This window comes from Colius striatus, chromosome 4, assembly GCF_028858725.1.
Source record: "Colius striatus isolate bColStr4 chromosome 4, bColStr4.1.hap1, whole genome shotgun sequence".
NCBI classification, from domain to species: domain Eukaryota; kingdom Metazoa; phylum Chordata; class Aves; order Coliiformes; family Coliidae; genus Colius; species Colius striatus.
Window position 1 is genome coordinate 20,065,654 of NC_084762.1, and position 263,523 is coordinate 20,329,176.

The 263,523-nt window shown below is 44.6% G+C and overlaps 3 protein-coding genes across 7 annotated transcripts; 2 read left to right on the top strand and 1 right to left on the bottom strand.

Moving 5' to 3' along the window:
- Positions 1-48,147: 48,147 nt before the first annotated feature.
- Positions 48,148-172,613, top strand: RREB1 (ras responsive element binding protein 1). Of its 3 annotated transcripts, XM_061995948.1 has the most exons (12): positions 48,148-48,191; positions 48,286-48,485; positions 105,070-105,189; positions 106,538-106,740; positions 111,242-111,331; positions 112,633-112,796; positions 130,678-130,822; positions 131,989-132,128; positions 146,043-146,232; positions 147,972-150,711; positions 165,363-166,106; positions 168,917-172,613. In XM_061995948.1, exons 2-12 carry the CDS (start codon positions 48,446-48,448, stop codon positions 169,417-169,419), a joined length of 5,079 nt encoding a protein of 1,692 aa, XP_061851932.1. In that variant the 5' UTR covers positions 48,148-48,191; positions 48,286-48,445; the 3' UTR covers positions 169,420-172,613. The 3 variants fall into 3 exon arrangements, with proteins under 3 accessions (XP_061851932.1, XP_061851931.1, XP_061851933.1); XM_061995947.1 differs by lacking the exon at positions 48,148-48,191 and having other exon boundaries at positions 48,225-48,485; XM_061995949.1 differs by lacking the exon at positions 48,148-48,191 and having other exon boundaries at positions 48,225-48,485; positions 165,363-165,565; positions 168,917-169,047.
- On the bottom strand, positions 172,542-195,691 carry SSR1 (signal sequence receptor subunit 1). Of its 2 annotated transcripts, XM_061995950.1 has the most exons (9): positions 195,485-195,691; positions 193,560-193,678; positions 191,978-192,065; positions 191,539-191,801; positions 190,641-190,717; positions 188,947-189,025; positions 187,849-187,942; positions 185,267-185,330; positions 172,542-173,355 (listed from the first exon to the last, which is right to left on the bottom strand). In XM_061995950.1, the coding sequence occupies exons 1-9, from the start codon at positions 195,573-195,575 to the stop codon at positions 173,331-173,333; spliced, it is 900 nt and encodes a 299-aa protein (XP_061851934.1). In that variant the 5' UTR covers positions 195,576-195,691; the 3' UTR covers positions 172,542-173,330. The 2 variants fall into 2 exon arrangements, with proteins under 2 accessions (XP_061851934.1, XP_061851935.1); XM_061995951.1 differs by lacking the exon at positions 172,542-173,355 and having other exon boundaries at positions 182,553-185,330; positions 195,485-195,690.
- A 103-nt stretch (positions 195,692-195,794) lies between these two features.
- On the top strand, positions 195,795-219,730 carry RIOK1 (RIO kinase 1). 2 transcript variants are annotated; one of them, XM_061995929.1, is made up of 19 exons: positions 195,795-196,087; positions 198,687-198,812; positions 201,387-201,952; positions 203,068-203,272; positions 204,339-204,429; positions 205,477-205,546; positions 206,156-206,198; positions 208,213-208,305; positions 209,130-209,242; positions 209,365-209,445; positions 210,003-210,089; positions 210,730-210,867; positions 211,370-211,473; positions 213,118-213,224; positions 214,293-214,358; positions 216,056-216,175; positions 216,453-216,506; positions 217,723-217,890; positions 219,526-219,730. In XM_061995929.1, exons 3-19 carry the CDS (start codon positions 201,882-201,884, stop codon positions 219,634-219,636), a joined length of 1,722 nt encoding a protein of 573 aa, XP_061851913.1. In that variant the 5' UTR covers positions 195,795-196,087; positions 198,687-198,812; positions 201,387-201,881; the 3' UTR covers positions 219,637-219,730. The 2 variants fall into 2 exon arrangements, with proteins under 2 accessions (XP_061851913.1, XP_061851914.1); XM_061995930.1 differs by lacking the exons at positions 195,795-196,087; positions 198,687-198,812 and having other exon boundaries at positions 201,898-201,974.
- Positions 219,731-263,523: the final 43,793 nt, after the last annotated feature.

Sequence of the window (263,523 nt, forward strand, 5' to 3'; positions counted from 1 at the left end):
CTTATGGCGTGAATGGGGCTGGACATAAATGAACCAGTTGCAGCATATGAACAAGGGAGTTGAGTGTTGCTCTAGTACTTGGGATATACCTTTTCCATTCAAAATTTTGGCAGGTTGGAGAGCAGAAGCAGCCTGCTCCTGCTCAAATACCCAGTGGCCCGTTCCCATGCAATGTCTAAGAAACCGTACTGGTTACTGTCAGCTCCTTTGGCAAGACTGGCACCCTGACTAACAGGCCCGACAAGTTCTGCATCCCCTCTCTGACCTGATGGCCTGAGGCTGGTCATCTCAGCATAGCTGTCACATCCTCCTGCTGCCTGACCTTCCCTGTCTCCTCTTTACTATCTGTCTGGAGACCTGCCGCAGAAATAACCTTCCCCTCCCACCGCTCTGCTTGGCTGCCCCGGGAGGCACGGGCATCGACACCGGATCTGCTGTGTAAAGGCTTTGGCCACTTTCACTGGTAATACTTTAACTCTGAGCAGCCAGGCAGGCAGGCAAGAGGTCAGGGTGGTCCCTGCATCACCTCTGCTGACTGAGCCCCTTTCTCTAGCATGGCCCACCAAGGTCTCTCATAAAGTCAGCCTCCTCACACTGTTGTAAACCCCAGTAGTGTCCATCCTGCCCATATCCTAGCCTGCATCCTGGATGCCCCCTATCCTGAGTATCTTTGGGACAACAGCCAGTGAGGGAGCTGGGCCAACAGCTTGGGCAGAGGACTGCAGGAAAACCTGACCTCAGGCCATGTCCCTGCTCCTGTGAGTCCTCCAGATTGTGCTAAGCAGTCCTCAGGTGTCCACATGCTAAAACATCTGTGAGCTTGCCCTCTCCATGAGGAGCTGAACACATTACCTGGTGGAAACCCCATAAATCATAGCCCGCTGAGTTGCTCAGGATTACCACTAGTTAGTTAAACAAACCTTACCCACTGTGATTTCCATGGAGACTCAGTGGCCCCAACTGCCAGCGCTTTATCAAAGGTGCTGAGAAGCTACTGGGGACACTTGGCTCAAAATCGAGTTGTCTTGCAACTTTTTTCTGAGGTATTGTTTGCTTTGGCCTGTGGATTTCTGTGTGCAAAACTAAGAAACAAAACAAAACACAACACAACAAACAAGTAAATAATCTCTAGGAAAAAGCTAGAGGCTTTAGAGATGACGCTGGAGGAAGGGAGTGAGAAAAAAAGTCACTGGAAACTAAGGGACTAAAGACATGCTTGGAGCATGCCCAGAGCTTGCGTTAAAATGCACAAAAACGGGGAGAAAGTGGGTCAGATCTTTTTCTTTTAAATTTGTATTCTACCTGTTTAAGGGGCTCCTTGAAATGTTGTATCATTCAAAAGTGTGTTTCACAGCTCTGAACAGTGAAGGGACATAAAAGTAACCTCATCTTGCCCTGCCTTTCTGGTGAAACGGCATCTGTTTGCAAAGGCACAGTGCTGTGCTCTGTTCAGTACCCAAGCCGTACTACTCAACTACCATGCACACGTAAAATTAATCATAAAACCTAGAAATACAGGGGAGGGAGGAACACACACTTTTGGGTTTTTTCTTTAAAGAAGCCATTTCTAAAGATGTGGCAAGGAAAAAAAAAACCCAAACCAAACTAAAAAAGCAGAAAGACACATTTTCTATTAGGACCAGATGTGAGAAGGGGGGAAAAAAATGAGGTTTGTGCCAACCAGCATCAAGGAGAATCTGTTATGTTTCAGAGTTGGATGTGCAGCCACACGCTGATACCCATCAGTCTAATGACTACAGCGTGTTAGCAGCGTAATGCTCCTGCCAGCAGGGAGAAGGGAGTTGGTAAACTGGAAGCAACCTCTTCTCCACATCTATTACGGTGTAACCTTTTGGACAGTTAGTGAAAACCGGCTCAAACTCTGCTGCCGTCCAAACTTCAGACCCATTGAAAAGCCTGCCTTGGCCCCAGGCCAAAGTCCAGGGTTTTATTACCAGGCTCATGTCTTTCTGTCTCTCGCCTTCCATTATCCACTTATTTTCTTAGCTTTTGAGAAGGAGGAAAAAAACCCCAACCAAAAAACAAAAAACCATCCTTACAGTACAACAACTATCTTAACAAATTCTGGTACATGTCATGGACCTCATTAATTGATTCCACATCCAAAACACAAGACTTTGGGCTATTTTTGCTGTTCAAAGCTCTACATTGGCCAACATCCTCTGCATATAATTAACCCCCTATTTCCATGGAATTTCTGCATTAACTTATTACAGACTCAGCTGGTAATGAACTCCCAGGAGAAGTCCACATACAAACACTGGCCATTGGCTTCTCTGCCCACGTGGATTAAACAAAAATTAATCTCATCTATTTGGTTATTCATTTGGTGTCTTTAAATTGGAGGCATTTTTCTGCTTCATTTGATGCACACAAAGAAAGAGGGATCTGGCTACTGAACTTTATCCAGAAACATCCATGTGTGGAGCAGATTAATGGGAACTTTTCATACCCATAATAGCTTTACAGCAGCAAAGTAGAACACACAGTTCTCCCTGGGTGACTATAATGCTCTGGGAGACGTGGAAAACAAATGTGGCTAGAAGATAGTAATGTTTTGCTCATCAAGTGCTGTGGAGTTTAGACATCATCAAAGTGACATGTTTAGAACTGAACCTGGGACGAAACTTGGCTACTGGGGGCGGAGGTTTAATGCCTTTTTTTTTTTAAAAAAAAAAAAAAACACTGAAGCTTTTGGACACTGAAATAAAAAGAAGGATGTGACAGACAGAGATGTCCCAAAGCAGCTGCTGGTATCAAGTGACCATATGTAAAATGGTAAAAGGGAACTGACAGGCAGGCCACTAAAGAAGCACAGCAGCAGCAGGGCTTACTGATTCAGCCCCTATCTGCTTCCCACTGAAAGTGGGGATTTTTAAATAAAGAGAGAAGAAACCTTGTTTTTATACCACTCACAGCTTCACTTGTAATGAGCACCTGGCTGGAATCCAAGAGAGCAAGGTCCTTGTCTGAGTTTTGCACTAGCCACAGATCAGTCACCTTACTGTTGTGTGCCTCAGTTTCTCCCTGGGTTAAGTCAGGGTAAAAATACTGCATCTCTTGGATAACGCTCCAAGAGCTACTAAGGGAGAAGAGTGTAAGTGGATAACTAAATCAATTCACTTGTCTCCTACCTCTTCCCCATTTCATCAAACTTCTCAGAAAGAGGGTGGCTCTTGGGTTTTGGGGTTAATTTTCATCAGCATCCATCTTCATACTGTCTGGAGACCTCTCTGGTCAATTAGGCTCACACGGAGGTGTCCTGAAGAGGTGTCACAGGGCCTCGCGGTCTCTTCTCCTAGACACAGACGTAGAAGTTGCTGCTTGCCATGAAATGACTTTGTCAGGTTAAAAACATCAAGGTCAATCCAGCTGTGCTAAGCAGCTTCCTCAACTAGGTCCTTCCAGTAGCTTCCTCAACTAGGCCCTTCCAAACTCATGGACTAACATGAGTGGACAGTACGAGTCCAATTTCTCACATGAGGCCCCAGCGTATCAGACCAGCCTTTCCTGATCTGACACCCCTCTCTGTCTCTCAAATGATTTTGGTCCTGTTTAGAAAAAAAAAAAAACCTTCCAAAGGTATTTATGCAAATTTTCAGTTGGGGATGGGGGCCCATGTGCTGTGAAAGCCCATAGTCCTGCCTAAGCCACCTCCTTGTACAATATTCCTGTTGTTGAAGGACCTTAAGGAAAAGAAGCAGACCTGGCCACATGCTTTAAGGTCCTGCTTTAAGGTGCTTTAATTTCCCCTGGCCTAGACCTCTTCCTGCAAGCCAGGGATGGAGCCCCTTGGAGGTCAAGACCTTGAGTCCATCTTGGGAGTGGCCTGAGCAGCCTGGAGGACAGGATCATCTGCAGTGCAGGCTGGCCCTCACAAGGGAACTGCCAGCCAGGATCAGTGCTAGGCAACACCTCTGCTTCCAGCCTGAGCTTTTCAGGCTCACAGGGCACTCACTCAGGTGATTAAAGGTTTAGGCAGCAATTCCCCACTTACCAGTGCCCAAGCCAGCTGGAATAAACCTCACTGTCATCTGCCTACGTGCATCAAAGCCTTGGGTGGCTGTGCACAAACATCACCTTTGATGAGCAGGGGCAGATGGGCTTGGAGGAAGGCAAGCATAGTGGCCCAGCTCCTTCTCTGAGGCATTTCTTCCCTCCTGTCCTCCACTTTTCTGGCCAATATCTTCCCAATGCAGAGGCAGCTGCCAGCTGTTTCATTCCCCATCCCCAGCAGCTGCTGTTTCCCTGCCATCTCAACATCCCTCTGGTGTGGTGAGTTACGTCAATGGAAAAGCAGACAGGGTTCACTTGTCTTCAGCAAGAAGCAGTCTTGGTCAATATGCCACCTCTGCAAACAATCAGGGAGAACATGTGGGTGAAGCTCATCCGGGAGGAGAGGGCTCTTTGCCCCACACTTCTGCTATAGGGGAGCAGCAGGAGTCATGTAACCGTATAATATCTGCTTCAGATGTATCTGAACAGAAAGGGGTAAAAACTGCTGAAGGGCCCAGGGGGAAAAGGGTTTAGAGAGAGTCCATGGCCTTAAGTGCTCTTCATCCAGCTGACCTCCCTGGGTGATGATGTCTTGGGTCTCACAATGATTCCTCCAGGATGATGTGTCCTGAGGTGTCACTGTCACTCATCTTCTGCATATTGAAAGATGAGCAACAGGATCACAATTGGGCATCCATGCCTCCTGTGAGGCTCCTGGGCTGGGCAGAGAAGAGGTAGGCTCTGCTCAGCCAACAGAGGCCCCCGTCTGCTTCTAACAGTCTGCTGCAACCCTACAGCCAGAATCTCGTGCCAAACAAGCAGAAGAACAGAAAGCAAAGGGTGTCCAGAAAACAGGAATCAGGCTTGAGGGCCCAACACAAAAGTCAGTGGGAACCTGGCAGAGACCCGCCTGCTTCTTTAAAGCAGCTTTGCAAGTTCTTTTGATACCAGTATTTAACCAGTCAACCAGTTCATCTAAGTCAGCTATGTCAGCAAGCGTCTCTGCTCCAACCACACTGCTCTGGTCCTCCATGCAGTGGCTGCAGGGCCATCAGTGCTGCCCAGGAGCACCCCAGCCAGCTGGAAATGCACTGGCTCAGGTACTGAGGCCGTGCCAATGGGCGGTGAGGCAGAGTGGTCGACTAACCACTGGAGGGCTGTATCAATTTCCCCAACCCAGTTGCCCTGCTCGTCTCTTTCCAGATGTAGGATGTCTCTGCCTGGGTAACAGAAAGCAGAGCACAGTTACGACCAGTCTAGGGCACAGCAAGAAGAGGAAGCAGAGCAGAAGTGGCTCTCATATTTACTGCATCAAAGCCAACATTTGAAAGACATTGCTGTCACTGACTGTAAACAGTGCAAGATGGTTTCTGCAGGCAAACAAATCAGCTGGATGTGTCCAGGCCCATGCTTATTATCCGCTCAGAGAAGCAGTTGGTGGTATTCTTGCGGTGCTGAATTACTTGGCTGGTTACAAACACACATTCTCACACATGAGATTTTTGCATCAAAGTGCTAAAAACTGTGTGTAAGAATTGTGACTTTAAGAGCAGGATTGTGCCTAATCGAGCAGTCTTACTTTCACAGTTCCCATGCAAACAGTGTGATTGCCCTTTATTTAGTATTTACTAATGCTTCTAAAATGCTGGGAAGAATTTTGTTAATTGTCCATCTCCTTATGCTTCACAAAGGGGGCTGAAATAAACCATTAAAAACTACAAGACATGCGACAACTAGCTGAGGTCTGTAAGCAGCACCAGTTAAATAATCAGACAGCAGATTACAGTACAAAAACCTTTTCAAAAGCAGCTCGATAGCAGAGCGTTGCCGAGGATGCGATGAATGAAGATTGCCGAGTTGTCTCTGAGGAAGAATTTTGCTGCCACGGAAGCCAGTGAGACACTAGGAGAGAGAGTTAAGGTATTCACTTCTTACTCAGCCTGAAGTATTCCCAAAGAAACTTGGATATCCAGACCAATATCCAAAGCCTCCAGATCAAGCACCCAAAATCAAGACCACCCACAGCTCTCACACATGTTCAGCACCCCCCCAGCAGAGTCAAATGGAGCCCAATGGATCCTGAGTTTCCCGTTTCTCTGCTTCTCCTATTTCCTGACACTGTGGAAACTACCCTCAGCACAGCAGGGAGCGTGGGCTGGAGAGGAAGACAAGCGGAGAAAGCAACTGCTCTTCAGCTGACCTGACCACCCTGGAAGCCCACGCAGCTTTGCAAGGCTCCGCAAGGAAGAGGATGAACCTTGAGGAACCTGCAGCACAGGTGATTGCCTGGTGACAGTGGTGACAAGCTGCCATAGAAGGATGAGAGATCCCCCAGGAACAACAGCCCTTGGCAAGGCTCTCAGAAGAGAAATCACTTGTTGGAGGGAGGTCAAGCTGCAGGTCGCTCCACAGTGAGGTGCAGTTCAACTTCCTTGCCTTCCTCTTCCCAGTCATTCAGTAATGAGTGAATCAATGGAAACAGTGACTGGGCAGCAGACTGGAAACTCCAGAATTTCAAACCACTTCCTTGTAGTATAAGACTTGATGGCAACCAACACATACCTCCAAAGCAGGCATCTCATGATGCTCAATCAGTCTTATCTTAACTGTCCCAGGTTGAAAGACACCAATCCATCTGTAACCATACCAAAAAAAACCCCAAAAAGCTATAAAAAGTCCTGATAAGCTACTAGGACTCAGTAAATCACATTTACTGTCTAAATTTAGGGTAGAAAAAAAAAAATATGTCCAGTAAAAGCAGACTATGCTGTATCAGGCAAAACTAGAACTTCCCAATTTATCAGAGGAGTATCAGCTGGTGTTTTAAAACTCAACCTCTACCTGTCAAAAAAATAAAAGTTACAGCAGAGCCAGGTTCCCAAACATTTATCCATGTAGTTACAAGCCTTATGTAGAAGTGAGGAAGTTCTACCAGCTCAACAAATAGCAAGATTTTTAAAGTAAATTATTCAGGCCAGCTCTTTGAATGTGTACTTCATTTTCAGTTTATTTGAGTTTAGCTTAAAATTGGCATCGAGGTCAATCATTCTGGTTTCAAATAAAGTTGTCCACCCCAAGCTTTGTAACAATTTTAAACTTTGCTTTCAGTCATGGAAAGAAACTTTCCCACAGAGCAGAGGCCAGTTTTAATTCACACCTTTGTTTATCTGAGAATTCCTGTGTGCAGCTATTCTTATTTTAGAATGAAATCACTCATGCAGGGACTAAAGTAACAAGAGAGTTAGAACCCATATAATTATTTCCAAACATTTGGTGTCTACGCCAGCTTTGTATCACAACACCCACTCTGTATGCCAGTTCTGATGTCATGACATAACTCACTGTAATAGATTATTTGGGGATTAAAACCAAAACAAACAGGTATTATAAGGGAAAAAATATTGCCACATGAGGGCATGCTTCATCTCTTTCAAAAGCTTGCCTTTTTGACTCAGACATTTAAGGCAATTTACATTTTAAGACCTAGTTTTAGGAAAAGTCAGGTTTTAATTATGATTTGCTAGGTTTCTTACATACTAATTAAGTGCAAAATCATCACAGACTTCGATATATTCTTTGTTCCAACCCATGGACTATTCTCCTGTGCTGACAGCAGCACACACTTTGGTTGTAGGGCAGAGGAGATGAGTTATCCGGAGTCTCAACACATACTGCTCAGGTATCGTTCCATTTGGCACAAAATAACCACAGGACACAAAAATCAAACACAAAGCTATGACGTACATAAATTTCACCTTTTGCCCAATGGGAAGAGTTTCCTGGTTAACTAGCCACACCAAGGCAAAGGGTAGCATCTCTTACTGTCTTCTTGCAAAACAAGGGCACGGTTGCGGGATTCCCTGGGGTTTCCCAGCTCCAGTGCACCACCGCATTCTTCATATCACCCCAACAAAGTCCAAGTGCCCCCATAAGACCACCTATTAGGCAGAACCACCAATATCAGACTTTCAGAGACTACCAGGTTGTGGTAAGAGCCTAGAAATTAATTTCAGAGGGTACTGACAGGCAGCAAGAGGTTAATCCCTCCACCTAGAGAGATGCACCAGAGCAGGAAGGCTCCTTAAGGCCACAACTTTTCTCTGGTCCTCAAAGGAGGATTATGGACCCACAGTGGGACACAGCAATTAACTAGGAAATGACAGTTTCCAAACCTTTGAGTCACTAGAAAGCCTTTGAGTCACTAAAAGTAATTTTTCTTACGGTGAGTCAGAGTATCTGCACATCTTTGCTTCCTGGAAACTTGAGTACTTAAACACATTTGAGTATCATGTCTGTATGGTGGAAATGATTCTCCACAATGCTATGTTTCTCCCAGCTCTAGCCAATATCTGCAGATGCTCAATGTGCTACAGGATCTGGCCTCATGGTAGTTTGTCAAAATCAAATAGGAGAGTGTTTTACCAAATTCCAGAGGAGCAGGGTCACACACCAAGTTTCAGATGCCTGCCATTTGTCTGACCTGGGCTCAACAGTTCCTGCCAGAGTAGCACCAGCTCCCAGAGCTTTCACCTTTGGCTTATCCAGGGAATCAGGAAGCTGCAGTGGATGTAGACCTGATAGCACCCAGCTCCAATATTCTGGCAGTCTGAGGCTTGTGCTAAGACATTCGCACTGACAATAAGATTCCCAGCTCACAGGGGAATCTTTCTTCAGCTTCTCTCCCTTTATCCCAGAGGTGTAAATCCACTACAGGAGTCTTTCCCCACCACACCCAAGCTCCAAGATGATTTCATCTGGCCATGGAAAAGACAGGCGAACCACGAATGTGCCGATGCTTGTGGAAACAGGTGTAGTAAAAGCCATAGGTGGAGGAGTAAATAAGTTGAGAGAGAGGCTTTTCATCCAATGACCTGGACAACATTTTCCCACATTTTTTTCATTGTTGTAAATATGTTTCGATTATAAAATTGAAAGATGCCAGGCTTTTTGGTCTCACTGTAAAATACCATATGAAAATGCACTGTGGTGTTAGATGGGAGTAGCACCAGTATTCTGTGTTAATGGTGACTAAAATTTTTCTCTTTCTTCTGTGATTTTACCAGTAGTTTTGAATTTATACCTCAGCACATAAGTAACTGGATATTTATAAGCATCCATGGAGCCAGATACATTGTACCCCTGGACGAACAGACATGAAGAAATAAGAACCCCAAATACTCACTTGAGGTTTAGGGAGGGATCAAGTTTCTCCCTAACTCCCTTGCCAGGCCATAAACTGGTTTTTTGTGTGTGGCCTGGCTTCCTTGCCAGCTTTTGCACTGCAGCCTGAACCCATCCATGCCCCTCAAGCCACCATAACACCGCTGAAGTCACCCCTGCCTGCTGCCCCTTCCCCCATATCCTGGTACCAGGTACCTGGAAGGATCACACTGCAGAGGTCCTGCTCCTCTGCTCAGCCCAAGGCACTCACAACAGCGTTATCTGCACCTCTGAGCATCCCAGGCTTGCCTGGTACCGGGAGATAAAGGAATTGTATTGTATCTTTAGAGAGGGACAGAGGTGCAGGAGAGGCAGCCTGTGACCTGGCAGGAAGAGGCCAGCAAGCACCTGGGAGCACGCAGCTAGAGAAGTACAGGACACCCTGGTCACACATTGTGAACAGTGGTCTGGCGTGGGCACTGTCCTCCATCCAGGATAGTGGGACAGGTCTCCTGCAGGTCCTCCACCAAATGATGGATCACAGACACAGATAAGCTCCAGCACCCCAAAAACAACCTTCCCACCAAGCAGAGAGGGGGTGGGGTGCAAAGAGCAGGGTGACTGTCAGTCTGAGAAGTGCTCAGGGTAGGGGATTAAAGAAGACAGAGCCAGGCAAAATAAAATAAAAAAGAACAAGGTGAAAACAAATAAAGCAAAGTAAAAAGAAATCCATTTTAAAAAAAAAGAACAGTTGAAGAGAATAAAGCAAAATAAATCAAAATGTGGTTGTGAGGGGGAAGGAGAAGCAGCTACCTGCTCTCTGACTCCCACCTCAGCAGAACAGTCCTGTCCCAGCTCATGGGCAGACATGTGTGAGTCTGCAGGGCTTTATTCCTGGAGGACCATCATCGGACAGTCAGCTCCATCATGACAGTCAAGAGGTGGCGAAGGGACCTCTGCTCCCCCCAGCTCCCAGCTGCCAGCTCACCCGATTCACAGGCAGTTCTGCTAGGAGGCAATGGGAGCCTGATGGCCCAGCTAAAGGCTGGAGCAGCTCACAGGCCACGGCAGGCTTCTAGGCAGAGCTGGTTCCATAGGTGCTCCCAGGAAAATGCAGGAGCAGCTTTTGGCAGTGGAGGATGGCAAGAGGCTTCCTTTTGCAGTTTATGCCCTCCCTGATTAGGCAGGAGAAGAATACCTGACATTACCTGCCCAGTCCGATGGCCTGTGCAGGTCCCTGCGGAGGGCTGCCACTCAGTGCAAAATCTCTGAGGAACACAACAGGACATATGAGGTGTCCTCTTTCCTGGGCTTGCAACATCTAAGGCATTATCTGGCTCACCAGCTTCCACAAAAGGTGGTGGTAGGACACATGCAGCAGGAACAGGCTGGAAAATCTACAAGGCCTTGATTTCATCCAGGCTTTGGTAGTGTTTCTGACCAGCCACTGACTCAGCAGGGCAGCAGTGCAGCTTGTGGGCCAGTACATTTGCTTGGAGATCTCTCTGCCAAAACTTACTGTTATTGCACAGCACTGCAAGTATGGCCTGTCCGGGAGGATTCCCTCTCCCTACTGCCTAGGGTGGAACGGAAATAATAACAACTCAAAAGTTTAAAAAGCCTCCTCCTCAGGAGGAGTCAGTTCCTTCAGTACCACTGAAAATGCCATCCAAAGTCCTCAGGCCCAGGACAGGCAGGTTATACAAACTCACCTGCCCTGAGGCAGGCACCGCTGTCACCAGTACTTCTGCCCCATTCACAATAAGTCTACTTATAAAGCATCAGCTTCCTGTTTCAGCTCCAGCACCAGTGCTCGCAGCATGGAGGAAGCAGTGCTTGATGAAGTGAGCCCTGTGGCTGCTGGGCCCCTCGCCCCCTCCTCCTGCTGGCACAACAGAAAGCCTGCCCATCCTCCTGCCACCCCACCGACCACCCACAGCCTCTGTGGCATCAGCCTCCATGGCATCAGCCGTTAGCACAGAGCTGCCTGGCTCGGCGTGGCTGCAGCTGAGGTGCGAGCTGGTAACCTGCAGCAGAGGAGCAGTGAACAGCTGGGCTGAGAAAGCTGCTGCTGCTGCTGCTTGCCAAGTGTACATGGTCACCATAAAAAAAAATAAAAGAGATTTTAAAAAGCTAGGCTTTGCATGGAGCAAGAGCTAAGCATGAGCTCCCACTCCAGCCCAGAGACAACTGCGCCTGCTTCTCTCTCTGCCAAGGAGAATTCCTTTTCGACCCGGGAAGAAAGCAAGGAACAGGCGTAAGGAAAACAGCACATGGCAGCAATCATGAGAGAGTGGCAAGCAGCCATCCTAACTGGTGGTCACAAAGCTGTCCAGCAGCTGCAGAGAGAGGAGTGGGGTGGGGCAGCGGGGCAGGGGGAATGAGCCAGACAGAAATGGAGCGGAGGAGGAGGAGGAGGAGGAGGAGGGGAGGAAGCTTTAAAGATGAGCAGATTGAGGACTGCCTCTCAAACGAGTTAAAACTCACGGACACATGATCACTGCTCCCTGTTTAACAGGAGGCACCTGCAAGTCAATAAAAAGGAACAAAACCTGGACAACTAAGAAGTGGAAGTCAATCAGACTCATACATATTTAACAAGGACATTCATCCAAATAGAGGTCTGCCTGTATCGTGCTGGAAACAAGTCACGCTGCTGGGAGGCTCACACAGAAAGACTCACTCCCAGCCAGCATGGGACAGAAAGGGGATTGCTTGCCGTGCTTGGGGAAAAAGCAGCCCTGATGTGAACAAAGGAGAAGGTGAAATGCCAGCGAAAGGGTATCTCCTGTGCTGGTGAGATGCCAGGGAAAGGGCATGCCCCTGGACCCTGACCCAGATGGGCAGGAGAGACCATGCTGTTTTGCAGCTGAAACCCACATCTCCTGGCACATGCTTCAGGGGACAAGCAAGGCTGCTGCCTGTGGAGCTGGAGCAGCTGAGCTATGGCCCAAGAGACAGCACAGCTGCCCATGCTGGGATAAGCCCAGGAAAAAAAGCCTTAGTTCTCATTTTCTGATCCAAAACTCTTGCTCTCAGTGCAGCAGAACAGCTTTGACAAAGAAGTCCCAGAAAGCTGGAGGAACATGTGCCAGAATCATGACTGACATCAGGAAGACAAAGGATGGAGGGATCACATCCCCTGTATTCTCTCTAGCAATGTCCTGGATCTAGGTGTGGGGCTTGGGGTATAAACCTGTTGCCATACAACTCAGTGGGCCCTTTCACGCCCAGATTAGTGGGAATTCAAGCCCAAAAGAATCATGCCACATCAAACCACATTGCTTCTGCTCCTCCTCTGCCTGGGCTCTGGATGAACTAATGCCCTTGCGTAGGGCTCTACAATGGCACGTCCTGTATCAGAGTTGCTCCATGGACAGCCCTCAGTAACCCCTTGGCATTTAAGTGAACCCCATCAGTATAGAAAGGAGAAAACCCTCCTTGGGCACCACTGGCCTGGGAAGCATCATCACAGCGTTCTCCCTGCCTACTGTCCTACACTGGCCTCCCTATGAAACACAAAAACAATTCCTACCAAGACAAGTTTCCTCTCTGTCCAGCACAGCCTGTCATAGGAGTTCTGCAACTCAAGCTATGTCCTCGCTGACACCTGCTCAACCTCAGAGCCCTCCAGGGGTTTGCACAAGCACAACTGGCTGAGCTTTCTGATGAGGCAGAGGAACACAGGCGCTCTCATCCCACAGGAATTGCTACAGCTCTGTTGACACAGAGGCTCCTCGATGGTCTCTCCAGAGCAAATTTCCCTCTCTCCTAGATGCAGAGGCTCACTCTTGGGGCAGAGCAATGGCTTCACTTGTGGCAAACAAGCATCACCAGACAAGGAGAGGCTCTTATCTGGCAGATGGGAAGCAGGACATAGCTAAAGAAGGAAGGGGAGTGCACCTACAGCACATGACAGCAGTACGTGCTATGTTCCAGAGATATGTGAACACGACGGTTATGAAAGAGACAGGAGGGGAAGGGAAAGAAAAAAAACAAAAAAGTCTTTTGGCCTGTGTCCAGGGGGAAAGGTTCATTTCTGTCATCAGACTTAATGGTTCAGCCTAGGGAGAAATGCAAACGGCACCGGGTCCTCCCTTCCCAGAGGGAGAGAGCAGGGTCAAAGGCAGCAGCACCTTTCCTCTCCCTGTACGTGCCATCTGCCTCAGCCTGACCCGAGGCAGGATGTTGTCCTGAGCTGCCACTGTAGCTGAGTTGAAGAAGAACAGCAGTGGTCTGGTGATCACTGCATCATGTAGGGAATCAGAAGTACTTTTGCCTCAGGCACCATGGTAAGCTCAGTAGGAACCAGTTTTCACGCATCAGATCTATTACATGAATGCCACACATCCCATTTGGCAACTCCCTCAAGTATTGCAAGCTTCTGGACAAAGGGACTCAAAACTCTCTGGATCTGGCACAGCCCTAAGAGTTTAGTCTTACATTCCTGGCTGGCAGCCGCAAGCACTGAGAAGGAAGCACCCTTGTTCCCTCCTACCCGCTCCTGCCCCTAGATGGAAGGCATATTGGATCATTCCTCTCCATGGGTGAGGGAGTGCTCTTCTTCTGGAATCATACCCTTGGCATGCAGAGCTCTGCTGGTCCTGCTCCTCTCCATCGACCAGGAAAAACAAAAGAGAAAATAATCTGTGCTGGAATCCCTTTCTGCTGGAATCAAAACATATTGCAAAAATCCAGCTGATTTTGCCAGGATTTCCCTTAGGAGGAAAATCAGGAAAACGAAGAGTTCCAGTGGTGTTGAAACACTTTTCAGCATGTTTGAAATGCTACATAGCTGCTTTCTTTTTTTATTTATTCCAAAACTACTTTCATTTGAATGTGGGGTCTGTTTGTGTTGCATTAAGTAAGCTGCAAAACTCATAATAATCAGAGCTTCCCATTGATCCAAAACAAAAAAAAAGGACTTGTGAGTCAAAAGACAGAAGATTTTTGAATATGTTAAATCAAATTCTGAAAAGAAAAAAATTCTCTACAAAACCAACTCTAAATCTCAATTTTCACCCTTGTACCAACGTTAGATGTTGTTTGAATACCGTTCTCGGTCTGTGAAACCTTTAGGACTAGTCAGGATGGGGAAAGCGCTGTGTTGTGTAAAAAGCTGTCATAAAAGTGTTATAACTCCAGTAAGGGGTTCTACCAGTACAGCATCTAAAATGTTTTAAATAGACCTACATTTCATCACCAATAAAACTATACAGAGGAGAAGCTATTTGTAGGTCAATCTTTACAGATTCAGGAAATATATAATCTATTTTCCCAGCATCAGCCCTGTAGATTACATGAACTTTCAAAACAGGGAAACAACTTCAGCATCCTATTAACTGTGTCCTCATGTGCATGCTTGCAGCTCCATCAGTCTTATAGGTGTAAATTAAGGCAAGATTTGGTCCACAACATCCATTACCCAAAAGAACTGCAAATCATTAAATGAAAAGGAAGGGAAAAAAAAAGAGAAAATGGCCTTAAAACAGTGAGAGATGTTAGAGACAAAAGAAAAATAATAGCATTGACCAAAGCAATGTTATATATCAACTTGACCCTAAACAAAACCTTAGATACCAGTTTGTAAGTATTCTGTCAAAATCATTGAGCTTCACACTAAAATAAAGCCACTTTGGAGGGTGCAGCAGCTTTAAACCTGTAGAAGGCAGCTTTACACACCAACCACACGCAGCGAGTAAAGAACGCTGTGTTTAAGCACAAATTGCAGGAAGAGTGTGGGTGGCAATAGGCATCCTCCACAGTGGAGTTTAGTGGAGAACACAGGGAAATGTCCGTGCTGTGGCAAGACACATCGCCAAGGCACACCCTGCTTTATGAGGGGTCGGCAGCTGGGCCTGGGGTGAGCCTCCTGGAATCGCCAGGGATTGAAAGGAATTAGAAGAGACAGAAATGAAGGGTGAGGTCTTGGATTGAATACAATAGATCTTGGATGCTGTACAAAAGGCACAGAGATCAGATGTCGCCCAGTGATTAGGGGGAAGATGGGGTAATATCAAAGAGGAGGTAGGCCAGCTATGTTAAGAGGAAGAAAACTCTTTCGATTATAGCCCAGACCTATGAGTCAGAAGGTCTAGTTTATACTCTTGGCAAAGCTGAGAATTTCCTGTGACATCTCAAGCAAACCAGTTTGCTCCTTGATACTGCTTCTTGATACAACAGGATAATAATTTACATGGTCCAGAGCTTTAAATTAACTGAAGTTCGTAGACTGCTTGGGGCTTCCACAGTGAAAAGTGCTCTTACCTTTAACACAGCAGCAAAAACCCTCCTGCCATCTACCTGCTGAGTACATGGGGACCACTGCCCACAGGGTACCATGCACAGCCAGCCCCCACCGATGCAAAATGTGCCTCAGCACTTGCTACTTCATGCCACTGACATGAAGGTCCCAGCATACCGCTTCCTCCTTTGCTTCCTATCCCTTATCATCAGCTGCATCCCACTGCATTCTTCAGGAATGGAAACTATCCATACCCTTATACTAGGTACAGCCAAGTAAACACAAAAAAGCAGATTTGCTAGCAGGTGCTAGCAGGGGAAGGGAGGGGGTGATGCAGCTATATAAATGGTACCAGGAGCGGCAATTTTGTTGACCACTCTCCTGTCAAGAAAGCCAGAATCGTGGAGATGTATATTTAGAGAAGGCTTTCCAACGTGCTGCTGGCTCTTATCTTGACCCAGCATTGCACATGCTGTTCATCACAGGCCATGACAGGAATTATATCAGCATCAGCAGCAACCAGAGTAGCATAATATTCCACGTGGAAAGAAAAACAACCCGAAAGCTACCCATGTTTACTACGAATAATGTCAGTTGTTCTACAGTTTCCACCTTCCACATGGGGTTATTTGGCTTTGAGCTGACAAAAGCGCTTTCAAAATGCCGTCTGGAACAAGGACAGCATCCAGATGTATTTGACAGGAGTAAAAACCTATGTGAGCCCTACGTTTCTTGTCTAAAAGTCACCACCCCAAAATAGCTTGTCATCCAGTTATTTTTATTTAGGGAAGAGACTGTGCCTTGGCTTTGGATCCAAGTCCAAATTCCACTAGAGTTTCAGTCTGTTGTTAAGGTAGGATGCTCCATTCCAGCTCAGTTCAGTAACAGGATGATCAGTAAGTTAGGGATCTCATTTGGAGCCAGACTCAGACTCCACTCAGGGGGGATTGTTTCACAGGTTTGTGTCCTACAATAGATGAGCAGCTTTACATCAAAGGGCAGGTTTGTTTCTTGATGAAGGGCGAATTTCAAAAACCACGTGCTCGTTTCCACACTTTGGAAAGGCAGCAGGTTGTTTTGGGGATGCTGAAAGACTCCCGAGTCTCACCAGTTCTCAGAAGTGACCACTAATAACAAAGAGCCCATCTCACTACCTGAAAAATCCTAACAGTGGGTGCCATCAGCTCTGTGTTAAATCACCACCAGCACACAGACACAGTTACCACTAGGCCATATACAGTATTGCAGCTTGCTCTCCTCTATCTGTGAGGATTAGAGGATAGAGGATCAAGGATTCTTTGACATTTCTGTGCTTCTGGATCTGGAAGCCCTGTAGGAACTCTGGGGTCTCTTAAAAACCACCTGCATATTTTCTTCCTGCTTTCTCCCATTTCTGAATGATCCTTTGGGCACAGGAGCTTTCTTCTTTGCCCCAACTAGATATTCTTAAAGATTTTAATATAACTTGCTGGTTCAGCTTTAGCCACAGTGGTACCAACAGAATAATTCATACCAATTTCTTGGAAATGACCTGTTAGTAAATTTGGACAATAATGATCTCTTAGTTACCTGGGCTTCTACCACACTGTGTACTTATCCTAGAGCTCTTGTTTGCACAGGAGGCTGACACAGCCCCCAAAACTCCATTTTAGTTGCTCACGTGATAAACAAGTATCTCATGCATATTTAAACTTGTGCTTGGCACAAAATATCCAAGTACACAGTCACAGAAAACAGGAATAACATCATCTCAATCCAGTTGCACACACATGCTTTACCCATCTTCAGACCTGTAGAAGACAACAGAGGAACTGTCTGGGGCTGTGGACATTTTGTGTGGGAAAGGCTGCATCCTTCCTCTCTCTCCTTTCTAACTCACATAAGGTTATGCTAGTAAACAGCTCTCTCTTAAAGGTAAAGCAATGTCAGCTGGGTTAACTAACACTATCTTTGCCAGCACTGCAAAATATCTGAGAGACTTCACCTGACAGATTAGGAAGACCTTGGACCACCTTTTCTATCAGCAGAGCAAGGGGTACAGGCACCATCAGCAGTGGATTGGTAGCAAGCATCTGGAATGGCTGTGAGATCTTCAGCCAGCTCAGCTGTTTGAAAATAAATGTCTGTCCACAGTCTGCAGAACTGAGCTGGTACATCTTCAGACATCGCTTACATAAATCTCTTGTACACTCAAGAGATTTATGATAAACACTTGCTCTTTCCTTAACCTCCAAAACCTTTTCCACCTGCTGGATAACACAAGATTCTTTCCCCTCACCCAGCCCGTTCAATATCTATATAAAGCCTCTAGAGAAGATTCAGTGGCACCATGGACTGACTTGTCAGCAGTACACATATGACACCCATCTCTACATCATCTTCACCTCCCATGCAAATAACACCATTACCCAGCTCTTCAAGGGCTTGGCTGAGATCAGCAAATGAATGAAAAGAAGTTGGCAGAAGCTGAATCTTTGCAAGGGCCTGGGCTGATGGTGGTATAGGAAAGTATTTTACATTTCCATAATGTCATTCATTCTCCATCACTGGCATTAAGACTAATTGAACATTTAACGTTCATGTGAACTCATTCACCCTGCAAACCTCAATAAGTGTTGATGCAAAAACCTCAGTCTTTCAGCACTATTCCCAATCAGATGATCTGCTAGACTGAACTTGGCTACTATGCTTGATTTCTACAACCTAGCAGGTTTAGAAATGACACCTCATACAAGAATGCTTCAGTCCAGTAACTTAGCAGCACAAGACCACCAAACAAGCTTGAGCCCTGTTCTTTGCCTTGCACAAACAGGCTCTCTGTGTACCCGTCTGCCTCTATCAACCTTATAGGATCTTCACTTGCATATCTCTATTCTTTTGGCAAAAAAAAAGCCAGAGAGAACCACAGAAATACTTTCAAATGACAAACAAATCAGTAAAGATAATCAGAACAAAAATAAACTTATTTCCTCCTAAAACAAACACAAGAACTGCTTTTCAATTATACAGGGTGCAAGACAAGTCAAAAAGTCTAGAAGGTACCATCAAAATACACCTGAGTCTGTCTCCTTAACTCACCAGACAACATTCAGAACAAATGCTCTGATGATGCAGAATCCTCACAATGCATCTAGCACTGCACAAATCCTCCAACTGTTTTTTTTTCATGGAAAGAAAAGCATGTATGTATGAGCAGGGATACTGTTTAAAGACACTAAGACAGTTTTATAACACTCCATTCTCTTTACTTCAGCATAAAAATAAACCCTGAAGAATACATGTCAGGTATTTATTTCTGACAACAGCTGGCAGTAACTATGTGCATTTTGAATGCCAGTCACATAACTTTTCAAATGGTTAAAGGTGCACAAAGGTTGAAAAGCTTGGAAGTCTTGCCAAGAATGATAAAACTTTGCTGAATTTTCACACAACTGTTACACTTGACGTCTGCCTAAATTTGTACAGACTTTTGGGCTGATCTGACAAAAAATAAGTGACCAGGCAAACCATCAGAAGAGAAACCTGAAATCATTGAAGAGGCCCATTGAAGCCTATGCCATAGTAGGGTTATATCTCGCCAGGCTCTTCCAGTGGTTGATGCCAGCAGCAACATTTGGGTTGGCACACCGTGCCAGTGAGTCAGCATTTTTTAGTTCCAACTGAGAAAATAAGTAAAAAAAAAAAAAAACCAAACCACACTACAATTATGCTTGTTTAATTATTTAGCAAGGCAGCTAGCACCGTCATGAAAGGGTCAAAATCCTAGTGCAAGCCAACCTACTCCTCATTCTCTCTCCAAAACTCTGCCTTCTTAAACGGGTAATTCAGAAAACGTCCAGGGTGCTTTCTGCCTGGTGTCCTCTGTCCTGCTTGCATATGCACTTATCCAGTAATAGGCATCAATAGTGAAATGGGATTACGTGTGAGCGCAGCCCTGGGTGGGGCTGCTGGAGGATCAGCTCTTAATAAGGTGTCCAATTTATAATCTAGCAGAGCGAGAAGCAACTGGCTCTCAGAATGAATAGTTCTTCTGTGCTACCATCTCCTGAGGCTGGCTGGCTAGCCAGCCCACATCATCTTTTTCTCTCTGTTTCTCACAGATGTTATTCTTTTCTCTAACTTTTTTTGCTGTATCCCAGACTGGCAATATAAAGAGGAAGGAAGAAGGACAAGAAGTACCCACCCGTATCTGGTCGGATGCTGCAAACTGCAGCAAAGTGAACAAATTATCTCCTAACGTAATAGCAAATAAACCCCTGGTATTTACTTATTCCAATAAGGTTTCATTTCAACCTTCATCCTGCTCCCAGGGACCGTCTTTGTGCCAAGAGATGGCTTTATAAGGAACGTTCTGTGCAACAGCCCCAGATCCGTGGGACACCAGGCACGGCAGCGTGCAGCCAATGGGCCGCGGGGGAACGGCCTCAACACTCCGCAGGACAGGAGACATGCCAAGGGATGCGATTCCCAGACTGATGCTCTCTTCCGTTTATGCCTTAAACCTCTTCTGTTAAACAACGTCTGGTGATTCTGCCGAGGAGTTAACACACAGATCCACACCGGCTCCCTCGGACGTTACTCCCGACACACACACACACACACACGAGATGCCACAACGGCCTCATCCGCCGCGTCGACAGTTCTTTCCCGTTTGCAGAGCGGTACGGCCACGAGCATCTCCCTCACGGGTAGCCGAGGTGCATTCGCCTGAGCCGGGCAGCCGGCGGGGCAGGCACGGCAGCCCCCGCGGGTAGGCTGCAGCGGGGCCGAGCGGCGGGGCGGCCCACGGGGGCGGTGGGATGCGGCACAACGCGGCACGGCGCCCTCTGGCGGCGCACGGCAGCCCAGCCGCCTCCCGCCCGCAGGCCGGCCGAGAGGAGGCCGGGCCGGATCCTTCCCCACGGGAACACCTGCCACGGTGGCCCGGGCGGGCGGAACGGCTCGGAAAGCGGACGCGAGTTACGCCTGCAATGACGCTAAGCAGTGTTTTAAAGAAGCATCGTGACTTACGGTGCAGGTTGGAAACGATAGGACCCGCTGGTGAAGGAGCACCCGTCCTGAGCTGCAGAGAGACCCTCAGGGAGACATCATGTAGCAATCCTGCTAAGACTGGCAGCACAACTGCGCACCTCTCTACTCCCATCTCCAAAGCCAAAGATTCCCCCTGCCTCAGGAGACTTGTCACAGAGCCTTTTCTACCTCCAGAAGATACATTTATCAGAGTTCCTTTCCACAGTGATGATCTAATCTCACAAAGCATAAATCTGTAGAAAGCTGCATTCAGGAATGACTGCTCCTTGGTACCTCTATTCCTCCTTTCCTTCTGGCTCCGTGCTAGCAATGCATTGTGTAGAATAACTCCTTCCTATCTGCAGTACTGAAAAAAAAAATACCTAACAAAAAAAAACCCACAAAGTACTTAAACACAGTTCCACCTGAAAACTTTCCATCATTCTGTGCTTCCCCCCCTTGCCAAAGCAAAGTGAAAGGTGATACGACCAGCCACTTGATCAATCTTTGTCAGGGTCAGGGGTATCTGGCTCCTGTAGGATTTTTTTAGAGTGGGAGTCTGTTTCTAAGACCATTGGCTCTTCTGCAGCAGGATGCTGTTTTCAGGATCTGATTTAAGCTGAACTCCAAAAGCCTATGAAGAAAGAAGAAGCAGGGAGTGTGCACTCAGCTTCCTGGAAAAGACACCCGAGCTGATCTTAGGGCCTCCTGCATCTGCAGGCGCTATGGCTCATCTCAGCAATTGCCAGCACTGCGGGCTCAGAGGGCACAGGAAGCAGTCTGCAGCTGGCCTGGGGAGCCTGCCTCATTTGAGCAGTGAAATGCACAGTGTTTTCAATTAATAGCCTGCTCAACAACCACATCATGGTCTGCAAGAAGTGCTGGGCATCATTAGCAGTCTCGAAATGGTTCGAAATGTTTGGGAGGGCTGCTGTTCTGTCCCCATCCTCACGGGGTCTTTGTATCTGGGAGGAATGCCTGGGATGGAGAACACAAAAGGACAAGCTGGACTGGAGTACCCGTTATGCCATTGAAAAAAATGAAAATAACATGTCAACAACTTCTATGGGCCTAATTGTTTCTTTGCAAACAGATTGTTAGCTTATGTGAATCAGGGTAGCTCTACTGAGCAAACCGAAGAATGGAAAGGGGGAGGGGGATAGCCTTGGGATCAGAAAGGCACAATATGGGTCTTTATCCCATTGCTTGCTGGCTACTGAGTAACATTAACTTACTGCTACCACCCCCAGCCACCAAGAGATAGTGACACTAAGAGAGCTGAAGAGATACAGGATGTCAAATAGTAAGACTGTGTTTCTGCAAACACCACATGCAAGGCCACCTGAAGGATCAGGCCTTGTCTCCTCTCTGTCCTCAACTCCTGCTCTTGCCCTGCTACTCAGCTCTGTCATGAAACTGAACTGCACAAAACAAAGCTGATTAAAAATGTTTATTTCCTGAGTCAGATTGTGCCTCTGCTCTGCTCCACCTCACAGCCACTTGCACTCTGGACTAGATACAAAGGAACAGGTCTAAAGAAAATACAACTGCTTCTTTCAGCATCAGCGACAGCTTGAAGAGTTCATCAAACTGCAGCTTGATGAAACACTGGGAAATCCCATAGAGAGCAAACGAGAAGGAAGCTGTGCGCTTTAATTTCAGCAAAACACTGAGCACAGACTAAAAGCAGGCAGTGACCGAGCGATGCAAACGCGCCTGGTCAGATTTCTCCATTGGACCTTCAGGAGAAAAAGAGGTAAAACATCAAGCACAAAGGGCAGTCTGAGTTCTCCAAACACAAAATCGGGACAAGCCAAATCCTGCCCAATTGCACAACTTTAAAGAGTGATTCTGTGCTCTCTTACCTTGTGCTAAGGGATCAGCAATGTTCTGACCTGCAGTGATTTATGTGTAGCAAATTCGTGCTCATAAACAAGTGAGAGGAACCAAAATCTCATGCCCTAATCCTTCCAAGCAAAACCAAATTCTTTATGGGCAGCAAGCTTGCTGATGAAGGAGGTAATGTTTATCCTTATTTGAATCCAATAAAAACACCAAAACAAGAGCAGCAGTGCTCAAAGAACTCTTCATGACATCTACAGATAATGCTGTAAAAAAAAACGGGAAAAAAATAAATTAATTGCTTCACATGCTTTACAAACTTTAATTAATTTTGCCTGATGTCTCCCCAGCTGGACAGGTGTTATCATCTCCACTGAACATATGACCGAGCTGAGTAAGACAGAACTGGCCCTGTTTTTTATAAGTAGCATCTTATTTTCAGTGCACTTCAGTGTAGAGGCAGCTTCTGTTAATTTTGGCTAAAGCTGTGAATGATTAATACATGTGCAAGACAGAGTCTGGGTATCTCAAGCACAGGGCTAAAATTAAAGTCCATGCTTGAAAATGTGAACCTAAAGGCTGAGCAAGACAGGAAATCTGTTGCAGGATCAGGAAAATAAGCCAAGTCTTTAGATTCCTTGGGACTTGTCTCCACAAGAAATGTAGGGAAGCAATGTAAAATTGCAGCACACCAGAAATGTTCTCCCCAGGTGGACCCTTCAGTATTTGCTGCTTTCAAAGAGCAATTTTGAACCCCTCCATAAATTCATCCCTTCCCTACAAACACAGAGAGACCTATTTCTCACTGCTGAATACCATAGCTTGTTGCCACCTTGTAAAATGAAAGGTGATGATGACAAGAGAAGGATGTGGTGACTCAGGAGGTAGCAGTAAGAAAGCCAAGGGCAAAGTTTCACTTTGGTTTCAGCAGAAAACTTCCCCATCAAGATGCCCTTGGTTTGCAATCAGTGAAGTAGCTTACCTGCATTTCAAAGAGGAGTGAGCTACCTTCCATTAGCATACACAAAGATTAGGTCCTACCCGTTTTAAACAGGCAAGAACAATCTAAATAGCCACCCCCTTAGCTGGAGCAGGATGTCAGCCCAAAGGAGAATCTGTTTCATGCTAGAAATAAGCAGCAGGAGGCTAGGCTACAGATGCAAATCCTTCCAAGCTAAGGTGCTGGTGGAAAGAGCTGTTCTCCTCAGCCCTTTAGGTGTGCTTTGCTGAACTGTGCTTGAATGCTTCTCACACTTATTTATTTTTTTAGTCTGAACGAAGTAAGTTAGCAGAGGCCTAGTATTTCACTGTTCTAAGCTACCAACAAATGCAAGACAGGAAGTAGGCACTCCACAGCTTACTCCCTGGATCTGAAACAGCAGGAACCTCCAGCACCAAGGAGGAACTGGAGACAGCAACTTCTGCCACTGCCTACATGAATATCTATGACCCGAGCACAGAGTGACAGTGTCCAAGAAATTCATGCTGTGGCTTGTCAGATGCCAGTTTTCACATGGAGATGAGCCTCGTGCTAATGCATTAGGCTTGGCTAACATTTTAAATGGTGCAGGCATAGCTTTGCCATTATTTAAATCCTCGGTTTGGTATGATATAGCTTAACTGGCAAAAAACAGTGTAGGCTAGGTCTGCCAAAACTAGTGAGTCCACTGTGCTGCAGTGGGCATCCCACTGTGAGGATGGTGGCCAATCATAGAGTGACCACCCAGTAGGTGCATACGTGGTAGAGGCAGGCATAAAGTCACTTTATGGTCTTGGTGTGCTTGAGAAGAGTTAGGAACATCAGAACAGATGTAACACTGTTTTGCCACTTCAGGTTATGGACTTAAAACTGTTCAGACTGAAGCAGAACCCCTTGGTGTAGCTCCTCCTCATCCCTCACACATCCACAGAGACACTTGCACCTGTGGCCCCATGACACTGAATCAAGTGTTTGTATAGCTGAGCTCTAAAGATTTTTTTAAGGACCTTTGGGTTCAAAAAAAAAAAATAACACCACATATCTTCCCTGAAAAGCACTTCTTTTCTTTTAGGTGGATCATTTCACAGAACTGGCTTAAAGGGCAGCTAGACCAACAGCTGAATCAGCACAGCCAGTGAAGCAGTAACCTGGCGCAGCAGAGATGACTGAAGCAGCCACCTCCCTCAGCTGCAAGCTACGGCAGGATGCCTGACTGTGGCCCAGCTCTACCAATACTTTCCAAAGTATGTGTTTTAATTTAGATTGGTTTGGTTTTTTTTCCTTAGGTTTATTAGGCGTATGCAATTGCTCTGTCTCTCGGTCTTGCTGTAAACCCACTCAAATCTGCTGCCCAGTTTTAGTCAAATCCAAAAGAGTCTCAAACATAGTACGTCCTTCTAAATTGGCCAGTGTCTGGGTAGAAGCCCAAACCTGTGTCCTGTGCAAGGGAAAAGGCAGGCAACCTTCACCTGACAGCCAGTGCTGCCGGTTAGCCGACACATGACTCTGGCCTCTGGTTTCAGAGGTACAGGGAGGGAGCTGATGTGGTGAACCTGATGCTCCTCATATGAGTCCAGGCTTGATCATTTTGATACCTTATGCACAGCCTGCTTTAATCCAGACTTTGAAACGTATGGCATGTAGACTTCAGTGGGTCCTGATGTTTTAAAATAGCATCCTGTCAGAAGTTCCTTCTGTAAGTCATTAAAATGTAGTCAATACTTTAAACTCCATTTGGTGATACCTGTATCAGGCTACTGTAAGATCACAGAATCACGGAATCTGAAGGGTTGGAAGGGACCTTGAAAGATCATCTAGTCCAACCCCAACTGCCAGAGCAGGACCACCTAGAGTAGGTCACACAGGAACTCATCCAAGTGGGTTTTGAATGTCCCCAGAGAAGGAGACTCAAGATTGTCTTAATAATACCAGTACTACAGATATCAATGTAAAAAGGGTAATATTTCTATGCATGGGCTTACCTGGAGCATTTGTGCAATATGATGCCTCATTGTATTTATATTCCTAAAACGTATTTTCTGGGAGGAGATCAACACAGAGGTGAATTCCATCAGAAGAAAGAAGTAACTTGTCAGCCAGGTAGGTTATTTGCTAATCTATAAATTGGAGAGAATACGCATACTGTATTCCTGTCTGTTCCCATATACTCCTTCTTGTCATCGCAAGAGGTCTTTAGCACCCTGAAATACAGCTTGACAATAAAAAAGTAATTGAAAATGCACTAGAATCGTTAACTTTTGGAGCTTCACAATTTGCCCACCCTTAAATAACACTGGTTATAAAATCCTGTTTGTGCTACAATTCCTTGGCTCTCTGCCACATAGCATGTACAGAAATCAGCAATATGTGCAGCAGGGACTTAGTTGACTATAATACGAGCACACATCGTGGACTTTCTTCTTTAACTCAGCAGCAAAACACTGACTCAGATCTAGAGACTAGTTGTAGTCCCAGTGGCATTTACTTGGTGTAATTAGCAGTATCAAGTGTGTTGTCCTTTGAGTAGCCTGATTGTTTCCATATGCACGAGTACCTTCTCTGAACATAGACAGGGTGAGAGGCAGACAGCATTGAAAGTGCACTCAGCGCTACGGGAAGCACATATGTTTTAAATACATTATCTCTACAATTAAGAAGAGTTTGTAAATTGGTCACATAAATCTTTAAGAACATGGCCAGCAGAGAAAGAAAAGACCTTTCCAAGCACGAACTTTACCAGGGTAACTACTCGCAGACAGGTCCCTGAGATGGGGCAGATGTCTCCCTGCTTGCTGATGAGAGAACGCATGATTCAGTAGCTCATGCAGAGCAGGGAGCCTTGCTCCAAAGAACCAGTGTGCATTGCTCCAGGCAGAAGAAGTCTGTTGATGCTCTGTTGGGGCCCAGAGGAAGATCGTGTTGGCGTTCGAGGTGGGGCATGCCTGGGAATGCCGCACAACATTCATCTTAGGGGCAGGTACTTGCTGAAATTCCAATCACAGAGAGAGATGGCTGAGGCAGAGCGAGGCTTTGCCCTCGCCGTGCAAAGTGGTGCAGTGTTTTACCTCGGGGTAATGTTTCTGACCTGTCACTAGATAAAAAAAGTGAAGTCAAGCAACTTCAGCCTCACTGCAAGGCAAACCAGGCAAGGTCAATCCCAAATGGGGGTGTGCTGCTCTTCTCACCCTTTACCACATCAGCAGCAGCTACAGCAAAGTTTATTTAAAAAAAAAAGATCCTTGAGAGCATGAAAGACAGGCTCTAATGTTGAAATAAAATATATAAAAAGATGTTTGTCTGGGGTTATTTGTTCCCCTCTCCCTTCCACATCCGGCAGTGTTGCCACCTCTGATGAGCTCTCTCACCTCCAACCCCCAAGCCTTCACTCTGCAGCAAGCAGCATGGCTGCAGGCTGTGGAGAAGTGAAGGCAGACAAGGAGAGACATTCCTGCTGTGGCCTGGCTCCTCCTGCTCTGCATCATCCTCAGGATCCTCCAGCACCTCTCATTACGGCTGGGCCCTTCCACACCTCAGCCTTCAGGGTGGTGTGCCTCGAGGCACGCCTTGCTGTTTGGGAAAGGCTCTGCCAGGGTATTCCCTCACACAACTATTTTTATGGCTGCAGTAGGTGCCTGAATAAAGGCCACCTTAAGTAACTGTTTCAGGCAGCTTCCTGGCTCCTACTCTCGGTGTGCTCTCTTGTGCTGTCCCAGTGTCCTAGGACAGCCTCCCCAACCATGCTCCCCAGAGCCTTTCGAAACCTCCCACATACGCGTCTGCTTTATTGCATTGCTGACGATATTTCATTATCTGTTCTGCAGCAAACCACTCTTTATCCATAACGTGAACTCGCCAAAGGAGAGTGCTTGACCAGGCTATTACAACTATGACCTTTACTATACAGTAAAGGTATTTACCATGGTAAAGATTTACCCTTAAAACATGCTTTGCAGCACAGAACATTCACCCCTGCAAAGCACCTTTAAACTTGAGCAACTGCAGCCAGGCTCAGTGTCTGTACCAATTTGCATGATACAATTTCACCTCCTTTTCTCTGCTACCTCTAGGAACTATCACAAAAGGCTCAACAAACAAGCTGTTTAATTAATAAATATTCACTATAAAGTACTGCAAAGCAATAATTCACGCAATAAACCCGATAATGCGTTCATTCTCTACAGCTCTTCTTGGAAATCATAGAATCACAGAATGTTAGGGGTTGGAAGCAACCTTTAGAGATCATCTGGTTCAATCCCTTGCAGTTTGTGATTCGGATAGGATTTTTACAAGCCCAATAAGAGGTAAAAATCATTTGAAGGAAAAGACATATGCTGCTCTTCAACAATCATTCATTAAACAGCCTAGCAGTTTGTTTCAATCCCGTCTTCTGACTTTAGGAGTGGGGATGATACTCTGTTAATAATAAGCTATCAAACAGTATTGAAAATAGTCACTGTTCTTTAATTTCTTGAAAGGCTCTCAAGAGGTGAAAAATGCACTTACAGCACAGCTACTGTCGCCTCTTCAGAAGTGTGTTTTATCTCAACCACGCTACTTGGTTATCTCAGTGAAAAATAAGGCACTCAAAATTAGTTGTTTTTGCATCTCTCACTGCTGTTGTTCTGCATTTATTATTTTCTTGGTAGTTTCTTCCAGTTATTTTCTATTTTTTTTTTCTTTTTTGCTCATTTCCACTTTAACACCCATCGTTGACAAATGCATGTCATGGCATGCAGTCGCTGTCCTGGTCACAATAGAGGCAGGGAAGCCCAGTGTATTTACTCAACTTAAAAAAAAACATTACCAGGGAGCAAAATAATCTGTGTGCAGTCTTGTGTCCTTACAAACAACCCTACAGGTGTGTAACTCTTCCCTAGTGCATGGCTAACTACAGGCCTCAAACTCTGAAACTGTTGTGCAGAAATACCTGAGGAAGGTTTGAAGATGCCTGAGGTACTGCTACCAGCTTAGCACTGGCAGCACACAGGGCAGTGCATGGTAATTTAAATATATACATTAATATATAGATTTCTTATATTAATAATAAATATGTTTTAAGCTGCTTTTATGTGTAAAACATTAGGTTAAATGAGAAGTATGAATGTTGAGTTCAAATTTAATCATTAAAAATACAAATATATTGCACACTCAGTACCTAGAACTCTGGTGCATGCACATTTATAGAGAGAGAATCTGGAATATCACCTTTTCTGTTATGAAGGAAATAATATACTGCTTATGTGCCATGTTATTTTGAGTCATTATTAATCTATTACTCAAACAGTTTTGTAAATGTGGTACAGTACTAAAGATGTAGGGTGACATTGAAGATTCAGGCCTCCGACTCTGCAGACGTAAGCATGTGTGTAACATGTGCTGAAGTGCTTACAGAAACGGAGCAGAAATATGTATCAAGCCCAAACTTGAAAACAGGTGGCTTTAAGTTATACAAGCACAAAGAACAGTGAACAATTTTTTAAGCAGACACTTTTTGCATTCAGAAATTAAACTATTTTGATTGCCATTTCCCCCATAAAAAACCAAAACAAAACACCTCCAGTGGGCTGCAAAAGCAACACGTGAAATTTAGGTCAGAATATGGAAACTGAGGTCCCTTCCCACCATGGGAGGGTGTGTGGGAAACCACTTTTTCTTTTCCTCTTCAGGGAGTGCTGGGCCAGCAGCATCCTGTGTCCCCAGGCCAGAGGGTGCCTAATGCTGTGAGACAGGAGCACAAACTGGGGCACCCTTGCAAGGTGGGCTCTGCAGCATGGCTGGAGAGCAGCCTGCTCATGGCCATAGCCGGTATTTTGCAATAACAGAACAGGAAGAAAACAAAAAAGAAAAAAAGAGAAGGCTTCCATTAACATCACTTGCAGCCAGTGAGGTGGGTGGGTGTGTGTCCTGGCAGCAAGGACTAGGAGGTGTTCCCCTGCCCATGCCTTGGGGGCCTGGCACTCCTGCCTCCCTGGGGAGCTGCCTCCTGCCAGGTCTCAGTGAGGAGGGAGCTCTGGCCACCTGGTCAGGGACACGAGGGTGCTGGGTGCTGCCTTCCCCTCTCCTTGCCTCATGGGTGGCCTCACACCCCCAGGGGCGATGGGTGAGGTTGAGGCCCAGAGAGGGGCTGTGCCTACCTTCTCGGGGTGGCAGCTCTGCTTCCAGGCCTCACAAGACCCAGCCCCAGCTGCACTTCAAATATTGGTCCCCCCAGGGTGCTGTATACACCTCCAGGTGTCTGCCCACCCCACAAACAGCAGAGCACCCCAGGCTTGTCTGCATTCGCCTTCCCAAGCAGCAAGGGCTTCCTGCAGCCTGGCCAGGCCTGTGGCTGCCCGTGGCACAAGGCCAGGGATATATGCACAGCCCCAGTGGTGAGGCTGAGGTAAGGTGAGATGGGGTTGAAGTTAATGTCTGCCCCCAGCATAAGGTGAAATCCCTCTCAGCTGCCCAAAGGGGAAGGGAGTGTCCCTCGAAGGGTAACAGACTGCTGCCAAGATGCAAAACCAGTCAGGACCTCCCTCCTCTTACTCACTTACCTGCCTGCTGTGGCGGGAGGAGGTTTTGCAATCTTTGGGGAAAGGGATGAGTGCTGGGATCGTGAGGGTGGGAGAAGAATGCCAGAGTTACATAAAGGAGGTGGGCGAGAAGGGGAGTGGGACAGTCAGACATGCACACCCAGCCTAATCTGGAGGAGAGAGGATGGTGGAGAAGAAACGAAAGAGTCACCCAAGCATGGCTGGCCAGCTGGAGAGTGGAGGGAAAGGGGACAGCATTATGTCACATTTGGTGCGGGTGCGTGCTTTGATGCGGGTGTGTGAAAGGGCTGGATAAAGACAGAAGCACTATCGCTGCATAAAGAGGGTGGCAAGAGGGAAGACCTCCTCCTTTCTAGGAGGTTTGCAATCCCCCCTTCTGTTCCCAGCACGCTGCTGGGGAAACCTGCACTGCTGCTGCTTGCTAGGAGACAGCACACAGCTTAGTAGCTGAGGGTGTGTGAGGCTTGCTAAATGGAGGCTCTCACTGCCCTGCTGGTTATTGCTATGCTCAGGGAGGGAGGAGGAGATGGAGGAGGAGGGAGGGAGGGATGTGAAAGTGGGTCAGGAATGTAACTAGACTCTGCCCCCCTTGTTGCAGGCACAGGCGGCGCTGCCTTAGCGATGGAAAGCAGGCATTTCACTGTTGATGTTCCCCAGTCCTACTGGCCGACCGTTACTAAGGAATCCTGAAGGATGTGTTTCCCTGTGACCCTTTGAGAAGAAAAACTAGTTGCCGAAGTAACCAAGTTTGGCTTGGATGCAATGATGCAGTAAATATCATAGGTGAGCGTTGCTAATGGAGGAGGAGGAAGCTGAAACTGTATAGGCTGGATAACTCTTGCAGTCAGGTCAGGAAACATTTTTAAAACATCCCACCAAACTATATTAGTTAAGTACACGACTTTTACATTTCCTAATGCAATAAAACTCTCAGAATTTATCCCCTATATGTTGTAAACTACTAAGAAAACAGAGATAGAAATAAACTGTCTTACTGATGTAGTGTGAGGTGCAGAGCTCACCCACAACTCTGCAGTAGCCCTGTACAGTCCTTTTGCACACAAGTAATTTTTGTTTAATGGCCTGGATTTTTGAAAGTTAAGGAATATGAAAGATGGTGAATACTGACTCAAAACCTTAAGTTTGCATCCATCTTCTTTTCAGCATTGTTACTTTAGATTATCAATTTTCAATGTTGTTACTTAGATTAAAAGAGAGAACTCATCAATCCTGCTCCTATAGGAAATCCCCAAACTAAATACTTTCAAAATGGAAAACAAACCAAAAGAACCAGCCAAAAATATTCCATTTGAGGCCCAGTCACGCATCATTTCTCTCTATTCCCTCCAGTTCTTATTATCTGATTTCTATCTTCCTCGTATACAGAAATAGACCTGTATTCACAGGGGTGGGGAATCACTTTTCAGAGTTAGACTGAAGAACTGAAAAAAAAACCCTATAGAAGACGGATACTGTGATAAATCTGTTTCGTCTTTAATTTTCTTCCAGAGTTGCGTTTTTTTCTAAAATACAATTATTCTGAAGAAAAATGCTGTACATGGGACTGATTCTGCTTCCAGCCCGAGGAGTGACAGAGAGCTGAGCTGTCAGGCTCACAGATGCATCAGGAGTGAGGAGACACACTGACTGTATCAGCACAGGCCACAGCAGAAAAGCATGCCTCCATTCGATGGATCAGGGTATGCATGCACATTTCATTAAGGGAACAGAAGTCACTGAGGAAACACTGCATCGATTCCTTTTACTCCTTTGAATTGTTTGTCAAGGAGGTATTGTGGTAAATAAACATCCCTTTAGCTTCTTCCGTCTCTGAAAGCTACTCGGTGTTAATAAGCATCCATGTCTTTCAATTCAAGGGTGCACAATGAATGTCACTGTTTCTACTTTTTATATGAGATAATTTGTCAAGTTGATTTCCCAAACCATTTATTACCAAAAAAAAAAAAAATTAATAACAAAAGTTACATGGACATAAGCAAACTGTGGTGCAATATGACTAAGCTACTATACCATTACTCCCATTTTAAGGAAAAAAAAAATTAGAAACCTCTAACTGCTGTGGACCACAAAGCTTTTCTTAACAAACTCAGTGGAGGACCTGAGTGATACCTCATGGATGAATGTAGCCCATTGCCATCAGTCACAGAAAATGTTTGGGCAGTATTTACCCACAGTTGCAAGATTAATAATTGCTTAGGTATGTCATGTTTATTTTTTGTGGAACAACAGGACTTGGTTTTGTCGACTCTCCTGGCAGTGCAGAACAGTCAGTGGACACAGTCTTTCATGCCGTCTGCTTGCACGGACCTCTGCCACTGTGCAGTCCTGCAGATCTGGGCAGGTGGTCCCACGGGCCTCTCTCATTGCCAAACAAAAATTCCAGGTTAGAAAGCTTCCTCTTCTGGGACTGCCACAGAAAGTCTTGACGGTCCCACCTGTTACCAGCTTACTTCCACATGTGTTGAGGCAACACAATAAGCTGGGAAAACTAAACATTCAGGACAAGCACTTGTATTAGCAACCATGCCTTCGCGCACTGGCGGGGAGGGACTGATTCCGTTGTTAGGCTGGGCCCTTTTCATGCCCCTCTGGACAAGCAAAGGGCACGTTAGCCTTATGGAAACAGTCACAAAAAACCTCCCTCTGTGCTGGTGTTTCCTATCTATTCTCTCCGCCCCTTTCTGTAGGGATGATGTGAGGTAGGAGGTGTGTCCAGAAAGTTGCTGCTTTCTAGTTATTCTTGGCTCTGGCAAAGGCCTTTCAATTCAAGGCTAAAAGGCAGGGACCTTGATGCTGGTCTAAATCTGTATCAGTGTTTTAGAGGTCCCCAGAAGGACTATTTAAATATGACAAGGCACACAGCATAGCTTAGGTAAAACAGAGAATTAGACCTACAACCTGTGGCTGCTTTGAACATGAGTTGATTGTGGCATCTTAGACTAGTCCTTCACTACCAAGCTTTGGACATGGGCCTAGTCTACAGTGAGAGGCTAGTTAATGCAAAAGTATGGACAGGGAAACATGGGAAAGTTCCAGGTTTGATCATTGAGTCTAACTGCAAAACTATTTTTGCTTTGTTTTTGCTTTAACTGTGCACTGGGAAATTAGGAGGAGAAAAAAACCCAAAACAACCTACTTAAATAGGTCTTTTTCTAGCTGTGTTCAGTCAAATCCCCTGGCTATTAGAGAGAAAAAGTATATGTAAAGTTTTACCAAATCATGTTAGCAGGCTAGTGTGCATGGTGTAGTAAAATACTTCTTTTCTGATAAATTTTAGCATGTTTTGGCTTTTAAACTCATCATTTCCAACACAGATAATAGTATTTTTTAAAAAGCCATTAGCTTGGCTTATTTCCACCTTGCAGAGGAACTGTTTTGCATCCTACTAAAGTGGCCAACTGGCTTCAGGGAGAGGATAGATTGGGTCCCATTAAGATAGATTTAAAGACTTCACCATATGCTATTTTTTAGATTTATTTCCTTGTTTAATATCTTAATACCAGACTGAAATGCAGAAACTTCTGTGTAAACAGGATGAAACAATAGCAGCAAAGGTATGATGCCTTACCGTGCTGAATATGGACCTCAATGTCCATTACCATTTTAATGATGGCATTGTTAAGTCAAGTAGTCTCAAAATTAAATTGTTTGATTCATTAAGAAAAAAAACATGCTATTTACTGAGTGTTTTACCTGTAGCAACCAAAGAACAGTAGTGACTGGCTTTCTTTTGAAACTTGTTTCAAAGCTGTTTGCAGCTGGAGACTGTCAGCTGCTCACTGTACTTACAAAACAGGTTTAAAAGCAGACACGGTTAACAGGATGTGACATAGACTCCCTTCAACACAGTATGTGACACATCCCTGTACTTTTCTAATAACTTTGAGAGAGGCTGCCTAAGCTTAGACTGCAACAGGTCTCCTTAAAGTTTCAATTCCACAAGAAAGTCTTAAGAAAGGCATATTCCACATGTATCTTATTGAGAATTATTTCAGTGAACTTTTGCTTATCAGTAATGAAAAGATGTGTTAAAACCAGTCTGACAACTTTTTTTTCCCCTGTAACGCCATGTGCTGGAGGGCCTTGAGAAAACAGTTTTGAAACAATATCAGAGCCAAAGTGCTAAAATGCTTTGAACAAGGAGAATGTTCATTAAGCACATTTCCCTGATATTTGTAGTGTCCCACACAACAAAAGTCAAGTATTTTGTGATTTATAGTCTCTTTTCCAATCAGATGCTTCAGAAGGAGCTCAAAACATTTGCATCTTGCAAGTAAGAACATGGTGGACTTAAAATGCTTAACCTGCCCTACTTTTTTAATCAAAATTTTAGCCCTGAATTTACTGGATCCTGTTTCAAAACATGCCTATGAAAGTCTTAATTACCCGTCCAGCTCCCCTTATCTTAATTCAGCCAACACCCACGGGAGAGGCTAGGCAGTGACTGGACCATGGGAGATGTGGGGGTTTTGTACTTTGTTGGAAATAGTCACTGTGGTATAATCCTGCTTTCTCTTGAGTTCCCATTAACTAGAACTCCTTGGAGTGAAATTAGGTTTCATTGCCCAAGGCTGTACTCTTTTCTCTCCTGCAAAAAGGGCTGGCTTCAGGACACAGGGCTGTGCATAGTTCCTCCCACCCAAGCCCAGGGCACAGTTGGTTTTGAAGGCAGATAGATCAGCTCCTGTGCAGCCACCTGGCAGTGCTTGCTCTGCAACAGAGGTCTGAGGAGGAAAGACAAGGATAAGGGCTTTGCAAAGCACACTATAACTTGCTATTTGCTTCACCCTTTACAACTGCAGATTTCTCAGTGCTTCTTGGCACCCCTTTTTCTGATGCGTAGCAAGCAAAGCATTTCAAGTCAGAATGGGTTACACAGCACCTCTGAAAAACATTCTCATTGTATATATCTTGCTCCAAAAAATCAGAACTGAGTGGCACAAAAACTTTGTAGTATTTAGAATAAATTGTAGATGCCATTTTTCAGGGTATGCTTCCTAAAAAGGCGGTGCAAGCAAATAGTAGCATCACATTAGAGTAAGGGAAAGTGTGTTCAGAGCGTACCAGCTCAAACTACAAATTTTGTGAAGGGCTTTCCAGGACAGCTGGTCAGCAGCAGCAGAAGTGAAAAAAAAAAAACCCAACAGGATAGCGAGAGAAATGTACAGATTGTATTACCAAAGTGTAGGGCCCAACTCCAGAAATGTAAATGAGTCACTAGGGATGCTACCCAACAAGGAATCTTAAAGAAAGAATCTTCTTTACATCTAGGGCTGTTCTCAAGAGCTGCTGTTGATGGGGCTTCCTCCTAGGCGTTCCCAGGAGCTGTGTCTCTGTCTGCTTTGGTAAGATGGTGGATCCTGGTATTGGCAGGACCATTTACACATCCGTCTTGGTATTTTCTTTGAAGTCTTGAGTAATAGCAAACAAGAGTCTGTGTAGAGATGATTTTTGCAACACAGGAAACACCTGTACACTCTCCTCAAATTATTTCTCCGCATGACAAATGCACAGCAGCTCTGCTTTGTCACAAGGCCCGTGTCACTCTAAAAGTGACCTTACAAAAAAGTACCAGACAAGGCAAAGTCCTGCCCCTAAACCTTCCCTCCTCTCACCTCCTACTCCACGTTCTGATTTTCTGTTTTTTCCCCTGTATTCTTCAACCCACAGCTTGCCTTCCTAAAAGCATCAATCCATCATTCCTTACATTTATTTCTGTGTCTGTTCCTGAATTGTCACTGACCAGCAGATTCTATTTTATTGCCAGCATGCATAGACCAGAGGTCCGGCTACAGGCTGGTTTGCGTTCCAAAGCTGTCAAAGTAGAACTGTGTTAGCCGGTGATGTGATTTCAGCACTTTCTGAACCTTTTTCTCCAAACCCGGTTATACAGCTGACACCTCCCTTCCTTGCTTCACACGAGCCTATTCTGCTTCATGCACTGACGTGCATGCTGTTGATATAAGTAAGCCTGGAGCTACGAGAGGGGGCTTCTCTTCCCAGCCTTTCTACATCTTGCTGATTAGTTCCCCTTTCACTGCCTCAGTTGCTTCAGCTGTGTGGCGGGGCTCACAAAACCATCCTTTTTATTATAAAAGGATTTAAGATCGTTGTTGAAGAACATGATGTGAAATGAGACAGCAGTAGCTGTCGCAGTAGTATTATATACCACTGCACAGGGAGTTCTCCAACATTGTACTAGCATACACAAAGCAGTAAAACTTTTCTTCAGCTTGGCTAGGATAGAATAGCATCTTAGGTAAGAAAACGTTTGTGCAGAGTGATACTATTACTGTGGTCTTCTTAAGATCTTGTCAGGATCTTGGCAGAAGTTATTTGCAACAAGTTTTCTTTTTAAAAAAAAGGAGGGGAGGGGGCAATTTCTCTTTTAACCAGTTATTAAGCTTGAGATAGTCTATACTTACAAGGAGGTAGTAAATGCTGCACAGTATCTCTTCCTTTGTTCTCTGGAATCAGGATGGTTTCTAGTAATTTAAGTGTTGTTACTTTATTACTAAGTGCTACTGTATCTCTCTTAATATTTTACTGAAAACTAGTAGTAGGTGAATTACACAGTTCTGTAATTCCTTACATTTGGGTATATCAGCATTACTGGAACTTCATCTTTACTCAGAGCAGGCCTCAGAAACTAGCCTTGGAGAATGTAGCAAACTTTGGATAATTCAGGAAGAATTTTGTAAGCATTTTGGCCTGTCAGTTACTCTGCCTTATTTTCTTGCTGGTGAATATGCCCAACATGACACAGAGTTTATTTTATAAGAAACTCAAAGTAACTTGGAATGAAAATCCTTCCAATTCTAAAAGAAAACAAAACAATAATTAATTGCACTGAATCATGTGCACAACTTTGATACCCAAGGCACCGTTCCTTAATCTGTTATCTCTGTTTACTAACAGGTAGTTTTAATTTTGTTTTTAAAGTACTAGAAACGCACGTGCAGATTAACAGCTGGGTTGGTTCTAGAGAGGGGAGGAAACTTGTTGCATTGCATCTTCATCCTCCTCTTTCTTATCCCCTAAAATAAAAATTTCTCCACCAAAGCAGCTGGCTATAGCACCTGCAAAATATTGTAAATGTCATACATTTAATAAATCCGAAGCTCAGCCTGTCCATTCTTACAGCATTTTGTCCCCAGGTCCAGTAGCAGCCTTGCACTGAGTCAGGCACCCGTTTTCCAAAGAATACCCCAGAAAGCACTGTGTGGATGATAATTCTGTGTATTCCTACAATGGAACAGCATGTCTGCATAATGGGTTCAGGAACTTTGCTTTGGAGAGTTAACTTGAGTGCCAAATGATAAATAAAATACTGAAATGAAAAATAGGCCCTCAAGAACGGAAGGCATTGTAATAAGACAACATTTATCTTTCTAACTGTGGGCCCCCTGAAGTCTGCAGAAAGAGTTTATGGATGAGACATGACTAGCAGAGAGCAGGCAGGATCATCACTAAGAGTAAATCACCAGAATTCTGTAGAGTCACAAAACACACAGCTATTTAATGTTCAAGTTAATAATTCATAGAACCTTGTGATACTCAGAAGCATTCAGCAAATATCTTCTAATATTACTGGATTGCTTAAAGACGTTTGCAGGTCACGTTTACAAGTGGATGTCTATTATCTGTCAGTTTTTATATGCAATATTTTTAACAGCTCTTTTTTTGCGATCTGCACACTAACTCCTTCTCACTCTACCAGGCAACTGTATTTCATTCATACATAGCTGACTCCATCCTCTTATTTTTCATGCGTAAAGACTATGGCAGAATATGTCTTTAGGAGATGATTTTGTTATCCTGTTTCCAAATCCTTGTTATGGGTGCCTGATGATCAAAGAAAACCTTACTAATCATATACATTTTCAGATTATCTATATAAACAGCTCTTACGTCACTCTTCTTTAAAGTTCAATCTATTTCTTCATTATATTCCCAAAAGCCTTTTCTTTTGTGTTGATAGCAACCTTCCTATCTCCATTTAATTTCAGTGGCTTCCACCACTTTCCCCAGCTGTTTAGTATTCACTGGGAAGAATTTAACTTGTTTTCTTAGCAATAATTTTTCAAGTGTTTCAACATGCTGTAGCACATCTTACAAACTGTAGAGGATTCTGAATTAAGCTTACCAAGTTTCACTTTTAAACCAATGTCTTGGTATTGTTAATAGGACAAATTATTGCTAAGTAGATTTGCTGTGGAACTTTTCCACAAATTTCTGAATTGCAATTTTACTTTTACATCCCATATTTTTCACTTAAACATTTGAGTGCTGATAAGGACCCTCTTCGGATGATTTATGACTCATTCAATATCCCTGTAGTTTGGGCAGTTACCTGAGATGCAGAAAAGTGTTTCCATTCATTTTCATCCCATTTTCATCAGAGATCATGCTACTAGTCACAGGTATTACACTGTTAATTTTTAAAATGGAATAACTGTAGTTCAGCATCTAATTCATACTTAATGTGCTTAAGTTTCAGGGTTCCTCAGAAGCAACATAGAACTATAGAAGCAATGAACATGCAAAACATCTTTGAAAATCAGGTGCCTAGAAAATAAAGAATCAAATATCCAACTTCAGGCATTCTAATGGAAAAAAAAAGCCCCCCCAAAAACCCCAAAAATGCTGCCTTTTTTATTTTTAATTTCTCGACCATGGATGAAGTATTGATTCTTAGCAGAAACAATCTCTTGCTCATTCAGATGTTGTAAATCCCATACATACATTTATGATGTCTGGCAAATGTCATGATTTTTCCATTTCAGAACTAAAATGTAGTTACTGATTCTATCGTCCGAGTTTCAACATATTTGCTGTGTTTTCTAACTTCTAAAAAAGTTTCTGTAAAATCTGGGGAGAAACAGCTGACTCTGAATTGTGACATGATGTATTTTACTGCTCCTGAGAGCTTAGTTTAGGCCCTCCTAATTACATGAAGTTCCCTTCTCTCACATAGCCCTGGGATAAATGGGTGGTATGGCAGTCCAAAGCCTTTGGGATGTTAAAATAATTATGCATTAACCCTATAAACATACTTTTGCTTTGATGTTACCACCACGAGCTACTAGCTGAATAATTACAGTTCCCTTGTCATCAACTTTCATATGATAAGAGGGACAGCAATGATAAAGGGAATGAAAAAAGTTGCGAGACACTTGACGTGGTTTTAGTTCACATGAAGAAAGGACACAAATTTCTAGAAATTGATGTGGAGCATGTCACAGAATTAAAGCTTTTGGTCCCCATTTTATTACTGCTGGCAAACAGGTCTTGTGCTCCATGGTAGGGTGCTGCCACAGCAACTGTGGCTCTCTGGCTAAGTTTGTGCTGTTCCCTTTGGCGAATCATTGTCTTTTAAATTCCTCAATGCTTTGTTCAAAGTACATCTGTGTTTCAATAATAACTAAATTCTGTATAATTCCAGTTCAGTGTTTTTTATTACATATGCTGCTAACATTTTCACATGAGTGCTCCAGCTGTACAGTCGTTCTCTGCAGTCAGCCAAGCCCAAAATCATGCCAGGAACTGTCTCCATTAGTTTCCATGTTACCAAACTTTTGTATAATGAACTATTATGCACTTTCTCTTCATTCCACTGTTGCCCCATCTGCCTGAAACTCTCAATTTTTATGGTTAGCCCCAAGTTGCTGCCACAAGATTTTGCTGTAGTTCCTGTTTACACACGATATTCTCCAAAGTACCAAGTTTTTCAAGAGCTTTGTCAGTTTCCAGATAGGAAATCTGAGCCTGCTTGTTCTTTTCCAGTGTGGTTGGGTAATGTGGTGTTCATCACAGACAGGACCAATGATCCCAGCTCTACTGAATCACCACATGCAAGCAGAAACAGGGAATCTTTCCTCTCTTTTGCTGTGTCAGCAAGCTGGAGTCTAGAGCAGAAGCATCACCTGTATTTAAGATGATCCCAAGAAAAGTGTGCGCCTGTGGTGAGTCGTGTCCGTTGGCTGGTGGATCAGGGGTTTAACAGCTAACACAAAAACATCAGGCAGGAATTTTACTGATTACGTCTGTGCCCAGAGAACAACAGACTAGATCTTCTGAGGTGAATCATACCCCCTAACAACAGGAAACACAGTTCAGAATTTCATGTTGCTGAGGAGACTATTCACTACTCAGTTCTTTATTGCATACAACTATACCCGTAGCAAAGCTCCTATAAATACCAGGTAAAAATGAACAGTATACAAAAGCAAGCTTACTTTTCAGTCAGACACCTTCCATGCAACTTTCTTAGATTTACTTAGCATGCGTGTACCTGTGTGTAAGGCAATAAGTATTTGCGGAGGACATTGGTGTCCTGCAACAGATGGTTTTTTTACATGTGGAACACTCCTCAGAAGGCTCTAAGGTGACTTCATCACATTCTTTTTTATTTGTATATGAAATCATGCTGTGCATCCAGATCTCTAGCGTTAGAAAACCCCTAAAGTGAAGTGCTCCAATCCACTGTGCTACTGGACACCTTAGTAGCGTCTACTATTAAGTCAGCCCTTCTCTTGGATTGCCTTCAGTATAACTCTTATTCTAGTGATACTACACTCTACCCTCAGGCCTTTTAATGGTTTTTGGTTTCTCCACATTTGACCATTTAAAAAATAATTTTGGTAAACTAGTCAGGCTGCTCACTTGTGCTCTAGGAATTACCTTCAGCTACTTCTGAGAGGGAAAGGTCATAGAGTAAAATAGCTTAATTAAACAAACATGGGACACCTATGTGAAGTTAGTACATAAGACTGTTCAGAAAATTATTAGAGAAAATATTATTTGCAGTTGTCATTTGATCAAAATTCATAGCTGAGATTATTCCCCCGGTTGAGGTGAGGGAACTACAGCAGTCTATTATCAGCTCACAAGAGGCTGCAGGAAAAAGATTGCAGATTTCAGGATGCTTTCTTAGACCTGAATCCCAAGCTATTTAATTCTTTGTTGTAAACACATGGGCCACTGATTGCAAGCTAAAAAATGTGGAGTTGAAGTGTTTTCTTCACTTTCTTGTTATTCAGAGTTCTTTCGAGGAATAGACTGGTATCTATTCTTAGAAAACATTTGTTTCCAGACTCAAGATTTCCATTCAGTGAATCATTTCAGGTAACAACTTTCTCATGCTCATTTTAATAATAGTGGTTTGGCATTTTTTTTCAAGTTTCATTTTAGACAGAACACAATCCTATCTGACCACCAAGGTAATTGAAAAGAAAAGAAAAAAATTTGTAGCACATCTACCCTGTCTACTAAATCTCCATTTAAGAGAGTTTTTACCTTCTTCATAGTGCACAGGAAGAAACAAGATGATGGAAAATGTTATTTATGATACAAGTTGAAGACAGGAATGCAGAAAAATGTATTGACAATATTTTCTCCTCAAGAATCTTTAAAAATGAAGATCATTGAACAGTGAATGATAAATTAAGGTAAAAGTGTCAATATTAGACACTTATTGACATTTTCCTAATATTCAGAACCTTAAGGGTTGGAAAGGACCTAAAACACGTCCCTATGTCGTGCCCCTCTGGTCCACAAAGCTATCTTTTTCTGCCAGTAGAAACCTTCTGCTGACAGTTTTTCTTGCTGTTGTGGAAGTCATTTTAATCACGTCCACAGAAGAATTCCTCTTACCTGAGTTACGTCTCTGTTAAGGATAATCTGCTAATACAGGATGAGTGTTGTGACAAGCAAAGAGCTGTACTGGTGTAGTTACATCCCTGTAGGCTGCAGCCCAGCCCAGGTATACCTACCAACACCCCCCCCCCCCCCCCCACCGTGTTCTGTGCTTTTGCCAGCATGTCTTATCTTATCATTGTCTGAATGACACAAGCTGTGCTGGTGAAAGTATGGTTCTGACTGCAAAACTGTGAACATGGACTGCTTTTGGTAGCATAGCTCGGTTTTAAACTCAGTGGCAGATCATACGCTTTTGTGCATCTGACTAGTGGAAGCAGACCTGCACAACTTTATGACATAGGCCTCTTTCAAGGCAATTTTGCCTCCAGTTTAAGGAAGCACAAAACACAATTTAAGAAGGTACAAAAGCACAGGAGACTTTTTTCATTCTCATTTACCTGAGCTCTACCATTTTCTTTTATTTCCCCCTTGATTCTTTGCCTAGCACATCCACTGGCCATTTTTCCCTGTCAGTTCATTTCCTCTCTTCTCTTCCCCAAATCCTGTCACTGCAGCCTCCCCCAAGTTACATTAGTCTCTGTCCTCCTGCTTTTTCCTCCCCTCCAGGGTAACTGCTCCCTTGCATACTTTCTTCGTGACTGCTGCCTCACTTCCTATTTCTCCACTTCTCTGCTGCTTGCTGGCCCTATTTTCTGCCTATTTTCTGCTGCTTTGTGGGTGCATCTCAAAGCACTGTCTACCTACAGTATTTGCCCAGGGCTGGCTGGGGTTTCCTTCTGCCCCACCCCCTTTTCTACTTGCACTCTTTTGAGCTATAATTAGCTGTGGCATGAAGTTAAGAAAATAAAAATGTAGGCTGGAAAAATAAAGAGAAATGTCCTAACAGCAAAATCTGCAAGAGGACAGACCAAGCTCCCAAGAGAAGTTGTTAAATGTTATTGTGCATATTTAAAACTAAACTGAGATAGTAATGAAATGTACATTGCATAGAGCAATACCATGGCAGCCTCAGGGAATGAATAGCCTATAACACCAAAAGATAATACGTAAAGCTTCGGCTGGATAATGCTGCCTTCCTTTAGCTGCTGCTGTCTCCACTGGTGCCACAGCAGCCCTTTAAATAACTGAACATGAAGAAGTTGCTGTTAGAGTGAGCATTTATTTCATTTGTAAGAGGTTTCAGAATCAGCTCTCCCCAGCAAACGGGACATGGGGAAACATGCAGCTGGCTTACTACTTGCCTTCAGGAGGGAAAATAATCACATTTAAACTAACAATCAATTAGGTGTAAGAGGCTGGGTGGTCAAAAAGAATGAAACATGTCACGTTCAGTACCAAATCACAAGCTGGGTATTAAACAGTAACTTCTTTTTGCACACCTGTGTTTTTTTGCATTACCTGGCAACAAAAGCTTCTGGGCAACAGGGCAGAGTTTTCAAAGAAGTGAAGGTATTGCAGTGGGTGGTTTTGCTTACCGTCATTCTTTTTCCCACTCTATGTACACAGAAACACTTGCACGTGGACTATACAACCTGTTTCTGAGGCTATACATTAGTGATCACGGAATTGTTTGAGAATGTAAATGTCAAACATCTGCTTGCTAGTTTTTTCATACTACATTTTTGAGCAGTCTGAGGAATAAGCAGGCTTTGCTGTTTCAAAATTTGCTAAATACTTAAGTAAGCTGGGAGGATCTTAGTTTTATCAATTTAAAACACACTATTTTGGTTACTAATATTGTTATAACAGTCTTTTTTATGTTGTTTGTGTTGGTTACAAGGCTGAAAAATGTTGGTTGCCTACATATCATTTTAGCCATTCTCTACAGTTGTTATTGCATATATGTACACAAGATATACAATAGTATACCCCATATATCTGAAAAAAATAGGTTTCAGTTGCTGATCTTCCCCAGAAAGGTTTTACGAACAGTGGTCATTGCAAAAAGAGTTTAGAGGAATAGTTTATGCTACTTTTTACACCCAGAAAAGCAAGGCTGAGGAAGGGACTAGTTCATCAAGCCGGTCTAGTCCCAGCAGCAGGGCTGCTCTGCATTGCATCTCTCTGCCGGAGACTCCCACAGTGAAAAGAGAGAACAAGATGGGGCCAACAATTATTGCAGCCAGAGACTTCAAGCGACCTGCAATGTGCCCTACAGGCTGTGATCTATGGGGGGAAAAAGTGGTGTGGGTTTTAGAAATACTGTCTTCATATTTCCAGATGTGTCCTTAGACAAGAGGTCATCTTAGCTAGCTAGGTGAGTCAGCTCAAGGTCTGTTTTGCACTGTTGAAACAGCTCAGAGCAAACAGGGAGCAAATACTTAGCACTAAATCCTTTATTTTTGCTGTGTGTTATCACTCAAATACTGTCTTCTGAGAACAGATCATAAAGCAGAATGGCTGGCTTGGTACCAGAAGAACTACACCAGGATTTGGGGGGAAAGATGGGGTTTATTTCCACCTTTGTCACTGCTAGCCTGTGAGATGTGAGGGAAAATGCTTAAGCACGCTGTGTTGGCTCAGCTTTTCTTTCACTCACACTGACACACACATGGAGAACGGGAATGCTGCGCGGTGCTCTGTCCTCTGACAAACACTCCGAGAGAGTTGGAGGATGGCCTTAAGAGATGTGCTTTTCTGCTTGTTTTCCCACTGCACAAATTCATCAGGTTTTGTTTTACAAGCATATTTTAGGAAATAAATTTAAGTGAACTTTTCCCTTTTTATTCTGTATAATTACCATGCCCGTAGGGTGGTCACACTTGTCAGTTCTGTGTGTGTTCTTAAGGAGTTTTTGATCCAAGAAACCAGTTAAAGGGGGGGAAAAAAAACCCAACCTCAAAGGCAGAACAAAACCCCAACCCAAGAAGAAGACTCAGCAGTGGCATGTTTGTTCATTTAAAGAAATACCTGGTCGAAATGTAAAGGAAATTCAAGCATTTCTTTTGGTCTTGGGTTTTAGAAAGACTTATTTCTCAAAGCCCTTGGGGCTGTATTCTCTGATCCTCCAAGCAGGCTTTTCCCTGCATTAGTATGTCAGCTGAGTTCTGCCTCTTGGCACGAGGTGAGGGCATCAGGAAAAGTATGAATCATGCAATCTGCTTCTTTTAAAAAGATCTTTAAGACCATCAAGTGCAACCACCAACCTCACACTGCCAAGTCCACCACTAACCCATGTCCCCCATCAGCTCATCTACACATCTGTTAGATATCCTCAGGGATGGGGACTCCACCCCCTCCCTGGGTGGAGGAGTCCACTCCACTCTCCTCCAGTGTTTAACAACCCTTTCAGTTAAGAAGTTTTTTCCTAATCTCCGATCTAAACCTCCCCTGGTGTAACTTGAGGCCATTTCCTCTTGTCCCATCACTCCTTACTTGGGAGAAGAGACCAACTCCCACATCGTTTCAACCTCCTTTCAGGTAGTTGTAGAGAGTGATTGTGTCTCCCCTCAGCCTCCTCTTCTCTAAACATCCCCAGTTTCCTCAGCCGCTCCTCATCAGACTCTTTACCAGCTTTGTTGCCCTTTGTTTGGACACGCTCCAGAATCTCAGTATCTTTCTTTTAGTGAGGAAGATGGTGGTGAGAGGGCTCTGGCTTGCTGTGCGAGCATAAGCTCAGACAGTTGGATGCTTCAGTTAGAGAAAGGCTTCTTGCCCCTTAGCGTGTTTACCATCACTCTTGAGTATTGATGTCACAATAGCTAGAAAGTATACAAACCATGTACATTCTTGGGGGAGAAAAAAAAGACTAGAGTGATGAAAGGAGATGGCATAAAACACAGCAATGCAGATGGTAGAAAATGCAGAGTGTAAAGGATAGCTGTGTCATGTAAGCAATGTTGTAACATTTTGGGAGAGTTGTTCATAAAAGTAATAAATATTTCTACTTTCTTTTTTACTGGGAAAAAAAAGAAAGAAGAAAGCACTTGCTCAAAATTTCACATTCAGTCCTAGACCACATGACTAGGTTTTAACCTCTCCTGATGTTCAATGATGGCACATTTGAAAACAGTTAATTTCATTAAGCCCAGAATAAGAATCCATTCCTAACCTGTTAAAGACACATTGCTTTTTACTATTTCATAAACCCTGGTAGTTAACATTTTTTTAAAGTTATTACATAACTTTTTGGCATTTTAAAAAAAAAAAGACACAGCATTAACATAACAGTATATGCTGGTTCACCCTTCATTATGTATTTCTCAAGGAATAGGGATATTTAAAACACAGAGATGTAAATGTGATGAAAAAAGAGAAAATTACGTATTTTCTCCAAGCACCAGAATCCTGATTTCTTTTTTTTTTCCAGTGAGAGCTTTACAATATCTATATTATTTACATTTCCATGTTTCCAGAGCAGATTTTAGATGATGAACTGAAGAGCATTTGTTTTCCTGTCCTGCCTATCCGCTTGCTAAACCTCCAGTGTGGAAGGCTGCATAAGCACCTCTGAAGTTAGAAAATACAGCAAGGGTGGGTGGGAATCTTCACGTAGAGGTGGTCCAAAATGCCTCCAAGACAATTTTAGAGATCCTAGCCACAGGTCAATGAGACATATGTTGCCAGCCTCCAAAGGTGATTATCGCTACAGGAATTTGCACCAATTTCAATGATATCAATTGATGTAAATGTCTGTGCAAACGAGGCCTTAAGTTGTGAACTCCCTGGCCTAATCTCCACATAGTTTTCATGTATATGACCCATGCAGGCTTAAAACACACAGACTTACAAGGTGTAAGGGCTCAGCTTGAGATGGGCAGCTCTTCAGGTTTTTGTTCAATCAGGTTGCCTGACCACAAAAGATATGAAGATGTAACCTGGCTATTGAACTGGCCAATCGTTCTGCCACTGCAGGCTGGCAGCTGTAACGATGGGGGGGGGGGGGGGAACGGAACAGGGACAAAAAGCTTAAGGGCATTTCACATTAATTTATTTTTAATTACCTCCCTTGATTAATTTTTTTGTAAAATAAGAGCTATGTAGCAGAATGATCAGAATATGCTTTCTAAGGCTTGCTGCTATATTGTGGGGTAAACTATTACATAGCTCTTCATTCAGTCAGCAGCTCCTCTTTAACAGAGCTTACTAGTATTGAAATGTATACACAAGCCCTACATATAGCAGAGCACAGAATTCGACTGTCAGAAAGTCAGCCTGCAGAAACCACCATGACAAACGCATCTAAGTTCAAGCTTCAGTTTTGAGCTCAGGAGATATGCATGTGACTTTGTTTTGGCAATTTTGGCATTTCCAGGTTCCAGATCACCAAGACTTGCAGGTGTTTTACTCGGGAATCTGGATGGAAAGAGGGTTATTCCTGACATGAAGCACAGCTCACGTCTTTGAAACAGGTCCTGTATATTCCTGATTTGTATGCCTGTATCCAATAATTGAACAGTGCAAAGGAGGTGACTAATGGCATCTTACAGGCAAAACAATGTTTGTGAAAAGAGTTGTTTCAGGGCTCGCTGTCACATACCTGGAACTAAGCCTTCCCTTCCATGCAAATCCCTTTTTTAGTCAGGAGATAGGATACTCAGTAAGTTGGTACAAGCCTCTTGCCTGCAGGCCACGACTTGATTTCTTTAAAAAAGAGCCTGAAACTTCAGGTTCCATCTCACCAAGAACAGCTTTAAAAGGCCTAGTTTTAGTAGCATTAGAAATAGTGTAAATTAGTATTTCCTTAAAGTGCAAGCTGGTTCCTCCTATGCTCATCATGGCCCTCCTCACAAGTAGTTTTGCTTTACTTCCCCCCCCCAATGAGTTCTCAAGATGGACATATTTTTATCTACTGTTATTACTGGTCACAACTCTAAACTGGTACTGCCCTTAAAGTGAAATCCCCATGTCTCTGAACATCTCTGCATCACTTGCTTAGTCTTCTTTGAACTTCCTGTGCAGTGAACGTGAGGGAAAGGATCATATACGTGCAGTGCCACATACAGCTCCTGTGCAGTTTGCAACTACTACCTGCATTTGAAAAACGCCCAAACTTTGCCTTTGATGCACCGCAGTATTTGGACCTCCTGTTCCTATCCTGATGTTCTGCCTCTTTTTAAATGTCAAGTCCTTCAGGTTCCGTCAGCAGGATGGATGACTGACTCCAGCAGGGACCCAATACTCACAAGGACCAAAGTTTTTTGAGGAAACAAACAAAACCAGAAGCGAACTTCGGCGCAGGGAGCAGCAGACTCCTGTCTGCGGCCGCTGTACCTGGTGAGGCGCCGGGCTGCGAGTAGGATGCACAGATATTTGCAGGGCCAGCGGAGAGCCCAGAGGAATTCCCGAAGCCGGCAGGGCAGCGCAGCACCGCCGCCGGCTCCGGATGCGCTCCGGCCCCGAGCACTCCCGCGGCCGGGGAAAGCCGGCGGCTGCCCGGGCACACGCGCGCCGGGCCGGGAGCGCGGCCGCCGGCCAGGCCCGACCGGGAGAGCCCGCGGGCGCGGCGGCGGGAGGGCGCGGGGCGCCGCGTGGCACCTGGCCGGCCCCCCCCCCACCGCGGCGCGGGGGATCCCGCCGCTGCGCTGCCGGTGCGCGCCGGGCGAGGGGCGGGGGGGGAGGCGGTGGAGAAAAGTTGTGCTGGCTTCTCTCCTCAGAGCCGCCCCTCCCCGCGACCGGCGAGCGAGAGATGCTGTTTGCAACAGGCTGCTGCTGCCGCCACCGCGGTAGCGCGTCCCCGGGAGAGGAGCCGGAGCGACACGTGATGTGTCTCCTTATCAGGGTGCGCGGGGCAGCGCGGGGGCGGGCAGGGGGCGGGGGCGCCCGCGGAGCGCGGCGCGGCGGGGTCCCTAACCGTGCCCATCTCTCCCCTCCAGGGAGGCGCGGAGGACGGGAAGTTAGCGCGGAGTTGATGAACTTTGCACATCCACAGAAACGCCATTTTGATTCCTTTTTCCGGAACAAGTTTGTGGCTCCCTCCCGTGCGCGCTCCCCCCGGCGCGCCCCCGCGCCCCCCCGGCGGCCCATCCTCCCGGCATGTCGCGGCGCAAGCAGCCCAGCCCCAGCAAAGTCCGGCGTAAGTACCGCGGGGCTGCCCGGCCGCCGCGCTCCCTCACAAAGGGCAGGAGCGTGCCTAAACTCCGGAGGGATCTCTTTTTTGGTTTTGGTTGTATTTTTTTTCCCGTCTTTCTTAAGGGTGGGGAGGAGAAAGAAAGAGGAAAAATAAACTTCTGGGAGGGGGCAGGAGCAGAGGTGAGGACGTTGCAGTGTGTCGGCTGCTCGTGCGACTAAGTTAAAAAAATTGAAGTGCTTGTTGGGGGGGAAAGAAAAGTTTCCTTTAAAAAAAGAAGAGGAGGAAAAAAAGTTTGGCTGGCAGCGGTGGAGATGATGATGAGTTCGTGCAGCCTCCCTCTTCCCTTCCCCCGCTCCTCCCTCTCCTCTCCTCCCTCCTCGGCTCCTGGGTTTTTTTTTTTGGTTGTTTTTTTTTTTTTTCCCCTTCCCTGTTGCAGACTTTCTACCAACCAGCGGCACCAGCCGCGGCGTTTTGCCTTCAGGACCTGATGCTCATCCATATTAAACCGTCTGAGCTCAGGAATCCGGCCAGATCATCCCCCCCCCCCTCCTGCTGCAAAGTTTATTTTTAACCAGCCACCGCCACAATTTGGATGGGGCTGCGAGGAAGCAACATCTTCTAGCCCGGCTCGCCGCCGTCTGCCGAGCCCGCAGCTTCTTGCCTTTTAACTTTTCCTTCGGGCTTGTTTTCCTGCCGGCGGTGGCGGCGGGTCCCGCGGCGGCCCCTGCCCGCTCTTCCCGGACGGGAGGGCCGCGCCGGAGCTGGCGAGTTGGGATGAAGGCGCCTCTTCTTCGCAGGTAGAGCCGCCTTGCGCCGCGCATCTCTCCGCTGACTTTCCGCCCCCCACCCCCCCTCCGGATCCGGTGTGCCCTTCTTCAGAACCCCGGTACCTCTCCCCTCTCCTCCTCTTGATTTTTTACCTTTTCCTCGCCCTTCTGCACCCCCCCCCCCCCACCCTTCTTCCCGGTAGGGACGTGCGTGTCCTTTCCCCTCCCGGCCTGCGCGGCGGCGGGAGGGAGCCAGGCCCGAGGGGGAGGAGAGGGGGGTCCGGTGTCCCCCTGCCCCTGCGGACATCCCCCCCGCGTCCCGCTGTCTTTGTGCGGTGCCAGGGACACATCCCTGCGCGGCGTGGCCAGCGGCGGCCAGGGACACCCGGGCGGCGTCACCATTGCAGGAAGGAGCGGGGCAGCATCCGAGGCGGGGGGGGGGGAGGGTGGTCCGGACCGGGGTCACCCTCGCCCCCTTCATCCCCCATCTTGGCGGAGCGGAGAGGGAGGAGCGGCGGAGACCCCCCTCTCAGCGGTAGTGTTTGGGGTGAAAACAAAGTTTCTGGCCGCGCAGCTGCCGCCCCCCCCCGCCGCCAGCGCCGCGGTGCCCGGTGCGGATGGGAGCCAGCCGCGACCCGTCTCTCAGGCGACTGCACTCCCCATCGCCGTTGCTACGGGCCGGGACACCCCCCCCATCCGACACACACGCACACTCCGGAGGCTCCGCGGGGGCCGCGGTGAGGATGCGAGGCAGATCCTCCCGCCCAGTCGATAGTGCCCGCGGCCGGGCTCGCCCCCCGTCCCCCCCGCCATCGGCCGGCGATGCCGGGGCGCGGGGGCCCGGGCCGGGCGCGGGGAGCGCGGCGCGACGGGATGCTGCAACTTTTTTTTTTCAACAGAGGAGGGAGGGCGGTGGATTGAACTTTGTCATGTCGCAGATAAGTTTCCTCTGGCGGCTTCTCCCTGTACTTCTCCCCCGCCTTCGCTCCACACACACACTTGCATTTTGCCTTTTTTACCCCCCCCCCCCCCCGTTTTGTTGTTTAGTTCTTTTGTCGGTTTTTTGGGTTTTTTTGATGGTTCGTTTGGTTTTGAAATTTTTTACACATTTCACCTCTCGTATGTGATTATCTTCGCCTGCTCGCATCCTTGCTGAGTTACTCGGGAAGAGAACACTTCTCCTGGCTCAGCACATTTTCCTGCCCGGCCGGGCCCGCTCCGCTCTGCTGCGCACCCCGTGGAGGCCCGTGCTCCTCCATGCCCCGCCGCCCTCCCACGGCCGCGCCGGGGGGTGTCCGGCCCACAGCTGATGCTCTGGTCCTGCCTGCTGAGGAGCTAGCATCCTGCTCTGAACTGATTTCTGGGAGGAAGAGTGGGACACACCAACCATCCCATTTTAATCCCTACTCCCTCATTATTCGCCTAGCTCCTGCTGTAGAGAGATGTTTGAGAAAGCAGTTAAACACCTAGTCCAGTGTGATTTAGGGGCAGGGGTGGAGGAGAGATGGCAGTTGATGTTTCTTACCAGTCCAACATCAAGCCGCATGCCTTGGGAACAAAAAAAAAAGGTGCTTACTAACAACAAGAGCAGTTGCTAAATAACGTGGTCTTGTCACCCCCGACAGTGCACAGTAGACAGCTGTTGCGATGGCTGAAGTTTTTTCGTTGAGGTCTGTCGTTTTGACACAAGCACCAAGTTTTGTTACCACAGTTCCTGTTTTCCACAGGGTCAGCGTGTGTGAAAGGGATGCAGTGACTAAGGGTCAGGCCAGCCATATTTGTTTTAGGTTTTAATTTTCTCTTTGAAGACTTAAGGGTATATAGTCTTTTCTTGGTGTGCCTGCATAATGCCGATTAGCCTTAACGGGAGTTGGGTACATCCAGGGAAGAATAGGCGCTTTTGTTTGTTAGAAACGCAGAAACAGCATGAATCCATCATCCAATCAATCAGAGTACCACGGCTCTCCCTCACCTGCCACAGGGACACATCCAACCTCCTCTCTTGCTGCAGGACAGCTATGCTCGGCCGAGTGTGGCTCCCTCGCCATCCTCCTCCCAGCAACCCTGTTTGGAACTGAATTAATATGGTGTCGTTGGAAAAACACCATCCTTTAAGGACAGTCGAGTAAACTTTTCTTCTCTGATTTCACAGGCAGCTTCTAGTTGTCAAACTGTTGATCGTCCATCAGTAGTGACTATTTATGTAGCCACTCTTGCACGTTTAACGACTGAAGAATGTTGAGGGGTTTTCTTTTGGTCTTGTGTTAAGAAAGAATATAGGAGGATGTTTGCTGACTTTTTCTGGATTTTTTTTGTTTGTTTTGTTGTGTTTTTTTTTCACTCAGACATGGGTGTTTTAAGGTATTTGCTTGCACATCACAGTGTAGTCTTATTCTGTTTCAGCTCACCCAGATTGTGTTAACTCTTCCCAGTATTTGGTGACCCTCTGACCAGATGGCTTTTCTTTTTTATTCTGAGGGGGTCAGGAGATTGTTGAAGTTTGAAAACTGGGAAAGCTGAATGTCTTCATTATCTGTTAGTAATATCTATAATCTCCTTTGGTACCAAAGGCAAGCCCAGTGTTTCCCAAGGCATACAGACATTCACTTCTGTAGTGCTTTTCTCCTTAAGGATTTTATCACTTTGCCTACAACTGAAGTCACTGCAATTTTAACAGTAGCTTGACTTTAGCCTGTGTAAGTTTCTCCTTAAGCTGAAATTGTTTGAATTGCTCTCTGTTGGATTTTGTATCTAAATAAAAAACTGTTTGTGTACTTACATTGTGTAGATTAAAAACATATAGATAAATCCCTTTGGTTATATTCATTATCCCCTGTAAAAGTAGGTGGTGCTTAGAAGGTCATAGGATAAGTGTTGCTAAGCAGCTAAACAGAAGGATGCTAAAATTAACCTGAGTGTTTTTGTAAGGGATTCACTTTTTAAGTTGCAATGATTTTTTTAATTGATTTAAAATACTTTTTTTTTATAGTAAAACGTCTGAAAAAAACCCGCTTAGATGCATGAGCAGAGCTTTACAGGGGGCTACGTTGAGTAGTCAAACTACTTACATGGAGGCGTAATTCCACCCTCCCCCTGTGTGCCTAAATTTTAGCAGCATCAAGCCCTCAATTTGTGCCCTTTGCAGATGTCCTTCAAGAGTTATCTGTTGCTCCAGGAGCATCTGATGTATGTTGGATAGCAGCCTGTAGGGACAGTCTTGGGAAAAAAACAAACTGCAAAGATTCCCCAGGAACAGGCAGAAAACAAGTAAATCCTGTTAGTCTAAAATCTATGCATGTGCAAAATAAAAGAGCCCCTTTTAACTTTTTGATGAATGATGCCTAAGTTTGGAAATCCGTGTTTCAGGTGTACGCTCTTAAAACAAGTGAAATCATGTTGTCTTCTTTCAGTACAGTAAAGGTTGTTTTAAAGTGACTGTATTGTTGGACCATGTTATTGGACCAGTGTGAGAGGGCTGCTTTGATGATGTGGTAACATTTGGGAGGTAATTGTCTGTAGAGGAGGATGGTACTGTGGCTTTTGGTTCTCTTGATTCTCCTGAAGGTAGTGAGAATGCCTGCTGCTATATCTTTTACTTCCTTTCTGAATTCAAGTGAGACGGTCAGTCATGGGATTACAGCTTCAAAACACACTCGATTCAGGAGTATTCTGGAGGTTGAAAGGGGACAGGAACTGCTTCGTGTCCTTTTGAGTACAGCTTCATCGTGGATGGAGTGCTCAGGTACCCTGCAGCTTTGCTGCTTCTGAGGAGCAGATGTAAACTTTTTGGGGTGAGAAGGAATTGCCCTCTGAGACCGTGCAACAGCTCATTTTGGGTGGGAGATGTGACTGGCAGAGTTGTTCCATAGTTAAAGCTGATTTTGTTTGGGGAGATGTGTGAGGAATCCTTTTTCTCCGTGTGTTGGGTTCCTGGTCTTTGTTTTTTTAAGCTGCCCTACAGAAAGCAGTAGCTATGAAAGCTGTGCCCTTCCACCCACATTTAGAAACATCTTTATAGGCAGTGTTTTCAAAGACAGGGCTTGGGTATCTTTGGAAATGCCACTCTCTGGTGATGCACTGAAAAGTTAGCTATTTGTGTGGAGCCACGAAGGACTTGAAACTTGGAGAGCTTTGCCAGGCCAGGTCTGGTTATCAGCGTTTGATTACAAATGAAAATAGGTGAGGTTGGCTGAGGTGGGAAGTGTTGGCTCTGTTCTGGGGTACTTCTGAACAGGAATTTCAGGAGCATTGACTCTTTGTTGTTCTTCTTTGGTGCAAGAAATCTGATGATGGCTTATCTTTGATGTCTGCCAGTCACGATGTTTTTCTCATCCAGAGGTGTTCCCTCTACCCCACCCTGCCCCTCTGTTTTGAATAGCAACATCTGAGGGCCTGGAGGAGCATGGGGCTTCTGAGACAGACAGCAGTACCAGAGCATCTCGCCCCCATTCCCTCAGCATTTTACTTGGAGCAGAGTGACAAACCTTATTTAATGATTTCAGGCTAATGTTTTATTACAAAATACTAAAAGTATAAACAACTGCCAGCTGGGGCATATGCTGTGGACTCCCATTGGATGTTTGTCTTTTGCTGGAAAAGGGTCGGAAGAGGGAAAAGGGCTTGGACAAAAGGGAGAAGAGTCAGTGGGATACTTGGCTGGTGGCTCGATGTTATTACCTGTTAGAGCAGGTCCTGATACAGCTGAGCAGTGCCTGGACCTGTGCTTCCTTTAGAAACAATACAGGCCTCCTAGTGTATCCTGCTTTTTTTTTTTTATAGTGGCATTTCAGCTTTCAGGTTGGCCAGCCTAGCAATCAATAAAGGTGGTTGCCTTTGAATAGGTGCTTTACACAAAAGAAGTAGTTGATGGGTGGAGACTGTTTATTCAGAGTGATTCAACTAAGGAGGGCTAAGAGAATCTGAATGCCTCTTCAAAGATGTAGAGAAAGGCAGCTGTTTTAACAACAGGATTCACCTGCAGGGTCCCTGCCATGCACAGAGGTGTTACTGTAAGGGAAAAGAGAAGAGGTCAAAATCCCTCACGGGCATTGTTAGGCTCCTGAACTAAAATAGGTATTCCAAGGACAATTAGAGAGGGAGGCCTTTCAGGCCTTCTTTACCTCTCCCCTGTCTCCTGATCTTCCCATAGAAGCACATGGAATACAACTTTCAAATTCCACTGTTTTCCTGCATCTAACCTTCATGAGCAAAACTGATTTGTGTTTAATCTTTTTAATTATTTACTTACACAACCTCAGGATTTGAGAGGTCCTTTTCCTTTTGAAGAAGACATTCTGTCATTCCAGTGTCTGAAGTTTCTTCGAAGGTCTGTTTTCATGGGGGATATTATTTTTTTAGAGCTCTCACAAAGTGTGGGAGAGCTGATTGCACACAGTGGCTAAGTGAATTTTCACTGTAATTTTTGTCAGCTTTGACAAAATGAATTTTGACTTTTAAGTCACTCTGGCTAGAAAGTACATTAAGCATCTTGGACATTGTCTATGCTGATGCGCCCAAGTGACTGGCTAATTCAGTTCTAAAACATAAATGTGTTTTGTGGTTAGTAGTGGAAGCTCCAGCCTGTGACACACGTAAGACTTCTCCACTTATCTCCTGGTGGATGTTTTAACAGATGTTAGTGTGTGGTTTCTTGAAACAGCACAGGCATTGTAGGTGTTTTAGGGATGGATGGCCTGCATCACCTGTCCTTAGAAAATGGAGGATGGTCAGCCATTTAGTTAATTTAGGTATGTGCTTCCTCTCTGAGGATGAGAAAGCAAAATGTTCACATTGGAAGTGCAGCGGGCCTTTGCTTTTATTGTGTGATTAGGTGGCTTTAACTGGAGCCCTTGTTAGTCCCGTTGCGTACGGCAGATGATGTCAGTGTTCAGGTGTATCAGTACCTGAGAGTGCTTTGCTCAGAGAGCTTGCATCACAGCCATAAATTCCATTCCCCTGTTCAGGCTGAACTCCTTCACACTGCTAATGTTGCGGCTTGGATAAGGGAATGCTGCATTGGATTTTTCACCAATAAGCAGCAGTACTTCCTTGTATTTCCTTTAGGAAGCAACATCACTTTTAATTTGGACCACTCACAGCTTTGGGTAGGGGAAAGAGCCTAGTTTAAGTTCCTCTTTTTGTTACACAAAGTGTTTTTTCTTCACTAGATGAAGTTCATTGCTGTTCATGTTTTGATAAGGTGAGAAGCAGCCAGGACATGAATACCTGTGTGCTGTTCTTCATTCATGGGTGCTTTTTTTTTGTGACGTTGATGCAGGCAGGTTATGCCTGTGCTTGTTTACTTCATCCCTTCCTTCTCCCCCCAAAACCCATGAAAGTATCCTGAACTGATATTCACACGGATAACTTGCAGCACAACTCACAGATTTGGCTATCTATGCATCCTGATGCTTTTGGATGGAAGGAAGGAGGGCCATGGAAGGGAACTTGCTTTTCAAGTGAGACACTGAAGGTCCAGGAACTGGAAGCACGTGCCATATATGCCAGTTGTGGAAGAGATGTGGCTGGGTTACTAAGGACTTCCATTTGTGAGCTTTGTATTTTCCAGGGGAAGACGCACGAGTGCTTCTCTACAGAGATGTAACTTGTGCCTTGTATTTATTTGATTTGGAGGGTATATTTCTGTTATTCTGTTTTTCTAAGACCTGCTGTTATCATTTGTTCTTCCTCCTTGTCAGATGGCCCAGCCAGGTGTTACTTAGTACATCTTACTACATTTCCGAGTAAGGTTCAAAACTGGTCCTCGGCAGTTTCTGGAACAAGTCTTGGAGTAACTTCCAGCCTCTACAGCAGATAGGTGGCTTTTTGGCCTGGTAAGATCTGGCAGTTTTTGAACTGTCTGTAGGCTGACTGTCCGTGTTGCGAAAGAGTAAAGAAAGCTGCATCACAGTCTCCCTGTTTCTGTGGTGTAAACTTGGTTTATTGTTGGAAACTGTGATTTTCTTTAGATAGTGAAGGTTCTATTTTCATCAGTACTATCTGCACTTTATGGGAGAAATCTTCTCCATTCTCTGTCTCTATTCCTCGTTTTTGGGAAAGGGCAGCCTCTTTTTGCTAAGTGTGAAGTGGTCACCACATTTGACCTGACCAGGGGGTGAATTTCTAGGGGCAAGTGAAATGATTTATACCTCAGACTGGGTGCTGGTTACCTTGGGAGGAACCCACGCAGATTATAAACTCTGCAGGAAGGAACTAGTGGATTCTGTAAACGCTGCAGCGCCGCTAACTGCAGTTTAAGCAGTTCCCAAGCTCTATTTGCAGAGCTTTTGGAACTTTTAAGCTCTTTAATCTAGTGACCGAGGATTTTTCATGGCTGCTTTTTCCCTTGAGAAAGAAAGAAAGAAAGAAGTAAAGAAAGAAGATAGAAATAAACAGTAAGATAATTCATTTTAAATGCTTGAAAGTTAGCAAGCAAAAGTTAAGATGTTCACAGAACAGTTAAGCTAAACACAGATTCTGCCACAGAACTATTTATCTATTAATAAATTAATAGATGTGTAAATAGTATGCAGAAGTAGAAAACATGGCTTCATTTGAATGGACAGAATTCTTTCAGACTTCACTGGACTGGGATTTTATGTGGGGTATATACAGCTGGAAGCTCTAGAACATTCATAGTGTGAAAGATGCCAGGAAACTTTAAAAAACTCAAACGCTAATAGTGTCTTTGTACTTTTCTGGGGCTTGAAATTCCTACAGATGTAGTTACAAAGTTAGTAAATCTGTTTCGGGAGCTTTTTTTTGATAGAACACCAAACTAAATTTGCAATGTAATAGCCTATTTTGACTAGATTCTCTTCCATCCTAGTTTTGGCCATCCTTGAAACAGTATGGCCATTGCTGCATCCATTTTCTAAATCCTGGAGGCTGTGTTTTAACTTTCTTGAGCATATTCACTCCAGTGAGTGGGAGGAGGACTTACCCTTCCCAGGCCTGTCCTTCTCTTCAGGAAAAGTGGAACACAAGAGAGTTCTCCTCAAGGATGCATCTGGGGCAGAGACGGCCCCTGCGTGTTTGGGGCCAGAGTTTTTATTTACATCGTTGCGTAACTCTTAATGTCCATAGAAAAAGATGTGGGTTAGTAGATTTGCAATACCACAGACTTGTATGTGACTGTGGTCTGCCTGACGTGTGCTAGTGTTGCATAGTAGATGTACTGATACCTGCCTGGGGTCATCCAGGAGTATTGGGTCACCCTGTGTAGAAGGATCTGCTGTTGCCTGACTTTAGACCTCCTGCCTGCACCACCTGAATTGTCTAACTTGAAGTAGATGCTTCCATTTGTGAGCTCACTGTCTTTTCAAAATGATGGCTAAGAAGTGTTTGGGCCAAAAATAATTTATGCTCAACAATTTGACAAGAAGATGCCAGCAGCATGTGCAGATTGCACACTGTGGTTCCTGTCCCAGTCAGTGAGTCAAACAGAGCTACACAACCTAGTAGCACAGATGTGTATTAGGAAAGTCCAGAATGCCAATTTTAAAATTTCCACAATTTCTGGCAATAGATGTTTGTAAGAGCTGCTCAGTCCAAAGACCCAAGAAATGAGCCGGTCGGTCTAATTCCGAGTACACAGATGCCAAGTGGTTACGCTTTGATTTCCTACGCTGTAAACTCTTTGGGGCAGGGATCAGCATTCAATTACTGAGTTTTGAAAAGCCACCTAACACATTGTGGAACTGACCTGCTCGGCACTACCTCAGTATAAATGTTTAATTACAACTATCTTCTTACCCCATAGTGAAGCCTTTCCAGATATCAAGGTTGAGGCATGCTGGGAACCTGCACTGCTGCTGCTGGACTGTCTACTTATAAACAGAGAGCTTTGGTTGCAAGGCAGAATTGGGGCAGCTCTCATAAATGCCTGGTTTGCACACAAGGGACAAAGATTTATTTATTTTCCCTAGGCAGTATAGGTACAAGTATGTACGTGTGTTTAGGGGTCTGTGTCTGGTTGTTTGGTACAGAAGCAAATACACTCCTAGCTACGGGTTTTAAAGCATCAGTCAGGCCAAGTCCGTCTCTCTCCGCTTTTGCTTTTTGATCTATATGAAAAAATGACAAATGTCAAAGTTCTGAAATTGAGAAATTAGAAGAAAATGAGATTAGAAAGATGTCAACCGCTCAATGTGTCACCATCCTGAGACTGAAATGAAGTGCGATTGCTGGCTCTTGCTGTTCACAATCTGATTCTCTTGCTTTGAGTGACTTGCACTGCAGCTTTAAACTGAATTCTTAAATCATCCCAACAGTGATGTATGTATCATTTGTTATGTTTATACAACATGAAAGCATATGGAGTAATGGAAACATCTAGAAATTAGACCTCCAGAGAAGACTCCTGTTTTAATCAGGTTACTTACTTGGATTTAACCCACCCAAATTTAAAACATGTGGGCACATGTACTAAAGTAGTTGCATTTTCAGCACCCCAGGGGTCCATCTGGGAGTTTATCGGGGCGTTGTTGTAGGCTGCTGCAGCCTGCTTCATAGGAGCAGCTTGGTGTTACTAAGGTTGGAATAAGCTGATGTCAGATTTTTGTCCACAGTGCATAGCAAGTAGAGGTCAAACACTTGTACAGCCAATGGTACTGTGACTTGTTAAGAATGTGTGCAGCAGGTCGCTTTTCAAAACATCTTTTGAAAAGCAGCCTGTGAGAGCAGTGCCATGTAGAAGAGACATGCATCTTCCTCTGGCATCAGCAAATGGATGCATCCTATCACACTGGACTGCTGAGCGTGTTTAGTCATGTTACTGTAATAAGCTCTGGGAACAGGAATGGGTTCTGCTGTGCTGCGCTTCGGGAAGATTTAAATGAATTTGACTGGTTTGTTCCAGGGAAACTCCTGTTTGTATCTGCAGCTTTTATTCGTGGTACAGAGAAGGAAGGAGTTTGTTTCTTGGCTGAAAGATTTCTTTTCAGTTTAGGATTGCTAAGATGAGTGTACTTAAATTATTATTCATTAGAAAAGGTTAAATTAAAAACTTGTAGGTGACTCGCAGAATCTTCAATGTTTCTGATGCTGATGGTGTACAGATCTGCTTGGTTTTGAGACTCCTCTTTGCACTCATAAACCAGGTATTAGGGACCCTCCTCACTTACAACTGTAGCCTTCAGGAATCCCTATTTCCCCTGTCCCATCGAGTCATACTACAACACATGCAGATGTCAGTTTTAAATGTGCTGTGGTGGGGGTTACCGTCTTTATCCTTTTCTTTTTGCCTTAACGCAGTTTAACCTGATGGCTCTCAAGGTATTTTTTCAGTTTGCTGTGGTGTATGTGTCTGTTGGAGGCAAGTCTGGATCACACCAAGCACTGATCCTGCAGACACTTTAAACACAGATATAATTCTACTTAAGTAGGTTGTTCCATTTAAGTCAAAATACTGGCATGGGTGAAGTTAGGGGAAGTGTTTCAGGACTGGGGCCTGCGTTTAACTTCCAGAAAAAGTATTCCTTGACACAAGCCAGAATCTTTAACCCGTGTGAGCTGCAGTGCTGAACTCCTCTCACTGCCTTCAGTTTCTGACCTACTTGATAAGGCATTGATCAGCCTGAGGATGTGTGGCAGGTCTTACAGCATGAGAAGGGTTGGCTCTGAAGAGAGATGGCAAGAAACATGGCCGGGAACCCAAAGTCCTTCAGTATATGGTGTCTGCGAGAGTTAAACGAAAGCACTCCAGCAGCTCATGTGCTCTCTGTGTGTGCATACTTTCCTAATCTTGACACGGGGTCTGAGCTGCAGGCTCCGAGGGTGTACGTGAAGTTGGCTTGGATGTCACCTTTTCACTCCCTGCATCTGGCGGTGGCTCAGTACAGGAACGCTCCCCGCTGCTGGGATTACCGGCTGCAGATAGCTAGCTGCCTAAAACCTGGCCCCATGGGGCTGGCTGGGCCCAAAGCTGATTTGGCACAGCTCACCTACCCTCATACTGCTTCCTGCTTGTGTGGGGAAGGGAAAGAGGGAATAAAAAGTGCTGCAGTGACCCCTTCCCTGTGCCTGCAAGATGTCTTGCACCCGCTTTGCGCTCTTGGGTTGGTCTGGGTGAGCTTTGTGCTGCTCTGCTATCATCGTTTGTCTGGTGAACAGCTGCCTCCAAGGATGGGTCTGCTTTAAAACAGGGGAGCAGCTGTATGGAGCAGGGCCCATGGGCCAGACTCTGATGCTGGCAGGCTGTCCCTGCACGTGAGGAGATGGAGGATACAGTATGCGCTTTTCTCCTCTAGGTGACAAAGTCTTAAAGGATAACTTAGGCCTTGGCTCTCTGGGAAGAAAAACTACAGCTCCTTCAACCTACAGCGCCCTGTCAGAAATTGCTGAGCATTTCTGACCAAATGAAAGCTGCCTTTTAAATTTTTTTTTTTGCCCCAGGTTTCTTTGGAGAGGCTGCCAGTGGCCACCTCACCCCACCCTGCAGACGTGTGGGCGGGAGTGGGGGTAGCCAGCAGGAGGGAACATCACCAAAAAGGCAGAGTGACTTGGCTCTTGGCCACGCACAGGAGCAGGAACAGCTGCCTAGATGGCCCCTGGAGCCTCACTGATGTCAGCATAACCACTGCTCCTTAAAAACACGGCACTAGGAGGGGGGCAAGGAGGGGGAGCAGGGCTGGGAGCAGGTTTAGGAGGGTAAGGAGTACATAAAGCAGCGTCCATGATTATTCCCTCTTCCACCCCTGTTTAAAACAGACTCCTGCTTTTTATAGGAATGAGAAGGTTTTGGATGAGTGAGTGCTACGAGAAATTCATAAAACTAGAATGAGTTACCAAAAGCAAAGAGCAGAAGGAATAGACATTGTAAAATTTGTGTGTGTATGTGTAGTGTGTCAGTTTGCTTGATGTTTTTCTTTTAAGAGAAGTGTGGCTAGAAGCAGTTCAGCACTGTTGGATAAACCTGTTAGTGCCGTTCCCTTCTCTCTCCTCTATGTTGTCTCTGAGAACCTGTCACACTGTGACAGATCATACTGTCAAACATCATACTGTGTTTGAAAAGTATCTGGCTTGCCTTGGGATTCTGTATGAAATATGGCAGGATGTGGCATCCTGCAGGGAGCATGTCTTGTGTGCTTGCTTGTAAGCGCCTCCTGCGCTTACTTGAGCAGAGGGAGGGAATGCACGTCAGAAGAACACAGTTGTTCGCAGCTCCCTTCCACTCCCCTCTGTTGTTCCGGGGAGATGGCACTTTGCATTATCCATGAGGTTTACCAAAGCTGTCTTTTGTCATATGTTGATACCAAGGGTCCCTGATGGTGAGAGCTTCTGCTTTGGTTAAAGACCATGGAACTATCTCCCTGACCTCATGATGTGGGATGCAGAGTGCAAAACTACCCCTGTGATGGGTACTGAGTGGAATGAATATGAGTTCCTCTCAAGCCTGAGAATACTTCTTCCATTTTAATAGCTGATACAGTTGTTTCTGAAAGTTACAAAGGAATCTGATCTGCAGGTGTAGGTGCTGAGGGAAGAGCATACCGGCTTTTTCAGAACTCTGTAGCTCAGTCACAGAACAAGATTGGACTGGACATTAAACTGGATTCCAGGGTGACGTGGTGATTGCAGCCTCTGCTAGCTTTGCGTCTTCCCACAGCCAGGGAGTTGATTGTCCTGGTAGGCCTGTGCTAGCATAGTGATTGTGGTGTTACTCCAACACAGAAGTTGTGCTTGAATTGCTTGCAAGTGGTATGCAGTGCACAAATCTAGGCGACAGGCATAAGCCAGCCTTTCCAGGCCTGTTGCAAAGCTGAATTTGCAAAGTGCTGTCTCCATCAAGGCCAATGTAATAATAAGTTGCACAGATTGCATCTTGAAAAACAAACAATTTAACATAGTCATATGAGGAGAAGGTTGTTGAGCTCTTTTCTAACGCTCTTGCTTTTTCTTAAGTCAGGTTAACTTTACAAGTCAGGTTAATGTTTCCTATGTCACTCCAGAATTCTTGTAGTAATTAGGAAAAAAGACACAGGCTCACAGCAGTTGTGTGGGACCAAATAAGCATCTATTCACATTCTTTTCAATCGGGACCATGGCATGAAGAATTTATTAACTAAAGGTCACAGAGGCAGGGAAAGAACCCAAATGCTCTAAATCCAGTCTTGTGTCTTCACCGTTAGATCATGCTTTCTGTCTAGGCAGATGAACCCACATGAAAACCTTGGTTCACAAGCAGGTGACATTCAAGTACTGTAAAATATGACTATGGCTAATATATTTGCTCTGACTTTCATCTTGAGTGCCTGGTGGAACACCTGTAAGTATTTACATTTTAACATGAGCTTTTGTGCTTGTGAAAGCAGACAGTTTGACAGCAATGACCTCTTGCACAAAAGCCTGAATAAGTGATGAACTCCCAACACGTCCATGACCTTAACTCTGCTGGATGTATATTGAAGGAGACAAGTTAATATGGCCTGTGGCAGTACCAGCAAGAGGCCCGGCTCTGTGTTGGACTCTTCTGCTGGAGGTCGTCCACAAACATGCCTCTGACTACCATCCCTGCCCAGAGGCCTGGAAGTAAGTGTGCCTGTGCTTATTGTCTGGATGAGGGCCTCGGGCAAATGTTTGCTGCAGAAACGACAACGTTGGTATTTCCAGAAGTTTCTCACCCTGCTGCTCTGCTCTGTCCCTGAGTGAGTGTTGCAGAGAAGGCAGAAGTGTGGATGTGTCTCTTCCCTCCCAAGCAGTGCACTGCAGGCTTTGCTGTGATTCAGTCAAACTGAGTGGCACTTAAAACTTCAATTATGGGCAGCTCTGGAGTTTGACGTGTCTCTGCTGCAAGTGTGGTAACCTCTGACTGTCAGACAGGGAAGACAGCCATGGTAAGGTAACCTCTGAAATCACCCTGACCTGAATGATGCTAAAGCTGTGGCTCTGGTGACGTTTCCTCGGGACTGCCCTGTCCTGGAATGAGCAGTTCCTGGTACCTCCTTCCCCAGTGGAACTTGGGTTCAGAGCGGGGAAGGCCTCTTCAAGCTGACAGAAATGCCTGTGGATCTGTGGTAGAAGGTTTTTTTAATCTGGTGGAGTAAGTGCTGCATTTTTTTGCCTGCAAAACTGAAAACTACAGGGAGTCCTACTTGTGCCTAACACCAAGTCAGACCAAAAATCCCATCTAGCCCAGGATGCTGATGAGTGTGGGTTTATCAAAACAAAAGGCAACTGTTAATGGCAAAAGGGGGCCTATTAATGATGCTTTCCTGGTAGCAGCAATGTATATTCCTACCAGCAATGTGTAGCTTCTGTAATCTCTTGAGACAAAAGGTTTTTAGATACAGGTTTGGTGTTTAGGTTCAAGAATCCTTTTCTTCTGAGCTTATCCAGCAACTTTTTTGAACCTGTACTGACGCTTGGCATGTTGGTGGTGGGGAGTTCTGCCATTTAACTACCTGCTCTGTTGGAGGGAAGGTGAAAAAAACAACTTTCTAAACCTGCTGTTTGATACTTGCCTTTGGTGTCGTTTTGGAATTGTACTGTGGGAAATAGCAAGTACTGACCTTCTCCATGCCTTTCAGGATCTCTGGATTTTTGCTGTATCACCTCTGTGGGCTTCCTCCCAGGCTGGAGTCGTGATCTGAGTGTCACTTATTATGCAGAAGTTGTTCTATGCTTTTGATACCGTTGTTCACCGACACTTGTTAAAGCTTCAGTTTGCCATGTTAGCATCTATCACAGGCACATGGCAGAAGTACTTTATTTGCCTACATATTTGTTGCTGGAAGACATATACTTGGACAGGCTTAAAGATTTCCAGGTGCTGCCAGGATTCTCCTCTTCAGAAGCTTTTTTGGGAAACTCTCAAGTGTTGGCAGGTTATAGGCAGAAGATACTGGGTGTTTGCAGGTCTGGCTAAGCTACTTCCATCCCAATTCCTTGAGAGCTGCTTATTTAAATAGTGCTTTGCTCTTTGCCTTCCTTCCTAAGCACACTACAGGTTTCTAAGAGCAGCATCCCTTTATCCCTTCATTTAATATTTCCTCGCACTACAGATGGCAGCCTGAAGCATGCCTTGCCCATCTAAAGCCATAGTGAATACAACTTACACAGAGACAAGGGGCGTTTGTCCTTGCCAGCTCTGGAAATATTTCTTTGAGCTTCACTCAAACCAAGTGATACTGCCCAGAAAAAAAGTTTGCCAGATTTTCAACTCTAGCCTGCTTATGTAGGATGATGACTGGGATTCACCCATCTGTTTGGTCACAGCAGGTACCAGCGAAATTTTGAGCTCTTTGAAGTAAAATGTTTATTGATGTAACTGTACTATGACCCCATCCCTCTTTTCTTTTTTTTTTTCAGTAGTCTAGCAACCCATTTGGTCCACCTGTAGGACTGCTCCATGTTGGTGGGCTTAGAGATTGAAGTTTTCACAACCAAATGAATTTCACTTCACTATTAACTGTACCTCCAGTATTTCCTTACATTAACTTGCTGCCAGGGTACTTTAGAAATCAGTGCCTACAATGCTACTAAAATGCAAGCACTTCCGAAGTGGAGAGTGAGAAATAAGAGGTTTGGATTGGGTCATGCTAACCCCATTCTTTCTCTGTGTAAAGTGCTGCACATTCTTCAGTACTGACATAGCCTAAAAAGGAACCTTGGCTTTTGAAGCCCTACCTTAACCTGCCTACCAAATGATGCATGCTATTTGATTTGTGTTTAGCTGATGAAGAACTTTGTTCCCACTTGACAGAACTGGAAACTTAGTTGCATGGGTTACACTAGTGATTTCAAACTTTTTGGTAAAGAAGGCCCTTCACAGTGAGAACTCAGCTTTATCTAGGTTACTTACTCCCTTTATTAAGCCTCTCGGGACTGATGAAATAGAGAGGTCTTAGGAGAAATGAGCCCTGTTCATTGTATAGTACTGATTTATAATAATTGTTTTTCAATGTTGCTGTGTATAAAACCATTCTAATAAGCTGTTCAGCACTTAGTGCTGGGCTCTGAGTTATGTAGTGTTTGGAAGCAGCAAGCCTGTCTATTTGGAGAAAGGAGTCAGGGACTGTCCTTTTAAACGATCAAGTTGTGGTTGTATTCTGATTGTTGAATTCAGAGTTCATCTTGCATTGCTCTGCTGCTGCTCTATTAGTATCCTAAAGGCCATGTGAGGACCAAGGAATGGAGGCCAAGCATAGCATGTGCTCCAGGGGTGTGTCTTTGCTTTTGGGTGTTAGATCAGGAAAACCTAAAAGCTAAAATTAAGTCTTTGTGTATGTATAAGCAGGAGGACGTGTTTATGTTGGTTTAATTAGAAGTATTTTCTTAACTGACTTTTTTCTTAGGGTATATAGTCTATATACTAAAGATTTCAAATATTTTAAATGTATGCCCTACAGTGCTAGGCCTTTAGAAGGCCTGATAAGGACTTTTTGTATTTGTCCCCCTGTCCCCTGAAAGTTCAGTTTTGTCTGGATCAGTTCTCTATTCTGACTTGTGATACAGCTGATGTAGTCATGATTGCACAAGGAGGCAGTGGAGGAGACGTAGCAGAGGGGGGCAGGACTTATGGTTGCAATGCAGATAGAACAGATGGCAAAAGCCCATGCAGCCATCAATTAAAAGAGCTATGGTCAAACCATCCAAATTGTCTTGTCTTTGTAGTGAAGCAGGGGCCAGGAGGAAAAGTGGAAGAACCAAGCAGAATGCCTTCTTGCCAGTTTATCTTTGCAGTGGCCTTTCAGTCAGCCTTAGATGAAATAGGAGTCATTGCTTGCCAGGATGGATCCTGGAATCCATGCAGCAGTGCTGCTGGTTTGATGAATTCCTGTGCACAGAGCCTAATCCATGCTCTGCTCCATGAGTGGGGGATCATGAGCAAATGTCTGTTTTATCTATAAAGGAGCTGCATCTACTGTGCTGTTGGGTTTAGGATCATTGCTGTCTTGGAACTGTGATGTTGAAAAAACAGCCTCATCATTTTGAGGTTTGGGTTTGGTTTGTTGTTTTTTTTAAGATGCTTCATTTGTAGCTTTTATATCCTTACCTGCATTGTGGCTTTGAGCTCTGGTGAAGGTAGGAGTGAGCATCCACACCATGGTTTCGATCAGTTCATGGGTATCTCTGTACCATGATGCCAGTAATTTTAAGAGTGGCAAACTTAATAGACTCACTTTCCACTGTCCCCTGTTTCTGCTTTTCCCACTTGCCCCCCGTCTTTTGGGTAGATTGTGGTGTTTGCCTTGAAAGGTTGTGTTTAATACCACTTGTATTTTTCCCCACCACCACTTCAAGGCAAGTATTCTTCCAGGTATGTGACCACAAACAATGCAAAGGGAAAAACCTCAATGGAGATCTGTGCGTGATGCTTGTTATCTCTTTGAAGCTGCCATTTTCTTAAGAGTCTTTTGATATTTAGGTATTTCCTCCCAACTTTCACCTTTCTGGTGTGTCTTTGCCTAGATAACTGAAAAAAAAAAAAACCCCTCCATCATAATCTTGAACTAATAACATTAGAATGGTTTCCTTGGCAATGTGTTTGACATCATAGGATGAAAAAGGAGCAAAACCAGCTTATGAGGGGGTTTTGACTTTGCTTTTCATAATTTGTTTACCCCATCACCTCTAGCAGTTCACTCCTCTTGTACCGTAACTCACCTGATGCTGATACAAGGGTTTGGGGGATATTTCTGTAAGCTTTATCTCTAAAATGATCAGGGTAGCCAGTCCTTTTTTTTCTTTTTCCTGTTTTTCAACAGTCATACCTCACCAATTTTTGGTTTGGTCACTAAAGAGGAGGTAAACCGTAGGCTTCTCCTGGCATAGGCATGAGTGGCTGAAGGAAGAGGGAGAGCTCCTGGAGAGGTATTGACCCCTCAGTGCAAGCCTCACAAAACTACAAGCTCTTTTTGTCAAGAGGCTTGAGAGTTTCAGCTGTGAAGATAGACTTGTCTTCTCACCTTGCTACACATTCTCTGTTTGCTGTCTTGATGCAAACCTCTTGATTGCGTTATCCCCTAGAAACTCGGCTCCTTCTGTAAATCAAGTCTCCTTTAGCTATTCTTTCTGCTCACAAATTAACTTCCATCTTATATCTTTCTTTGTGACACCTGATACTGTGTAAGGAGATGGTGTTTCAACATGTAAGATTGTGGTCCAGGTTTTCTTCTGGATGAACTGGTACAAATCTGGTGCAACTTCAACAGTGTCAGTGCAGCGTCTTTTGTAGAAGTCAGCTTAAGTAACCAGGAGCCAAGTATCAAATCAGTACTCAGAGATACCAGCTCAAAGAAAGTAATAGTGAAGACTGATGTAGGGTTTTTTTTGGATTACCCAGACTTCTGTTGTGGAACTAAACATATGCTAAAGGCTAAGTAAGTACAATAATTGTAACAGCACATTTCCAAGAAAACTGTCCCGTTGCAAAAGAACGTGGACTGGGAAGGGGCTTGATGGCATCTGCGTGTTTAACGCAGGCTCTTTCGGTGGTTACCATCAACTACAATGGTCCATTTGTTTTTAGATTTCTGAAGTTATTTTTTTATAACTGTTTGGGAGAGTAGCATGTAAAAAAGGGCAGCGTGTAGAAATCTAAAACTGCAGCCAAAAGACACCTCCTTTTTGTGTCTACGTGTTGCAGCTGTCTATCTCTTGGCAGCAGGCAGCCTGTGTAGAATGTGAGGTTTTAGCTCTGAAGCGTGGAAGAGTGAATTAAGGAGTTCTGAACTTAAAACATTCTTCTTTTCTAGGGAATTTCAGTCCTCACCATTTGTTTAGTTATTTGGAGACTCTTTGTAGGGTTGTATTTTTTTTCTTTTGGTAACTCCTTATATTCCCACTGTGATAAACTGAGATGGGTTGCCAGCTCTTAAATTTTCTCAGTTATTCTACAGTTTAGTAATCAAATGAATTGGAGTCAGTTGTGTGGATACCCAGCTGGGAGGAAATACAAAAAAGAGTGTGCATATATTTTTTTATGGGGTGGAGAGAGGACATTTTTTTTTTTTTTACTGTGAAATAAGTCTTTTGTATAAGCCAAATAAATGTTTTGTTTTGGGGATTTCAGCACAGGACATGTTGTTTCTGCATAAACCGTGGATAGCCTCCTAACACCTAGGGCGTAGTTGTATCTTTTCATCTCCCCTTGTTACACCTGGAAAGGCAAAAGATTTTGCAAAATGAGCCAGTGTAGCAGCTTTCCTTCAACAACTCAGCACTGTGGGTATTTGCATTTTGAAGTGAGCGGATGCATGTTTTTGTACTGTGCAAGCAAACTGACCCAGAAATGGTGCAACAACACATTGTGAGGCTTTCCATTAAAACTTGAGGGTTTTTTTCAAAGCATGCTGTGCGTTCGGTTGCGCAGGTGATGTCAGAACAGAGAGTGGAAGCTGTGTCCTCGGCATGCCGACAAACAGGGCTGGGGTTATGACCTCCATCTCCTTTGTAGACTGAATCCCTGCCTTTTACCCCGGCTTTTCGTTATTCCAGCCTGGTGTGTGTTATGGCTTTCCTTCCAGCCAAGGCACTTGTGCTGTTGTAGCAGTTGCACCCGCACTAGGCAGGCGGAGAAGGCTGGTATGGGCAGTCTTGTGTGCCGGCGGTACTGCTGCCTGACAGGTGAGGATTGGGCTTCTCTGACTCAAAAAGCTGTGAATAAAGTGGTTCAGCTTCTGTGTGCGTGGATGAAACCTGGCTTTTTGCTCCATAGAAAAGGTTAAACCCTCCCAAAATGCTGTAAGTTTTAGTGTGCAAGGGCTGTGTGGTGCATCAAGCAGGTTTTTCTTTCCTTTTTTTTCCCGGTTCGTAACTTTTGCAGGGCGTTTAAGCCCTTGTGCTTCAGCCCTTGCTCTTCGGGAGGCTGGTGTTAAAGGGAGTGGAAATCCATGGCGGGGAGAGGAAAAGGACAAGCTAACCTTGGCACCTGGGGCCTGGCTATTATGTTGCACTTCCTCTGTGGGGCGGCGCGGGGCGCGGGGCCGCCGGAGTGATGTTCTCACAGCAAATGGAGGAAGTGGCTCTAGCAGAAGCGGTGCTTCTGGATCTCCTCTCGCCTGGGGGATGGGGCAGGGTGGTGAAAGAGGGTTACACAAAGCACCGAGTTGGGGGTGGAGGAAAAAACCGAAACCAACCAACGCCGATCCCTCGGCTGTGTGTAAAGTTCTACAGGCTTTTTGGAAACCCGAATGCTTCGGGGTTGGGGAGCAAAGATTGTTTCCCCGGCGGTTGCTGGCAGCGGGGAAGGTACCACGGGAAGGAGCCGGGGAAGGATGGAGGGGACGGCCGCTCCTCTCCCTGGTTGCTGACTAAACAGTTATGTCAGCTGGCATTCGGCACAGCCTGGGGATTTGCGATAGAGCTCCTGGAGGGTGGGGGTGGCTGCGCGGGGGGAAGGGAGGGGAAGGGCTGGCCCCGCCGCAGCAACTGCTGCTCCTGCCTCTCCATCCCGGCCGGGGCAGGGAGGCCCGGCCCCGAGTGCGCCGTGACCCTGGGAAGCTTTCGCGGGAGTTCCCGAGCGAAGGAGACGCGGGTGCATCCGCCACCGTCGTTAGTTGAAGCGTCGGCGCGGTGTCTCGAACAGCAACCCCAGCGTGCTGGAGAGCTTTTCCTCCCAGCCGGCCGTACCCGCGGTGCCCGGGCCTTCCACCCCGCTGGCTCAGGGCCCGCCGCGCCACATGCCTCTGCCAGAATCGTCGGAGCCTGTTGCTGGGGTGCGAGGAGCATGCTCGCAGAACTTGGTGCTGCTTGCAGATGCTGAGGAGGAGAGTGGGCAGACCTCCGGGGCAGAGCTGCCTGCTTGTCCCTCCACTGGGCTGGGGCTGGAGCCTGCCTTGATGGCAGCAGCAGCAGCAGGAGTGAGGCTTGGCCAGTGTGCTGCTGCTGCTCTGCCACAGGTAGAGACTGCCCATCTCAGCACAGCCTGGTGCTGTTGTAAAAGTAGACAGTGAATTCTGGCTGCTGTTCAAGTTTAATGTTTCCTTTCTTGGCCTTGAAAGCAGATGGAGCCTAGGGTAGCCCTTACACAGAGCAGGAGGTATTTAAAATGATTCTTTCAGGTTGGTAATGTTCAAATCCTATTTTTCTCTTCTTCGTGTTTTGTTTTCCATAAATCATACACTGTGAAGTTGGAACAGCCTTGGAACAGCTGCAGCTTTTCACCCATGTGCGTCCCTCCCTTCCACCCCCCATTTGGAATAAGTGAAGGATGGGTTGCATGTGAATCACCTCTGTACCTATTTTATTTCACCTGTCCCAGCAGTGAAAGGACCCTGTCCTGACAGGCAAAAAGGGTGTGTGTCTCAGTTGTTTGAGGTCAACTGAGTTAGCTAACCACAATTAAAAAAAAAAAAAACAGACCAAAAAATGGCTCTCTTGATGCTCCTTAAGGTACAGTGTGCTGTGTCCGAAGCCATGTTTGTGGCCGTGCAAGGCCAGTTAATGTGTTAAAACTGCATCTTAACGAACATTAAGACAGATTTTTAGTAATGTTCATCTGACTCAACTGAGCTACCATGGTTGTAGTCATGAGTGAACCTGTCTGGCTCACATGGGCAAGCTTGCTGGAGGCTTTCAGTAGCAGGACAGCACCAGTCAGTGTTTCTAATGGTCTAATTAAGAAGATTTGCTATTTTTTTTTTCTTTTTTTCTTTGCCAAAGCTGAGTGCACTCGACAAGACGAGTGAAGGCTGCACAAAAATGTTTATATTGTGATGTGGAAATCTACAGATCTCACCCTGGAGTTCCTTTGTTGTACCTTTGTGCAGGTCTCATCACCTCAGCGCAGCTCTTAGCTGGGTGTGTTGTGCCTGGCGCTCCTTCACAGCACACCTGGATGCTCTTTTACGCACGAATCAAACGGTGGCGTGATTTCGTAGGGCCTCACAATCCTTTGCTGAGAGATCTTACAGATGAGCTGGGCAACTGGACTTCTGTCAGGTTGTCTCAATGATGTGGGTGCCTGCTAGATGGTGTGGGAAGGTTATAAAGCACTGGAGGATCTGAGTGATGCCTCAGTCTCTGTTCTGTTTTAAACACACCACTTGCAGACAGGCCACTTGCAGAGCAAGCACCTTGTGAGGGTGTGTGAAAATTGATAAAACCTGAATCCTTCCCCCCCCCCCATTTGGTTTTTTTTTGTGGTGGGTAAAGGGCTTGTTTGATGGTGAGTTTTTCTTTTAAGCAGAGGAAAAAGTCTCCAGGAGATAGGAAGCCACTCAGAAGTTACCGTTGAAGCTAGGTGTACATCATCTGGTTTTAAAAGCTGTCAGATTGTGGCTCTACAAAAACGGAATTATTGTGAAAGGAGAGGGGTATGTAACTGTTTGAGTGCTTAGGCATAGGGTCTGAAATGCCAAATAACCGCAATTCTCACTAACTTCACAAGGAATGCTTCTGGAGACGGCTCTTGATGCATTGGGTACAAAGCACTACAAGTGCAGGTAAACAGTTCTGTAAAATATTTTGGCACACTGAGAAAAACTTCAGTGAGTGCTACTTGGAAGCCGAGCACTTGACTTCTCTTGGATAAGATCAGTTTAAATAGGTGCATTTTTCTTCCCTCTGTGTGTATGAGAGAGGGGAACAGGAGGGCAAGTAAAAAAATCAGAGGAAAAGACCTCATTGCTGACTTGGGAGACTTGTTTGACCTTCTGAGCCCCATGTGCTTGTCTGTGGTTTCCAGCCAAAGGCTCTCACTTTGAGAGTGCCTTGCTTCTGCTGAACTATTTTTTGACACACTGAATGAATGCAATATGTTAACACTCCTGTAAGTCCCAGAATTGCTTGGCTGCCCCTTGCCCTGCCTGCCTCACACTGGCTGAAAAGGTACCATTGTTTGTTCTGCAAACAGTGGGTGATGGTTGTTTCCAAGGTGACTGGTGCTGTTGCTGCCCTCTAGTAAAAAAAAAAAAAAAAAACACAAAAAAAACCCAAAAACCAAATTGGCTTTAAACACCTGAGAGCATCCCACTGTCAACCAGAGACTGTGGAAGGGAGGAAGGAGCCATTTCTTAGAGCACTCTGGGATGGCTATTAGGATACCGACAGAGAAAATGCCAGTAAGCTGAGAAGGGGTGATGCATACATTTAGTTTACACTACAAACCATTCTTCCTAACTAGTGCACAGGTACAGCTATTGAAACAGGTGATTATTTCTAAGGATCACAGAATGATAGGGATTGGAAAGGACCTCTAAAGATCATCCAGTCCAACCCCCCCACTGAAGCAGGTTCACCCAGATCAGGACACTGAGGAACGCGTCCAGGCGGGTTTGAAAACCTCCAGAGAAGGAGAATCCACACCCTCCCTGGGCAGCCTGTGCCAGCGCTCCCTCACTCTTACAGTAATTTTTCCATATGTTTAAGTGGAACTTTTTGTGTTCCAGCAAAGGAAAAACAAAGCAAAGATACAATGATGTGTCTCTGATGAGAAGAATTTATGCTGAATTTAAGGTCTCTCAATCATACCGATCAACTGTTGTAGTTTGAGTTTACAGTAGTAATATTCTGCTTTTTCACTTAATTAAGAGGGTGTTTTGAAGACAATTCAAGCACGGGTGAATGGTCTTCCTACAAGGCAAGTTGGAAGGGGAAACTCAGCAGTTCTGCTGGAGTTGTAGGTTCTCAGATTGTTTTGGAAAAGTTATTTGGGGATAAAGTATGCATCCCTCAGAGAACCACAGTAGTCAGTTCCTTCATTGTCTTTGTGTATTCTTGGAAGTCCCACGGTACTCAGAACCAGTGACTTATTTTGAAGTGTCTAGGTGGATGGATTAGAAGCATTTTTTCAGTCCTCTCCCTCTGCTGCCTGCCCACCTACTGATGCAGCTGTTCGGTATGGAGGCAAGTGAGTTTAAAAAGAAAAAACAACCAGCACTTTTAAAAATTGGTCATGGATGCTGCTAGCAGAACTTTGCCTCCTTCTGCATCAAGTTCAGTACAGTTCATACACAGGTTTCAGTAAACATTAACCACTTTTATCAGGACTCGCAGCATGCTGAATGGTTAGCAAAGAGCGTGTCCCGAGAGAGACAGAGAAAATTAACAAGTCCAAGGTCAAAAGGATGGTAGGCTTTTCTTTATTAAAATAAGAGTTGGAGAAGGTTTACAACACTTAGTGGAAAAAGTAGGCCCATGTGAAAAACATGGTTGTCTTTAAGCTTTCATCCAGATGAGAATGTGTAGGGGTACTGCAAGGAGGATATGCATCTTCAGGTTTTTTTTTTCTTTTGCTCTAATGAGATGACCAGAAGACATCAGCCCTCCCGGCTCTCCTGCTGACTGACAGCATGAACTCCTCATGACTCAGATCAATCCAGAACACAGAATGATCTTTGCTCTCATTTGTTGCATCTTTACAGGGACCTACTCCTGCTCAGCATCCACAAAGCTCCCACTGACTTCAGCAGAGCATAGCCAAGCACAGGCAGCGAGAGATAACAATTTCTTTTCCTCCCTGCCTGCATGAAGCAATGATACAAAGCCATCCTGGTTAGGAAGGGTGGCTAAGGAACTGTGGCTTAGCAGTTTGCCTCACTTTTCTTTCTCTTGGGTGACTTGGATGTTTCTTTACTACTTTTGAGGGGCGCAGTGCTGCTATTTTTTCTGCAAAAGTAATCCCTGTAGTGATTAAAAAATAGTTGATCAGCTTAGCAGTGAAAAGGAGGTATTTTGCAGGTATATCAATAAAATTATTTTAAGTTGAAGTGTGGAGGGAAAAAAAAAATTGAAAAGAGCAGTGGCCTGCCTGCCCTTACGAAATTTGTTGAAGCATCTGATGCCAGAATCGAAATTTTAAGTTATTTTAATTGTGCAAATCAGTATATCCTGTCTCTCGTAGCTCCATTCAAATCATACTTTGCAAAAGAAAGAAGCAGCAGCGTTCACCTGCATGTTTCCTAGAAAACAGCATTGCTGAAAGGTTTTACCTCATTGGGAAGACACAGATTTACTTAAATGATACATCAAACACAGAAGAAATCCAAACCGTCTGTGGCTGATCTGAGAGTAGTTTGAGAAACACTCTGCTGCGTGCCCCTCAAATAAGAAACGTGTGCACACAGTTAAAAATCTCATCTTTGTGGTGACACAGATGATTCAGTGCAGGAAACGAGAGGAATCTCATTCAGCAGTTAAGCATTTGTGGGGCGGGGGTGTGAGGAGGTCACAGTGTTCAACACAGCCGGTTAGAAACCTTCGGGCTCCTTTCCCTCCTGCATTTTATACTGATTTAACTCAGGACTGATGCTGGGAGCATCAGCGCAAGAGGCAAATCCCATCTTGTTCACACCACCTGGATCAGCTGGGAGATAGGAAGGGACTTGGTTGTTGGTTTTAAATTTTAATGACAGACATCAGCCATCCAACTCTAAACCATCCCTTGTCATGGGAGATGCAAGGGCTCGGCTCTCAAATCCCAGTGGAGCTGAGCTGTGGGATGGCTAGGCCAGTCCATGGAGAAGGGCTACCACCAAGGTTGCAGTGGTGGCCTGTCTTCTTCCTCCTGCTGTGGCTGCATGCCTGTAGGGGTGGCAGAGGGAGAGGAGCTTTAGATGCAGGTTTGCAATTACAGCTTCTTGGAAGATGCTATAGTTCATCTAAATATAAAATATGGACTGTGGTTTTGGTCTTAAATATTTGTGGGATTTCACCAAACCACTACAAACAAACAAAGTAAACAGCAGCAAAAAGTGACACATTCAAGGCGGGATTTATTTTTTATTTCTCTTTTTCAAGGTGATGTGGAGACTTGTATTCTGTGACTCAGTGTTCAAAGGGAAGTCATTTCACATTTTGAGAACTATTTTGTTCATCTCTTATTCACAAACTTCCCAAAGAGCTTTATTTTAAAGTTTTTCAGGAGGCTGGGATGTGATTTTCTTTAGCTCTGTTGATATTCTCCCACAGCTTCCCAGGTGTTTTTGCCTCCTTCTCAGGATTTAAAACAAAAACAAACAAACAACACTTCCTTTGCTATAATAAGTCTATCATGTGTTGTATTAGAAGCTTTTATAAAGTCTACGAAGGGAAACAAACTCGTGTGTGCTACTTGAATTCTAAAATACATTCGGTTAGTACTGAGGGCAAGTTTAATGGGATCATGTACAAAACATGATGCGTGTATATAAACTTTTGCCGTGCCTGGAAACTAACCAAGGAATAAAGTCAGAAGGACAATTTTTAGATTGCTTTGACGCCTCTGCAGAAGCATTTGCAGTTTCATATTTGCTGTAGGTCTCCAACTGGTAACCAGCTCTAATGAAGTGGCTTTTCATACAGTTTTATTGAAATTATTTATGCAAATGTAGGGCAAACTTTATTGCAATAGCAATCATTTACAGTGCACAGCTGGTAAACAAAAATATTACTATTCATTCTCCAATGCCTCAATAGCTTCTGCTTGGCTCTTACCACTGTAGCTGGCTGTGCGTGCTCCAAGACTTTATTCCTCGACTCCACCAGACCCACAGGTTTTGCTGCTTGTAACACTGAGATGCAGGAAGGGCTGTCTCTCTTGAAGAACCACTTACCCTGTTTTGCTTTTTTTTTTAACCTCTATGGAAAAATACTTGTACTGTCAGTGTGTGAGACCACAGCCCTGTTGCCCTCTTGCAAGGGGGACAGTACTCTCTGAAACACACAGTTGTTTGACAGTATAGTGAAGGGACTCATTCTGGCAACTATTACACAAAATTTTTGTCCCCTTCCTTCTTCCGGGCTCCTCCTGACTGGGGAAAGCAGTCTCATTCCTCCTGAAATACCATGGTCAGGTTTGGCTTGTTAGAAAAGATGCGAGACGTGAGAGAGGTCTGTGCCGCATGACTGCCAGAAGAAAGCAGGATGGATGCCCCACTGCAGCCTCAGGATAGCCAGGAGTGGTTGGGGAAGCTTTTTGGCTTTTAGTTTCCTATCAGTGTGCAGGTGGGCCTCAATTAGTTTCTACTCATACGGAAACTTTCACTGGTTCTCCCACTGAACTTCAGTTACGGTGTGATTTGGGGTTTTTTTATTTAATTACTGAGCTCAGTGGAACGGAGCAGGTGACAGGTATTAATTAATGAGCCATGCTGCTTCGCTGCTATTTTGGAGCATTTTTGCATCAACTTGCGTGGGTGTTTCATGTGTTTTAGGGGCAAGCAGGATTCAGCTCCGGCACCACAGATGCCAGGTGTGTTTGGGGTAGGTAGTGGTGCCCGGCATTTCAGGTTCAAGAGCCAGAGCTCGCTAGGCCAAGAGCAGACTCTGTGATATGCTCCCATCCTGCAGCAGGACCTGGGCATCTGTAAGCCCTGGCAGGCCTCTCTAGTGTGCTATACCGACCAGATGAACCATCCAGATGGGCTACACGTGGGCTGGTGGCCATGAGCCAAGCATCCCTGTTGTGAAGTGGCAGGGGGCCTGGACTGGTGGGCTGGTGCACACCGAAGTCACTGCTCTGCCTGGCTTAAAAGCCTGGATTGTTTCAGTCTTGCAGCTCTCATGTAGGGTCTTAACATTCAAAGCACTAATGACTTCCTCGTTTGGACCCAGACTCTTTAAATTTTTATTAAAGGAATTGTCTGTGCTGACATTTAGCTAGCACCAGATGTTTGCTTTTAGTTACCAGTGTGGAGGTGGCATAACTAATAAAGGCAAGGGTAAGAAACTTGTGAGAAACTGCCTGTCAGATGTGGCTTTGTGTACTGCAGCCTGTGTGATGTCTGTCGCTTCTTCATGGGCCAGTGTTCTACAAGAAAGCCTTTTTCTTTCCTCCTTCTTCTCTACTCTTGACTGGCCAAGTGTTTTCCAAGCGCATGTCTTTTTCAGGTGGCCTTGCTCTTTTGTTAGAGGCTAGCTAATGCAGGGAGAGCGCGAAGGTAACCCAGTGGCAAATTTGAAGGGTTTTTCCTTTATATTTTGGTATTTCTTCTGTACATAGCTTTCCTGTACATCATACTTCTCCCCCTCAACCACTTTTGGCCATACCCTCTCTCAGAAAATGTCAGCAAGCGATTGTTTCCTTTGCAGAGCTGTGAGCCCCTAGACAGAGGCTTTTCCAGTTTTATGAATGCACCATTTGTTGCTGAGGGCACAACTGTTCGATATAACTGGCTGCATCCCACTCTGCTTGGGACCAGCATGCACTAGAGCCAGGCTATGCATAAACCAGATTTTTGTATTAAATGGCACCATTTTGTCCACAGCAGCAGTCTGTCTGTCTTTTGTGTGTGCATGTGTGAGACTTGCAGTTTTCAGATGCAAAATATATAAAGAACAGCAGTTTTGGAGAAATACATGTTACTCAGTGAGTGTACCGTGCTATTTTAAGGTTTATTTTTCTTAGGGAGTTCCTGATGAGTGATATTTCTTCATTATTTTTGTGTAGGCGGGCCAAGGCAAAAGCAACTTTAAAATATTTTATAAAATGGATGCATGGTGTAACATTACAAATGTAGTTTTTTTGTTGGGGACATAGTCAATTGTAACTTAACTGAAAATATATGTAGCAGTTTGAAAGTGTATGTGCTCATTTATGTTTTATTGTATGTCATCAACCCACTGTATGTACCACCCTCCCCCCCCCCCCCCCCTTGTTAAGTGCCACAGGGCTGGAAACTTTATAGATGTAACCACTTAAAGATGCACCGTGCTTTACATTTTTAACTATGTGTGGGAAATACCATCTGATGTGAAACGTGGTGCTCTTCCTCCCCTCCTGCCCCTCTTTCCCCGTTCCTGGTTCAGCACAAATGACTGGTTTGGGCACGAAATGGTGCACGTGGCTCTGGGCTGCTCTGTGCTGGGTCGGGACGTGGCAGGAGAGGCTGGAGGGGCTGCATGGCTGGTGAGCACAGCTCCTGCCCTAGTTGAGATGCAGTCTGTAATGTTTCCCAGCACAGGTTTCTACAGCACACACACATCTGCCACGTTTGGTTTACACTTGAAATAATGCAACACCGTTGTCCTGGCGAATGGGGAGGTGCCTGAGGAGGGGGCGGAGGCGCGGTTGGGGGGCAGTGGGTACCGCGCTGTTTGCATGCCGTTTCCTGGTTGTTTCCCCCTCAGCCCTGAAAAGCAGCTTTTAGAAAGTGCCATCCCCATTCTCACTTATGTGAGTGCAGGCTGTAAAATGGGGAGGTTCCATGAGGCTCTGGTCCCAGCAGCTGAATCACAGCTGAGGCTTTTAGTCCACGTTGCCTATATCATTTGTCTCAATGCCAGGAGTTTCTCCTCGGGAGCACATCTCTCCTCTCCAATACCTGTTGAGTCCCTCCCAGCAAATAAGAACAGCTCCAAAGCAGCCTCATCAGCTTAGAAATTGCCCACTCGTGCTTCAGTAAAAATACTTTCCGTGTGCCATAATCGTAGTGCTTAAGAAACGGGGAGGGCTGGAAACACCTCTGATTTTCTCTCTTTGAAGAAAGCGGTACTGAGTGGAGAAGATCAGGATTCCCCACCTCACCCTGTTTTGGGTACCCAAACGAGTCTGAGCATCGGGCAGTCTTGCCCGAAATGTAATCCATACAGCAAAAAGAAAGTACAGCTTTGCAGCCTTTCTGTGGAGGTTTCCATGTGCCCCCCCCCCCCCCCCCCAAGCTCCTCACTGTGTTCATAAATTCACTGCCCACATAATGTTACCCATGGGATGAGGGTGGGAGGGGGAAGCTTGTTCTCTTTCATGTGACTGCAGCACAGTTAATAATTGTACCAGACTTCAAGCACTCACGTGACCAAAGGGATTGATCAGATTCATAACTGGACGGAAGATTTTCAGGCACATCTTCATGCCTCGGCATCCCAGCAGATTCAGGGAAGGAGACAGATCTGCTTCCTCTGTGGTTGGTTGTTATGAACTGGCTAACCTATAGCCCACAGAGACAAAGGCTGTCCTGGCTTGAAAACTCCCCAGAGAAAAGCAGTATAGTAAATACATCTGTAAAATGGTGTTCTAGTTACAGGCCGCATGCGTCTCATGCACTCTCACTGGCTTCATCTCTCCCTCCACCTTGCTGCCTTAAAAAAGGATGGCAAAATGGTTTGATAAAATGCATCAAGTGCTAAACTGTTGGTGTGATTTAAAAAAAAAAAAAAAGGAGTCTTCACTCAAGCATGTGTTTCCAACACTTTAATCTTTTATGGACTGCATACTTGCTGAGGGAGTGGAAGGGGATGTTGCAGGCTTACTTTCAGTGTACTTAGAAATCTTTCCCACAGCATGAAAACTCGCCAGAAAACATGTGAAACAACGGTCTGGAAACCAAGAAGTTTCTGATGCCTAGCACTCATTGCTCTTTGGGATTTACTGTGCTCTGGAGGTCATGTAATAATCTTTCTTGTTAGCTTCTCTAAGTTCATTTTACACACGATAGAGGGGCATGTGTGCATCGCTGAGCTTTTAGGGGTCCTTGTTCCTGTAGTGTGTTTTTGCCCATGCATCTTTTGTTACTGTGCTCCAATGATTAATACATCTGCTGCTTAAAATGGCTACTGAACCACCACTAAGTTCTTGCCACTGGTTACCAACTGCTTAACGCCCGTCAAAAAATGCTCAGCATAGCTTTGAGTTGATGCTTTTGTTGCTTAGCAGGTGTATTTCTGATCTTCAGGCTATCCATTAACTCTGTGAGTACTGTTACACAGTGAAGGCCTGAATCTGTTGTGATGATGGTATGTCCTGATGCTGTGATCACTGCTGCTCCCCCCACACCACGCTCTTGTTAGATTTGTGTGGCATGCAGTCTTCTGGGTGTGTGGTTTCTGGGGGTGGTTTTTTACTTTATTTTACCTACCTCCTTACCACTCTGTGTAGTTTTGGGTATTTTTGAGGAGCTGCAAAAGTTGTTAACATCGACAAGCGGTGCCAAAGGCAGGAAGTCTGGCAGTTGAAGGCCGGTGGTCCTGGTGAATTGATAAGGAAGATCCAGTTCTCTACAGTAAAGAGATTGCGTGTCCAGTTTCAGTCTGTGATCTGGCATCTCCTTTCTGAGTGCCTGTGTTAGTGCTGGAGTGTGATGGAGCGTGAAAGGAGTCAGAAGAGAGAAGGGGCTGCAGCTTGGATCTGCTTGCTGGAAGAAGCCAGCTCCCTGACAACCTCCACCAAAAAGAGAGTTAACCAAAAGGAGAGTTAACCGGAACATACCACCAAACAGGTTAGGCAGGACGCTGAAGCCAGATAGGAACCTTACCCCCGTGCTTTAAGGCATCTTTAGTACATCCTCCTCCCTCTACTCTTTCAGGATTTCCCTCCTCCTCCCCATTACGAAATAGTCCTGCGCTGACTGGGTCTGAACGTGGGGCAGGCGGATGGCCGCAGTGCTCGCTTGCCTGCTGCCAGCTGTTTCTGAAGAAATAAGAGGGTGCACTTGTCCGTGCCCGTCATCCCGTGGCAGAGGCAGCGCTGTGCCGCGTGCGCCTGCGTGTGTGTCTGCATGCCCTCCGCAGGGTTGCCTTCCTGACAGTCCCAGCCAAAAAGTAGCGGGGGAGGAAGAGCAGCAAGGAGACAGGGAATGCTGGCGGGTGGAGCTGGGAGGGCTGATCCTCCTCATAGTTAATCATTACTTGCAGCTTAACCTGTTCTGTTTTCTAGAGGTTTCACTGGCAGGCGTAGCTAGAAGCCTATGAAGAATATGTGATAACTGCTTTCTGAGCGAGGTGGTTTGCCTTGCAGTGGCAAGCCCAATGTCCAATACAAGGCATCATTTCTTCTGTAACATGTTTATGCCTAATCATTCAGTAAACATACCATATATAGTCCGATTTGTGCTCGCTATAACACTCTGCTGCAAGGCGACTTTGCTAGCACCGCATAGATTCCTCAGCTCCTGGTAACCGACTGACAAATAGGATGTTGCTGTCTATAACATAAATATTGCACTCAATTGGAGGGTTTATGCTCCTGCTCATATTGTATAAATCACATATTTCTGATCATGACAGTCTTAAGTCTGGCACTTTGAAAAACAAAGAGGATTATACAAAACAAGGTGCCCTGTCAAAGGATGGCCAGGGTCCTACGTGTGCATTTTTGTTACAGAATAAAGATTCCACTCTTGCTCTAAACATCAAATAAAACTCATATTTATGAATCAATGTTTTAGGGAGGGTTTTTTTTTTCTTTCTTCTCTGTCTACTTCAAATGCCTGTTGCATTTCAAATGCCTCCTAGGTGATGGGTCTCATGATAGAGCTATGATTCCTTGAGAACTTTCTCATTTTATTCTAGTACCTTTCATAGAATTTCTCCCCTTCCTCTTACTATGAGCCCTCTTTTTGTTTACCCTATGCTAGCAGGGTAGTGAGCACAGCAGATGACATGAAGAGCAGTGCTGCATCTGGATTCACAGCTTTCTTAATCAACTATTACATATGGGTTGCCTTCAGCTTTTTTTTTTTTCTTCTTCTTTTTATTTTTTTTTTAACATTGTGAAATGACTTCAGTAACATTATGTCAGTGCTAGCAGAAGCGGATTGGGAAAAGGAGATGAAGCCTGCCTACCTAGACCAGGGTGGAGTATTTTTGCCTCTTTGTGCCTTCTACTTTTTGCCCTATTCCTTGATGTGTGAGGAGACAGTGCAGTGGTGTGGACCCCAGATAACCTTGCATAGGGCTTTCTGGCTTTGTGCTTGGTGATGGCTGTTAGCGCCCGGGTCCAGCCGTTTAGCAGCTGGCAACCAACCTCTCCTGTACCACTGAGATGGCTGAGAGGGTGCTGCTTACATGCAGATCTGTAGAGGTGGGTTTTCCTCTAGTGGCTTCCTCCTTATTTAGGTAACGCTTCCAGAAGGGGAGACTTTCAGGGGGGAATGTTTGGGTGTTACATAAATGGACAGGACATGCATTTCTTTGACTTGTCTCTCATTGGCCTCGTCAGAGTGAATTATGTCTGCCTGCTTGGCAGTTAATTGGACCATCCTTCCCATTTCCTAAGCTGATAAGCCCCTCACTGTCTGCCTCAATCAGGCTTCTTTGTTTGAGAAGTTACTAATGCTGCAGAAGAACAGAGTAACTACTTTCCTATGTACTGTAACCAAGCAAGGTGCTCTGATTGAAGCCTATGAAGATTTACCATATTCAGCAAAATCTTTTCATGAGACTTACTCGTACCATAAGACCAGTAGCTGTTGAGAGGCACGGAAAAGTAGGTATAGCCCGTGTATTTAATACAGACCTTGTCTCTTTTTGAAAGAATTGCATTGTTGTTTAAGTTATCCTGTGAGCAGCTTTATTCTGGCAGATCCTAGTAGCCGTATGGAGTAGCATAGTTGTCTCTAGTTGTTTGTCCATCAGGATCAAGTCTCAGAAATGGCTTCCTTTTACCAGAAATCCTTCAGTCTAGGACTGTCTTTCTTGATGTGTCTGGATGGGGCCTAGCTTTAAGTGGGTGTAGCCAGAAGGTGAGTAATAAATGGTGATTAATCGTCTCTGAGCTATGGATGAGTCTGTATGAAAAAGCACTTGGCTAAAGGCTGTGCTTCAACAAGCTCATCAAAATTAACCATGCAGGAGACAGTAACATAGCATCCCAGAGGCCTGATTCTTCCGTTTCTTGACTGGTTTTATTTTGGCTTCTGTAGATTTACTGCATCTGATTGGTAGAGACATGGGTCCCTTTGTCTCCAGTGTTAAATGATATCAGTATTACAGATTGCAAGTGGGCTGAGTGATACAGAATTGTATGCACTAAAAGTAAACACCCTTTTATTAGATTGCTTTCTAATGTAAAGGCGTGGTTATGAACCTTGCAGGTATGCATCCTCCTCCTGTTTGAACCATGGAGTCTATGATGCAAACGCATAAGAAAGATGCAGAGATTCCTATGTTAATTTTAACTTGAAAAGTAATTTTATTCTACAGGAGATCACTTGTCCTTTGGTATCAAATTTGTAAATAAATAGAAAACCTAAAGCCATAGTGATTTTAAAAATAGTTTCCATTCTGCATATTGATCAGAGCAACACATTGCATCTGCTTGTATGGTTATTTCTAAAACGTTTTAAAAAGTAAGAGTCACCTTCCTTCTTCTCCCCCCTACCCATCCTTCGACTATTTCTGGCATCTTTCAGGGCCCTAAGTATGCAAAGCAAGTATTATGGGAATTAAAAGGACGGGACTTTTTTGTTCTTAAAAAGCTTTCCAAAGTAGTGTTTGTCTTGACTTAGGCATAGGGGATACAAATCTGCAAAGAAAATAAATGCGTCTCACATTGTGAGCCTACATTTGTAGATATACTCCAGCCTTGGGAAGTGACCACTCGTTTATTTTTCTGGTGTACCTCCGAGTTGGTGTTGAGCCCCAAGGTGTCAATGGCATTGCTGGAGGACAAGGATAGGCTGGAGATGTTGAGTTCAAGCAGCCGTTTCTGGTGTTCAGCCGTTAGTTGTTCGTTAGGCCCAGGAGGCGTAGGAACTCTGGGTGAGCTGAGCGTGAGGCCTGGACAGCAGGGTGAGACCTGATGGAGAGGCTGAGGTAGGCAACCACAACAGTGGCTGGATTGCCATCCTATCCTCCCCAGGCAGTCATCAGACCCCAGACAGCTAGCCAATGACCTTTCATAGTGTGACTTCTTTTGTAAGCATTTTTATTGCCTGACATTTAAGGTAATGAGTGGAGAAATTCTGTTTGGATTTTAAAGTTTCTTGAAAGAGTATTCGTGCTCTGTATCTTGTCTGAACCTTACCCAAACTGGTTCAAGACCAGCTAGCAGTCACTGATTAAAAGGCCTTGCCATCTACCATGGGATCAGTGAGCTTCATCGGTCTTTCTGAATGGAGGTGATGAGGAAAGTGGAGAAGGTGTCTGTGTCTTAAAAAAAGAGTTGAAAAACTGGGAAACAAGCAACTACTCACTATGAAGTTCTTGTAAAGAAAGATACTGCCTATGTAGTAGTTAATGTGTATCTCACTCTGCATGCGTGGTAGCACACTGATGTGGCTTACAGGAGAGCAACTCCATGGCTGCGGTGGAGCCTTAGCAACCGTGAATGGAGAGAAAGCGGTAGGCAGCCTGACTTCCCTGAAAGAGCATGGGGAACATCAGGGATGGGGTAGTTTAGGAAGTGTTTAGCCTCAAAATTAGGGCAACTTGAAAGTGAATTAACTGCTGAGCCTGTAGTGATCTGTGTGCTCCTGTATGTTATAGAACTTTCAGCACAGAAAGGTTTGAGGTGAGTCTGGAAAGGGTCCATGTTTAAGGAATGCAGTTCTTCTGGCTTCTGAGATAGCTTTTTGTGTAGACAGCATGGAAAACGATTACAAAAACAAGTATTGCAAGACACATAATGAGATGGGAAACTGGCAATGCTAAGGCTGTGGCTCTTGGGCTTGAGTGATTGTGAGAGAATTGCAGTTTTTTTCCTGCTTGCTTTTTCCAAGCAAACATTTTCTGACCCGTGAGCAACCACGAGTGGAGTTTATCCTACGGGCTTAGAGTCAGCAACCCCAAAAATGCATTGAAAGTCTCTGTTGATTTTTAGGATGAGGGGCTGTGACAGCAACTGGACTTGAGGGGAAAAAAACAGATACTTTTAACTTTTGCTGGCAATTCCAAAAGTGTAGATTGAGACTTATCTGCAGAGACGTCAAACTGTCTGCTTTCACTGTTTTGGAGTGGGGATGACTGGGAGTGACGAGACCAGTTTTAGGGAGCTTAGTCAGCTTCCTAATTTCCAGGTATACTGAGAGAGTCATCAGGGACAGGAATGGAGAGAGAATGTCATTAAGTTCCTCTGTATGAAAGAAGCTGATCTGCCAGCAGGATTTTCAATTGGGAGATCACCAGGAAGCTTTATTACGGGCCCTGTCCTCTCTTGTGTGAGACTCTACCAAGCTTTAACTGTTTGGGCTGAAACACTATGTGTCAGTTATTTAGCTTCAGGACACATTTGTTGTTGAAAGAAAAGTAAGTAATAAAAAGAAAATTCTTCAACCATTTCTAAGAATGCAGCTAAGGGAAAAGTAACTTCAGGTTTTGAATTCTTTGTCATGATCTCTCTTTTTCTTAACAGAAGAAAGAAAAAAACATGACAAATTTAGAATCCCTAAAAAAGGAGAGAGGGTCTGACCTGTTCTTCTAGTCCCCATGCTGTATTGCAGGGATGTTGAGATTTGGAAAGGACAAAGTGGGTGGGAAATTGCAGTTCTAGCTTCGATTAAATAAACTGGCTATTGATTATCATAGCTGATAATCATCGTCAGTGGTGATTTATTTCTCCACTGCGTCCTGCTCTTAGTGTCTGTTGCAATTTGGACAAAAAGCATCCTCACGTCTCTCTTACTTCAGATCAAAGTCAGTTGGTTCAGCTCTGTGAATTCTGAAGTTGGCAACTGAGTCCCACATCTTGAGTTAGCAATTTAGTGATCTTGTGTTCCTCTGTGTTTATCTGCTCTTCCATGTGCAAAAAACACATGGGGAATGCATGGCTGTTTCTCTTGCACTGTGAGGTACAGTTGTAGGTGTAGAATTCCTGGTCAGGGGGTTTGTCGATGTAGGATTAAAATATTCTTGAGAATGTGCTTTACTTTGTAGGCACTTCAGTTCCACATGGAGTAAGGGTAGCTTGAAAGTTGTCTGACAAGGTTGGCACACGTTGCCAAACACCACTGGTCTCAAAAATGAAAACAAAGGTCCAGAAGTTCCCAGATACCTGTGCGTGCAATATAAACAAACTTCCTGATGCAGGGGCCTTGCAGACCACAGCTTGCACTGGGACCTTTGTAGCTTCTGTTGAAGCTAATGGATTTCTTCACAGAATGGGCCTATTAGTATCAATTCGTTAGCAAGACTGAGGCCTTGATGTGTAATGAACCCTTAAATGTAACTTGCATAGCCTGCTGGCTGTATCTAAGATGCTGTGGGTGCAAGAGGGAAACAGATTGAGGCTGGAGTAATATTTACCTTTGCTTCTAGTCAGGAGGAGTATCTAGAGCAAAAAGGAATGTGCCACACCTAGGATCTCTGGAGTTGACTTTTCTGGGAACTTCAGCCACAGAGAATGAAATGCCCCTGATGCTGTACACACAGGGTGAAGGGGGCTGCTGTCTTTAAAAATATGCATATGAAAACAGAACTGGAAGTTACTGCAAAGCTGCACTTGCAGGTACCGTAGCAAGATTTTTAGAAACCAGACCTGAAAGGTTTCTCGGGATATTCCCTGACATTTCTCATTTGCTTTGCTAAAGTGTTACAAGAACCCCTGGTTTCCATAGTTACGGCCAGCAATTAATAAGTTATTTTAGGATTTTGTTTGATTTGAATATGTATGTATAATATGTATTTTAATGCACATTTAAATGCTTCCTTTTTTTCTTGATCATGAAAGGGGAGACCATGGAAGGAGTGTTTTAAGTTTTTTGAAAAGACACTTGATTCAAGTAATTTACTTGTATTGAGTGCTCCAGAGCAGTATTGGATAGCTCCATCTTCCTCGGTTTTGGGAAACATCTATTAAAATGAAAGAAAAATTCCCTTTTTTGTTTGTTTTCCAAGAGAGAAAAAACTGAATTTCACAATTATTTAAATGGTTTAATGATTTGTATTCCACTTGTTTCAAACTTCCTTCACCCTAAGGTCAACAGCTCTTGCCCACAGAATTGCCAAGCAACTAATTTTAAAAGGGGGTTTATATGACTGTCTTAGAAATACTGCAGTCTCCATCTCTGGTAATCCACCAGGTGGAAGCAGATGTGTAGAATATCTGTACATGTATTTGTAAATCTGAGTTCGAGAAGAGGATATTTCTAAGAGGGCAGTCTACATGCAAAGGCAAGGAAACCCTTGGCAGTGTAATAAATACCATCGGTCAGTACAGCCAAAATTTGCACTTAACCCCTAGCTGGATTTATTAGTGGATTGTTCATGCGGTGGACCAGGTGACATTGTATTAGTCAGTTCTTCTGATGGATGGTTAAAGATCAGTTGCCTGATTGTTCTGAATTACAACAGGGAGAACGTTATCAGGGAGGGGATGGGGAGAATAAGATAGGAAGTGTTTTCTTAGAAATGGGTGCTCTTCTTATGCTAACAGAAGTTTTGGTCTGTTAGCATGGAGTATGCTTTTCTGACCTATGAGCTTGTCCATAGCTTACTGATGTCTTCTTCCCTTGCGCCTGCCTTCCCATTAACCACCTGGCATCCCTCTCTGCTCTGGCAAAAAATAGCATTTTTGAGTTTGGAGGATATCTCTTTTGTACTCAGCCCTCACAATGGCTGGACTATTGAGTGCATCTTTGTCTGCAACTGCACTAAAAATGCAAAAATTTGTATTTTGTTTGGTTGAGGGAGGACAGGGGAGTCCAGGTGGTATCAGACAGTAACCTTAAGGTAGCTCTGAGTGATCTCCTGCGAGCATCCCTCCGGCCTGTGAGCACTCGTGATCTCCTGAAGGCAGCTATTTGGAAAGTGGCTGTGCTATCCAGTTTTACACTGTCTGCTATATTTCATGCAACAGAAGCATGGTGGCTGTGTACTGTTGAAGGTTTTCATGCTGCCTTTCTGCAATTTTTGTTGTTTCTCTGTTGACCTGGTGTACTGGAATTCATGTCACTGCCTGACAAACTGTGTTCTTAATAACTTAAGCTTTACTTACAAGACAAAGCCTGGACAGTAAGATATGATGAATATATATTGACTTAGACAATTTCCTTACTGACTTGTCCTCTTTGCTAATTCAGAGCTTGTTATAAAAAGAAATTGCCTAGAAGAAATTGCCTTTCTACTTGTATCAGTGAGGATACTTACTTTTTAAGTCCAGAGTTGCAAAACATAGTCGCCTGCTTGTACTTGGTGCATGTTAGGACAGAAATAAAATGGAGGAAGAACTAAAGAAGCTTATTTACATCACTTGAAGACTCAGTGGGAGCTGAGGGACAGGATCACTGAGAATCAGTTCACTTAAGAATATAATATTACAAGGAAATGATGGCATTGCAATAAGGTTTTCAAGTTTTTTAATTAGTAGCAGAAACTTTAAACAGAAAGGGAGAGGAATCTTGGGGACAGAAGTGGCCTGAATGGGATGTGACCAAGACCAGCTTAGAAATGCAGAGTATGGTGGTTCAGGAGTGTTTCTTTGCTACATCTTTGTGTGCAACTCCTTTCTGTCCGGTGATGGGAGGAGAGAGAGAGAGCACAGCCCTGTGAAATCTGACTTCTTAATGCTGTTTTTGAATAAAGTAAAATAGTTCTGGGCCTTCTGCCTCTCTTGTGAATTGAGGATTTTAAATAGAGGAATGCTGGGCCTGATGGAAAAGTGACTGTAATTGCAAATCTGAAAGCGATGTGTGGCCTTTCTTGTCATTTTTAACAAGGCAAAACATCACAGAAATCTGCCCAGGCAAACTTTTGGTCCTGCTGTGCCCCCGCGCAATAATTATAATGCAGAAACAGCTGATGGGTCACGTCTCCAGCCCTGCGCAGCGTTATGACTTGCTACCTACATTCCATGTTTAGCTTTGAGCGATCAGATGGTGCAAGCAACGTGAGCTAGCAGCGCCTGAGGACATGCAGCCCAGCAGCACGTCCTTTCCCTCTGCAGCTTTAGTTTCTTTTCTCCACTTCTGTCCCATCCAGTCCCCTTAAGGTGATGCAGTTTACAGTAAATACTGCTTTGTGGAGGGGGTCAGCTGCCTGTGCGGGAGCATGTGTGCCATTCCCACTGTGCTGTATGTTAAGTCGAAGGACCCAAGGTTTGTAAATATTGTTTCTAAAGTGCCTGAGGACTCCAGGTGAGCTGCTTACCCTACTTGCCGGGACTCGAGCTGTGGTTGGTACATGTGGTGGCACACGGTGGCAGACTGTTTCAGCATGGCTGCTGATGTGACTTAATGAAGCATGAGTTGTATTGGAGGGGATAAATTTTCCTCAGTGCATGAAGAAAGGATCATATGCAAATATTTACAAACAAACAAAAAAGGTGAAAATTATCCTTAATTCAGCCATGTAAAGACTGCAGAGTGAAGTCGGGGGGGGGGGATATTTTGGACTTGTGTTTGATTTGTGCTTAGCACGGTGCTAGGAACATCTAGTCCTTGATCTAGGAAAAATTGGATAGGTAAGCACAAAGTTACTAACTCGTTGCCTAGGACTACTCCTTTCTCTCTTGGCATCTCTTTCAGAGATGCCATGGGAGAGGTGCAGTGCAGACATTATAATTGTAGTTTATTGTATTGTGAACTCATTTTCACTGGGCTGAGCGCTGAACTTCAGGTCTACTTTTAAATGATAATGTGTTCTTTATGGCAAAGGGGTTGCAAGCAAGCTCTGACCTGGAGAGACGAGATCGAGGGGGAGCAGGAGTCAGGAGATGGAGCTTGGCAGTGGGTTTATCGCACTACATCTTTTCATCTTTCCCTGGTACTACAGCACCGCGGGAGTAGAGTTACCAACAACATTCTTGCTCAGGTCTCTCATCCTTCACTCAAATAGAGGGTGTAATTTGACGATGTCTCAGCTCCCCTGTGTGAAGGCTGTTGATTAAACTATATGTGTGGATGTTTTTAAGTGAAAACCAAAAAAAAACACCTCAAACGAATGCAAATCCCAAACCAGATCAGTTCTGAGATCCTATATCACTGTGTGGTTCAAATACTAGGACTGGCACAAGGCTGGAGGGAGAGCATGTGGCTGGAGCTGCGGAGTGAAGTGAGGACTGGCAGTCTGTCCTTCTGAATAGCAGCCGTGGCTTACATCAGGTTAAATCAGTCTATACAGTGCAGGCTGAGGCAAAGCAGAATGGATTAAAAACAGGTTTTTAGCTTCTAGCCTTGACTTCCTTGCAACTGCAATTCTGCATGAACTCGTGTGTTTCTGCGTCTTAGCTGCCATGGAATATGAGAGACATCATTTTACAGGACAATTTTCTTAGTATTCACTAAAGTTTTCCTTATTCAAACTGCCGTGCCTGCAACTTTCTGAAATAGATTTTGAATCTGGATTTTTATCTCCTCTTTCTCCATCCCTATCAGCTGTTATCGGCTGCAAACAGGTTAACAGTGAGGCCTGCTGGGCTGCTTAATGGGTGGCCACCACACTGCTGCTTTTGGACTGATGCAGTTCATTCCTATTGGCCAAGGTTATCTCCCTGCTGACCTTGTAGCCAGAACTCAGCCTCTCTGTGGCATAATAATTCTGAGAAGGAGGGTTTCTGAAAGAATTAATAAAGGCTGGAGTATTCTTTCTGGTTTTGTAGAACCGTGTTTTATTTTCATCACTCCTCTGAAAGAGACTATTTCATGTCAAGTCTGCAAATTTGGAGAATGTTGTGTTTGAAGACTCTTTTAATCTAAAAATCCACTGTGGAGACCTCTCAAATTTAGCAGGGCAGCAGGCTACCATGCCACAACTTATCCTAAAAGCCCATTTTTGCTACTGTACTTTCTTGGGATTTTGCTGACTGAGCATTGATAGCTTGCTGTATGCAGTACACAGCATCTGATTTCTTCCTAGCTGTAGCCCTTCACAACAGAATGTCCTCTCTCTTGGTTCCAATTGGTTTGGTTTACTGGATTGAATATGTTTGCATGCCTTTGGGATGAAGGGGGACTGCTGTGTAATGGAATGAGGCACGGGGATTAATGGGGGGAATGAGGAGAGAGGGAGGAGTTGGGTGAGTTTTCTCTTTTTTTTTCTAGAGGCATCAGGCTCCTCCTGTAGTGAGGGAGAGCATAGTACATCAAACCTAAAGACCTTTAAAGTACATGCTGAAATGGATGCTGGGAAGATACAGTACAGTGCTTGGGCACAACTCCAAGGCTCCCAAGGCAAGTAATATTTAAACAAGCTGAACAGCCCCTTTAGGCAAGCAGCAGGAAATCCAGCACTGAGCTTTGTGTTGTTGCATGGTCAGCAGAAGATAAAAGCTCCGGCTATGCAGCTGGGGTTCCCTCCTATCACTGGATAGCAAACTGTTAAGAAAAGATAAAAGGACAGAAAAGAACAGGGGGTCGTCTTACTGAAAAGCATTCCTTTATATTTTAAGGAGTTGAAGTACTTTGAAATACACTGGGCCTGATGCAAGTCAGAAGCAGCACCATCAGCAGCTCTGGGGTGTGTTGGAGCAGTTGGCAGGTGAAAGGTGAATTCATCTCTCTGCTTCACCATAGATCAATGTTTAACATGGGCAGGACTCCGATACGAATAGATGCCTCACTGCAAGCCTCACAGCAAGCAGGAGCTTCCCAGAACTTGTTTATGAGCTGAGTGTGTAATGGTGGAGCTGCTGCTGACTAGGGGTTTCATTCTGAAATGTGACCAGCATTCAGCTGTATATGGCCTTTCCAGGTCCTGCTCTCTGCAGCTGATCCTTGATTAGGGTCTAGTTTAACAATGAGGAAGAGAATTTAAATGAATGAGACTGTTAGTTCAAGTCACCCAATCATTATTGACTATATTACTCCCCTCCATCCCTCCTCCTTTTTTCCTGTGTCACAGCACTGGTATCTTGGGAAAGAAAATGCTTCAGAGCATTTGTTACCAATTTAGCAGCAAGTACGTGCTCAAATTTGAGATTTCTGAGATCTGTGTGTGCCATATGTAGGCAAAATGTAATATTTGCTGGTTCCAGTAGAAAGGAGCAAACTCAAATTTGCTGTTCTTTGAATAGTGTTTCTTCAATCTAGTGAGACTTATATTTGTGCAAGCTTTTTGTTTTGGTAAGATGGTTAACCGTCCTCCCTAGGGTGCTTAATTGCTTATCATGAACTAATCAGTCCCCTGGGTATATGAATGGATGAAACACTGCCAAGATAGAGCCTGTGACTTCCCCCAGAGGTGTGATAACCCTTGCAATTACCCCACCCTTCAGGGAGCTTGCCTACTGCTATTTTGAAGGCTTTCTTACTGAAGAATTTTTCTGTGTTGAGAGATTTTAGGAAATTTTACAGGATTATATTTGCTGAGGAATGTTTGAACTTGTCAGCTTTCATATAATTTTATGTCAAATTGATATTGAGTACCGTTTTAAGTTTGGTGTTGAATATGCCGAACGTGTCGCTGCTGCCACTTCTGTTTAGGAAAGTGGCTACCTCCATAGCCTCTGCGGCATGCCAGGCCCTAGCAGATGTGGGAAATGATCAGTTTCTGTCCTCAGCTGTCATTAAGTAGGGATGGAGAAATCTTCTAGCTTCAGAAACCTTGTTTGAAGTTGAGATGAAGGAAGGAGGGAAACAAATCTGGTGGTGACTCTCATAGTATTTGGTAGAATGATAGTTGTACATTTCCATGTGTGAAATGAGTGGGTAGATTAAGAAAAGTTTTTCACCTTACAGTGAAAAATAAATTATTTAGCCAGTGGTTTTGCTTGTTTTCTCCTTTTAGTTTCTTGGTTTAACTCATTCAAATACACATTTGTCTGCTCTTTGGGTGAGACTTCTAGCAATTTCTTGAATTCTTCTGTTGCATCTCTTTGTATTGAACAGTTAAGCTCCATAAGGAATGTAAACCTTACTTCAAAATTATTATGTCTGAAATGGAAAACAGCTCCTGCTGTGTAGTATCTGAGCGAAGGTACGAGTTCCGGTGTTGAGATTTTTCTTGTTCTCCACTTTTACTCTGAATGAACATTATTTGTTTTATGAAGTTTGGAGGATGGGATCTATCAGTTGGGTAGAAATACAGTTTATTCCTTTAAAGGATTGTAAACTAATCAAAGAACAATATCAGATTGTTCTGATAATTAATTTTTTCTCCTGTGGCTCTTTTAAAACACTTCAGGTCTTGTTCACCTCTGGTCATGGAGCAGATTCTAAGTAACCTCAGCCAGATTGATGTAATTGTGTCTGTTGCTATAGTGTGTGCTGGCTTAAAATTATAAAGCAAGGTGGTTTCATCTTTAGAATTAAAAGAAAGTGGGTGTGTGGGTGTGTATTTATATATGACTGATAAAATGTTCATGTGGAAACATCAGTCCTCAAAAGAAGTATGAATTTCAGTATCGTTAAGTCTGATTATGATACTTGAATGTTGCTTCACTATGTGTGTGGTTAGTCAAGGTTCCACTGGTGAGCTCTTACTGTCCTACTACAGAAATTGGGGTGGGTATGAGTGGGTGCAAAGGCCAATTGGTGAATTTTGTTGTTGTTATTGTTTGTTTTTTTTCTATGGTGAACACTTGCAACTGCTTCTTTAGCCAGAATTGGGTTGAACCTATGCATAATTCATTCTAGTTTGTTTCAGGCTAATATTTTGGTATATTATGTTAATGTGAGTCAGCAGAAGCAAATGAGTTTCCCTTTTCCTATGTGAACTGTGGGAAGAATTGTCTGTATCTTCTGTTTGACAGCCATATGTGAAGCAGTAGCATCAGAATCAGCTTTTTGGAAGAGGAGGGTGGTTTTGGACTAGCAGCAGACATTTTTGACTGGAGGAGTACTGACTTGAAACTTCACTTACTGAAAAAACCTTTTCACAATTTTATCTGTTTTGGGGTGGGGTTTTTTTTTGTTTGTTTTTTGTTGTTTTTTTTTCCCCCCCCCCCAGCGTTCCTGAAATAAACTTCCTGCAATTCTTTGCAGTGTGCAGGTGTCCAGACTCCCCTTTACTCATGGTTGCCTGTGCAGCCCGTCAGGTGACTGAAGGCTGTACCTAGAATTCTGCTGTCAGTGCAGCACACTACAATGATCTTGATATAGTTATGGTGGACCCCGTGTACAACTACAGGCTGTAGCATCTCCTCCTAGTCCGAAGAACTGAACTGCATTCCAGGAGTCTACACCTGTGGAGGACTGCCTGGAATAGAAAAAGAAAAGCTGCAGAGATCGTAAGCTGCTGCTTGATCGTGAGGCTGTTGTGCTGAGGAGCATCAAAAGTTTGCTGGATGGATCTGACAGCTTGTTGCAGAGTAGAGGGTCAGTCTCGCTGGTCATTTGCAGTTCTTAACTTCAGTAGATTTTACTTTGTTTGCTTTGTTTTTTCTATTTTTCTCTGTGTGCATAAGAGGATTGTGGCCTCACAACCCAAATGCTCATGTTCAGGAAACTTAAGGCTGTTCCTACTGAAGGGCTTTGAAGATCAGCAGGCATTTCCTCCAGAGTTTACAGCACTGTTGGAGGAGCCAGTGCCTGCATTAGTCTTCAGGCCCATCCACCCGACTTTGGTCATTCCTTACCTCACCAACACGTGGATTGTGTTGTTTGCAGACTGTCTAAGCTTCACGATGACCTCTGTGGATTCCTCATGTGCTTTTGCAAGGCCAGGCCTGTGTATTTTGTAAAATCCTTTAGAAATGCCTGCTGGGCTTTTAAAGTCCCTGAGCAAAGGCTATACTACTATACTCTGAGAAACTTGGAAGGTCAGCAGCTGGATGTGGTTGTGGAGGAAGGGAGGTGGGGGGATGGCTGTGCGTGTGCACACAAAATACATCTTTTTATGTTGTTTCTGAGAAAGCTTGTTACACTTATCTGAGAAAGCTGAGGGACTTTTGAATTCCATAAGAAATCGCTGAACTAGATCCCTGTGCTCTTTATTTTTTGCCTGTGTGTTGCAGTCTATGAAAATTAACAGATGCTGTTTCATTTTGTCAGTGTGCAGGAAGCACCTCCCACAGGTTAGTTTCAATGTGTGTGCATTAAAATAGAAAGAAAACTAGTACTGAAGAATAACATTGGCAAGTAGCACTGCTGTTTAAAATTTTCCTAGTGGCTTTCCTGTGAGGAGCTCAACTTGGAGAGGCTTGCCAGCACCATCTACTGCTGTAATTAATTTACCTAAGTAAAAGAAGAAAGAAACCTCGTATTTCAGAATTTAGAGGTCCACAAACAACCCTGAGGGCTACCTGCCCAGCTGGTACAAACCAGTGGGTGTGCTTACAAGACTGTGGCAACGTCTTGTTCATCAGTCATGGGAGAGAGACGTTTTTCTCAAGGCTAGGTCCTCCCTTCACCTGGAGGAAGCAGTAAACCTCAGTTTGAGTGATTTGTGGTACTCTGGCATCTATGACAAATGTACATCTAGAATAACCCCAGGTAAAATTAAACAGCTAGCTTGTATCTTTTAACTCTTGTTCAAAAATAACAGGAGAGTGGCAACCAATGGTCATGTATGCTTAATATCACATGGAGATGGTATGGATGATGTACATCTGTTCCTGGTCCTTAGCTGACTGTTGGAGGTTGTTGATTTGAGACCTGTTTGTGCCTCATATGGTGCAGGGCAGGGATCGGCTTTGGCATGTGGGTCAATGGAGGGTCTGTCTAGTGTGGAGATACAAGCTAGGAAGGAGCTCTAGGGGTTATCTTGCTCGTCAAAAAGCTGTGTAGCCACTTTGGATACTGAGTTGGAGGCTGACATTACAAATGCCTGATAGGTTGGATGGGAAAGTGAGGGTTCTACAGCATGCTTCTGAATCCCTTTGCTCCAGCACATCTCTCTTTCCTCCCTGTGGCATGTGGTTTCCCCTCTTAAAATTTCAAGCTAAAGCTCTTTAATTAAAAAATCTATTTCAGGGGCTATGTGTGTTTCTTAAACATCTTGATTATAGATGTTTTTGTTGTTGCTATTTGGAGAATGTGATAGGGGGAATAGTTCCTGTGGTGACCAGAAACAGAAGGCAGGAAGATAATGATGTTAACAAGGTGGGGGAGAAAAGGAGATGTTTGTTTAGAAAAAGCCTGGTCACTAAAGCCTGTGGAGCAGAGGAACCCTGCTGATAACATAGATGAAATAGTCTGCCTCTTTCCTAACTTTAGAGGAGTGGAGGTTTGTAATAAATGGCTGCCATGTGGCAGCTGTCTCCCAGCTTCGTGAGCCTGGCAGTAGTTAATCCTGTCAGCAAGTCATGCTCCCTGGAAAAGAGCAGTGAGAAGAGCTGCAAACTCTTGAATCATTCTCTCTGCAAAATATTTGCATGTTGAATTTCTTTCTGCTTAAAACTAGTTTGGTAATTTGGTGGAGGTTCTCATCTTTAAGTAACAGCTGCATTGGGTTTTAAAACGTTGGAAATAAAATTGATTAGAAATAAATAGAAAATGATGAGATGTTGTGGTTCTTTTCACTCTTTAAAAAACAAAAATGCCATTTTAGTTTTGGAAGGTATATGTTCCAGGGTACAAAACGTGCTGTGCAAAGACAGGATGGCCTATGTCGCTATCTCTGTGTGTTAAGAAATTACAGGTTGAGCATCTGAGGTCGTGATTATCCTTACAAGCTTGAGGCTTTAAAATGAATCTGTTCACTGCAATTTGCTTTTTGTGTTTTGCTGAGCGTGTAATGTTTCTGTCCTTTCTCCACAACCCCAAAAACTAGAACTTTGACTTTAAAAAAAAAAAACCAAACCCACCCAGTTTGATATTTTTATGCACTAATGTACACCATCAGATATTTACAGGGCTCGTGATAAAATCGTGAGGGTGGACAATGCTACCACCAGGAAACAAATTTTAATCCCTGTAATTTCTACTCTTTCTTTTCTCACGCGGTGCATCATTTTTCCCTCATTATCTTGAGAGGTGTAAAATGCTTTGGCATGCTACTAGTACAGTGCTCCAAGCAGAGAGTGTAGTGGCTTCTCCAACCAAATCAGTGTAATTTGGCTGCCAAGGATGCATTGGGCACTGTGTGGTAAACAAACAATGCTGTCCCCTCCTTGGGCTTGTCTCTGCAAGGAAATGTGCAAGCATGTGGATGCAGTTACAGTGGTGGAATGCCATGTGGGACATAGCTACTCTGAAAGGAAAGAGTCTTTTCCTGATTTAACTTACTCACTTTTCAGAATGTTTTTTGTGAAATTGCCCGTGCATTCAGGCCCTCTGAAGCTTTCTTGAAATCCATCCTGGAGGAAGAGAATGGGAATCAGGGCACTGCACAAGAAACAAGGCACGGACACAGGAGATTTTCTATATCTTCTGTGGTGTGATTCAACCCCCCTCTCTAATCCCTGATGAACCCGTCCTGCTGCACATGCAGAACTATGGCTACATGTGAAAAGCAGGCATGAGGGGGTGAAATGTTTGCTCATTTCTCCCTCCGGAGATTTGCTTTAAACCTTCACCTCGAGTCCAGGATCCAAAGCTGCCCTTGGCTGAGCTGCTGGCCTTCAGGGTGAGGGACAGGGATGGGGATGGGGATGGGGACAGGCCCTCCCTCTCTTCCGACAGCTGCAGGCACCAATTGCCAAGCAAGCAGCCTGGCCGCATGATTTTGTGGCTTTTCTTCCTCTCATTACTGCTGTTCCTTCTTGTTTCTGTGATGCTGTGTGTAGGAACAACTGGACTGATTGTCTCCTCTCTGAGTGGCTGCTTGGGCACATGCATGGCCAGTTGGTATGGCACAGGAGCCTCTGTTTTATTCAGTGACACCAGGAGCTATTGATGGCAGGCTGGGGCTGTGCTACTGCTGCACAGATGCTTGCTTTTGGCCCACCTTAAAAGGACAAGATATCCTGTGGTTTAGACTGGCCATATATTGTCAGAGATGTCAGCATCTCCGTCACAGCTACCCGGGCCAAGCGCAGCGTCCCGCTTTGCCTGCCCCTGGTCCCTGCAGCCTCTCCTCAGTTGGAGCTGAGAGGCACTGTAACTCAGACTGTTTCGAAGGACAATTGCTTTTCTTCTCTGTTACTCAGAAATGTTTTCCATCTGGCTCTCTCAAGTGCAATCTGTCTAGCTGACCCCTCGGGCTTTTGGACAAGTGTCTCATTCCCTCAGCACAGTGCTTGCTGTGCCATGTAGGTGATGGGACACCTCCCCTCAGGGTTTTAAGTTAACTGGGTTTGGCAGAGCAAGCCAAAAATGGAAAAAGACCAAACCCACACAGCTACATTTTAGATTGCTTCCTCATTTTGCATCCTTCATCCCCTCTTGCTTGTGTGAGGTGGCAGCGGCAGCAGCAGATGAGGTTTTGTGTGTGAGACTGTGCTTCTGCGTGGTTGTGGGGGCTCCCCCAGGGCAGATGTGCCTCCTCTTCCTGGGCTTATTTGGCAGGGAGATACGCACAGTAGGGGGTGCCCGCTGGTCCTCGCTTCGGCTTCCCCCTGCCCCTCTGCTCTCTTGCCTTGTCCTCAGCTCCTTCAGGGCTGTGTAGGCAGCGGCAGTTTTGGCAGGCATCGTGACCATGCTTGCCTGACCCGTTCCCACCTTCATGAGACACCTCCATCCTGCTTGCCGAGGGTAGAGCCTTCAGGGCCAGCTCCCTCTGGTTCCTGGCTCTGCTCCCAGTTCCCACCCTCTCCCACGCCTCATCCCAAGGCCGTCCCCTTGCCCGGTGGGAAGTGAGCCAGCCCTAGCCCCCGGGAGAGACGTGGTGAAGGCCTTTCGGTGTGGGGGGAGGCCCGGGGCTGTGTCCCAAGGAGTGCCGTGCCACTACAGCCAGTGCCAGCCTGGGGAGGGAGGACAGTGAAGGGACTTTCTCGGGTCGCCACTGCATCTAAGGCAAATAAACTGGAGTCCAGGCCAAGAAACACATCGACTTCCTGGAACTCTGTGAGCCGTCCACACAGCTGTCCCCGCTCCCTGAACACATGCAAAGCAGAGCTTATAAGGACAGACAGTATTGCTTTTGTGTCCCTCCTCAGCCAACAGGGAGGGTGCAGGAGAGGGGATGTGCCGGGTAACGCCCAAGTCCTCTGTTGGGCTGTGTTCCCCCTGTGGCTCCTGGTGACTGGGGAAGCCAGGCCCTCTCCTCACTGGCCTCCTGATGGCTGCGTGGGCAGGCAATGATGAGGATGAAGGGGTGTTTGCAGTTGTCAGCACAGGAAGGAGTGGAGGAATGTCTGCTTACAGCCACTTGTTTTACTCTGCGGTTCCCCTGACTTCATTTTTTTTTGTGTGTGTCTAAATGCGATGCTTGTGGCCCCAGGTTTGTTAAGCTGTCTTCAAATCTCAGTATCGTTTTTGCTTGAACAAACTCTGGAAGTTGAGTGCAATTTGGTGACAAAGGTTTCCCGGAGGGCCAGGTGATCACCCACAAGCTGATACAAACAGTGAGAATGGAGAATGATTTGTAGATACTTCTTTGATTGCGGGGAGGGAGAAGAGCTAAGGCATTACAAAAATTCATCAGTGGCTGTTAGTGCAGCTCTCACAGTGCTGTGTGTTTATGTGGTGCTGCTGTCCTCAAGAATGGCAGTGCTGGTCATGAGCCTGGTGCAGGCTTGGATCAAACCCTCTGAGGTGCCTACTGAGCACACTGGCAGAGGCCTGGGCTTTCCTTTTGGAAGCCTGGGGCCTGTTGGGTTTTGCTTTCGCTCTTGGTGCTGAAGCAGCATGTGCTTCAGTTCTCCTTTCTAGCTTAGCAGGACCACAGGCCCCTCCTGCATGAGGGCTGTTGCCACAGCACACAGTGCTTGCGAAAGGAACAACTGTGGGTACTCTGTTCAAGTTAGCAAATTGAGCATGGGGCCAGAAGATGGGTACAGATGTGTTTTATATTAAGGCTACCTGCTCTCTGTGTTGCTGTAATCCAGTCAGACTGTATAGGTGAATTTCATCCAGAAAACCCCTGCTTTGCTGGTTCAGCATCTCACTGTTAGACTAGTATAGCTTCCTTGGTTTTGGTGTATTACATCAATGTAGTACTGGAGTATCGTGACTCGGAGTTGTTATTCGCTTAAGGCATTATCTAAGTTCAAATTCTGGTATGCTTTATGGAGAGATGCTTTTAGTCATCTGAGCCAAAGTCCTGAGGACCATTAGTGATCCATTAAGTCATCAGAAGGTGATTTTCAAAACCTACATAAAAGCTGTCTGCACACATGATTCCCATCATACATGCATGGACATAAAACAGGAGGAGTAAATATGTTTGAATATTTAAAATTTAGCCTAATTGTTAAGTGTTGTAGCAATAGTATACAAAAGACTCTGGAAGGATGGGGTCGTCTTATTCTTGTCTGGTACCACTTCCCCTACCCCACCCCACCCTCAAAACAGAAGGTGATTCCCTAGCTCAGTTTTAAGGCAAGACCATGAGCTGTGTGCTTCACTTGTTTATTCTGTGCCTGAGTGTATCTGTGTACATGAGGGCATATGGATGTTGTAGAGTTGTAGTTATTTCAGGAAGCAAAGTATTATACATGCACTAACACAGGTAAAACAAATTTGTCACTAGTAGCTTAGGGAGTTTATGGCAAAAAGAGCAGTCTGTCTTTTGGTACTCAACAGAGAGTACCTTTCAAGAGACGTTACTCCTTTTGGTGGTTATCTTTTAGAGTTTGTTTTGTTTGATTTTATTATTCCCTAGAGGAAAACATTAGTTAGAGGTACGAGTTCAAAGCCTTAGTTTTTACCAAATGCTAAGTGAAGGAGCGACCACCAGATACTCCAGTGCTGCTGGTTTTCTTTTTATGTTTGTCTTCTTTTCCCCATAGGCTGTTCCAAACTGGTACTCCAGCAGTGGTGACAGTGAGGTGACACTGGCATTATAGTTCTCTACTGCTGGGGTGCCAAGTCAGCACCAATGCTTCAGTAGCAAGGGCCAAGTTTGTATTAAAAAGGTCAGTTAGGAAAACTTTTTTCATTTGGTTTTTCATTTGCCTTGAGGTGATGCTTTGAATACTATTAATCCCTTTTTCTTCCCACATGATGCCTTTTCACCCTTTTTCCTTCCTGCCAGCTTTGATGTAAAAGCACATTCAAAATGTAGTACAGGTGATGTTGCGCATCCCTTCGGGTAGGGGTGACCATTTCTGCTTAGGAGTGTCACCGCCGTGTGCTCTGGGAGTACAATCTGCTCCTCTGTGTAGAAGCTTGGTGGGAGATCAGCGCATTACAAACTGTTTGTAGTGTGGCATAGCGATTCTTTAGGTGTTATAATCTCAAGGGTAAGCTGTAAACTTCTGTTTATTTTAATGCGATGCTCCACTTTGAAGTTCTTTTCTTGTCTAAATTTGTACACTAGAAGGCCTGGCCTTCATTTAAATGATCCTTGGATTTTTTTTCTACTACTTAGAAAAGAAAAAAACAAACCAACAGTGGGAAAGCTTTGGATAAGCTCATAGCATTGCTAAGATGGAAGTGATGAAGGAGGCTCAGGATTCCTGTTTGGGCCTCATGGGAAAAAGTGGTTTGAAATGCATGTGTGTGGGGATGCACATTCTTAAAACTGTCGTGTTTCCTCTGTTTCTCCTCCTCCCCATCGTGTTCTGTACTATATACTATGGTGTGTTTAATGAAACCAGTAAAAAGTGTTTGACTGAGAGTGTTAATCTTTCCCTGGCCCAATTAGTGTGGGGCTTCTACTTTAACACTAATCTGGATTTTTTTCGGAAGGCAGAACAATGAGCAGCTTTGTGCTACACATCAGGTTTTCCTCCTCCTTGCCTGCATTGTGTGTTTCTTCCTATCTATTCCAAAGGGAGAGCTCATGTGCAAAGACAGTGAAGCAACCTGGAGCACAGACTTGTACCAGCTCCCAGGGGCCAGGATGTGCTGCTCTGTAGCCTCCTCTCGATGGCGAGTCAAGTGACTGTGACTCTGAAGACTCAACATTTCTTCTCCTTTCTTCTTCCTTCCCGTGTGGCCCATGTTCTCCTTTTTGCTTCATCCATGATGCTCCTCAACAGAAGGAGAAGCAACTGTTGAGAGAGGTCTTAAAACAAGAAAATGAAATACAAATAAAAACACATAAGCAAAGGGAAGGGAGAGAAGTAACTGTTGATGGGCTCAGCATTAACATGCAGTGGAGTCACACTATATCCCAAAGGAGGAAATAGGTCTAGCAAGTGTCTTCCTGTACAGACTAAATGGGAAGCAACAAGGCTTTTGACTTTTTTTTTTTTTTAGCTCTAGTTTCTCAGTGACTCTCCCATTAGCTGGTTATGTGGGGCCTCTGTCAGAGGCAGGAGCCCCTTAGGTTTATCTGTGGGATCAAAGTTGTCGCTGTGTCATGGTTTCAGCAACATCATCAAGTGGAGGAGACATGTTCCCACAGTAGATCCAGGTCTCTTGATGTGGCTGTGAAAAGAGGGCTGCTGCATTGTTTTGTTTGGTTCCCCCCCAACCCCCACCGTGTCAGCACTCTAGCTTGCTCTCCCCTTTTCCTCCTTTTCACAGAGGCAGACTGTGACACTGGGGGGTTTTCTTCAAAGTAGATGATGATTTGAATCGTTGTGACCAGTTGCCTGTTTCCTAGGGGCTTTGGTCTGATATCTGAATGCAACGTGAGGCTGCACTGTTTGCCAGCCTGTTTCCTGTTTGTCCTCTTTCCTGGAGGTCTTTGTTTTCTTTTGGGGAGAGGGAGGAAGAAGGCTCCATCAGAACGACCTCCAAGCAGGGGCATTTGGTGTGAGCTGAGAAGGCTTGCAGTCCTGAAGGCAGCATGGCATAGGGCATCCATGCGGGTTGCTGCTTGTCTGATGCTCTGAGAAAACCACCACTTCCCCATCCTCAGTGATGCATTTATTTAAAGAAGAAGGGGGGAAAAAAAAGCTGTAAAGCAATCTCTGAGTGTATTCCTGCCTGAAGGCGCTCTGCCATGGGTTTTCCCACAGGAAGGAGTGATTTGGCCCAGTATTCTTATTGTTTCTATATCCTATTGCAAATAGAAAGTTATGCTTCTGAAATTGGTGTGGGCTGATCATGCAGTTCTCTTTTTTCAGTGGTGCATTTTTGCTTCATGCAAGGGAATAGAAAATAAAAATGTAAATAAAAGCATGCAACAGTAATATCTGTTTTTGCAGAAGTTAAGTTGCAATCTTTGAACTGCTTCTGAAATACGAAATTTTTAGTATGGGGAAGACAGTTTTAAAAGCAAGATCTGTCACTATACAGCTTTGTTTTTGTTAGTAGGAAGATAGTTTAATTCAGAAATAAAACATTGGTTATGCTGTAATAGCATAACACATAGTTTTTCTCCTGCAAGAACAGAGAGCAAGCTGGCAGGTGTTTCCAAACCAGGAGGTAGGTTTGTTAATGTGTGCATGTATGTCTGCCTCTTTGTGATGAACATTTCTCATTTTCGCTGTTGCTAAAAGGAGCACTAGAAATTCTCTTCTCTGGGAAGCAGCTAGCTGAAAGTTACCTTGGCCAACACAGAAGTCTTCACAGTTATGCAATAGATTAACTTTTTCCAGGATAAATCAATGATAACAATGATAACATCCCAGGTATTGACTGAAGGAGGAATGAATAGATCTACTTTGGAAGGGGGAGTTGTTTTGTGTGGTTGGACTAAAGCACTTCTTGGCATTGTTGCCACAGAAATCCATCCCAATAATTTAAACTGGTTGTACTAAGCAGGTACAGCAAGCAACTTGGAAGATCAGACCACAATTCTTTCGTGCTTATTCAAAATTAAGTCAGCTACCATTAACTGGTTGCTCTTGAAGGACATGGACCTCTTTAAAAACCAAACAAAGTAAGAGCAAAGTTACGACAGCTAAGGACAAACAAAGAAATGGCTCCTGTAATTGCTGGAGAGCATACAGAAGGATGGGTGCTTGGCCTTACCTTGGATCAAGAAATCCCCACGTTGGGAGGGACCACTAATGTTTTCTTTGTAGAAAACTACAAAAATGACTGGGTAAGAGTTACCTTGAGTTGTTCAGGAGAGCATAAAAATAGTCTTTTTGTCTGTTTCTGAAGATGCAAATGGAAAACAGTGTTAGTTACAAAGTTGATGTTATCCAGAGCCTTAGACGTTGGGCTTACTCGGGTCCTAAGTTATGTCTTCACACTGCACTGTTTTGCTGTGTCAGACCATCTTGAGCGCTGCTCCTAAGAGGGTCGGCGGTTACACGTAGGAAGCTTCAATCAGCTGCTTTGCCAGGCATTAACGTGAGATGAGGAACTGCCCAACATAGGCCACGCCCTTTATCTACCTTTGCTTGTGTACTTTAAAATGTCAGTAATCGGGATATTTCTTGTCATTCAAGTCATTTCTTGTTTGCCAATGCTGTTGAGACAGCATTTGAAGATGTGTTACGTGGCTGATTTGCATCTCATCCTTGAGAGTATCTTTTTTTTTTAAAGGAAGAAACCGTGTTGAGTTAACCACAGCTTGAGGCTGCTGGCCTCTGCTTTCTGAAACTAAAGAAAAACCTGTGTTAAGTTTGCTGCATGCGATTTGGAAACCTGAGGTGTTGAAATGTGTATTAACTTCTATAATTAAATCACTAGTTTGCTTGTAAGATTATAGAGGTGTATTTTTTTCTGTTAAAAATGTATCAGTAGTTTTCCGTATTAGAAATAACCTTTTCCAGAGGCTGCTGCTGTGAATGCTGTGGGCAGTGAACTCTCTCATCTGTTGATCATTCCTTGTCACCTCTAAAAATGATGTTTAACTGCCTTGTCACTCTCCAACCAGACCAGGCATCCTTCCTGAAACCCCAATGAGGGCACGATAAGTTTGTGGTTTCAGAAAGGTGTATGAAGAAATTTTGTCAGCACATGTGATGGTTGCCTATGTCTTGAACTCTTCTGGGAACCTTGGGCAGTAGGTGAGAGAAATGGGCCAAAAGATCCCAGAAACCTCATCAGTCATTTCACCGCTGCTCAAAGGAAGTAAAAGGTCACTGTGAATTCAGAAATCGCGATAAATGTTAATCCTCCGACAAGAAGAGTGTGTGTAGGAAATTAAATCACTTAAATTCTCTAGCTGCAGAATATTTTTCCAACTTCTTAATCAAGTGTCTTAATCATGACTGTCGGGGATATGCTAGCTTACTGTCTTCATCTGTCCCTGTTCCTTTTTTTTTTCTACCTGTATACTGGGGACCAAGCTAGTAAGGGTTTACTTTCTTTGTTTGCCCAAGTTTTGCCACTGGCAGAGGCAGCAGCATCTCCCAGCCCAGTGCCCAGCCACTCGTGGGAGTGCGCACATGGCCCTGCTGGCACTGAGACTCATGCTGTCATGAGACCTATGTACCAGTCAGGGGAACCCTCAAAGGGTTGTAGTCTTTATTTTGCTAAAATGGCTTCCAGAGAAAACTTATGGCCTTTCTATTTTTTTTTTTCTTCTTCCTCACGTAGTGCTAGAGGGTGCTGCTGAAGAAGAGGCTGAAGAGCCAGACGCTACTATACATACTACACTAAGTGAGGAGACCAGCAACCAAGAAGAGAGCCACAGTCAATCAGGGGATAAAAATGAAGGTAACTGGTTTAACTAGCTCTGTGTGACTCTGTAAATTAGGGCATTGATTAAGGCTTGTAGAAACATTTCTTAGCCATGTGTGTGAAGTGCATAAGATACACTGAGCAGAAGCACTGGTGCATATATTTCTTTCCCATCCCCAACCTTTATCTGTCTGAAAAATCTAAAATAGCTTGAGCAAAAGCATGGGCACATACATAAATACTCAACTACCACTGCAGGCTTCCAAACTAAGATTTTCTTGGCTCCCAGTACCTTGGCACCACATTAGTTAGCCTCAGAAAACCACCTGTTTGTAACACTCAGACTTATCTTCCAAAGACAGTATTATGCAGAGATCAAATGTTCACAGGCAAAATGTGTTTCTCCTTGTTCACCTCCTCACATCCTCTTTTGTTGCAGTTTCTTTCTCACATCACACATGAAGATTCTGTGCTCTTCACCAGAGGTGACAGAGCATCAGAATTGCAGGGTATTCCTGTTTGTTTGGGAGACTTCTTTTGGGGAAAGGGGTGTTTAGTTTCCTTTTCAGATTTGTAAAGAGGAAAGTGGAAGGCCTTACCTGTGTGTTTGACAAAGTATGTTGAGAAACCACAGATTAGACTTCAGCTTGTTTTGAATTTGATGTCTGAGACAGGAGCATCCCTGCTATGTACAGAATAGGATGGATGGAGAAGTTTGAACCTGAACAGCTTTAGCTGTGGCATTAGTCATGGATGTAACATGTAATGCTCATGGACTAGCATGGGTTGGTATACCAAAAAGAACAAAAATCTACATAAGTGCCAGCTGTGGCAGTAAAGAGGCATTTGTGGGGAGTTGGGGTTTTGTTTCAGTTGGACTTTTGCTAATTTAGCTTATTCCATATACAGAGTTGGCTTAAGCTATGCTAGAAAGAGAACCCAGTACCCTACACTATGTTACTAATGCCTTGATTGTGCAGTTCTGCTCAAATCACGTGCTTGCTTGAATGATTGTGCTTGCCAGAGCATGCATTCATCAGTACTGCTCTACTAGTTCATGGTGATCACAAGGTACCACAAATAATAACATTTTACAGCAGGAGGGTTTAAAGTAAATCCCTCTATAAGCCCCATATTGAATTAAGGTTGAAAACGAAGATAACATGAATGTCCTATGAGAAGAAATGTACACCTTGTCCTGTGCATTCCAGCAAGAGAAACCTTTCCCATTACAACAACTCCAGTTACTCTGGGTTGTTGCCTGTGCTCCATGATGACCCAGCAGAGTGTGATGTATATGATGTTACAGGCAGCTGAAAATTCTCGGGTATGTTATATTTTTTTTTTCAGATGGCCTAGCAACTGTTTTTATTTTTATTTCCAGAGAAACAGCTGGAAAGCTTAAACAGCTACAAGGTATCACCAAGTTCACCAAACAGTGTGGAGGGAGCAGACTTGTCCTCCATTGACGCCATGATGTCAGCAGTGATGAATGTGGGGAAACTTGCTGAAAGTGGTGGGAACTCTCAAAATGTCAAATCCCCCACAAAGTCTCCTGCACCAAATCGGATTGGCAGGAGGAACCAGGTATGTAAACTCAAATGCAGGGAGGGAGAAGGAGAGACAAGCAGCTGCATGGGAAGTGATAAGACATAATTACATTTCTTTGATTGTTTTGCCTTTTGTCCTCTTGGTGGGTACTTCTTGCCTCCACTGTTGCTTCTCTGTGTCTGTTTCCTTATGGCTCACCAGAACATAACTTTAGAAAGCTAGGAATCAAAGGGTTCATGTAAAACATTTGAGCATGAGCTCTGACGTCGTACAATGGTGAGCTGGTCTAGCAGATGCCACTGGCAGTAGCAAAGCTATCTAAGAGTTGCTGCTTCTTCCCCATGCCATCCTTTCTCCAGGCTCTTGCATTCACCTAATCTGTTGGGAAACCAGATAATTTCAAGAAGTAGCTCAGAGACGAACTGAGTGATGTGGCAGGGAGCTTGCCTTGGCTATCGTGGGAGACTCCTCAGAAGTGCATCACTGTCCCCCAGGGAAGATCCAAGTGATTTAAGATTAAAGGTGGTGCTAGAACAAAATATCCCTCAGGAGTCTCGGTTCACAGTGTGTAGTGTAAGGTATCGTTACTCCGGTGTTAATGAAAATACAAAAAGCTGTTGCACAATACTTTGTATAAATCTTGCAGAACAAATATATGTAGCTTTTGTCAATTTTTTTCCATTTACACTTGATGGCACCAATTGATAGCAGTATTGATCTAAACAAGCAAGAGTCGTATCAGCTAAAGCTGTGGTTGTTTATATCCATGTTTATATCTCTGGGCCAAGGCCTACTAATGAACGTGTTGCAGAACATCAAGAAATACTCCAGATCCCTGTGTCCATTTGATTTTCGAACTTGCAATGAAGCCCGGAAACTTTGTAAATGAATCAAGATGTAAGAGGGACCAGAAAGATTGAGAGGCATGACTCATGTGATGTTCCTATAGTAGTTTATTAATAGCTTGCTGAGTAGCTGCCCTGTTGACAGACTTACGACTTGTCTTGGATTTTTTTGCTTAAAAGGAGTTAAAAGCCATAAACTGTAAATGATCATTGTTAAATGAAGAGTTTGGGCAGTACACAGGCAACTGTGTTTGTGGGATTGCATTGTCTAGCACTTGGCTTTAAGGTTTATTTGCAGTGTTCCCATATAGGGGCTGCCCTGGTTCCTTGATTTCATCATGTGAAGTGAGATACTGGAGTTCAGACTTGTCTTAGTGGCAGTGCAATTACACAGCTGTCCGCCGGTACACCATGTGGTTTGGCTTCAGCGAAGTTTATTAGCGTTAGTGACCTTTATTCCACCTGATATTTCGATGGGCATGGAATCAAAGGAAGCTCTAGAGTAAATGTGACAGGATTAAGAGGGATTCTTACAGCATAAAAATAAACAAATACATTGAAAACATAGTAAATAGCCTACTTGTTTTTGGGCTGAAAGGTTGTTATCACCACAGGAGCAAATGGCTACGTTACTGAGAAAAGAGAAGTGAGATGTGAAACATTAAGTGGGTATCAATCTGCTTAGCAACCTCTAATACAGCGAATTTCCACTTTCAGCATAGCCAAATGAAAGCACGGAATTGTTTCAGTGTGTGGCAGCACACAGATCTCAGGTACCGGTCAGAATGTACCCCTTATTATAGTCTCAAGGGTAGCAGGAGGTAGCTACTTTTCTGGGCCTGACTACTGTTTCCTGTGAATTGGCAGTGAGGCATTTTTGCCCTGAACCTTTGTCCCAAAGTCTATGATTCTCTTTATAATGCTGACTTTATCTTGTCTCTAGCCTACCCATTGTCTAATAAACAAGTTCTCCCATTAACCTGCATCTGTTTTAATTTCTCATTTTCTTTGCTCTTGAAGAAAATAAAAATCATGACAAAGGTGTTTCTTTGACCTAGAGTAAAAAAAACCAGGCCCAATAGACGATTCCAAAAGCATTTGCCACCAATTGATGCAGAGCAGTCCTGCCAGATTGACTTACTAGAGGGCAAGTAGCTAACAAATTAGCTGCTAATTTTGTCTTTTGGTTCAGGAGGTGTGTTTTCAGGCCCCAGTGAGGTAGCTGAATTTGTGAGTCAGGATGCTTTTACAGTAGAGATGCTGATGTGGATTGGGTCAGCCAGCAGCGTTGCTGTTGTAGCTACCCTGGATTTGGTTGAGCTGTGTTATGGTATGCAGCATGTACCCTGCATGACCACCGGAGAAAGTTTGGGTTTTAGTTAATAATAAACCTCAGATTCAATAGTAATCAGCTCTGGCTGAGCTGTAGTGTGTTTCTGATCTTTGCTTCAAGGTGAACCAGTAATTACTCTATCTTCTGTTAATTTGCTGATGCGAAGAACAGGCAGTCTGGAAAGCAAGCTTTGAAACCATCAAGTGCCTGGTGTAGAACTGCAGCACTCGTTTGAGGGGAGAGGGCAGGGGACCAAAAAAAAAAAACCCCATGTAGTAGGTTGATAATTTCACAGAAATACCCTGGGGATTAAACACTGCCTAAACTGTCAGCACAGCTGCAGGGATTTTCCTCAGGGCACAGTGTGTTTGTTCTGTCCTGAGCCAACTTTAACAGGGTTGCAGTATAATTGGAACTAAACATTACTCCACAGACAGGTTGCATACAGTAAAATTACAGTTGCGTAAATAAGACGGGATGAGCATGTATGTATTATATATTTGTATGTGTCTGTGTGAGGGGGGCACTGGTATAATGCATTTTAACTTTCTTGGGATGTTAAGACTTCATAATGGCAAACTTTGTTGCTTGCTTTCTGATATTTTGCAAGCAATAGTACATTAGGCCTGTGTGTGTGGCCTACAAGTATTATCTTTGAGACAGAGAGACCTGAAATACAGTTATAAAAAGATGTACAGGAAAAACAGTTGGGAGAAGTGGAAGAACCTAATCATTGTAGTCCCAGTCCTTTTAGAAGTGAAGTCACAAGTGACAAAATGGGAAAATAGCTCTTTGTCCATGTCCACAGGTCACTGAAGTTAATGGAAAATTATTGTGGCCCCTGTTTATGAAAGCACAGTGTTAGATTTCAATAGGAGACTCTCTAGAATGGCTCCCCCAATCATGTGGGAGTGGCTGTTGATTTATTGAGACTTAAGAAAACCTTTCTCTAACACTCTGTCAGCATCTTCCCTCCTAAAATGCCACAGAATTTGTCACAGAGATTTTTCATAGTCAGTGTTCTCCACAAATGCTTGTGTCTGGAAGTTGTTGCTCTGAGTTGATGCCTTCTGGGATGGCGATGGGGAATAAGAGTTGTGTGGAGAGAGGAGATGCACAGACACTCAGCAACTCCCTCGCAACTAAAGAGCTACCAAGGACAGGTTTTTTTTTTCCCCTTGTTTTCATAGTTACTAGTGATAGTTAAAATAGTCAGCAAAGGTATTTAGTAGAACATGTCCTTTTGGCATAAATATTATACTTTCTCGTTGATCATGCAGAGATATTTTTTGTACTCTGGTCAGGCAGTGAGTCTGTCTAGCAGGTGAAAATTTGCATCATTCTACAGAAAACAAAGGTTTGATTTTCAGTGACAAACCATCTTCCTTTTAACATACAGGAGTTGGTGGAGAAGTCATGCCTGGGCTTCTTGGTGAGGTGGTGAGAACACCCTTGATGTCACACGGTAGCCATCCTTGTGGACAACTCAGGCAGATGCCTTTGGTTCCTGCAAGAGTGCCATTTCATCCGTGGCTGAAAGAGTGGTGGTTTTGCTCAGTGTCTCAAGGGCATACTTAAATCCAGCTGAGCTCTCTTGTTGGCTTCATTATTTGTACTCCTGGTCAAACCACAGTTACTCCTGATTCTCACCTGGGTGGAGATTAACCCGGGTTCATAATGTGTTCTTTTTGAGTCACGTACACTCCTGCATTGTCACCTCTTTTTCACCATGATCTCATCAGATCTTGCAAGCTTGAGAAGGGTTGGGCCTGGATGGGATGCTTCCAGGAGAAACACAGGATGCTGAGGGAAATGGTGCTGGTGATTCAGTAAATGCTGCTCTTCCTTCTGAGTCAGCCACAGAGCAGAACATAGAGCCTCTTGAAAAAGGCACCAGGCTAGTGCCTTGCCATCAAGATGGGGTGGAAAACCTGAAGTCCCAGCAACTTGTGCTTATTAAAGATCTTTTGGGAAGATTAGTGGCATTTACCCACATATTCTGGAGGTCTTCCAGGAATTACTTTCTGCTCACCTAAATTCCTCCTGGCAGTTTGAGCTGGTCGCGATAATTGCCTTCACTTCCTGTCTTAAACTGCTACTACTGATTATCCCTGTGCTGTTAAAACAGCTGCTGTACTTCTGTGGTAGTTGGAATGGCCCTTATTTATAAATTCAGAAGTTTCTGAGACTTCCCTGTGGGATCTATCAAGATGATAAATGGATACGTGTGAGTTGCTCTGTTAGCACTGGCCTTTTGTACTCAGGATGGATTATATTTTTTCCATCACCAGCAGTAAGAGCTTTCAAGTTCTTTTCTGTCGATATTCCTTCTTATTTCTTTGTTTTGTTTTGTTCACAGGAAACAAAAGAAGAGAAGTCTTCCTATACCTGTCCTCTGTGTGAAAAGATTTGCACTACACAGCACCAGCTAACTATGCACATTCGTCAGGTACGCAGAGTACCGCCTCTGGATTTTTTACTGTCATTAAGAGTGTCTGGTTGGCAGTGGTAAAAAACAATTCCAGGTGCAAACCAGAAATGCTTCTATTATGACTTTATTCAATTCTTTCACTGTCATTTTGCCTTTCTCCTTCTATTTTCTTTAAAAAAAACAACCCCACAAACCCAATCCTGAGGAGGGTAATTTCCCCAACACTCCTCCGACAGTGTCTCAAACAAGGATGTATGTCCTATTCTGCATAACTTTAGATTTCCCAAGGATCCAGAAAACCCTTTCCATAATGAGGCATAAGTCCTCTTGATTTCAAACATTATCCTGTTTGAGTACGGATCTTTTTACTGGCCATGCAAATTAAGAAGCAGGACAACACAATTTTTAAATCATCTCACTGTAGAGGAGCCTCTGAGTCCTTCACAGGACATAGCAAATTGGGAGGCAGAATTAAAAATACACTTTCTTAGTGCATGATGCATTTTTTTGGTCAGCTACAGGCCTCTTCTTGCTCCTCTTGAAATATATGCATACTTTATAAGGAGGTTTGGCCTTGTCTGTGTCGGAAGGTTCTGCTTCGATGCTAAAGTTGTGGCTCACCACTATGAGTCCACTAAACTAGTTGCTTCAGTTTTCCCTCCTGTACTGTAACTGTTACTTGATTTCTTTTTCTTCTGCTGATTTTTTCTTGTATGTGAATAAATCTTTGAGTCTCTGAATGCGAGTAAGAAAAAGTAGTACATATAGCACAGTAGTTAATGGCTGTATTTTGGCCCAGTAATGCATTTTTCTGGCCATAGAAGTCTGCATGTGCACTCAGAAGCAGTTTAATTCTGTTTTCTTACTACACAGTCAGTTTGAAATTGGTATCTTTGAAGAGTGTTTAAGTCTCTGTCTTCTGCCATGAAGTTTGTAGTCACATCGTCTTTCTGTTTTCCCCCTTACCACTCACCCAACCCCAAACCACTGTGCAGCTTAAAGTATCCCCCAAGGTACCATTTGCCTGATGGGTTGCTGCAGAGTCCCTTTCTTGTGCAGCACACCCAGCAGGAATGCTGCATGTGGCAGGCATTGCAGGCTCTCTGAAACAGCTACTTGTGCTGGTGCACTGAGGAGTTAAAAACGCAGGGTGGGGGTGGAGTTCAGGGGGGAGGGCTGGGGAGGAGAGTTATATACAGGGGACACCTTAATAAAAGGTATTGTGCTGAGTGGCTTTTTAAAGCTGATTTTAAGATATTCATACTTCTCACTAATATTAAGGGGCACTCAATGAAAAAAAAAATCATTGCTTTCTCTAGCATAACACTGACACTGGAGGGACAGACCATTCCTGCAGCATCTGTGGAAAGTCTCTGAGCTCAGCGAGCTCCCTTGATCGCCACATGCTGGTGCACTCAGGTGAAAGGCCTTATAAATGTTCAGTATGTGGACAGTCCTTCACCACCAATGGAAACATGCACAGGTGAGTGCTGATTGTGACCCAGGAGCTTGGGAAAGGATCACAGGATAGGGGGCTGTTTTGTTGCCTTGGAAAGACTTTCAAGCTGGCTAAAGACACTTAAGTGGGCAGGAAATGTGGAATATCTGTGATCTACATGTATGACATGACACACATGCAGCTACTAGGATGCTTATATTGTGGGAGGAAGTCACATGTTAGAAAGGTGTTCTTTCTCTCTTCACATGTTATCAGGAGTTGCTGCAGATACCCAGTATTGATCATTGTGGTTTGTTTTTAGGATTTTGGGTTTTTTTGGTCAAATGGACTATATATTTCTCAAAAGACAAAAATAAATAACTAAGCTGTAGAGGAGCTTTGCATTTGTAGCTTCACAGTCATGGATACACGCGGTTGTGTTGGAGGATCTGTGGTGGTGGTGGTGTATGATACGTAGTTAGGAATCCAAATGCCATCAGGAAGGTGCCTCTTCAGAATAAATGGTCTTTTTTTTAAAAATGCACCTAGCAGCACTTGCTTGTACTGTAGGCAACTTACTGCACTGTAGATCCAGAAGATTCTCTGTAACTCAAGTTACCAAATGTATTTCATGTAGTTTCCTTCATAGAGATGTAGCAATGTGTACAGTTGTCAAGTGGGGAAACAAAATGTTAAACCAAATGGGATGTTCTTTCCTCTCTCTCATCCTCTGATTCAGTATTCATTTATTTGCATGGGTGGAGCACCTCAGAGCTGATTAAGACTTTGTGAATTCCCACATAGCTTTAGTCCCCATATCAAAGACTTTACAGCCTACAAAGAAACTGCAAGACAGGTGGGTGAAAGGAATACAGCTTTTAAGCAAAATGACAAGAGTGATTCTGTGTAGGAGGGAAGAGATCTTGTTTCCTTGATTATTACCAACCATTTTCCAAGCAGTGTGCTATAGGTGGAATGAAAGTGGTGATTTCATTAACAATAGGAAAGCTAAGGTGATGCTGCACAAAGGAAGCAATAGCTTCTTGCAGCTTTACTTTTTTTGTGTTATATTGTCCAGGCTAAACAGTTACTCAAACCAGAGGAGAAATGGGAGGGAATGCAGTTTTGTAATTCCACCTTTATTTACCTTGTACTTGATTGGAATTGGGGAGAGTTGGAGAGAGAGACATAAAATGAGAAGGGAAAGACACAAAGAGCTTCTGAGGAGATACTGGCCTTGGGCATTGAATAAATCACACATCTGACTCATCTGGCCCAGAGGTGTTGTGAGCCACGTGTTTACCAGACTGGGTCATTAATGCTGTCTGCCCCGAGGAAGGCAGGGCACTGCTGAGTGGAGGTTGGTGCCACTGTCAGCATCCAAAGGGGAATTCCACTGAATTCCTTGTTCTGAGGAACACTTGTGTCCAGGTCCTCAGCTTAGGCTGCCTGCTGAAGTACTGCTTGTGGGCTCTTTTTGGCTTTTTGGTCCCTAAGCATATCCTTATCCTCTCCCAGAGGCATGAAAGGGGGACTTCCCCCTGAAACTTGACTCCAAGCCTGTCAAATGTTGATGTAGTCACCTTTGCTTATGTGGGTTTCCCCATACAGCAATCCTTACCGAGCTTTAGTGGTAAAATTGCCAGACTTGCCAGGCTCAGTGACGTGCCCAAAAGAAGTATGTGCAGATCAGAACCTTCTGATGAAAAAGACCTTTAGGATTATTGAGTCCAGTCATTAACTTATCACTGTTAGCTACTGTCAGTCACTGTTGCCAAAGTGAAAAGCATAAATGTACAAGTAGGCAGATGAGGATAAATGCAAAGTGAAATGAAATTTGTTATCTGGTGCTATGACATACTCACAAGGAAGATGTTCATTTTGCCCACTGGGTGCCTCCTTCCAAAACAGGTATTTCTAGTCTAAAGTGGTGTGAAGCAAATTCCTTCATAGACATCTCAAACTTAGCTGTAGCATCAGGCCCGATGGCCTGCCAGGGCTGTGGATGAATGCCTTGCACATCACATTCAAAGCTGCTTCTGCCTCAGGGTCTCAGAGCAAGGACCTGCTTGCCAGGTCCTGCCGTGTGTGCAATTCCTGCAGGCCTTGCTTGTGGTGGCATTGTGTCTCTTCTTCTGTGCCAGACAGCCAGATGGGTGATAATACACATCCATTTTTGTCTGCTTTTGTTCACAGTTCCTTTGTTGTTCACTATTTTTGGGCTACAGTAAGTAATGTCAGCTACATGCCCAAAACAGCAAAGAATTAACTTTCCTAACCTGACCCTAGTAGCCAGCATGGTGGTATCCCTGAAACATTGCACAGCATGTGGAGTCAGAGAGAGAAGTTGTGGATGTAGCAGAAGGTTGTCGAGGTGCTGCTAAAGAATCAACTTAGCTGGTGAAGGTCCTGCAGGACCCTCCAAGTATTACTGCGTTTAGGCACATGCTATACACATCCTCTCTTCTTTCTCCCCCTCTGCTTTGTTCTGTCTCTATTTAGCTGTCTGTAATTTTTTTTTTTTTAATCCAGACTTTTTAAAGACCTTTTAGGGGAAAAAGTCCAATGAAATGCTTTTGTCAAGGGAAATAACTGTGCCACAGGAGTGCTTATTTCTGTTACAGCAGATATGAAATTTCTGGGCTGTTTTTCTGCCTCATAGCAGCCAGGTCCTTAGACATTCAGCTGACCAGAGGAGGGAAGGAGTTAGGGTTGGTTTTTTAGGTTAGAAAATATCAGTGGTGTTACACTCTCGAGTGCCCTTCTTCTCCATAGAAAGAAATTTTTCTTCTCCCTCTCTTTATTAAGTGAAAGGAGGAGGAGACCTTCCAGAGCTCTTACTTGCTGTTCTTTTGCATGTATACATGTTTTTTGCAATAGCCATACTTTTTGTGGACTGGGAAGACTCTTTTCTGTCCATCTCTTCTCTGGATGAGTCTGGCTGTGCTGAGGTGGTGCGTGTACCTGTTAAATGGATGCTGCCCATCCTGACTCTCACGATACATGCAGCACTTCATTTGTAAATGAGTCATAGCCTCTCACATAAAGTCCAGTTTCTTTTTGTTGCGCTCCTTGGCTCCTTGTCAACAAGTGAAGTTGAATGGGCACAGCAGACAGGGGTGAAGAGGAAGGTTCTCTTGTGCAGCACCATTCAGAAAAAGAGGTTAAAACCTGCTTCCTTTTCTGACCAGCGTGACTCTTGGCCAGGATATGCAACAGGGAACCATGAGCTTGTGGCATTTCAGATACTCTATTACAGCTGCCAGACTGCTCAGGAGTGGCCTGAGCCTCCTGTGGGGACAGTGGCTGTTGGAGACAGCAAAAGTCTCTGGAGAGTGCTCACTGTCCAGTATAAAAAGCCAATTTCCTTGTTCTTCCAAAATATGCCATCAAGCTAACTGCTCCCAAATCAGTGCCGCTCCTACTGTTTGGGGAGGGTTGTCGCAATCTGGTACCATAACTGAGAGATCCATTGATGTCTGGTGTCAGGGACAGGAATTGCTCTGAAGGAGGAGAGCTGGAGATGATGCTGAGATTGCTACAGAGACTTCTTTTTTACCAGTACTGGAAATAGCAAGTCTTCTTGGAAGGAGCAAGCTGTCTAACATTAGAGACTGATTTGGGGGTTTGGAAATTTTTTTCTTGGGGCTTTTGGAGGAAGGAGTTAGAGCCCTTTTGGGACTAGTCTCTGGCACCAAATAGGAGGTTGCAAGCCTCTTACTGCATCTCCACCACTGCATCTCTCCAAAATGCAGACAGAGGTGTTAAGATTGCTGCTGTGGGATTTAGTGGTGCTGGTGTTTTGTAAGCTTTAAGCAAAGGGACCTTGAGGTAAAGACTTTGCTTGACCTACTGAGTTGCATTCCAGTTGCATGCATTAGGTTTCAGGGGGAAGGGCGATGCCTCCACTTGCTCCAGAAGGGTTTCCTTTGGGGGTAGGAGGCTTTGCCAGTGCCTTCTTTTCCATTTCCGTGACTGAGGGTAGTCTGTGCCTATCACTTTAAAATCACATTTTCCTCCCTGCCAAAGACATGCTCTTCATACAACTTGAAAATATTACTAGGCTATAAATGCCAGAAGGGAAGGGAGAAATGACCTTCCTGCCAGTTTCCAGTGGGTAGCTATTAAAGGCTGTGTGGCAAGTCTGAAAAGGCTAAAGGGATAATATATGTATTTCAGTCACAGCTTCCCCAGTTTGGTAAACGAAGCTGCAACATCCATGGCTGATGTTCCCCAGGCTGTCCATATAAGTGCGGAAATGCAAACTAAATGAAGTGTTTCATATGAAACAAAAACGTCACAGGTATCTAGCTTCTTTCTCTCCTTCCACTCCTTACACTTTATCTAGTGAAAATGACTTTATTTACATCCTGCTCAGGTACTTGTAGGCTGTTTATGCACCATCTCAGAAACAGGTCTCAAACTTAGGAGGTTTTTGTTATTTTTTGGCACACACAAAACAACCCATGCAACAACCACATGCAGAAATCTTTGAAACTCAAGTTGGAAGAGCTGGATCACAGAAGCTGTGCTTTGAAGCATGCTTACAAAGGGTCCTATCAAAGAAGGTATTTCTCTTTTTAATTAAGAAGGCATTTTTCATTCTCAGTCTTATTTTCTGTGCTAGATAATTTTCCCAAACTTCTCTTTTTAATGTGCTGTGGAGAGACAAACAGCTGGTTTTGTTATAAGGGTATGGTACTGTTCTGGTGTTCAAACAAAATCTTTTTTAATCAACACTTTATACCTGTGTATATGTTACTGAAGGGTTTGGTTTTTTTTGAGACAGATAGAAAAGGCACATACTGGAGGGTGACCTATGAGTTTGCTGGTTTAGCTGGCCATCGCCCCTGGCAAGTAAAGGGTGGCCGCCTGGTGAAGATTGTAACGTACCAGTCAGAGGATGAGTGTTGAGTCCTGATAAAGGCACAGGGGTTGAGATGTGTATGCTTTAATGATTTCCCCACTCCCTTTAACATGGATCTGTGTTTCCTGGGAAGGCATGCATGCAGGCTGCCTGTGACTTTGCAAATGTGTAATAGGCAGTGTCCTCAAGATCTAGCTGAATCCATCCTCTCCCCGCATTCCACCTGTGAATTACTCCTGTGTTATTTATGGCATTGGCCTGCTTCCAGTACGCTGTGTGTGCTTTGTAGGGTGCAGTGCAATAACAGTGCCCAGCCTCTTAAGTACAAATAGGATCTCTGCAGTCTAGCACGTGCACTCTGGCATTTGCTTAAGATGGGAGTTTTTGGAGACAGAACATAGCCAAATGGGATGATGAGGGAACTGCCTTATTACACCATGGTTTGTTTTCTGGTGGTTTGCAAAGATGACCGAGTGGAAATTTGGTGTTAAACATTGATTGGCTTTGTAAAACTGAACATATAAAGATCTTGAAGCTAAAATCAAATAGCCAAGGAACTTGCCACACTGAAAATGACTGACACCACATGCGCGTTTTGAAAAGGCCCTCTCTTATTGTCTTGCAGAATGGAAATGTCTCTTTGGTCGTCTCCTAAGGAGCTTTTATTTCGGTGTAGTAATTGGTAGGCAGTGCTCTCAAATATGAACAAGCAAGCTGTATTACAGGCTTTCAAATCCATCCCTTATACATGGGGGATGATTTAGCCACTGTCAGCATGCTAGTGAAAGATAAGCTTCAGCAAATACAAGTGCCCTAATTCTTGAGCAGGGATAACGAACACAAAGGACTAATTTCTATTCCCAGTAATTGATGGCTGTGGTTGTAAGAGACAGCCGAGATGCAATAGCTGTTTTGGTTTTCTTTGAAATAAATATTTCTTGCAGTTTTGCTAGTACGTTTTGAAAATAAGGATGAGGAAACAGGTGAAACTGAGTTTCTTTGGTCTCTCTCCTTTCAGCAGATATATCCTGAGTAAATGTTTGATATTCTGCTGGGATCCCCGTGTTTTGAAAAAGACTAAATAACAAAGAAGAGGTTAAGCCTTTTCAACAACAGTATAGCAGTTAAGAGTCTATTCCTCTCTGTCTTTGATGAGAATCAGAAGACTACAGTATTTTTAATGGTCCCAGGAAGAAACTTGTCTCTCCCACTTTTGCTGAGAAGATTGGTCATCTTTTGTAAAGACTTTATATAATGACACATAAACAGGGTGCTTCAAAAACACTCTTTATAGGTATCTGCAGCAAAAAGAGTCTCTGAAGTAGCTCTTGTGCCACGGTACCTCTGTGGATTGTCAGAGCCAAAAGGAGATGCCGTGATTTCAGATGTGCTACATGCTGCTTGTAGGCTTGGACAGTATCCCCCTTCAGTTATCATTAAAGAACAGCAAAGGAAGTTAGCACAAAAACACGAATGCTGAGATCTGATTAGAATCAAGCGAAGCAAGGAAGTGCAGAGTTAAGATTTATACGCAGACCTTAATTAGCTCCATTGTTCTTGAGAACCGAAGTGTACACAATGAGGAACTTTATACTTGCATCTCCAGAGCTCTTTAGTACCTAAACATAAGAAAGACTTCAGTGTGCTTTTCAGTCCTAGATTTTGTGTGTGTTTCCTTTAAGTAACAGCTAAGTCTGATCTTGTGTGTTGTAAGGTTGTGGATTTTTAACCACAAAATGAGGGGCCACGCTGCGCTCAGTAACTTTCGGTTTGTGGTGCGACTTGCGCCGAGGGGAAGGTGGTCTGACGTCTCAGAATAATACCACCGTCCTCACTTGCTGGAACGTAAATCTCCATATAACAGAGCATATTGAGCATAGCTTAGTGCTGCTTTGTTACCCGTGTCACAGTTCAAATGAGCACAAGCCACTTGACAGATTAGGCTCCAGTCGCAGAGCACATGGCAGCACAAGACCTTGATCTTTCCACATAAGTATCCTTTCAGACGCATCACCTCCTCTGAAGGTCTGGTGTTCTCAGGGATGTTACCTCCCCTTCTCACCTTGAAGAGATACAAAATAAATACAAGCCTTAACTTAACTCTCAAGGTTAACAAGTAACATGTTGCTTTGCTGGCATTTTAGTTGGTGGTTTGTCTTCTAGTTTGTGCTTTGGTTGGGTAGGAAACGTAGAAAATGGTTGTGGTGAGAAAGTTTGCTGGGAGAGTTTGTATATTAAGACAATCTTTGCTCAGCTTGTTGTGTGTGCATGTCAGAAATACTTTCATTGCTTCTCTAATGAATGTGTATTCACTCTGTTCCTCCTGTTGTCTGAAAAGACTCCTGGGCCAAGTACTAACAAGAATGAGGAAAAAGTCAATCTCAAACTGCTTTTGTGGTTGCTGTCATTCTACCTTTAATGTATGTCTTCCAACTTTACCTTTTCTCCCCCCAGTATCTAACCTGCTCAACCTGTTCTAGTTCAGCATGCTGGAACCAGCAAGCAGCAGAACATATCCCCTCTCGGGGTCAGCAGGTTTTTTCCTCTTTCTTTTCTCCTCTCTTTTAAAAAATAGGCTATTCATTATCAGTAGATTGTCAGCATCTGGGAAACTTCTCTAGCTGCCAAAAAAAACCAACCCAGCAGTGAGGAGAATCTTGGCATTTAGGCTTAGCCACGGCCTTTCATGCTTTTTGAGCCATGATGCTCACCTGCATGATACACACAGCTTAGGTAAAGATACCATCTATAAAGCAAATAGCACACATTATAAAGATACTGCTGTTTCATGGGGGCATCTGTAGATATGCTGAGTTCATCAGGCTGCTCTTGTAGCTGAAGTTTTTTAAACACTCCCAGTGATCATTTTTTTGGCGAATTCTGAGTCAGCTATCCAGTGTTTCATGTGGAAAGATGTCTTAAAACAGAGGACGTGTACAACATCTGTGAGGCTCATTTCTGACATCAAGTTGCCACAATGTGTTGTCTTTCTTCAGTTTCAAACTGAGGGTAAAGAGAGTGAGGCAATCCATATTGTTCATGGACTGCACTAAAATTATCTTGAGGGCCAAAGTTCCCAAACTCCTCTAAAGTAATAGAAGTCATGCAGAGACTTTTGTTTCCAGCTACTACACTTGACTAAACAGGCTTGTAAGAAGATGTGAAAGCTTTTCCTAGTGCTTCTCTGCTCAGTGGGAGAATGCTGTGAGATCACTGCTGGTGAGGAAGGAGGACCACATGTTCAGGAACAGCAGAGGAAATGGGCTGAGCACGTGAAATCTCTTTTGCTAGGATGTCGTCCTCAGCGCTGGGAAAAGTTTGCTCAACTTGTGTGTGTGCAGTGATAACCTCTTACTTCCTTGCCCCTCCAGTTATTTGGTGGCTGCTGATACCAGGGTGATGCAGAGACCCTGCTTTAGTGAAGATGTGCTCCTCTTATCTAGTGCAGCTTCCTTGCTTGCGTGTGTGCATGTGCGTGTGTGTGTGTGTGTGTGTGTGCGCTGAGGGGAGGTTTTTGGCTCCATCTGCACAGCGTCCCCAGTACTGCTGTGGCCATCTATTTTTTCCTCCTGGAGCTGTGTGACGCAGCAAGTTGTTCTGTGCCGTGTGCCATCAGGATTGCTCAACAGTAGAGTGGGAGAGGGAAGCAATTGCATGAGGGCTTTGCCTGGTTGTGGGAAGTAGCTGGGACTTACACTTGCTCAGTTGATAAAGGGGTGTGGTTTTGGGGGAGAGGCAGGATGTACCTGAGACTTCTTCAACAGTGTTTGCTCTGAAGGATAAAACTTTTTCACCTTTCAGGATCCTTTCTCTAATTCCCTCTCTCCTTTTTTTCTTCATGCTAAAATTTAAAACTACTTTAATTGTCCTTACTATGTAGTAACAATTGCTTTCTTGAAACATGAAGTTTCCTGAAAAATCAGCAATGGAGTCATTGGCTAAGGTTATATACCATGATAACTAAAGGTTATGCCTGAAAACCACAGCTTTCCAAAAAGACAAAACAAAACAGTTCAGGATGTCCCAGGCCAACTTTTTGGTACACTTTTAAAAATTATACTCCTCCTGAATGTTATTGCTGTTAATAAACTTTTGTCTCCAAGCTTAAAAGTACAGGGGCTTCAGAAGGATCTTGTTTAATACTGTCCCTTATGAAAGAGTTGCTTATGGCTTGGAAATGTCCTTTCAGTATTTGTTAATTTAGCTCTGCTCTGAATTGAATGCAGACTGCAGGTAGGCAGTTTGGTGAAGTGATACTGGGAAGCTCACACTGCAGTTCCCTCGTCTTTTGCCCTCCCTTATGCAAGGATTTGTGCGAGCTGCAGATGAATGCTCTCTCTTGCTGTCTTTTGGGAAGCTTTGCTTTGGAGGCATGGTTTGAATCACTTCCCTGTCACAGCATCATCAGGCAAATATTTGTCTATTTTTTTTCCTTTGAGGTGTTCTGACAACGCTGTTCGTAGGGAACAGGAGTAACTTTGAGCCAAGCTGGGAATGCAGTTTTATCAATCTCAGCCTGTCTGAACTTGCTGACTGTGCGTAGCAAGTAGTTGCTCAAATGTGAATATAGCATAATTATTCAGAAATGGTACCCCCTTCTCTTTGGATTTGTAGATCAGTATCTTTCTTCTCACTCATGCTTACAACTTGCCTTTATTCCCAGCAAAGCAAAAGCTTACTCTAGGGTAGAAACACAAAGCACTTTGTGTGCATGTGCATGTATTGTACATCCTTTAGTATCACATCTTGACAGCTGCATGGCACTGGTTAACTTTACAGGCTGTCCTGGTAGCACTGAAAAGGGACTTCTGTCATTTGAATGTAATCACAGGTGGCTTTTGTAGTCCTAGCACACCCAGATAGCCTTGCTGATGTCATCCCAGCACTGCTGCCCAGCTGTAAGGTGGGACAACCTCACTGCGCAGGCAGACAGCCGGTGTGGCCACCCGCACCAAGCTTGGGGAACACTCATGACAAGTATGCGCAGCACCCACATGCCACAGGGCTGTGACACCCATGTGCCGCTGCTTGCTGCTATGCAGGGGCCCTCTTAGCCCTGATAGACACGGCTAAGTGCTGGGACCTCCGTGAGGACGATGAGCCGTGCTGCAAGAGTGTGGGGCCCGGGTGCCGTGGGCAGTGCCAGCTGGGGGATCCCCAGCTGTGCCTGCTCGCAGACACACAGATGAAATGAGTCAGTGCTTCCCAATCTGATCCTCCCCATGACCCATTCACCGCACCCTGCTCTTTCACCGCATGCGTTGCAATGGTTTTCTCACAAGCGTAGGCACTGGGCAGTTCTTGCTGTTCAGCTTCATTTTATTTCTCTCGTGCTGGTGTTCAATGCTGGTTAGCACTACAGTATTCGGTGGCTCTTCAAATTTTGTTTTGGGATTGCTCCACAGTTGTAAGAGAGGGTGTTTCACTTGCCATGAAGTGTGCATGCATATCTCAGGGCTTTTGGGATCTTTTGAGAGGGGGCGTTGAGGATACAAATGTCAAAAAAGCCAAGAAAAGAAGCAAATAGAAACTTGTCCAAGTACAGGTAATGTCTGATTTGCAAAATTACCTGTATCTTTCTGGTTCCTGTGATTACAACTGGCAAAGGCAGAGTGGATTGCCCTTTTAAGTGGGTGATGTTGGAAATTAGCACTGGAAATACATTGTCAATACAGATTCTCTACATGTTTTAACAAACAACTGACTGAACTCTTTAACTCAAGGGTATAATGTTACAGCACTTTTGATTTAAGTTTCCATCATATTCACAAGACTCTTGAAGAGAGGGTCAGCAGCAGTATATTATGTGATTGCTCAAAAAAATGCTGCTGCTGCTGCTTCATTTTCTGTTTGTTGAGGATTTACTTCCCATGCATGTCATGGCAGAAGGTTTGATGAGGAGTTCCCTGTGTTCCTCTACATTTCTAGACAATTTGGGCTGAAGCAACATTCATTAAGCAGAATAGAACAGAAACAGTCGCAAAGGTGACGTGAGCTAAAAATCTCTCAAAAGAGAGTTTCGTCAGTGTAGTTTTGAAGGTTGTCTTCTCGTACTCTGTGGGCCTCTTTTCATTCTGTGAGACCTGAAGAATGGCATGGTTCATGTTTCGACCTGTCTTGGATACATCCTGCACTCTCGGTTCTGATCTGGTGGCATGAAGTGTAAGCCAGAGACATTTGATTGTATTCTTAATGATAGACATGCTAGATTATTGAAAATGAGGTTTTTTTATTATTTGGAGATGATTTACTGTTATTTGAAGGTAGTAGTGTAAGTGAAAGATCTTAGAGAAGAAAACAGTGGAAGAGGTAAAGCAATTGTATCAGCTTAATTGTACTTAGAGTGTCTGACTATCTTAGTCCTTCCCAGACCAGCTTGGTGAGCTTGAATAACTCTTTATGGTGGAGGGGAAAAAAAACAAATGATATATTTGAAATAAGATGAAGGGCAGAAGGCACTCTTTTTTATTCTTAGGCTCAGAATGGTGAGGTAGTATGGCTCCCTTTTCTCTGGATAAGCATCAGATGTATGAGGATCATCCCTTTGGTTTTGCTATCAAACTGCTCAGAAATCACAAGGGAGATGGGGAACAGCCATGTGTGTGATACCATATGGTGTACATCTAGTGGTAAAGCTGGAAAACTTAGGATAATATGTGCGATATGAAGCCAGAACCTGAACTTGATGCTGTCAGATGATCTCTCTGGCTTGATAATGTCCGGATTCATTGGCCTCCTCACTGTGTTTCCACAGGCATAGAGACCTGAGAGAGGAGGAGGGTGTTTATACATGCACTGAATCCCATGCTCAAGAATTAATCTTGATTTAGATGCTGGGACTTTCCCAACCAGGCCTCAGTGAAATTGCTTGCTGCTCCCCCTCTGGACATGCTGCTCCTTCTAATCAGACCTACCTGGCATAAGCCTCTTTTGACTGAAAGCCAACAGTGCTTGTGCTGCCATGGTTATAAGGGAGAGGCTTAACCCTGGACCTTGCAGATACACCCTTTTGTTCCACACCTTCCTTTTGCCTGGGCTTCCGAGCAAGGCAGGCCTTGTCTCTTAGGGATGTGGAGCACATCAGCAGCCATGGAAACCCAGGCTGCAGCTGTGGTGTGGCTTTTCTACCCAGAGTTAAGAAGTGAGGGATTCCCACACATGCTGAAGCATACTTGCTCTCCCAGTGCAAAAGTGGTGCTGATCAGGTTAACCTGCATACAAAGCAGGAGCTTCTGGGTTTGTTCATAGCTCAGTGAGGCCTGGAGCTGGGAGCAGCTGCACCTTGCAGTTGCCTCTTTCAGGATGCTTCATTCTAGCCTTGAGCCAACCAGTCAAAACCTGCCCATGTTTTGGTTTTGGCATTGAAGCTGTAGGCTGCCCTGTTTCGAGACCTCCAGAAAGCTTATGTGATCAACATGCAAATCCTCTCAGCATTAAGAAAATACAGCAGCCCTTTTTGGAGATGTGGTAAAAACTGGGATGTGACCAGCAGGAGTTACATGTCACTTCATTAAGGCACATACTCTTTTTTTTTTTTTTTCCTCTCTTCTCTGAGTCACCTCCCTTAGGCACGAATCCAACAGCATCTGCAGGGAGAAAAAGGAGTAAGGCACTTGAGTTTTGAATTTGTTTATTATTACAAAAGTCTCTTCTTCAATTAAAAGCAGCAAAGTTATTCACTTGCTACTGTTCTGGTGACATATTCACCTTCCTGAAATCCCACTCTACATTACAGTGTGGGGCTGAAAACTTTTTCTGACCTCTTATTTTTTAAAATGAAGGAAAAAAAAGCAAGAAGCTGGGGGAATTCTTGTGCAGTATCATCTTAGTCATCCTGTTCACATGACTGTTAGAGGGGAGAGGAAAGTTGTGGCAGAAGAGAGGAAGTGGAAGGCGATTCTCATGGAGAGGATGAAATGAAAGGCAGTCAAGCACTTGAAAAATGTGATTTTGTCAAGAGGGCTAACTGGCACGCAGTCATAGCACAGTTGGATCCTCTTGGTTCACCTGGGAAATTCCTTGGGTGAGGAGGAGGAAGAACAAGATTACAAGGAAAACTTCATGTACAGCTGTGCTGTGAACAGCATAGTGTGTAGCAAGTTATCTGCATTTTTTGCATAGCAGTTCTTAAACATTAAAGAGTTTAGTTCAGAGGTAGATCAGACCTTGTTTGGAAAAGACTTCATTTCCTTTTTCCATTTCAGGATTATTCCTTGCAAATTCTTCTGGCTCTCTGTCTGGTCTCATTTTAAAGAGAGTTGCACCACTTTCTCTGAGAGGTTAATCAAGGCTAGCCAGCACTTAAGAGTCCTCCCTAGTGTTAAGCTCAAATTTTTATCTCCTTCCTTTCAATCAGTGTATTGTAATTGCATTTTAGTTTTCCACTCTCAGTGCTGTCCAAGTGTATATGTACTTGCGTACATACTGGGGAGACTAATAACCATAGAATCATAGAATAGTTTGGAAGGGATCTTTAAAGGTCATCTAGTCCAACTTCCTGCAATGAGCCAGGGACATCCTCAACTAGATCAGGTTGCTCAGAGCCCCATCTAGTCTGACCTTGAATGTTTCCAGGGATGGAGCATCCACAGCCTCTCTGGGCAATCTGTAGCAGTGTTTTGTCACTTTCATTGTGAATCATTTCTTCCTTACCTCTGGTATGAATCTGTCCTCTTCGAGTTTCAAACCACTACCCAATGTCTTGTTGCAACAGGCCCTGCTAAAAGGTTTGCCCCTATCTTTCCTATAGGCCATGTTTAAGTACTGAAAGGAGCCTTCTCTTCTCCAGGCTGAACAATCCCAACTGTCTCAGCCTTTCGTCATAGGAGAGGTGCTTCAGCCGTCTGATCATCTTTGTGGCTCTCCTCTGGACCTGCTCCAACAGGTCCATCTCCTTTCTGTGCTGAGGACTCCAGAGCTGGATTCAGTAACTCCAAGAGCTGGTCACCATGAGAAGCGAAGGATTTAGGGCTCTTTACCTTCCTGAGCTTTTCTGCTCTGTAAGATGTCTGAGACACACAATTCATTGATTTAAAGTAGGGGAAAAAAAAACGAAGTTTCTTCCTCTGTGACTCTGGTCTCTTCTGAGCTGTGGCAGTGGTCACTTCAGAGTTGCTTGCACATGTTACTGTAACCTGGATCTATAGCTGAATGTGAGCATTTCTGTGCATATCCTTATTTTTCCCTTCTTTTTTTTTGCATGACAATCTCACTTAAAGTGTTGAGTATTTATTTTTTGGAACTGATGAATGTCTTATCATTTTCCTTGATCATTGTAAGATGCTGAAAGCCAAACCAACTTAGGAGCCTGGCTTTCGTATTCAAAGTATGCCAGTGTTGTCAGACCAAAATATGTTGTTACAGTCACAATGGGAAAATAACTTCTAAGTGCAGCTTTGTTCCTGTTCTCTTTGTATCTTGGCAGGCTAAACAGTCAGACTGAGCATTTTCAGCCTTGCCTGCAAGATCTAATCAAGGCAAACTCTTCTAAAAGGAGGATAAAGCAACACAAATGCTTCCCTCTCCTTAATTATAGTTAGGAAACTTTTTAAGTAAAAGGAGCTTTGGTGAAGAAGGTGTTTAAAAGTTGTATATGTGGATGTGATTTAGCATCTGCTGCAGTTCAACCCAAGTTGGGTAGACAGACATTTTCTCGACATCCATGTTGCAACCTAAACCACTCTGTGATTCTGTAAAAGGTGGAGATGAAGGACATGTCTATCCTTTGTACTGCTCGGCTTTACCTTCCCGCTTATCTTAGGCTGTTGCCCTAGTAATCTTTTTCCTTTCCGCTCTTGACTTGTAGTGAAACTTGCTTAACCTGCCAGAGGAACAAACCTGCTGCTTGTATGTAATGTGGACTGGTTGTGACTGTCCTTGATAACTCTGGAACCTGCTGCTTGGGTTTCGAATTTTTCTTTTCTCCTTAATGATCACATGCAGAGAGCTATCACAGCCTCTGTGATATTTGACCTACACGGTAAAAGTCAAAGGTGCAGTCAGAGTGTCTTCCTGTTTATAGCTCAATAGCTGGGGCTGCTTCCCTTCAAATATGCAAAGCTAAAACATGAAGGGATTACCACATGCCTTGCTATGGGTACGGATCCTGCTCTGGCTTTTAGGGCACTGCAGAAGCACACATGTTGCAGCAAGGAGAACTGAGAGCTAGGGGCAGCCACTGGTTTTGCCACCAGATGTAGCAAAGCCCCATGGCTGTGGTGCTACAGCCTTGTTAGCAAGCCTGGCCTTATTAATATATTCTGTTGCAGACACAGCTGGATTGCTTCTAGGACTTGCAGGAGGCAGTATGTTTGCATCTCTTAGATCATGACAAGCAGAGGTGCCCGACTGCACTTACATTAAGCTGGAAATCTCAACAATTTCTCCTGTTCGTATGCTGCCAAAGTGCCATCACACCTCTCTCAAGTAGGAGCAGCTCCATCAAAACAGACAGAGTTCAACAGGTGGACAAACAGCAGGAGGAAAGAACTTAGCCTTGAGGAAGCTGTTTTGCATGAGTAGCTACTAAACAGGAGTTCTGCATACTTGTTACTGGCGGAAAAGAGATTTTAAAAGAAAATACGAACAAAAAGTCCCACACTTAATGCGTAGCAGGTTTTTCTGTTGTTTGTTTGTTTTCTGTGTGAATGTGATTTAGCTGGACTGCTTTTTCTTTCTAGCTGTCTGAAAAGTTACTGGCCAAGTAATATTAGCTATGCATCAGCCAAGCTGCCAGAAGGTTAAACATGCCAGGCCTTGTGTGTCTGGAGTGGGGGAACAGGCACATGCAGAAGCCTGTCTCACTTTCAGGAGCTCGTCAAAACTGGAAAGCTGTCTTTACCAAAAAAAAAACCCAAAAGACCAACAAACAACCTTCCAGGTTTTCCTTTGCCTGTGCAATTGAATACTGTTTTGTTGTTTCCAGATGCTTTTTGAGTTTTGTCTTTAACCATTGTGGACAGAAACCCTTTGAACAAATAACTAGCTGCTCCTTCCTAATTCTTGCATGAATACATATGGGCAACTACCCCTCACACTGTTGAGTTATCACCCATAGGAAGCTCTAGCTAGCACGTGAGATTAGATCAGTGCCATAGAGGGGAAAAAGTATTAAAGAAAATGAGGATATAGATGCCTTCTGTTCACATCTTATGAGATCAGGTAGCACTGGTGTCGTGCAGATAAATCAGTTAGCTTTGGTGCCTGCAGTGGAAGAGCTACCAAATAGCCAAGCCAGGGAGTGCACTGTGCTCTATAGGCTGTGCCAGCACTCTGACCTCTCCCTAGGTCCTGTTGAACCTAGAGACAAACAAACCCTCAGAGCTTCAGCCTTCCTTCTGCTCCCAGTGGGGTGATTAGCAGGGAAGGAGGTCAGACAAATTCAGTAATGTTTCCATGATGCTGGCACATCTGCTGGGCACAACCTGATGGGCACATCTGCACACAAGTGCCCTCTTCTCCTTGAACCTCCCACAGTGTGACTGGCAGAAGTCACCAGCGTCCATCCACCATTTGTGTGACCAGTGAGGGTTGCTAGAGGACTGGAGAAGCATTGTTTTTCCTCTTGTGGACTTGGTCCTCTGAGCAATCCCCTCCTTGATGGGTGTTTGAAAGTTAGGCAGTAGCTGAACATCCATTTTTATGTCTTGCATTGATTCTGGTACGTGTGGTGCTTTTGGATGGAGGCTGTTCCCTCAGGAGCCTGGCTGTAATTTGAGACAGTAATTTAGATGCCTCTTTTTTTTTCAAAAAAAAAAAGAAAGAAGGTTCAGAGGTTGTTAAAAGAAACATTAAAAAAAGCATTGTGTGAGGAGACAGTCGTCCCAGCGCTCCAGGGGAGTCTGCCTGTGGGTCAGTTTGGTCCAGTGTATTATCTTGAAGCATCATGCCCTTGGCATCCAAAACTAAAACAGATTTTGTGTCATAATACCCAAGCAGTTATGAAGACATACAAGACTCGTCTAGGTTACAACATTCTCTCATGTTTGAACATGATAACATTCAGTAAAGTTAAATGGCACAGTCCAGAGAGGAGTTGTGGGTGTGACTTCTGCAGGATGTGCCCAAATACCATTAACGTTGTCTCCATTGTTCGGCTTTGAAGTCAGTCTTGGACAAAGGGCAGCTCTCTCCTGTACTCCCATTTCTCTCTGTCAGAAACAAAAGTTTCCATTGCATGGACGTGTGTAAATTTGATTTTGTTCAAAAGTCCTCTAACTGAAGGGAACCAGGTAACACTATCTTCATCAGGTTGCAAATGGAGAAAACCAAGAGGCAAGCAGGTCAAGTATACAGCCACTCACAAAATTACTTTCTGAGCCATTTTATCCCTCTTTCCAGTGTCTTTGTGACAAGAAATAGTTGTTTTCCTGGTGAAGCAGGTTTGTGAACAAGCTTTGGCAATACAGAATTTTGCAAGCCATACCTGCTGCAGCTGAACAGTGTGATCAGATATGTCTTGACTTCAAAGTTGTGGTAGAAATTCAATATCTGGGTGCACCAGTGTATTAAGGATGGAAAGGAAACAAATGTGTGTAAGAAGTGTTGCTCTGAGACTGGCATATATACAGATCCATTTGGGGTGCCAGCTTAAACTCTAAAGGAAAAAAGCTAAAACAGCTGAAAGGGGGGCGTTTTTTTTGCACTGAGAGAAGTGCATGCTGCGCTGCACGCTTTTACTTATTAGACACCCACAAGACTGGGAGACTGGGTGTGAAGATTATTGTGCAGTATTAGGCAGGAGCAGAGCCTCTTGGACAACGGGAGATGGGCATGCTGCTCATGGGACTGGATGGTAGCAGGGCAGGTCCTGTGTTGTGGGTTGAAGCATGGGGAAGAGTTCCTGGGCTCCAAGCTGTGGCCCTTGCATGTTCCTGAGCACTGTCAAGGGCCCATGCTGGATTGTGCCTCAGCTGTTTCTCAAAAGTTCAGTCTGGTTTATGGGATCTGTGGTGATATCTTTTAAAGGCAAACCTTAGAGGTGGTGTTGGCATTAAAATTTATGCAACCTTTCTGCCCCTATTTGCCTGCTGACAGTGTCTTCTTCCCCTTCCTGCTCAGGCACATGAAGATTCATGAAAAGGATCCAAACAGCACAGCAAGCACAACTCCTCCATCACCGCTGAAGCGCAGGCGATTATCTTCAAAACGGAAGTTTAGTCACGATGCTGAGATGGACAGAGAGGAGAGGACACCTGCAAAAAAGGTTATTTACAAGGGGATATGAAGCAAAAGATGTTCCTGGCTACCTCCTAAACTGTCAGCCATCGAGTTCATGCAATCAGCGTAGAAATATTAAAATGTGTTCTTGTTACGGCCCTGTATATATTTTAAGACTCCACGCTTCTCCTGTGTAGGCAGCATTGCTGACTGAGATTGAAAATTCATTTCTAATTTCAGAAATTGAAATAATTACTTCTTCTAAGTCATTATTGTTTACATTTTTGGGTTTGTTTATGATTTGTATTAGCTAATTGCTGTTGGATGACAAGAGGATGAACTATTCTTTTGTTACTGTAGCTTTTGCCCTAGGTTTGTTTTTCTCTCGTTCAATTTATAGTAGTCTTACAGGATAGTGATTTGAACTTTTTTTAAAAAGCAGTTTACTTAAAAAGCAGCAACAACTTAAGTCTGTTGATCCAGAGGAAAAAAAAATCTGTAGTACGTTTCCCTTTCACAGTAGCATAATCCTGCATTTTTGGAGTTGCAAGAGCAACTAGAAAATATTTACTTGAAGACTAGACATTTCCATTAGTGTTTTGTTTATGAAATATTTTAGTGCATTTCAGTTGTTTGTACAAAATGTATGGTGGCTGCCAAACTTTACCCCTTCCACGTACCATCTCTAAATGGTAAGTTAGTAGTACTTCCATTTAGCTCAGTGTCCCTTGTTCTGTGGATGCTTTTCTCCCTGCAATAAGAGGCCTATAGAAAACATGCGGAAGTTCATTGCTTTTCCCTGGACCACTTGAGTTAGCAGTTGGCAGTATCTCAGTGGCATAAGTAATTTATGCTGACAGCTCGCCTGGCTTTCTGAAGGGGCAGGAATGCTAGTTCAGTGGTATCTAAACATACGAGTTTATAAATTGTTCTAATGAGAAACTGGGATTAGAACTGATGTATCTGTGACTTAGCTGCACACTTTATCTCCTCCTGAGCCTCTTTTTCTTCCATGCACATTCTCACACAGGCACAGAGGCTCTGTCATTTACCCTCTGTGTTGCAGAAATGAGTCATTTCTAGTGGCCTGCAGCAAAGTTACAGATGAAGCCTGTTGCTTTGTTTTTAAAAGAAGAACTTTGAATGGATTGCATGTTTGATTTGTTGCATAAAATTCGGTCTAGCAAGGTTTTTTTGTCACTCTCTCTGAAGGTTGTCGAAGATGGTCACTCGGGTGAAGGGGATAAGAAGGCTGAGGAGGAAGCTTATCATTGTCCAGTGTGTTTCAAAGAGTTTTTTTGCAAGTATGGGCTGGAGTCCCACATGGAGACACATCCAGATAATTCATTGAGGTAAGAAATAGTTCCAAGGATACTTCTGGTCACCAGATGGCCTGAGGGAGCCTGCTAGGGAGTAGCAGGAGCCATTCAGCCCCCTGCACTGTTAACTGCCCCGCTTTGTGATTTTGAACAGGTTTTGAAGTATATGCACCTCATCTTATGTCACCAGGGTGCTGTAGGACCCTGTTGTTATTTTTTGCAAATACAGAAAATCTTGCCAGTTAATGGTGGGCATGCTTTTAAGAAGAACTTAAAGCACCACTTTCTCCCATCCAAACTCGTCACTGTTGTTACATAAAGCTGTAAAGTGCCAACACTAACAGATGGTAACAAATTAAACTAAAGAAGCTTAAAACTTGAAGCAAAACTTGATAACAAATATTTGGGTACCAACCTATGAGATTACTTTGCTTGGGAAGAAGACAATGCCTGGATTATAAAGGTTTTGTTGTCTGTTATGGAAGTGAGTGAAGATAGACGAGTTTCTGGCTCCAGACTTTCAGTACAATGTATTATGTTTTTCTACCCATTGAGGTTAGGGAATGGTTTGGATTTTGGCTTAAATCAGCTTCTCTTAACAAGGAAAAATTAGTTAATTGTTTGGGAAGGTGCTTGGGTGTTGTGTTTTGGTTCACATAATTGCCCTTGGGACTCCTGATAGTTTTTTATTTCCTGTTTCTTTACCATAGAAAAATGTAAAGCAGAAAATAGATATTCCAATTTTAGTTTAAACATGTAGAAAAGCTGCTATTTTAGAAAAGGAATTTGTCCATTTACAGAAGCTTGGTAATGTTTTAAGCTTATTTTGGGACACTGGACTCTAAGGATCTTTTTGCAAGGGTGTAGAATTCAACATCTCAAAGTGTTAACAGTCTCTCCTAAATACAGTTTTTTAACAGAATGGTGTGGAGCAAAGCCGTTCTATTCTATTAAATTTTCCATTTTTTTTTAATTAGAAAAGATTGATAAATATGTGTAAAACCATTTTTAAGGGCATTGTAAGTGCTGTAGTTATGGAGGAAAGAAGTTGGAAAGCTCTTTCTTATACTACTGTTTCAGCAAATAGTAAAATGGAGTTTGCTGTTTCTGAAGGAACTGAAATAAATTTTCATTATAGAACAAAACTGAAGCAGTTGTTCTGTGGTGAGAGCTCTGCAACCCTCACAAAAGCAAGTCTGACATAATTTTGCCATACACTTTGCACTTTAGGGAGGGTGACTGTCATATTGGGCTTATCCTGCATTGGCCTTGTTTTGAGGCTTCTATGAAGAAATGACTTCTTTTCAAATGAGTTTTGCTAGTCTTGATTATGTTGAGAAACAAAGACTAAAATATGTCACTAAAATAAATCAAAGGCATGATTGTCAAGCTCTGAGGACGTGAGTTCAGGGTGCTGCAGGTATGCTGGTCTTTATGGACTTGGGCTTCACTAGACAATGGTAGGGGTTTGGGTTTTTTTGTCAAATACTTTAGCAATTTAAAACATGTCAGTGGAGATAAAACAAGAAAAGGAAGCTCTGGTTCTCCTTGGTCAGCTAACATATTCAAAAGCTACTTGCCCAGCCTATCTGGTTTAAAACACACCTTTTTCCCTAGTCTAGATGAGTCAAATGGCACTGTCTGCTTGGCCCGGCCTAACAGAAAATCCTCTGGTAAGCAGAACAGTCTGGGTTGCCGTTAAAGTGGTGCTTTCATCCCAAAGGAAGTGGATTAAAATCCTTGGCAAACAGGGGCTGTAATCCCCTGGTTCCAAGGGTTCTGCAAGACTGTAGGATTTAACAAGATAGGCTGAATGTGACACACCAGTCTCAGTCCTGAGTTCATGTGACCGAAATGATTCATCTTGGTGAGGCTTAGGGGTGGATTTTTGAGTGAAAGAGAAGAAAAGAGAGTATTTTGTCAGAGCATCAGAGCAGGAGGCACGTGTGCATGGGTGTGCTCATGGAAGGGGAGCAAACTGCAAAATGTTAGAAGGCATTTATCAAATCCTGGTGTTTCCTTATTGTAGAAGGCAGGGAGGAAGAACTCTCCTTAGAGTTCAAACAAACAAAAAAGCATAGCAACTCTGTTATGAGCAAAGGGCAGGGAGCAGAACACCCTCATTCTCTTTTTATTGCCAATATTGTAAAAGTAGAGTCATTTGCTCAGGACGTCTCTGAGGTATGAGATGTGCATCCCAGAGGCAATTGCTCTATGTGCTCTGTGTCTGGCAGTTGGTTTGGAGCTACCACTTTAAGTAGGCCCAGCACAGACTATTTTGTCATGACCAAAAATAAGTGATGCTCAGTCTGCCTAGCCATGCCTTTTTTTGTAAACCACAGAGCAAACATCCGAATCCTTTTTGCTCCCCCCCTGTAGTTAGTATAAAAACCACCATAGACATCTGCTCTGGAGCAGTGCATCAGCATGATACCAGCCTCCCTAGCAGCAGCAAAATGCCAGGGTGGGCAGGAGCTGCTGCCTGGCTTCCTTGTGGTCCTTTAATCCTGCCATTGCAGTGCTGTTGTGTAAATACAGCCTCTTGCCCCCAGAGCTGTCATGAGTCTGTCTGTCCCGGCTCTCCTCTGCAAAGTAGCAGAAAAAGGTAAAGCTGTCACGAAACCCGGGGACCAGTGTGTGAGCAGCTAATTTACAGGGTGGACCATTACCCTTCTAGATACTGTCAAATGAACAACTTCAAATCACAGGGTTAGCTGTTCGAAGTCAGATGAAAAGACACCCCTCATTGTCTTCCCCAGTGCTGCTTTTTCATGTAAAGCCCCGAGCGAGCAATGAGGGAGCACCTCATTGTTTACTTGCAGCAGAATAAACAATACTTAATCCACCGATTGTGTGAGAGGGGCTCCCGCTTGGGAGAGTATCTCTTGATTATGTAAAATCCTAAATCGTGCAGCTTTGTCTCCTAATTACGGTAAGGACTGCCCTGCTCTTGGGAGCAATAATGGGGCCCTTTGTCCTGCCGACAATGGGCTGTGGCACTGCATCTCCTTCATGGCATTACCCCCCAGGTCAGTCTCTGTCCCATTCAAGCCCTGGGATCTGCACCCTAATTAGTGATGTGAGCTTGTCCCAGCAAGGTTGTCTGCAGTCCCTGTTAACAGTGGGAGGTGGCCCAGGGGTGCTTTCTGACCCCTTTCCTCTCTACCTGAATTATTTAAAGAGGAGGTCTGTTTCCCTGCAGCTGGGGCCTCAGGACACTGTCTATTTTGGTGAGTTTGTATCTGAGGGTTGATATAATTAGCAGAGCACTGAAACACTGGGCAGCCAGTTGGGAAAATGAGAAACCTCGTGGAGCAGGGTAACTTCTCTGGAAACTTTTGTGGTGGAGGGTTGCTGTCAAACACGGGAATGTGCTTGTAAAGGTCGCGTGACTGACAGCTCTGAGCAACATCAGCAGCACAAGCAAAGGAGACGTGAGGATTTCCTGAGGAGAAAGCTCTTGAGGCGCTATGTGAGGTTTGTTCTCTTTCATTTGGCGAGTACAATGGAACAGGCTTAAAGTAAAATGTGTGGCTTTTGAAAAAATACATGCACTATAAAATTGCTCTGTTGGGTTTCACTGTAACCAGAGCATACCCTGTGTATTTCCTCTCTGCTTCCTCCAGGAGGCTTCTTACAGTACTCTGTACCAACAGATAAAGGCCTGTGAATTTTTCCTTCCTCACAGCAGCAAGGAGACATTTATGCTGCCTCTAAAGCTCCTGTATGTTCCAGAGCAGAGGAGGAAGGAGATGATGATAACATTGCAATTACCTCCTTTCTTACAGACATGTTTCAAAATCAGTTTTCAGCAAGGATAATTGTGCAGTTTGAACATGAATCTAAATGGAGACTTTCTCGTCAAATTCAGTTTGGTGTGGCACTGCTTTCAGTAATGGGATTTGGTTTTGCTAACTTTTTATAGGAGGCAGAAAATCAGCATTGAAAGACACTGCCTCAGTCAGGGTCGACGCAGTGACCAGAACCAGTAGATACCTGTTGCCATGATTGGATTCAAGGATAGATTAAGTTTTTTGACCCTTTACAGAGCATATCCAAACAGTGATATAATATATTAAGCTTTGTAACGTGCCAAATCCCAGTCATATTTTCACAAGGATAGCAAAAGCAGTTCTCTTGTCTCAGGGTACTGGGCTTCTATAGAACTTCAGTACAAAGAAAACCAAAAGCCATTCACAGTCTACCTTGTTCTTCAAAACAGCCTACCCAAGTTTAACTGAAACTTGTAAAATCAAATTGGCTAGAGGTTGAATGCCAGCATGGAAAGCTGTTGTTTTGAACAGTTAGATCAGTGACAGGCATAGCAACAGAAGAGCTGAGGTCCTGGAATGGAAAATGTCAGGACACCCTGACCATTGGTGTCTAGTGTCATCTGCCGCCAGTTTTGCCAGACTAACCACTGTGAGTTCTTGTTTCTGAACATGCTCCCAGGTGGAAAACACTATTGTTGTGTTTTGATGTTACCTGGCTTCACTCAGGAGGAGTGGACAACTTAATCACCCTAGGAATGATCTCCTGGACTCTGTGGATAAATTGTGGATAAATTGGATAATTGATGGAGTCAGGCACTTCTCAGAGATGTCCAGTGATAGGACAAGGGGCAACGGGTACAAGCTGGAACATAAGAGGTTCCACAGAAACATAAGGAAAAACTTCTTCACTGTGAGAGTGAGGGAGCAATGGAAGGGTTATTGGGTCTCTTTCTCTGGGGACATTCAAACCCCACGTGGACGAGTTCCTATGTGACCTACTCTAGGTGGTCCTGCTCTGGCAGCGGGGTTGGACTAGGTGATCTTTCGAGATCACTTCCAACACTTAAGATTCTGTGATTCTGTTTCACAAGATGTCACATGCAGCTTGTGATTCAGTTGACTTGGTCACCAGGTTTCCCCCATTGCCAGCACATCCCCATTGTTAAGTGCGTGGTGTCTGGTGGTGGGACTCTGCAAGGCACCCGGACCTACGTCCCAGTCTTAAATCACTTCAGTCAATGCACATGAGCAGCCCCATTTAAGTCAAGACAAAGCGGATTTTGAGTGAAAATTATTCCAGCTACTTAGAGTGCTAAGTGTTTATTGCCCAATTACTGTTCTGCACATTGGCTTTGGGGAGATAAAATAGCCAAGGAAATAATGTAAATTTAAAGCATACAGAAATTATTTCAATCATTAGTGCCAATGGAAGAGATAAGGCACGGCTGTGTATGGACCAGCAGTGGGACTGAGTAAAAGTACATTATATAGGATGTAGAAGAAAAAAAAATGCTGGAAGATGATCCTTAAGGTTGATTCCTGTTTTTACTTAAGCAACTTTGGGAATTCACTTTCTATCTTTTCTCTCCTTATATAGTAGGGAATAATCCTGCTGACTGCTTTTTAGTGAAGCGTGCTGCTTTCTGCATGTGGTCAGCCTTTTGTGGGTAGAGGGTATTGGTGACAGTGCAAACTTGAGAAACAAATGTGTTTGAAAGCTAAATGTTGCCAACTTGTATTTGCTTGTGAGAGGAAGCTATGGGTTGATGGTCGAGAGAGGAAGTTTTTTCCTAGTAGTTGACACCATTGTTACTGGAAGCAACTTGAAGCATGAATAACAAGTTGTCTTCATGCAGCATTGTGAAATTTCATGGTACTTCTGCATCTCTGTCAGCTGTTGGTGTGCACATAGTTAAACCTTGTTTAAAATATGAAACACTGTGCTCTTTTAATGCAGCTGTGTAATTGTGAGGTGGTTGTATCCTACATGATTGTTGAGTACTGAGAGATGGAGAGTACTTCAGAATAGACATGTTCATGTACCTCCTTGAGCTTTGGTTTTGACAGACTATACTTTGGCCCTTCTTAGTCATTATTTGAGGCTGAACCAGCAAGGATACTTTAGGTGGGAACTGCTGCTAGAGTTAATAACAGAGTCAATACTACGAGAGTTGTTATAGCCAAGGATGGAGGCGCACAAGGGTCAGTTGTTCGGCATTGCTGCTGCAGCTGACTCTCCTGCTGAGCTCTGTTCTGCAAGCTGCTTGCTCAGTGTCTTGCTGATAGTAACTGGGAACCAAATCCTGGTCTCTCTTGGCAGCATTTTCAGTGCAGAGATCCACGAGCCAGCTAGTGATGATGAAATCAAGCTCTGGTAAATGCTAGGACCTAAAATGTACTGTGCCACAATGCAGCTCTCAATGTTGATAAACCAGAGAGGAGTGTGTGCAAGCAAGCTGGTGAATGCATCCTTTTGCTGAGCAAACAGAGAGGTAAAATCAGTGGGATGAGCATCTGACTATATGCTGGCTTGCAAAAGCAGACCAGAACTACTGCATTGAAATGCTTTCTGAAAATTCTGTTCAGAAAAGAGAGATGGGAAACATCCGAGGATGGACAAGGCCTAGAAGTGGTCAGCTCACATCAGGGAGTTCATTGTGTGAGGAGACTGGGAATCGAAAAATATCAGATAATGAATGGACACTGGAAGTGATGCTCTCATGTGAAACTGTGGTGTGTCACATGGTACTGAATGTCTTAGCTCGGTTGTGAGAATAGAAAAGTGGGTAAAATGCAAAGCTGACTGTAGAGGAAATATTCTTGTAAAAGGGAATACAGGAGGGAAAGAGGGCCGACCCCAAACATGTTATTAGCATGCCTGCCTGATCCCGATGACCAGTTTATATGCAGACTCTCTCAAAGTGCTGGCTGCTGTTATTGTGTTAGCAGTCACGTCTGCATGCTGAGCATAGTTTACCTGCGAGTGTAGATAAGGGCAAGGGTGTTCAGTCCAGACTGGGCTGCAGCTATTTGTGATCCCTGTTGTCATCAGTGGATGGTTATAGGATAGACAAACCCCTGTAGATGTGTTTTGTCTTATGTTACTTGTGAAAAGCGATGTTGCTTTTCTAACGTGGTAGACTGAAATATTTTAACTCTTACCATTAGTTTTAAAACTACACAAGTACTTAGCTTCCATATTTGAAAGATGTATTGGAAGGCAGGAAGTGCTTTCATTTTCTGACCCCAAAAGGATACCAGAAGGTCCTCTTGAGGTTGTGTGCACAAATCATGACATTTATTCTGGATGCTGTGCAGCTTCCAATTTCAGTAGCTGTAGAGAACTGTACTGGTTATGTTTTGGGTTTTTTTATCCCAGTTACATTTGCCCATGTCATTATACCCTTCAGTGTTACTTATGTTGATCTCCAGCTTTTGCTCTGTGATTCTGTCCAGCCAATTTCTTGGCATTTCTGATTTTTAAAACTTTGACCTTTATTTAATGAAAAGGTCATTATGAGGAATGAACTGCTTTGTTTGTGCAAGTCTCTGCAGACCATCTCCCTTTTTCCCTTTATTTGTTCTTAGTTGCATGTTAATTCTGTTGAAGTAAATTGTAGAGTATGCTACTGTTCCACTGGGGCAGAGGTCGCTACAGCTGGCACTGCTGAAGTGCAATTCATTACAGTGTTGAGAAGAAATAAAGTCTTTTTTTCCTCTTGTATTTTCTTTGCTTACACACAAAGAAAGTTAAAAGATGGCACAGGATGGCTTGTGCCTTTTTATTACAATTTCCAGCAGTTAACTTAACTTGAGTTACTGTGGCTGTGGGAGTCAGGATACAGTGGCATGGATCCTGGCTCTGCAGTGTGCCAACAAGTTTCTGAAGCACGCCATCGCCCTGGTTTATATCTGATCTGCCCTGGCTCCTGCATGGCACTGCTCTCGCCTGGACCACTGCGCTGCTGTAGGAATGCACACAGCCTTGTGCATCCCTCTATTAATAGAAGGGCTGGCGCAGGGGTTTCAGCCTTTGCTGCACCCAGGGATGGCTTCTGTGAGGCACAGGATTAAAGGGAGCGATGTAACAGTCAGACAGCCAGTGGGGAGGTGGGACGGAGGAAAAGTTAAAAGTTCCACTTTTGCCGAGGAGGTGAAGAAGCGTGCACTGAACTTCTGATGACCTGAAGGGGAGTTGTAGTAAGATGAGTGTTGATCTCTTCTTTATAGTAATGAATGACAGGACATGGGCAAATGGGCTTGACTTGCACCAGGGGAGGTTTAGATTAGGCATTAGGAAGAATTTTTTCACCAGGAGGATTATTAAGCACTGGAACAGGCTGCCCAGGGAGGTGGTGGAGTCACCATCCCTAGAGATATTCAAAAGACACATAGATGAGGTGCTGAGGGATATGGTTTAGTTTAGTGATGTGTTTAGTTTAGCAGTGTGAGGTTAGTGGTTGGACTCTATGATCTTAAAGGTCTTTTCCAACTGTAACAATTCCATGATTCTTTCCCCCCGTGCACTGGGGAAGGGAGGGAACCCCCTAGCAGGCAGTCGGTTCCCAGTGCCACTTGTGGTTTTGGCCCTGACCCATAGCATTGGGCAAGGTGGAGATGGAAGAGCAGCAGATCCTTCAGCATCAGACATGTCTGATGCTGCGAGCAAAGGGGACCAGAATGGTGGTCACGGGACAGCAGAAGGACCCACAGGAATCCCCGTGAGGGAGGCAAGAGCAGCATTCACAGCACTGCTACTTTTCCATCTATCATCTTCAGCAAGTGGGAGAGATTAGTGCAGCTGTTGGATGTTATTTCCCAGGGCCCTGGGTGTGGAGGCCAGGAAGGGTTTTTCATCCAAAAGGAGATGAGTATCTGGACCTGGGTGGGGTTGCACAGGAGCAGAAACAAGTTTACTCTCTCTGTTCTCCTCTCCTTTCCTTTGCTTTGCCCCAGAAGATGTGAGAGTGAAGCAAAGGAGTCTTTTCCTGACAGGGAACACATCTGTAACGTGCTAGGTTTCAATCATAGTGAAAGCCCTTACATTTAAAACCATCCATTCTGCATCTCCCACTCCTTGCCAGCCTCCTCTGCAGCACACGTTACTGGTGCAGCAGCTGGAAAGCTGCTCCCTTCTCTGGTGTGGACATGAGTCAACAGTAGAATATCACCCATCTTTCTTTTCTGCCCAGTTGTATTATTTTTAGGTCAGCGTAGGATTCTCTGTGCTCGTAAGGAGACACATTAATTCTGCGAATAATGTGAGAGAGAAAGGAGAATAACAATGACAAAGGTAGAAATTTATAGCTGGTATTTATTAGGTATTTCAGTGGAAGAACTTAGATGACTTAATAACATAACTGTATGAATGACTTCTGTCTCAGGATATGTTTCATTCCTGTTTTGTTTTCCTTGCTATTGTTTGCAGCAGTTGCTAAAGAGCACAGGCAGGAGAGGAACAAAATGGTACCATGCTCTTTATTTTAGATAAAGCCTAGAAATTAACGCTCTTTATGTTTGTTAACATCCCCAATATGGGCAATGTAAAATTTGGTTCTGTATTTCCTTTCTAAAATGTCTTTGCTTCTCTTAAAGAATAAAAGCTATTTCCATTGCTGACAAATTCGAACTGACTCAGAGGAGAGCAGAATGGGAGGCAACAGGCATCGCTTATGTAAACTTTTTTTACATAGGTGCTGCTTGTCCTGAGTGTAGCAAATCCTGGCTTGCCTCTCGAACAAGCTACACAAAGCACTGGCTGTTCCTTAAAGCCTGTTAAAATGCTTTTATATCCTAATTAGCATTACAGAATTCAAAAATGCTAACTTATTTTAGTAGAAAGCTTTTTAATGGTATGTTTTTACACAGGGACTTTGTCTGCATTTAAAAAAAAAAAAGGAAAAAGGGGCAGTGGTATAGTAATAATTAAACAGCCTGTCCCGATGTGATGTGTGGCCTGGGCACCAAGGTCAACCTGGTCATGGCATTGTCATCACAGCTACATTTTGGTTCTGCTTTCATGTTTCAGCAGTTCTGTTCTCTCACTCACTTGCTTTGTGCCCCTCTGACAGAGAGCCAGAGCCAGAGTGTTAAGTTTGTGTTGTACAGGTATGAACAGCTCTGAAACGTAAAGGCGGTTGAGAATGAAGCTCATTTTAAAGCAGTCATAGCTGCTAAAAGCAGTGCTTTCCTTTTTACGTATAGTCGAATCTTTGTGCTTGGAACTGAACAGCTTTCCTTGCTGTGCTCTATAATCATATTTATAGAAGAAAAATGGAAAACTAGGGCCAAGACTAGCAATCACATGATAACGCAGCAGCTTTTATTTGCTACATCTGTAAACTTACCTTGCAAGTGCAGTGCTTTTGTCTTGGCTCAGGTGTTGAGCCATTGCTCTGCCTGTTCTGCTAACAACCTCAGAACCCGTTCCCATCTCTGTTCTCTATAGCCATACCATCCGTGTTTGACTTGGCACTACACGTGAGCAGACTTGTGAAACTGTAAGGAGAGAGAGATTTTTTTGTGTTTTGGTTTGGTTTGTCTTTTTAAAGTTCATCATGAGAAAAGTATTACCATATGTTTCAGATGCTTTATTTGATATGCTGGACTTTTCTGACTTTCCACAATTATTTAACTGTTTTTTTTTTTTTAAGCAACTCAAGATGAAAAACCATTCGGATCCCCAAGGATTCCTTTCTCCTGTCCTCCTTAGACTGCACTTTTAGATTAAAAAATACCTTAGATGTTGACACTAATTGAAGATGGAAAATAGTACCAGTGACAAAACAGAAGAATTAATGGTTTAGCATCCTTAAAAGAAGTTAATGCTTCTAGTTAATGCTCTGTTAGGCATGGCACCTTACTCCATTTTAATTTGACACAAGCCTTAGTCAATGCAGCATGATGCTTGCCTTAACTAGTTAGGTTTTGAAGCTTAGTACCTGTAAGTTTTTCTTGGACATGCTACACGTCCATGTCTGCACCTGCATCGCTAATTGTGTTTGAAGTGCAAGTCGTGTCATTTGAGAGAAACTCGGACTCCCTCCCCACTCGAGGTGAGGGGGAGAGAGCTCAACAAAACCACACACACATGAAAAAAAGCCCAGTGTATGCACTCCTGGGCAAATAGGCTGTGTATTTTAAATAGCTTGCATCCCCAGTGAAGACTGACAAGCCCAAGTGAGGTCTGCAGGGCCTGTGAGCCCTCCAGAGCCAGCAGCGTGGCGGCACCCCTCAGCATCGGGAGGGCTTGACAGTGACCTCCCCTGTCCTTGGTGAGCGGCAGAGGCACAAGGTGCCAGCTTGACTGCTGCAGCCCGCCAGGCTGCTGCCTCGCCATGCGGCCTGTCCCACATGCCTCTTCAGGGAGGACTTTTCTCTGGTTGTTTTTATTCCACATCTCCGGACTGTGGCCACCTCTCGCAGGTGCGCCTGGACTGTGGAGGGGAGGGAAGGCACCCAGGAGTCCCTGCTGAGCTCCAGCTCCAGTGCAGTGTTGTAAATGGTGCTGAGCCAGGGCACGATACACTTGTATTCCCTGAAGTGCCTGCGTCTTGCGATGACAGGCATGATTTATCTGGATGTTTCTCTTTTTTTCAGCCAGGAGCTTCTTTTTGACTAAATGGGAAAAGAGCTAAATAGTTTTCCTGACTTTGTCTTTTTGCTTGCTGCTTTTTCACTCACAGCAAGGAAAGCTGAAGACAAAGGAAGACGAATACAGAGGAGTGTCTAATTATATACACTACAAAAGATAGAAAGTACATATTCCTTTTTCAAGATATATTTTGTTAGGGAGGAGGAGAGACCGTTCCCTTTGCATGGAAAACACCATTTTTAAATAGCAAACTTTTACTGTCCCGAGGTGTAGTGGTAATACAGGTGTGCCACGAAGGACTTTCACACAGATCTCAGTTCTGAAAGATTTATACCCCAGTGCAACTCTTGACGGGAGCCCTAGATAAAGCAGTGCTTAAAAACAGTATGTGTTGCACAGGTGATAGAGGTGAGGGAGTGTAAGATGGACAAGGTGCACCTCCCCGCTGTGTGGGAGTCTGCCTGCCTGCCCAGGAGTGCTCACTCCCACTCAGCCAGCATCCTGGAGGTACTGGCCACCGCCAGCTTTCCCAGTAGCTCTGTAGCGCCATCAGTGGTAGCTGTGCCTGCCCCGTCACACACAAGGGGAAGCAGCCACTGGATTGGGTGACCGGTCCAGCAGAGTCCAGGCACACTGGGGGCACCAGAGCTGTCTTGGGACACCCCAAGGGAAGGGTCTGTGTCCCCCCATAGAACAGGCAGCCCCACAGCCTGCCAGCAATGCTCCTGGGGATGCAGGAGTGCTGCTTGCAAGTCCTCCTTGTCAGGGTGCTGACGTACCAGAAGGAGCATGCCAGAAGCACTGCTTGCTTTCACACGAGGTGTTTTCGTCACCTCTAAAAAAGAATTTATTTCAATAGCCTGCAAGTTCTTCAGGTGACTTGCTCTAATGCTTTGATGCCCTCCTTCCCCCAAAGGTTTTGGTGGTTGGGTGTTTTTGTTTTTGCTGAAGATGAAAGCTGAAGCTTCACAGAATAGGTGCTGCCAAATGAGGTGGAGGAGAGCTGTAAGTCCCGAGGCTGGGGAGCACTATGTGTCAGCATTCTGCCCACTTCCCTAACCCCTGAGATTATTGTCACATTTAGCAGACCTCTTCAAGTAAACATTTGCTTTGTAAATGGCATTTGTTCAGTATTTAATGAAATGCAGGGACTATGCCGGCAATAGTTATAAAGGTAGGATGCGAGGGGATTGACAGGGGAGTTAAAATAGATTAAACCTCTGGCACGTAGTATTTATGTCCCAGCCTTCTGGGTACCATGATAACAAATGCCGTGTTACATGTACTTCACGCTTGCTTCTTTCACCACTCAGAGATTGAGTCCAATTGCTTTGTGGGTGCCTTGGTTATCTCTTCATTTTCAGGGAATAAAAAAGGTCCGGGGAAGTTTATGTAGTGATAAAAAGAACAACAATGGGAGTTTGTTAGGGACAGGACAGGGAGGGAGTGGTTTCAGGATTTTGTCAGAAGTCATTTCTAATTGCAGGATGTTTTTTTAATGAGTAGGCACATGTCCTTTTCCTTGATGCAGAATGAGAAGACAGTGGGGGGAACTAAGGCAGAGTGAGACGTGAAAAACTCCTTGTGCATATTATAATGAGAAAATGTGGCTGCTTCACATTCACTGGTGTTCTCTTCCATGAAACCCACGTTTTGGTTGCAAGCTGGGCTGTAACCACAAGGAACCATGTTGAGTGAAACTATGTGTCACTTGTTGAATGCAGAATGGACATGACCTGTCATGCTGCAGAGCATAAATCCCAGATATTTAAAGTTCAGTAGGCTTGTTTGTTGCATAATTGGCAAAATACATAGCTGCATTTCCAGTAGCTTCAGTCATTTAACCTGGGTGTGCTTTATGGGACAAATTTTGGCTTAGCTAAATTTGGTACTTGACAACTTGGAAAAACAGGAGATGGTAGCAATAAAATGTAGGTAGGACCTTACTTCTGTGTTTTGTTTTGAAGCACACTGGCAGTGTTGTATGAGTTGTTTGGGGTACATTAGAGTTATATTCTCGATAGCAACTTTTAGAAGAATCAGTGAAAGTTTATGGAAAGGCAATGTGGAGAAAATTCATAGCTGGGTATTTGAGGGATGTGCAGTAGTATGCTTTAGGCAGTAGTTAAAAAAGGTGCTATTTATGTATTTGCAGCTGCTCACCACTTAGGTCTGATTTAGTGTCTCCTTGACACTGATGTTTTTAAAATGTCTTTTAATAGTACTTTTTAGCAAAATTGAAATAGTGTAAGGCCATTGAAATACTTTATGTTGCATAATGAGAAGGTTGTCGGGAGGCTGTGGTCTCAACTGTCGCTGCCACCTGCCCACATGGGATGTTCCATTCTTGTGTGCTGTACACTTATGGTGAACTTGATAGCCAGAAACTGACAGAAAGTGACTGATTGAAATGTCCTTTCTGTGACAGGTTTGTGAGGCACTGTGGCTTTGTTTTGCATTTAGCAGGTTCTTAGTGTGATGGGGTGAGAGGAAGGAGGCTGTCCTAACATGAGAAGAATGCTAGTTCTTCAGTCTGCAGCAGTCAGTAAGTCATTGCTGGTTTATTCCTTTCCTTTCCAGGTGTGACATATGTTGCATTACCTTCCGTACTCACCGGGGCTTACTGCGCCATAATGCAGTTATCCACAAGCAGCTTCCCAGAGATCCCATGGGAAAACCTTTCATCCAGAACAACCCTTCGATCCCAGCAGGCTTCCATGACTTGGGATTCACCGACTTCTCCTGTAGGAAGTTTCCCCGCATTTCTCAGGTACTCTCTGTTCTTCATAGCTACCACCAGCTGATACAGTGTGTAACTTCTGAATTCATTGAAAGGTTCGTGCTTGACAAGGCAGAGCATGACTGTAGAATATTTTGTGGAAAGTGCATTACCCTCGTCCGTGGAGGCTTCAAACACTTTCTGCCTTCCTTTTCTTTTTTTTTTCATCTAAGGAATACCTGGGTTGGGTTGGTTTTTTTTTCAGCATTCCAGTGGATAACTATTGGTGTAAAGATCTGTGAAAATATTTTAAAGGAAAACTTGGGCAATATTAGATCCTTGCCCCTTCCTGCCTGCACGTTAGTTCTTCCCAAAACCATCCCACTTCTAAAATCAATAGGGACGACACGTGGTAAGGAAGACATTTATTTTAATTTACTGTAACAAGAAGGTAATTGTGTGTGAAAGATATTGTCACCAAAAAACTTTGGGGAGTCCCCTTACTTACTGAACGGTGACATCTTCAGTGACTTCTTCACAAAACACTCGAAGGCACCTTTCCACTGTGTTCCTTACATGAGGTCTGAATGTCTTGCACCTTTGAGGCACAGTGAGTAGGGAAAGGCAGGAAGATAGTGACTGTTTTTCTGAGAGCCACAAAGCCTTCTGTGGGTGGTATTATTCCTCCCTCTATCAAACTGTCTGCCTTAATTTGGGTCTGGATGAAACTGCTTATCTATTTAATTAAAAAAACAAAAGGGAAAAACTCAACAATCCAGCGGGATCACGCTTATTCAGTATCTGCACTTTTCTATTCACAAATCTATTTGGATTAAAACATTGATTTCCAGCTCTTCTGGCTGCAAGGTTATAGACCTGAAGTTTGCTGCTGGTCCAGGAGAACATGTAGGTCATCCTGTAACTTTTTGATTTAAAAGTTACAAAATCAGGAGGAGAGAGAACTTTTTTAACAACTTGGATTTCTTTTGTTTGCAATTAATGGCAGACATTTAAAGTTACTAAGAAATTTAAATGTTTGGACTTTTCTTTTTGTAATAATTTACTTGCACTGTGAGGGAAGGCCTATGAAATAGCTCAACAAAATGTGTGTAGAACATTGAAGCTCTTAATTTATCACTTGTGCTCTTCATTGATATGGAGCCTTTGCAACAGATGAGCTGTTTGAATCCATCGTTTTCAGGGACAGGTATAAAATCCTTTTGTGAGCTTAGCATTTTTCTTGGGAGAGTAACTGTAATCTGACTTCACCAACCAAAAGCTTTTCTGCTTTGAGCTCTACATTTTGTTGATTTGCTTTTGGGGGATATGATTTTGTTTAGTTTATGTTGTTTTGCTTTCATGCGTGGCTTATTTTTTTTCTTCTCTTAATTTCTCTGTAGTAATAAAGTTAAAGGAGGTAGCCTTACCGCCCAGCTTAGTGAAGTTTGCTGTGTAGTCTGCTAAGGCTCCTGTCCTGTTAGTGAAATGGGAGAGGTTTCTAGAAGGGAAGTTCAGGATGGAAAAGTGCTGGGAGAGTCTGAATAGCCTTCTGAAGAAGTTTGCCATTATAGAAGGGAGCTTTTGGAGAATTGTCCCCTAGTTCAGATATACCCCTGAGATGACTAAAGGCTGTGGAGCAGGAATGTCTCCATGCCCAGGTAGGCAGTGACTGCTCTGAGCTCCTCAGCTTGGGCAGTGGAAGAGAGAGTGGATTGGTTTTGTTTTGCAGCAGCATGTGATACCTTTCCAGCTTGAGATGTCTGCTCTAAATACTTCTGCATGTCTTTCAGGTCTGGTGTGAAACGAATTTGCGAAGGTGCATCAGTGACTTCCATCGGTTTATCTGCGAGACGTGTAACAAGGCATTCCCTATGCTCTCGGCGCTCAAACTGCACACGGAAACTCATGTGCTAGATCAGGGAAAAGACAAGCACAAGCCACAGCCCACAACCCCACCCAGTGAGAGCCCAGACCAGAAGGCCTTCATGGCATCCTTGGGCCTGCAGTACACCAAAGACATCAAGCCTGTCAAGCAGGAGGACAATACACAAGATGAGGTCCAAGAAATACGGCTCAGAGCACTGAAGAGTAACCTACCTCAGGAACCTGGCAGCACCGGTCTGCTCAGCCTCTCTCCTCTGGAAGCTGCCTCTATGGGAGGATCATTTTCAGTCCTTCCCCCTACAAAAGAAAACATAAAGCTTCTCTCACTGCAGCCTTTCCAGAAGGGTTTTATCATCCAGCCTGACAGCAGTATTGTGGTAAAACCCATCTCCAATGAGTCTGCCATCGAGCTGGCAGACATTCAGCAGATCTTGAAGATGGCTTCTTCCGCACCTCCTCAAATCAGTCTTCCTCCACTTTCTAAGGCACCTTCTGTCCCTGTGCAGTCCATTTTCAAGCATATGCCACCGCTGAAGCCAAAGCCTTTGGTAACGCCCCGAACAGTCGTTGCAACCTCTACGCCTCCTCCTCTTATCAGTGCCCAGCAAGCTTCCCCTGGCTGCATCAGCCCAAGCCTCCCACCTCCCCCTCTGAGGCTGATTAAGAACTCGGTGGAGTCCTCCTCCAACACTCACCTCTCCCAGCCAGGAGCCAAATCGAGTCCTTCCTCACAATTGCTCCTGCAACCCAAAGTGGAGCCTTTAACTCAGCACGAGATGAAGACACAGCTGGAACAGGACAGCATCATTGAAGCTCTCCTGCCTCTGAGTATGGAAGCCAAGATCAAGCAAGAGGTTACAGAAGGAGACCTCAAAGCCATCATCGCAGGGGCAGCGAACAAGAAAGCCCCAACCATGAGGAAAGTTTTGTACCCCTGCCGTTTCTGTGACCAGGTGTTTGCCTTCTCTGGTGTCCTGAGAGCTCACATCCGTTCCCACTTGGGTATTTCCCCGTACCAATGCAACATCTGTGACTACATCGCAGCTGACAAGGCGGCACTGATCCGGCACCTGCGGACGCACAGCGGGGAGAGGCCTTACATCTGTAAAATCTGCCACTACCCCTTCACGGTGAAAGCCAACTGTGAGAGGCACCTGCGAAAGAAGCACCTCAAAGTGACCAGGAAGGATATAGAGAAGAACATCGAATATGTCACCAGCAATGCTGCAGAGATGGTGGATGCCTTTTGCTCCCCAGACACTGTGTGCAAGCTGTGTGGAGAGGACCTGAAGCATTACCGGGCCCTCCGCATTCACATGAGGACGCACAGCGGCTGCCAGAAGAAGAAGCCTTTTGAGTGCAAGGAGTGTGGCACAGCCTTTTCGGCCAAGAGGAACTGCATTCACCATATCCTCAAGCAGCACTTGCACGTGCAAGAGAGGGAGATTGAGAATTACATCCTAGCGGTGGACTGCAGTGCCCAGGAAAGCCAGACAGACCCTCAGTTATTGGAGGACAGCACTTACATGGACCGCAAGCCCATGACGCCTTTCCTGGAGCCACAGAATGGCTTCTTGCTTGGGACCTCGTCTCATGTTCCCATCAAACTTGAGCCCACGGGCAACTTCCCGATGGATTTTGACGAGCCGTTGGATTTCTCTCAGAAGAACAAAAACCTGAGTGCTGTGCAAGTGAAGCAGGAGAACCTGTTTGGCTCTTCTCCCTTGTCCCTCTATGACTGTTCCATGGAGCCTATCGACCTGTCCATCCCCAAAGCCCTTAAGAAGGATAAAGATGACGTCCCATGTGAAGCCAGGAACCAAGAGCTGTCTGCTTCTGGGAACAGCGATAAAGCCTATAACTGTCTGCAGTGTCCTTTAGTTTTTGGTACCAATGGGAACTCAGAGCAAAACAAGGCTGTCAGACATCCCCAGCCACTGAAAGGTTCTTTGCATTTGACTGTCCCGATCATTTCCCCGGCTCTCCTTGGCAATTCTGCCCTGCTGAGACCGTTGAGGCCTAAACCACCGCCGCCACCTCTCTTGCCAAAGCCTCCAGCAACTAAAGAGCTGCCGCCATTGGCTTCCATTGCACAGATCATCTCATCTGTGTCTTCCGCTCCTGCTTTACTGAAAACGGAGGCTGCAGATGCCAGTCCCAAGGCAGCGAGTAGCTCCACGGGGTGTGACAAATCAGGGAATGCCAAAGCGAAGGTGACAATCGTGACCGCCGTTCAGAGAGACTCCGGCCTGCCCGGTGACCTGGCTCAGGCCTGTGACCCAGAGCAGGCTCCCCTTGCCGACACCAGCTTGACTAAGAAAAGAGGTAGAAAGAAAGGAACGAAAAATAAGCCTAAGCTTAGCAGTGGTGTGGATCTGGAGTCAAGCGGGGAGTTTGCCAGCATAGAGAAGATGCTGGCTACCACAGACACTAATAAGTTTAGCCCGTTTCTGCAGTCCACTGACAATTTCAAGGAAGAAAGCGGCAGAAACGGAACAAGTGAGGACGAGAAAGAAGCTGCAGAAGATAAGCTGCTGAGAGGGAAGAACGCTTACTCAGACTGCCTGCAAAACATCCCCTGTCCTTACTGCTCTCAAGTCTTTCCATGGGTAAATTCCCTTCAGCGGCACATGCTCATGCACACAGGTAAGAGAGCCTTGTGCCATGGTGGATTGTAGCCCCTGAGGATGTTCCTCATGGAAGGGCCTTCCCGTGGAGGAATATTTCCTTTTTCTCCTCCCTCTGATGGCATTGTTTGTTATTTTGCAAGTCCCTAGGCATTGCTGTGGTATAGTGGTGGTGGTAAATTTTTCAGTACTGGAATAATCTCTGTGCCTTTGAGTACCAAGGAGGCAAGTTAAACTGCTGAAGCCTGTTTGACTTCAGTGGCATACCTTAGCGTTCTTGGGAAAAGACTCTGGTTTCAGGTACTGTGTTATTATTGTCTTATCTTGAAGGTGAACATGTGTGTTGAGTGTTTTATTGTGTTTTTACATGGTTTGTTTGGCTCCTTTGAGTGGCTGTTTGCCTGCATCAGTAATGATAAAAGTATCCGTCAGAGAGCAAATAAGTACAGAATGGTGGCTGGAAAATAAAATAATATTGTGTTTAGCGGAGTTTTTTTCTTGTGGTGGCTTTCATTTGACAGATCAAAGAAGGAGGATGTGAGAAACATCATCCTGAGCCTTACAAAGTAGTTTGCCTCTAGGAAATATTTCTTCTTAGTGCTAGACAACGAAAGGTGGGTTTACACCCGAAGGCATGGAGAAGTGTATGGAGACTTTAATATTGTGCCCCTGTGTAAGTAACCTCAAACCTGGTGTAAACAAAAAGAGGAATTGGGGAGGGAGATTTGTTCTAAGTTTGGGGGTATTTTTCATGCTTTACTATAAAGAAAATACTCTGTTGAATAGTGTGCCAGTTTGAAGTTCACTCCTTTTTCCACCCACACTGTAATAAGGTAATTAGCAGATTCTCATCTTGCTCAGAGAGAAAGGACAAAGCTCTACTTGCTGCTGCTTCCTTTTCAGTCAGTCATAATCATTGATATTATTTGTTTAATTATGCAATCTCAGCTCCTGGCATAAAGAGTAGAAGTTAGGGATATTTGTCAGAAACTTAGGGGACTTGAATACAGCCTTATAAAAGATAATTTTCTTGAAGGAATTGAGGTTTCCTGGAGCAACTAATTCATGCCTGTGCTAAAGAGGGAAACCTGAAGAGGTGAAAGAGGTTAGCTAAGAGGTTTAAAGGCAATCTGAGCTGTGAAGCAGTCCCTGTTGCAGTTTGCTTTGGGTGACACGAGGACATAACTTGCAAGGTATCGGTGCAACAGTGAGGCTATTGTTTTCTGGCCCACAGAGAACAAGTTATTTCATCTTATTAAGCATACAATTTACTTTCCATGGTGAAGGAGAGCACTTTATTCGTATCAATTGTTTTCTAACACCCTGCTCTCCAAAGAAAACATATAGTTACTGAAGAACTGTTCGTAAGACAGAAAACAATAGAGAGGCTATTCCCAGACTGAGGGGTTTGACCTGCTTATCGATGGCAGACTTCCAAGGTAGCAGCACTGGTGCAAACCCTTAATGAAGAGAGGAAAATGCATTCAGCCACAAATTCTACTAGTAAAACTTTTCTCTCCTACCGGCACCAGGCTTGAAAGGAGACACTGTCCTTTCAGAAGGCTTGTGCTGCAGTCCTCACAAGGGAGGCACACAGCTGTGGCTGTAGCACAGCTGGATCGGCAGACAGAAGGGTTTTGGTCATCCTACAGCAGGAGCGATTACCAGATTCTGGTTGGTTCACTCTGGCAATGATAGTGCTGAGCTCTTTTTAATCATCATCAGAGCAGCTTTGAGGGAGACTTGTGCTGGAGGACCACCCCACAGCAATTTCTGGCTGACCTTGGGGCATCTCCCTTCAGGTGACACTAGCACTCTATTTCTAAACTGGGAGCTGGCAGCAGCTCCCCTGTGGCATCAGTGTAGATGAGGCTTACTGGAGGGGAGAGGGAAAGCTAAGCTGGGAAGGTAGAGGAGATTTAGGCCAGGGTGGCAGTGCCGGTGCAAGCACTAGGATGTATTCAGGTGGAGCAAGCCCTGTGTTTCTGTGGTGAGTGTCAGGTGCTGGTGGCATGGGAGGACTTCAGCAGCTGATAGTTACAGCAGATGGTTGGATTTGTGTTCTGGGTGGGCAAGCTGGTTTTCTGATGGAGTCATCTAAAAGTGTCATAGTGCAAGGCACCATTTATATCCCTACAGGCAGTGACTTCTTAGATAGCTCTGGTTTTTTAAAAGAGTTAAGAAAAAAATCTATTCGCTAGTCTTACTGTAAAGAGAAAAGGGGAACTTTATTGTCTGGGCTTGATGTCTTCTCCCTGACCCAAGGAGAGAAGGGGCCAAGAGACTGATGTGAGTGGGATAGGGTGAGAGTCCTGGTGATCTGCACGTGTTGAATATCCTTACTGGTAGCATGGAAAAACACATGCTACCAGTAACCCACATCCCTCGCACAATCTCTCTGGTGAAAGCTTTTGCCCTGCTTATTCTTGCCTCAACATTACTGTGTGGTTTTTAGGTCAAAAGCATTTCCCTGGAGAAACGTACACCCCCCTTGCTGGTTTTTATTTTCATGCAAAGCTCACAAGTGAGACACTGGAGATTTGGCATAGCCTGGTTTTATACAACGTTTGACACAGTACCTGTGTTTTGTTTAAGCATAATTAAACACTTACTTTTAATACTTTCTTTCTCTTGGTGTCTTTGCTGTTTAATTTACTCTTCCACATTCAACTCAATTTGCCTTTCTTTTCTGCTCTTCCCTTCTGCTCTTGACATTCTTCATTCTTGGAGAAGCAAGTAGTATGTGCCCTGCAGGAGGTGCGGTTAATTTTGCTCCTTTTACGGCATATGCATCAGACTAGGTTCAATGTAAAACAAAAATAATGGTCTTTTTTTGACAGTCGTTTACTATAGATAACTCAAATCTGTTGCAAAGAATCACTTGAGGATATTTTCAGGATGATAACTGCCAGATCTTGTTCAGCCCAAGATTTTTTTTTTAGAAAGTGATATTTAACAGCAGAGGAGGATTTGGGGTTTTTTGTTTGCTTGGTTTGTTTTGCTGTTACAACGTGAATGAACTGGACAAGAAAAGATCCATAAACAAAATAAAGTAATAAATAAATAGAATACAGTTACACCTAGCTCATGAATCTGAATGTTTCCTGTTGACTGGAGGACACAAGTCATTTAAAAGGGAAAAAAAAGGGGGGGACTGAAGGCATTTTTTATTTTTTTGCTTTTATTATTTAATCAAAGTGAAATTTTAGACATCTTTGCAACGTTTGTCCTTACTGTGTGTTTCCACTAGGACAACAGTAGCAGGAGACAGCTTGATCTTCTTACATGCCATGATTATTTAGATGACCCTTTATATTGGACAAGATCCCCTTGCAATGGCTGGTTTCCATGAAGCGTACAGCCTTGGCGAGTCCTGCTGTGCTGCTGACAAAATTGCACAGTCAGTTCTGAGTCAAAACGTAGGCACAGATGTATTTTCACCCAAGCCATGGCCATTGCAATGGAAAAAGTTAATAAATAAGTCAAATCACATCACACTTAAGCTGAGTGTTTAGGTTACCCTCCAGTGAGGAAATGTACCTCTTCAGAAGAATGGTTGCCTTTAAGGGACAGTACAGGAAGCAGAGAACACTGCTTTTTTTTTGAGTGATCTTTTTCTGTGCCTTCAAAAGGTGGCATTTTTGGAAAGCAGTCTGGTTTCCATTTGGGAACAGGACTGTAACTGGGGTTGGAGGATTGGAGTTTGCACAGTAAGCAGGATTTTTATTTGAGTTTTGAGACCTCCAACGAGGACGTTTGTGTGGAATGAAGAATGTCTTAGCTGTTGTAAGTAGTTGTCTGTATGACAACTGTTTGGTTGATACAAAAGTTTTAAAGGCTGGAAATATGAGAAAATTGTGACCTGAGATGCAGATTGAGTTTCAAGTAATTAATCCCCAGCTAATCCTGTCATTGCATGCTTGAAAAGAAATGTGGAAAGGAATTGGGCTATCACGAAGCAAAAAGATTTCTGCTCAACTTTGAAGTTCTGTTTTGTATTTGCATTGTGAATGAAGCCAAGCAGAAGTGCAGAAAGTAGTGGTAATTGTAACCATAAACTTATGGTTGGCTTAGCAGTCATCTAAAAAGAGTGACTTGAAAGCCTACAAAAATCAGTGCCTTGATGCTTCTGAAAAGTTGTGTTGGCACTGGAAGAAAATTCAGAGAAAGAAACAGTGCCTGAGACGCCTGTGAGATGTGGGGAATCCCTCATAGGGGCGAGATGTTAGTTAGACCAAAACCGACGTGGGGAAGATTAAAGTGAGAAACATACCCACAGTGTTGTATCAAAGAGACTGCTGGCTGGGTTTGAATTGGGTGTTCGGAGGTTTTGGGTGGAATGTGTAACAAGAGCTGATCTCCTTTTACAAGTAACTATCCTCACAATCTCTTTCTTCGTCATGAAGATATCTCATAGGACCCCTTTCCTCATTGATTCTGGCTTTTCTTTCAACTCTTCCTGCTCTCAGTCCCTTCCCTTGTTTTAGCCATTTAAATGAATCACAGACATGAGAAGCGTCCTCCTGCTGTAACTGATTGCTTATTCAGTGTATAGGGCCTGATTCCACTGAAGTCAATGAAAAAATGCCCCGTGACTTCAGTGGAGATTGTGTCAAATTCACACAGGTGATAGGCATCTCAGGAGAGAGCCTGCTGTTGATGCTTGCAGTCCGGATGTTGTAGTTCATCACTAAGCAGTGAAGAGGGAAAAGGAAAAAAAGCAGTTTCTTCTTACACATTAGAAGGACAGACAGACATACTTTTTTTCATTTGTCAGGCCAGAAGCTCTTCCCCTGTCAAAAAACGTGTCATTATGTTTTCTACCAAAGCTAGCTGAATTTGCACGAACCTGGAGTTGCCAGCTGCTACCTGAGGAGAATTAATGTGCTTACTTCCCTGGTCCGAGGAAGGGGATGCTGGATCTCACAGTGGCACAGGCAGTTTTTCCTGAGTGTTGAGAATAGCAACCTCAAGTAATGTTTGGTGAGATGGAACACTGCAGGCAAGCGAAGCGTGAGGGTGTGAGAAGTGCCCTGTTGCATTAGAGCAGAGGGATGTGCAGACAAGTACTTGTGTCTCCAATGGTGCTGGTAGGATGTGTCATTTTGGGTCAGCCTGTGAGCCTGGCTACTTCCTGAAGCCTGTTCCTCTTAATGCTCTATTAGCATCCACAACTGCTGCATTAGGGTTGTGTGTTAGGGGGCACATCCCTGCCTGCTCCCTTTGCCACTTGTGTTTGGCCCCACTGTCTTCAAGTCTCTCTGATTGCTTTCTGAACCAGCTGATCCTGACTGCCTCCAACCTCACCTGGTATCAAGCTCCAGAAGTTTGCTACCTGCTGTGTAAGGAACTATTTTTTAATCTGTTTTCAGCTGCTCGTTTCAGAGACCTCCCCCTATGTGCCCACATTCCAAGATCTGAATTGGAGTTCTGTGTGCACCCTCTCAGCTGCCTTCATGATTTGTAATCCTTGATCATAACACCCCTTTCTTTCCTTCAAAATGAGCAGCCTGAGCCTTTCTGATGTCTCCTCACAGGGCAGCTGCCCCATCACTTGTCTGGAGTTTGCTGTGTGCCATCTGTAACCCGACTATCTCCTTTCTGTGATATTAAGACCAGAAGTGTACACACCACCTAAGGCAAGGGCACACCAGGGCTTTACACAGCAGTGAAGGGACACTTCACTTTTTCTTGTTCGCAATACTCTTTGTCGTGGTACCCAGTGTTTCTTGGCTTTATTTTGACTGCCGCTGCAGGCCAAGACAGTGATACTGGAGAGCTGTCAGCGATAGCTCTGAGACCTCCTGCCTGAGCACACCTGCCAGTACCACATTCAGCATCACATCTTCTAGATTATTTTTACAGAGGTGTTTTTACTTTAGACATCTTCATTGAAGCTCACTTGCCATCATATTGCCACCTCTGTTTCGAGAGTTCAGCGGTGGAAGAGATGGATTGTCAGATCAAGCTGTTGCAGGCTTTGTTGTAGGCAGACAAGTACCATTTACTCAGAAAGGACAAGCTGACCCGAAACCAAGGGTGAGTGCAGTCGCTCTGGGTTTTTCTGTGCTGACCAAATGGGATAGATGCGGTGGTGCATGGCCCTTGCTTAAAAAGTGTTTGCACAAGGGAGCCATTGCTGTAGAGTGTTCCCAACTCCAGGAGAGGCAAGGTCACGTTGTGTCACTTTTGAGTCGGTTTCGCAGGAGAGTTGTTGAGCTTAACAACCCTAAGAGCAGCGAGAAGTTGGCTCTGTGTGTCAGGGTAGTTAAAATTACAAATCAGTTGTTACTCTCAACCTCAGGGCAGCAGCTGATCAGATTGCACAAATATGTGCACAGGATTTTCCTCTTACATGTCCAAGCTCCAGTTGGTTTGGGAAAGTCTGCTCTTTTCCCAGCCTCTCTCATCCTTTCTTCTTCTTTAAATACAGTAATGTACCTTGTACATACTACATTCAAATGTCAGGTCTCAGTACTAGTCTGGCATTAAAATCTGTCATGCTGGGGACATGTTACAACGTGATTTGATCTTGCCTATCATGAAGTTGCCTTGTTACCATGTTAACAGCCTGTAACTTCACAGGGCTGTAGCACAGTATCTGCAGCGTCACGTGGGCTCATCCTGCCTATGCAGACAACAGATGGCTGCAGCCTGAGAGAGGAAGACTCATGTTATAACACGATCCCCTTGCAGAACAAAAGTCTGTAGAAAGGGCTGTGGAAGTGCTCACCTCTGATGATCTTTGGTCAGAATGAAACTAAGATGTCCTACTTGTGTCTGCTGAAGAATTTTCTTTGTAGTCAGAGGGATCCTAAGGCAGCTCAGCTGGGGATGAAGAGGCGTTTCTCAAGCCGGGCACAGGAGCGCTGGCAGAGCACGTAGGACAGGGAGAACTTTGGTGGAACATGGATGTTGTTCTTACCAGCCTGCTGAGCTGGTCAGAGCAGTTCGACCTGCCCCCAGCAGACAGAGCCTTGGGCCACGGTTGGATAACACAATGCACTTCTTGGCAGTACTGGCTCAACCTGTTCCCAACTGTTCATCAGCACAGCTGTAGCTGACCCAGCTGCCCAAAAGAAAAACAGAAAGGGCAAGGGGAAAGACCGGAAGTCGTGAGATTAGTTCCCAGGTCTGGCTGGTGGTACAGCCCTGAAAGAACACACTGATGCAGCTGAGGTGTGGAGTTGGCAGCATCTCCAGGGACATGCTGGGGACACGCGCTGTCGGAATTGGCTTTGCTGTCAGGTGCTTTGTGTCGTCAGACAGCAGAGAAGGAGCCCAGAGCCTATACTGTTATGGTTCCCACCTTCACTTTATAGCACAGCTTGGTGTTTATAACTGAGTTCACCAAGTGCTATTTAATCGTGGTCCAAAATCATTCAACAGCTTTGGACTTGTGGTCTCCCTCCATTGTCGAAAAAAAATGGATTTCAAAATCAATGGAAGTAAATTCACAGTTTGAAACTGTGGCTTGGTTTAAAATGGGATTTTGTCTGTCTTTGTGCTGGTTTTACAAGGCGGGTGAGTAGTGTGCTGGGGGCTCACATACAGAACCCATGCCAGGACTGTACTTGGAAGTGAATAATCATTGAGATTTCACTTTGCACCAGAAGGAAAGGGAATTATGGGAGATGCTTGGATAGTGTTTAGTCGGCCACAAACAAAGCGAAGCTTTAAGATGAGACGTAGGACAGGAAGTGCATTTCAATGGAGTGTCACTGGGAGCAAGTTTATAGAGAGGTTTTTTTAGTTTGTTTCTCATTTAAAATCAAAGTAAAAACAGGATGGTGGTTTTGAATAGGATTCAGAGACGAGGAGGCTAAGTGATGGGGCTTGTGTGTGTCCGTGCTGCATGGAACAGAAGGGAATGGTCTAAAAGCACCTGAAGCGAACTGAGGACATCTCTCCTGGCTTGCAGCAGTCAGACCAGGGGAGGCCTGTACCAACAGAGGGGTGTACAGTGAAATTGTGGAGCAACTTCATGAATTGCTCGCTTTCATCATGTTAAAGCAGCCTTGCCTTTGTCTCCTTAGGGCTTTCTGAATGCTCCCTTGCAACAAAACCCAGTTGATGGATGGAGATGTGGGATGGGAATGGGGTAAGGGATTATCTCTTATGTAATACAGAAAGAGACTTTGTTGAGGAAAAATCCCTTTCTTAAAGAGACTTGCCCATAATGTGAGGGCGTCAAACACTACTGCTCTGTGCTAGCTGGGCAAATATTGACAAAGTAAGTATACTCAACAGTGAATTTTCCGACAAGCATTTAGCAGGATTCATCTTTGCTCTAGATATCTGCCATGCTGTAAGCCCTCCAGAAATCATGTGAGCCTTGGACATAGTGGAGGACTTCTTGTTTTTCCAAACTATTCTAGCTGTTGGTACCTCTGAACTACATTTGTGGGTATTTCCTGGAGGACAAAGGGCTTGAAACTTCGTTGTCAGTGTCAGGCGAAGTTTAACAGCTGCTCCAGAGCCACAGCTGAGAGTAAGGCAAGAGTTGCTTCATGCTGGGGGTTGGCTTAGAGTGCTAGAGGTGTTCATAGAATCACAGAATGGTAGGGGTTGGAAGGGACCAACCAGAGATCATCCAGTCTATCACCTGTGCCACAGCAGGTGCCTCTAGATCAGGTCACACAGGAACATATCCAGGCAGGTTTTGAAAACCTCTGGAGAAGGAGACTCCACACCCTCCCTGGGCAGCCTGTGCCGGGGCTCCCTCACCTGAACAGAAAACTAGCTTCTTCCTTATGTTTAAATGGAATTTTTTATGTTCCAGCTTCATCCCATTACCCCTTGTCCTGTCATAAGATACAACAGAAAAAAGAGATGCCCCAATCTCCTGACACCCACCATTTAGATATTTGTTAATATTAATTAGATCCCCCTCAATCTCCTCTAGGCTAAACAGCCCCAATTACCACAGCCTTTCCTCATAAGGAAGATGCTCCAGCTCCCTGATCATCTTGCTGGCCCTGTGCTGGACTCTATCCAGCAGTTCCTTGTCCCTCTTGTTTGGAGGATACTGAAGAGATGGTATACAACTTGCTGATTGTCTTGTCAGCTCCACATCAAACTGCCTTTCTGTTTAATGGTGGAATTCCCCATAAACTGAAAGTTTGGAGCCCTTCTGTCCTGTTGTGTCCCCCTCTCAATAAAAATTGCCACTGGGAAGTCTCAGTCAGAGCTAGTCCTGAACACTTTTCCTTGTGTTGGTTACTTCACCTGTTCTCTTAAAGGTACTGAGGGATGACACCTTTTGCCAAAGGCAAAAAGTGGTTTTTTTCCAGAATTGATTTTCTCCTTTTCTCCCAGGTATATTCAGTTCCATTTACTGTAGTCCAGTTCTGTCTCTAAACATTTCATTTCAAAAGGCACTCAGATATGACCAAAGCTCCCTCAACTGCAGGATGATGAAGTATTTAACTTCTGTGTTGTGTGCATGTGAAGGTGGCTAGATTTTGGTGTTTTATAGTGTTTGCGATAAAAATGGACAAAGATAACCCATAGGATTTTGCTAGTTGGCTCCACAGGTTGGAAAGAGGTGAGTTGGTGAGTGGAAAGAAGAAGCAGCATTGTGTGAGGCGGTCCAAAAAATGCCAAATTTACCGGACTGCTGCCACCTAGTGGTAGCTGCGTCTGTTGTAAAATATTTTAAGACTAACTGGAGTTATTTCAGTTAATGGAGGGAAAACAGTAAATTGTTGGCTCATCTGACTGATAATGCCAACTGCTGTACAACATCTGTTTCCAGTGCTCAGCTCCAGTTTTGAGCATTACTTATGTGATGGGTTTTCTGACGCTTCTCTCGGGATGTCAGGAATGTTTGACAATAAAGATTTGCCTTATAGTCACAAAATAATTTCCCATCACAACACCTTGTTTTATCTAAGAACTCCTTAGCATCTCAGGCTCTGCTCTGCATTCCACCTTAGTTCCAGGAGAAAACAAAACCACGGGAAAACAGGGTCAAACCAGCAACCTCACCACCTTGATCCGTATCTACTCTTTCATCTGAAACTTTACACATTTGGTGTCTCTCTTGGTAATTTGGTTTGTGTGTTCAGGAAGGCAGTTTACTCCTCTTTCTTTCTTGCCACCCATAGAAGACGAAGGGTTGTCCTTTGACTAGACTGACTGAAAACTACAACGTGAATTGCAAATAGATTTCAGCAAGACAGTTTTTTTCTTTCCACGGTTTGAAGGAAAAATGATTTTGACTACAGCTAATATAGTGGTTTCTTTCATGCAAGTGGAAAAGTTTTTGGATTCTCAGATGGAGTCCTGAGGTTTTGCTTATGAATATATCTCCTGAGAAGTTCATATTTTCCCATAAGCTGATGAGGCAGCAGCTGAGCTATCAGTAGTTGCTTGGTGTTGCCTTCCTCCCTGTGTCCTTACCTCGCTGCTCATCTCCTCTGTCTCTCTTACCTTGCCGATGTTCTTTGACTCTGGTGACAGAATTGACATCATCAAATACTGTCACCTTCTTATCTTCACTTTGGAGAAGTGACACAAACTGTGTTTGTCCATGACAGGATAGTGTATTCTGCTCCCATGGTTGCTAAAGAAGTGAGGGTGGGTAGGAGCCTTGGCAAGCACACCTCTCCACTCCTACTCTCTTGACTCCTTGAGTGTAAATATCTGTGGGATAACAAATGGACTGGAAAGCAGTTTACAGCCTTAGTAAGTGGAAGATGGGAGAGGGGTGAAAGATGTGACAGGCCTTTCCCACGTGCCCTGTGTTCCTCACTGCCTGGACACGAGTGACTGCTCCACACCATAAATCAGCAAAATTCTGGAAACAGAAGTGCCATGTCTGAGAAGAGCTCGACCTTTTTGTAGGGACTGCTTCCCTAGATCTGAAGGCTCAGTCGAAATTCTCCTCCTTGTTTAGGATACAAGCCTGCTGGAGCTGTATGGCCAGCAAGGTTGCTGCAGATGGGCATGTGAGTGGGGAAAAAGCAGTGGTGTGGGCCAAGCCTCACCCCTGCTGGAGAATGGAGTGGCTGCCAGTGACACACTGCCCTCACAGCCCTCTCTCTGTGATCTCCCACCAGCCCAGACATGGCTGGCTGCTTGGCCGTCGTGTTTCCCATGCGCCTTCCCAGCTCCCTTGCTGCCATTCCTGCTGGGCTGCAGCAGAGCTGGACTGATCCTCACCCATCCCCGGGAGCCAGGTTTGTGCAAAGCAGCTCACTTTCTCCCCAACTGCAAAACCAACCACGCAGGTCAGGGGTAACCACAGAGCAGCTTGACTAGTCAGGAGCTGCCACTTTGCGATATGCGTGAAGTTTCATAAGGGGCCTCCGAAATTCCTTCTTGACAAAGAAAACAGCCAGTCTGGTTTGTGCAGGTAAGAAGGAGGAGCGCTCAGCAGAGCACGTACGCGTGTCAGCATGCTCCTGGCTACGTCCCTGCCTGAGGTTTGAGTGTGTTCATTCAGGGGTGGTGAGCCGGCTTTGGAAGAGAAAGCCTGTCTGCATCTCTGCTGCCAGGGTCTGAAGTGGCCTTTGGCCTTTGTTTCAACTTCACGTTTGTTTTGCATGAAATAAGCCTCATCTTGTTTGCCCATGCTAATAAGGCAATGTCACATACGCTCCAAGATGGTCCACAGGTATCTGCTGCACTCAGGAAAAAATAATTGTGGGCCAGCCATACAGTGACAGAATTAACGCCTGGGAAGGGACCCAGGGCACAGAGGAAAGGAGAAGAGGTAGATTTCAGGTACAATTCATTGAAGGATGAATGTACTATAAGAAAAAGAACATATTTGGAAATACCAGAAGTAGCAGAAGAAAAAGTTAGGGAAAAATTGGAAAATCATGCATGATATACAACATATAGAAGATAGAAGTTGTGATTTTTGCATTGGAGAGTTTTAAGACGTTCTTGTTTTGGCTTGCTGTTATTTGAGTGTTACCAGTATATAATCTCCTCATTCACTTCACTCCTGATATTTCCTGTTGAAAAAACAACTTGCTCTGCATCCACTGTCTTCTGTGTGGTAAGCAAAGAGTTACTAACTGTTGCTCTGGGCACAAGAAAATGCAAGCTCTCTCCATCCTGGTCTCCTCATGAAGTTGACCTCTCTCCATCCTGGTCACCTCATTCAGTTAAGCCCTCTCCATCCTAAGAGAGCTGCCTGAGGAACTGCTCAGTGCCATGCTTGCAGTCACTCTCTGGCCTGACGCCCATCCCTGCAGAGGAGGGGATCCTCGCCTTGCTGGGGGGGAGTCGGGGTGGCCTGCACCTGCCAGGAGATGCCCCCCACTTTGCTGTGGGTGAACACCAAGGCTCACAGCAGCCACCTCAGGTGCTTTCTGTTGGTGTCACATCCAGACCTTTGTGCCTCAGATCCACTTGGCCGCTCTGTTTTTGTCTCTTCATCCATCACATCTTTGTGATGGTGGCAACCAAACTCAAACTCCTCTTCCTTGTAGTTACCCTTCCGTCTCACTTCAGTCCAGCATAGACCTGTGCTCTGGTGAAACAGTTTATGTGTGAATGTTATGACCATGCAAGAGCTGAGACGAGACAAGGACCCTTCCAGCAGCAGCAGGGAGTCACGGCAGTTGCCATTTAATCCTTCCTTTCATCCTTTTTCTTGGGCCAAGGTGAGTTGCTCCTGGTGAGCTCATCCTGCCCCAAGAGGCAGCCTGTGGAAGAAACCCTAGTCATGCATCATTTTTTAATGTCTCCCTGGTGTGGACACGACCTGAATTATGTGCCTGGGCCCAGCTACCTGCATGTAACCAGGGGCACGGTGCCTGGGCTCTTGGCTTCTCATACCTGCCTGGCTCCTGTTGCTCTGGGTTGGCGAGCAGTGCTTCCTCTTAATTGTCATGCATCAGCATTTCAGCTTGATTTTCAGAAGTGACCTCTTTCTGTAACAGCTTTCTTTTTTTCCTGATCCTTTGTTTGCCTTAATATAGCCAAGAGATAATGAGTCAAAACACAGAATTCAAATGGAGATTCGCAGGGCACTTGTAGGTGACCTTTGTTTTCAGATGCCCACATCCTGGAGTTCTCTAGCATTATACACACACAGATCATGGCCTCGTTGCCTGTTTTAATGGGCAGATAATTAGATGAGCAATGAACTTTGCAGAAAGCTTTTGTGTAACCCACTGTCAGTGTAAATGGATCTGTTTTGGTTAAAAGGTGAGATTATTTTGACAGGTCACTTCTTCCCCTTCCACCTTCCCCCCACCCCCCCAAGAAAAAGCATATGGAGAATTATGGTCTATTAAGTGATTGTCCACAATGACTGGAAATGCTGCTAAGCTTTGACATGTGCTTAATGGCCGTTTATTATCACTTGTGTGAGGAGATGGGGTCAATGCAAGTCACATTGCAAGACTACTTTCAGACTACCAAGTGCTTGGGAACTGCCTACTTATCTTCTGTCATTGGTCTTGTGAAAAAAGCCTGTAATGGGAAATCCTCAGTTTGGAGACAAGCATGCGTTGTACTCTGTCAAATGGAGAACTTAAACTGTTCTACTAGAGTTTCTAAATCCCTGTAGTTACTCAGCAGCAGCTCTCGGCCTTGCAGATGAATGCTGGAATGCCTGGTAGGTGATGTGCTCCCTTGGCCATATCCTGTCAACAAGAAGGAGGTGGGGTGGAGGACTTAAAGCAAGGAAAGTTTCAACTTTTAGAAAGCACAACTGGTGAAATTCGTGTCCTGGGATGGTTGCTGGAAGGTGGTGCTGGAGACGTGGTTACATGCAGTGCATCATTGCCAGCTTTGGCCTCCAGATCCAGTCTAGATTCTTTCACGTTTACATTTACACTGTTGATATAGAGCTTGGAAGGGGCACAGCTCCAGCCCTTTTTTCTCCTGGAGCACCTTACCTGTTTTAAGTTTTTGGACCCATGTTATGTCTTCAGCAACATGAATGCTGTAGGCTGGTAAGGAAGTGGAGGAGGTCATTCAGGTGGATATTTTAGGTGTGTTTTGCCTTGGTGCCAGATTAATTGTGAAAATGGTGAGGGATGCTGCCTGTTCCTGCATCCGGCCTTTACATTTAGGTTCCAAATGGTGTGTCAAAGAGTGCGTGTCAAAGACCCACGTGTGCATGAGCTTCTGCATCTTTTGCTTATATGATGTATACCCAACTTTTTGAACTGACCTATGTGTTCCTGACTGCATTAACTTCTAACATTTAGTTGTACCAATTGCTTGCATGAGGCCTTTACAGTCCGGTGGAAAGCATTTCCTGCTACTGATTAATCAGGCTACTAAGCAGCCTGATTAATATGTGGAGGTACATTAACTTCGATCTGTGTCCGTAGTTTTCATACATGAGTTTATAAACACTACACGTGGCTGTGGAATCGGTGTATTTGCAGTAGTAGTGACCTCAACTCCTGGTAAAAGCCATTATGTTAAAAACGACTGCAAGCAACTGCCAAGAGTGCGAGTGAGTGTGTTTTGGAAAAGAAAGCATTTTGTTACAGGTTTTTAATCATCTTGTTCATTGGGGCCTGTGTTGTTTTGATGTCGTTTTCAGCTATAAGCTTACTGGCCTGGGTCACAAATAAGAGGAGCATCTGTTGGGGTGCTTGACTGGGAAGCACAGGTCGTGTGCAGCCTGACTGCTGGTAGCTGTTGATCAGCAGCGAGCATCCCAACTGAAAGTTTCTCTCTCTTTGCTTGCAGACAGGCAGCCTGATGCGGAGACAGTAGCTACAGGAAACGAAGTCTTGGACCTGACCTCCTGTGAGAAGGAACAGCCAGAGGAAAGGACAGAGCTACCAGAGAGTGAGTGCGGCCCCAAGGAGGAGCAGAAGGCTGACTCCCCTCCAGCAGAGGATGCCGAAGAAAAAGCAGATGGATTTGAAGAGGGCCCTGAGGAAGATTCTGTAAGTAACAAAAGTCTTGACCTCAATTTTGCCAGCAAATTAATGGACTTCAAGCTGGCAGAGAGTGACCAGAGTGCAGGCAGCAGTTCTCAGACTGAAAGGAAACATGCCTGTGACATTTGTGGCAAAACCTTCAAGTTTGCTGGCACTCTTAGCCGCCACAAAAAGGCCCACACTCGTGAGGACAGAAAGGATGAAAGGAGCAGTGAGGATGAAAGCAAAAGCGTTCAGGATGATGCAGGAGCTCCCTCGATGCAGGACTCTGGTCTTGAGCAGGAAGAGTCTCCGATGGACTTGAAGGTAGTGGAGTCTCCTGTGGACTGTGAGGCGACAGGAAAGGAGAATGAAGAGAGCGAAAGCATCTCTGAGGGGGAAGGCACAGAGAGAAAGTCCACTGAGAAGAGCAGTGATGACAAAAAACCAAAGACTGATGGGGCTAAGAGTACTGCAAAAGCAGACAAAAGAAAGAAAGTCTGCACTGTGTGCAACAAGCGTTTCTGGTCTCTGCAAGATCTGACGCGACATATGCGGTCTCATACAGGTAAGAGGAGGCTTGGGGGCAGAACAGCTTACGAGCAGGTCTGCCACCAGACTGAGGCATCTGCTCCGTAGGCACACGACTGCTGCTAGCCCTTGAGGTGGGAGACACTGCTTTTAGTCTTACAGGTGTCTGCAAGGTGTCTTCTCTGCCCCCATCCCCCATGCTGCAGACAAAGCCCACTCGAGGGAGCGGGAATTGCCACCGCTGCCCTATATTCAGTTCCCAAACTGGTTTCCCCCATGCTCGCTTGCAGAGTTGAGAGGTGAGGACACGTGTGGAGATCCGCAGGCAGTGCAGCTTCTGACTCCCCTCTTGTCACAGGCATGTGGCTCTTGCCAGTATTTTGACAAGGTGTGGAGAAAATCTGGCAGGATGCAGTTAGACTGATGGGTGAGTGAAAGTTTAGGGAGTCTGGTTTTGTCTGATGATCTAAGCCCGGTCACCAGTCACGTGCTGGTGATCTGTGGGACCTGCTTGTTGAGTGATAGGCAAAGCTCCAGCGGTCACCAGCAGACACCCTGCTTGTGGCTCAGGCTCAGGCAGGGGAGGTGGAACGCAGAGAGTTAAACCATGGCTTGACCTGTCAGGTGAAATAGGTGGGATTGCTTCATGAGATAGACAGTTTGCAGCAGTCCTTTGCAAATGAAATGAAGCCAGGGGCCAGCTCAAAGGGGAATTAATCATTCATCCTTATTAGTGTATGCTCATTAATGATGCATGTTACCTGTCAGCAAGCTGCGCTGACGTGGGAAAGTTGGTGCAGTTGGATGTTTTGTATCTTTAGAAGGTGCTTTCTGTTGAAGACAAATGTCATTGTGATTAATGAAATATTTGTGCTGTAACTGACAGTGGTGGACTATACCAAAGACTAGTGCCTTAACCAGGCTTTTTACCCTTCTAAATATTAAATATTAACCTATTGAGTGCAAAATTGACATGTTTTCTTCTGGTACTGAGCCACATGGCCACTAAGATGATCAGGAGACTGGAGCATCCATCCTATGAGGAAAGGCTGCGGGAACTGGGGCTGTTTAGTTGAGAGGAGACTGGGGGGAGATCTCATTAATATTTACAAATATCTAAATGGTGGTTTTATCTAGTGACAGGACAAGGAGTAATAGGAAGAAGCTGGAACACAATAAATTCCATTTAAACATAAGGAAAAGCTGCTGTTGAGGTGAGGGAGCCCTGGCACAGGCTGCCCAGAGAGGTTGTGGAGGCTTCTTTTCTGGAGATTTTCAAGAGCTGCCTGGATGCGTTCCTGTGTGACCTGATCTAAGTGGACCTGCTTTGACAGGGAGTTCGAGTATATGATCTCTAAAGGTCTCTTCCAACCCCTACCATTCTATGATTCTGTGTGTGCCTATTTTTGTACTGATTTGGAAGCTTGGGGAAGATGCTAGTGTCTAAATTACTGAGCTCTGCCCCTAAATGATGTGTGCCTGTGGGGATTCCCGTACCACATGTCTTGATTGTTTTCATTGTACGCTGAGATACGTGGCCTTGTCAGGGTGCTTTTTTCCCTTTTGTTTCTCTTATTTGACACTGAAGGATGTTTTAACATAGAACAGATGTTGAATGGGAACCTGGGACAGTGCTTTCTCCAAATTTAATAAATGTAAATACCACCTATGCCCATGGTTAGATCAACACATTATCAACCCAGTACTGTGGGTTGACTCTCCTGCTCCTTCTTCCCACTTACTCAACTATACCGGGCAGACAGCACCCAAGGGCAATGCACTTGGTTGGGACTGGGAGGGGATTCTGTCTATGGGGCGATGGTTGCTTGGTTTTCTGATGAGCTCAAGCTTAGGAAGGTGTGCAAGCGTTTCAGGGGCAGAAAGCAGCTCTGAGAGCTCTGTTGGTTACAGCAGAGGATGCCTGCAGCTGCTCCTCTGCTTAAGATTGCAAAATAAGAGAAAGAACTTTGTCCTTCAAGTGGCATTGCTGGAATGGGCGTGAAGAGGTTCTTTAGGGGCTTTCACATGTCACTCCTGTCCTAAAGCACCAGTAGGCTGCGAAACACCAGCAGCTCTGTAGATAACATCCCAGAGTAGGCATTTTTTTACTTAGTCAGTAAACGCCGATCACCTCTAGCAGACACCTCCTGTGTCCCCTGTATGCCTGACAAGTCTAGCTGCTCTGTGCCTGTTTTGAAGCATGGTCATGCTGCCTTCTGTTTCACAGAAAGAAGAGGCTCTGTTGTTGGCAAGGGTAGTTCCTGATAGCTTCTCTTTGACTTTGGTGGTTAACTTGTGCATTTGTCCTTGCCCATCTAAGAGAGAGGGAGATGTTTTATCACACGTGGTTCAGTTCAGTTTTTAAGTGCTGTTGAGCAGTCACCTGGGCAGTACCCTCATCCTTCCATCTCAAGTCTTCTCTCTCCGTGTGTACAAGGGCCTGATCTACAGCAGGGAAGGCCCTGTGGTGGGCTGCTTTCACAAAGGCTTTTGAGCTCCAGAGGACAACTACAAATCTCTTCCAGAAGAGTTGCTGCCTAAGTTAGGCCACTAAGGAACACCTCGGGCTCATGGTCTTCCTCCCTCCCTAGTGCAGGGCCACATTGCCAAGCTTGTAGAAATCTCAAGACACACTTAGTTTTGGTTTTTCGTTTGTGCCCTGAGAGATCTGTCCACATTCCTGCTCGCATGCCATCAGCTAGTTTGCTTGTACTGAAGCAAAAAACGTGCATAAATGTGGCATCCACGTTGAATTTCGCAAGGGCAGAGCTTCTTAATGCCGCTTGCAACAAGAGCGAGGCGCGTTTGCCACCGTGTGTCTGACCTTGTCTTTTACTTTTCTTTTAGGTGAGAGACCTTACAAGTGTCAAACCTGTGAACGGACCTTCACTCTGAAACACAGCCTGGTTCGTCACCAGCGCATTCACCAGAAAATCAAAACCACCCGAAACCACGGCAAGGAGAGCGACAGGGAGGAGACCCAGTCGAGATGTGGAGAAGACAGTGAGAACGAGTCCAGCCACAGCGGCACCAACCCCATCTCAGAAAACGAGTGCGAGCCGGCAGGGGCGGTGGGCGGCCATCCCTCTGTGCCAGGAAGCCGGAAGGAGCCGCCGGCCGGCAGAGAGGAGCGGCCGGGCGGGCAAGGAGCCGGCCCCTGCCCCGCCGAGCCCAGCGCCGACACACAGAAACCCACGCCCAGAGAACAGGAGCCTCGGGGCGGCTCCGAGCACGAGAGGCCCTCGGGCTTCATCCAAGACTTGCTGGAGATGCACAATAAGAAGTCGCCCCTGAATCATCACATCCTTGCCCCCGCAGAGCCCGCGCCGCAGCTCCTGGGGGTGGAGTGACTGGCTGGGAGCTGAGGCCGGCAGGAGGGGGCTCCCCTCAGGGGCTTTGGCTCTGGGAGAGCGACCTGCAGCCGTGGGGAGAGGATGGCAGACTGGACGCGGTGCCATATGCCTTTCAGTATAATAATGCAAGAGACTACAGTATATACTGATTTGAGTGCCTTACTACTTTATTAGATCTTTTTGGTATCATAGATTTTTTTTTTCCCAAAAGTGATTTTTTTTTAATATTTTAATGAATTATTTGGAGAGGACCTTTTTCATTTAAGCATTAATGTTACCTTTTGTATTGGTGTGCGTGAGCTTGTTCTTGTATATCTGTGATAGTCGCTGTGTTTGTTCTCTGAGCTGGAAATGGGGGCAGTGGGGTGGGAGGCCCTTGGATACCGCAGCCAATAACTGGAAGAAAATTTATGTGAATTTCATATGAAATGAGTCAGAGGAAATGCAGACGAGACGTTGATCGATTGGGTTTGTTTCTCAGTAGATGTTCTCGCGTTTGCCACGTGGTGGAGCATTAAGCTCGTCCCGGGCCTTGAACAACGTGGCAGTCGAAGGTGTTTGAAGTGGTTCAAGCCCAAAGCAGGAAACACAATGAATTTCAACCTCGCGCTTGTTTCCACTTTTCAGCGTTAGCAAAAAAAAAAAGATCTTCTAAATCTCGGGGGCCTTTCCTGGCCGCCGTGGACCAAGCGTGTATACAGAGAAGAGTTACATAGCCACGTAACCTATGGAAATGATGCACCCGCTGTTATATATGTTTGATTTGCTTCAGTATATTATTATTATTATTATTATTTTATTATTATTTTATAAATCCATCAGTTCGCTTGTCTCTGCAGTCAGCAGAAACCAATGGGCAATATTTGCCCACGCAGATCTGTTAACACAGCTTGGATCCCCCTCTCGAGATGTTTGTTTGACTTCACGCTTTCACCGGCTCTTCTCACGTCGCAGCTCTTCTACTGTACGTCAGAGGAAGCCCTTCCTCGGCCCCGCAGAGCAGAGCAGAGCGAGGGCAGCGAGTGTCCTCACCCCGCGGCAGGGGCCGCCTGGCGTGGGGGGCGCAGGGACGGGGCCCCGTGGGGCGGGCGCGTGGGGGCCCCAGCGTGCCTTAGCGAAGAGCAAAGTTACTCCGTCTTCCAGTGGAAAGCAAGCAGGGGAGAAATGCGAGCCCGACCGTCAGCTTGCTACTGTCGTGTTCTAGAGCAAGAAAATACTACTGGTGATAAAGCTACAGATATAATAAGACGTGTTAAAAATGAAATAAATTTAAAAAAAATAAATAAAAAATTCTTGCTGAGATTTTGGGGTTGATGCTTGAAGACTTGAGGTGTGTGTCTAAATTTCATATCAGTAACCGAACCCCTTTCATGCTGGCAGCTGGAATTCCTCCCTGTGGCTCCTGTTGCCGGCGACAGGCGACACTCCAGCCACCAGTATTGAAGGGGTTTGCGCGAAATGTATCCTACTGTAGCTGGGCATTGGTCGTTTCCCGAGTGCCCGGCGGTTTTTGTTGTCCTCGTTGTTGTTGTTGTCGTTCTTGTTGTTTGTTAGTTGTCCTTCAGTCATGACCTCTGGGACAGACAGAGCCATAATAGCATTGCCGGAGCCTCACTGTGCTGTTCCACCGCCGCAGCCCCCCAGCCCAGCCCGCACTGTGACCCCCTCCTTCCCCCCCTCCCTCTCCCTCCTGCCGGAAGAATCGCTTTTCCTGCTCTCACCAGACATGGAGGAAGTGGGCCTCGGACCCAGTCTATATTATATAATATATATATATCTATATATATCTATATCTATATTAAAAATTCTCCGAAAATTTCTGGAGGCTGAAATCTCTCTGTCCGGAATTCAAAGGAAGAGAAACGTTCTGGAGTAATATTCTTGCGAATAGAATTAAGTGGTTGAGGTATATGTGATTTCTTCTTTTTGTTTTTATTATTATTATTATTATTATTTTCCGTGGGTTTTGTTGTAACCAGGGATGTTTGAAGCCGTTCAGAAACTAACGCCAGAGATAGAGAAATCAGTCGCAACAAATGATTCATTTGAAGCTCTACCCAGGTGCATTCTACTTAATTAAAACCAGTTCACACATCCCTTAAATCCTTATTACTATTATAATTATTATAATTATTATTATTATTTGGGGTAATTTTTTTTTGTTTTTGTCTTTTTTTTTTTTGTCATGGTTTTGTTGGTTTATGTGGTTTTTGGTTTGGTTTTTTTTTTGCAGCTCTCCACACTAAACTGCGCAATACTGTGGGGGAGAAGCCATTACTAAACTATATGCTGCAGAACGATGTAGCAAGTAATTAATTCCCAGCAGCCTGCCGGGACATCTGCTAGCAATAATCACTATTGATTTAAAGCTTTATTTAGCCTTTATCTATATCCTAGTAGAGTATAAGGTCTTGCCACATTTTATTGACATTTTTATTAGTTTTGACTGAGAAACGTTGCTGTTGTTGGGGTTTGTTTTTGTTTCCCCTCCTCCTCCCCCCCCCCCCCCCCCAATATTAAACTGTGAAATTTATAATGTGTTTAAACTATGGGTGAATCTTAGGCTTTAGTTTTGCATGTTCAGCTAATTTGTCTCTATATGATTTTTGTTTGAATCTTTTTATTTTTTTTTCCTCTCTCAGGGCTTTTACAAAAAACAAACAAACAAAAAAAAGCAAAAAAAAAACCAAGGATCCTTTGAAATTCTTTTTGTCTGAGTCACAAAGGACTTACCATTGAGAGAATTCAATCACTACATTAAGCACTTGACTGTGAAAGCGCAAAAAAAAAGGAAAAAAAAAGGAAAAAAAAAAGGAAAAAAAAAAAAGAACCTTGTTTGAGGCTGTTGTGAAATAACTCTTGGGGGTATGTGACAGTCTGATTCCATTTTCAGAATGATTCGTCATCTTCACTCTCCTCTCTGTATGTCTCGTTCCTCTCTCCTCTCTCTCTCTCCACGAAGGAAGTTTAATCCTAGTGATTTCATCCCATGCAGGAAACAGTAATAAATGTGTAGAATTCATATTTTTCTAAAGGGAACTTAAACTGCTGCTACGAATTGTGTACAAGACTGGTTTATGCCACATGAACAGAGAATCACACATTTGTTTTGGTACTTTTATTCCTCTTTTTATTCAGTTGTACAGTACTTCCAAATTCAAAATAAAACGTAAAAGTTGTTCTGTATCAAACCATCTAAGCAATAAAATGTTATATTTAAAAATTCTAGGTTACAAAATGGACGTGGCTCTTCTTGTGGGTTTGTTGTAACTCGCTGTCAGGCTTCTCTGCTAGAGGACGAGGTACAGGCCGGAGGCTCCCTCCTGCAAATAGCTTCCCGTCGCTCAGAGCTGAGGTTGAACTGGAGACTATTGCAGCACTCAGGGAAATTTGGCTTCACTTTGACCACTGTTCCCTGGCAGCTGAGCCCCTTGGCAGCGGCGTTTTTCTCTCGGTGCCGTTCCTTAATGTGACAGCTGAAGGTGGCAGAAGGGTCCTTAGGTGCTGATCCTCCTGCCAGGGCCTGAGGTCAGGGTTCTCTTTGCTTTGTTTGTTAGCCGTAGCTGCACAGTGCTGTCAGTGAGCAACATCCAGCACATGGTGGTAGGACACAGCACCTCTGTCCTTCTCTGTAGCTGTGAAGCAGGTTGCTGACAGCAGAGTTTTCTTCTTGCACAAATGCATACTATGGCTGGGAAGTCTTCAGGGCGGATTCAAAAGCCACGTGCTTGTGCCAAAAAAGGAGAGAAGTCCTTTGGTTTTGCTTGTGGGAGCTTCCTTAGCTGCGTTTCATGTGCTTTCTTAGAAGTAAAGGGCATTCCGCAGGACGGTGAGCCCAGGAACCATCTGAGCCGCGTGTCCAGCGCTGAGGCCGGGGAACTGTGGTGACACCGACGCGTCTCCTCTTCCTACGCCCTCCGGGGGTGGTTCTTTCTGGTAGAGAAGCAAACCAGGTTCAGAATGATAGACAGACCCGTGGGTAAAGTGCTGCTGCCTTCCTTACTCTGGCATCCTGTACCTCTGTGGCAGAGGGTAGAGTTCCCCACAGCCATCTCTGGTGAGGATTTGGTCCCTCACAGCTGAGCAGGGACATGTCAAAGGAAAGCCAGTCAGCCAGCTCTGCCCCACACTGAGCATTCCTGATGAAGCAGGGCTCTCTCTGTGAGCTATCGCTGGCCAAGCTGAAGGTGTGGAAACAAGATTTCCGAGAGGAAATCTGCAGAAAAACACTTCTCTTCCCTCTCTCACCTGCTGACCTGAGAAATCTCCCCTCTTTTCCTCAGACTGATGGGGAACTCACTCATGTCTGAAGGGGGTGTGGAGCTGTCAGGAGGTGTAAACTCAGATGAGTTTATGTGGCCAGGAAGTAATTGTGAATTGCAAAAGAGATGACTTGGCACTTGGTTCTTGGCCATGGGATGGTACAGTTAGTGTGCCCTACCCTTTTCTCCTTCTACTTACCTTTGACTGTGGTCATTCACAAGTTGGAAATTTCCCTGCTCTTCTTGCCTGCAGCAGGATAACCTCCCACAGGCCACCTGAGCTCTGAACGCTGGCGTTCCCCTCTCCCTCTCCTGTCTCACTCCACAGCAGTGATGGCCAGAGCCGGCCTGAAACATCAGCTCAGCAGCAGGACAGGGAGGTGGCAGCAGTGTCTCCACTTGCCTCCTCCAACTTGCTGCTTCCTTCCTTCCCTCATTGCCTGAAGCTTTTCTCACCACCCTTTGAAAAGTGGAGCCACAGGTGCCTTCTCGAGGCAGGTGGGGGGAGTGGCACAGCCCCCATGTCACAGATCTGCCTCCCAGCAGTGCCTCACACCTGAAGTCTACCTGTGCCATGGCACCAAGGTCTGGGGCAGACTCATGTCCTCTGCCACCACGGGGGTGCCCTGGCAGCAGGGGCACCAGGACAGGGGAGGTGTGGAAACATGGAGTACGAAACTATGTATGGGCTGTGAACCATGGGGGTGGTTTGAAGCAGATTTGGGTGAAAAATGGCTGTCCCAAAGCAAGGTAGGGAGCTCAGCCATAGCAGCTTCTGCCACTTGACTGCTACTGAAATGTAAAGTTGTAAAGAGAAAGGAGTGGAAGGCCTTGTTTTGTTACCAAGCTGTTACAAAGCACATTGCATCTGAGGGATGGGAGGGCTGTACACCTACACCTAGACCTTCAGAAAGTGAATACAGTGAGAAATGGTTTGCTGTTGATACTATGAACAATGTGGTTTGCCCTGCTCTGTTAAAAAAAGTCTTTCTCAAAATTAGTCATGATTCAACTAGCAAAGGCAGCGAGGGGCAAAAGATTACTTGACTATCTTCCTGTGTTCACAAGCCCCCGTGGTTTAGGGAATCACATTTGCCCTTTAGGTATTTCTGCAGCTTCAATGGAATTGAGACTGTCACTTCTGGAAACCCTGAGGCTCAAGACCGCGTGCCAAGGGTACATGCAAGACCCCAGTGTGGAAAAGCTGGTACTTTCTGCAAGTCAAACAGCCTGAGAGGCACTATCTTTTACCATCCACTCCGGTAATGCAAGAAAAGATGGAGAAATGCATCAGATTGTTTAATTGGGACATTTCTAACAGCAGGCCTCTGGAAAAATGTGCCACACTGGCATTTCCCCAACTTGAGTACCGGAGCAGCCAACATCAGGGAGGAAAGTGTGTAAAACCTGTACAAGGCAGCAGTGCCTTAAGTGAGTGAGTTTGCTCTCCAGCCTAGGAGCTGCCTGAAGGACTCTCCCCTTCTGTCCCTTTCCTTGGCAGTACTTGCAGTTGCTGGTGCAGGACAGAGCCTCACTGCACCGCTGCTGCAGCAGCACAGCTGGCAATGGTGAAGGTGCTGGGTTTCACTCTCTAACCTGTTTAAATAAGGGAACAGCCATATTTTGACTGTGAGGGGAGGCTGAAAAGCTTCTTCATGTCAGAGAGGAGCTGAACGTTTCACAAAAAATGGCCTGAGGGTTGGGGAAAGGAGGTGTGGGAGTGTGTGGGGAAAGCTTCCTACTGGTATTAGCTGGTATCTAAGCAGCTAGTGCGATAGCATTAGTTGACTAGACACCCCCCATCTCAGGCTGGGCTGACCTGGGGAGATGATCAGTTGGTGCTCTGTGGGTGGAGGGGGGCAGTGCTGACAGTGGCAGTGGGGGGTTTGGCCTCCAGCCTCACACTGGAGCTGCTCTCCTTGCTCCACATCCTCATGTGCACACGCATGGAACAGAGGAAACAGATGTCCAGGAGCATATTGTCACTGTCTGGAAAGGGGTAACTGCTGGTACCTGCAGCTGTGCTGGCAGATCACAGGACTTCCCTGGTCTCAGGCAACCAGTGCCCTACTAGATCATGGGACTGCAGAAAGTGGAAATAGCCCCAAAGTGGCAGAAGGTTCCGCACAGCTGGGAGTCCTGAGACAACAGCTCTGCTAAGGGGGTAAACAGTTCCAGTCTGTTCCTCTGGTTTTGAAGGAAGAACATGAGCAGGAAAAGTGTTTTGTTCAGGCAGCCCCCTTCAGAGCCTCAAGCACAGCCTGGCCACCATCCCATGGCTTGTATGCGTCAGGATCTCTCACCAGCTGCACCTCTTCCTGGCATCCTGGCAGCATCCAGGGATCTCATCTGCTGTTCATCACCTGGGCAGTAAGGCCTGTTTTAAGCCTGTTTAAAGGTGGGGTGAAGGATGGGATGTGGGCAAGGAGAACAGTGTTGGGTTTGTGCACTGTTGAAGTAGCAGTTCTGTATTGAAACCATTTTTCCGGTAAGAGCTCTATTCTTTTTTTCAAAGAACCTAAGTGGATTAACACCTGAGAGCAGGTTGGCAGAGAGGCAGAGGGAAGGTGGCCTGCTCGAAGGCAGCACTGAAGACAAACTGATGGCAAGTGACTGCACAGAATGGGATGCCCAAGAGCTCCAGGAACATCCATCTTGCTGTTGGTGGCTGTACCTCACCTCAGGTAAGTGAAGTGACACGCAATCTGCAGTCATGTCACACTGTTAACTGAGTGCCTGACAGAGGAAAAAGTTGATGCTTTCATTTCAGGCTGCATCCGAAATCACCTCACAGAGCTGAAACTAATGGAGAAGCATGGCTGAGGCTTTCCAAAAACTATAGTATTGCCTCCTACTTTCAGTTCTCAAGTCCCCTCTCAGCCTAAAAAACAAAAGCCAACAGGCAAAGGAAGCGGGAGCTTTTCCTTTGTTAACCATTAGTAGGTGGGAAGAAGTCTCTGGCTCACCCAATCTCACTGCGTAACGCAGTAGAAAACCTTGTAGCAACCCTCTGAGTAGTAGGAACTGAAAATAGCTTTCTCCTTTGCTGAGCTGCTTGTTTATTTCTCCTGTGCCAGATTCGTCTCTCATTTGGCAGGGAAAACTGCCAGGAGTGTATGAGGAAACTCTGGATGCTGGGTGGTTGGAACACGCTGCTGTGAAAGCATTTGAGCTTCTCTAGAGCCCTTCGGGAAAGGCTTCTGAAGCCACTCTGCAAACGTCAGTTAATAGGAGGCTGTAAATAAGGGTGAAGTTTGATGGAGGAAACACTTTTCATCGTGAAAGGCCTGATCTATTTGCATGGTGTTGGGAGGCAGAGGTTAATGCAGGGAAGGCCAGCTCTGCCCTAAGCCAGCTTCACGTCAGTAACTCTTGGCCTGTAACCACGCAGGGAGTGTGGCCGTGCTGCTTGTACAAAGGTGAGGATGAAACGTCAGCCAGACGGGTTGGCTCTGCTTCAATCTGTGAGCTGAGCAGTCCATGCAGGGTGTGAGGAACAGCAAAATGTGCCTCTTTGCAGCAAGGATGCAGAGAGATGGTCCCATGTGTGCACACAGGACCCCCAGAGAAGGTGCAGGGGGGATAAGCATTTGAATAAATAAAGCACTGAGGTGTTAACTCTTTCTTCCCAACTCCTGTTATCTGACTGTACAGAGAATGACAGCTTAGATTTATAACTAGATTTGTTGTTTTAGATGAGCAGCATCTGACTTTTAATGCATCTGCACCCAGAAGAAATACTTGTATTTTATTTTAGGGTGAAGGCAGTGCTAGCTGTGAGATGTAGGCTGGCTTTGACCAGCAAGTGGTTCTCCCAAGTGTTTGCAACTTGAGCTTTACCACATGACTGGTGCTTAGGAACTGAGAAGTGAGAGAGCTAAAGCCTGTCTGTAAACAAAACCCAACCTTTTCCATTGCCTCTTCCCTCTATTTCTACCCCAGTGTACTCCTACATGATGCCAGGGGCTCCCAGGTGGCAGCTAGAGAGGAGGTGGACCATGGGAGCACACGTGCTGTCTCCGCTGCTGCTGAGCAGGATACGCCCCTTGTACGTTTGCTCACTTTGCCAGTAAATCCCTTTTTGGTGCCAGGATACTTAAAAAACTATTTCACCTCTCACCTCCCAAGATGCTTGTATGACTGAAGCTTTACAGCCTTCAAGGTCACATACATCAGGCCCATTATATTCCACAGCTGGAGAAAATCAAAGTATCGGGCTGCGTGCGTACACACAGCAACCCACCACATGGTGAGCTTGAGGTTTGACCTCCTGTCTAGGTTGCTCTCTGACAGTATCTTTTGGAGCTGAGATCACAGCGACCTTCTAGTGCATCTCCTTAAACCCAGGATGGGTGCTGGCTGTGTTGGAAAAGCTTGCCAGGGTGGGAGATGAGGGGAAGGAAGAGACCTGGAGGACCAAGCAACCCACATACCTCCTGGAAACACATTTTGGCACAGGCTGCAGAGCTACTTGCTGCTCTTAAGGCATCTGGTTGTTGTATGCTGAATGCACCTCTCATAAGTAGTTTTGAAGGCTTTTTCTGATCAAAACTATTCACTTTAGTAGCTGTAACACACCTGCTTAAAAGTGAAGGTACTTAGTTTAAACACCACTTAAAAGCAGTAGCAGCTCCTACCAGGCTTCTTTGGAGCAGCATTTGAACTGCTGCTGTGGGATGTTTTGCTCCTTGTCAACAGGCCCTGGGTTGCTTGTATTTCTTCCTGCTGCAGGGAATCTACGAGATGTGCTTCGGTGCAGGTCTGCACATTCAGCAGCAGAGCAGCCATGGGCTGACGGCCCTCAGGGACAGGAGAGCAGGAGGAACCCTAACGAGGCCTGACCCTACCTACAGGACCAGCAAAGTGTCAAAGGACAGCCAGCGAGGTGCTTTAAGGGCAGCAGAGGGAGTTCAGTCCCACTGAAACCTGAAGGGAAGATGTTGCCCTGTCTGGGTGTGGGATGACACCCCTGAGCCGGGATGTTCTGGCAGCAGCACTGTAGTCGACAGCTCCCACGTCACCCTCCCCGTCCCTTCTCCTCAGGGGCAGGGCAGGAGGATGCTGCAGCAGCACAGCCTATCACACTGCTCCTGCAGTGGGAAAGTGGTGGTCCCTGGCTGGTGCAATACAAGGTAAATCCTACTTCATTTGGGTCTTTGTTTTCCCCCTAAGATTGCTGTGCCCGTGATGTCCAGCAGCAAGACATGCTTCCTGGTTTTCAGCTCCCTTATGGGAGCCACCAGTTAGGGTTTAGTTGGGCAACACATTTCCAGTGGTGAGAAATACTTCCCCTCTCTATGACCAAGCCACTATTGCAACCAGACAAGCATTAACCAAGTCTTAAATACTGTCTCTAAGGAAAACACAACACACTGTGCAGTTCAGTTTGTTAGGGTGTGTACACTTGCTTCTGATTAGAAGAACCTGCCATTTAGGTGACGATGTGACAGTCATCAGATGCTACTGAAGTTCTAGCTTTTCCTTTCCAACGGAAACCTGCAACAGAGTGATATAAAACTTTCCAGTCTCTGTTAGAGAAAACTGGGGGTTTTTGCCATCTCTCTTGGAAACTTGCTGGTGGACTTGCCAGCTGTCCGGGTAAGGACTCACACACTGCTTCCATGGCTCATGCCAGGAAGCATCAATGTTCTGGATGCTCTTTGGATCAGCTTTCGTGGAAAAAAATACTCCAGCTGAAGACAGAACACAGACCTGTTTGTGCTGAAGGCTCAATTTAATCTAACGTCGGCTGCAGCAAATGTTGCTGAGGAGCCTGGGGCCAGGGAAGCAGATGTCAGCGGCAGCGTGTACACAGCGCTGCTACTCTCTCCACTTGTGCAGCACCATGGGCTGAACTCTCTGTGCCTACAGCCCTGACTTGTTTTGAAAGCAAATCACAGAATCCTAGACTGGTTTGGGTTGGAAGGGACCTTAATGATCATCTCGTTCCAAATCCCCTGCCATGGGCAGACACACCTTCCACTAGCCCAGGCTGCTCACAGCCCTATCCAACCTGCCCTTGAACACTTGCAGCAACCTATGCCAGTGCCTCACCAACACCACAGGAAAGAAATTCTTCCTTACATCCAATCTCAATCCCCCTACTTTCGTTTGAAATCCATTAGCACTTGTCCTGTCACTCCATGCTCTTGTCAAAAGGCCCTCTCCAGCTCCCTTGATGGCACCTTTAGGCACTGGAAGGCTCCTTTAACATTTCCCCACAGAGCCTTCCCTTCTCCAGGCTGAACAAGACCAACTCTCTCAGCCTGTCTTCACAGGAGAGGTGCTTCAGCCCTCTGATCACCTTCATAGCTTCCACTGGACTCCCTCCCAACAGCTCCATGTCCTCCTTATGCTGGGGGCCTCAGAGCTGGACACAGATACCAGCATTTACAGAACTCAAGTTTCACATTGATTTTTCCTTCAAAGCACAGGAAAATGCAGTGCTCAGACTTACTTCAGCGACCAAGACGTAGCAAAGAACAGTTATGAGAAGCCAGACAGAGTTTTCTAGCTCATCCACTTAGATGCTGCTCTTTGAGAAGGGACTGAAGCTCTCTAAAAGACCTTTAAGATCAAGTCCAACCACTGACCTCATACTGCCCATCACTAAATTATGTCCCTCAGCACCTCATCTATGTGTCTTCTGACTATCTCAAGGCATGGTGACTCCACCACCTTCCTGGGCAGACCATTCCAATGCTTAACAACCCTCTCAGTGAAAAGCTTTGTCCTAATGTCCAATCTAAACCTCCCCTGGTGCAACTTGAGCCCATTTCCTCATGTTCTATTACACATCACTGGAGAGATGGTATCAATCCCCACCTCACTAGCACTCCCCTTCAGAGTCATCATGTCTCCTCTCAGCCTACTCTTCTCTAGGCTAAACATCCACAGCTCCCTCAATTGCTCATCGTAAGACCTGTTCTCTACACTCTTTACCAGTTTGTTGCCTGTCTCTGGACACACTCCAGCACCTCAAAGTCCTTCTTGTAGGGAGGGGCCCAGAACTGGACATGGTACTCAAGGTTCAGCCTCACCAGTGCAGAGCACAGGAGAACAATCACTTCCCTGGTCCTGCTGGTCACAGTATTTCTGATACAAGCCAGGATGCCATCGGCCTTCTTGGCCACACTGCTGGCTCATGTTTAGCCAGCTGTCTATTAACACCCTGGGGTCCTCTTTCCCTATGCAGGTTTCCAGTCACCCTTCCCCAAGCCTGTAGCTTTGCCTGGGGTTGCTGTAGCCCAAGTACAGGACCCAGCACTTGGCCTTGTTAAACCTCATAAAATCAGCCTCAGCCCAGCACCTCAGTTTGTCCAGGTCCCTCTGAATAGCCTTCCTGTCCTCAAGCAGATCTATGCTCACAGCCAGCTTTGTGTCATCTGTGACTTTACCGAGGGTGTGCTCATCCAGATCACTGATAAAGGTGTTAAAACAGAACATGCTCCAGCAATGAGCCCTGGGGAACACGACCGGTGACCAGCCAACAACAGGATTTAGCTCCACTCACCACCACTCTCTGGGCCCAGACATCTGGACAGGTTTTCACCCAGCTGTCACTGGCTTGGGAGATCCCTCAGCTGGCAACTTTGGGTAGTGCTGGCTTTTAATAATTTTCCTCTAGTCAACCTGGCACTGTAGTTCATCTTCAGGGTAAAGGCTTTAGGCACAGTCTACCAGCACAGCTTGTGCAGTCTAGCTCCATCCAGTCCCTTGCAGCTGTTTTACTAGAACATACACTGAGGTGGTCTTGAAAATACCCCTCCTTCAGACACTGGGTGGCTCTGTACACTGACCCCAAGGACTACACTGTGTTAAAGAGACAGCTCTGAAGTTACAGCTTCACTGGGGGAATGGATGTGGCAGAGGGCAAACTGAATTAAGGCAGGATGAGCTCCATGTTCCACCCAAGCCCAACACCCTTCCCAACAAGTGATGAGGGAAGACGGGTGAAGTTTTGATTTCCCCTCACCAATGAGGGGATGGGAATGTTGTAATTCTGAAATTTTACTGCATCTGGCTTACTATAAATTTGTAAACAAGACTAACAGCAGGGGACCAAAAGATAGCTTGCTGAAGTTAAGACTGCAATGAGTGGCTTCAAAGGAATAGAGATCTATATCAAGTCTCAAAAACCTATCTTTGTCTTTTCAGGGAAAGGCAAGGCAGACTTCAAATTGGAGTCATTTTTATATTCTCTGGGAGCTGAAGCTACACCTTTATGCATCTGCTTTCAAGTTTTCCCTTACTTATCCACATGTAGCTCAGACACAGGAGCCTCAGCAGCCTGTATTTGTAAGCCACTTTTGCTTTGCCTTTATTAGCTTTTTTTTCTCCAGTAAGTATTACCTTCTTCTGTTTGGATGCAGCATACCTGTTTGAACTGCTACTTTCAGTGTTTCTGCCTGGAATATTGTCTGACCAAGTAAACTATGGCATGCACTTTGAAGCTACGCAGATTTGGCTTCGTTACAGCCCTGTGGTTCAGCAGCCTTAATAGATCCTTTTCATGCTGCCTACAGCTTAATAGGTTTATCTTTTGGGAAATGTGAGGGACTGCAGCTTTAACAGATGGGGAGTCAAGAATTTCCTCAACTTATTCCCATGGTCCTCCCTTGTTCTTACAAGGAATTCTCATCTCAATGTTGGTACACTGTTCAAAACATCACAGAATGCCTCTTTGGCATTACTCCCATTCCAGATACACTTGTAGAAAAGCAGTTTAAGAATAACGTGTTTTCACTCTTTGTGTATTTGCTACTACGGGTTGCTTACCAAGGAAGAGAGCACCAGCATACCACTCAGGCTTTTTGGTGCCATACTCATGCTTTATTAAAAAAGAAAAAAAAAAAAGCTACACAAGGCTAAGAAAAAACCCAAAAAAATCAAGTTTACTTGACAAAAAACCTGCAGCCATTTTCAAGAGATCTGATCTCACTTATAAATGAAAGTCAGCAGGTATGAAAGTAAATGTTAATTTAACATTTCAGTTGCAGTACATCTGAACTTGAATCACCCCAAACAAGCAGTCATTCTTGAATTGACTGTGGATTGTATCCACACAAACCATCATCTATACCACTCAATTAAGAAAAAAATCCCCGGCAAAATTTAGAGATAAATGGAGAAGTGTCAGAAGAATGTTATGTAGCCCACCTATAAACTCTTGCAGAAACTGAAAGATCTCTCTGGCTTCGCTCTCCTCAAAGTTAATTGCAATTCTGCTGTTTATTTAAGAGAAGTCTTAGTATAAAGCTGCTAAATTCTGTTCACTGAGGGGATTAAACTGGTGTAACAAATCTGTGCAGTGACCATCCAGTTACACTATGCCTTACTATCGCCATGGCAGTGTATTATACAAGTTTCAAGTGACTTCACAGCACTCCTGAAACAGCCCTTGTGTCACTCCTTTGAGGTAGGTACTGTTCTTCCTCTGGAGAAGGGAGAACAGGCTCTTAACTGCTGCACAGTGAAGAACAGGCCACCCAGCTTACCTTAGGATTTGACTTTCCTGCCGCTTCATAGAATCACAGAATGGTAGGGGTTGGAAGGGACCTTTAGAGATTATCCAGTCCAACCCCCCTGCAGAAGCAGGTTCACCTAGATCAGGTTCCCTGAATTCAGAGCTTTCACCCACAACACGTTGTTTAGCACCATGGGCTCTGGGAATAAACAGGGACGGATGCCTTTGGTTATACCCATTCCAAGGAAAGGAAGATGTTTGAAACCAGCAGCAGCACTGCCCTCACTGGGCTGCCCCATTCACAGCCTACAACTTCATTAAGAATTGCAATAACTCATCCTTTAGAAGAGTGGCTGCTGTCAAGACTTTCTCAGATTAAATATTGGGGGGAAAAAAAACCAAATCAACTGCTGTCACAGAGCAGACAGCACACAGAGAGCCATATATCAAATGCAGTCCAAGTGTAGCTTAAATTAATGCTTTGCTACCTCTCTAAGCATGAACTCTCAAAAGCATCTTCACAGTTCATTCTGGCAAATTGTGAAGCACCAGTACAGGTAGTTTCAGAGCTCAGCTGCTTCAAACACGCTGTGACGTGATATGCAAGTATTACTCAGTTTTCAGTGCCTAAGGAGCTCAGTCCCTGCAGAACAAGTGTAGATCTAAAACAAAGCACTTTCGCACGTGGGGATAGGGAAGGAAAAGAAGAAAACAGAGGTCTCAGATCAGTGCCTCTCCTTGAATACAACAAGCTTCTAGATAACCTTCACACACGGGAAGAGATGTGGCAAAGATGCAAGCTATTCAAAGCCTTGCCCAAGGGCCTGAATGGCAGCCAATTGACACTGGGCATTATCTCTGTACTTCTTCCTGCCAGTTCAACTCCTGAATGCAATGGATGTGAATAAATACGTCAGTACCTCCCAATTGCCCAGGCTGTGCCTGCCACAGAAGAAAATCCCAGCTGGACCATGTAGAGCTTTTCTGCTTTAGCACTCAACTAACATGTAGTTAGCAATGGCTAAGCATGTGTGTTACTGGCAGGAAAGGTGATTAAAACTCTTAGACCAATGTACTGACCAGTGGAAAGCAGCTGGATTTCAAAAGTGGGAAGTATGAATTAAATAGTTTGCCGTTTCAAAAAACTCCTTGAAGTCAACAGTTCTTCAAATTCAGTTTCAAGTGTGTACAGTAAATGCAGAGTCCTTGCCCCAGGTAAAGCTTGAAGTCCACATTTTGATACATATGACATTAGTTTTCGTGAGAGAACTGATAACTCACTGAGAGGTTGTTCTGGCTTATTCAGTAACTTCTTAAGTAAACACTGCAGAGCTACTATTATAATCAGAATGCCTAAGCTGCTGGCACGACTCAGTAACTAACCATTTAACAAGTTGGGTATAAAAAAGAATTTATGTAGTAATACCAATTCAGCACACAAATCCCATGCTTCACAAGTTCTGCTGCTGTGTAAGAGTTTTCATAACATCTACGCAGGTAAATCCAGATTTGTAGATCACTGCATGCCCAGATCAAAAGAGCAGCAAAATATCTACCACTACAAGCAGCTATACCCAATTGTGCCTTTAGAATGCAAAGTATACAGAAATTGAGATGCTCAGTGCCTCTCCACTGAAATAGGAGCACACACAGTCCAGTGTGCACACTGTGGAGAATGGAGTTACTCACTGACAAAGAGGAATGCGTACGGATTCCGATACAGACGTGGTACAATCAAGACAGGTTAAGTCACCAGACATTCAGAATAGGGGGAGGAGAATAATCCTTCAAAGACAGTGTACGGATGACAAGCCAGCAATACAAAGAACTCTAAAGGCACATTTCAGGTAAGATGGTTCTGTTAAGATCAACTGCTTACACACGCAGGCACAAATCTTAATGGCTACCTCCCCCTCCCCACCCCCCCAAACAATTAACAAAGAGAGAAGTGCATTTCCAGTAATATTAACACCGTTCAGTTAATCCGTTCAGTCCAAATGTTTAGCAGTATTTTCCTTATGGTGATATGGATTCTCTGCACTACTCCAATCCAAAAAACAACCCCCAAACAGGCAGGATTAGTAAAGGTTCAACTGTTGTACTAGTTAACATTTACTCATCAGAGCCCACTGATCTCTTCTGTGCCCTCTTGTAGGGCAACCTCCTCGGTGAAGCTTTATCTAGACAAAAGAAACAAAAAAAAAGGTAGCTGTAGCAATTAATGCAACTAATTCAGATGAGGTAATGTGCAACTATCTCCCTCCCTCCCAACCACAAGACAAAATGCCGTTCTAGTGCAGTGCATCACCACAGAGAGGCCAGTTCAAACAAACCTCGTAAGGCTTTTGAATTACTAGCATTCTAAACAACAGGAATATTCTTTTTTTGTTGCTTTCTATGTAACATGCAACTCCAGAGTGAGAGACGTTCAGTTTGCCAGTTACTGTAATGCACAGAAAACCTCCAACCTGAAAAACCTCAGCCCCCACTGTCTCCTGATGTAACTGCATGCTCTGCTGTTCACAAGAGTTTTGTGTTCAATAATTACACTTTGAGAGAGACAGTGAATTCTTTTATCATTATTGGTTTGAGTTTACCTGCCTGAAGGGTATATGACTGACCCTCCTTTAGTTAGTTGTTTTGCATGGAATATTTCCACATTTATACAGATTAACAGCAGAAAAAAAATCAGCGTTTGGGTTGAGAAAAACCCCAGTTTTCCACAAATTATCCGCATCTGACTATGGAGATGTCACTTCATCATCAGATACCCCATATAAGGAAGCCACCCAGCTTTAGTTATATAATCAGTGAATGCCAGAAGTAGCATTCTACACTGAAGACTGACAGGCCTGTAATATGCTCCTTTACAGTGATGGTCCTTACATTGGTAGAATTTCAATCCTTATAGTATTGCAGATGGCTAAGTGCATCTGTTGACTTAATGCACATTTTCTTAAAGAAAGCCATCTCCAACAATTTCAGAGTTCACAGTATGTGCAAACACAAGGGGCAGTCATCCTGCCATTGTCTTTCAGCAGTAGTCAAGAACCTCTGAGGATTCTGAAAGCCAAGTATTTCAAAGGCTTCTAGCGGAGAGTTCTAATTAAAACTACTCTGGAGCTAAAACCACAATGAAGAACTACCAAAATTACAGTTTTTCCTCAGCTTCAGCTATTAAGATCTGAATACTTATCTAGTTAAAGAAAGGAATGGGTGACAGGACTGACATTGCCAGGATTTGAAACCTATTTAAAGGGAGCTTGCTCTCTGGTTAAAAAAAAAAAAGAGGATTTAGAACCTCAGTCTTCTTGCTAGATTGAGGCTTTTCAGACTCCTGTGTCTAGGTTTTACACTACCATCACTGTCTCACAGAAGACAATGTATCAGAAGGCTTACATTTTCAGAAGTAAAATACCAGTTCTTACACCTACATAAGTACAGTTAAAGAGGGTGAAGGGATGAAAATGTGAAGTCATTGACTCCTGGTACAACTTCATGTGAGAGCTAAGGCCTCTGGCCCTTACAGACTAAATAAAGTTCAGAATATGCTTATTTCATCAAAATGGGAGTCTCTTTCAAGTAACAGGTAGTTCATGCAAAGGTTTTTCAAAGCACTTCTCTTGTCTAGGACATGCTTTTAGGGGAAGCTACACAAGCCAGTATTACTGGTGATAGATCACCTGGCACAAGGAAGACCAGAAAGATAAATCTGACTGTTCAGCCATCATACCCCAGGCTGAGGTCTATTTCTCACTGAAAAAAGATGTGCCCAGCCATCAGTCATGATCAGTCCTTCACCTCCCTCACGTAACATCAGCTTGATACTACTGGGAAAGGCAAGATGCAAGTCTGTTTTAAATAAAGGGTTCTGTGAACTGTTATACAGTACTTCAGCAATATTCTACTGAAGCCATCTTACTGCAGTTTAACCAGAAATTATATATACACACACATCTGTAATACATGAAAACAAACTTATATGTATATAAAATGTGGACACATGCATCTGTTCCACAAGCTTTAGCTGCTCATGCTACATCACCAACCACTGCATGCAAGAAGATGTACTTCTATCCATGCCTAATTATCACATGGACAACACATTAAACACTTGACTCTTTAGATCACCAGAGTTTGCCTCACCTCTTCTACTCTGCACTGAAGTCACAGGAAAGCAAAACAGAAGGAACAGCAAGAGAAGTTAGAAATGTCCACAAACATATAAATGGTCTAAAATCAGATACTGGGTTTACTGTTGGTATTTCAGATATCAAGTAGAGCTTGGTCATTTTGGAGTTGAAGGACACTAACAGCAAGTCTTACTTTTGTGGCTTTAGCTAATACACACTTATAATGCTTATTTAAAACTTTGTTCTATGGGCAAACTTTCAAACAACTTACAGAAACTTTGAGATGACAGATACTTCCTATCCAGGTTTTGGGTAGAGGTTTTATACTGTTGAAAAATAGTCTAGAGAACAAAGTGTAAAGTCACCAATACGCATTATGGTATCAAGCAGAAGTTTGTTCTATACAGGAATAGGCTGTTAGTGTAATAGTGTAAGCATTACATTTTGTATTCCCCAGAAGAGATGTATGCTGTTCTGAGAAACTGGTGTCAGCTACTTATTAATGTACAACTAATTGATACAGCAAGTTTGTTATGCTCCAGTTTGTGGGAGGCAGACTACTTACTTATCTGATTTAAAGTTTCTTGGGGAATCCAGCTCATATCAACATCATTCTGATTTGATGTTCCCATCTCTACTTTCTGTACCGGTCTTTTCCTCTGAAAATTCAAGAAGAAAAAGATTTTTCTTTCCACCTACTTTGGATAGCACAAGTATCAGAAATAACTAATAATGCTGTATTTAATGAATTGCAAGTATTTGATTGAAACAAACTTAAGGCTAGTCAATATACAAAGTTATCTTTGTATTTTAGCTTTAATTATATCTATCATTACATATTTATTGACCTAAGCTTGGCACTGCCACTTCTAATGGCTTTCATTAGACACTTGTTCCACACAAAGACAGCAGGATTTCACGCATGCCTGGCCAAGTTCATTACATCTAGTACAAAAAATGGCTGATGATTAATCAAACTTTGTGACGACCAATTTCATTAGACTCTCAGATTAGCAAGTGCAATATTCTCATATGTCACCTTGCAAAACAGATTTCAAAGCAAAATAATCACTCCATACTTCTTCCCAAGGGAAGTTAATTCCAAAGCATTAGCCAGACTGCATGAAGATACAGCCTCCACTTTGCATGCAGATGAGACTTAGAGCTTCAAGAGCTTTTTCCTCGCCAAACTACTTACATGGATAAACCCTTAGCTGTCATAGCATGGAAACAGAATTCAGAAGGCCCTAATCAACATTATGGCAAAGCATTGGTATTAACTAGATAAAGGACTAGAGAGCTGCATTCCCCAAAGTTTGACCTAAATGAAACCACGATAGAAATAGAGAGCATGGGGAAAGTCTGCCCATTAAGAACCGAATCAGCAGCTGCACACTTCCAGCAGCTGGAAGATGTCAAACTCCAGATTCAACCACTTCAGTGTGGTGCCAATGAGCAGACCCAAAGAGCATTAGGTAACCAATCCACGTCTCCAATTGTGACTAGTTTTAACAAACTCTAGTTTTCCCAATATTTAAGCTCTTAGTTCTAAAAGTAAATGAAGTTTTATCTGTACCACCATATGCCAGAAGCAATTACTGAATTGTTTTCTTTTCATAGCAGAAAGGTCTAGTATTAACAAGTACAAAAGTACAGTACCCACCTTCCTAGACTCTAGTAACTGATGGAGGCCAACAATGACAAGCAGACCAAGTCCAGCAAGGAACATGTACATGAAGATCCTTTAAAAAGCAGTTTAAGAAATCATTAGCTAAAAATCTTAAGCATTTAAGAGTTTACAAAGAGGCACAGAAACCAAGCCTAGCTTTGTCCCCGTGCTCACTTTGTCCTTCCCAATAACTTCTGTAGGTGCATGGATAACAAAGCAATTAATCAATCTGAAGTGCTTACAAATATTAAGTAATTATTCTGACTTTAATTTCAGAACCTGCAACCTTCAGTTTAAACAACAGAACATTTGAAAAAACACCACATAAACCGGGGAATTTAAAAGTAATTTTCAGTATTTAGTACCTGCAAGAACTCTCAGTATCAACCTTCAAGTCATTGGGTCACAAGCAATATTCATATTTGTGACAGCTTTAACCACTTACAACCTTCTTAAAAGTATCTTCTATGCTTTTAGTATGCTACTGCAGAGAAGTACTGCTAGGATGTAACTTATTGACAATAGAGCTTTGAAAACCCTTGCTTATCTTCCTCTGTCTTTCACAGTTAAGAATTCTACCCATGCAAACAACCATTTTTTAAAACCTAGGCATTTTGTTATGTTTCAATACTCAGCAAGACACTCAACATAAATTATACCTGAAATTAATCTGCAGAGCAGGCAGGAGTTTACAGGTAAAGAACCTATTTCAAGTTGAACATCTTAACTTGGATTTATGAGAAAGGAAATTATGGAGTCAAACTACAGAAGAGACTTAACTGAACAACTCTGGTTTAGAGTAGTTATCTATTCACAGGCCATTAACACAAACTAATAAGTTGAATTATTTTAAGAGCTCCTTTATCAGACTGTCACACATTTTTATGTGATCACTTGTTCTTTCATTGATGCTTTTCTACTTGAGAAGTATGAATTCATGCAAAGGAAATTTCTTTTGGTTGACTTCAAGGGAAGTTTCAAGGAAAGCTCGGTCAGCAAGAAATTTCTACCTGTGTCCAAAGAATTCAAGTGTTCAGCATTGTCTACAAGTATTTCTGAAGATCTTAACTCACAGGTTCTTAAAATTCCACTCCAGTGCTCATAACAGGTAAGGTGTGTCAGATGCACTTCAGTCTTTAAGACAGGAAAAAACCCACTCCTGAAAGATACCTGCTACAGGTAGGGCTTAGTGCAAAGAATGAGTGAGTTCCTCTATCTCAGAGTCCAAATACATTTTACAGTTTATGTAATCTTGGATTACACTGGAATGCTCCAAAAGCAAGTATTTCCAGGATTCACAGTAGGAATACTAAGGACCCTCTGCATCTTTTACTTTGTGGAGAAAGCACAGTAGCACAACAAAAGCTTAACAGTTTTGAACTGCTCTGTAGCTGTGTAACAATCAAGTCTCCGTCCAGGCTTAAGCCCTCTGGGGGAAAGCAGGTGTGTAAACTGCTCATTGACTTAAAACACCAGTCCTGAAAATTCCTAGTGCTAATGCAGATCTTAATTTGGAGAAAAAGCTTGTATTTTCAGTTTATCAGCATTTTGCAAGTCAAATGCCCAGTACACCATCATCAAAACACAGCTGACCTAACATTCAATAAAATGAGGATACAACAACTATTCCCATTAGCTCCAATAACTTGCTCTACCAGTATGGCAATTAAACTTGATCCTCTCCTTACGTTTCTCCATCCAGCCCATCTTCTTTTTCAATAATAGTAACAGTTTGATTGAAGACAGCATCTTGAAATACATTGCCCTGTAAAAAAATTTCCACATAACATTTTAAACTCATTTTTTGAACACATGCACGAATGTTTCTCTCTTCCATGTTCGAGGAAAAAACTCTGGAAAGCAGAGTTGGTGATTAAGTTTATAAGCACATCTGACTCCCATCAAAAAGGCTGAGCTTTTATTAGTTAAATATAAAGAACAGCCTTGGTATTAGCAAGAAAATCATATTTGGCCTTCAAGATGTTATTTCCTATAATGAGACACTACGTGCAAAAGGTTCTTACTACAACAAGCAAGATGCGGGTACAGAAGCCAGTTAAAATTTTACTTGCATCAAGAGAGAAAAGAACCCCCTATTTTAATCCCCATCTATGCTTTCAGATAGTCTTCCCCCAGATTGCAACTACTGGCCAGTTATTTGCTCAAAGAAAAGTGTGCAGATGGGATTCAGGTTGATATCTCATGCTAATTAGTATTCAAGCTTAGCTTGAATGCTACATTTGTTAGCATTCAAAAGGTACAGTAAAATTTAAGTTATCCTAAGCAAAGGTTTAGATTTTTGCTGTTTTGTGGTTTTTTTTCAAATGAGGATGGCCCTATACTGCACAGTTTTAAGGCATTCTAGGTCCCACTGCAGACATAACTTCAAGTCTAACATATACAGAAGTAAGCGTAGACAGGAGGCTGTTGTGAAACATGACAGTTGCTTGCTGTGCTTTTGTATCTGATTTGCTTAAAAACCACAAGGGCTTTCACTGTCTGAAAAGGCAGTGACCTGACAAAGCAGTTCCTTCCTCAAGTTTCCAAATCAACTATAAAGATTAAAATTCATTACATCAAGCTTACATTTGCATCTCTGTAGTTGAGATTGATCACTAGTCCGAACGGACGACCACCCATAGGCTCAGCAGGGATGAAAGAGTACTCAAACGTGGCTTGTCTCTGGGGTGGAACTACCGTATTCAGAGGGAGAGCTGTGAAGTTCTGGATATAGAACTGATAGTCTTGAGGATACCGAAAAGAAGCATCAAGAGACTCGACAATGAAATCCTCTGTACCCTTATTGGTGAAGCCCACCAGGAATTTAACAATATTGTTCGCTGGAAAGTCTAAAAACACAAAAAATGTTCAGCCATTAGAAACTTCCCACAGTGCCCCTAGCCCACTTCTAAATGGAAAGTGTCTAGAACAGATTCTGTTTTCACAGAGCTTCAATGTTTTATGCACACATCGATAAAGCCCAAGGAAGAGCAACGAAAATGATAGATCACCACAGGAGCCTTACCTTCACCTTTCACAAATAGGATGGTTGTATCGGCACTAGGTGAGGCTTTAGGTTCTCCTGACAAGTCTTCTTCCTCTTTTTCTTCTGTCTAAGACAAAGAAACTTTTTTGAAACATCCTATAATGAACAGTGAAGCAAAAACCATGCTTGTGTCATGAGAATCCCGTGGGTCAAAGCATGCAACAAGGGCAAGCGTTGGTATCAATTCCTGCTGCTGCGGGATTAACGCATAGTTTGTTCTCCCTCTAGATTTGGTTAGCAGAATTCTCAGCATTTATCCTTCTACTTGTGTTTGACACAGTGACTAATCTCAGCTGCAGTCAGCTGTATTGAAAGGTTTATTATCAGAAAGCAACAGCAAGGTTTCTTTTTGGGGGTGGAAGGAAAATAGAATCCAAATGTCACATCTAAGCTACTTCTGTTTAGAAAACAGGCATTTCCAAAATTGCAGACAACTGTAAGACAAATGAGAGATACTTTCACTACAGAGTGAGTGTTTATAGCTTTCCAATGCAGTTTTAATTAGTAAAGTATGCTCGGAATTGGTTAGACTATTGTGAGTGAGGAACTTCACTTACTCAAGCTCACCTTTGATGATGATGGTAATGATGATTCATGTTTTAATTTGGCAAATGCAAGCATTAAGGGCTTTCTTTCCACATAGGTTTATTTGCTACAGCCTCACCACCTCCCTCACCAAATAAAAGCAAGGCTGACTTCATTTTTTTAACTGTCTGAACTAATTGCTTGCAAGTTTGATCTCTTGGTTTCACTGCTTAAACAACCCCTTGAAGCAGCAGATAGCCTGCTGGATCAGTTGTACATGTACCAGCAGCCAGGGAAGCCTTGAACCAGAGCTGAGCACATAGCATCTTGATTTCAAGACACTATGCAAAGCTCTGTCTTCTATTTTGGTGACAAATAAAAGCAGGAGGCTAAAAAGTGTAATTTTTTTTTGTACTCAAATCACAGACCATTCATTAAAAGCAAATTACATGCAAAAGGTTATTTAATAATATTCTGTTAGTATTGAATATTTAGCACACCTTCTATCACTTAAAGCTGGTTGACTACAAGCACATAAACTTACCAACAGGAGTAAAAAATCTAATAGAATCAAAGAACAGTTTACCAGATCTCCATTTTTATTACATATATTAGTCCTCTTCTAATAAAGTCCCAAACTTTCTCATTTTACAAACTTTTGTATCAGTTTAAGTAAGTGTCTAGAAAATCTAATGCTCTACTGCTACAAGCAGAACTTGCAACTACATAAAGTATTTCACTTTGTAAAGACGAAGCAAGTGACACTGAACAGCAGCATGGCCACTGGTGTAACCAACACACCCTGCAACGAGACTGGGAAAGGAGTAAGCCAAACCTGGCTGCAAACCAAGGTTTTCAGAGTTGATACTGAGCTTAACAAAGATTCTGCTTGCCCCTTAAAAATAGACATGAAAACGCAGATGAAGCAGTCCTATACCCCAGTGCCCTTCTCAGTTTAGCAAGATGCAGCTTGGAAAAAAAGAAGTACAAGGGGCTCCCAATAAGAATCTGGTTCTCTCATTTGGTGTACAATTACCAAGTCTGTTGGCTCATCTTCTTCAACTTCAGCCTCATCATCTTCATCTTCAACTACAGTATCTTCCACAGCGTCTTCATCTTCTGTAGCATCTTGAGCTGCAACTAATAAACCTGAACCTAACAAAAACAAAATGCAAATAACAAGAAAGCCTTTTCAATCAACAGAAAACTGACTGTGTAGTACTATTTTTAAACTAACCTGAAGAATGTTAATTTTGTTTTGTCATTACAAACGTGAAAACAAAAAGACATTGCTATTGCCAGGAGATTAATTTAGTCATTACTACTTCTTCTATGATTAATAAGTTTAATTATTAGCATGCCCTTATCTTCTGGTATCAGAACACTCTGCTTTCACGGGCAGATAAGAAGTCATTATTTTTGCACTGATTTTCATTCCAAGTTTTAAAATACAAATCTCTCTCCTTTAGTAGGGCTTCCTCAACAGCATATGCTACTACATCCATATGTTCAACACAACTGCAACACTACTCAGAAAAGAAACCTGATCTTGAGCAGGGCTCAGAGACAAGCACAGCCAGATTGTCTCTTTGCTTTTATGGAGACAAGTCGCATAAGCAAACACTGGGCAGATACCGTTAATGCAAATAGGAGCCTCAGGATAAAGTTCTGTCCATCTGCAGTTTAGAGCACATGCAGGCTAAGCTGACAATGTTTAAAGCACACACACAAAACTACAGACATTTTAAATGAAATCCCCAACACTTCCCAAAAATGAAAGGGCAAGAATGAATGGATGATTCATTTACACAAGCCTGAAAAAACTAAATATTTAAACGCATACTGATGGCAACTAAAAGACCTTCATGGGGAACAGGAATCCTTGAGCAGTACAAGTATCTCTGTGGACCTCAGGATTGTCAGTCATGGCTACAAAACGCAAATACAACCCCTGAAGTGTCTTTACAGGGGACAATCAATGACTTTTGCTCAACCACGTGCAATACTTACAACAAACAACAATGATTTTATTTGCTCAAGTTTTAAACTTAAGCCTACAAATAAACGTGGGGGTTTTCTTAAAAAAAAAACACCAAAACCTTTGCATTTGAACAGGCTATGGGTAATTACAGGCATTCTTCCCAAGCCACTGCTCTAGGATATTCTCTCAGACCTCTAATTCAGTCTTTTCGGTGGATGTCAGGAGTGCTGATGATGTGGCAATAGCGGGGAAGGAGAGCTACTTGCTGCGGGGGGAGGGGGGCTAACACACGGCGGGTGCTGGAGGAGCTGCTTTTCCACGCTTACAACTAAGGAGGCGATTTTCAGATAGTGAATTAGATAAGGCTGCGGCGTGCACTGAGATTAGCGCTGGGCGACGTGAAGGACACTCGCGGGTGGAGGGAGAGGCGGTGGGAAGGCGGGCTGGCAGCCAGCGCATCTGCCAGGCGCTGGAGGCGCGGGCACCGCCGTCGAGCGGAAGCAGAGGCAAAAAAGAACCCTGACCAACCCCGTCGCTACAACCCGAAGCGGGTTTGGAGCGGGACTGCCGCGCCCACGTGTGTCTCCACTCCTTAATTTCACGGCTGGGCCTGGCACCGCTGTCTCGGGCGGCAGCGGCAGCGCCGGACAGGCCCGAGGCTGGCCCTACGCGCGGGGACCCGCGCTTCGCCCCGCCCGGAGCACAGCCCGCACTCCGCAGGAGCGGAACCCGCACCGGAGCCGTGTCTCGAATCCCCGCCTGCGGCCCACGTGCACAGGGAGGTCTGTACGCGGCCGCGATAAATGAGCAATGCTCGCCGTCGCCGCCCTCCTCCCAGCTGGAGGAGGGCGAAGGCACCACTGGGCTCCCCGGGGGCAGAGGGAACGGGCGCGCGGATCGCCCCGAGCAGCTCGCCGCGTGCTCCGCGCCGTCCGTTACTTCTCCTCCCCTCACCTGCCCCCTGCCCCGCCCGCTCTCACCTGGGCCGCTGCGGCCGCCCCCGAGCAGCAGTGCGGCGGGGAAGACGAGCAGGGCGAGCACCAGCAGCTGCGACAGGCGCCTCATGGCCATACCCACTCCCGGCCCCGTGCCCGCCGCTGCCGGCTGCCTAAATGGCGGCCGCTTCCATCCGGGGCCGCCCCCGCGCCGCAGCGGACGTGGCTCCGCCGGGCAGGAGGCAGCGCGGTCACGTGAGACCGACACCCCGCCCCGCCCCGCGCGGGCTCCGCCTCATCCGCCGCGAGGCTGGGGCGGGACCGGGCCGGGGCGGCAGCGGCGGCAGCGGCGGGGGGCGAGGGGCGAGGGGCGAGGGCTGTGCCCCGTGCCCGGCGTGTCCTTCAGGAGGCTGTGCTGTGGGCGTCCCCGACGTGCTGCCTGGAGAAGAGAAACGGGCAGCTGGTGCCGGCTTGGGGCTTTATTTTCAGAGCAGACCGACGTACCTCTCTGTAAGGAGTAAGGCTACGTTGGGCTATTGGAACGGTAGGCGCTCTCAAAGTCTCGCCTTTCTGCAGAATTAACTGGTTTTTGGTCATGTGCTTGGTGGAATTAGAAAAGTTTCCCACAGCATGCTAGGCAACATACAGGTAAGCAATACGTTGCCTTTATCTCTGCCAACCAAAATGTATGTTGCAGTGAGAAGGAAAGCCTTCCCAGGTACCATTCAAAAGCGTTTGGTGACAATACCAAGGTCAAAAGCAGCCCACGAGCTTTCTCTATTCTCCCACAGTAAATCCAGGGAACTGCATACAGGGCACAAGAAAAGGTGTTAGTAATGTTAAGTCCCACTCGTTGTTCTGTGATAACTTCTCTTTTGTGCATACACAGCTTGCTGTGATGGCAAAGGTAAATGGAGTCTTGAGTCTTTCATTTTCCACATTGATTTTGAACCTACAAGTTATTGAAAGTTACCTTTCTGGCTAAGTTTTATCTTGCTCATATTTTTAACGTGCTGGAAATGCTATTGAAATACTGTTAATTATTGACAGACAATAAAGCATGACAATGGAAACTTAATTGCTACTGATAAAAGTATTGCTAGTCAGGTAATATCTACCCAATTCTCTAATACTACTTTTTCGGCAAAGGTAGTATTATATAGCAATATATCACATATAGGAACATTCTGTGTCTTTTAAGCAGTGACTATGTACTTCAATGCTGCTTTTCCACTTGCATTAACTGATCCTGATATTACTAAGTAATTAACCTGTGTGGTGTTCTTACTGAGTTTGCATGTGGTAAGGGCACAGAAAAAAAAAAGCTAATTAAAAGTGTGTGTGAAAATAATTGATGCCTTGACTAGCTTTAGCAAAAAAACAAAACAAGCCCAGACTGTAATATTACAGCCAAACCTGAAAACCTATTAGGCTCTGGTTCTCTTGTTTCAAGTACTCTGCCCATATTAAACAATTTGCCATCTCTAGGGAAAGACTGTATGAATAACTGAAGCAAGTCAGAGTTGGGTTTTTTTTTTTTCTGGGGTGAGGGGAGGTGTGTGTGAGTGTGTGTTCAGAAGTAACAAAGTAAGTGTTGGCAATAATTACCAATAATGTAACTTCTAGATTTGACATCTCTTACGGTGGGTGCTAATTCTGAGAACACTGGACTTCAGTAGTTCATTCAGTAGTTCAGTTGCCCATGGGAATTCTGCATGTGGCCGCAGTTAATGCACAAGCATTTCACCCTTGCACTTAAAAAAGCTTTTTGGTTAGAAATCACAGGTAAAATAGTCATTAGGAAAAATGCTTTCCATTTCATTACAGATATTACAGAATACATGTATTACAAGAGTGAGCATCCTTAATGGCTGTTGGACTATAAATAAAGTTTATCCTGCGTTTCCAGTTTCTGTTTTGAATGTCTTAAATTAACCTCTCAGATGTTTCTTGGTGGCCTGCTCTGACGGGGGGTTTGGACTAGATGATATTTCAAGGTCCCTTCCAACCCTTAAGATTCTGTGATCTACAAAAAGCAAATAGTTGTTCATGTACATAGACAGAGACTTTTTATTTTTGCACTAACACTTGCTTTTGGCACAACAAAATGTTTAAGAATCTGTTGGGCTGTGTCTTCAGCATTTACTCAGTGGTTTCTGTGAGCAATGGATTCAGCAAAGCACTGTTAGGAGCAGCAGTGTGCATACAGTCCTAATCTGTTGTCTGCTTACTGTCCCTCACTTTCAGATGGTATGCTGGAAAAAAGCCAGCTGAAATGTAATCTGACTAGGAAAGGGACCTTGTTTGTAATTGTAGAAGGAAATTCTGTGGGCAAAATTGGGAGGTTCACTTTTTACATGCTAGCAAAGTGTGGTGGTTTGGGTTTTTTGCTGTTGTTTTTCTCTGGACTTGGCTGTAGCTGTCCATACCTTGCAATGCCACTGTGTGCCAAGAACTGCACTACTTCCTAATTCTCTTCAAGTTAATGCAGTAGTTTTGGTGAGTAACCCCTCTAATCCAGTGTGCACTGAAAAGGTAGCTCGTTGGTTTTGCTGAGACTTTTCATGGGCTCACGTATAAGACCATTTTTTCTGCTTTTCAGAATATGTCAAAAGCTGTAAAATTTTCTTCTACTAGTTAGTGATTTCTTGCTCTTCTGTATTTTGTAGTGGCTGCTGAAATCAGAAGAGGCAATGCTACACATCCAGGAGAACCATGTTGAGGATTCTCTCTTTGTTATTTTTCATAGTTTAGAGAAGTAATTCTATGGAAATGCAATTCTCATTTTTTTTCCCTATTAATTTCTTTAGTACTTTTCAAAATTACAGAAAGATACACTGTGGGGCAGGTATGAATGAGTCCAATGAGAATTTCCTACTTGGGCCTATCAAGCTGTTGTCATTCTCTTTCCCCACTGATTTTAACTCTGGAGGATCAACTTATTTGAAACTGATACTGGCAGAAAGTACTCAAATTGCAAGGCTCAGCCCTGGGAGTCCTGTCGGCTCAACTCAGACTGGGTGGCAGTACAGGAGACAAACCAGCTTTCACAGGGACTCTTCATGAGATCTGTCTCAGACATACAGACTCCTTATTTCATCTGAAAAAGAACCCAACCCAAACCCAGAGAGGGATACCTCTTTGGAGATCCGCCTGATAAAAATAGATGGAGAAATTGTTCCATGATCTTGACTAAATAATTAGATGGTATTTTGATTTGGTTTGCTCCTTTTTTTTTTTCCTAAAGGACAGGAAAGAAACAGCCCCATCAACAGAACAGGCAGCAAACTGACCAGCTGAGGAGAAGATTCTGCTGCGAAGTACCTGGATGGGCCCTGACGCGATTCAGCTGTGTACCCCAGCAGTAAGAAAGGTAAGTAAGAAATAATCTGGGCTAAATCAAGAGGAGCATAGCCAGCAGATCAAGGTGAGTGACTGCTACCTCTACTCTGTTAGAGTGCATCTAGAATGCTGTGCCCAGCCTTGAACCTCCCCAACACTGGGAAAATACAAAACTAGACGATCTTCAAAGGTCCTTTCCAAACCAAACCATTTTGTGATCCTGTGAAAACAGTATCTAGAAGCATCTGCAAAGGTGAAGGCATGAGCTGCCAAACTCTGGAACATGTACAGTCCAATCCTTCCATTCCTTTTCCCCTTGCAGTGATAAAAAGGCATTTATTAATATTAATTTTTTATGCCCTCATTTATTTCAAATAATAAATTGCAAAGTAGTTTATCGCTACTTGAAATTAGATGATTTCATAAATATCCATATGACAAAATTCCCCACTGGGATTCAAATCTAGTAAAGGAATTAAGGAATGCTATCTTTAATGTTCTTGAAGCTTACATACTTCCCTGTTTCTCAACTTCTTGGCCAGAACCCTCAGCTTCAGTCAGTGGAAGTTTATCCTGAATATCTGTTACAGATATTTGTGATGCTTAGTGTTGTATCAGTCTGGATTATATCTTCTTATATTTTTTCTAAATGATAATAGGAATGTTTTGTTCCAAACCTGAGGATGCTTCATAACAAGAGGGTTCCCTGTTCTGCAGGTGGAGAGGATCCCTTTATCCCTTGCTTATTTTTGCCTTGGGAGCAAGTCATATCTCTGAATGCTGGAGTAAAAAGTCCTTAACAGTTTTTGGCATTTCCTAAGACAACCACAATGGGATGAAGCTGGAACACAAAAAGTTCCACTTAAATATAAAAAAAACCTATTTCACTGTTGAGGTGATGGAGCCCTGGCACAGACTGCCCGGAGGAGTTATGGAGTCTCCTTCCTTGGAGGTCTTCAAGACCCGCCTGGACATGTTCCTATGTGAACTGATCTAGGTGGACCTGCTTCTGCAGGGAGGTTGCACTAGATGATCTCTAAAGGTCCCTTCCAACCCCTACCATTCTATGATTCTACTTTACATAATAGGCCATGCAGTCTCACTGAATTTCCTAGATACTATAATAAAAACTAATAATAAACAGGAGTAGAGTCTGATCCACTACTTTTAAATGTGGGGTTTTTTCCCTATGTTCTCTAACTGAAAAAAAAAAACCCAACCCTATAAATAGGAAAAAGCATCTCTCAGGTTCTGGTGGAAACACACTCTCAGTACTCCCTGTGTCGTTGTACTGTATTACATTGTGGCTTAGACCTCTTTTCACTCCTCTGACTGTATCAGACCTGGTGTATACGCTATCTTCTGATGCTAAGAGTCAGATGATGTAGTATTGTTGCTCCCTCTCCATTTTTTTTTTGGAGAGTCTGTCTGTTGTTTGGTAGCTGCCTACCAAAAGAGTTTCATTTGTAACCTATAATCAATTATAATTTGTAATAATGATGATTAAAGATCGTTCATTTAAAAAAAACATTAATAATTTTTAACCTGAATGGGAACTTCAGTGAAAGTGCACTGCCCTCCTACATTCAGAGCTCAAGGTGCAACCTCTCAGCACCTGCTTTGATATTCTTAACCCCTGACTTTTATACTAAGCATCTGGGAGGCCCAGCAAAATTTTGCAACATATGTGTTATTTAAAACAAAACTGCTATTAGCTTTATTAGAGAAAGGCATTTTCATCATTCAAGCAGCATGAAATCTTACCATCACTACTTCTGGACTGGGAGCTCTGCTAGCTGTCCTGGTTTCAGCTGGGATAATGTTGTGGATTCAGTGCGTGAATGGTATTGATAACACACTAATGTGTTAGTTGTTGCCAAGTAGCACTTATCCTAAGTGAAGGACTTTTCAGTTTCCCATGCTCTGCCAGTGAGGCAGAGATGAGAGAATACAACCCTGAGAGCTGGATGAAGGGAGTTTGCAAAGGCCACAACTGTGACAGATCTGTACCAAGAGTCAAAGCCACCCTAGTGCTTCCTGACCTCGGAGATTCTCTCTGAAGGTACCACTATCACCTAGTGGCCTGTTTTGCTTAACCCTATTGTAAGTGAATCATTTTTTGTGCCTGTTTCCAAATTTGTGCTTAAATTAAGCCAGGGAAAAACAAAGCATGCTGCAGTCTGTGGCTGTAGTGGAAGTTATACATAAGCCTGAAACAAAGAAGGAATAAAAGTAAATGTGGGAATCCTCTGGCAGTATTATATTTGAAACAATTCGCTGTCATTACAATTACAATGTGTATTTTTTCCTTAAAAGCACTGAATAATAGGTCCACCTAGATCAGATTTCATAGGAATGTGTCCAGGCAGGTCTTGAAGACCTCCAAGGAAGGAGACTCCACACCCTCCCTGGGCAGCCTGTGCCAGGGCTCCATCACCTGAACAGTGAGATAGTTTTTTCTTATGTTTAAATGGACTTTTTTGTGTTCCAGCTTCATCTCATTACCCCTTGTCCTGTTACTAGATACAATAGAAAAAAGGGACGTTCCAACCTCCTGACATCCACCATTTAGATATTTGTAAATATTAATGAGGTCTCCCCTCAGTCTCCTCCAGACTAAACAGCCCCAGTTCCTGCAGCCTTTCCTCATAAGGAAGATGCTCCAGTCCCCTGATCATGTTGGTGGCCCTGTGCTGGACTCTCTCCAGAAATTCTCTGTCCCTCCCTTGACCTGCTGGCCACGCTCTTCTTGATGCACCCCTGGCTGTCACTGGCTGCCTTGGCCACGAGGGCACATTGGAATTCATTTTATCAAAGACGGGAATGTAACGTTTCCGAGTGTATGAAATAAAACCCGTCAATCCCTCACTGCTGTCGGAGGGGACGATCACCCCGAGCCCGTAGCGCACACGGCCATTTCCGGTGGCCGTGGGGCGGAGGGGCCGCGGAACAGCCCCGCTCCTCTCGCATCGCCTGCGGGCGGCTGACCCAAAGCTGACGTCAGGCAGCCAATCGCCGCGCCGCAACCCGGGAAGGGGGCGGAGCCGTGTGGCTGGCGCGCTCCCTCGTGTGCGGTGTGTGCGTCCGCGCCGCCGCCGCCATGGATTACCGGGCGCTGGCCATGAGCCAGGCCGTGCCCGGGCAGTTTGACGACGCGGAGGGCTCCGACGGGTAGGATGCGGCGAGGGACTGGGTACGGGACGGTCGCGAGGGGAACACGCGCCTGCCGTGGGGCCGTGCGCTGCCGTGAGGCGAGGCCCGGCTGCGGTGCCCGCAGGCCCCGTCGGAGCCGGCCGCGTCAGGGGCAGCTCGGCACGGCCGTGCCCGGAGCCGGCCGGCAGACACAGACGGACAGGCGGGTGGGGAGGGCGGCAGCCCTGCGCGCCGCCCGGCTGCCGGGAGGAGGCGCGGCGGGGGAGGCTGAGCGGCCCCTGGTAACGCAGGACGCGTGGGGAAAAGGCTGTCTCCGCTTTTCAGTTTGTGTTTTCTGCTTCGCCGCTAGAACGGGCAGAGCCAGCTGCAGACCCGCGGTGGTAGGGCCAGTTTCACCTTGGTGGTGGTTGGTTGTAAATGAGCACGTGAAACCGCATGGTTTCGGAATTAAATCACACTTCCCGTTGGATTAGAAACCTGTAAAGCTTTTTATGTTTAGCGAGGAGTGAATGAGGAGTGGTCTTGTGTTATAGCTTCAAGCCATTTTCTTCCCAGTTTACGATTCATGTAATTAAATGTCAAATGCCAGCAGAGACTCTGCTTTGAGACATCCCTGTTCTGGTCCTAAAATGTGATGTACTACAAACATTAAGATGCGAGTAAATAAAAAGGATTTGTTTCTCCCATAGTTTCTTTTTTAGGTCTGTTTTTTGGTTTTTATCATAAGGGTTGTGCTGGTGCTGAGTTACCAGCAGGTTGACTGTCTGCCTCTGGTGAGTTTTGGTGTGACACTTTGTCAGGGAGAAATCTGATGTATCAGCAAGCAGAGTGGTTTGTCTTTGGTGAAGGAGCCAGCTGGCCTGAACTGATCTGTTCATCTGATTGGAGTCAGAGGGATCCAAATATGTGTAACTGCAGAACAAGCTAGAACACAACACTGGTGTGAAGATCAGCTAAATGTAGTCAGTCCTTCAAAGGCAGTGACATCCTCATGTATGCTTGCTTAAAGACAGGTGAAATGAGAAAGATGGAGAGAAACCATGTGAAGTTATTTGTTAGGATAAGTACTGATTATTATTTTAGTGATCGTAATAATCATTTGTAGTAATATAAATATCCGTATTTGTTTCAAGTGAGTTTACTCAAGACGCAGAAAGGGCTAAAGAAGGTGAGATCACTGAGAGCTGCCAGTGGTCCGTGTGCAAAGAAGTTAACGCTGAGGAAGGAGAGGGTGATGATGACAGTGAAGGAGGAGAGGAAGATGAAGACTGGGACTGGGATGATGAGGTGGGAAGACTCACAAAGCGCAATAACGCTGCTGGTGGATGTAATTCACAGGTATGTTGAAGGCTATTTTGTAATCATCAAGAGTGACCAAGAGCAAACAGGACTAACCTGAAGGCTTTGTTCTTTCTTAGCATTACATTGAGCATGAATAGAAATGGAAATTTTTCTTTGAGAGTCCCTTTCCTTTGAGTCTGTTCCTCTGATGTTGTGTGTATACTGTAGCCAAAGCTCTGCTTGATTTCCTTGTCTCAGACTCTGTTACTGGTTTCTCTATTCCTTTATCTAATTTCTTTTCGCACCTTGATTTCTGTTGATGTTGCTTACTTTTTTGTATTTGTTCTCGTTGGTTTTGAGTATCTCCCCCATCTTTTCTATTTAAAACAACACCTGCTTGTCACAGCCATGGTGTAACAGGTTGTGGTTTGCACTAATAGTGAAGGAGGAAAAAAAGAGTGTATGCTGTTGGCATAGAAACTCTGGCATTGTGTAGAATGAAAAGCACGTGTGATGTGAGGACTAGCATCCTTCTTATCCCCAACCTGGATGCTGGAGGCCCAGAATCTCTTTCTTTATGCCAACATAACAGAATAGCTGAGATAGAGTGGTGCTGATCATAGCATATCACGCCTGACTCACAGCACTTGTCCTGGGTGATTTATTCTTGCCTTTAGTTAGAGGTTTGTGCTGTCCAGTGTTGGTGAAATTGTATTCAGATATTGTAGCAGACTACTTGTAAGAGAAGATGGCATCTTGGAAAGTTTTCTGTGTTCATTACCACCTCATTTTTTTTCTCCTTGCTTCTGTCTGCTATTTTCCTTCATTTTACACATCAAAAAAATGTTAACATGAGAGACTTGCAGCTCAATTCCCAGCTGAAAATAACCCTGAATTGTTGCACTTTTTGGAATTTTAACTGGTGTCACCTGTATTTGCTTTTCTTGAATTAAATAAAATCTGATACTAATCCTTATCTATTTCCTCACCATTCCTGGTTTTCTTTTTATAGCTCTAGATGTTTTGAGCTAGAGATTTCCAACAATGTTGTCTGTATTTCAAAGAGCTTTTTAAGGAAGGCAACTTATATTAACAGGCAAACATTATTACATTGTTGTTGCAGGCAAATAGACAGCCCCCTACTTGCTATTCAGCAAAAATGTCTACCCCTACAGACAAGGCTTTAAGGAAATTTGAACATAAAATTAATTTAGGTGAGTATAATTGTGTTATTTTATGAAAACAGAAACTTCTCTGTGATATTCTCAGACCAATTCTGCTTACTTTAAACCAGAACTCTCTGGAATGACAGTTAACTGTTGCCAGAGAGGTGAAGAAATTACTTTTGTGTACTTGAAGTTGTCTTTAGTCTCCAGTAGCCATCTGTCATACTCCATTCTGTCTTCCTCCAGAGCCATGGGGCTGTTTTAGTTGATTGGTTTTTTTCTTCCCTTTGACTTCTCCAGATCATGTAAATTTGATGTATTTCTTCCCTGGTTTCTCTGTAGGAGCAGACTGTTTGACTGGAGGGAGGGTATAGACTCTCTGATGATATTGCTTATTCTCAAAGCTGCTACCATAGCTAAATTTCTAGCCAGTTGCAGTCTCCTGTGATATTCAGGTGGTATGCTGTGCTGCAACAGTTCTCACATGGGCAGAGTTTCTGTGATAGGTGAAGAGACTGCTGTCTGAGCTCCTATGGTTGCTCAGCTCTGCTTGTTAGGGCTAGATGTAGCTGTGCTAGGGGCCTTCTGATAGGTTAGTGAACAGAGACCGTTTTAATTTCTAACAAAGTGATTCTGAAATGCAGGTTTAGAAGAGCTGTGCTGATATATGTAGCCAAATACAGCAGCTTTTATGCATTTAGCAACATGGGAGGAACTCCTGGAGACTGTTGCCTATTCTGTTCAGAAAAAACAGCATTCAGTTGTGCTGATAAGATCTCAGATAAGAGAAGGGTGGGCAAATGTTAAGGGTGAGACGTTAGCCCAAAGGCCTTACCTCTGCATGATATTTCATCTCTTAAGTCCTTGGGATTCTCTCACTCATCTGTGTTGGTACCTTTTCATCCTACTTTGAAATGGAAGCAAGGTGGGGAGATGGGTTAACCCTGGTGCATAGCTTCTGTGCTGCTTATAGATGGCTCTGACTGCATTCTGACTTTGTGGTGTGGCAGATTGGCAGCAGAATTGCAGAGGCAATTCCCAAAACTGGAAACTTCTTTGGGTTTTGTTTCATTTAATTTCTGATGTGTCTTTCAGATAAGCTAAATTTTGATGATTCTGTTATAAACAGAGTCACAGAAAAGTCGAGGCAGAAGGAAGCAGACATGTGAGTATTGCCCCTGGTTCTATTTTCATTTATTTAATTTGAACCGAGAAGAGTAGTTCATATTTCCTAGTGCGATCCTGAGCTTTGATTAAATGCATTAAATAAGTAAATTTGGGGTTTTGATCAGTTGCCTAAATCACTCCGAAGTTTTGATTCTTCTGTCACTGCCTCTGGTAGCACATCTGATGGTATTGGTGTAGGGAGACACAAATGATCGGTGTCATTCCACTACAAAAGTCTATTTTGTCTCTGATGTTCTCTTTTCTAAACAGAGACTTTTAAACAGTTGGGCCTAAAAAGGTATTGGAAGCCTTTTGAAGGTTCCTCCTGATGATTTGGTGAGGGAAAGGTACTTCTTTATAAACTTGTTTTAAGCCTACAGCTTATAGTCCTAAGTTGTTATGATAAATACCATTTTCTTGTGAATGAGCATAATTCAGTGGAGGCAAGACTTCAGCTTGGAATTTTTTTTCCCTGCCTAAAGGAGACACTTTTGATTTTGTACTAACTGAAAGCCTTACTTCTTGGGGCTGATACAGAATGTCAGGTTTTACTCTGTCAAAGTACTGAGTCCATGTGTGAGATTGAATTTATTTTTGCTTTTACTAGGTACCGAGTCAAAGACAAGTCAGACAGAGCAACAGTAGAGCAGGTAAGTCCTTAATCCATGAAGTGTCTCTTTTGAGTGGAACATAGAATCATGGAATGGTAGGGGTTGGAAGGGACCTGCAGGGTTGGAACCCCCCTGCAGAAGCAGGGTCACCTAGATCAAGTCGCATAGAAATGTGTCCAGGTGGGTCTTGAAGACCTCCAAGGAAGGAGACTCCATACCCTCCCTGGGCAGCCTGTGCCAGGGCTCCCTCACTTAACAATAAACAGTAAAATAGTTTTTCCTTATGTTTAAATGGAAATTTTGTGTTCCAGCTTCATCCTGTTACGCCTTGTCTGGTTGCTAGTTGTGGTAGGAAAAAGGGATGTCCCAGCCTGCTGACAACTACCATTTAGATATTAGTAAATATTAATAAGATCCCCCCTCAGTCTCCTCCAGACTAAACGGCCCCAGTTCCCGCAGCCTTTCCTCATAAGGAGGATGCTCCAGTCCCCTGATCTTCTTGGTGGCCCTAACAATTAATATGGAATTTTGGAATTGATGATAAAACAGATACTGTAGGAACAAAGCTTTGCCTTGGGATTCTGTTTCTGTTGTTACCCTGAAGAGACTTGTTGGTTGTTTATGTTTCTTTCTCATGTGAAGGTTGTAGATTTTTTTCCGTAAACATTTTGGAGCTCATTTTTGTGCATAGCATTGTGATTTGTCATTTGATCACCTGTGCAATGCATAATTCCATCTTAAACTTTTATTAAATGCCAAAGAACAATAAAAAACCTCTGGTTTTGTGGCTGCTTTTTTTTTTTCTTCTTCAGGAAGACTGAACTGTTAAGTTTTCTGATGATACTAAACTGTGGGGAGTGGCTGACACACCAGAGGCTGTGCTGCCATTCAAAGAGAGCTAGACAGGCTGGAGAGTTGGGTGGGGTGAAATCTAATGAAATTCAACAAGGGCAAGTGTAGAGTCTTGCATCTGGGGAAGAATAACCCCATGTACCAGCACAGTTTGGGGAATGAGCTGTTAGAGTAGTATAAGGGAAGGGGACCTGGGGTGCTGGTGGACAGCAGGATGAGCATTAGCCAGCAATGTGCCCTCATAGCCAAGAAGGCCATTGGCATCCTGGGGTATATTAGAAGGACTGTAGGCAGTAGGTTGAGAGAGGTTCTCCTCCCCCTCTCCTCTGCCCTCGTGAGACTGCATCTGGAATATTGTATCCAGTTCTGGGTCCCTCAGTTCCTGAAGGACAGGGAGCTACTGGAAAGAGTTCAGCACAAGCCCACAAAGATGATGGAGTAGAGCATCTCCCTTATGATGAAAAGCTGAGGGAGCTGGGGCTCTTCAGCTTGGAGAAGACTGAGAGGTGACCTCATTTATGATTACAAGTACGTAAAGGGTGGGTGTCACAAGTACGGAGCCAGGCTTTTCTCAGTGATGTCTAATGATAGGACAAGGGGCAATGGGTACAAGCTGGAACACAAGAAGTTCCAAAGATATACAAGGAAGAATTTCTTCACTGTGAGGGTGAGGGAGCACTGGAACAGGCTGCCCAGATGGGTTGTGGAGTCTCCTTCTCTGGAGACATTCAAACCCCACCTGAATGTATTTCTGTGCGACCTACTCTAGGTGGTCCTGCTCTGGTAGCGGGGTTGGTCTAGATGATCTTTCAAAGTCCCTTCCAGCCCTTAAGATTCTGTATTTCTGTAATGTCCCAAGGCCACATAGCTTCTCTATTTTAGCTGTAATAGCTGTATCTCAAGAGAAACGTTATTTAAACACACTTAATGCAACTGTGAGTGGGAAATAATTTTCTTATGTCTTTTCTAGAGCTAGCCCAAGGACACAGGCTTACCTTTTGGTTTTTTTAAAAGTAATCCTGTTGAAAGATTCTAGAATCATGGCAAAATTCTGAGTGATTGCTATTTGGGTTATTGTTTGATTCTGAAGAACAATGTGATGTTGTAGGTCCTTTAAGATGGTACTGAAACCACAATTAACGTTAGGTTTTGTCTTCTTCAGAAACAGCAATTGTGATGACTTTTCTGTGTTAAATTTGAGGTGTTGGATCCGAGGACCCGAATGATTCTGTTCAAGATGCTGACTAGAGGTATCATATCAGAAATCAATGGCTGCATCAGCACAGGAAAAGAAGTAAGTTTTGTTACAAGTGACACAATATTCTTTTTCTTAGCAAGCTAGGTGGAGGCTTGTGGTGCTTAGATGTACTGAAATACTTGGGTTCACTACTGCTTTTTTGTTTTGAGTTCCTTCATTGGTAGGAAGTTATCTCAAGATAAAATGTGATTTGTTTTAAGGGATGCAAGTTTCCCCAAGGATGAATGATTCCTTGGTATACATCCTAAATTTGTGATCTTGTTAATTGTATGTTACAGCTGAGACTTTTGGAAAGGGTATGTATGCACACCCCCTGAAAAACCATGCAAAACCCAGGTGATACTCTTTCATGCTCCGCATGTCAGCAGACCTGGGAGTATCTAAACGATGTAACAAAATAAATCAGTTTTGGAATGCCTCTTCCCTAGACTGGTCTGCTTTAGGTTTTTTTTTAAATCCTTGAATGCTGATTAAAGGCATGCTTCTGTCCTGTGTAGAGGTGTCAACGTGAAATATGAAGGCTGTGTGTGCTTTAGGGCCTACATAGTGCACAGACTCAGATTAGCCCTTCACACAGGGGCATGTTTCAGTCTCCAAAATGTGGCTGAGGTGGAGCTTTTTCTCTTCTAGGCATCGTCACACCTCTCCCCAGTCTGAAGGTGTACATCCTGTAAGCTGCCTCTGTTAGAAAAAGAGATTGCCCTTGTGTGCAGTCTCATTCACCTGGGTGCTATGTAGGAGCTGGGATGAAATCAGAACTTTTAACAGATCTTTGCCAAGTGTCAGAGAAGAGGAGACAAGGTTATGCTGGTTTGAAGAGGTTTTCTTTACTGTTATTTCTTCTCTTTGTAACCTGATAGGCTAATGTATATCATGCCAGCACTGGGAATGGAGAGAACAGAGCAATAAAGATTTACAAAACCTCCATTCTGATGTTTAAAGATCGAGATAAGTATGTGAGTGGTGAATTCAGGTGAGTGACTTCTGTTTGGTTTTACTGGGGAAGAGGGTGTGTTTAAAACGTGGTAGAATCACTGGTGCTAATGCTGCATCGATTGTCTAAGGATCCCTGGTGTCTTTTATTTCTTTTCTTAGATTTCGTCATGGATACTGCAAAGGCAACCCAAGAAAAATGGTGAAGACGTGGGCTGAAAAAGAAATGAGAAATTTAATAAGGTGATTCTTCCAGTTTTTATTTCAGCATGCACAGGTAACTGAAACTTTCAGTTTCTAGGAGATATTCCCCTATTGCTAGGCTGGGGCTGCAACAACCTTTTAGGGTGCCTGGAGTATTTGGGAAAGTGTCTTAAGCTACCCTGTGGGAGAGAGAAGAAAAAAGGGAGAGGAATAAAGATACTATTTTGTCTTGCTGCTCGTACTCTAAGCTCTTCAATGTCTCAAGTATCTGTGACACAAATGAAAAGTGAGGAAAAACTAGAAATAGCTGCTGCTGAGTAACAGTCCACTGTGTGATACAGGTTAATCCTGGATTAACCTGGACCATGTAAAGTGTCTTTGTCCAGCACAGGACCACTTATAGAAGGGTCAGAGCCAGAATGATTGTGGCTTTTTGTATTAATTTCATAGTCTTTCTTCACAAGGGAGCATTTCCCTAGTACAGATAAAGTCTGAGGGGGCATTATGCTTAAAAGAACAGAGCTGCTGTAGGTACTAGTGCAGTGCAAATAGTGAAGTCTGGGTTTATTTTTCCTGGTTTTGTTTGTGTGTTATAGGTTGAATACAGCCCGGATACCTTGCCCAGAGCCAATTATGCTAAGAAGTCATGTGCTTCTCATGGGCTTCATTGGTAAAGGTGATAGGTAAGTATCCTTAGAAAATAATATGGTTTTTTTTAATTAGTATCTTTCCACAAAGGTTTATTAAAAACAAACCAACCAACCCTCTGAATTTACCTACTATTAGTTCAGGCCTGTGAAGTTAACATGTTACTCTTACCTCTGACTTTAACATGTGACCTCTAGAATACCCAGACATTTGCCAGGTACTGCTGCAGACCATCTGCTTGATTCTGAAGCCTCAGTTGTGTGCAAAATTATTTTGTGAAGTGACTTAAGCAGACATTAAGGCTAGAAAGGCTTTCTAATCACACCTGATCTAGGTTGACCTGCTTCTGCAGGGGGATTGGACTAGACGATCTCTAAAGGTCCCTTCCAACCCTACCATTCTATGATTCTGTGAAGAAAGCTCATTGTTTAAGTGTAATAGTATAAACTTTGATGTAGCATGGTCCAGATCAGCTCATGTTGGAAACAGAGCTCCGATATGTTTAGCAAGCATCTACAAAGCTTTGCTACCCTTCATGCTGGTTCACTGCACTTAGCTGCTGATGCTGACTTGCTTGACAAGCAGTGGAATGATCAGATGCAGCAGTATAAAGCATTTCCAGTACAAAGAAGGAAAAAAGTATCCACTTTCTTTTCTTTCTGTTGTAATTTCAAGGCCTGCTCCTCTCCTGAAGAATGCTCAGTTGTCTGACTCCAAAGTCCGGGAGCTGTACCTGCAAATCATCCAGTACATGAGAAGAATGTACCAAGATGCCAGACTTGTTCATGCAGATCTCAGTGAATTCAACATGCTGTATGTTTTTAAACTCTGCTCCCAGTTGTGACACCTAAACCATGTTCATTGGCAGCCTCTGTGTGAGAGTACTAATCTGCCTGCGAGGGAGGGTGCGATCCTTTTTGTCACTGGGTTTTGTAATTTAGGTAGTTCGTTATGTAGCTTTCAACACAGATCTGAGCTTTCTCTGCTTTATAGCAAAGACAGACCAAAAAAAAAGTCCAAGCCAAAACCCATCGTAAACAAACAAGCAAAACTCACCTAGAGAAAAAATTAGTCAGGTATCTTTGTTTTTTCTCCTTTCACCCATATCTTTGCTTATTCTGTTCTAAGCAGGCCATTTCCTTAATAACACAGCTTGCATAGAGGAGGGGAAAGATTGACCCCAAAACACTTCTCTGATCCTAATGTGCAAGGTCTACGCTAGAGAACTATCTTAAAATTATTGACTGGTTTTGAAGTTTGAAGCCTGCTTTGTTCCCTGCCCCTGCCACGTGACAGACATGTGTGGTTGTTGCAGGTACCACGGTGGGGCCGTGTACATCATCGACGTGTCGCAGGCGGTGGAGCACGACCACCCACACGCGCTGGAGTTCCTGCGGAAGGACTGTGCCAACGTCAACGGTGAGGGGGCTGCACTTCACATCTTGTGCTGGTAGCTGCCCAGTTTAGTAAGGGGAACAGTGTTCACCTTGGTTCTTTCAGGTATAACTAACTGTGGGAGCTGTCAAACCGCTGTTAATATAGTCCCTCTCCTACCTTCTCGTAGCTTCTCATCCTATTTTGTCAGAAGTAGTCTGTCCAAAATTAGTCTCCTGGCTGAATCTTGGGTTTACACCAGTTCTGAGATTTGTCCCAGACTGAGAGCACAGTCCTGCTCTGCAGCAGCACCCACCCATCTTAACTTCCCTTCCTTAAAGGACTGTGCAGACATGCTGATATGTTTCCTTCTGTGGGTAGAATCTATGTTTGGAATTCCCCAGCTGGCAAGAAGTTCCCAGCTGTTACAAAGATCCCTGCACTGACTTGTCCAGGTCAGCTGAGAGGATCAAGGCATAGAGTAATTTATTAGAGGTGTAGATGTACTATGGCAAGATGTTATCGCTTGCCATAGTATTTTGATAAACAAGGTACCTTTATGGTATTTTTCTCTTGGAAATTTGGTCTTTATAAGTGAGAATGCATGTTGTGTAACACACTCACCCCCTTCTATCACTGCAGGCTTCTTTTGTCCTCCCTTTCCTTTCAGTTAACTTTTTCCAACTTTACAGAGACTCTTGAAAGTCTGTGGAAAAAAGAACTGTATGCATTTTGATCCCGTGTGTTTGTTGATACTTAGTATGCAAGTTTTTTCTTTGTTCTTTTTCTGTTCATGGATTTCTAATAACTCCCTTCTGACTCGGGTACTTCCACTCTTGACCCTTTTTTCATGTCTTTTGGCTTTCTCTGCCTAGATATTCTAGTGCTTCAGTGAGTTGCAGTAGTTTTGTGTGTTTTATTTGTTTTCCGTCACCTGCAGCTTTCTGTGTGTAGTCCTATAGAGACTCTGAGATAAACACCTTGCTTTATGCTCTGCCCTACCTACAAGCATTGCAAAGACTTGTAGTTCCATGGATACAGAGCTGCCTGCAAACTATTTTCTTTTTAGTTCTATGATTGATTGGTTTCTTGTGGTGAGATGTCTCCTGAGAGCCTTAGGAGGAAATGCTTATTAAGGAGTCCCAAGTATCTTTCACTGCTGTTCTTCAGTACAAAAGTGCAGCCTCCAAATTTGGTTATTTGGTCAAGAAAACAATTCTGAGTGTAAATTATCAGAATTTTCCTCAATACTATTGAGTCTTCCCTTTTAGATGGATCAAAGTTAGATTGTACTGTGTTTCAGTGGTTACTTCTGTTTCTCTTGGGCAAAAGTTTGAGGTTTCCGTTCCTTACTCTTTGAAATACTCTTTTCATCTAGTCATTGCAAATGCTACACTCAAATTGTTTACTTCTTAGCCCCTCCATCATTAAGTGTGGCTCCTGCTGAAATAGATTTGGCTTTTGTGTTTATCCAGTTATTCTCCTTTCAGTATTGCATCTGGAAGGTGAACAATTTCTTTTCAGACAGTTAAAAGTGATCTGATAACTAAACTCCATATGATGCAGTACATGCTACTGAGACTTTCTCAAGTCATCAGGGCCATTGGATGTCTCTAACTGTCATGTCACAGCTGCGCATGTTACATGCAATTACTTATGAGTTTTGTCTCTGGTCTTGTTTCCTGGTAGACTTTTTCCAGAAGCACAATGTTGCAGTGATGACTGTGAGGGAGCTCTTTGAGTTTATTACTGATCCTTCTATCACAAGCGAGAACATTGATGCCTATTTGTCTAAGGTGAGACTTCACGGCCTTGTTGTTTATGTAGGAAGACTTGAACAATAAAATCAGATCTATTTCAGGCTTTTTCATCTCATTTACTCTACATTCAGCTGTTGAAGGAAGCTGGTACATGTCATTGTTACACTGATGCTTCAATAGTGCATACAGCTCTTTCGTTTATACTACTACTGGATGATAACACTTCCATTCTGTGTTTTCTCAGAAAGTAGTGGTGAAAACTCAAGTGTCTGTCTCAGGTGCTACTAAATGGTTTAAATTAGTTCTTTCTTTTTGGCAAGGAGAAGCTCTGCAGAAGTATAACCGTATAAAGAAAGGGGTTAAGAATGCAGATTTGAGGCAGAGTGGGCTGAGGGAGGAAGGGAATGACTCAGAGCAGTGTTACTCCAAGGTACATGGTGTTGCTAGCCAAATACAGTGTCTGGCAGAAGGAAGAGGTAAACTTAGTGCTTTTATCAGCACCTATGTATTTCATCTCCAGCTTCCAGTCCTCCACTCACAGTTAGATGTTTCTTTAAAAAAGTGTGAGAGCAGGAAAACTTAACACAAGAGAAAATGGGAGCCACGTATGTCATGCTCAGAGTGCAGATTTGATGTGTTGTTCCTGGCTAAGAGCATGTGAGTGTGGTCCATATAGCAGTACTTCCTGGGGATTTCCAGATATTGAGTACTTTCTGTCATACTGGAGGTTGAATGAGACAGAGCTGTGCTATGTGGTTCCCCTAACTTTTGCTCAACATGTGTGAGAAGAGCCAGGTTCCAGGACTGACCACTGCTCCCTCTATTCTCCTTACACTGTAGTGTAGTCATGCTAGGCCTGCTATAGTGTGGTCTGGGAGGAGCAGCAGGCACATTTCTCCACTATTAACATGGCAGACGAGCAGTTGTAAGGGCAGAGAAGTGTTGATTACCATTAGGTGTCACTCGAGGCTTTGCCATTGGGAGAGCTGGAGCACTTGTGAGTGACAGCTTGGAGTAGAGGGAGAAACAGATGGGAATGGTTATTTGGGTTAAGTGATGCAATTCTGAAGAGTGATAACTTTGTGTTGTTTTATATTTCTTTAGGCAATGGAAATAGCATCAGAAAGAACAGGAGAGGAAAGATCCAGTCAAGATAAAGTTGATGAGGAAGTAAGTGGGGTTTTTTGTTCCTGCTATGAAATGAATGTTAACCTTGCCTCTTCTAAACAGTGAAAAGCATTCTGGTTTATTCAGCAAAATGTGCAGCTGATAAGCAAAACATCATTTGGGATACTGAGACATCTTGAACTACTTAAAATGTAAAGTATGAAGGGATGCCACCTGTGAAAGCTGACAGTAATAAAGTGCTAGAATGTAAATACTCCTTTTCCTAATCCAGTAGGTTTGCTCATAGCCAGGTCCCTTGCAGTGTGGTCCAGCTGGGGTTCTGTTAAACAGAATAAAATGAGTGGAGAGATCTCATGAGTGTTTTTGGACTGATGATACAGAACCAGGATGTTTGGATATGTGTGTTGACCCAATTGCCCATCTATCTCCAGTCCCAGTCCAACATGGTTCTTCTGTGTACTGTTTCTCTCCCTTGTTTTTACAGTAAGTCAAGCCATTTCAAGTCCATTACAGAAAACTGCTAATGTTCTGGAAAGGCCCAATAAAAGCACAAAACAATTTCAGTCTTAGTCTTATCTATCTGTTCCAGAGGAATTTAAAAACAAAAAAGCGAACTGTGTGTTGCACAGAATTATATCAGTGAGAGCCTGTTTGTACTTGTTTCCGTGGTGTTTATCTTTGCAGTCGATACTACTTGATTTGTCAAAGGCTTCTTTTTCTATTGGAGCTCAGCAGGTTTTACTAACTGCTTCTGGCTCCAGCTTGGCCAAGTTAAGATTTTGTTTGTTTCCTAAGATTTCCTCAGCATACAACTTCTGAACTATAAGGTGAAATGCTAAGGTTTTGTTGCAAGCCTGTTACTTCCAAACCAGCTATTCGTTCACTTACATAAAGGTACTGACCTTGAAGAGAGATGGTTTAGTAACATCAAAGTTTTTTTTTTTTCCTCTGGGATTTCTCATGTGACTATGGCTAATTTGTATCACACTTCACAAAAGAGAAGAGCTGATTAAGGAGAAGCTCTGGCAATAGGAGCCTCTGCTCTTTGCCGAGCAGTTATGCTGGATGTTATCTAGCAGTTAGGATCATAAAATAGACTGAAGTTGTACTGCAATTGAAATGCCATGAAAAAGAGGAGCAAAATATTTCCCTCTGATCTGTTAGTGCCTTAAACAGTCTTCCAGCAAACTTCAAAAAGCCTACATGACAAATTTTAAGTATGTTGTTACTGACACGGCAGTTTGGTTTCACTGTACCATACTGCTGCCTATTTTGAGTTAAACTTTAGATTAAAGCAGGAGTTGTCATTTAAAGAGATTAAGTTCTAACAGTGCATTTTAATGGAATTGTCTCTTGAAGGCATTGTAAACATCACTGTAGAAATATAAGAGGAAATCCTTGTACTGGCAAACTTGAGGATTCAAATGGATTAAGAGGGAAGTTTGAAGGACTGGAGAAGTTTACAAGTGGGCCGGTGCTTCTAAGGAAGTCTCCTTGTTAGTCATGATCTATCAATAATGTGTAGGCTGCACATCAAGTCTGCTCCTGCAAAAAAAAATCCCAACCAAAAACTATGTGGCTATTCAGATGGTAGTGGAATACTGCTGTGTTCAATTTTAGTTTCTGTCAGCCATGAAATCCTTCATGATTATTCTCTTAAGGATACATAATTAGGAAGGAAGAACACCGTGAACGTATACATAAATGGGTAAGTCTGTGTTTCCTTTTGGCTGTCCCAGGTGTTCAAGAAAGCTTACATACCTCGGACACTGACTGAAGTTAAAAACTATGAGAGAGATGTGGATATAATGATGAAACTGAAAGAAGAGGATATGGCATTGAATGTTCAGCAAGACAATGTGAGTAGACATGCTGACGCGCTGCAAAAAAGAGGGAGACGCTATGAATTATTCTTACTGGAAGATGATGGCAATAAACAAAACCAGAAGCCTTGTTACCAAGATGAGGGGTACTGAATCTAATGTCACACTTAAAACCATTTGGTTAGTACTATTGATGACAGTGTGGGGGTTTTCCTGGATGGGCTTTTTGTTTAGATGATAATTTTCTCTGGGCACAAAGACTGAAGACTCTTAGTTTGATGACATAGTTTTCTTTTTCTCTCTTTGGGTGTAGATTCTCTACCAGACTGTGACAGGACTGAAGAAGGATTTGTCTGGTGTTCAGAAGGTGAGCGGATCTTTGCAAAATCCTGCATTTTAACCATCTTCAGAAAAGCACTTATAAGGAGTACAGAGAATGCCTTGTCTTGAAACTGACACCATGAAAGAGGTCTCTTGTCTGTAGAGTGACCATTTATGTCCCAGATGGGTCTGGCATGACAGTGTGTCTGCACACCACGTGGGTTGCTTCATACAATCACAGAATCGTGTAGGTTGGAAAAGACCTTTATCATCATCAAGTCTAACCGTTAACCCAGCACTGCCAAGCCTACCCAAACCATGTCCCTCAGCACCTTATCTACATGTCTTTCGAATATCTCCAGGAATGGTGACTCCACCACTTCCCTGGGCAGCCTGTGCCAGTGCTTTATGACCCTTCCAGTGAAGAATTTTTTTTCTTCATGTCTAATCTAAGCCTGCCTCTGCACTGTGGCTGATGGTGGGTTGCTTGAGAATGAGATGATAATTACTCCTGTGGCAGTGATCTCTAAGGTGGAGAGGAGAGGTTTTCCAATTTATGGAAAATGCAGTTGATTTAAATTCTAGAATGACTACAAGTTTTGATGTGTTCAGGGTAACTTTGCTGTAATTATTGTCTGAAGATCAACCCTGCAGTATAAGTCATAAATGTGTTCATTCTTAATATATTTGAAAAACTTGATAGTGACACTTCTGTAAAGTACAGGTAAGAAGTTGGGTACAGATCAGTCTGTAGCAGTACAATACAAGGCAGAAGCCCTACATGGATTCTCCCTCTCCTTCCTTTCTAAATGTTACTTAGCAGTGGTTTAAACTCTGTTTTAAAATGGAATTCTAACTACGGATGGGATCAGACTGTGGCACAATCTCCAGGTTTGTTTAACAGTAAGTGAGCTTTACAGTGCAGATGTTTGTGTTTGCAGTAAAGTCTACATACAGTGCCCCCAAGGGAGATCTGGGTATGATCCAAGTATAATCAAAAATTGACTTCCACCTATGTTGGCAGATTGCTGTTTAACTTAAGGAAATTAGTCTGGCAGCATCAATACAGCCCTGACCTAAAACTTTCCATCTTGGACGTTCTATATTCCTTGCTCTTGGTTTGGATTAACCTACTTTTCATTCCTTCTCTTGATACTCGGTGATGACTGTGGTAAGGGAGGTGGCACAAGCTCACTCAAGGGTTTCTTTGCAGCAGATTCTGGCTTGGCTTTGATATCACTCTCTCTTGATATATCTTGCAGATTCCTGCACTTCTTGAAAAGAATGTAGATGAGTCAGAAACGGACTCTGATGATGATGGTGACGGTGATGATGGTGACGGTGATGGCGGCTCAGAGGACTCTGGTTCGAGCTGTAAAGAATCTGTACATCCCAAAGATAAACCTGCTGAACTTAGCATGGACAAAAAGGTCAGCTGTCTAGGAATGGTTTATTTTGTCTACTTCTGCTTATGTGACAGGAAAAAGTCCAAACTTAACTCTGAGTGGTTCTTGCTTCTTGTCTGCAGCAAGCATTAGACTTTTCCTGCAGTAGAGAATAAGAGCAGAGAAAGTGAATTTCATTATGGATGCTTATTAATGATGGTTTTATGTAGAGGAACGTGTAACATGTCTCTCTGTAGCCTAGACAAAGCTGGAGAAGCATTGTTAAGCACTGGAATGGGCTGCCCAGGGAGGCAGTGGAATCACCTTCCCTAGAGATATTTGAAAGCTGTATAGCTGAGGTGCTGAGGGACATGGGTTGGTGGTGAGCTTGGCAGTGTGAGGTTAGTGGCTGGACTTGATGAACTTAAAGATTTTTTCCAACCAAAATGATTCTGTGAATCTTAAAGCTACACAAAGCAAAATTTAGTGAAGCCTGAGCAGCAATTCAGTGCCTCTGAGTGCTCTTCCGGACTTTGATGTTCAGGTTGGTGGTTGTAGTCCCTGCTTAACCTTCTTTTGCCCAGGGAACTGAGACCACTCAATCTATTACTTCTGGAGACTTGGTGACAATGTCTGTACCACAGTGACTTTTGCAGTACCGCTGGTACAGACTGGCTAGCTTTGCTGTCAGCGAGAGATGTCATGCAGAGGGATTATGGTTTGAATTGTTTTTTTAAGGATTCATTTTCCAAACAGAAGAACAAGTCTGCTCTGTTTTGGTGAGGCCCTTCTGCAGAGTGTCACTTAAGGATGAGAGCCTTTGGACAGCCTTTTAGGTGCTGTGCAAAAGAGAAAGGAAACCTACTGGGCTTAAAGGGGTCAAGATTTGGGGGGGGTTTGCTTGTTAGACTTTTCTTCCTAGAAAAGATAGTACATCCCATATCTGTCAAATAAAAAGGCAGAGCTCTACTAGACACCTTCTACCAGTCTAGAGCTGCTGCCTTTCCAATGTGAGGCAGGGAAGTCTTGGTCACTTCCCATCCTTGCAGATAGGTTTTCATTTGAACTTCTTTTTGTGCAAGTAAGATGAGGTTTTTGGTAACCAATGTGTTCAGCTCTAGGTTGAATAACTGATTAGCAAAACCAACATCCACTCCCTGTCCTATTATGCTGACTCGGTTGTTTTCCAGTTGAGTGTAGTCTCTTTGCTGTCTGGCACAAATTATAGTGTACTGCAGTAGCATAGCACCCTTTCTTGCCAATCCTGATGATGATCAACTGGCTCTGAGTTACCAGCAGTTGCTGAATCAGTATTTTTGCATGACATATAGAAACACCTACAACAGTAACCTTGTGGGTAGGAGAAATTATGCTGTTGTAATCTTAGGTGTAAACAGCATGAGTTGAGTGCCTCTTGTTCCCTTTTTTCAGAAGTTGCATGAAACCCAAGTTTTTAACTAGTTTGAATTTCGCCTTGTCATTACCAGTGTGCAGCTCTTAGCGTGACCCCTATAGTTGCTTTTCCTTTCCCCTCACCATTCCTATTGATTGCTTTTTATTTCTTCCTCTTGATAACCCCATTGTTACATCATATGTTACATAACTTGTTAATGTAACAAGTGATGGACTTGCTCAAAATCTCTCATTTTTTCTGACTAAATGGTGTTTGGTCCTTTTTAGGAAAGGAAAAAGATGGTCAAAGAAGCCCAAAGAGAAAAGAGAAAAAACAAAATCCCAAAGCACGTGAAGAAACGGAAAGAAAAGACTGCAAAAATGAAGAAAGGCAAATAAAATGGGCCTTGACTTGGGGAAAGGGATGGTTTGTTGTGGATTATTTAGTCATTATCTTTTTCTAAAATTAAAAATCCTTTATTTATATACATAAGTTATTAACTGTGAGGGTGGTTTTGTTAATGATGTAGTATAATTGTTTGAACCAAGTATATGCCATGAGTTCCTCAAAGGAAAGGATGAGTTGCATACTTGTGTGTGTGTGTGTGTTAAAATCCGTTACCTGTGGAGGTTTAACCTGTTGTTAATTCTCACTGCTTTGTTCCTGGGGTCTTACTTCCCTCCCCTTAGTTTGTTCCAGAGCAGTGATTTGTTTCAAACAGATTGCTGGAGGAGGGAGAATGACGATTCAAAGGCCCATACCTTCTGCAAGGGTGGAGATGAGCTGAGAGAGCTGTCCTCTGCAGGTTCTCAGGCGCCTGTGACTCTCCCAGCAGGCTGCCTGCCTTTCCTGCCTCCTGCTTGCAACACCTTTGATACTCTCTCACTGCAAGCAGCGTTTTGGGGTTTGGGAGGCAGCTGTCCTCTTTGCCCAGTACCTTTCTGAAGCAATCAGACAGGTGCACCCAAACAGACAAAAGCCTGGTTTTTTTTTCTGTAATTTTGAATTTTCCTTGGCTTGGATCCCAGCACAGGGCACCGTTGCTCTTGTGAGCATTATGAACCAGATCTTTTATAAGCTGCTTGGATGAGTATTTGTTATCAAGGTTAATCACGTGTGTTCAGATTCAAGGCAGTGTGAAGGCTTGTGGCAGGAGGTGTCTGTTGTACGGCTCAGCATTACCAGTACACGTTGTGCTAAGGTGCCTGAGACCGTTACTGGGGAGAGTTTGGCAGAGCTTGGCTCATAAGTGACACATTTGGGCAGGGACAAAAGTGCTCTACTGAAGACAGGCCACCTTCTCTCTGGGCAACCACACTGAGACTGACAAGTCTTGGAGAGGTGTCCTTGTGCTATAGTCATTTCTCATGGCCCTGCAGTTTCAGAACTCAATATGCCAGCATAGAGAAAGGTTCAGGTTCCAGCAAATGTCTTGATACATTCTCTCCCTCATTAGGGGTGGAGTTGACGCCCTGGGGATCTTCTCTTACAGGACATACATACTCTGATGGCAACTTTTATCCATCAATGGATGTCCAACGATGGGTTGGCTAGGTGCAGGGTGAGGCTCCTTCTGGTCCTCACCTCCCACACCCAAAAGGGAGATGGTGATGTCCATTTGCACAGGTGGTTGCGCTTCCCAGTTTGACCTTCACAACACTTTGGAGGCCTTAGGCTAGAATATCTGGTAAGAGGAACTGGTCAGTGCTTCTGGATCGCTGTGTGCTCCCTTTCTCTGTGTCCATACAGGGATTGATGGCACTGTCACATATGCTGTGCCTATAAGGATAGGCACTACTGCTGTAGCATGGTGGGAAGCAAGATTGGTACTGCATCAGCAAGTGGCAATGCTTATCAGGAAGCTGAGGTATCTGCATTTGGGGAAAATGGCATTACATCAGGTGCAAGAAAGGGAGCAGCTTCTAACTCAATAGTGAAGGGAGGAGGAGATGCAAGACCTACATACAGAGGTGAGGGAATAACAGTGGCCATTTGTCTTCATGCCAAGAGCTGAGGTGCTGCTAGATGGATGGACACATCAATTCCTGCTTTCCTTTGCCATCGTGGAAGCTTGTGTAGTGACATAGGTAGAGGTGGCCTTGGTGATGGCTACCCTGAACCTAACCAGTTGCTTTCATAGGTGCAATGCTGAAGGTGACTGAGACAACTCAATGTGCTTTGCCCTTGAAACCCCCTTCTATGGGATGTCTCTCTGCTGACTGATGAGGTGATGGTGCACACATCTGCTGTAGCAGTTGTGCTTCACAAAGGGATGTGTGCCAGGAGTCGTGTGAGGACCAGGGATTGTGAGTGGGGTATTGGTCTGAGCTGTTGCCTGCCTTCAGCAACAGGTTGTGCATTGGGCACGGCCTCAGTGGTTTTGGTGAAATGGGCCAAGCATAAGTCGCTAAGAAGCTGTGTGTGCTGTAACTTGGTGTAGCTCAGCAGTGGATGACTCTACCAGCAGACCAGTCCATGGCTGATCCCTGTCAACTGGGGGTTGTTCAGTCACAAGAGGCATCCTTCTTTTTGTTAGTGCTGTGTGCTCTGATAGTTCTTGGCAGAGTGCCTGGAAGCCCCAGAGCCAGAGTGTGTCCTGCTGGAGGTGTGTTTACCTCCTTTACCTGAGGAGACACTACAGAGGAGGCTGCTATCATCTGTGCTTGAGGGAAGAGGAAATGTCCCAGCCCGTGTAACCTCACCCTCCCTCCAGGCCCTGTGCCACAGCCTGATCAAGGCTGCTGAGCTCCAGCCATCCTGTGGCATGGAGGTGGGCCTCAGTCAGACAGTTGAGACTAGAGGCTTGCTCCCGTGGCATGCAGCAGGGCTGTCTGTGCTGTGTTTTCCCGAGGATGAGTTTACACAGGATGTTTTCAGAGCACCTGAGGCGCAGCAGAGCCCACATGGTGCAGGTGGCCCATTGCAGCTGGATATATGCTTGTTGAGGTGGCCTATGAGTGTAGGTCATGTGTCTTGGCCCTTGTAGGCTTCAGATATGTAGAAGTGACAACCCACAGGAATGGGAGCCCTTTGGGTCAGCACCATGAGAGGAGCCATCCTGGTGATCCCTGAAGCAAGAGGATTACTCTTAAGTGTCAGAACTACCAAAAGGCACTCATCTGTTGGGTGGTAGAAAGGATGGGACGGCATGACTTTGTATCCTGTGCTAGAGAAATAGCTCCAAAGTTCAAGGATTGCAGAGTTAATGCTCTGTTGATGCCAATGTATGACTAGGTGGGGGGATTTTCCTCCAGGTTAGGATCTGACAAGGCCCACTCACTTTGTTTGCCACAGCAGTGTGTTTATGGTGTGTCCTGCTGCTGGCACCTGTGCAGGCAGAGTAGTATTGCCAAAGCAGGAATGCCAGCACCTTGTGTAAGAACTGGGACACAAACAGCTCAAGGTAATCACAGAATCACATCTTCTATACTCTTTCCCCCCTGCAAACTGCACTTGCTGGTAGTGCTTTGAGGTCTCTTGTGGGCTATTGGAAGTGTCTCTATTGTGGGGCTCAGCTGATGGCACCCAGCACAAGCAAGCAGACCCTGGAGAGGAGAGCTGTAACTGGTGGGCTGTGGCTCCTGGAGATCACCCCGAGAGGCTGCTGTGGCAGCGAGGCTGAGTTGTGGGGAGCTGATACCAACCTCTAAGACTGAGAATTCCCTTCTGTTGACTGCAAACCTTCCTCTGCTCTGCTGCTCACTGGGTGTCCCAGTGTCAAACTGGAGCATCCAGATTATTACTTTTGGGTTTTTTTTTTTTCCACTCTGAACAAGAACATCTATACTGAGGTCACAACATAAATTCTATTGCTTTATTGCTGTGGCTTTGGGAATGTTTCTGCAGGCAGGGCATTTAATATTATCTGCCATGTTTTTCAAAGCAAAAATGTTTTGTTATCTGTCTTCTCTGAAAGTAGATTGGAGTCCAGTTCTGTCAGGCAATGAGTATGGATTTTTTACAGCCACAAAAGCAGAGTTAACTGTTGACTGCTTTAATACCCCTTCCTGGCTATAGTAGGAACACTAAAAGCAGTTGTGAAATCAAAAGTAAAATTCCTCAATTGGGAAAGTATGGTATATTTTAATTCAAGGAGGACATAGGCTTCAAGCTGAAGACAAAATGTGTTTGACCAAATCTTACAACATGGTGCCTCCAGCTCCAGTCTCTGCATCACTGAGGGAAGAGTATAGCTGAGGGGATGAAGCAGCTGCCTTGTGAAGAGAGACTGACAAACCTGTAGAGGAGAAAGCAGAGCAGAGGGGTTAGAGAGGTTGAAGAAATCATGAGAACAGCAGACAACGTAAATGCATAAGTGCTCTTTGCCAAATCCTGCAGGAGGCAAGGGGAACCAACTCAAGCTACTGGATCCAAATGGGAGGAGAAGGCACTTTACACTAAGGACAGGCTGGTGGCTTGCAGCAGAGATGAAAATTAGGCACCTAATCTGGGATGTTGTCAGTTTACTATTTTTTAGAGCTGGATGAGCGTATGAAAGACATCAGATTCTCAGGCATGGAAAAATATACCTCTGGGAGTTTGTGGCTGAAAGATTTAGTGACATTTGAAAGCTGAAGTATGTGGAGTGCAAATATTTACAATTCTGCTATCAAAGATAAAAATGTACAAAAGCAATTAAAGCTTTCTTCTAGTGCATTCTTAAGTAGTCCATCTTCCCAGTTGCTCACTGGGGTTCAGTGGGAGAGGTGGCAGGGCAGTACTGTGAGGGAGATTCTCCCAGCAAAGATATGCTTAGTTCTAAAAAGTAATTCAGGGAGGTGCTGGAGCTTTTGTGGGGTTCACCCTCATACCCCCAAGCTCCCCAGGTTCCCACAGTGCCATATGGCTGGTTTGCACTCTGAGCAATTGGCATCAGGCTTCGCTTTGGTTCTGAGGTCTGTGCCAGGCTGCTGCTAATTGGTTGCTTCTCCCACATGGTGTATTTTGTTACAGATAGGAAGAGAAGCACTGGGAGGTGGCGTTCTGTGGATTTGGTTTCCCCATGATGAAGCCAGTAAAACCAGCTTTGCATGTAAGGATATGCCTGCTTAGATGGTTTTCATGTCTGTACTGAGATAGTTTGATTAAACAATGCCAAAGGAGCTGTGGCAGGCTGCATGCTTGCTTTTGGCATGTGTGCTCAGGCAAGAGGCGCACCTGTGGCCTTTCAGATAGGAAAGAAATGAGGCTAATGTTTTCTGAGGACTAGTGTGTCCTGCAGTTTTTGGTCACAGCTAGTGGAGAAGCTAATGATGAAGGGGTGTAAAGATGAGAGATGAATTCCAGAATACTGGATTGCTTACCTACTTCTCCAGCTGAATATTTATCTGCCATTTTCACCTGCAATATTGTAAAGATTGCAGTATGCTACTGTAATATGATGTACAGATGAAGAATATGGCAGGTGCTTTGTCTCTCTGTGCCCTTTACCCTGGACTTCTCCTCTGGGGTACACTTCCAGAATGATGGGGGCCCACTGAGGTGGGAAAGTGTATCTAGGTGTCTCTTGTCTGGATATGGGGACCTGCCTGTCTTCATCTCTCCCCACTAAAGATGTGAAAGGATTTGGACCCTCAGTGGGTGAAAGAGGACCCAAAGAAACCATTTTGTCCCTCTCAATGAAATTTGTTCTGTGGTAAACAGCTTCACAGATTGTTTACTTGCAAAAAGCTACCTGAGAATTTACTTTGGACTTTTTAGGGCATTGCTGCAAAAATAAATCCATCAAGTTATAACCCGTTGTTTTTGCAGTTGTAATATTGGTCCTTCTAAAATGCTACTAGACTTTCAAAGCAAAAAGGCTTACCCTCTGCCTTAGCATCTTGTTACTTTCCTGGCCTTAACATAATCTGATGTTCCTTGTGCTAATTTTCCTGTCCTCTAGAGGGAGAAGTAAATTCTTGCTCAGACCACGTTGGAAAGTGTTGTGCCTTTTTTAGTACATGAAAAGTGCTTACGAGGTTTCAATTCTATAAATTTTGGTGGATTTGTACATTTCACCTGTTTTACTTTATTTATAATATTTCCTTTAGCTCCTTTATGTGTAGTTCTTGTACAAAGTTTTATATTTTCAGAGGTGATAGGGGTATACTTTATTCTGGGCCAGGCAGAGGCTGTAGCTGTGGGATTAATGCTGGGTTTGTGATGAGGCTGTAGATGGCACACGGCAAACACCGAGGAGATTTTTTTCTCCCCTATCCATATGAAGACTCCTGGTGAGAATCTAAAAAAATAAGGATGTCATTCTGCAGCCCACCATGTTCATGGGCATGGCCACCAATCTTTTGTGTAATGCAGCAGTTAGCAACTGTTTCAGCACAGTCACTAACCCTCAATGCAGCTTGAGTCGTTGATAGCTACTCTTTCCCCTCACCCTGGTTGTTTATTTTCACAGGACTGACATAAGAACAAAATTGGCCTTTCTTCCTGACATGCAGCAACCTGCTTCTGAGCTCTGCAGCCTGTGTGGAACTGTAAGCTCTCCTAAGCAGCAATGCTTGTACTAGACCTAGCCTACAGCACTAGATTTAAGACTATCTCTCTGATCTAGCCCAGAGATCCTAGTTTGGAGTTTGCAAAGGCCACAAGGCCCTGGGATTGCTGGGCAGGACTTGCAGTTGGCAAATATTGCTTGGGCTGGGTTTCTTAGTGCCTTTTGTTGTTTGGGTATTTTTAAAGACAGCAGGTTATATTGAGTTGCTGCAGAGTAGGATGGAAGATGAGCAGTGACCCTTCTCCTTGGTATTAGTGCTGGGCTAAGGGCTGACATGACAGCCAGTTCTGAGGTCAGAAACCTTGGTTCATAGCTGTCTCCTGGAGAGGCTGCTGGATCCAGAGCATTTACTGGGCATTCCTGCTCTTAAGCTTTGCTTTTCATCCCTGAGCCCCAACCCTTGAAGCCTGGCATGAACCCATGCTCTGGCCTGTTGCCTCCCCATCCCAGATTTGGTGAGGGCTGGTTCTCTGTAGCTGTCTGCAGGTTCTACTGCTCATCAGGGTCTGACCTAGGGCAGATCCATCTTTGACTCCAGCCCTGAGCTCTAGGCCCAGGTCCAGCTCTACCCTTAAAACAGGAAAGTCTTATATTCCCAAGGCATCACCCTGGAATGTATGATCAGCATCAGCTGTCATGACAATCCTCTGGGCACCTAAATCAGGAAACAGCTCCTTCACTCCCTGATCTAAATTTATGATCAGATACAGCAGCTTGCCAAGCTGGGACTGCCTAGAAGCAGAATAGTTTGGGAATACTTCCAGGATACAGAAATTATCTGTCCATTCCTCTCTGTCCTTAGACCTGGCTGTGGGATGCTGGAAAGATGGATGGGACTTGAGGTGGGCAGCTCCGCAAAGTCTTGGTGGATGTACCATCAAAAATAAGGATGTGCAGGGAGATGTCATGGGCCAACACTTTGCTGAGGTATCTGGACAGAAAGGTGTAATTTCTTTCTGGATTCTTCACTGTGCAGATTAGTGTTTGTAAGGTATATAAGTTAAAGGCGTCACTTTGGTAAGATTGCTATTAGCCTATAATAGTCAAAGCAGGTTGGAGTCGAGGTTTGAAGAGATGGGGCTGGGTTAGCAGGCTTCTCACTAGAGGCAGTAAGGACCAAGTGGTGAGGTGGGATCAGGTGTGTGGAGTTGTTTGGGGAAAGGTTTGCTCTGAGGTGGAAAGAGGACTAATTTTGGTCTGACTGCTAGGGCTTATGTTTGGGATGCACAGAGTTCAAGAGCTGTGAGTTGGACTGGGTGAAGTCTTAAGCGAAGGCTGGCACTAACTAGAAGTGGAGAGTGAAGGGTTTGCTGGCTGTTGCTGTTTAAAATAAAAATTCTAATTTGGATGTTGCCTCTCATGCTTTTATACTTCTGCTTATAAAAGAAATTTGAGGAATTGTTTGTCCCTTGTCCTTGTCAAGTTTCTCATTCTGTGGTCCTTGCGGAGTGAGGTGGAGTGCAAGTGTGCACGTGTTGCAGAGCACTTATGCCTCTCTGGGCTGCAGACAAGCCTGTGTGTGGGCTTGAGAGCTACCAGTGTGCATGGTCTGACAAATATTTGGGCCCTTGAGGAGATGCAAGGAGGTAATACCTTAGTGCATGAAACACATTGTTTATACAGCTTGCTTTGCCCTAGTAGTTGTGAGTACGGCAAATGGTTGTTTTGTGGAGATGGTGATAGCTCAAGTGATGGAGCAGTGGTCTGGATAGAGGGGAAAGAGCAGTTGGGGAGGAGGAGAAGGGCTTGTCAAGTTCTCCACCCCCTTTTGCATCATTGCTCACTCTGGATGCTGTCACCAATCTACCTGCCATGCTCTGAATGCTTACCAGTTCCCCTCCTTTGTTGGTCCTACCTAATCTTGGCTCCCTCACCATAGACTACACATCAGCTGCACATGAGGCAGAACAATGAAATAGACACTTTTCAGGGCAGTTTGACTTGTTTGAAAAGCCACTCCCTACGAGGCTGTGTGACTGCAGTGGCAGATTTCCAGTGACTAGCCCCCATGACATCAGGAGCATCAGTGCAGCACAATTCATTGTAGGACCAGGCTGAGGGCTTAATCCTGCTAAAGGCTCAACTCCTGGCACAACTGAAGGGAGTTAAGCTTTAGGGCTGGCTTAAAGCAGAGCACAAGAGTTTGCAGCTGCATGGGGAGATGGGCAGACAGTTTTGTGAATATGTTGTATTTTTGGTGTTCTGGCACATTAGTATTGGTGCAGCAAGAGAAAATGTGTGGTTCCTTCAAAATTGTTTTTAAAGGATTTAAAAGAACAGTTCAGAGGAGTTGGTTACATGTGTGCATTCTGTTTCCTGAGCATCTAATGACTGCTGCTTATAGCACTTAAAAATACTAGCATAAGGAGGAAATCCTGTATTCGTAATGAGCTCTTTCAGCCATCCAAAGGGTTTGCATTAGGATGTAAGTCACCATTATACACATGAGAGATTGTGGAAAGAAAAGTCAGTCTCAATCTCTCCTCAGAGTTGAACAAACTTGATCCTGCAGTGGAAGTATTTATTTAATAATAATGTAAAGAAAAAAGGCAAAACTCATTACTGCATAAAGGAGTCACGATTTGAACTTCCTTCAGCATTGGCTTTACAAGTACTTAAATGTAAAACTTTCCCAATATACTGGCAAGTCCCTGTCAAACATGTTTTGGGGACTGTTTCCTCTCCCACAGGTGAACCAGGAACACTCTCTTGTCCCTTTGATTTGGGGAAACCAGTAGCAATGCCCACAGGCAATACTGCAAAGTGATTGCTGCTTAAATAGTAATGAGATGTCAGCCTTCTGCGACCCACCTGGCCCTTTTCTCGGGAGCCCATCAGTGACTCCAAGTGCTCTGTGGCTGCCTCTGGATTGTTCTGTGCAGAAGTAAAGGATTTCAGTTTGTATGGGATTAACAATCCCATAGTCCTCAAGAGGGACAAGGAAGTGCTGGAGAGAGTCCAGCGCAGGGCCACCAAGATGATCAGGGGACTGGAACATCTTTCATACGAGGAAAGGCTCCAGGAACTGGGACTGTTTAGTCTGGAGAAGAGGAGACTGAGGGGGGATATTATTAGCATTTATAAATATCTAAAGGGTGGGTGTCACGAGGTTGGGACATCCCTTTTTTCAATAGTAGCTAGCAACAGGACAAGGGGTAATGGGATGAAGCTGGAAAACAAAAAGTTCCACTTAAACATAAGAAAAACTATTTCACTGTTCAGGTGAGGGAGCCCTGGCACTGGCTGCCCAGGGAGGGTGTGGAGTCTCCTTCCTTGGAGGTCTTCAGAACCGCCTGGACATGTTCCTATGCGACCTGATCTAGGTGAACCTGCTTCTGCAGGGGGATTGGACTAGATGATCTCTAAAGGTCCCTTCCAACCCCTACCATTCTATGATTCTATGAACAATATCTGTGCTGTTTGCATTGCTCTGTGTATAGCATTGAAAGGAGTTTAATGAGTACCTTTTATTAATGGGTACCTTTTATTGCTGCTTTTGTTGTCAGCTGGCAAGGCTGGGTGGTGCAATGTTCTCTTGCTTTGTACTGACTGGGGTGCTGAAAATGCTAGAAATGGGAGCTGAGAGTAATGAAATTAATCGGTGGCTTAAAGGCTTAAATGAAAATGAAGCATGTTTCAACTGAGTCTTGAGAATACCTGTTGTTGGCAGTGGTGCAGCCAGAGGAAACTATGAGTTTTGTACTGAAAGGGGACAAGTGAGGGAGAAAAATCAGTCATAGAATGGTAGGGGTTGGAAGGGACATCTGGAGACCATCCAGTCTAACTCCCCTGCTAAAGCAAATTCAGCTTGATCAGGTCACACAGGAACATGTCCAGGTGGGTTTTGAAAACCTCCAGAGAAGGAGACTTCACACCCTCCCTGGGCCGCCTGTGCCAGGACTCTCTCACTTGAACTGTGAAATAGTTTTTCCTTAGTTTTAAGTAGAACTTTTTGTGTTCTAGCTTTTGTCCATTACCCCTAGTCCTGTCACTGTACACTACAGAAAAAAAGTGATGTCCCAACCTCCTGACATCAACTCTTTAGGTACTTTATCTTTATTTCAGTAAGGCATTTGACACCGTCTCCCACAGCATCCTCACAGCAAAACTGAGAAAGTGTGGGCTGGATGATCAGGTAGTGAGGTGGATTGTTAACTGGTTGAAGAGAAGGCAGAGAGTTGTGATCAAGGGGGCAGGGTCTAGTTGGAGGCCCGTATCTAGTGAAGCCCCTCAGGGGTGAGTGCTGGGACCAGTACTGTTCAATATATTCATTAATGACCTTGCTGAGGGAACAGAGGGCACTGTCAGCAAGTTTGCTGATGATACTAAACTGTGGGGAGTGGCTGACACACCAGAGGCTGTGCTGCCGTTCAATGAGAGCTGGACAGGCTGGAGAGTTGGGTGGGGAGAAATCTAATGAGATTCAACAAGGGAAGTGTAGAGTCTTGCATCTGGGAAAGAATAACCCCATGTACCAGCACAGTTTGGGGAATGAGCTGTTAGGGAGCAGTGTAGGGGAAAGATACCTAGGGGTCATGGTGGACAGGAGGATGAGCATGAGCCAGCAATATGCCCTCGTGGCCAAGAAGGCCAATGGCATCCTGGGGTATATTAGAAGGACTGTAGGCAGTAGCTCGAGAGGTTCTCCTTACCCTCTCCTCTGCCCTCATGGAACCACATCTGGAATATTGTGTCCAGTTCTGGGTCCCTCAGTTCAAGAAGAACAGGGAGCTACTGGAAAGAGTTCAGCACAGGGCCACCAAGATGATGGAGTGGAGCATCTCCCTTATGATGAAAAGCTGAGGGAGCTGGGGCTCTTCAGCTTGGAGAAGACTGAGAGGTGACCTCATTTATGATTACAAGTACGTAAAGGGTGGGTGTCAGATGGACGGAGCCACGTTGTTCTCAGTGATGTCCAATGATAGGACAAGGGACAATGGGTACAAGCTGGAACACAAGAAGTTCCAAAGATATACAAGGAAGAATTTCTTCACTGTGAGGGTGATGGGGCACTGGAACAGGCTGCCCAGATGGGTTGTGGAGTCTCCTTCTCTGGGGACATTCAAAACCCACCTGGACGCATTCCTGTGTGACCTACTCTAGGTGGTCCTGCTCTGGCAGGGATATTGGACTAGATGATCTATCTAGATACTTTTCAAACCTTAAGATTCTGTGATTTATGTAAAATAAGGTGAGGCAACTGAAATGCTTCAATATAAGGCATGGATTTCAGAGAGCTGACAGCATTTGCTGTGCTGTCATTCATCTGTGCCTTTAGGATGTCAGTGGTGGTGAGAGCACCTTCAAACTCCAGCCAGCTCTTTACTGAGGCTTTTTGCCATCTCCTAGTTTCATTAGCCAAGGGCCGTGAAGAGACCTCTGGTGGGTGATCTCTTCTGGGAATGTACTTTGTACACAAGGGGCACTACAGGCAGTAGACCCCAAGATCTGTGTGGGCAGGAGGCTGGTGGCAGGCACACCAAAGCCGTGGATGGGTAGGCTGCAGTTTTACTCCCAGGGCAGCTGTAGCCTCACGTCACTGCCTGGCTCCTGGGCTGTTGGCTCCAGCAGCCTTGGTCAGGCCTAAAGGAGGGGATGACTGAGGCCGTGATGCTCAGACATCTCATGTTCATACCGTCTGGGGCCTTTGGGCAGTTTGATGAGGGACTGTGAGGCTGTACAGATGTGTCTGGAAGAAAAAACTGCAGAGCTCTTCCAGCCTTTGTCGAGGGCAAGACCCAAAAGCTGAATGAAGCAAATGGCTTGATGGGCAGTGGTGCAGGAGCAGCCACACGGTTCAGGCCTGTGGGGAAGTTTTCATACAGACTACTCACAGGCCCAGTTTGGTAGCTATCAGCATTTGTGGGAGAGGTGAAGTTAAAGGAAAGATTTAGAGGATGGATATAATGAGTGACACCTGGAACTCCTCTCATTCATAAGAGGAGGATGAGTGGCATTTGTGGGCAGGAGATGGACAGCAGGGGAGGTAGTGCTTCCTTTGCTATTTAAAAAGAGGGTTCTTCCACATCCCTCTTGCAAGTTACAGTGAAACCCTTCCAAATGCTACAGGCCAAATTTTGTTCTCAGTTACACCCATGCAACCTTACTGAAGTCAGCAATTGTCTGTTTTGCAACCACTGCCTGATGCAATAACTTGAGGGCTACATATCTTAAAGGTTGCATTCCCAGCACTGTGACAGCAAATAATGCTGGACATGAAATTGCTGTTGCCTGACTAATCGCTGAAGAATAACTGAGGTCAGTGGCATTGCACAGTTGTACCTAACTGCACGGGGCCAGGAACACTCCTGAAGTATCTGTGAGTTCATTGGGACCCAGGAGAGATGGGCCTGTCTCTCCCTCCGACTGGAATGCCACTTTCCCACATCAGACACTCCCTGCAATAATTATACCCTTTTTAGACTCACCCTTTAGCAATTACTCTCCTAAGCTCTGCCTCAAACTGACATCATTGGGAAGTCCAATAAAAATACAGCAAGCATTCAAACCATCCCAGGGAAGCAGAATACTGTGTTATTATTATTGTTAGTAGTAGTATTTCAGTGCAGCTGTTTGATGGTTTTCTTAACCTTATCTCATAACAGGAGGAGTTGGAATTCCCTCCCAGCAAATGGCCTCCAGGGTCAGCAGAGTCCTTGTCTCATCTTCAGTGACGTACTGACCTCAAAGGGTTTTGTGTTAGTTCCTTTCTTGTTCTTCTTTTTAACTCTCCTTTGCAGTACTGAGCGTTTTTCTTTGGGAGACCTGATCTTAAGCTTCTCAGACCTCAAAATATCAGCCATCACTAGCTAAGTCAGTTATCTTGGTTGTTGTCCTTCAGAGTTATTCTGTGTTCCTCTTTCTTTCCTTGTTAAAAATTTTGTTCTCAAGTTGATTACGTCTTTAAAAGCATAAAGATGTATTCAGAACTCATATTTGCTCTGGGGAAGGTCAAAGCAATGGCAGCTTGCTTTAGCTTTTAAAAGGCTTTTTTTTGTGTGTGTTAGTAAAACATCAAATGACTCCATGAATTGGACCCTAACACAGGAAGTTATCATTATTTTTGTTATAGGTAAAGCTGAAAAGTTGAACCTGAGTCAGAGCAAATAGTTGAGGGTTTGGGTTTTCTTTCCATTCTGGTCCTGTCTGAACTGGCATACAGCTCATCCTATGACATCAGAGGTTTTTGGGTTTGTTTTTTTTTGAATTCTTGGTTTGCATGGGAACGAACGGTGCTCCAGAAAAGAACGTCCCAAACAGATAATAAGAAAGGAAACTACGTCCAGAAACAGTCAAGGAAGCTAATTGGAAATTTTTTTGCAGGGAACAATTCCTGTTCTGTAACACCTGATGATGGAAGCATGAGGCTTTGCAATTGTAAACAGAATTTCTTTCCACCCTCTTGGCAATGGTATTCATTTTTTGGGTGTAACCCTTTCATGTACGCAGCTGCACTCCCCATTCCCATAGTTAGGCATGCCGGGTAAACCTTTTGATCTCGCCTTCTAGCCTTTGCTTGCTTGCATTGTGTTTATTACAACTTTTTCAACTCCTCCGGACCAGGGTGTGATGGATGATCCCGGAGGAGCTGCCCTCTAGATCTCTGTGATTATACTGACTTGATGGTTTCTCCCTGACAGGTGCAGGCAAGTTGATTTAAAACCAAACCAAAACAAAATCTTTTTCAGTAAAGCGAAACCTATTTGGTGTCAACTCCTTCCTCTGCTGTCGTCGTCTCAGGTCGGGAGAGCAGAGGCTTGCCTTGGCTTCCATTTCTGCCTCTGGCACAATCATCTCTTTGAATCACAAACGTCTTGCCTCAATACTGGCTCTTGTCATTTGGTACCAGCTGCTCCTCCAGAAGCCAGGTGCTCCAGCTCCTGGCAGACCACTCCAGCTCTTTGCAACATGCTTTTACCTTTTCCTTTCTTCTCTGCATGTTGGTTTGGTGTTCTGTGGTACTGACCCACCAGCTGCAGAACCCAAGGTATTTCTCCCACAGTTTGGGGCAGACTTGGGAGGCATTACACCAAATTCTATACTTGTTTCACACTGAAAGACCCTGCTAACACGAGTCTCCATACTGTAACCTGGCAGACCATTCAGAAGGGTACTGCCGGGCTTCACTGCACTATTTTGGGATTTGCAAGTGTTCGGCCTGCTTGCAAAACACTATAAGTAAAAGCAGCTGTCTGACTTTTATTTTCTTTTCCCCTCCTCTAATTTAAATAGTTTAAAAACTAGTTACAGACCTCAGGCAAATTATTACTGTGTCTTCTTGCTCCTTTGGAGGTTGTAGCATGAGTGATCAGCCAGAGCAGATGCAAAATGCCATTCTCCATTCCCTGCCTTTTGATATTAAAGAAACCTGTGAATTTTTGAAGCACTACACATGTGCTATTATCAAATTTGGGGAAATACAAGGTAGTGGTGCACAGGCAACTTTGGTATCAGGTAGATCCAAGTGCCTTTCCCATTAGCTCTGTGCAGGTGTATTCACACGACTTTGGTTGTAAGATAAATGCAGGCAGTGGCTTCATGTTGTGGTTCATGCAGCGATATAAAAAGCAGGTTTCTGTAAAAAAAAAAAAGTATTGTTTTGAATGTTTGTGCAATCTGGAGCATGGTGCTTTCTGTATTTTTGGGTGTGCATTGAATCACTTCAAGCTGATGGTTTCAAAAAAATACTTGGGGGATTTTTCATTTCTTCATGATGGAGGATAAACCAAACCACATCCCCAGTCCAGCATTTGGTGTGCGAGGAGTTTGAGTGGCACATTGGAAGGAGATGATATACAAAGCACATGCATCAGCTCAGCTGCTTTTTAATCTGTTCCGTGATTTGAGCTGCACTCAGCAGCTTTTATTTTTTGGCTTCAGCAGAAGCCAGCGCAGTGCTTCAGGCAAAGGCGTCACCCAAGCTGCCTCAGTTGATGAAACTGAAGTTGCTTCCTGAGCGTTGCTCTCCTGTACGTTGTTGGGTGAGCTGGCTCTGCATCTGAGGCCACTTTGGATGTCTGCAAGTGCTTTACCCTGCTCTGGATTGCTGCTTCATGTCTGATCTGGGACCACTACTGGGAGCCGTCCTTGCTGAAAGTGAGGGAGAGATTAAAGCCAGTTGAAGTAAACACGGATTGTTTTCTAATGATCCTTCTTGGTAGTTTTTTTCCCTTTCATTCTTTTATTAAAAGATGGAAAAGCCTAATTCTGCAGGCCATTTGAGCTCCAGTCTTTCCTGATCGTTTCCTTTTGGTAGTAACTTACGGGGAGATGACATGAAGACAGGTGGAGGGCTGCCCCTGCTGGAGCCTGCACGAGGGATTTCAAAGTACAAATACACAAAAACATTCTTCTGAGTGCTTGGGCAGGGCAGGTGCATTAGGATACGTTTGATCTTCATGATCTCAAGGCAGCAGTCCTTCAAGGTCTTGCACAGGGATAAAACCCCACAGGGACAAGCTGAGAAACAGTGATATTACAGCAGGAATTACATCTCCTTTTCCCCTTACTTTCTTATAGTTAACTGAAATGTGCTGATTACTAATGGGTTGTCATATTTGTTGACTGTGGAGTGTGTGTCATGTAGGTACATGGGAAATCAGCATTTGTCAGGAATATTATTAACAAGATTCCCAAAAGTGTTACTTAACTGGTACTTGGATAGCAATTCCTATTCAATATAGCCTGTGTCACAGAGGCTGTACTTGATATAACCTATGACTAGGGTCACAGAAAAGTATGGACAGTTGTGTATGAGTGTAGGCATTAATGCATATTTTCTTTGCACAGATAGGCACTCACTGACCTTGTCTGTTCTGATTTGCCATGAAGTACAAAACCAATGATCGTCAGAGGCTCATCAGAAAAAAAGTCAATACAGAATGAGATCAGAGAATGTCATATTTCTGAATTTCGAAAACAGTATTTTTCTAACTCTTGAGTCATTGTACAAAAAAAAAAAACCCAACCCAACAACTGTTTTTCATCTCTTAAAGTGAAAATGGTTCTGTGTAAAAAGTGTCCTTCGCCTTCCAACCACAATTTATTAATGTAAACCACATGAATGTAGCATGTAGGGCATATCCAGCTGTGAATATATAGGCAATTAAAATCCCTTTTGCTGTTTCCTCTGACTGAGAAGCAAAGATAATACAACTAATGTTAACATGTTTACAAAATTCAACAGTCTCGGCACAAATATGGAAGTATTTTAAAAGAGAAAAACACACACAAATGCATGGCACGTAGTGAGATGGTCTTAATGTTTCTGAAGGAAAGCAATAGGTGTATTTCTTAGTTGTTTCCATTCTAATGCATGCATGAAGAGCTATCCCACAATAATATTTCTGACCTGATAATGAGGGTGCAGTTAATACTGAGCAGCAGGGAGGAAGGTGCTTGGAATTGGCATATCTCTTGCCTGTTTCTTGGGCGTGAATATGTATCTGACCCGTCCTAAATCTCATGAGCTCTCTGTGCCAGAAGAGCCTGTCTGGCACACGCAGACACAGTGCAGCTGCTGAGAAGGGCATTCCTTGTGTTTCATCTGTGGTTATGTGTCTGGTACACATTTGAGGCTGCTGTTAAGGGCTGGACAACAGATTGGCCTGAAGGTTGTACCTTCAGCACTGAGAAAGGCCAGGGCTCTCCTGGGAGCAACCTCACTGCAGCATGCCTGCTCCCTCTCTGCTCGATTGGTTGGTTCCTTGCTCTCTGGGGAAGAGATGGGATCTGGTGCTGCAAGCACAGAAGTCAGATCATAATGATAATGAACGACTGGACCAGACTTTGTTGCAGTCACAGGGGACCAGTCACCACCAGTGGTAAATGCAGCACCAGTGAACATGTTGGGCATCCAAACCACTGGCCTGGCGGGAAAATGAGTCCTCCAGGGCTTCTGTGGAAAGCCTCACTGGGTGGTGATGTGAAGTCAATGTTTGGGTGGAGTATATATCCTAATTTTTATAGGTACACTGGTGGATCTGTTGTCCCATGTGTCCATTACACCCATAAATACCCACACAGTGTAATTACTGAAGGAGCAGAGTCAGTTAAAGGGAAGATTAATGCTACTGTAATTAAGGAATTATTGAAAAGCGAGAAGCCCTCATCAATTGCTCTGAAAGATGTCACCCCTCAGGGAAGGAAAAGTGAATGCAGAAACACAGCCATGGAGGGAAGTTGTCAGCAATGTCTCACCTGAGCCTGTGCCATTCAACCTATCTCTGTGTTGAGGATGAGTGGTGAGGTGAGAGAATCTGCAGGTGAATCTGAACTACCAGGGTGAGGAGGCTGAGGGCTGATTGTGAAGGGCTGCAGAAGGACTTTGTGACACTGATTGAGTGAGGAAATAGTAGATAAAATACAGTACAAGTAAGTGCAAGGTGATGCAGCTGATGAGGAGGGCAGAAACAATCCAAGCTTTATGTGTACTTTGATGGGTACCGGAATGGTGGCTGCCACACAAGAACGAGGTCTGGGATTCCAACTGAGCTGTGAAAATCTGCATGATCCACAACACAGAGTGGTACAATGATGAAGAGCACAACAAGCCCTTTAAGACCACCTGCCCCCCACCCCTCCTCTCTTCCTGGGCTCAGAGCCCTGATCCTGGTGTCTCTACCACCTTCCCCCATGAACAGCTCAGGGGTGCAGGGTTTCAGTCAGTCTATTCTTGATGGCTCCTGCTGTTTGTCTCTCTTCAAGGCAGACGGGCTCCTCGCCAGTCCTCCCTGCTCCAGCACAGGGTCCCTCACACACTGGGCAGCCCTGCATGGGCCACTTCGATGTGTGTTCATCCTGAGGGCTGCAGCTCCTCTGCACCTCCTGTGTGTGTCTCTGAGGCCCGCAGGCCTGCGCCATGGCCGCCTCCTCACACAGCACAGCCTCCTGCCCGTCCGGGTGCCCTCACCCAGAGCTGCTGGTGGCTCTCAGTCCTGCTGTTGCCCTCCATGGGTTGCAGGGACACAGCTATGTTCTTGCCATGGGTTACAGAGTCTCTGGTCTGGTGCCTCCCCTTCCTTCCTCCTTTGACTGTGGGGTCCATGTGGTCGCCTCCATCTTGTACCATTCTTACACCTCCTCCCAAGCACTTCCAATTCCCCCTTTTAAATAATGATGACAGAAGTGCCAGATTGGCTCAGCCAAGTTGGAGATGGGTCTGAACCCAAGAGCTGGGGGAAAGTCTGAGAACTCTTTACCGGTTCTGCGCTGCAACCCCCTCCCTGTTACCAAGCAAAAGCAACTCCTCCCTAAACCGTGACATCTAGGGTGCATCAGATACTTAAGGGTTTACATGGAAAGGGATCATGAATTCATTAATCTAGTGAATCTGAGTCAAAACAGTCACTCCTCTGATGCAGTGTCTAACTTGAGGCTCAGTGGATGCCTAGGAAAGACCCAGGAAACTGCTGCTCTGCTCCTGCCTTGCACATATGCAGCTCTGTAGGTATGTGCCCTTGACTACCCAGTGGAGCCTGGCTGCTGGGGTGGATGGATCAGCCTTGTGTTTCTCATTAGATAAACTTGTTCCTGTTCACAGTACCTGTCACTCAGCTTTTCTGTTCACAGCACTGCCTCTGCCTTGGCTTTAAGGAAAGGGATCACCCTGAGAAGTGGATTAAGTATGTAAAATTAATCTCCATATCAGTTGGTACTGGTGCCCACAGCTCAGACTGGACCATAGGCTATGTATGCCCATGGTCTTTGGAGCCTCAGGAGACCTGAACAAAATGTGTTGTACAGTTGTTGGTGATGGTTTCTGGTTTACCCATACGGTAGGGGATGGTTGATGTGCTAACATGCATTTCGACAGCATTATTAGTGCTTTGCAATTGCCCAGGTGGAGCACCATTCCTTCTGCTTTGCCACGAGCAGTTCTTCTTGGTCAGTTCACGTGGTTTAAGTTGCAAACTCTGTACTGTAATATGTCTGCAGACATGGATATGGGAAAAAGAGCATAGGCACCTTTTGCTTCAGTGGCAGAGCTTATGTAAAGCTCAATGGGATCGTTTCTCATTTTTGGAGGATGTCAAGCACAGTGAAATCATGAGAAGTCACTCTTCTGATGCTGTTGCACCAACCCATAGCAGAAGCAGACAGCATGAGGAACGTGACTTGAAGAGTTGTTAAAAAAATCTATAACTTGCTCACTTTATTAATATGCTTCTTTCTCTGGAGATTTCATTGGTGTGGTTGGGAGTACACAGCTGGAGAGGTTCCTGGGCAGCACACAGAGAGGTGGTTGCTGGAGGCTCGATGACACCCATGACAGTGAAGAGAGAGGGTAGCACATTCCTGGAGCTCACTGCTGCCTGTGGTCTTTCTGTAACCACAGCAGCCTGTTTTGCTCTATATCAATGCTAAGAGCAGAGCACATAGGAAGAGCAAAACATTGTAAGACTTGCTCCATCATTCATAATTTTCATAGCAGTTTCTTGCATTGTAGTGAGGTTTGAGGACTTTGAACAAGTTTGAGGTCCCTTTTGGCTACAGGGAGCCTTTTCTCAGAAGAGTGTAGAAGCTTAATAGCTGTGCAACAAGCAAAAGGTGGGGGAAAGGAAGAAGTCTTGTCACTCCCCTGGGCTGCTAGGCAAGATCACCCTGTGGTTCATCTCAGGCCAAGTGGGAGCTGGGTACACAGAATGCCTCATGGAGGAATTGCTTAGCATCTTGCCCAGCCAGATAAGAAGGCTTTCAAACAAGAAAATGGATAAAATAAGAAAGAGGATTAAGTAAATAATGAAATCCATCAGGTGCAAACATGTGCTGGGAACTGCTCCTTGTCTTTTTGCTTCAGTGGGGCAAAGGAGGCAAGAGGTGAGAGTAGGACTGGACTCATGGAAGCAGTATCCTGAAGGATTGGTTTTACATGCAATTAGAGGGGTGGGTTGCAGTCTTGGGCCTTGTAGCAGAAAGGGTTGGACTCTCCTGACGTCACCTGGAGATGCCATCCTTCCCTGTCCATTTCTGAGATGGTAGATAGTGCTGCTTTTATTAGCTCCAAGCAAAGAATCTAACAGGCTGGGACTAGTTACAAAAAGATATGTAGATCTGTACAAAAATTTAACATATAGTGAAAAAAGAATCTTGTAACAGAAACTTGCCTGGGCAGCTTAACAAGCAAAATGTTACAGTGCATGGCAGTGATGGAGTGGGGGTTCCCTCCTTCCCCCTTTCATGTGCTCTGTCTCTTGTGATCTCTACAGGAAAAGCACAAGGTCTACCTCGGTTTTGATCATTCTGCAGTGAAAAAGTTGTTATTCAGTGCTCATTATTGGTCTTGGCTTGCTTTGATTGTATTGTCTTTTCAGGTTGAATACATAGTGCATGGAAAAGCACACAGTAATAAAAAGTAACAAATAGTGGGACTGTAAATGTGGTTTGGCCTGCCTCTCAGCTGCTATAAATTATTCTGTGTGCACTGAAACCTCCTGATAAAGCCCTGCCTTATTACATGGCATAGTAAAAGAGACATTTAACCAGGTTTAGGAGGGGATGTTATAGGAGGGGATGTCAACAAAGTGAGCACCAAGTAACAGGCTATTTGAGAAAGTGCTTTGAAGAAAAAAGCTTTCAACAGAGGTGTTCAGCAGGATGGGTTTGAGCTCTGCACTATGAAACACAGCAAGAACAGAATGACCCCTTGCAGGCTCCCTCCCAGAAGGCCCTGCAGAGTGGATCTCCAAGCTGGGTCCCTTGGCTGTTGGGCTGTTTGGGGCCAAACTGTGGCTGAGCTTGGGCTGGAGGGCACCAGGGAAGGGGATCAGGGTAAAAAAATAGGCTTTTTTTGGTAAAGGCAGAGCTTGAGCAAGGCAGCAGGGAGCTTAACTCTCCTCTTCTGATCGTGTGCCTTTTGTGGGAGAGAGTGTGGGCAGAAGGTGGGGTTAGAACCAGACTGTGTCTGAGAGCAGCACTCAAGGATGACACTTGTGCTGAATCATAGAATCGTTACAGTTGGAAAAGACCTTTAAGATTGCCAAGTCCATTGGCAGAAGGTGTAGGCATCACACAGGCCCCAGCAAACACAGGGCAGGGAAACAGGGAAGGCACAGACATCACTAGATGACATCACTAAATGCTGTGCACCAACTGTGTTGTTTCACATTGCACATCTTGGCATTGGTTACAGGGTACGAAGTGGGCAGAGAACCCTTCCCTGGGCTTCTTGCCTCTTTTTCCTTGGCATGGTATGCTGACGAAAGCCCTAGCCTGGCTCTTTCATCTTGTCCCATGTTTTCCTTTGTCGATGTGGAAAAGAAGTGAGGGAGGGGGCCCAGGCTGGAGAATGAGAGATAAAGCAAGTTTGTTTATGGCTGAGTCAGAGGACAGTCAAATGGAGAGTTTTCCCTGTAACTTAATAGCTGCATTAATCATGAGAACTGCAGCTACTCCCATTGACAGCCAGAAAACGGCCTCGATGTCTCACAACTTTGCTGATACCAAATGAGTTCTCTGCAAAGGCTTCTCCCCTAGCAGGTACAATTAGAGGGATTTAATAGGCATGCAGGATGGGGAAAGATTTTTAATTATCTTGTGTTAAACACAGCCTAACCTCAGCAGGAACAATCTCTTGGTGTAATTTCAGATTAAGTGGAATTATTTTGAATAGTAGTGATGTAACTGGAGCATCCCTGGGCAACTGGCTAAGAGCAGCTCTTTCTGTAAAGGAAATAAGGTTTGATAATGCTAATATCTTATTGTGTTGCATATACTAATATGAGGCTTAGTGAGATATAATTAGTTTGGTATAGCCTCAGTGACATCATGGGGCAAACTTACAGAAGCTTTTGACTGTCTATGCTCAAATACGTGTCTATCAGGGTTATGTAAATAAAGGGGTTTTTTAATCTTCCCCTCTTGCCCTTTAAGGAAGAGAGAGGTAAGATTTCCTCAGTGAACAGTTTATGCCAGCTGAAGCAGGTTCAGCACTTTACCCACTGAGTTTTGGCAGGTGCCTTTCACTGAAGTTTTTTGGGCTTCCATCTTTTAGCTGGATCCATATCCCTCAGTGCTAAGCAGAGGGTTTCTGAAGTAGCTGCCAGAGTAACTATAAATCCCAGTGAAAACAAATGGGACCAACTAAGGGACCAACTAAGGTATCATTGAAAAGTCTCCTCATAAACTGATAACAAGGCAGAGGAACTAAAGTGACAGATTATTAATTTACTTGAACAAGAACAGTACAAGAACAGGGGAAAAGGAGGTAAAAGATTGCAATCCCTACATTATTTATTTCAGCCCTTCTCTCCTCAGAGGTACTGCCCCTGTTAGACTCCTGGGTGCTGCATCATCCCAGTTTCTGACTCTGTGGGCGTGCTCAGCCTCTGCCCAGGACAGAGGCAGGTTCAGTACTTCTAAAACCAGAGCTTCTTGCCTCCCTACCTGCTGGGCCTCCTGCCAGTGCCCACACAGGCAGCAGGTTGCAGCAGCAAGTGCCAGCAGCTCACCAGGCCGACCTTGCTTTGTCTCTTTGTCCGCGGCCTACCTTCTCCTTCCTGGCACTGCTACTGGCTCCCACCAATCCGTGCCTTCCCTGTTTCCCTGCCCTGTGTTTGCTGGGGCCTGTGTGATGCCTACAACATGTGCAGCACACAAGGTTCAGAGTTTCTGTTTAGCTGATTGCCTGGTGCACGTGCTTTTTTGTGTCCTCCCTATAAAAGGGTCGCCTCCTTCATCTCCACAAGTTCCACAGAGGACCGGGTGCCGTTGCACCTGCTCCCAGCACCACACTGGCTGGCAGCACAGGCATTGCTCCTTCCCAGCTCCAGGGCTGCAGGGATCTGATTTATACCACCACCAGACTTTTTATTTCCTTTTTTTCTCTTATTATTTCTTTTCTCCCCTCTCTCTCCATGTTTTGTCACTGGCAATGTGATTGCCAAGCCAGACAGTCATTTTCAGTCCAGAAGACAAAAGAATGGTGGGTAGGAGCTGGAGGGTGTGCAAATAAAGTGGCAAGTGCTTTTGGCTCTATGATGCAATGCCGTGGTGGGGCAGGCCCACAGCTGCCAAGGGAAGCAGGCATTTCCTTGAGTTTAGAAGGTGGAAAGCTGGCTGGATCCACACTGCACAGCACTCCCTCTCCACGGGCAGTTGGCTGTGTGGGTCGTTTTTAGCCTTTATTGTGGTCCCTGCATAATCGTAGCTTCCTAGACCCATAAAAATAGTGCCTCGCTCTCTCTACAGGGCTAACTGCTAATTGCTCACAGCCATTGGTGGCAGAAGGAACCTAGGCAGCCATCCAGACAGCACGTTCCTACCTGTGGCTGAGTGTGAATGACTGATGTTTTATTGAGGGCAAGGGGATGGGAGGGTGGAAGTTGCCTGCCTCCCACACCCACTGTGCCAGGACAGCCTTGTGGGACCTGCGTCAGGGCTGCGAGAGGCAAACTCTCCCCTCCTGGCCCAGTCCAAGGGCATGTCCTTTGGAAAGCTCAGAACCAGCATGGTTTTGGAAAGAGCCAATGGGAAATAGTTTGTCCTGAGGGCATTGTGCTTGCATGTCGGTGTGGCTTCTTGTGGAGAAACTACACTCTTATATCAAAACCTGCTGCCAGGTCAGCTTGAAAGTCCTTCATAAATATGTGAAGGAAATACCTGTGGACAGTCTCTGCTTCAAGGTGAAGGCTTGAAATACATAGAAACTCGCACATGCTTTTTGTTTCTCCTTTGCAAGTTTACTCTGTGTGTCCTCAAACATCACCTACCAAAGGCTCTGGGAGGCTTCCCACCAAAAGATGGGTTTCTAGGCTGTTGACTGTTTCAGATAATTTCTTGATAGTATAGAGAAAAAAGGAAAATTATTCCTTTTCTCCCCTTGAAACACAGACAATTCTTAGCACAATCATATTCATCAGGGAACCATCCAAACTTTTTTTTCATGAAGAATGTTTCTTTCTGAAGACCAGCGCTGAAGGGATGGTGCTGGGCCTAGATGAACAGCAAGTCCAGGCCAAATGCGGAGGCTCTGTGCTCCTTTCCACGTTGAATTTGCTTATTTCAGCTTTCTACTGTCAGCACTCATGTACCTTCCTAGCCTTGCTCTTCAACATGGTGCTGATGCCAGTCTTGCTCCAGGAATCTCATAAGAAAAGGAACTGGGCTGAAGACAGAGGAGCCAAGACATTGCAGACATAAAACAGATAAACCCACACAATATTTCCCATCAGCAGTCTCTGATATCCAGTGGGTAGCTCCAATGCAGCAAATCCATCTCTCATGCACAACTACCAATATCAACAGCTGTAAATGTGAGGTATTTGGCTCGGCAGGTGGAGTTGAGCATCTGTCTAACTGCTCCCATGGCTTTTAACGTCCAGGATCAGAGGTTATAGACAAACACCATCCTCCTTGGACCTCCCAAGCAGGCTGCAGGAGCCTAGGGAGTAGGGTAGGCGTCTTAGCTTTATCAGGGAGAGGGCAGAGGGCCAGATTTTTACCCTTTTCTCATGTGTTTTAATTAGCTAGTACTCAAAAGAGCTTAAAATCATGGAATCGTTTCAGCTGGAAGAGACCTGTGAGATCGAGTCCAGCCTTTGTCCCAGCCCTATCAACCACTAGACCATTTCCCTAAGTGCAACATCCAACCATCTCATAGAATAATAGAATGGTAGGGGTTGGAAGGGACCTCTAGAGATCATCCAGTCCAACCCCCTGCAGAAGCAGGTCCACTTAGATCAGGTCGCATAGGAACATGTCCAGGGAGAGTCTTGAAGACCTCCAAGGAAGGACACTCCACAACCCCTCTGGGCAGCCTGTGCCAGGGCTCCCTCATCTGAACAGTGAAATAGTTATTTCATATGTTTAAATGGAACTTTTTGTGTTCCAGCTTCATCCCATTACCCCTTGTCCTGTGTCTAGAGATACTTCTTGAGCTGAGGAGCCCAGAACTGGACCAAGGACTCCAGATGAGGCCTCACCATGGCAGAGCAGAGGGGGAGCAGAACCTCTCTCGACCTCTGGCCACACTCTTCTTGATTCATCTCAGGATGCCATTGGCCTTCTTGGGCCATAAGGGCACATTGCTGGCTCATGTTCAGTTTATTGTCAACCAGGACTCCCAGGTCTCTCTCTGCAGAGCTGCTCTCTAGCAGATCAACCCCTAGCCTGAACTGGTGCATGGGATTGTTCCTTCCCAGATGCAGGACTCTGCACTTGTCCTTGTTGAACCTCACGAGGTTCCTCTCTGCCCAATTCTCAAGCCGGTCGAGATCCCGCTGAATGGCAGCACAGCCTCTGGGGAATCAGCCAGTCCTCCCAGTTTGGTGTCATCAGGGAACTTGCTGAGGGTACACTCTGTCCCCTCATCCAGGTTGTTGATGAAGATATTGAACAAGACTGGCCCCAGAACCAACCCCTATGGAACTCCACTGGCCCCAGGCCTCCAACTCGACTCTGTGTCATTGATCATCACCCTCTGGGCTCTGTCATTCAGCCATCTCTCAATCCACCTCACTGTCCACTCATCCAATCCACACTGCCTGAGCTTTCCGATGAGGATGTTATGGGAGACAGTGTCCAAAGCCTTGCTGAAGTCAAGGTAAATGACATATGCTGCTCTCCCTTCATCTAGTCAGCCGGTTATGCACTCATAGAAGGATATCAGGTTGATCAGACAGGATTTCCCCTTGGTCTCTCACAGATGGGCTCTGCCACTTCTCTCTACTCAGATGAGGACAACTACTTGCATTCTTCCCCTGCTCTGATACAGGGTCCCTCCCACAGGACACAGTCCTTAACAAACTTCTCTGGTGTGGGTTGTTCCCAGCAGCTGTGGCTTCTGCCAATACAGGGTCCCTCACACGGGACATGACCTCCTCTGGCCATAATCACTGCCCCTGGCTCGGGGTCTTTAATGAAGTGAGTCACTGCCCCTGGTCCAGCGTCTTTAGGAAATTGAGTCTCTGCCCTTGACGTAGGGTCTTTCAAGAAGTGCAAACAAATCTCAGCTTCACCAATCCTCTCTGTAGAATGCAGGGGAGTCTCTGCTCCAGCACACCTCCTTCTCTCCTTCCTCACTGACATTGGAATCCACATGGTTGTTTCTCTCACTCTTCCCACTCCTTGCACCAACACTAGCTGGAAAAGAAGAGGGGACAGAAGAAGGAAGAAACAGGAAGAAGCCTCCTCTTCTGGCTTCTTCTTAAAAAGTCATTGTGGAGGCATCTAATTGGCTCAGCCCTAGAAGTGGGTCTGGCTCAGAGCTGGGGAGAGTTTTGAACAACTTCTTATGGAATCTATCTTTACAGCCCCTTCCCCATTACCAGAAACAGCTGTCATGTCAAACCATGACACCTTCTTGTAGAGAGGGGCCCAAAACTGGACACAGTATTCAAGGTGTAGCCTCACCAAAGCCGAGTACAGGAGAATGATCACGTTCCTGCTCCTGCTGACAACACTGTTCCTGATACAGGCCAGGATGCCATTGACTTTCCTGGCACCTGGGCACACTGCTGGCTCATGTTCAACTGCTGTCAATCAACACTCACAGGTCCCTCTCTGCCTGGCAGCTTTCCAGCCACTCCTCCCCAAGCCTGTAGCTCTGCTGGGGGTTATTGTGGCCCAAGTGCAGAACCCAGCACTTGGCCTTATTGAAACTCATGGCATTGGCCTTGGCCCAGACATACAGCCTGTTGAGATCTCTTTGTAAAGCTTCCCTACCCTTAAGCAGATCAACACTTCCACCCAAGCTTGGTGCCACCTGCAGACTTGCTAAGGGAGCACTCTATCCCCTCATCCAGATCATTAATAAAGACGCTAAACAGGAGTGGCCTCAGTATTATTAAAGGTAGGGGTTATTTTCATTTCATATGTTTGGGAGTGGGGACCTGCCTGTGTTTCCCAGTTCTCTGGCATATGTATGAAGATAAGGGGCCATGCAAGGGACCACAAATGTATCATGCTCTAAAAAAGAAAGTATCTTGAGCAAAGTAAACCTTAGATATGTAGCAGCCTTCTAATCCAAAAAGGGAATTTTGTTGTTGTAGTGGTGCAAGGAATATTCATTTGAAGACACAGAGAGTCTAAGTAATACACGTGCAGAGATGCACACAGGCAACATAGTACAACCACCAGAGTTGACTCAAAGCCACCCTTCCTTTGCTAGCTACCTCCTTATATGCTGCTTCTGCCCATGAGATCACCCAGGGCCCAATTGATTAACTTGCAACACCTGTTTCTGAAGTAGCTTGCCAGCTGCATTAACTTATCCCTACCATCTTTATTCAAGCTGGCTGGTCCAAGCTACATCTGTGCCTACATTTTGTCATAGATTCTTCTATGAAAGCAACAAACCTGTTTTACCGTAGATCAAATATTTCTCCAGGCTGCGTGTTTGTACCAACTGAGCTTGTGTTCTAGTCACTAAAATCAGTGTCCACTGCTTTTGCATGTCAGGAGCCCTTGCTGCAACTGTGCAGAAGCGGAAGCACTAAAAATTATGCCTGCAGTGTGGTTGTACATTTACATGTGCTAGTCCAAGTGGAGCTCTAGATGCAAGAATACCTAGGTGGTGCCAGATAGTACCTCATCTTCTGATAAGTCTTCCAAGGTACTGTAAGCATGAAGTACTACTTCACAGGCTATGAAAAATGACAGAGGAGACTGGTTCATTCTCCACACCACCTTCGACCCACAAGAGGCTGACTGAGTGCCAGTAATGAGCTATGTCCAGCTCATTTTGGAGCTCTGGACAGACAGGAGTTTGCTTCCCACTGATGGGATGATGAAGGATGTGAAAAATCCTGCTTGTTTCTTTTATCCTGGAGGCAGAGGGGCCTGGCTGCAGGAGAAGCACCATGAGGATTTCTGGTTTGTGGAGCTGACCTGCCTTACCCCTCCTCTTTTCAGAAGGTAAGTTTGGCAAGAGGCAATTTTCCGGTGTGCCAGGCCTCCCTCAGGATATGCTGACTGGACAGGGCTGCCAGGGTAGGGGAAAGGCACAGCAGCTCTCTGTTGAGGCAGCACCACTTGGATGGAGCTTGCCTGAAAGATTCTTAACCACAGATCTGTTAGTAGCTGCAGCAAATTAAAAGACATATTTTATGAAAGTAACGCATTCCAGTGTTGCAGGTGCAAGTCAAGTAATGGATAGTATGCGTATGAAGGCATGCTCTATCTGTTGGAATGCATTATTTTATGTCCATAGGATCAAATGTTTGTTACTTACACGATAGTGAATAACAGATCTTGAGACCACCCTCTCTGGCTGTGAGCCACACAGTGGGGGTGTATTACCAAAATGCTTTGGTATTTTGCTGTGCTTTTCGTTGAAAGGTTCCTCTTTTTTTGTGTATATGCTGTTTTCTAAGATGAGTTGCAAGATACAGGGGTAGAACTGTGGTAGCTAGGATGATTTAGGGATAAAAGTAAAACAAGGTTTGTCAAGAGACTAAAGATGTTTGATCAGATCAAGTAATACAGCTGGAAAGATAGACAAGCTTTCCACGTCAGTGTCCCTTTATCACATCTCTTTCTTTTCCTCTCTAAGTCTTCCCAGCTAGTCCCACGTAAAGTACCACTTCTCCCACAGCTGGGCAGGACTGAAGTGCTCTCACACTGCTTACTAATCCAGGCACAGGGGGAGGTTAAACTTCCAGCTTCACGGAGCCACAATCCAAAATGATCCTCTGAAGCTGATCTTTTCCTCTTGAAGCTCTTAACCACCCCTGTTGTACCATTGCCTGAACTAAAATTGGGATTGCCTATCTTTCCAAAAGTTATGTTTTAACTCAGCCACAAAATACAGTTTTGATTCAAGATTAGATTTACAAGGTGAGATTACATGTTGGTCCTGTGCCAGGGACCCAATTATATTATCAAAACAGTTCCTTCTGGCTTTAAAGTATTAAATTCTGGGAAAATAGCCATCTGTTTTTCAGCTATGGCCATATGAAGGATAGGGCATGACTTAGAAAATGATCTGTTACATCTCTCACAACCATTTCTTGCTGGCACATCCAGCTGGTCATAGTGCTTGCTGGTTTTCTGCCAGGCAGTGGTCTGCTGACCTCAGGACAGCATCCTGACAGCTGAGAGGAAGGCATGGAAAAACTATCCTTTACCTGGTACAAACTGGAATCCCCACAGTTGCCAGCCTGCAGTCCCCAGCCGGATGGGTCTCCCTGCTGCCTTGCTCTGGGGCCACGGGCTGTGTGGCTGCAGGCAGTGGGAGCTCACCACAGGATCCTGGATTTCTGCAAACTTGTTGTGTTTCATGCAGCAATGAAGTCTACTTCCAGCCCTCCCTCTACCCATGCCTGCGTTGCTCCTGAATTTCTGAGTTGTCTTCCAAAGCACTGTTTGTTGCTGCTCAGGCTCATGCTGTACCTCAGCTGAGTTTGTATCCTTAGCACAGGCTTAAATTTCCCTCTGCTAAATGAATATTACATTCAGTGAAAAGCACGAGCATTGCATGCAGAAATATGTTGAGCTCTTCCTTTCTGCAGGCAGTGATCAGCCCTCTTCTTGCAGGTATTGGAGAGAGATATCAATATGTCAGAGTAGGACAGTCCTGTAATTCATACCAGGAAGTTTTTTCTAGAATCCTTTAAAAAAGGAATTAAATGTATTCTTTTAGCAATTCATCCGTATTTCAAACTTGTAGGAAGAAAATAAAAATGGTATCTTCATCAGGCCTTATCATGGATTATCCTAAGTGCATCTGTTACTGAAGTCAGCCTCCCTTCCCACCATGCCTGCCCCTCTAATGCTCCCTCTCTCCAGATTTTCCTGTCTCTCTGCACTGAATTTAGAGCCTCTTGCCTTCACAAGCGATGCCCTGCATGACCCCCTCTCTCTATATCTGCTCACACATTCCTTCCTTATCTTGCTGTCATGCTGTTCCAGCTTCCCTCTTGACCATAGACCACAAGTGTTTACAGATCCCAGCTTGATGACTTCTAACAAAACTGATTTTCACCCTGTCAGTGACTTATGTGACCTTCCTCTCTTTTTCCTCAAACCTTCTGTATAAGCATGAACCCCCTAAACAGCAGCATCTGAAGTGTTTCTCCATCAGTGTCCAGATTTGTATGTCTGCTTATGTGATCAATATTTATACTAGGTAGCTTTTTGCTCTTCTGAATGTATTCTAGCTGTATTTTGACTGGACTGTGATGACCTTCAGGAAAAGGCTCTGCTGTGCATCGCTAAATAAACTATTGATGCTCAAGAAATAAGAACATTATTCATCTTTGAAGTTATTTTAGGTGAGGAAGCAGTTAAGAAAAATCTGCAGGGTGAGAATTTAGTCAATAAAAGTCAATGAGAATTCTGCCATGGGGTGTTTTTAAGTATAGCTCTTAAAATGATTGTTGTCTTGTTTTAGGTTTATGTTATTAGTTTGCTTTGTCTTTATTTTTATGTAGATCAAATATTGTCTATATAAAGTTTCCTTGCTTTCTTAAGTGTTGCAGATCCAAACAACTTCTGGGTTTGTAAATTTGTAAATATTACTATATCTTGCTTGTTAAAATAACATGACCTCACTGAAGCTTAATTATTTTTTTTTCCAAACAGGTCACATAGGGCAACACTTCACAGAATCATAGAATCGTTCCTCTTTTTGGGGCAATATTCAGCTTCAGGGACAGCAGACTCTGAGATAGGCTGAACGTGTGTTGCCACAACGCCTAAATATGCAGTGCTGTTGCAGATTCCAGCCTTGTAGAAACCCTATTGTTTACCAATGTGAGAGGCCCCACCCCAGCCAGTAATTAGAGCGAAGCTCATGTCATAAATCCACTGGCATCCCAAGTGAAGCCTATGTTCCCTGGGAACAGAGGTTATCTCCTCCTTTTGCTGCTCATCCTTTGAACTTCCTGCGGTCAGGGAATCCTTCTGTTTTCAGCTAGAATAACAATCATGAAACATCCCCCCTCACTCTCCTGGATGGAGTTCATGTGTAATTAACTTTAACAGGAGTCATAATTTTAAGAGTGATTTCTCAAAAGCATTATAACTCAAGACAATTAAGTCTTTGAGAGAGAGCGCGCGAGACAGGGAGGGGAGGAAAGCAGAGGCACTCCTTGGGGCAGGGCACTTCATGAGTATTAAACAGACGTGACTCATTCCTGCCTCTAGTCCTAGTAGAAGTAATACCTTCTGAATAAGTTCTGTGTGCTAGATAAAAACTTGTTTGCTGGTGCAAAAATCATGCCATGCGTGTTAGAACAAGCACCCTCATGGGCTATTCCCATTAGAAACAAGGGCACATGGCAGTGGATTCTTCAATGTGCTAGTAGAAATTGGACACGGGTTTTTTAGCTGTGGAGACTTGTCAAACTCTGCAGAAAAAAGGGATTAAGGGAAAGGAAATGCACACCAAAGAATGAATTAATTATCATTTGCCTTTCTGGAGCAGGATGTTTTTGTTCTTATTGGGCATGAAATATGTAGTAGTGTACACAGAATACATCCATCAGCCAATTTGACAGGCAAAACCTGATCTTGAGGATGTGTGAAACTAGAAAGGAGATTGTAACAATGTAGAAAATAAGAATGCTGGAGACCACTAGGTTTGACTTTCTGTGTATTTGTAGGTACATACAGGTAGTTCTGTATGCAGTACCGAAGCCTTTGTATATATGACAGGCATCTTAAGCCACGGCATCCCACAGACCTCTCATGGAAGCGATGCCACAGAGAACAGCACCTCTATATGTGAAGGACCCAGCTTTCTGTGAAGGTACAGGTTTTATGACAGAGAGTTGTTCCTGTTGCTGCTACAGGGCTGATTTCCTTGCTAGTGGTGTGAGGGCTATAGAGGAACCAATTTTGGGCTTTTTTTACCCCAAAATTGTCTCAGAGCAAGGCTAGTCAGAGTAGTGGTTAAAACAGAGCCAGACAGCCTACACAAGATCCTTACTAGGATCCTATCCTATCCTTACTAAGAACATCCTGATGATAGCTTCCTACTGAAACAGTGCTGGACTATGTTGCTTAAGGGCTGTACCCACAGAGGGGATGAGACCTCTGCAGAGGGTGAGGAGGTGGCGGCAGGAGGGATGACTGACAGGCTTTGCTGGGCCTAGGTGCTAGCAGCATCAGACCAACAGCGATACACTATCAGCACAGGCACTGGTCGCAGTCATCGACCACGCTCAGGCCCTGCTGTGGAGCTTCCCCACTGCTGATGTCGGGCTGAAGCTCACCCCCAGGCTTCTGGCTGCACCATGGCCATGAGCAAGCCCACAGTGGGGTAGTCAGCTCCAGCAGTGGGTTGCTGGCTCCTTCTGGTACAGCACAACCAGACGTGGACCCTGCTTGCAGCACTGACCTCACCAGGAAACAGATACATGTTCTCCCTTGGAAACACTGAACAGTCATGATACAACTGCAGGTTTCTTCCCCCAGTTCTTTGTGGTAATGCTTTCCCCCCCTTCCCAATTTCAGCCATCCAATGCTGCACCCCCTACAGCTGTTCCCATAGCTTTCCCTGGAGCAGCCTTCCAGCAGCCCTGTAGAAAAGCTCTCATCTGCTCCATATGAAGCAATGCAGCAAAATGACTGTCTTAGTAAGACTCCAAGTGAGCCTACACAATCCGTGGTCTGCTTGGGAGGTAAACCCTGACTGCCTCAGGAAGAAAAGTCTGACCTACCAAGCAGTGGAGTGTCTTGTGTCCTTGGAGCTGGGACTTGGGAATTTTGTGCCCTCTGGGAGGGAGCAAGTTGATTTCCTCTGTGCAGGAGCCTGGAGGCAAAACAGCATGTAAGTGGTACGGACAATCAGGGGCCCCAGGAGTGAAACAAGGAGCAAACCGCAATGATAGTGTGGATTGTCCTAAGGATGATGCTTGGTAGTTTCACAATGTATTGTTGTAAGCAATGAAATTTAATCTTGAGCTGTAAATTAGCTTGTTTTCCATGTATTCATAAGAATTTTGCATTGTTTTCTGCTCGTTACACTTCTAATGTTAGCATAGCATTATGATGTCTCATCTCGTTAGGTTGGCTCACTTGACATCTCTCAGAGATGCTGAAAAACAGGGAAGGTTTTTGGACAGTATTTCATCAGTATTGTTACTGGGAAAAATGATGACCAGACCTGGTGTTTTCACATGCTTGAATGTGGATACTGCTAACACTTGGACACACCTATATTCCTTATTCTTCCATTATAAACCCAATGCTGACATCTCCACCTTCTCTGAAGAGCTACCATCCAGCAACAGGAATTAAATTGAAAACAAAACAAAACAAAAAATCCCCTAGGGAAAATATTGTCTTTATCCACTCAAAAGAGAGAAGTACTGACTGTGCCAGGACATGTGTATGCTATGGAGTAATGAAGGAAAGGATTTATGTCCTTTGGAACACGGACATTCCAGGGCAAATATGGTGTGTTCATGCTGCTCTCAAAGCTTTCAGAGGGATGGTGGTGAATGTGAAAGCTTTGTTACATGAATGAGAAGCTGATTGGGACTAGCCAACATGTATCTACTGAGGTTAGATCATCAGATCACGTAGGCTTTGCCTCTAGAGGTTTCTGGTCCCAGCTCTGCCCAAAGCAGGTCCAGGTTGAGCAGGTTGCTCAGGGCCTTGCCCAGCTGAGTTTTGAATATCTCCAGGGTGGAGACTCTGCAGCCCCTCTGGGCACCTGCTCCAGTGTTTACCCTCATGGTAAACTTATTTTCCCTACTATTGAGTGGGAATTTCCCCTGCTTGACCAACCTGATTGCTTTTTGTGGTAAGAGCAGTGTTTGTTATCTGCTTTGGCTTTAACTTAATGTTAGACATGATCTCCTACAGAACCTTTGTATCTAAGCTGGAACATTCTGGTCTGGACAAACAGATGGCCTGTTTGTTGAGCTTAAAGGGTTCATATTCTACCTGGAGGCCTTTACAAGCAGAGTTCTTCAGTGATCTATTTTGGCAACTGAATATCTTTGTCAGTGATGTGAAAATGGGGATGGTATGCACCCAAATCAAGTTTGCAGCTGACACCAAACTGGGGAGAACAATCAATCTGCTCTAGGGCAGGACTGCCACTGAGACGGACCTGGGCAGCTGGAGGAAGGGTCTAACAGGAACCTTACAGAATTTGAGAAGGACCACAGCCTGAGGAGCAATTACCCCTCTCTGAGCAGGATTCATTAAGATCCATCTAGAGTACTGCATCAGGATTTCAGCATTGGTTGATAAACTTGTTACCAAGCCACCAAGATAGTTGAGGTTTGGAGGTGAGCCCAGTGAAGAGAAGCTGAGGGACAACGCCTTGTCAAGCCCAGAGATGAGACATCTTCAGGAGAACCTAAAAGCAGTCTGTTACAACGTATGAGCCACCAAATCTATTCACAGTGGTGCTGGGTGAGAGAACAATGGATAGTGGGCAAAAGATTGATATAAGAGAAAGACCAACCTGGTATGGAGATGAACTTTCCTCCATGAGGACAACAAGCGGTGGAACAGGCTGCTCAGTGAGGTTGTACAGGCACCATCCTTGGAGGTTTTCATGGTCCTGCTGGACAAAGCCCCAGACAACACTGTTCTCATAGCTAAAGGGCTTTGAGCAGGAGGTTGGTACCTGACATCCTTTCTAACAGAAACTCTTCTGTGATTTCTTGCTTAAAATGGGGAGACTTTATTACTTAAGTTGTTCAGTACTTACAAGGCCTGATTTTGTCCGGACAGCAGAAACTTCTCAGTGCTAGTCAATGCCCTCACAAAAGTCCAGACAAAAACTTATGGCCTGAGACATAGAATCACAGAATCATAGAATGGCAGGGGTTGAAAGGGACCTCTAGAGATCATGTAGTCCAACCCCCCTGCAAAAGCAGATCCACCTATATCAGATCACACAGCAACAAGTCCAGCTGGGTTTTGAAGACCTCCAAGGAGGGAGACTCCACAACCTCCCTGGGCTCCCTGTGCCAGGGCTCCATCACCTGAACAGTGAAATAGTTTTTTCCTATGTTTAAATGGAACTTATTGTGTTCCAGCTTCATCCCATTACCCCTTGTCCTGTCACTAGGTACAACAGAAAAAAGCGATACCCCAGCTTGCTGACACCCACCATTTAGATATTGGTAAATGTTAATAAGATCTCCTCTCAGTCTCCTCTTTTCTAGACTAAACAGCCCCAGTTCCCACAGCCTTTCCTCATAAGGAAGATGCTCCAGTCCTCTGATCGTCTCGGTGTCCCTGCGCTGGACTCTCTCCAGAAGTTCTCTGTCCCTCTTGAGCTTGGGAGCCCAGAACTGGACACAGGACTCCAGATGAGGCCTCACCACGGCACACCAGAGGAGGAGGAGAACTTCCCTTGACCTGGCCACACTCTTCTTGATGCATCCCAGGATGCCTTCTTGGGCATGAGGACACATTGCTGGCTCATATTCAGTTTATTATAAACCAGGATAATATTTTAGTTTAGTTTAGTTCAGTTTAGTTTAGTTTACAGGCAGGCATAACTTTATAACAAAATTTGCCTGACATACACCAAAGTCCCTTCCTCCTCCTGCCTAGGAGTACCCCTTGGGAGCAGTGTTTCATACCACTTTTCATCTATCTGTTGCCCAACTGAGTAGGTAGGTGCAGGGTGCCTGAAGTGCTCCTGCCTCTCTCAGAAGAGCCAGGTTATGGTTCTTGTTCTGCTCTATATCAACAGAGTGCATTAGCTACAAGTATGAAAGTGCACTGCCATCAACAGTAGCTCAGTTTATAATTGCTTTCTTACAGACAAAACTGGCTTTTTTTCAAGGACGTGGCTAGGGATTGTCCTGGAGGTGAGTCCATACTTGTCATGCAACTGGAAGGGTTGCACTTATTCTTAGTTTATAACTCATGCTACAATTAATAGAGCAGCATGAACGAGCAAAATTTCTTCTTAGGACTACTTGAGCATGTTTAGTTCACTGAAACATCAACCTGGGAGAACTGGCTGATTCCCCAGAAGGCTGTGCTGGCATTCAGCGGGATCTGGACTGCTTGAGAGTTGGGCAGAGAGGAACCTCATGAGGTTCAACAAGGACAAGTGCAGAGTCCTGCATCTGGGGAGAAACAACCCCATGCACCAGTACAGGCTGGGGTTGACCTGCTGGACAGCAGCTCTGCAGAGAGAGACCTGGGAGTCCTGGTTGATAATAAACTGAACATGAGCCAGCAATGTGCCCTCATGGCCAAGAAGGCCAATGGCATCGTGGGATGCATCAATAAGAGCATGGCCAGAGGTCGAGGGAGGTTCTTTTCCCCCTCTACTCTGCCCCGGTGAGGCCTCATCTGTAGTCCTGTGTCCAGTTCTGGGCTCCTCAGCTCAAGAGGGACAGAGAACTTCTGGAGACAATCCAGCACAGAGCCGTCAAGATGATCAAGGGACTGGAACATCTTTCATATGAGGAAAGGCTGTGGGAACTGGGCTGTTTAGTCTGGAGAAAAGGAGACTGAGGGGGTATCTGATTAATATTTAGCAATATCTAAGCGGTGGATGTCAGGAGGTTGGGGCATCCCTTTTTTCTATTGTATCTAGCAACAGGACAATGGGTAATGAGATTAAACTGGAACACAAAAAAATCCATTTAAACATAAGAAAAAACTATTTTACTGTGAGGATGATGGAGCAGTGGCACAGGCTGCCCAGGGAGTATGTGGAGTCTCCTTCCTTGGAGGTCTTCAAGACCTGCCTGGACATGTTCCTATGTGACCTGATCTAGGTAGACTTGCTTTGGCAGGGGGATTGGACTCTAGATCTCTAGAGGTCCCTTCCAACCCCTACCATTCTGTGATTCCATGATTCTATGAAACATGTGCACAAGGAGTCATTATTACAGTAAGATTACCTAGTTTCTTACAATGCCATTTGGAGGTGATTTCCCAGGAATCCACACAGAAAATAAAACTAGGGAGAATTGTCAGTCCCTCAGTGCCCACAAAAGAGCTTGTAGCTGTGCCCACAAGATTGACTTGACACAATCCTTTTGTTCCCCTCTTTCTCATAAAAGTTTGGCTTTTGTTTTGTTTTAATTGATGTTAACCTCACTGGCTCTTATGCTGCTAATCATGCAAAGGATGAGAGTTTTTATAGAGTCAGCTGGCTGTGTCCTAAAGAGATCTAAATAATCCTAACAGAATGCTGGATCTGAACAGAAAAAGAGAAAAAAAAAAGTGATAATTTTATTTCCTCCATGTCTGACCCAGACTTACTTACATAGAGAAGGTATTGTAGATCCCCACAAACATATCCAAATCATGTGGAAAGCCAGGAAGAAAACATTAATGTAAAGTAGCCTCTTTAACATCTCATATCATATTAAGGCTTTAATCCTTTGGTCTCTTTATCAGACTTTTGTAATTACATGGAGCAGAGAATAAGAAGGGAGAAAACTAAATGCAATTGATTCTGTTATTTGAACTACAAGGGTTATGTAGGTGCTTTGGAGAAGGATGTGAAGTGCACCAGCTCCTGAATGCTGAGTGTCAGCACTATAGCAATAATTGACTGAGGAGGAGGAGAATATTCCATTGCAAGTCTGAGTGAAACTTAGGCAGCACTGGAATTTGGTCTAGACAGGAGAACACTTCAACATGTACGTCATCACCTCTTGAAGGCTGCAGCAATCACAGATGTTTCACGATCTCCAGTGGCGGCCTCAGTCTTACTGGCCCCACTGATGACAACTATGCAAGACTTAAATGAGTTGTAGTGATGGTTGTGCTTCTGTGGTTGAGGAGAATGCAGCTGTAATAAAAGAGCTCCCATTTCTGTTCAACATGACTCAGCTGGAGGGAGAAGAAGGGCTAACTTCAACTTCTCACTTCTGAATTTGTCTTTAGAGAGTTATGGGATGTATTATCTGAGAGAGGAAACTGCATCTTTGGTGTTTTTTTCCTCACTTGTACTGCAAATTTTATACTAACAAATTTCTCTGTTCAATGATTTGAATATAAAAAAAGACTCTTAGGAAACCTTAAGTCCCATTTTACACATTTTAAAGGGCTTTTTTTGAGCACAAAACAAGGCACAAATGCTGTCTTTACCAAGTAGCCCAAGGTCTCTTTCATGTGGGGAGCTCTTGCTGTCTGGAGCACAAGCAGAGCTGGAGCACATAGCATATAACATCTGGAGTTTGTACAGAGTGCATCTTAGTAAAGAGGTTTCTAATTCTACTGGGAGATGCATTTCTCTCCATAGCCTTGGAGTTTCGGACAGAAAAATATTCCCCTAAGGATGACACCTCTAATCCTCAGCTGTGAGAAGCAGAGCTTCTGGCACAGTAAAGAACTGAATCTTTATCTTCCCTGGTTGTTATCAAAATAGTTGTGGTATGACCCACAAATTGAACATGAAATGACAGGCCTGCTTGCAAAAACTAATGCAGAGTGAGTTAACTGCAAATTCTTTTGTATATATGGATCCAGTTCTCCATTGTCCTTCACAGCCTGCGGCTGTGTGGAGATGTGCATGAAAACCAGTTGTAAAAATCAAGTTGGAAAAGATACTGTAACTGCTCTCATCCAGCATTCCCTGTTACAACTGACCAGGTGTTTTTAATGAGGGTAGTAACATTTTAATAAGGTTATCAGTGCCCCGGGCTGATGCTACAATCTGGTTATGTGACGCTGGGGTGACAAGCTCCTGTTACAATGTGCAGCCTTGTTAATGGTAGGTTCCTGTTCAAGAGGGAGAACTCTGGGAGTCTACAGGGCTGCTGTGGCAGCTCCCATACCACCCTTCACTCACATTTCCAAAAATGAGGACAGAAACAGAAGAAAGGGATGGATGTCAATAAATTCATAGTGCTTCTTCTCCCCTTGGGCTCACAGACACTTGGGTGTAAACCATAGCGTCCTCAGTCCAAGTGAGGCAAGTGCAAAGGTCCCTTGAGAGCTTCCACTGTCCCACTACTCATCTTGTACCGCACATGGCTGAGCTGCACTGCGGTATCAAACACCAGTTATCAAAGTGCTTGAATAATGAGGGGGAGATGCACCTTGCCAAATGTTCGCGGTTTATTCAAATAATTCATCCTCACAAATTAATGCATTTTGCATGTGTGCCATGTGGCTGATACTAAAGAATAGCTAGTCAGAAACAGCGTTGTGTTGCTCGTAGCACTGTTAAGTATTTTCCTATGCATTATCTCCTCAAGCTCCAGCACACGTCTCCAGGTATTGATGAAACAGAATTGTGAAACAAGTTTTTAAAGGAACAGGAATAATGTAACATTAAATAATTGACCTTGTCCTGTCACTGTTGGGGTGCCTTGCTTGCAGCAACATTAAATCGAGAGCTTTGTGGAAATACTGTGTGCATGCTCTGTGGGTGATGGTGGGACCGTGGTGGGAAAAGGCTGTCACCTGTTGGCACCCTCCACCTGAAGCAAAACAGCAAGGCATCCTGAAGCTTTTTGTCTGAGTAGTCAGTCAGGTTTGACAAGGCTGACACAGCCCGTACCACACCCTCTACTTTTGCATGGTACAGAGGGAATTGTGCAGTCCTAAGATGCATTGTGTACCGCTGAATTCAAAGGCTATGTTTTTAAACTCTATCAAAAACCAGTATGTGCCAGAGACTGTCTAAAAGGAGCGCAGCGGGTGTTCAGAGACCTGGGAACAACAGCTCTTGGCAGGCAGTCCAGGCTTGACTAGCCACAAGCTCATGCTGAGCTTCTTGTGTCAGTCACTTCCTGACTCCACAGCCTCCACAACCCCTCCAAACACTCACTGTGGCATATCTACATTTTAAAATGGATTGTGCTGCAGGGCACTGTAAATCTGCCCATAATTAGGAACCAGTTGTGTGTATTTAAGTTATATCTTCCCCCATGATGGAGATTGTCTTTGGAGCCCTCTCAGTTTGTTACTAATGACACGTCAGACCATCTCAGCAGTCGCTGGTGAGGCTGTCTTCCCATGTAGAGAAGAGGAAGTCTTTCTCAGACTGTGGACTCGGGAGTGTTAATTGTGAATTTTCTGGGGAGAGCTCAGTCTGAGTGAAATGAGGAAAAGGAAATCCCCAGGACTGACTTTCACATTGCAATACACATGGACTTTGTGAATGCTGCCACCCAGCCTGAGCTGTCACTGCCCAGGCAGCCCTTGCACAGGAGTGGTGTTGCGTAGCAAGCACCTTACAAAGACGCATAGCCAGGCTAGTGGCTTGCACGTGCAAACTTGCTCTTGCTGCCCAAAACTGTAGGAGCTAGGAACAGAGGAGTCACATGCTGTTTTACCTGAGGGATTTGATCTCTCTTTGGAACGCCAGGCCTGGTTCTGCACAAGCTATAATAATGACAATCACTGAGTCATATTCAGATGTGTGCTTTGAATGTCAGATTGACACTGGTTGCCAATGTGTTCCAGCCCTTTGAAATTCACTTGGTTCCTCTCCACACAAGGAGGACATGACAGAGAGGATGCCATCAAATCAACCCAGAAGATGGCACGTGAAATAGAAGGGGCTTGCAGCTACTGTTAAAAGCTGTTAACTAAGGAGCCAGTGAGGGGAATTTCAGTGTGCCCATGAGAATTCAGTTCTTAAGATGAAATACAGATGTCTCCCTTGTATAGAGAGACATTCACCTCAGGTAGCGTCCTGAATAATTAAAGACCCACTCTCCAGCAGCCTAAGCCCAAAATAGAGCTTTAGGGTATAGCATTTGGGGTTGGGAAGAAGGCTTTTATGAAACCTAGAGAGATAAATAGTGCCTAGCCCTAGTATTATGTATAAAGGAGCTTCCCTCTGCTTACTAATGCAGTGTTCAGCTATAGCCTATTTTCCCCCTTCAGAACTGCTTTCTCCTAACATCTTCACGTCTGCAATTCCAAAGGAGGTGAGTTAGGATGCAGGTCTGCAGCACAGACCTTGTTTCTAGCTTGTTTAAAGGTGCCCAGAGGGAATGTTACATCTCCTTTACACTAACTTGCTTCAAGCAGATCTCCTAAGGCCCAGGCAGTTTTCATGGATCCATGTCTTCACAGGTAGAATTCCACCTTCTGCTAAAAGCAATAAGCAGGAAACTCCAAATTATTGCATTTTATTCTCTCCTGCCTCAAGTTTTCCTGGGGAGGAAAATGAGACTCTGCAGCTTGCAGACTTTACTGGACATTTGCTCTCAAAAAGTTTTCAAAGCCAAAGAAAGTCAAGGAACTTGGAATGTGGCCTTAGGTCCATCAGGACTGGGCCTTTCCAGAAGTAGTGGAGCCAGGTTTAAGCAAGACTGTTCACTTACGACACTGATATTTTCCTATAGTCAGCAGAATTTTAAGCAATACTCATGTGACTTGATTCTGCTTCAAAATGACCAAGTATGCTCAGGGTAAGCACCCAAGTAAAATCCACCATTTCAGCAAATAAAAGTGTATTTATTTGCATATGTATGAGAACAGGAGCACCGAGCTGTTTCCAGGATTAGCCCAGTCTTAGCCTCTCCATTTCAGTGGGGTTAATTGTGCAAGCAGGTCCAGCAGAATCCACTTGCTATTTAAGTAGATTTTTCTACACGTCCAGGTAACAGTGACTCATTCAGGGCTCTGGGTGTATCACACACATGCTGTCTCCATCACAGATAATGGAGCGTCTCACCCAGCTGGCACACCAGTCCAAGCTGAAAGGTGGGGCTGGTTGCAGGTGGTGCTAAAACTCAGTAAGACCCTCATATCAGTGTAATACTCCTGGATTTCTAACTACACATACATAGAAACAGACAGCTCTCAAAGGGTCTTGCTGAAAACAATGCTTTGTGCTCCTGTAGCTAAATACAAATGCCCAGCTTGATGTATCACCACTCAAAAACTTTTAGGCACACTCATGGTACTTATGCAGTGATCTGTATTCATGTTTCAAGAAGTTTGGACTGGAGTATCGAAGAAGAAAGTTCAAGTTTCCCTCATTCTCCATTTCTCCCCCCTCCCCATTCTACACCTGATTTCTACCTTTTTACTTCCTTCTTCACAGCATTAAGCCTATGTATGTGTTTCTCTTACTCATCCTGCTTTTCTATTCTGCTCCCTAATGACTTTGGAATGGAATGCCAAATCATCAAATTGTGGAGATGTAATCTGTATTCAAAAAAGCACCCCAAATCCACATATATACACATACATATATATATGTATATGTGTATATACATATATATATGCACTGACATATAATGATTCATGTTATATAGAACAGAGCCTACAGGTTACAATATAGAAGTCACTGTATGACTTCACGGATAAAAGCCAGCTTGCATTCTGCCTCTTTGTAACACTCCCTACAGCTCCAGGCAGTGCCATCAGGATGCCTTTTGGGACCAAGGAACCCCATGTTGGCTTAGAGAGGCTCTTGTGCCTCTGCTATGCTGTTTCCATCATCACCTCCAGCAACAGAGCAGTTTCTGAGGTGGTGCTCCAGCAGTTTCAGTAGCATGGAGGAGAACTGCTCTTTCGGTTTCCTCCTAAATAGTTCACAAAGTCTTGTCCTTTGGTATGTTTCTGTAGTTGGTATTTACCATTCTGTGGCCTGTCATCCAGCTTTAAAAAAACAGGAAAATGATCAGTGCAGAGAAGCCAGAAATGGGGCCAAGAGTTTATGCCTAGTGTGGGCTGCTGGTGAAACTTCCACAAGTTTAAAAAACTTATAGCACAAAAAACTTATAGACCTTGCCAGTAGGTCGAGACAGGTTCTGCTCCCCCTCTACTCTGCCCTGGTGAGGCCTCATCTGGAGTCCTGTGTCCAGTTCTGGGCTCCCAAGCTCAAGAGGGACAGGGAAGTGCTGGAGAGAGTCCAGTGCAGGGCCACCAAGATGATCAGGGCACTGGAACATCTTCCTTATGAGGAAAGGCTGTGGGGAACTGGGGCTGTTTAGTCTGGAGAAGAGGAGACTGAGGGGGTATCTCATTAACACAAATATCTAAATGGTGGATGTCAGGAGGCTTGGACATTCTTTTTTTCTATTGTATCTAGCAGTAGGACAAGAAGTAACAGGATGAAGCTGGAACACAACAAGTTCCATTTAAACATGAGAAAAAACTATTTCACTCCTCACCCAGGGAGGGTGTAGAGTCTCCTTCTCTGGAGGTCTTCAAGACCCGCCTGGACACGTTCCTATGCCACCTGATCTAGGTGGATCTGCTTCTGCAGGGGGGTTGGACTAGATAATCTCTAAAGGTCCCTTCCAACCCCTACCATTCTGTGATTCCATGATTATATGTGCTGTCAATGAACAGCATGTCGAGACTGGCACGGCTGGCTCCTGCTGGCTCTTTAGGATGAAAGCCTTGGGATTATTTCAGAAAAGTTTGGCAGGGTTCTCCACCAGTGACTGCTGCTTAAAATCTGGCCGTCTTTTCTCCGTCTGTGGACAAAGTGGCCAGACCAGCTGAAGCAGTGTCACTGAGAAATTGTTCCCAATTGACCCTTGAGATGACTGAGTGGTCAATGGCTGATAACAAAGGCACTGCCACATCCTGCAGCTGATGGCCTTTGCCAGCACCCTGCATACACAAATATGTACTAAAACAATTCTGTCTCTAGGGTCTGGATTGATTTTTCTTTGATAAAGCTTAACTTTCAGTGCACGTTTCAACGCTGCTTCAGAAACACACCGCAGTATCGACAGCCTTCAAAAACCTGGGATCTGATGCATTTCGGAGTCGATGAAACAAACATTGACGCCGTTTTCTGTCCGCAGGTGGAGAGGGCCGCTGGGAGCGGTCAGGGCCCATCCTCCAGGTAGTGGTGCTGATTTACCCGGCGCTGCCTTGTTTGGCTGCCCGTTGCTTTCCAAGGTGGTGTGCGGGTGTTTGGTGTCGTGGGCAGCCCTGCCCCGGCCGCCCTCCCCGCAGCGCTCCCAGACCCCGGGCGAGCCGCCCC

Coding starts and splice junctions, on each gene's coding strand:
- RREB1 (XM_061995948.1), top strand. CDS start 48,446: ATGTCGCGGCGCAAGCAGCCCAGCCCCAGCAAAGTCCGGC. Junction 111,332..112,632: donor TAACTATGCACATTCGTCAG/GTACGCAGAGTA, acceptor TGCTTTCTCTAG/CATAACACTGACACTGGAGG. Junction 150,712..165,362: donor GCACATGCTCATGCACACAG/GTAAGAGAGCCT, acceptor CTTTGCTTGCAG/ACAGGCAGCCTGATGCGGAG.
- SSR1 (XM_061995950.1), bottom strand. CDS start 195,575: ATGGCCATGAGGCGCCTGTCGCAGCTGCTGGTGCTCGCCCTGCTCGTC. Junction 187,943..188,946: donor AGTTACTAGAGTCTAGGAAG/GTGGGTACTGTA, acceptor TTGAATTTTCAG/AGGAAAAGACCGGTACAGAA. Junction 185,331..187,848: donor AGAAACTTTAAATCAGATAA/GTAAGTAGTCTG, acceptor TCTTTTGTCTAG/ATAAAGCTTCACCGAGGAGG.
- RIOK1 (XM_061995929.1), top strand. CDS start 201,882: ATGGATTACCGGGCGCTGGCCATGAGCCAGGCCGTGCCCGGGCAGTTT. Junction 205,547..206,155: donor AGGCAGAAGGAAGCAGACAT/GTGAGTATTGCC, acceptor TGCTTTTACTAG/GTACCGAGTCAAAGACAAGT. Junction 208,306..209,129: donor GCATCAGCACAGGAAAAGAA/GTAAGTTTTGTT, acceptor GTAACCTGATAG/GCTAATGTATATCATGCCAG.